The sequence below is a fragment of the Ceratotherium simum genome, chromosome 3 (genome assembly GCF_057802395.1).
Source record: "Ceratotherium simum simum isolate JZ-2026a chromosome 3, ASM5780239v1, whole genome shotgun sequence".
Classification (NCBI taxonomy): Eukaryota; Metazoa; Chordata; class Mammalia; order Perissodactyla; family Rhinocerotidae; genus Ceratotherium; species Ceratotherium simum.
Window position 1 is genome coordinate 93276156 of NC_141902.1, and position 273274 is coordinate 93549429.

Consider the following 273274-nt stretch of genomic DNA (forward strand, 5'->3'; position numbering starts at 1 on the left):
CCAGGAGCTGGGCCTAGCAGAGCCAGCACACCAGCTTTTCTTCCTACAGCCCCGGGAGTTCGGTGCAATTACTGAGGAAGAGTGGTCTTTCAAACAGAAGGGGGCCTCCCATGTGCGTGGGCGCTACAGCCCATCCTAGGCTCTATGGTATTAATCTTATGGGACCACCGTTGTATATGCGGTCCGTCGTTGACCAAAGCATTGTTATGCGGTGCATGACAGTATAATCAATCCCTGCATAAAAGATAACCCCCTTTAGATTGGACCTATTCAGCTTTATAGCAACTTTATAACCTTACTTTTTTAGTTTTGCCAAAGAATGGTGAAGATGAACCCAAGTCTGGGACCCACTGGCCTGGACACTCCCAACCCCCAGCCCCAGGTGGCCGTGAAGAGAACTGAGAGGCAGCTACTGGGTGGGACCTGTTTTGAGGACTGAGAAAAGGGCAAATAAAGAGGTCTGGAGATGTTTAAAAAGAGGTTAAAACCAACAAAGAAAAAATAAATAAAAATAGAATCTATCAGGAAATAATAACAATCCTAAAATGCAGAACAGGATATAGGAACCGGATCATGCTAGGAAATTCCAGAGAACCCACAGGCCTGTGCCCCAAGAGTCCCAGCAGTTCCTGAGGCCTCTCCTGTAGAATGCAGGAGGCTCCCACTGCTGCCCGGTCCCCCCACCCTGCCGTGGTGGCCCCCTGACTGGATAGAGGCCTAAGACAGAGACCTACTGTGCCCTGAGGTGCTCAGTCTGTCCCTGGTGGAATCACCAAGCCCTCTGAGGGCCTCTGCCTCTGGGCTTCAGCTGCCTCCTTCCCCTCAGGTACAAACACAGCAGACAGTTTTGTGAAGAGCTTTTTAGTAGCTAAATATGGCACCATGTGTTCCAAGGGCAATATAAATTACAGTATGCCAAACATACTGACTGGCTGAGGTAAAACACACTGTTCCTGCCTCACGTCACCGTGAGGGAAAACGCAGATACGTACTTTTAAAAACATCTTGCTTATAAAAAACGTCCCCTAGAAAGGCCTCCTGAGAGGGGCCATGAGGCTCACCCTCCACCTCGTGCTGGGGGCAGCCGTGCCCCACAGCCGCCGGGCAGCGCTCCCTGCCCCCGCTACTGCTGGCCCAGAGCTTTGTCCAGGTTGCTCTTGATGGTGTCCAGGAAGTCCGAGGTGTTCAAGAAGTGTTCGTTCAGCTTCACACTGCCAAGAGAACACCACGCACGTGAGACCCTTCCAGGGCAGAGCCCGAGCTTGGGCATCTGAACGGCAGTCCTCTCGTGCCCTGTGGGGAGGGGCACACCCAGGCTATAGGTCAAATGTTACCCATAGCCCACCGCCAAAGGGCCACAGCAAATTCAGCAGGAACCTGGTAGGGTCTGTTTTCTTTTCTAGGTGACTAGGCAGCTGAGTACAAGCTCTCCTGGGAGAAGCTGGGAGATGGGTGCAGGAGGGGATGGAAAGGCTCTGAGCAGCCAGCCTCAGGCATGAGGACCAACACACTGGGCCTGGTCTGGGGAGGCCTGGCCCGAGCCACCCCTCAGGACTGTGGACCTGTCCTGCCCCAGGCCCCTGGCGGCTAAGCCGACTCAGGAGAGGGCCTCTAAGAGGGGTCCACTGGCTTCTTCCCACCCGGCCCTGAGGTCCCGGGAGGCCAACCCTGCCCTCTACCCCAGGCCACACACTTGCTGAGGCCATGAATACAGCCTGCCAGGTCCTTGGTCATGGCTCCGCTCTCCACTGTCTCGACGCACACCTTCTCCAGGGTCTGGGCAAACCTGCAGCGGATGGGGCAGAGTGAGACCCCAGCTGTGCAGAGCCAGGGCCCAGCACTTGCCCTGGGCCAGCTCAGACCCCACCCTCTGCACTCACCTGATGAGGTCCTGGTTCCCGTCCAGCTTCCCCCGGTGCTCCAGGCCACGCGTCCAGGCAAAGATGCTGGCAATGGGGTTGGTGCTGGTAGGCCGGCCCTGGGGGCCGGGGCCAAAGGGGGATCAAGAGCTGAACCAGGCAACAAGAGGGCCACCTGGACGCAGCGGCCCACCCCTGGACTGATAGGGCCAGGCCCACCCTCCCAGCCCTCAAGGCCAGTGGGTTCTGGGTCCCTGGGGGAGACGGCCATGCGGCCATGGTCCCCACACTCACCTTCTGGTGCTCCCGATAGTGGCGGGTGACCGTCCCGTGAGCAGCCTCAGCCTCGATGGTCTTCCCATCTGGGCAGACCAGCACAGACGTCATTAGGCCAAGGGAGCCGAAGCCTGAAGAGTGGGAAGACCCTCCTCTCAGTGCCAGCGCCACTCCTCAGACCACCGGGGTTGAGCCCCCCTGCCTTCCTGCTGTCGTAGCTGCCTCTCAGCTGTGTCTCCACCCACCCCCAACCATAACTCGGGAGGACAGGACTGTTTTGGGCTTGTCGACCTTTGTTGTGGTCTTCAGAGCCCAGCAAGAGCAGGAGGGCACTCGAAGGTGGCTGTCATCAGCCTGTTAACACACATCTGTGTCCCCACCGCCAGGCGTCCCAGAGCCTGTGGCCCCCAGGGCCCAAGACCCCACTGAGTTCTGCCCACCTAGCCTGGCTCGTGACCCAAAGGCTCATTCAAGCAGAAAGGATAAAGCCTGCTGCCGGCTATTTCACCTCCATCACTCTATCTGCTGCTCTTTTAGGCTACTTTAAAGCTTTGTGATTTATTTCCAAATTTTTCCAAGTCCAGATGTCAACCTTTTCTGTTGTCAAGGTCTCCTGCACTTCAAAAGCACTCCATGGCACCAAAACAAGAAGGAAAATTATTTGTCAAAGAATTTTTGCTGTTGGGGCAGGGGAAGGGTGACGCCTTCTCCGTTTTGACCTGGACCTTCACACTCACCAATTCCTTATATACTTAAGGCGAACTTGCACGCCTTTCTCTTGTCTGCTATGGCTTTTCATCCTTCCATCGTAGATGGGAATTGTTCTGGTGAGAGGATCACCACTGAACTTTTCAAAATAAAGCCAAAGGTTTTTATAAAGCATCGAGATCCTCCGCCTTTTCATCGCAACCTGGCGTGGGCTTCACTTTTCTCCTTATCAGGAGCTACACCTCACCCCATCTCACGTAACCTTGTTTCCCTTGCAGTCTCAATGCTTTGCATGTTGCCTACTCCCACCACCTTTCCTGCTCTTGTTCCCAACACAACTGGACTATTTCTCATGGGTCTTCTCTATTAGCCTCACCCATGCTCACAATCCAATTTGTCCTTCCGGACACTCTAGGGCTTGGGGTTTGCCATCTTCCCCAATATTCTCCTATATCCAAAAGGTTCACTGTGCAAACTGAATTCTCTGTAATCTAAAGAACATCCAGTTGTGCTCGAGCCAAACCTAGTCTAAATCTGGAACCAAGAGTCACTTGGCCCCTTCACGGACAGGAACAACCTCAGAGCTGACACACCTAGCCCTTTAGAACTTGAATTCCTGTGTCCTTTCTCTGTAATGGCAGCCTTAGTAACACACCAGTCCAAACCTACTTTGTGAGCCTTCCTCACTGAGATGCCAGGGAGCTCCTGCCCCCTGCTGTCCACAGGGGACTCTGCAATGAGCAGGCAAGCCCCACTCCTGCTGCCACACTAGAGAAGTTTTCTACCAAAAGGGTGTGAAAATCCCCCCAGCCAGACAAGACCTACAATCCATCCCCGCCGGGAGCAGGGTGCTCCGAGCATACCCTGGGCCAGGATGTCCGACTGCACGTCCCCGTCATAGTTCTTGCAGGCCCACACAAAGCCACCTGAAGACTTGAGGACCTGAGCCACCATGTCATCAATGAGCCGGTGCTCGTACCAGATCTTATTCTTGTCGAACTCAGTCTTATAGTGCCTGGGAGCAAAAGGGTCTATTGTGGGGAGAGGGCAGGAGGCTGACAGGTTGGGGATCCCTCCCCGAGCCTCAGAGCTGTGCCAAATGCAGTGGGACAGCGACCACCTCAGCAGGATGGGGCTGGAGGGACAGGGAAGAAGGTCTGTGGAGTCCTTGGGAAGCAGTAAGGAGAGGCTGTTACTTGTCAAAGATCTCCTGGAAGATGTCCTTGAAGCGCCCGTCATAGGCTTTCAGAATGGTGTTCTTGGTGCTCATGTACAGGGGCCACTTCTTCTGGATGGCATACTGGAAGCAGCTGTGCGCAAAACCCGAGATGGACTGCGGGGACAGAGAGAGGTCCCTGGCATGGTCCATGCCAAGGCCCGGGCCCTGGGAATGGCATCCCTTCCTCCCACACGACCCTCTCTGGCAGTCTGGGTTAACCCAGCCACCCTGGGGTGAGCATCTGTTGTTTCTCTAGCCCAGTATCGTCCTCCCAACTTCTGAGAGGAAGCAGCCCCCCAACCTTGCTTTGGAAAGCTATCTCCCCCTCCCCAATTCTCACACCATATGGCTGGGGTGGGGCTAATTCCCACAGCCCACCCACCAGTGTCTAGAGTTGACAGTGTATCCTGGTTTATCCAATCAGAGCCCTTCCTCTCCTGGGCCTCCATGATTGGCTCATGGTCATGTGACCCAGGCCTGGAACTTTTGCTGCAACCAGGAGCAAAAAGGCTCTTTTCTGATGGGGTAGCCAAGCTGGCAGAGTGCCTAGAGCTACTGATGGCCACTTCTTCATGGCCTGAGAATGATGCCAACCACAGAGGAAAGGAAAGCCAAGAGATGGGGGATGGGGAGGGAAAGAGGTGTTAAAAACCCGAGTTTGTTTAAGCCAAGAGTCCTGACAACTAACATGCCCCCAAAGGTGCGTCTGAAAATGAGCATGGGAACTTGGGGAGCAGGAGCATCTGGCTAAGCAGGAGTCGGACAGCCCCACTCCACAGGGGGCCCACTGCGGGTCCCCTGAACACATCCAAGCTGCATTTGCTCACAGGCCTCTGCTCACAGGCCACTAACACAGGAACAACAGTCAGAACCACCAACCCGACGTGGCCCAAGAAGGACAGGCTGGGAGAGGAGGGAGCTCGGGAGCCACGTGTGGGGCCTCACCTTGTCGGTGTTGTACATGCCCATGCCCACGCCACCGTCAGGGAAGTTGTACACCTCCCACTCCTTAGCGCTGCTCCCGTCCTTCGGGGTGAAGACTACCTTGAACGTGCCGGCCCGGTCAACAACAAAGTCTGTGGCCTTGTACTGCAGAGACAAGAGGACAGCTCAGGCCAGGGGCTCCAGATTGGGGTCCCAGGCCAGCAGAGTCCAGCTCCTGCCATAGCCAACCTGGTCACCGTGGGCGTGCCTGCCAATGGTGATGGGCTTGGTCCAGCCAGGGACGAGGCGTGGGATGTTTTTACAGATGATGGGCTCCCGGAAGACAGTCCCCCCAAGGATGTTCCGGATGGTTCCATTGGGACTCTTCCACATCTTCTTCAGCTTGAACTCTATGAGGACAGAGATGAAGTGGTCTAACTGAAGCCCCCACCTTCCAACCAGAATTTGAACCCCAAGCAAGAATGTACCAGATGGAGATCCTAAAAAAGTCATCCTGGGGGAAGCAGTAGAGTCTAGGGTGTGAATGTGTGGGCTCCAGAATCGGATTTCCTGGCTTCAAGGTCCACCTCTAACTGTGAGCCTTATGCAAGTGGCTCACCGTGGGCTACAAAATGAAATTATTGGTAAAATACCTAGCCTTTTGGGTTGCTGTGAGGACTGAATGAGCTCATATGTAAAGCACCTAGAACAGTGTCTGGCACGTGGTAAGGGCCCTGTCAGCTGTTCTTATTCCCACATCACACTGGGACGTAGTCAGCAGCACACTGCCTCACTCCAGACGCCCTGGTTCTAGCCCCAGTCCTGCCACTACCCGCAGGGTCCAGCCCACATCATTAAGACTATGACCCTCTACTTCCTCGTCCATAAATGGGGATATATAAATGCCAGGGATCAGGAGAAGTAAAAGAAAACCCGCGGAAAGAGCTTACACTAAAACAATTCCTCTACCCTGAGGTCGGTACAACCTGCAAATCGGGGGGGCTGGGAGGGTCTGGAGAGGATGAGTCCTGAATGCCTCCTTCTGGTTCCCTCATTGCAAGAAGTAGGGAGGAGAACTCTGCAAACTCCTAAACCACCCTTTCTTAAATGATCCAAACCTGGCCCCTTTATCCACACACTGGTGCCATTTTATGGAACCCTCGAGAGTGGCCCCCAGAACCAGGGACCAGCAGCTAGTCCAAGCCTGGTGGGGGCACCTCCATGAGGACCCTCCATGGCCACAGGGGCAGGGGGCCGACCTGCAATGCCAAGACAGTGACAGGACACCAGCGATGTTCCCCAGAGCCCTCCGGGGTTCTGAGGATACAGGTCTGATACACAGCCTCTGGACAGAGGCAGCCCGGGAGTCTCTCTGAAAGCCCACCTGCAAACAGTCCAGGAGACCAGAGGAGCAAGCTGCCCAAAGAGGCTGTCCTCACTGTGGCAGCGTCAACATTAGCTTCCTCCTCCTCCTCCTCGCTGCTACCCGTGACACCTTCACTGGCCAGAGCCACACAGCACAGTAGCAACACCACTGGCCTGGGAGCAGGGGACATGGATTCGGTCTCAGCTCTGCCACACCCTAACTGTGGAACCTGAGGCCAGCCCCTTAACCGCCTCTGCCCAGCCTCACTACAGAGACTGCTAAGGCTCCCCTGTCTACCAGGTGTTCCCAGAGAGACTGGGGTCACTCACAGCCCCACTGCCCCAATCCACCCACCTCCACGCCCTCGCACCTTCCACACGGGCCTCATCAGGAGTGATGGTAGCACACTTGACAGCCACACTATACTTCTGGGTGGCCAGCGCGGAGTCGATGGTGACTTGGTCGTTGGTCTGGTCGCGGTTTGGGAGCCCCAGGTCGAAATACTTGAGCTGGACATCCACGTGGGGCAGGATGAGCTAGAGACAGACAGCCAGGGCAAGGCATCAGCCCAGATGACTGTGACTCAGGGGCATGAGGAGAAGTCTGTGGGCCGTGGCAGGGACACCCCAGCAGGGCAGGAACCAGGGAAGGCCAGCGGAGGGTGGGGGCACTAGAGCAGAGGGCTAGGGTCAGCCATCCTCAGAGGGGCCAGGCCAAAGCTGGCAGGAGGCCGGGGTTCTGGAGAGAGGTTGGCAGACCAGGCTGTAGCCCTTGCAGGGCTCATCTCCTAGCGTGGACCACCTGCCCCCATGATGGCCCATCAACTCGGCTGAACCCCAAGTGCACCTAGATTTCTCTACACAATGGGTTCCCTCTTCTTCCCCAAATAAAAGTGGTGGTTCTTGCCCTTCTTCTCGTGACATACACACAATGTGGGGGTCTCCACGTGGACAATGTGCTCTCCCGGGCGGACCCAGGCCACAGTGACTGGAGAAGCCAAGCAGCCACACTGGGAACCATTTGCCATGGTGGCTCAGATATATCATTGTCCTACAACACACACCACAGCCACATCTCACAATGACATCACAGTGACTCACACAACAGACTCACAATGACATCTGGAACTGCTAGGAAAAGGTTAACCATGTGCACAGCTGTGGGCTGTGAGGCTGCCCTGCACACCAGCCCTGTTCTCCATTCCCTCCCTCAAGGAAGCATACTGGAATGCAGCGGATCAAGACGGGTCTTGACAGGGTCAGCCTTGGATCTGCACACATATCTTAAAGCATGAAGGATTTGGTACCAGCAGGAGACAGGCTGCTGAGGACAAGCCTACCAGGTGTCACCAGAACCATGAGTGGTCAGGACATGAAAGAAGGGTGGACGGAGGAGAGAAACAAGAAACTGCTGCTGTCCAGTTGAGTCCCAGGGGTGAGTCCCAGGGACCTGAAGGGGGCCCAGGAGACCTAGGCTGAGACTGAACACTGTGCCTGGCCAGCCACCTGGAGAGCCGCCCACTGAGGGAAGGAACTACCTTCTCTTTGATGAACTGCCAGATAATACGGGTCATCTCATCGCCATCCATCTCCACCACCGGCTTTGCCACCTTGATCCTCTTGTCAGCATCTAGAACCAGGTACAGACAGCGCATCACGCTCCTGGGGAGGTTGGTAGGGGAGCCTCTCTCCTCCCCGGCCAGACCCATCCTTCACCAAGGAGGGAGCAGTAGTCAGCCAGGGTCCAGCTGCCCAGTATTCACTCCCTCTTCTGCAGGAGCAGCTCCCAGACTGCTCAGGGGACCTGGATCCCCCAATGAGTATGGCCAGCTAGGACTAGCCAGAAAGATGCCAGCCTGGCCAGTCAGATCCCCTCCCCTGGAATCTGAAGGCAGAGGAGACCAACACAGACGACAAGAGCCAGCTGGGGTACCTTGTCCAGCAGGAAGTCAGGGAGAGGCTGCCCAGAGCCTCCTGCCACCCAGGTCCCAAGGGCAGCCCAGAATCCTCTCTTGTCCGAGACTTGGTTCTTTAGTTTTCCCTGCAATTCTATGAGCTACCCCATGTCCTTCCAATAACTTCCTCTCAAAGTTAGCAAGTCATTAACTCTGTCTGTTGCTTGCAACCTGAGAACCCGACTAACTTGAAATGAGAAAGGAAATTGTACTGAGTACCTCCTATGTACCTGATGGTGCACCTCATCTTTTATATGATTCCATTTAATCCTCAAAACCACTCCTGAAGGGAGTATCATTATCTCCACTTTAAATGTGGGGAAACTGAGGCTTGGAGGGCATACTGGTTTCCTGCCCAAGGTTATAGTTTGAAAACAGAGGACTCACAGGCCGGCCCTGTGGCTTGGTGGTTAAGTGCGCGCGCTGCGATGCTGGTGGCCCGGGTTCAGATCCCGGGTGCGCATCGAGGCACCACTTCTCCGTTCATCCTGAGGCCGAGTCCCACATACAGCAACTAGAAGGATGTGCAGCTACGACACACAACTATCCACTGGGGCTTTAGGGGGAAAAATAAAATAAATAAAATCTTTAAAAAAAAAAAAGAAAACAGAGGACTCACACTTTGCACAATGGGAAGGACAGGCTTAGGGCACCTGAGAATGGAACCCAGAACCCCTGATCCAAGCTGGCTCAGGTTGGCCAGTCCTGCCAGAGAAGCATCCAAGGACTGGACAAGGGCTTGACCTCTGTCCAGGGAGATGGTGGAGAAGGAAAGAGGAGCTAGGGGAGGCTCTTCAAGGAAAGTCTGACTCGTGAGAAAAACCAACCATCTGGGAAGTGAATTCCAAAGAAACCTCAAGAAAATGGCCCATCCAATTAATCAAGGCAGTGCAGACTACCTGGGACGAAGCTTGTTGACCCTGAGCTGCAGCAGACAGGGGCAGCCCAGCGCCAGCATGTTCCTCTGCCCAGTCTCCGAAGAAGCAGCGACTGCAGAGCAGGGCAACAAGATCTGTGCAAAACCTGCAGTCGGGCCTCAGTTCTCAGAAGTCGCACGGGCTGCTGAAACCCGGGTAGGCACAGGACAGCCGAGAGCTGGGCCCTGTCCCCAAAGGAGCGCTCCTCGGCCCTCACTCAGGGCCTATGTACTCTTAGGTTACACACAGTCCTTACAGATGTAGTTATGGTCTTCCCCCTTGCCATAGATGAGACCCAGCAAACCAGAAGAGGGGACAAGGACGTTCACTTGAAAATGCCAACAGTCGCAAGAAGTGACAGTGGCTAGGCTGACAGCAAGGGACAGAAGCCTATGAAAAGCAGGCCTAGGAACTAAAAAAGCAGGGCCACTTAGGCACATTTAAAACAAAAGTGGGGCCGGCCCCGTGGCTTAGCGGTTAAGTGCGCGCGCTCCGCTGCTGGCGGCCCGGGTTCAGATCCCGGGCGCGCACCGACGCACCGCTTCTCCAGCCATGCTGAGGCCGCATCCCACATACAGCAACTAGAAGGATGTGCAACTATGACATACAACTATCTACTGGGGCTTTGGGGGAAAAAATAAAATTTAAAAAAAATAAAAATAAAAATAAATAAAACAAAAGTGACCAAAGCCAACAGACCCCAAATATGTCACCGTGCTATGACACACACCACAGCCACAACTCATGACGACATCCCCGACCCGCTAAGAAAAAGGTGAATTATGTGCAGCAAAATAATTCACTTTCCAAAGAAATGCAAACAGATTTTTTTTTTTTAATCTAAAAAGAATCTTAGAGACCATTCAGGGAGGAAAATGAGACCCAAGGAGCGTGGCTATGTCAGAGAAAGGACAGAACGCAGATCCCTGGCTCAAGTGCAGCCTCTGGGGGCCCTTGTGGGTCAGCTGTGGAGAAGCAGAAAGCAAACAGTCTGTAAATATTTCGCTCCCCAGAGAACAATGTGGACACTGCCAGCACTGCTCTACCACCCTTCCCGAGATGCAGTGGGCTGTGGACCCAAGCTCAAAATTCTTTCACCTTTTCTGGTCTGAAGCTTGAGTGGAAAGGGCTTTAGGACCTGCAGAAAGTCTACTGGGCTGTTGCAGAGCTAGCTTGGTTTTTAGGAGCATCTCCTATGAGTTAATTTGATGAGAGGTAACCAAACTTTTAAAAATATATTGAGCCTACCATAATCAGGATCCCTAAGGAAAGATTCATTTAGGGGCCAGTCCTAAAGGTTTCTGCCTAAGCCTGGGCTCCACGCAAGTTTTGGGCTTCAAGCACAGCAGCCTGTGGACTGCAGGCACCACATCTCCTCCACGGAGTTCAAGGTCAAGATCACAGCAGGCAGCCCGCCGTGCTGTGCATGCAGCTGTCAAACCCTCAGAGACCATGGAGCCCAGTTATTTACCGGACAACCAGGTGCTAACCACCTCTTCCTGAGACACCTAAAACACAACAGTGCCTGCCCTCAAGGAGTGAGTGTGGGAAGGAAAACCCACAGGCAACGGAGAGAGCAGGCAGGCCATTATCAAAGCTAGGGGTGCAGGAGGCCTCTCAGGAAACAAACTTCCCCGAGGGGCTGTGTGAGTCCAAGCAGCAGAGGCGCATTTTGTTTGGCCCAGGTATTGTTTTGGGTTTTGTTTTTGTTTTTTGTTTAATGTTAATTGGCGACCACGGTTTAAAAATCAGGAGAGTTCAACAACGAAAAACCAAATAACCCGATTAATAAATGGCCAAAGGACTTGAATAGACATTTCTCCAAAAATGATACATAAATGGCCAACAAGCACATGAAAAGATGCTCAACATCACTAATCATTAGGGAAATGTAAACCAAAACCACACGATACCACCTCACACCCATTAGGATGGCTACTATCAAAAACACAGAAAATAATGAGTGCTGACAAGGATGTGGAGAAATTGGAACCCTTGTGCACTGTTGGTGAGAAGGTAAAATGTTGCAGCCATAATGGAAAACACTATGATGGTTCCTCAAAAAACTAAAAATGGAATTACCATATGATCCAGCATTTCCCCTTCTGGATATGTATCCAAAATAATTAAAAGCAGGGTTTCAAAGAGATACTTGTATACCCATGTTCAGAGCAGCACTATTCACAACAGCCAAGAGGTAGAAGCAACCCAAGTGTCCATCGATGAATGCATCGATAAACACAACGTGGTATGAACCCTCAAGAGGAGAATAGGACTCTGGAAACTAATCCAGGAAGGTTAAGAAAAACTTTCCTCCAAAAGGTTATATGATGCTCATAATTCCAAGTTTTTCCAAGACTGGGCGCCCCACCACTTAAACATGGATGTACTTGTTTTGAAAGTAAAAAAGGAAGCACTTCCATGTTTTAGTGATGGATCTGGACCTACCTCTATAGCTTTTGCTGCTTATTCTTTCGTTTCAAATTCCACAAAGGCAAATTCCCTCTGGATCTCCAATAGACTTATGCGGTAGACTTATGTAAACAACACTGTGACATTTCCCAAATACTCTTTCAATCCAGCTGTGATTAACATTTTTGGGAAGTAGCTCTTATAATAAATTAGAAGCCGTACTAAATATGTAAGGATTTCATAATTATATTGCCTAAGCTTTTTACAATTTCTATATCTTACTCAGAAGGTCAAATTTTAACTTGAAAATTTTTTTTAAACATGGTACATACAGTCACCCCTGTTATCTGCAGGGTATTATTGCTTCTAGGACCCCTCATGGATACCAAAATCCACGATGCTCAAGTCCCTTACATAAAATGGCATAGTATTTGCCTATAACCTACACACATCCTCCTGTATACTTTATTTTCCCCCCCAAAGCCCCAGTACATAGTTGTATGTCATAGTTGCACAGCCTTCTAGTTACTGTATATAACCTACACACATCCTCCTGTATACTTTATTTTTTTTCCCCCCAAAGCCCCAGTAGATAGTTGTACGTCATAGTTGCACAGCCTTCTAGTTGCTGTATGTGGGACGCGGCCTCAGCATGGCCGGACAAGCAGTGCGTCGGTGCGTGCCCGGGATCCGAACCCGGGCCACCAGCAGCGGAGCGCGCGCACTCAACCACTAAGCCACGGGGCCGGCCCCTCCTGTATACTTTAACTCATCTCTAGATTACTTATGATACCTAACACAATGTAAATGCTATGTAAATAGTTGTTATACTGTATTGTTTAGGGAATAATGTCAAGAAAGTCTGTACATGTTCAGTTCCGTGTACATGTTCAGTTCCGTGTACATGTTCCATGGATGCAGAACCTGCAGATATGGAGGGCTGACTGTACATATAATGGAATATTATTCAGCCTTAAAAAGGAAGGAAATCCTGTCACATGCTATAACACGGATGAATCTTGAGGACATTATGCTAAGTGAAAAAATCCAGTCACTGTATTTATTTATACAGTCATAAATACTGTATGATTCCACTTATATGAGGTACCTAGTTGTCAAATCATGGAAACAGCAGCCGGCCCGGTGGCGCGGCGGTTAAGTTCCCGCACTCCACTTCGGTGGCCTCGGGTTCACAGGTTCGGATCCCGGGCGCAGACCCGACGTACCGTTTGTCAAGCCACGCTGTGGCGGCGTCCCATATAAAGTAGAGGAAGATGGGCACGGATGTTAGCCCAGGGCCAGCCTTCCTCAGCAAAAACAGGAGGACTGGCATCGCATATTAGCTCAGGGCCAATCTTCCTCACATAAAAAAAATCATAGAAACAGAAAGTAGAATGGTGGTTGCCAAGGGTTGGGGGAGGGGAGAACGTGGAGTTGTTGAACGGGTATAGAGTTTCAGTTTTGCAAGATGAAAAAGCTCTGGAGATTGGTTGCACAACAGTGTGAATAGACTTAAACTACTGAACTGTACACTTAAAAAGGGTTAGGATGGAAATTTTTATGTGTTTTTCACCACAATAAAAAATGATAAATAAAAATTAAAATTTTTTTAAAAATTTAAACCAGTCAAAAAAACCCAGCAGATTTTACATAAATATCCAGTCTCTCTTGAAGAATGAGTTATTTCCACCTGCTGGGCTGAGGACAGCCTCTCCCTTCATTCCAGGCAGCCATGTGCCCTCTCAGAGCGCCCCGAGGCATCGGAGTTTGAGACCTTGTCTGTTGTTCAGCCGGTACAGTGGAGACACCCCCATCATTGGCCCCTCTCTGGGAGACAAGTGGTGACAAGTGACCTGAAATCCAAGGAACAGTGGCTGGGGCTCCCTAAAAGCCTGCAGGGGACAGTCACCATGAAGTCTTCAGATGACACATTGCACAAACACTGTCCTCTTGGCCAGAGTGTGGGATGGAATTACACCAGTCACAAGAGGCCCATTAGGTTGACTCTTCTCCTGTTCTGGGGCTCCTAGCACCCCACACCAAGGATTTCAAAACCTGGCCCTAGGGGGCTGGTGGTTAAGTGCGTGTGCTCCGCTGCTGGCGGCCCAGGTTCGGATCCCAGGCGCACACCAACGCACCGCTTGTCAGGCCATGCTGTGGCGGTGTCCCACATAAAGTGGAGGAAGATGGGCACAGATGTTAGCTCAGGGCCAATCTTCCTCAGCAAAAAGAGGAGGATTGGCATGGATGTTAGCTCAGGGCTGATCTTGCTCACAAAGAAAAAAAAAACCTGTCCCTAGTTTCAGGATCTGCTTGCTGCTCCAAACCCAAGGCTAGAGGTCCCTCCCAAGACGGCTGCCCCCAAGAGTAACTGCTTCCACCACATTCCTATCCATCTGCACTCAGCAGAGACCACTCGGCCAGCACGGCCCAGCAGAAAGTAAAAAAAAGCCCCCAATTCCTGGGAGCTCAAGAAGGCAGGGCAGCAATTCTAGAAGAGCCTTTAGTATTTTCCTTGGTGTCATCCTTTACTCCTCCCTTTCTCTCCCACCCACATCCAAACCACCCAAAAATCCTTTTGGCTTTTCCTTCAAAATACATTCACAATCCAACCACTTCTCCCCACCCCCCGTGCCACCACCCAGGTCCAAGCCACCATCCTCTCTTGTCAGATGATTACTATGGCCTCCTACCAGGTCCCTGGAGTCAGAGCACTCCTGTTAAAATGTAAATTAGGCCATAACACACCTCTCAAAACCCTGCAAAGCCTGCCCTTTCACTCAGAGTAAAGGCCAAAGTCCTCAAAAACGGTCTGCAAGCCCCCACGGCCCCCACTGCCCGCCCTCATCTCCCGTCACTCTTTCTTGTGCACTCCAAGCGAGCCTCACCCACTCCTTCCTCTGCTTCTCCCACAGGGAAAGGCGTACTCCTCCAGCATGGCCTTGGCACCTGCAGTGCCCTCTTCCCCTGATAACTACTGGCCTGCTCCCTTCGCTCCCTCAGGGCTTCACTGAGTGAGGCTGCCCTATCCTGGCTGCCCTATCCACTTTCCTGCACACAGTCCTTGCTCATCTGTTCTCTTTAGCTCTTCTTACCATATATCACGCTAGTCAACCTCTACCTTGTTTACTGTCTGTCCCCACATTAGAATTTAAGCTCCATAAGGGAAATCTTTCCTCTTGCTCCCAGCTTTATCTCCAGCACCTTGCACAGTGCCTGACACAGTCAAAGCACAATATTTGTTGAAGGCATGAATAAATGTCAATTCAGTCAATTTGGTCTGTGGTAAGGGCTGCCCTGCCTTCACCTCCTGTTTGGATAAAATGTGCTCCCTCCTCTCCCACCCTCCTGGGATGCAGTGCCACACGAAGGCCGGTGAGTTCTCACCATCAGACTGTACCAGATTATCACAAATGTACACGGTGGCATCTCTGCCGGGCAGTGGGCTCCCTGCCCTGGAGACCTGCAGAGGCTCACAATTTAAAGTGTATTAATAGGGCCGGCCCCGTGGCTTAGCAGTTAAGTGCCCGCACTCCGCTGCTGGCGGCCCGGGATTCAGATCCCGGGCGTGCACTGACGCACCGCTTGTCCGGCCATGCTGAGGCCGCGTCCCACATACAGCAACTAGAAGGATGTGCAACTATGACATACAACTATCTACTGGGGCTTTGGGGGAAAAAAATAAATAAATAAAATTATAAAGTGTATTAATATTTGCAATCTGCTGGCATTTCAAACATGGGTTTACAGAAGTGTAAACTCCAGGGCCGGCCACAGAGCTTGGCTTCCAGTAATCAGAGAGCAGTTTCCAGCACCTCATACCCTGAATGGAATCAGCACAAGAGGCCTCAACCTCACATAGAGGATTTTGGAGCAGACCTCAGGCTATCCAGAGAGGCTCTTCTTCAAAACCTACTGGGTCTAAACATGACCAACCAAAACAGCTCTGGCAGGGCAGTGGCGGTCTTATCCGATGTGGTTGATACAGGCTCAGTGAAGAACACATAAGAACTCTACTGGTGGGTCTGCAAAACTTTGAACAATCATTAAATAATTTGCCCTGGAATCTACAAGTGCAGGCCAAGATCTGAAAAGTTAAGGGGCAGGGTGAGAAAATTAAGCTCCGGGCTAGGAGAGGAGCAAAGAAAGGCTAGATAAGCAACTCTGCCATTGAGCGGTTGGGCAAAGCCCACCCTCACTTCCCCAGACTCTAACTTAACAGAACTACCACCAGCAGTCACCGGAGGCCTATGAGTTGCAAAACTAGAAAGAGATACGTGTGGGAATTGCCCTGCAGCAAAAACACAAGCCTGTTTGAGCCAAAAAATATTCTTTCCTTGTCATCAGGGGGAATGCCAAGTATGCTGTCTCCAGCAGTGTTGCCAGGTAACAAGCTAGCAGAGGTCACAATTGTATAGTCTCATGTCCAGCTAAAACACCAGGCATTCTGCCCATTAATAACCAGCCCATTTGCGTACTTCTGGAAAGACCTGCAACTGATTGCTCTTTTTATGTGTTACCAAAATTCAGGCCCCCAAAAAGGGCTTTGTTTTCTTGTTTGTGTGTTTTTTGTTTCTTTTTTTACCACCAATGCAGAAAAAAGGGGAGAATTGGAGAACATATCTAACTTCCACCATATTTTGCTGAAGGTGGTGCCATATGGGAAACTTTGTGTGGGGCCTGGTGGCACTTGGAACCTTGAAGTTGCAGGGCTGACCCCTTAGTGACAAATCTCAAAAGGACAAAAGCAGAAATGCCCCTTTCTCCTTGGCGGGGGAGGGGGGTTGCTGGGACCCAAGCTCTTCCCCTCCCCCTTCCCTCCCCAGCTCCGGGGAGTCAGCTGCTCCCACACTCGGTTAAAGATTATTGAGGCCAGGCCGCCTGGGCCCCACCCACTCTTCCTCACTCTCCTGGCTGACCTCAAGGGGATCCCGGCCAGGTCAGGATAGGGGTTTCCGTGGCAACAGGCATCAGACAGGATCAAGGGACCTACATTGTTCCCTGCCTTTGTAGCTGGCGATGGAGAGCCAGGGTCAGGCCAGTGCCCGAATGCCAGACGAGGCAACCTGCGTTGGTAATGGAGGCTCAGGCCAAGTCCTGCTTATTATGACCTGACTGCTATCTTCTCTTTCCAAGCAGGGAGCTAAGGGCACCACAGAGCTGCGTGGACGATTCCGGAAAGTGACATTTTGGCGCACGGCTGCCAAGTCTCCCAGTCGGGTGCGCGGAGCAGGGCCAAGAGCAGCGCGGAAGCCGGCCGGCGAGAAATGGCAGGTCAACCCAAGGAGAGGCCCCAGGATGGAGCCTCCAGTGCGGTGACAAGGAGAAGCGGGGCGTCCAAATAAAAGGGAAAATAAAAAGGACGCTCCTCCAGCTGTCGCGTTAAGAGGCTCCAAAAATAGCTGACGAGGGCCTGACAGCGAGGAGGGATTAGAGCGCGCCCAGCTGAAAAGGAAGGGGAAGTGGATGCCTCCTCCCTCCCCGCCTTTGTCTGAGCAGGGACTGCGCCGCGGCTCTCCCTCCCGAGGAGGGTGCGGGCCGGGTACTCCCGCCTCACTCGGTTGCTTGTCTCCCTCCAAGGGCGCAGGGCGGGCAGGATACCCTCCGGGCCCGGGACACCCCAGCACCCGCTACGGCGATATCCGGGGGCGCAGGGAAACCTGGTGCCCCCGCCAGCCAGCGCAGGGCCGCAGGGCCAGTGTCGCCGGGCCATCAGTTGCCACAATCCTTTAAGTTCACACCCCTGCGCCTGCCGCGGCCTGGAAGCTTGGGGCAGGGGAGCGAGTCCCCGTCCCCCGGCTCTTTGTGTGCCCAACCCCGCCGTCCCCGCCCGCGAGCGTCCCAGGTCGCGCTCCCTGGTGCCCGTCCGGGAGGCCGCCACGTCGCGGTGCCGGGCGCGCGCCCTGCCTGGACCCCCCTCGTGGCACTCACAGTGGCGCCGCGGCTGCTCTTGCAAGCTGGGGCCTGTCAGGGCTGCCGGCGCCCAGGCTGGCCCGGAGCCGGAGGCTCTGCAGAGCGAGCGGACGACCCGCAGGTAGCCGGCCATCCCGAGCACGCGAGCGGACGAAGAGGCGCAGGCGAGATCCGACCGCCAGCGCTGCTCCCAGCTGCCTGGCGGCGGGCCGCAGAGACCCGGCGGGGGCCGGCCGCGTGGGCAGGACCGGGGCGGGGCGGCCGGGGGCCACCACCCGATTGGGTCTCGACGGGGCGTGGGCGGGGCCAGGGCCGGCCAGGCCGGACTCCTCCTCCGGCCCTGCACCGGCCGGGACCCCGCCCCAGCGCGCAGCCCGCGCTTCTACCCGCGCTGCGGAAAGCCCGGCTGGCCCGGGGGAAGAGGGGCGTGAGACCCACCGGGACGCGCGAGTTGGGGGCAGAGCCGGAGAATGAGGGGAGCCGTTAGCAAGGCTAACCCCCTCTCTCCAGGAAGCCCCATTAGAACCAGGGTATCAGTTGCTGACACATCAGCTTAAACCCAAAAAGGCAAATCTGAGCAAACTCCTGGGTCCTTCGTGTTTGCTGGGCTGCAACTCCAAGGCGCATTAACCGAGTGCGGGTTCCGCGTTCTTGAACTAAGACCACGGGCACCTCGTGTCTCCTTGAGTTCACTCTCAGATCCTCCTATCCCCTCCGCAGGTTGTGTACACTGACCAGTTGAAACTCCTTCTCTGCTTACCACCAGAAGGTCAGTCCTCGGAGTCATTCAGTATGACTGGAGTCTGTTTTCTGCCGTCTGAAACGGGAATGATAACAATAAGAGGGCTGCCAGGAGACTTGGGTGAATAATGTACGTAAAAGTCTTGGGGCACACCCTGTGCTCAGCAGTGGTTGCACCAACGCTTATCACGTTCCAGACGGGTGCCCATGCAGTCTGGTCTGAACCGCGGCATCTACCCAGGCAAACAGTTCCATTCCTGCCGGCTCTCGTACAAAAGAATACCGGTTGGTTCTGCTGTAAACAACCAAAGCCTCTCTCTCTTTTCACCCATTTTCTTGAAATGAGACACCAGCTGGCGGCTGGGTTTTATTTAGAAAACTCTGACCCTAGCTCCATTCCCCCCGCCCCCTTTCCCAGTCACACCAACTGGTTCCAAATACTAACAGCCCCTTTCTGCCCTATGCTCCTGGCTCTCCCCTGCACTGCCTGACGGTCAACGTCACCAGATGGGGCTGGGCCAGGAGAGCGACCTTGAATTCCTGGCTTCAAAGCTGCCTTCTCCCTGTCCTGGCCGGGCAGGCTACTGCTTTGGTGCCGAGAGCCAGCAGACCAGGCCCAAGGGGAGGCTACCTTTGGGCCTGGCAAAGTCTGAGACCTCAGTCAAAAGCCTGTTCTTGGGCCAGCATGCCCCAGACTGACCCATTATGCCTTTCACTCTGTTCCCAATTCTCTTGCTCAAAACTCAGAGAGCATGGAAGCCTCTGGAATTATCAGGCACCTGGGCCTCAGTCCATACCTGACACTGGGAGAACAGACCCCCTGAGGGCCCCTCTGGCCCAAACACGCAGATTCAGTTACGTATGTCAACTAGTCATGCTCCCACTTCTGAATCGGTCACAGAGAAATTGCTGCCCATGCCGGGGGCTCATCTGTTCCTCTATGTGGGGGACCAGGGCGTCAGGGGCCTGAGAGGCGGTCTTGCAGCCTCAGGATGTTCCAGAGTCTGGCCTTTGCCTGCAGAGGGATCAGGTAGGGGCACATGTGTCCTTTGCAAGCATAGCAGCAGCCCGCGGCAATCGAGGCAAAGTCCTCAGATTAAACTGCCACTCCCTGCCCACCTCCCAGGGCTCAGCTGCATGCCTGCCTTCATCGTACACTGCCCATTTGGTGACGCAGTTCATGTCAGCTCCATTGGCTCAGAGAGTTAGGACACTCACTTAAAGTTACACAGCTGGAAAGTAGCAGAACTCTAGTTCATATTCATATACCTGGCTCATAGCCCATTGCTCTTTTAAGAAGAAAGAAGGGGAAACCAGAGCCCCTATTTATTGCACCTATTTGGAATTCCTGGTGGTAGTAACTAATGGCCCTAAAAGCCATTGCAGAGAAAGAGGGTATTTAAAGAAAAGGTGCTTAGATCCTCCCTTTTGGGGTCAGCAGAATTGGAAACTCCCACCCTTCCCTATTTTTAATCAAACCCCAATTAGTTATTGAGTCTAGGTCACATACAAGTTCCCTGGGGAGGCACAAAAATGCACATCACTCAGTCCCTACTCCGGGAGCCAAACACACATCTATGAGATCATCACAAACCAGGCACAAGAGGAAACTGTCCCAAGAGGAGTTCAGATGACATGCGAGGCATCTGGCAATGAGAAGGTCACCTCTGATGGGGGAGCGCCTGTGAGCTTAGAGCAGGAACACCCATCAAGCTGGCTCTTAAAACCTGGGAGGAGGCTGGACAGGCAGGCTGGGAGAGGTAAGGGACCGGCGCTCCATCCAGGCGGACACTCCAGGGCATTAGTGTGGTATGTTTGTAGGCAGCGAGTAACATGTGGCAATGGCGGTGAGGGGATGTTGGGGAGCAGGGGGTCAGACCTGGGGAAGGGAGGCCAGGGTCCCCAAACCAGAGGCAGGCCTGACACGGAGTCCTGGCAGGACCCTCAAGAAGGGCAGTACTCCAGAGACGGTGTAGAGGTGGAATCAGCAGGAATGGCAGCTGGCTGTACGAGGGGCAGAGGGCAGAGTCAGAATGACTCAGACTTCCATCCCTGGAGCTGGAAGAACGGTGATGCCATTATTAGAAAATAGGAGGAGGAGAGGGTTGTGGGAGAGGTGTTGATAGCAGAGCTATTTGTGATCGTCTCTAAACTGATTTCCCTGCCAGCAGTCTGTGCTCCCTCCTCCTCCCGACCTGCCCCACCCACTGCTTCCAGCGCGTCACCCTGAAGCCCAGCCCTGAGCCATTACTCCGCAGCTCAGCTCTCTGCTCTCCACTGCCTGATACAATAAAATCTGCCTAGTTTATAACATTTATGGCCTTCACCTTCCTCGCCTCCCTTCTCTTCTACTATTTCCTCCCCTCAAGAACCCTTAATTTAGCCATTCCCATGAATAGTGCCTGACTCTGAGCCTTTGCACCATCCCTTCCTTCTGTCAAGTGGACTCTCTCCACTCCTATGGCCAGACCCCCTCATCCTTGGTGGCCAAGTCCCAGCGCACCTCCTCAAGCCTGCTCTGGGGGTGGGGGTGGGGGACACACGGTTCATTTACACCTGAGTCCTCACGCAAGGTGAACAACATCCCAGATCCCCCCTCCTAATAAAAGAGCACAGAGTCCTGCTCTGACTTTAACTTTGTAAAATAAATCTCTGGACAATTATGGGTGAGGTCCAGAAACAAATTTGGAAGATTTTAAAATACTATTTAATTTCATGAAATTTTCTCTCAGGTTGCTTAAGTCAACCCTAAAAATTCCTAATAAAACTAGAGATCCAAAGTTGGAGCAAGGGGAAATAATTGAAAGACAATAAAAAGAACCAGCGGCGACATTATTGGGTTGGCAGCAGATTCCCAGCACATGAAGGTTTCTCCCTGTTTGCTGAGGTCATTTATTATGACTGTCTCATTGCCTGGTCAGGTCACTTAACTTCTCTGAGCCTCAGTTTCGTCATCGGCAAATGGGGATAATAACAACACCTACTTGTAGTAGTTATTAGGATTAAATAAACTTACATAGATAAAATGCTTAGCACCCATAGAAGAAAACTGCTGGTGGTGTTAATATCATCCATTCATTTACATCCACTCCACACCAGTTTACTGAGCTCCTATGACATGCCAGGCATGATCAGGGATGGCCAAGAGGGTGCATTGCATTCCTGAGAGGACCTCAGTCCACTGGGGGGGTCAGGAAGATGGATGTGTAAACAGGTCATTTTGGGATACAGTGGACATGGCTGGAGGAAGGGTTGGTTAGTACAGTCTCTTTGGAAGGCAATTTGGTAGTGTTGGGGAAGAGGGAGAATCCCCCTCTGCCCTTTCCCTTAAGGTTCTTATGGCTGGCCAAATAATTAAAAGACAGTTTAGCAGGAGAAAATAATACCAAGTTTAATAACGTGTATACATGGGAGAAACCAGGGAAACTGAGTTTCTCAACACAATAGCGGCAATTCTCATCTTAAATACCATCTTCAGCTAAAGACAAAGGAGGATGTTGGGGGTGGGGAGGGAGACAGAAATTACAGTAATCAAGGGTATGTGGATTTAAGTCCTCTCCTTCCATACTGATGAGTTTCCACAGATAAGGCCATCCCCCCCTCTTCCCAATACAGAGAGGGAGATACCTTTACAAATGGAGATTTCCCTTATAAATGTAAATGTTTGTCTGGCAACTCTTTGCAGGGCCATCTGGAGAATGCGGCCTGGGAGAGACAGAATTTTTGATAAGATGGGCTTTTTGGTGCCTTTCCTATTGTAACATCTATTTTACATTATATTACAGCCATCATATGATAGTGGCTCCCTCCTGAAACAAGTCTTCTATGTTAAATTCTTTAGGCAGTTTGGGGGAGGTCAAATGTCCATCAGTGAAAATAACCAAGGTAAAGAGATACATTTCAGGGTGGTCAATTTTGATCTCCCACAGTAGCATCCATCCTTTTGTAAAATGCACAAATTCTTTCATCCAGCAATTCCACTTTGAGGACTGACACCATAGAAATACTCACCAAATTAAACAGAGACGTAAGTGCAAGGTGTTCGCTGCAGCATGGATTGTGATAGAGAAAAATTAGTACTGACCTAAATGTCCATTGTCCTTCATATCAAGAATGAGGTAGATCTATATTTGCTGATATAGAAAAATGTATTGTGATATAAGTGAAAATAAAAAGTTGCAGAGAAATATCCCATCTTAATGTACACACATATATATGAAAAACTGAAGGCATCTAAACCAAAGAGTGTATGGGGGGTAGGATGATGGCAGACTCTCAGTTTCTAGTTTATAGAATTCTGGGGTATTTGAATATTATATAACAAGCATCTATTACTTTTGTAACCAGAAAAGAACAATCAAAATATATATTTTTTAATAATTTTTAAAGCAAATCGTCACAGTAACTTCTGTGCTGTACAGAGTGTCCCACGTCCCAGCACAATTCACCCCGGCGGCTTCCTTCAGATTGAGGCTTCTCTCGCATTCTTTCCGTCGTGCGGGAAGTGAGGGGTTAAAGAGGCTGGGGGAGGGGAAGAGGAAGTGAGGTAGGAGCAGGAGGGCGCGGGGCGGGGAAACTGGGCTGCAGTGCGGGCTGGAGGCTGCCGCCTCCAGGTGCTCGGGCAAGGCCGAGGGATTGTTCTTGGCGACGCAGAAGGACGAAAGAGCAGAACATAACGTAAAGTTGGGTGGAGATTAGCACAAGACGTGAGACCTAGAGCAGCGGTTCTCAAATGTGGTCCACCTGCCCTGAAGGAGGAGGGGAGGGGTATCTGCGAGGTCAAAACTGTTTCCATAATAATACTAAGGCCTAATAATGCCTTTCTCACTGTGTTAACATTCGCCCAAGTGGTGCAAAAGCAACAGTGGGGAAAACAGCAGGCCCCTTACCGTGAGTCATGACGGAGGCACCAAACCAGACCGGTAGTGATTTTATTGCTCATCACCATGCACTCTCCGTCTTTTAAAAAAAAAGTCTATTAATAAGGTCTCCTTGGGTATACATCTTTCTAATATTCTATGTAATGAAAATGGGAAGTCCGAATAAAGCCCATGTGCCGCAGACACAAGTAAGACGGTGTCTCCGTGGAAGGCACTTCAGCTTATTCGGGCTGTGAGCTGAAGCGGCCGCTTTTTTCATAGAACACCGTTGTAACTGGAGAGATCAACTGGTAGAGAACCCGTAGTTATTCAGACTTGAATATTTGGCAGATATTTCCTCAAAAATGAATGAAATGAGCCAGTCACTTCAAGAAAATAACTGACATTATTTTTTCCAATGATAAAATTCGAGGTTTCAAGGGAAATCTAAAATTTTCAAAAACTTGTATATACCACCCTGAGCTTGAGAGCTTCCCAGTTCTTAAAGATGTTTCTAATGAGATTAGTGGTATTACCAGATGTGATTTTTTTCATATTGTGTAATGAAATGTGTCGACTTTTGGAAGATCTGCATGCCTCAGTGATCCAATATTTTCCAAATGACCAATGCGTGATGTTAAGTTGTGCACAGGTAAAAGATCTATTCAAGAAAGGGTTTGAATGTAGCGGAGTAGGAAAGACGCACTGATGTTGTTTCAGATTCCACATTGCAGTTAACCTTTGAGAAACTATCACTTGTACATTTTGTTATAGTAAAAGAATACCCTGGATGGGGCCTAACCCAGTCCCTGTGACCAGGAAACCGGGGCTGGCCAGTGGTGCGCCCGTCAGAGGCACCTGGACGTCCAGAAAATAAAGACCACCTAGGCCTCCGCTCAGCTCAGACCATGCAGGTCAAGGTACCCCTGGTGCTTAGGGTGCCCACCATGCCCACATACATACCCCCAGGCCCGGACCATGGTGCAGGCCTGGTACATGAACGAGTCCCAGGACAACTCCAGGTGGCCCCATGATCCAGAGACCCCACTGCCCAGTCTGGCTGGAGCAGCTGTGCCAGCTCAGAGTCCTTTACTGGAAGCTGACAAATATGAGAATGATCCAGAATTAGAACAGATCTGAAAAGAGAAACTACTCCTGGATGGACATAATAACCATATGCAAAGATAAACTGCCAAATTATGAGTAAAAGATTAAGAGGTTTTATGAGGAACATTTACGCTTGGATGTAAAATTTGCTACATCTAGGATGGTAGTGGATACTTGAATGTAAGCAATCAAGAGGAGTAGTGGATCCGGATTTTCATGGAGAAAGGAGACGTGATAACTCTTCTTGCAGGAATTTATCACTGCTTCACGCTGGATGAAAAGAACTACGTGACACCTCGTGACTGTTTGTGGGAGAACCAATGTGGACCGCGTACAGCTGGCCAGCTGACCGTTTCTACACTCAAGGACAGTATGTGAAATTTTTGGCATAGACAACATAGTGGTGCTCCCAGGGACCTAACACTCTCTTTGTAAAGATCCTAAACATGATAACTGAGCAGAAAATAAATCATTTTCTCTTTGCTTTTATATTGTAGCTTGAAGCTAGATTATCTTTCTTTTGCAAGATTGTTTGATCAGAATATTTTTTAATGAAAGGAGATATAAAGCTGATTTGTACATGGAAGCAACTGTGGAATTGTGGACAAATCACATTTTCTGTAACTCAATCAAGATCAGTGGTTCAGACACGCATTCAACTTTAACCCAAATGAAAGTTTTATCTCCTGAAATATAATGCTTAGATGCTCTATCTGGACGTGATTCTTAGACTTTAAACCAGTTTGTCAGTCAATGCCATGCCTGCCTTATAAGAAGGTTGTGGTATAAGAAATATATTAGGTCTTTGTCCATGATTCCTGGCACAGAGCTCCTGAAACCCTTGGAATTTCCCAAGAGGTAGGAGTGTCCTTTGTTATTCGTAAGCAGTCCCTTTGAGCATCCCTGTTCCCCTGGGACAGAAGCTCCTGTGCTCAGGACCCTTCTGGACCTCATTCTATGTACTTCTTCATGTGGCTGTTCATCTGTATCCTTTATAATAAATCGGCAAATGCAAATCAAACTTTCCCTGAGTTTTGTGAGCTGTTCTAGTCAACTATGGGACCCGAAGAGGGAGTCATAGGAACCCCCAATTTATAGCCAGTCAGTCAGACATACAATTGTCCTGGATTTGCAGTTGGCATCAGTCTTATGGGACTGAGACTTTAACCTGTAGGATCTGATGCTAATGCCAGGTAGATTGAATTAGATTGTAGGACATTCACTCCTGCTGAGAATTGGAGAATTGCTTGGTGTAGGAAAACAAACTAGAAAGGTGTAATGGTAGATAACTAACCATATAGGACGCTTTTTTCTCCCAAAATTATGCCTCGGCATGAGGAATAGTAAGGGGGAAGAGGTCTCATATTAGGGGCACTCTCAGTTGCTTATGCCACTTGCCTTATTCAAAATAAAGTAACTGCCTTAATTTAAATTAAAAAAAAAAAAAGGCCACCTGTGTCTGGTCCCCTCCTGCTGCAGTGAAACCTCGGATCCCTCGGACTTTGCACGCTGACTCTGATTCTGTCCACTGCGTGTGCTTGTTTTCCTCACCTCATTCTTTTTGTATTCGTGCTTAACTACAGTGGGAGAGAATAGCTGTAAACAGCTTTAATTGAATCATACTTATAGAAACCTATTTTCTTATACTCCACGTTATGCTTTTGGCATTGTTGTTCTTGAAAAATGGTCTTTGATAATGGGTGAAAAAAGAGAATATCCTCAATATCTGAAAAAGCTATTAAAACATTCCTTTTGGGGCCGGCCTGGTGGCGCAAGTGGTTAAGTGCACGCACCGCTGCGGCGGCCCTGGGTTTGCCGGTTCCAATCCTGGGCGCGCACCGACACACTGCTTGGCAAGCCATGCTGTGGCGGCGTCCCATATAAAGTGGAGGAAGATGGGCACGGTTGTTAGCCCAGGGCCAGTCTTCCTCAGCGGAAAAAGAGGAGGATTGGCAGATGTTAGCACAGGGCTGGTCTCCTCACAAGAAAAAAAAAAAAAAACACCACTCCTTTCTTTTCCGTTTCCAATTACATGCCTGTGTGAGGCTGGATTTTCTTTATATACATCAACCAAACCAACCTACAGCAACAGACTGGATGCAGAAGCGGGCATGAGAATCCAGCTACTTCCATTAAGTCAGATATGAAGAGATCTGCAAAAATGTAAACAAAGCAACTCTTCTCACTAAGTTTTTTATTTTGGAAAACGTAGTTATTTTTAAATGAATGAATAAATATTTTTTGTTGTTGTTGTTGTTGAGGAAGATTAGCTCTGAGCTAACCTCTGTGCCAGTCTTCCTCTATTTTGTATAAGGGTCACTGCCAAGCATGGCTGACGAGTGGTATAGGTCCGTGCCCAGAATCCAAACGCACAGACCCAGGCCGCCAAAGTGGAGTGCGCTGGACTTAACTGCTATGCCATGGGGCCAGCCCTGAATAAATTTTTTTTAATTTCTGTTTTAACTTTTAATTCCGTAAATATGGTTTGATGTAACCCATACAAATGAAAGCTCTTTGGAGTCTTCAACAACTTCTAAGAGTGCAAAGAGATCCTAACACCAAAAAGTTTGAGAACCATCCTAGAAGAAAGCACTAGCAGCTCAACAAAAATGGGGGCCACGTTATCAGACACAAGAAACTTACCATTTGTGCAATAATACTATATCACATATAGTCCATATTAAATTGTCCCAATAATTCCTTTAAATTCAGGGAGGGAGTCCAGGATGCAGAGTCTAATCAAGGGTTGTGCATTGCATTTGGTTGTCTTGTCTCATTAGCTTTCTTTAATCTAAGGCAATACCCTGTTTTTTGAGGGGTGGATGGGTGGAAGGTATTTGTAACCTTGTTATTTTTGAAGAATCCAGGGCAGCTGTTTTGTTGAATGTCCTAACAGTTGCATTGTTTCTTTTGTCTGGTAGTTTCCTTACCATTAGATTTGAGTTAAACTTTTTTAGCAGGAATATTACACAGACTGTGTCATTCCCATTGCATCACCTTAGGAAGCCCCTGATGTCAGTGTGTCCTGTATTAGTTATGCCTAACTAGGTTTGGGGACTCTCTTCTTGATGGTGACTTTATATTTCATTGTACTAGGTCTATATGCTATATCTTCTTTGGCGCTTATTGACTCTTCCTTTGTGGTTCAGTATGTGGTCAGATTTGTCAAATGTGGTCGAATGTGTTCTTGAAAACAAGAAATATATCTCGCTAATTGTAAGATGCTGAGTTCCGCATCTCCCCCTTAGAGCATGCTTGTCAATTGTTCTTCAAACAACGAAAGGTTCTGCAAACCTGTATTCTTATAAGTTTTTATAAGCTTGATCTATTAGTTTCTGGGAGAGGTGTTAGGATCTCCCCATGTGGCTGTGGATGTGTCCTTTCTCTTTGTAATTCCATCCATTTGTGCTGTATATATTTTGAAGCTATGTTGTTAAGTGTTAGATTCATGTCTGTTATATTTTACTAGTGAATTATTCCTTCTATCGTTAATAGTAATGATTGTCCTTATACCTAATATTGCTTTTTGCTTTAGAATTTATTTTATAGTATATTATATTGAGACATCAGCTTTATTTTGGTTGGTATTTGCCTGATATATATTTTTTGATGGCTTTTACTTTCCGTTTTTCTGTCACCATGTTTTACATGTATCCACAAGTAGCTGAATTTTGTTTTTGTAACATACTTTGAAAGTCCCTGTCTTTTAATAGATACATTTAAACTATTCACATTTATAGGGATTACTGAGAATTTTTTACTTATTTCTATCACTTCATTTTGCATATTGTATTTGCTGTGTTTTTCTTTTACTTTTTTCCTCAAGTTTTATTGAGCTATAATTGACATATAGCACTGTATTAATTTAAGGTGGACAGCATAATGATTTGAGTAACTCTTGCTTCTTTTCCCATCCTTTTTAGTTTTCTATTGCTCAATCAAGATTTCTTTAATCTCCTCCACCCCCTTTAATGGTTTGGAAATTATACATTCTATTTCTACTCATTTAGAAATTAAATTCTTGACTTTACAAAGTTTAAAACTCATTATTTTCTTTATCCGTCTTAAAAACATGAGGAACTTAGATGATTTCTCTCCAATTTCTCCTCTCCTATATTCCATGTTATTATTCTATAGTATTTTAGTTCCACTGGGTTTTCTGAGCCCTACTTTTTTGTCAAATAGATTCATCAACGTGTTTGCCAGTTTCATAGCTCAGTGCTGTGATCCGCATTCCACGTCTACTTCCTGGGTCAGGTTCCTAATAACTGAAGGGCGTGACTGAACAGGTCTTCCAACAAAGGTCTGGGCATAATTAACTTCCTCTGTCTCACATTTTAATTTTACCCTCACTTTTTTTTTTTTTTTACTTTTTACTGAAGTAGAATATATATATACACATACATAGAAAAGTACACAAATTATTAGTGTACAATTTACGAATGTTCGCCCAATCACTACCCGGATCAGGAAACGTAACATCACAGCACCCCCAAAACCTCCTCAAGCTGCCTCCTGAGCGCTGTCTTTCTCAACTTCCCCAAAAGTAACCACTATCCTACCTTCTACTAAAATGGACTGGCTTTGCCTGTTTTTGTTTTTATGTCGATGGGATCAGTCATACAGTATGGATTCTGGTGTCTTACTTCTTCTCAACGTCATATTTGTGAAATTCATCCATGTTTTTGCTTGTAGCTGTAATTTATTAATTCTACTGCTATATAAAATTCCATTTTATGAATCTGTTGCAATTCATCTCTCCATTCTGCTATTGATGGACATCTGGGTTGTTTCTAGTTTTTGGCTATTACTCATGATGCTTCTGTGAATGTCCTGGCTCTTGCCTTTTGCTGCACATATGTATGAAATTCTGTTGCTTAGGAGTGAATTACTGGGTCATAGGGAACACACAGAAGTGTTCAGCTTTAACAGACGCTGCCAAACGATTTTCCAAGTGATTGTCTAATTTATACTCTACCAGCAATGCCTGAGAGGTGCGGTTTCTCTGCATCTTCTCTCATGCTTGGCACTGTCATTCTTTTCAGTTTTAGTCATTCTCTTGGGTGTATAGCGGCATCTCACGGTAATTTTAATTTCATTTCCCTGGAGACTAATGAGATGGAGCTCTTTTTCATATGCTTATTTCCATTTGAATATTCTCTTTTGTGAAGTGCCTGTTTCAAGTCTTCTGTCTATTTTCCATCAGATTGTCTGCCTGTTTGTGATTTGCAGGAGTTCGATATACATTCTGGTATCCTTTTTGGATATATGTATTGCAAATGTCCTCTCCTACTCAATGGCTTGCCTTCTCATTCTCTTGTTATATCTTTTGACGCTCAAAAATTATTAATTTTGGGGCTGGCCTGGTGGCGCAAGTGGTTAGGTGCGTGCACTCTGCTGCGGCGGCCCGGGGTTCGCCGGCTCGGATCCCGGGCACGCACCGATGCACTGCTTGGCAAGCCATGCTGTGGCGGCATCCCATATAAAGTGAAGGAAGATGGGCATGGATGTTAGCTCAGGGCCAGTCTTCCTCAGCAAAAAAAGAGGAGGATTGACAGATGTTAGCACAGGGCTGATCTCCTCACGAGAAAAAAAAACATGATAATCTTAATTTTAATTTAGTCCAATGTATTGACTTTTTATGGTTTCGGTTTGTGTCCTGTTTGATAAATCTTTTCCTACCCCAAGATTGTGAAGATATTCTCCAATAGTATCTTGAAGCTTTATTGTTTTACCTTTCACATTGATACCTATAATTCACCTGGAGTTGATTTTTGATACACCCTTATTTCAGATAGGTTAAAATGTGAAAAACCAAATGTATCCAAGAATTGATAAAATATGGTTACTTTTTAACTGTCGTTTTTTTACTTAATGCTTTGCGGCATTTTTCTCTGCTATTAAACATTCTTCTACAAGATGTTTTTTTTAATAGCCACCTAATAGTCATCATGTGCCTCCCCCTAGAGCAGGGGCTCTGGAATGAGGCAAGCCTGATTAATATCCTGTCTTCTCCACCTACATCACCTTCACACCATGTTGTGTAACTTTCAACAAGTTGTTTAAACACTCTGGGCTTTAGCCCTACTGGGAGGTGCCTAGGTCTGGAACTGAGTTGGATACATAGTTGGATTTCAGTCCCTAGTTAATAATTAAAGCATTACATCAACTGAAACAGTGGATCATTAACTCAAGAGCAGTGTTATTTATTCATTAGTCTCCCACAGACCTGGGATAGGCCATATTTTGTGAGTCCACAGTTTGATTGCATGTGTCTAAGAACAATAAAACTACATTAAAATGAATGCCCTGTGGTAGTTGAAAGCTGACGTCAGGGTTGGCAGAATGAAGGAGTGGCATTTGAACCACTTAATCATATTCCCTTATCAGATGTCAGATTATTCTTTATCTCGTAGAGGTAGTGGTTAAGAAAGGATTCCACCCTTGTCTTAGCTGGTTGCCTTGGGTGAGAATTGCTTAATTTCTCTGTGGCCCACTTTATCATCTGTAAAATAGGTAGAGTAAAAGTTAGATACCCACCTCATGGTGATGGTTAAATGAATACTTACCTGAGGGAGGGTGTGACAAGTATTAAGTGATTGATAATGGCCACCATTATTCTCACCCTGGGTGGGGTATAGACCAGTGTGATTTGGACACATGAGGCTGTTCACTGCAATACTGAAGTGGGGAAACCCAAAAGGCTGGAATGGGACCTGGGTCCTGTTTATCTGGGCAGATGAGGAACACTGAAACAAAATTCCCAACCTCAGCTTGTCCAGTGAGGTACTGGTAAATGTTTTTAACAGCCAGCTCTATGTGTGTGTGTGTGTGTGTGTGTGTGTGTGTGTGTGTGTGTGTGTGTGTGGCTGTGTGCTGATTTCCTGAGGTAAATACTTCGCCATGGCTGATTTCAAACTACCAAAGTAACATCACTGAACACAGAGTTGTACAGTATTTCCATTCTATGGTATTTCCACCATATAGATACAATGGATGTGAATATCCTCAAGAGAAAAGAGAGTAGGAAAATATAGTAAAATAAATAGGAAGTGATAAGTTTTGAGTCTTTTAATATAATTTTTACTTAATTGTAAGTTTATATAACTTAATTTTTAATAATGGCTCTATTTAACAACTGGCTTGTAAAATTCCTGAAAATTTAACAATTTAGTCTCATAAGCCTATATAAGCTGTCTCCAACCACGACTGAATTAGTTCTCGCGAGTCCTCATTTGGAGCCTGTAATCCTGGACAAAGAGTAGCATTCATGTTTAGTTCAGGCTCTGGCAACCGGCCAGTGCTAAGTAAGGACAGGTTCAGTACACCTCTAAGGACTAGTGCCAGTTCCCCTGGTAGCTGTGTCCTCTCCCCCAGGACACAGCCCAAAAGGTGACCTTTTCCTTCCCTGGCTCTAAGCTGTTTATCATTCTGATCTGCCAGCACCTCCCCCCACTTCTGGATAGACTATCACGAGAATGCCCAGGACGTGCACGGAGGGCATTCAGCCACTTGCTGAGCTCATGTCTGGTGCTCACAAGGTCATCCAGATGGCCAGAAGGTGAACAGCAGCCTTGGGAAGGAGCCACCTGCTCCTTGGCTCTCAGCCCCATGACCTCTGTATTTGGGGGTTGGGAATGCCATTGGCAAATAGACCCCACTAGTCCACTGCCCTCATGTGTTTCAAAACATGGATCCAAACTACCATTTCTTAGTTTAACCTCATGTCTCCCCATTGCTTCTCTACCCCTGCAAATAACAGAGATGGTCATAACAGACTCCATGCACTGGGTGCTTGCTCTAGAATTATCCCACTTAAGCCTCATAACAACCCTAGGAAGTAGATACTCTCCTTATCCCAGTTCTGTGGATGAGAAATCCAGGACTTGGGGTGGTGTGCTAACCTACCCACAGTCGTATGGGGAGGACGCAGTATTTTTCCTTCCTCCCTCAACTGTCTTCCTTCACGTGGTATCCTCAGTTCATGCAGGATTATTTTGCATTTTTCAACATGTTGCTTACTACTGAGTGTTCTCATCACTGACACGGTTGTGGAAGCCATGGGTCTGAAAAGATGGCTCAAGGAGAGAGTGTGCTGTCAGGATGGAGGAGGGGAGGAGAGGAGGGATCATTGATGAGATCCTGGGGGACACTACCACCTAAGGACCTAAGGGCCCCTGAGGAAGAGGAGACCCAGAAGGCCTGTCACAGAAGGTGCGACACGTCCAGGGGATGGTCTGCAGTGGGGAAGCTACAAAGTGGACAAGTAAATGAGCACCAAAAGGTGTCCCGTGGATTTAGCAATCCAGAGGCCATCAGTGACCTTGGTGGCAGCCTTGTTTTATTTCTTTACCAGGTGGTGAGGAGGCTGGAGCAAGGAAGGCAGGAACCCAAGAGCAGTGGGTTGAAGGAAGGCTGGGAGGTAGCAAAGTCGGGTCAGCCGGTGTAGACTTCTCTTCCAAGAATAAGAAAGCAGGAGATGCTACATGGAAGGATGGCTTTTGGGATTTGGGTTTTAGGTTTTTGTTGTTATTTTTTTTTAAACTGGGAATATCCTTAGCAAATTTATATGCTGAGGAAAAGTAGTTGGCAGAGGTGAGGCTGAAGATGCCAGTGAGAGAGGAGGGTAAAGGCAAGAGGTGGCTGAGACCACACCCTGAGGGGTCCAAGCTACAGACTGGAGAACACCCACCTCCTCCCCTGGGGAGGAGGGAGCTGTGATGGGTGCTGCATAGTGGCCTCTATTTCCCCTGACAAGTAGGAGACAGAGAGTGAGGGGGATGAAGAGTTGGGGGCACTGAGGAGAGTGGTAGACTTTGCATCAACCAGTCTGGGAGAGCAGGAGAAGGAGGATGCCAAGAGACACAGCTGAAGGAGGAAGTAATACACGTGCAGTGGGACAGGCCCCCACGATGTCATTGTCCCAGCAGCTATAGACTGAGACTTCTTTGTGAATGCTGGTTACGTCTATAGCCCCTAAGTTCATTAAGCTCATTCATCATCTCCTTTCTTACTGCCTTCACCACCAGGAGGTGACACTCTCAGGTTCTAAGGACACCTTATCATGGCCCCCCAGTAAAAACTGCATGAGGGTATCTCTGGATTTCTTTCCACCACATAGGTTCCAAGATGCAGTTGGCTGTCCGCAACCTGGAAAAGGGCTCTCACCAAACACGGAATCAGCCAGCGCCTTGATCTTGGACCACCCAGCCTCCAGAACCATGAGAAATAAACGTTGTTTAAGCCATTCATTCTATGGTAATTTGTTATAGCAGCCTGAGCTAACTAAAAAAACATGCATAGTAATTCCATGTGCAGAATGAGGAAGTTAGTTGTTTTGCCCAGAGCAGAGCAGGACTTCCAGCTCCAGGTCAGCAATCTTTCCACTGCGTCACGGGAGGTACCACCAGGTGCTGTGGCCTCCTGAGGTCACCCTTCACTTGATCAAATAGAAAATACGTGCCTGGAACTGGCCTCCCTGGACTCAGCTCAGTTGTAGGAATTCATTGCAAGCCTTGGCCCTTTTCCTTTGAACCAGATTTACCTCTTCAATAATTTAGACCTGAGTTTCATTAGGAGGCAGACAGGTTTCCTCTCTGATCTAGGGTAGTGGTCATACAGAGCCCACCTGGAAGGAATTCTGTGTTCAATTAGCCAGGTCTGCCAAGGCAAGGCAGGGGGAGAGTTAAGACCTGTGTGCTAAATATTTGCCCAAGCTGGTAGGAGGTGGGGTGGGTGATAATCATAAGGATTAGTTTTGTAGAAAAGCTTGGAAAAGGATGAGATTAAAGATTCTACAGAAGACTTGGTGTTTCAGTCTCCTCGCTGAGTAGTTTAGAGGGGCATGGCTGCTGACTGAGAATGTTTGTGTCTATTTGGGGGAGTCGTGGCAGGGGGTATGCAGAAGGGAAAAGGACAAGCAGCAGCTCTTGGATTGTGTCCGCCCCCACCCAGTTGAATCCCAAGCACAGTGAGCAAGGCAGTTACCAAGACTCCCGGGCAGGCTGCCTCTTGGCACCCAGACCTGAAAAAATTGGAGGCCCAGAGCCTGTTGAAATAGCCTGGCAGAAGGAATGCTGAGTTTGTCTTCCCACCAGAGGCACAGGAGGTACTACATGCAGCCTAGTCCTTTGCTCTGGGTACAAATGGATTTAGATTCTGCGGGGCCTGCAGCTTACACAGTGAGGCTGGCCAGACGGGGGGTTCCTTTTAAGAAAAGAATATAAAATTAGATACTCATCCTTGGAAGGGACTTCTGCAAGTGAGAGTCCTTGAAGCTTAAGCTTCAGGAAAGGTCATGTGCGGAGAAGAAAATAAAATAGGAGGAGGGAAGAGCACGTAAAGGAAAGGAGAAGCTCTTCTAGGTTGGAATGGTCAGAGAAGGTTGTCTTTTGAGCGGCAAACCAAATGACACAGAGCTGGTTATGGGGAGATCTATGTGAAAAGCATTCTGAGCAGAAGGAACAGCAAGTGCAAATGCCCTGAGGCCGAAACAGGCTTGGAATGCCAGAACCCGGAGAAATCAGTGTGCCTGGAGTGCGGTGAGCCAGGGAGAGGGACAGGCGGTGAGTTCAGAGCAGTGGGCGGGGGCCAGTTCACATTGGGCCTCGAAGGCCTGGTAACAACATCATTATTCCAGGATCTGTGGGAAGCCATTGAAGACCTTTAAGCGAGGCTAAATGTGAAAAGAGCATTGTGGTGGTGTGGCACGAAATCTCTCAAAGAGGGTGGCAAGTGGAGGTGGGGGGTGTCAGCAGGACCTGGTCCTCCTAGGTCTGACAGTCAAGAGGACAGTCACTGGGACTGAGGGCAGTTCCTCCCATTTCCTACAGAGGCTCCCTCTGAGAAATTCCCCCATTGTTCATGGTCACCTCGCAGAGTACATCGGGAACAAAAGAGTTAATCCCTATCCGCGCTGCTGGACTTCACGGGTCTGGACAGCTTCAGAAGTTCTGGGTCAAACCCGTGGGAGAGAGAGAACCTCAAGGCACCCTTAGCAACCCCTAGGGACGCTAGGAGTGAGCACCCTTGTTTCCAGAATATCTGACAGCCACGTTTTGGGGGGAAGCAAGGTGAGCCCTCTGAGCACCTGCTGCGGTCCAGCTGGGGCAGCGGCCGTGCTCCCTCCTCAGGCTGCATAGTCCTTGGCCTCCAGAAGACGGACCGCCCTGGGAACCTCTGAGGGCCTCCTGTCTCCAGAGGGAAGCGTGTGGCACTGGGGGAAGAGGATGAGGGAGGAACAGTATTGCCCTGTGGACAGGGGGAGAGGAACGTGGAGTGGTTAAGAGGGCCTTCGAGCCGGGGAAGGGGGGCAGGTCAGGCCCTGTGGAGGATGAGCGCGGGCCAGGCTGGGATGTGGCCTCTCCACCATGTCCCCCCACCTCCTGGCTGAATCCGCGGGGACTACGGGCCTCCCTGGACAAGGCCAGGACAACGCCTCTGCAGCCCCTGGAGTCGAAGGCAAGAAACCACTCAACATGGTAGCCCAAGTGTGCGTCCCTGTCTGGGGCTTGGGAATGGGGAGATCCGGGGGGAGCAGAGCTAGGGTCCCGCCGCTACCTGTCATGGGAGGATTTGGGTTTCAGCACTGAGTTTGAGGCATGAAAACAAAGGGATTTGGCCTAGTGAGAGTGGTTCAGTTGGGGGGGGGGGGGCCAGGAGGAAAGCGTTTGCCCACAGTTCAGGTAATGCGAGAGAAAGAGAGAGGGTAACAAATTGTAAAAGGGAAACAAATTGTAAAAGGGAGGGAGAAAAACACCTCAAGAAAATTGAGAACCTAGTTAACTGGTTCCAGGGATCCCGGCAGGCCTGCAGAAAGGGAACAACAGTTGGGGAGGTGCTGGGGTATTCCCAGCACAAAACAACCACCCAACTGCCAAACAAAGGGACAGTGGGGACAGACCGGAAACTGGTTCCTACCAGCAATGGTGGCAGTCCACAGGGAGGCTCTGCCCCCAATCAACTGAAAACAGAGGCAAGTAAAGCTATCTTTGGAGAGGTAGAGCAGTGAGGGTTGTGTTAAGTCATCAGTGGGAGGAGACCAAAAGACTTGAAAGGTTGGGAACAGCCAGACTCTAATGTGGGTGAGTTGGGTGGGGCCCCAGGAAGAAAGGACTGTAAGAAAGTAAAGTAAACTTCATCCCATCTCTTGTTTCTTAGGAGAAAGCTCTTCTTGGGAAGGGGTGGGACAGTCAGTCAACAAAGAGCCAGAAGGTGGCAGTGTCTACCCAGGGAGGGACATCGGGCAGGGCCCCTGGCTGAGATGTCCCTCACCCACCAAAGCCAGAGTCACCAGGGGTGTAGCCCCATATCGCCCTCACCATGATCCAAGCTTGTGGGGCCTTCTTCCCGTGGCCTGGTCAGCCTATGAGGTAAGGCCAGGCAGGGACAAAGTGCCCAGGCAACGACCTGTGTGCCAGATGGGGTCGCCCTGGCCTTTGAGATCTAAATAGAATCTCCTCTGACTCCCCTCCCGCAGGCAGTGCGACCCCCAGCATCCTCCTCACTGTTTCCAGGATTCAAGAGGGCTTGTTTTCTAGTCCCCTGGCTGGAGTCCTGCACTGCTGACCTCCTGAGCCCCTGCCTCTCACTTCCCGTCCCTTCTCTTCCCTCTGCTGTGTGCCCATCCTAGACTTGGAGTCAGTTTCGTATCTACGATTTCTCCTCACACAAGATACAGCTTGGGGCAGTAGAGGAGTATGCCTGGCAGGAAAACAAACAGTTTAAAATGGAATATTACAGATCCTGGTCTTAAAAGTCCTATGGCGTCAAAATCCCAATGATATTTTTTGCAGAAATAGAAAAATCCATCCTAAAATTCCTATGGATTCTCAAGGGACCCTGAATAGCCAAAACAATTTTGAAAAAGAACAATGTTGGAGGTCTTGCACTTCCTGATTTCAAAACTTACTACAAAGCTACAGTAATCCAAAGAGCGTGGTATTGGCATAAAGACAGACATATAGATTAATGGAATGGAATAGAGGCCAGAAATATACAGTCAAATGATCTTCAACAACGGTGCCGGGACCACTCACTTAATAGAGAAAGAACAGTATTTTCAACAAACGGTGCTGGGAAAACTGGATATCCACGTGCAAAAGAATGAAGTTGGACCCTTATTTTACACCATATACAAAAATTAACTCAAAATGGATCAAAGACCTAAATATAAGAGATAAAACTATAAAACTCTTAGAAAAAAACGTAGTGGAAAATCTTCATGATGTTGGATTTGGTAATGATTTCTTGGATATGACAGGCAACAAAAGAAAAAATAGATAAATTGGACTTCATCAAAATTAAAAACTTCTCAGGGGCCAGCCCACGCTCTGCTTCGGTGGCCCAGGGTTTAAGGATTCAGATCCCGGGTGTGGACCTAGGCACCGCTTATCAAGCCATGCTGTGGCAGGCATCCCACATATAAAGTAGAGGAAGATAGGCACGGATGTTAGCCCAGGGCCAATCATCCTCAGCAAAAAGAGGAGGATTGGCAACGGATATTAACTCAGGGCTAATCTTCCTCACCAAATAAAAACAAAAAAACTTCTGTGCATTAAAGGAAACAATTAACAGACTGAGAAGGCAGAGAATGGAAGAAAATATTTAGAAATCATAGATCTGATAGGGGGTTAATAACCAAAGAATATAAATAACTCCTACAAACAACCAACCAATTAAAAAATGGGCAAAGGGCTTGAATAGACATTTCTCCAAAGATGATACATAAAGGTCCAAAGAGCACATAAAAAGTTGACCAACATAAATAATCTGTAGGGAAATGCAAATCTGAATCACAATGAGATACCACTTCACATACATTAGGGTGACTACTATTAAAAAAAGAAAAAAAGAACAGAAAATAACAAATGTTGACAAGGATGTGGAGAAATTGGAAGCCTTGTGCATTGTAATTGAGAATTTAAAATGGTGTAGCCACTGTGGAAAACAGTATGGCAGTCCTTCAAAAATTAAAAATAGAGGGCCGGCCCTGTGGCATAGTGGTTAAGTGCGCGCGCTCCACTGCTGGTGACCCGGGTTTGGATCCCGGGTGCGCACCAATGCACCGCTTATCAGGCCATGCTGTGGCAGCGTCCCACATAAAGTGGGGGAAGATGGGCACGGATGTTAGCTCAGGGCCAGTCTTCCTCAGCAAAAAGAGGAGGATTGGCATGGATGTTAGCTCAGGGCTGATCTTTCTCACAAAAAAAAAAAAAAAAATTAGAACCACCATATGATCCAGCAATTCCACTTCTGGGTGGATACCTAACAAAACTGAAAGCAGGGTTTCAAAGAGATATTTGTACACCCATGTCAGAGTAGTATTATTCACAATAGCCAAAATGTGGAAGCAACCAAGTATCTGCCAATGGATGAATGGATAAACAAAATGTGGTATATACATACAACGGAATATTATTTGGCCTTAAGAAAGAAGGAAATTCTGTCACATGCTACAACATAGATGAAGCTTCAGGACATTATGCTAAGTGAAATAAGCCAGACACTAAAGGAAAAATACTGTAATGATTCCACTTATATGAGAGGTCAAATTCATAGATTCAGAAAGTAGAATGGGAGCCAGCCCTGGTGGTCTAGTGGTTAAAGTTCAGTGCGCTGGGCTGGCCCAGTGGCTTAGCGGTTAAGTGCTTGCGCTCCGCTACTGGCGGCCCGGGTTCGGATCCCGGGCGCGCACCGACGCACTGCTTATCCAGCCATGCTGAGGCTGCGTTCCACATACAGCAACTAGAAGGATGTGCAACTATGACATACAACTATCTACTGGGGCTTTGAGGGGGGGCGGAAAGTTCAGTGCACTCTGCTTCAGAGGCCCAGGTTCAGTTCCCGGGCATGGAACCACAGCACTCGTCTGTCAGTAGCCATGCTGTGACAGCAGCTCACACAGAAGAACCAGAAGAACTTAACAACTATACACAACTATGTACTGGGGCTTTGGAGGGGGAGGAGGAAGAAAAAAGGAGGAAGATTGGCAACAGATGTTAGCTTAGGGCGAATCTTCCCCCGCAAAAAAAAAGAAAGCAGAATGGTGGTTGCCAGGGGCTGGGAAATGGAGAGTTATTATTTAATGGGTACACGGTGTCAGTTTGGGAAGATGAAAAAATTTCTGGAGATGGATGGTGGTGATGGTTGCACAACAAGGAGAATGTACTTAATGCCACTGAACTGCACACCTATAAATGATTAAGATGGTAAATTTTATGTGTATTTTTTCTTTTTATAATTTTATTTCTCCCCCCCAAAGCCCCAGTAGATAGTTGTATGTCATAGCTGCACTTCCTTCTAGTTGCTCTATGTGGGACACGGCCTCAGCATGGCCGGAGAAGCAGTGCGTCGGTGCGCGCCCGGGATCCGAACCTGGGCTGCCAGCAGCGGAGTGCGCACACTTAACCGCTAAGCCACCGGGCCGACCCCTGTTATGTGTATTTTACCACAATTTTTTTTAAAGTCCTCTGGTGTCCCTGCCACTGGAAACGTCTCACTGGAATTTCTCCCAGGCTGTGGCTCCTGCCATTTTGTTCTGTGCTGCACCCCCATCTTTCATTTTTCTGACCTTCTCCTCTATCTTCTCTCTTCTGGGGGTCCTTTTCCCCCAAGTTCCTGTTAACGATCCCTGCAAAGCTATTTAGTTCCTCATGTGTTTAACCATCTCCCTTTAGCCGTGTCCCTGGCACCTCCCCTTCCTCAACCAAAGTGGCTGATGGAGATATTTTCCTAAACAAAACTGTTCACCCTGATAAATGCATTGACAACTTGCCATCTGGTGTATACATCGGTCTCCTGAGAAATCAAGGAGTCCAAGTCCACAGCTGAGACTCGGATCTCCTCTCCACCAGCTGCCAGGCTGACGGTAGATCTAGGGACCTCAGGAATTAATTTATCAGGGTAAAGGCCTCTTTGGGCAGCCTCTGGGCAGCCTGCCAACAGCGCCTTCTGGCAACGTTCCATCTGTCTGAGCATCACAGATCAAGCCTCAGATGTGCAGGGCCTGAAGAGAAAACAGAGAATGATGATGGCAGAGTGATCACCAAGCCGAGGTGAGGTGAAGTCAGCGTGGAACACAGAGGTGCTCGGGGGTCCAGAGAGCCACTGGGAAGATGGGAGGTGATGGAGGATTGGACGTAAAGAAAGTCTGCACCAGCATAGAAATCCTGAGAAGTGCGTGTGGGGTGTGTGTGTGTGTGTGTGTGTGTGTGTATAGTCGCCCCTGGAGAGGTCTTGGGGGTGAGGAAGATTACAGGAAAGACCGGGAGCTCTTACCGTGGGTGAAGACGACTTCCCGGCAGAGATCTCTAAAGCAGAGGCGAGCGCGGGCAGGGTGAGAAGTCTTCAGAACCAAAACTGCCACTTGACGAGCACTGACCGTGGGCCGGGCACTAAACACTGATGGTGGCTACAGTTACTCTTGCTGTGTGCTATGGGCATGGGTCTAAAGCCAGCACTGTCTGATAAACATGCAATGCAAGCCACATATGTAATTTTAAATATTCTAGTAGCCGCATTTTATTTATTTATTTAAAAAAACAAACAGAAGTTTATTAACATGTATACCTAATGTATACATGAGAGAAACCAGGGGAAAATGAGTACCTCCTCTGCATTTTAAAAAGTTTTTTAAAAATGAAATTAATTGTAAAATATATTCTATTTAACCCAATAGATAAAAAAAATTATCACTTCAACACATAATCAATATAAGAAATTATTAGTGAGATATTTTACATTCTCTTTTCGTATTAAGTCTTCAGAATCCAATGTGCATTTACACTCACAGCACGTCTCAGCTTGGACAAGCTTCATCTCAAATGTTCCATAGGTGCATGTGGCTAACGGCCACTCTATTGACAGAGTAGTTTAGATATATCAATTCTAAATGTAAGCACTTTAGATATAGTAATTCATTTAGTCCCCATAACCATGCTTTTGTTATGCTCATTTTACAGATGAGAAAAGTTAACCACAGAAAGAAAATGGCTGAGCTGGGATCTGAACCACCAACCTTAGCCAACCGTGGGTCTGGAATCTGGGCTCCTAAGCACTGTGCTATGCTGTCACCATTATACGGCTCATCTTCTTTAGGACTTAAAGAAAAAGGCTGCCTGCTATTATTACCTCTGTTTTACAGAGGAGGAACTGAGGACTGGAGAGGCTAAAAGATCTTGCCCTTTAGGTGGCCCCATTGGGATCTGAACGCATGTAGAGTGAAAACCTGGGAGACGTCATCTCACACTTGAGTGAGGGCCAGGGAAGGAAAGGACGGGCCTGGCCACCTGCATCCTACACTTAAGGTTAGGTCCACTTTGACAAGTTCAAAGGAAAAATGACCCCTGGCTTGAATGGGAGGGAAAAAGGTGTTTGCACCATCTTCTACACCATCATTTTAGATGGCTACCTAACAGTCTATCAAACAACGCACTGTAATTTATTTCAGCAGTCCCTATCTGGGGGCAGTTTTTCACTAATAGAAATAGCCCTGCAATGAACATTCTTGTAAGTTATTTTTTCTAATAATCCATTGGACAGGCAAGAAGTTTCTATTCTCCACTACTTCCTTGTCTGGTGTTCAGAGTGTAGGCGAGAGCTCAGCAAACTCCCCAAACCTGGCATAACCGCTGCACGGAGTTGTCCTCGAACTTGGCCACTGAAAACCCTGGTGCTGTGTGTTCATAATTTCATTTTCTTGTCATCGAGACCCGTTTCATCTGTGTCCAGCACTTGCTTCCATCTCTCTTTCTGCTCTCCAATGAGCTTCAGCTCAACAGGAAATGTTTCTGGGGCCACAAGGTTGGCCATGGCTGCCTCTCCTCTTGGCACATCATGCAAAAAGACGCTTCTTCAGGGCCTCCTTTCAGCCCCTGCTCTCAGAAGAGTCAGGTGTAGAGCCACGGGGAGCCTTCCCCCCCCTGCTTTGTGGAAATCTTGAGGCAGGTTCCTGGCTTCCTCCTGGTTTACATCTGACTACACTTTTACCTGTCAGTCCGGGCTTATCTCTCACTCGGTGCCAGTTTTTACTCTGGCAGGAGTCTGAAAGAGTTCTGCAAATTGCGTTTTTATGTTTTTAACTAGAGCAGAGGTTTTTAATTAGGGTACATGAATGTTGGAGGGGGGAGGACACAAAGCTCTTGAAGTAGTCTGCAAAATCTATACGTGTGCATCTTTCTAGGGAGAGGTTGCTTATTTTCATTTGATATCCAAGGGGGTCTGGGACCCATCGAAGGGTCACAACCATGCCTGGAGTATGTGGTGGGCCTGAGTGGCCACCAGACTGGACGTTGCCCTGTCTGTCCTTTTGAAGAGTTTTCTGGTCAAGGATCACCACTTCCCGACTCCTCCCTTTCTCTTCCCCACCCCAGCAGCAGGCTTTCCATTCAGGAACATGCATCACAGACAGATCTACTTTTAGGGCTCTGTGAGCCTTAGTGTGTGTGAGTGGTGGCTGGTGGCAGCTCGTAGTGGAGACACGTCGCCTTTGCTCTGCTGGATCCTCTGCTTGCTCCCTGCCCCATGGGCTGAGGCTCAAACTCTAGCCACAAAAAAAAAAAAAAAAAAAAGTTACAAATTACTTCCTGAACTCCTGGGTTTCTCATGACCAGCAAAAACTTTCAGTGTGAAAACTCGAAATAGCAATAGCTTGCTGTATTGCTTGCCTTCTCTCTCTCTTTAATTACATAGTGTATTCGTTGGCTGGGGCTTAAACAACAGAGGTCTAAAGTCTAAAGTACCTTAGACTAGGGGGCTTAAACCACAGAAATTTATTTTCTCACAGTTCTGGATGCTAGAAGTCCAAGATCATGGTGTCGGCAGGGTTGGTTCCTTCTGGGGCCTCTCTCCCTGGCTTGTAGATGGCCGACTTCTCCCTGTGTCCTCACATGGTCTTCCTGTGTGCATGTCTGCGTCCTAATCTCTTCTCATAAGGACACCAGTCATACTCGATTAGGGCCCACCTTAATGACCTCATTTTAACTTAATCACCTCTTTAAAGACCCTATCTCCAAATACAGACACGTTCTGAGGTACTGGGTGTTAGATCTGCACCATACGAATTTTGAGGGACACAATTCAGTCTATAACACATGTTACATTTTTATCATTACAAAAACAATATACGTTCCCCATAGAAAATTTGGAAACTACAAAAATAAAGAAACTAAGGTAGGAGTCTCTGCAGAAATCATTATTTTTCTGTTTGTTTTTAAGTGTATAAAGTAAAAGTGAAAGAATACCCCTCTGTCTCCACTTCCACCCCCTCCTCCCCAGAGAACACCTGTATTGATATTCTGTAATAATGGGTTTGTGTCCTTTCAAACCTTTCCTGCACCTGCACAAGCTGCTTCCAGGAACGTCCTTGTCCCTGCACGTCCACCTGTTCATGCTGGTGTCCCGGAGAACACACCCCTTGTGCTAGGGTTGCTGTGGATTAAATCTTTGTGCACATTCACATTGCCTCTAGAATTGATTTGTTGAAGGGTATACAAAAAATTAGACCTCAGATTTAAAAGGAAATTTTTAAAAGAAGGCACATAAAGACAAATGAGACCTCGGGCCGGCCCCCTGGCTTAGCGGTTGAGTGCGTGCGCTCCGCTGCTGGCAGCCCGGGTTCAGATCCCGGGCGCCCACTGACGCACCGCTTCTCCGGCCGTGCTGAGGCCACGTCCCACATACAGCAACTAGAAGGACGTGCAGCTATGACAGACAACTATCTACTGGGGCTTTGGGGGGAAATAAATAAATAAATAAAATCTTTAAAAAAAAAAAAGACAAATGAGACCTGTCACAATAGCTTCCACAAGGCACTGAGATGTGACCTGAGCTTGAGTTTAGGTAATGGGGCAGTAAGTTATTTTTCCTTGCTTCATCTTCCCACTTAGCTAGATTTCCTACATTTTCTTTAATGAGCTTATATTACTTTTTATAATGGGGAAATAAACAACTGTAATAAAATACTGCCAGGAAGGACAATTAAAAGGAACTTTTAGTTCTGTTCAGAGCCAGAAGATGAAAGAAAGAGCAGGCCGCTGCTAGGAGCAGAGGGAGGAATGCTGGTGGAGGCCACAAGGGAAGATGGGAACCCGTCGGGCGACGGGGCCTTTGCCTTTCAGACCTGGCAGGGAAGAGTGTGCGTGAGCATTGCCAGGGAGGAACCGGCTCTCGGCTAGTCCAAGATGGGTTGAAGAGTTTGTAAATGAGCTCCTGGCTGCTTGAAATAAGGTCCTTTGGCCTGGACTAATTATATCCCGGCAACCGAGACATGGGATGCTGAGTCACTGCCAGTGGTCTTTGAAAAATTACAGTGGAAAATGACTGGAAGGTCGGCGAGGATCAAAAGGCCATTCCCATTTTTTGAAAGGGAAGAAAGTGGAGGCTTCAAATGTTGGGCCAGAGGGCTGAGCAAAATTAAAGGGGTGACTTGGGAAGCCTTCGAAAAAGAAGTGATGATACCTGGGAACCAGAATAGGTTCATCAGCCCCAGCTGCAGACCAGCCTTGGCTCATGATGGTAGATGCAGACATCCCGCGTTTAGCAGGTCTCCTAACAAACCTCTTGTTATAGTCTCAGGGTCGAGATGGGGAAATAGGGAGCAAATCCTTACACAATTCGGTCAGATGGTAGCAGGTTGAGTGATCATAGCCCCCAAATCAGTGGATTGACGTCAAGGTGAGGGAGGTCTCTAGGGCTGTGTTGAAAGGCTCTGTCCCACTTAATGTTTTTTATCAATTGCTAGGGGTTAGGGATACAGCAGAAAACAAGAAAGTTATACCCCTGCCCTCATGGAGCTTATAGACTAGTGTAATCTATTCATTTATTAAAGAAAGTTTGTTTTTGTTTTAAGGAAATATAGCTATTTCTTTGACCTCATTGAGAGAGGTTTAGCTCATGTAACTAACTGTTCATTCGTGGTTTAAATGACTGTTGCCCCACAGGTGGGATGTATTGCAAAGCTCTGCACCCAGGTAGAGTCCAGTAGTGCCCCAGAGCAGGGTGACTGGGCAACTGGTCGATGCAGCTGAGCCACAGATCTCTCCCCAAGACCCACACCTGAGCTGATGCCAGGCTCTCACTCTCTCACCACAGGAGCCCCTGCTGGCTCCTACCCAGCAGCCATTTCTCACTTCTTCCTTTCTAAAAGTGCCACAGCTCCCCACCCCTCCCCAGTTACCACCTCTCTTCCTTGCATCCATATGCCTCAAGGAATGCTGACTCCTGCGTCCCAGGAGTCACCACATTTGCCTAAGGGGAATCCCATTCCCCTTGAGGGTGATTGGTTCAGGAAAGGGCATGTGACCCACTCTGACCAGTATCCTGAAGAGAAGTCCAGGGGGAGGGGAAGATGACTTCTGGGGAGTTTTCTCCCTCCTAAGAAAGCAACAGTCTATCACGTAGAAATGCTTTTATCAGCAAGTAACAGAACCCCCACCCCCCCAACTACCACACCCTGACAAACAACGGTTTAAGAGTGAAGATATTTGATGAGCTCAGTACAAAAGTCTGGAGGTGGGTGGTTCCTGACATTGGTTTGGTGGCTCAAATAATATTAGGACCAACATGTCTGTGATTCTCTTTGTCTTTCATTTATGGTCTCAAGAAGGCTGCCACTCCAACCATTCTGTCCATGTTAAGGCAGGGAGAAAGGGACTATGCCAGTGACACCTGTCCCTTTTTTTTTTTTTTTTTTTTTTTGCTGAGGAAGATTGGCCCTGGGCTAACATCCGTGCCCATCTTCCTCTACTTTATATGGGACGCCGCCATAACATGGCTTGATAAACGGTGCGTTGGTGCATGCCCCGGATCCGAATCTGTGAATCCAGGGCCACCGAAGCAGAGCAGGCAGACTTAACCATTACGCCACTGGGCCGGCCCCACACCTGTCCCTTTTCGAACTGAAGCTTTTCCAGAAACTCCCTAGCACTCTTCCACTTTCATCTCATTGGGCAGGACTGTATCACGTGGCCACTCCTAGCTGCAAGGCAGACTGGGAAAGTGAGTTTTTAGCTCTTTTTGCCTGTAGAAGAAACAGGAAAGGGGAAAGGGGGCTGGGAACTGAACCTAGGTTAGCTACAGACAGGAAACGACACTCCTAATTTCTGGACATCTCGGTGTCTGGAACTGCTGCTGTCATCTTGGTTCCAGCCTGAGCACTGAAAATGTCAGAGCAGAAAGATGGAAGGAATCTGCATCCAAGACCAACAACTCAATGAAAAGAGAGCAAAGTAGGTGAAGACAGAGTTCACAGAAAAGGAAAAACGAGTAGCCCTTAAGCATATGAATAAATGCTCAACTTCACTCATAATAAGAGCAATTAAAATTGAAATAACATTGTGATACCACTTTTTACCTAACAGATTGGCAAAAATCCAAATGTTTGACAACACATTCTGTTGGTAAGGCTGTGGGACAACAGGCACTCTGGTGCATGTAGGGCAAAATGGCACAATCTGCTATGGCCAGGAAAGAGTAAACAAAGGGACATATGCACTAGGGTCTATATGTCCTCACTGAGATGCCATATCAACTGACGTGGAGCCCACCCTCCCATGGGACTGCCTATTAAATGACACAGTAGGGCCGGCCCCGTGGCTTAGCTGTTAAGTGCACGTGCTCCGCTGCTGGCGGCCTGGGTTCCGATCCCGGGCGCGCACCGATGCACCGCTTCTCTGGCCGTGCTGAGGCCGCGTCCCACATACAGCAACTAGAAGGATGTGCAGCTATGACATACAACTATCTACTGGGGCTTTGGGGGAAAAAATAAATAAATAAAATTAAATGACACAGTAAATGTCCTCACTGATCAAGGCAATTTGAGTAGGGCTTCTGTTACCTAGAACCAGAAATATCCTAAGTGATGTCCCTAACCCCCACCCTAAGCCCAGGAGCAAAGTTGTTCTGTCCAGAAGCCAGATCACTTAGTAGAACTGGGTCATCCAGTGACTAGCCAAATCCAGACAGGTACATGTCCAAAAGCTGAGATCATTGCTGACAGAAGAATCCCTCCCAGAGAATGGGCCATGAGCCCATTCCAAAAGCAGTGGGTGGGCAACTGCCTAGGGTAATATTCAATCCTCGTGGTCATGAGAGAAGCTATATCTTGAGTGGTTAAAAGCCCTAATGGAATCCAAATGGAGAGATGAGCCTAAGGAGTTAAAGCTTGGGGTGGTAAGATGGCCACCTTGGTCTTTCTTGACCTGCTGTCCTGGTGTCTTGAGCTATTTGGTTCCCCTGATTGTCTTTACTTGGATTTCTTATTCACTGAGCAACTTTCCGGTTCCTGCGTACTCCCAAACTGTGTGGCAATTGCATACCCCACTGGAAATGAGTAAATTGGTATTCTGGTTTGTTTTTGTTTTTGCTTTTTTGTGAGGAAGATCAGCCCTGAGCTAACATCCACACCAATCCTCCTCTTTTTGCTGAGGAAGACTGGCCCTGGGCTAACACCTGTGCCCATCTTCCTCCACTTTATGTGGGACGCTGCCACAGCATGGCCTGACAAGCAGTGCGTCGGTGCGCTCCTGGGATCCGGGACCGGGCCACCAGCAGCGGAGTGCGCGCACTTAACTGCTACGCCACGGGGCCGGCCCTGGTATTCTGTTTGTCTTTTGAAAAATTACTAGTGAAGAATGGACAGGCCCCGTGGAATCCTTCAATTCCTGCACCCAACATTCCTCACTAATGACCTTCCTTCTCTGAGATGTCGTTAAAGACAGTTGGCCCCTGCCCTCAAGCTATGCTGCTTCCTGTGCTGCATTTCCTAATCCAGGCCCTCTATGCTGAAGCCAATGACCAGGACAAACTTCCAGGCTGTTCACAGTCAGAGTGAATGGCTGCCACTTGGAGGGTACTGCAGCTCCATCCATGTGTAGGCCTGCACCAATCCCACCGAGTGTTGTCTGCAGCGGGAGTGAGTATAGCCAGCTGCTGGGGTTGGGAGCCTTCATGGCTCTGGAAATCCAAAGGACTTGATTTGCTCCCTTCTAAGATGGAGGCAGGGCCAGGACAAAGGCATAACCAGTAGAACCTCAATGAGGTTGTGCTGGGAAGTGGTACTCTGATGCCCCCAGGTACAGCCTTAGGTCTGCTAGGGCCAGTAAGAGGTGTACAAGTAGGTCAGGTATCACTGGTAGTGGGTCATGTTTGATCATAGAGTTATGTGGCAGCCCAGTGGTGGGAGCAGGAAGGTAGGAAGAAGCGTGGGGTCTTTGGCCAGGGCAGAACAGTAAGAGGAGGTGCCAGGTGGGCTACAACGACTTGGGGGCATAATGGTTGTATCTCCAAAGATGTGTAGATGCTGGCCTCCTCCTTGACATCTATCCAGCTCCCAGAAGGCCTGAATCTGTGGGCCTGGCATTCTTCCAGACTCCTCTCAAACCATATTTCCAGCAAGTGTCCTGCCATCAGCCTTACACCCATTTTGATTACTGCTCTCAGCATGTGTATGTGTAGTTTATACTCTGCTGTTAATTTGTGATTGTTGGGGTTGTGTCATGTGTGTACGTTGTGTCTAAGGTGGATATAGGCCCCTGAGATCAGGGTCTGACTTCTAGTCTTTTTTTGAATCATCATCCTCCTCCACAAACACCACCACCGACAATAACAACCAGCACCTAACACAGGGCGTTACGCAACACAGACAAAAATGCTTGTAAATGAGTTAACATCACTGACGCTCAGAGGTTTGCCCCCACTGTAAACAAACACTATGTAGGTGAAAAGCTGAGTTTTGAAAGCTGAGGAATGTTTAGAGAAGAGCTCTTTACTTTTACAGTTCATCGAACAGACCAAGTATTTGCCCTGAGAGGGCTGTGGAATTACAAAAGAAGTGGGAGGCTTATTCCACAGCCTCACGGAACACATTCACCTGGAAAGACTCTTCATAGAGCTGGCAAATAATTAGAACAACAATTTTCAGACGTCATATCCTCCTGCCTTAGCAGATAAATGTGAACAGAAATCAGAGTCAGAAAAATTTGCTTTGGCTTCGGAAAATCTAAAACAGGTTTTTTCAAAAGTCTTTACTATGAGATTCCTTGAGACGTCAACCTGTCTAACTTAAATGATTTATTTGTGTTCTCAGCTTTTCAGAAATGTATTTTCTTTTAAAAAATAAAAAAATTAGGGGCCAGCCCGGTGGCACAGCGGTTAAGTGTGCGCGCTCCAGTGCAGTGGCCCGGGGTTCGCCAGTTCGGATCCCAGGCGCGCACCGACGCACCACTTATCAGGCCAGGCTGTGGCGGCGTCCCATATAAAGTGGAGGAAGATGGGCATGGATGTCAGCCCAGGGCCAGTCTTCCTCAGCAAAAAGAGGAGGACTGGCAGATGTTAGCTCAGGGCTGATCTTCCTCATACACACACACACAAAAATTAAAGCGAAGGTATAAATTCTCGGTGTCCTGGAAGACAAGGGTGCTGGGTGGTTTCTGGCTGCGAGGGGGCGTTGTCTCCCTAGTCCTGGGCTAAGGAGCCAACTAAGGCGACTCCAGCTGTGCCCAGTCTCAGCCTGGAAGAGACTTTAGCCCCCTCTCTGTAGCCCTGGGTCCAGGGGTTCCGGTGGACATCAGACCTCTTCTCCTATTTGGGCAGCTCCTGCAGTGGGTGCGTGTCTGGGGTGCAGAAGGCCATGAGCGGTCAGGCTGGGGAGGAGGTCATGTTTAAATTACAGACTGGGCAGGAGTGCTGTGCTGGCAGCTTTGCCCAGGAGCCAGGAGGGCGGTGGTGTCTGGGGCATGACCTGGGGTGGCTGCGGTGCTGGTTAGGTGCTGGGCGGAGCCTGGCTGGCGAGGCCAGGAGAGCGTGGGTGTGGCAACCACAACAGAGATGGGGGCCACACAGGGCCTGTGGGATCCACTCTGTTCTCCGGCCAGCTCCTCCCAGCCTTGCCAGAATTGGGATAGTGTGGTGTGGCCCAGGCAAAGTCCACACTTTTCAGTGAGGTCCTCTGCGGTCTGGGTTCAATCTCCCTTCCTCAGCATTACCTTCTCTAAAAGTAGCTCTCCTCCAGCCCAGCTGACTGACCTGCCCTTCCCCCAAATGACTTGCACTTTTGTTCATTCATTCATTCACTTATTCATACACACAATAAACACTTACCGAGTGCCCATTGTAGCTAGGCATTATGGAGATACAAGACACTGACTGTGCCTTCATGGATACAATGGTCTTATCTTTATTCATGCTTTTCTCCCCACCCTTCTCTGCATGGCCAGATTTTACCATCCCTCAGTGACCTCCTCAAGCCTCACCAGCTCTAGGAAGTTCCTTCTGATAACTCCAAAGTGAGGACAGAGCCCTCATCTGTTATATCCTGAGTGCCTAATACTGTGCCTGGCACAAGTTGGGGCTCAGTAAATATTTGCTGACTTGAATGATTGAGGTGATCTTGTCTGTCTCCGATTTCAAAGCCTGGATTGCCTAAAACTTTCACTTGGCAAATCATTAAGTCCTGGCTGTGACATCTCTCCTACTGAACTGTCGTGATTACTACACTCGATGCTTGGTGATTGGGTTAGGCAGCGCTCTTGAGTTGCATGGGATGGAAAGGAATTTATGTGCTCACTGAACCACACCACCAGGAAATGGGCAGGAAGAGTTGAGCCTGCCTTAGGGAGACAGGAATCAGGGATTAGAATGTCAAGACACTGGGCTGGCCCTGTGGCTTAGCGGTTAAGTGCGTGCGCTCCGCTGGTGGCAGCCTGGGTTCGGATCCCGCGGGCGCACCAACGCGCGGCTTCTCCGGTGATGCTGAGGCCACGTCCCACATACAGCAACTAGAAGGATGTGCCACTATGACATACAACTATCTACTGGGGCTTTGGGGAACAAAAAAAAAGGAGGAGGATTGGCTATAGATGTTAGCTCAGAGCCGGTCTTCCTCAGCAAAAAGAGGAGGATTAGCATGGATGTTAGCTCAGGGCTGATCTTCCTCACAAATAAATAAATAAATAAATAAACTATAACTTAAAAAAAAAAAGAATGTCAAGACACTCTGCCACTCATCATGCCCTCTCTCTTTGATGTCTTCATCTTCTGCTTCTGCAAACAAGCTTTCTCCACTCAGAAAATGTCTGTCAGCCAGTCCAGACTCACATCCTTCAAGCTCAGCAATCCAAGAGGAATAGGATTTTCCTCTCCAGCTCCAATTTTAAATTCCTGGTAAAAGCTCTGATAGGCTTGGTTTTTCCATATCACATATTCTTTCCCTGGCCCAATCACTGCAGCCAGGGGCAGCGATGTAGGATGATTGGCAGCCCCTACTTGAATTGGACTAGAGAAGGAGTGGTTGATCTCCCAAAGATGGATGAGAGAAACAGTCATGGCCATTGGGAAGAGCTGGGGCCACCACCCTGATGTATATCTACAACAGATGTGGTGCTTATGTTTTCATGTTTATTCTCTGTTATTGGGGACAGGGACCAAACATGCCCATAGTGCCTATATTGACAACAAGAACGATAAATATTGGCTGATTTATAGGAAACAGATTTTTTTTTTCCTGGCTGAAATCTCTGGTGGATCTTCCCTACACTTTGCACGAGCCTACAACTGTCCATCTTGTTGCTGCGGTTGTGGGTGGGGTCATTGGTCTTGTGTCAAGGTGTGGAACTAGAGAGAATCCTGGTCGCCATGTTGTGACTTGACCTGTCACTCCTGGTTTTCCTTCTGAGAAAATCTTCTGAGCCCAGCAGGATGAGTAACACTGGCTTTTTGTCTCAAATGGGGACTGGGTCTAAGACTGGTTTTTCTATTTGTGTTTCTTTGTTTATTTTGGTAGAAGGCAAAGAGGGCAATTTTGTAAAATGGCATCTTCTCTGGATGGTCCCAGGAGAGTGGCCATTTCAAAAGATGGGGCATTCCTTTCAGAAGAGCTTCAGGCTTTCAACAGCTTTATGAGGTGATATTATTGTGCCTATTTCTTTGATGAGGAAACTGAGGCTTAGCAGTGGTAACGTGCCCAAGGTCACAGAGCTGTGGGAAGTGGCCAGGAGAACAGCGAGCTGTATCTGGGTTGGGAGCTGTGCACCAGAGGCTTTGCATGCCTCTGATCATTTAATCTACACGGCAGTCCTGAGAGGTCAGAATCAGATGACAGGCTTCGTAAAATCCAAATGCCTTGCCCAAGGTCATAGAGGCAAGTAGGGCTGGGATTTGCTGATTTCAAAACCCATGCTGTTTTCCCTTCCTTATATTGTGTGATCTTGCACAGGTCACTTTACCTCTGTGTGCCTCCATTTCCTAATTTGTAAAATGGGGATGATAATAGTCCACACCTCCTGGGTTTGTTGTGAGGGTTAAATGAAATGACACCTGGCACGTAATAAGAGCTCCCTAAGTGGATGCTGTTGTTGTTGTTGTTGTTATTATTGTACCACGAGACCTCCCTCAGGGTCACGGGTTGGGCCACTCCCTGTGGCAGGAGAACCAGATCCCGTGGGAGGCCCTAGCTGGCCCAGGTGCTCCTGAGGCCTGGCTGCAGGTGCCTGGGAAAGTTTGCAGTGGGAATAAAGGGAACAAAGGCTCCAGGTGCTGGGCTGATGCTTTGTCTGGCTGATGGCCCGTTTCCTGCTCGATCAGGTTGCTCTTGGCTGGCTGGGCTCGTGGAGCTGATCCCTCCTCCTGCGCCTACCAGCTGAGGGCTGAGGGCTGAGGGCTGCGCCTGGTGACGCAGGACCAGGCCCAGTGCACTTCCTCTGTGGAGCCTGGCCCTGGGTCTCACTGGCTGAAGCAGGAAGCCTTGGGGTACTGAGCCTCCCTTCCAGTTCTGTGGCCTCAGTGAACCCCTCCCAGCCTCCTGTGGTGGGATGGCCTTGGGGGCAGAGCCTGGGGCTCAGGGTCCAGGATCGGAGACCTGGGCTTGAGTGCCGGTCCAGGAATGGAGCAGCAGGGTGACCCTAGGCAAGCCTAGCCTTTCTCTCTGAGCCTCAGTTTTGCTAGTATGTAGGCTCAGGTGGTAGGGTTGGTGCATGGATAAAGCTCTTACAAGCCCTAAGAGTTCCCTGGGGCTCCCAACATAGCCTGTACGAGACGGAACTTCAAACAGTGGAGGGTGGTCTTAGTACAACACAAACTAGAGCCTGTCTTGTCTCTCCTCCAAAGCGCCGAGCACGGCCGTCTCCCGCCCGCCCTCTCCTGCTGTGTCGGAGCCAGCAGCTCCTTGCAGCTCCTTGAGCAGGAGTGTGTTCCTGCCTCGGGGGTTTGCATGTGCTGTCCGCAGCGCTGGAACACTTTGTGCTCCAGGTCTCCGCAAGGCCGTCCTTGTCACTCAGGTCTTAGTTCTCAGGGGTTACCCCCTCAGAGAAGCCTTCTGTGGTCACCCCTACACCAGCCCCTGCCTTGTCCCTCTCCATCAACCTCATCCTGTTTCGTTTCACTCAGAGCATTCACCTCTCTTGGAAGTTTTCTTGTTTTAATTTGTCCCCCTTTTTATTGTCTGCCTCTCCCTGGAATCTCAGCTCCGGGAGAAAAGAGACTTGTCTGTCTTTTTTTCCACTGGCTCCCCAACCACAGAGCAGTCCCTGGTGCTCAGGAGTTCTCTGTGGATCTCCCCCCGTAAGGCCCACCTTCGAACGAACAAGGTCCTGGTGTTGGCTCCGGTCACGCCTCTTGGCTCTGGACAGGACTGGAGCTGTGACGAGGCTGCTCTGTGACATGAAAACACCGTAGATTTCCAAAACACTTTCACATGCTGTGCCTCGTATGAGCCTCATGTCACACCTACCTGTATGACAGGTAAGGCAAGATCAGGATCCCTGCTTTATAGATGAGAAAATTGAGGCACTTGCCTAAGGTCGTACTCGTCACAGGTGCAGAACCAGGACTAGCACTCGAGTCTCAGGAAGCTCTTTCCAGGTCTGCAGGCCAGACATGGGAATGCCTTAAAAGAGAAAATCCACATTTCAAACTCATGTTTCCAATAGGTCATGTTTCAGACATGGAGATATTGAAAATTACTGCATGGGGAGATGTTACTCTGATCGCTGTGGTTCTTCTTTGTTCTATATTTTTCTAGGGCTCTATGATATATATGCTACCTTTAAGTCTCAGGGAAACTAAAATTCTTGCCCTCTTCCATGGCTGAGAAATCCCAGTTGCTTCCATGTTCCTCTTCCATGGCGTTACAGCAGTGCTTCTACGTAGTACATAATACTTAGAACTCTGCATAGTCATAGTCACACATGGTTTTACAGATATTCAACTGCAGACGAGGTTCAGAGAGGTGAAGGCACTTGCCCACCAGGAAAGTGGCAAAGGCAGGTCTAGAGCTCAGCTGTCGAACCAGCCTGTCTGACTCCAACAGGTGTTCTTCCCACCACGCTCATCTGCATGTGAATTCACTTTCAGCTGCACGGAAAATGGAGTTCTTCATGGCATAAACTGTTAAAATCATAACACCATCTTAGATGCCTTTATGAAGCTCATTAAGGGCTCATTAAGGCTTGCCTGGCCTTCTGCTAGATCCTGCAGCAGGAGAGGGAGGAAAGGAAAGACTCTGGGCTGCACCCTATGATGAAACACCCTGCAGCGCCTCCAAAGGAGAGCCGAGATTATACTCATTGGTAACTTTGTAAATGTGTGCCTGTGTGAGTGTGCAGGCATACACAGAGATGGTCTGGAAGGATGTGCTTCAAAATGCCAACAGTGGCATCTTTGGGGGTGGCCTTCAGGTAGTTTTCATTCTCTTTATGTTTTTTGGTATTGTCTGAAATTGTTTTTTTTTTACAATGAGCAAGCATTTCCTTTGTATTCAGAAAAAAATAATTAAAGCCATTTTCATCTTGAAAAGGAATAGAGGGCCGGCCCTGTGGCTTAGGGGTTAAGTGCGCGAGCTCCGCTGCTGGCGGCCCGGGTTCGGATCCCGGGTGTGCACCGACGCACTGCTTCTCTGGCCATGCTGAGGCCGCGTCCCACATACAGCAACTAGAAGGATGTGCAACTATGACATACAACTATCTACTGGGGCTTTGGGGGAAAAAAAAAAAAAATAAAAATTATTAGAAAAGGAATAGAAAAAAGCCATTGAATAGAAATAAAGGAATGGGAAGAGGCCCTGATGCGTGTGTGACCAGCGTTTTCAGTCAAATTGCCCTGGGAATGTAATGCAGGTAGAGTCTGTGTCAGCCTCTGAGGGACCCTCTACTCGGGGGGGCATTCAAAGTATTAATTTACATTAATATTTTGGATTAATGTATTAATACATTAATAAGGGCTAATTGGACATCTTCCTAGGAATGAGGCCAACAATCACAATCCTCCTGGCACTCTCTTTGAACAGCTCTCAACTTTCTCAGGATCCTAATGATTAATGTCACAGGCCCTTCCCAAAGACTGTGGTGGTGCTGGAAGGAAAAGGAGAGGGGAGACGACCTGTGTATGGATGACTGTCCATGAGTCAGAGCTCATTCAGAGCTCTGGAGTTTCCAGGCCCTTACCTTATCTGCCTGAACCTGTGAGTCAGGGTCATCCAGCCTGAGGTGTGTTTGTACGTGCTTGCCCGCCCTGCTTTTCCGGGGCCAGCTCCCGGCCTTCTCGCATGCACCAGCCTCCTCATCCGTATCTCCTGGGAAGGGTGCAGGCATGCTCAGCTTATTCATCTGTCCACAGGAGGTGCACACAGCCCTCTTGAGTGCTGAGCTCAGGCTGTAAACTGCCAGACATGAATCAAAAAAGGGAAAACAAATATTAGTACTTCCTTTCCCATAAATGTTGCAACAGTCTAGCCATAGCTCAGAGCATGTATTTTGTGAGTAACCAGAAACAACCTACATGTCTGACAATAGTGGTCAGTTATAGCACATTACGGTATGTCCAGAGAATAGAATACTGGCAGCTGTTAAAAAGAATGAAGTAGATCTACGTAAAGCGACACAGGAAATGGATGGTCAGTTCTAAGAATAAGAGGGAAGTTGCATAGCAGTGTGTATACTATGCTCCCATTTGTGGGAATGTGTATCATGACTCTTTTTTGAAGAAGAAGAAGAAGATTGGCCCCGAGCTAACATCTGTTGCCAATCTTCCTCTTTTTCTTGTTTTTCCTCCCCAAAGCCCCAGTACATAGTTGTATATCCTAGTTGCAGGTCCTTCTAGTTCTTCTGTGTGGGACACCACCTCAGCATGGCTTGATGAGCGGTGCATAGGTCCATGGCCAGGATCCGAACCAGCAAACCCCTAGCCACTGAAGTGCAACACATGAAATTAACCTCTAGGCCACTGGGCCAGCCCCTATTATGATTCATTTTTTAAATTATAAATGGATATCTTCTCATTGTAAAAGGATAAAAACTACAGAAAAATTTAGGCTAAGACGTGAAACTGTCCCATCACAGTGGGGACATTGTGCTCTCCCATCAATGCTCCCCCGTTGCATCAGCCAGGACAGGCCAGGTTATGCTGTGGTCACAAACACCTCTAAACATCTCAGTGGCTTCAAACAACAAAGATTTGTTTCTTGCCCATGCTCTGTTCCCAGCATGGCTCGCAAGGGCTCAGCTCACTGTAGTCAGCACTCAGTCACACAGCCCCACGGCCATCACATGACGCCACACTCCCAACACGAGACCTCAGAGCCACCACTGTGAGGGGAGTAAGCACGAGAACCCCACACTGGTTCTCCGAGGCTTCCCACAGAAGGAACACAGGCCACTTTTCCTCGCGTTTCACTGGCAAAAGCAAGTCACACGGCTACACCTAACTCCAGAGAGGGTGGAAGTGTAACCCTCCCACGTACACAGAAAGGGAAGAGAGCTGGAAACTGAGCCCTGGTCACGGCTACCACCCATCCCAGACCCATCAGATCCTCCCAGGCCTTTTCGTTTACATCGATATACATAGTAGTTTTATAGTAATTTAAAAATATAGCACAGGTTTTGTAGTCAGACCTGGTTTTGAATCCCAAATAGGTCATTTACCTGCTGTGTCCCCTTAGAAACGTTGCTCCATCTGCCCAAGACTCAGTTTTCTCATCTGCACCTGCTTCCTGGGCGAATGTAGGGATTAAATGTGATAGTGTAAATGAAATCCTTAATAAACAGTAGTAACGTCTACATAGGAAATAGGGGGCTGGAGGGTGGTTGTTGAGAGGGCTGGAGGGGGTGCTGTACAAAGAAAGATGCAAAAAAGAGAACAAAGCCCCTTTCCTCCTATCAGCGTTTTCTAGGGCAGTTTCTGGACCAGTTTGCCTTGTATGCCGTGGCCTTGGTTGTGCTGAGGGCTGGGAGAGGGGGCATCTTTAGGGCCAGGCAGTCGGAGCTGCTGGTGAGATGGAGGGTCAGGTGCAAAACAGCTGCCCTGCGTCAACTGGCTCCCAGGGGCTCTGCTCCTTCCCACCCTTTGTCCTCCCCAAGCTGAGTGTCCAGTCGAAGAGAACAGCTTTCTAGTTAAAGGAGGAGCAGTCTTCATATATAAATACGTTGTTTCAAGAAGTGACAATTATCGCAATATTTCTAGAGGACGATCTGGCAGCATGTGTCAGAAGCCTTAAAAATATACAGACCTTTTGATCTGACAGTCTACAGAGAGGAATTTATTCTAAGAAAATAATAGAACAAATGAATAGAGATAAATTTTTATTGCTCATAATGAGAAATTGAAAAGAACCTAAATGCTTAGCCATAGGGGATTAAACAAATGACAGAAGGCTATGTTTATCTAACTACATCTAGACTTGAAAGGATGTAAATGTCCACTGAAATGTCATAGAAAGAAGGAAAAAGCACTGTGTATATAGAGTATATACATGTACACGTATGTATATGTCTCCTGTGATCTCATTGTTGAAAAAGTGCATAAATATATACTTTATATATATTTTGAAAATACGAAATGAAGACTGCCAGACTATTGTGTTATTAACTCCAGAGGACAAGAATATCAATTTTTTTCTTAGTGCTTATCAGAATTTTCTAATTTTTCTACAAGAAAATGATTAAGTAATAAAAGACTTATGTTATTTAAATGTGTCTTCAGCTACTTTTGATTATTTACCAGTGCTCGAGGTAATCTGCTCACCTCTAGAGGGAACTGGGCCCGTACCTGGGAGTCAGGAAACCTTGGTTTGTGCTGTGTGTGACCTTGGGCAAGCTGCCTGGGGTGGGAAGTGTTTGTATCCACTTTGCACAGATGGATACTGCTGCACAAGAAGGACCCACACGGTGCCCAAGATCCCATAGCTCATGGCTCCAGAGCTGGATTTTGAACCCAAGTTTCCTGATTCCGTGTCTGGGCTTTTCTACACTACGTCACAGCCACCCCACTCTGAGCCTCATCTCTAGAATGACAGGGTCAGAATACCGTCCCTTCCAGCTGAAAATATTCAATGTCCACAGGAAGTTGCCCCCTGGCCCCCATTATTCCTGGTGCATCACAGGCCCAAGCAGTTGGTGTGTGTGCCCCGTTTGTCGGAGCCAGCCTTCTCCAGGCCCGTGGGATTCAAGGCTGGGGTTCGGAGAACTCTGGCCTGCCCAGAGCCATCAAGAGGGTGGTGGCGCTCTTTGGCCCAGCATCTGGCTGGGTGCCTGCAGAACCAGGCGAGAGCTGCCCACGAGGGCTGGCTGGCTGGGGGCCCAGAACTCCTTGTCTTTCCCTTTAAACAGACACAGCCTGTCTGTTGAGATTCTGGAAACATCTGACCTTTTGCAGAGCATCTCGAGAGTCGTCAGGGAGGGCGGGAGAGAGGTCTCTGGCTTTCTGTAAATGCTTTAACTCTTTCCACACAACCCTTAACCACCACAAGAAAAAAAGAGATCAGTTTCTAAGGAATGAGAAAAATTTGTTGCACCTGTTTTCCTGCAGGTAGTCTGGGGACGTGGATCACGCCTGGGGGCACAGAAGAGACTTTTAGCCCAGATGCCTCCTGCGTCATTTTCTTAGTTCCTGGTCTCAGGGGTAGGAGGCCTGGGCAACCGGACAGAGGGCCCAGAGGGAGGGGAGGGCTGAAAGGAGACAAAGGGGCCGCTCGCCAGCCCTGAGCAGAGGCCCTCCTGGAGGACGGGGTCTTCAGGGCGGAGTGAGAACTGCTCCTTTGACTGAACGAGCAATGTATTCCTCACTCATCCCGCAAATGTCTAGAGGGCACCTACTATGTGCTAGGCCCTGTGAGGTGCTGGCGACACTAATGGCAAGCAAACCCAGACAGATATGTCCCACGTGTGTTCCAGAATGCTCGTTTTATGGGATGGTAGATTGTGATCAAATAATCACAAGCACAAATGTCAATACCATCAGGTCAAGAGCTGGGAAGGAGAGACCAGCGGTGCCGAGAGTGCTGGATAGGCATTAATGTGGGAACGTCCGGGGAGTCTGAGCACGGATCTAAAGCTTTGCTGCTTGAAGACTGAGCACAACATCTGCCTTGCATGGAAGCTTATTAAAATGCAGAATCTTCGGGGGCCGGCCCGGTGGCGCAAGCGGTTGGGTGCGCGCGCTCCGCTGCGGCGGCCCGGGGTTCGCTGGTTCGGATCCCGGGCGCGCACCGATGCACTGCTTTGGCAAGCCATGCTGTGGCGGTGTCCCATATAAAGTGGAGGAGGATGGGCACGGATGTTAGCCCAGGGCCGTCTTCCTCGGCAAAAAAAGAGGAGGATTGGCGGATGTTAGCACAGGGCTGATCTCCTCACAAAAAAAAAAAAAAAAAAATGCAGAATCTTCGTCCCCACTCCATACCTGCAGGATCTAAATCTGCATTTTAACAAGCTCCCCTATGTGATCTGTATACACATTAAGGTTGACGAGCAGTGCTAAGGGGTGAACTGGAGTTACCAGTCTAGGTACAGCTGGAAACTGGAGGAGAACCTTCCAGCTAAGAGCTCTGGGGTGTGGAGGAGCTTGCAGTAGGATGTGGAAATCAAGGGATATTTGTGTGTGTATGTAAATTTTTTTTTAAGTGGGAGAGATTTGAGCATATTTAAAAGCTTTTAGGAATAAACCAGCAGAGAGGGAGGGAGTGGGAGACAAAGTACAGGGGAGGGATGGACTGGAGGACGTGCAGTTCCTACAGGGCAGCCTTCTCAGCCTCTGCTGCAAGCTGCAATCACCTGGGGAGCTAAAAAAGATACCGCTATCTGGGCCTCCCCCCAGAGACTAGGATATAAATGATCTGCAGGTGCAGCCAGCTCCCCCAAGTGATCCCAATGTGCAGCCAGAGTGGAACCACAACTGTGATGGGAAAATGGCTAGCAGGAAAGGGTGAAGGATTGGCAGTGGGTGGGGACTATCAGGGGCCCAGGAGGGCCCTGGGAGCTGGGTTTCACATTCGGGAAGGGCCTCAGATTGAGACTTTGGATGTTACTGGCGAATGTGTTTATACCAATAGCCATTGTATTTGTGTGGGCATGTTAAAAAGCACTAATTTGTTGTGTCTAAACATTTAAAATAACTGCATTTTTTGTAACCTGGTTTTGGCATACTCTCTATCCCAAAACCACTACCCTTTTCATGCAAGTAGCCTGGGTCTCTCTTAATGCAAATAGAAAAAAGATAAGAAAGACCCCATTTGATGACTTCTACTTTGTATGTGAAGTAAAGGGAGGGCGTTGGAAGGTTGAGGAGAAGGGAGAAGGTTTAAGGGAGTTGTTACAGACAGTGGTACAGGGAAGTGACCAGAGAAATGAGCAGGACAGGCAGGTGGTGTGGAGGGTCTGTCTGAGACTGGTGACCTGGATTTGAGTGGAATCTTCCATCCTGAGTGACACTCCCCAGCCACCGCTCAGAAAGAGGTACGGAGAAGGTGGATCACAGAGCTCATCCAGGGTTTTTGACAGACAGTGAAAATACAGTGGCAAGAGAGTTCAGGGAATTGAGGCAGTAAGGTTGTTGGAATGCTGAATCGTGGACTCTAAGTTAGGTTAGGAGGGAATGAAGAAAGGGAAAGGCTAATGGATGGGGAGAAGGTGGAGATGCTGGGGAGGTCCAAGGAGGGTCAGAGAGGGCGTGTTAAATCAGAAAGCTGGAAGGAAAAGAGACTGTGGCCAGAGAGAGGGATGCTTGAATTTGGGATCTTGGTGAGGGAGCCATTCTTGGTGGTAAAATGGCAGGGCTTTAGATGGAAAGAAGGACTGGGAGCCACGTGCCAATGTCTCCAGTGATTACAGGGGAGTGGCCAGGAGGTGGGTGGACAACCTCAGGGTTTTTACCAGAGGATGGAAGAGCATGGTTCAGGAGCGGCATGGGGATGTGATCATAGAATGTGGAGATGGAGCCCCAGGTCCAGGGAGACTTGGGGAAGGTGGGGGAAGGGGGGAGCAGAGCCAGGAACTACAGGGTATTATGGAACATGCCAATGAGGTAGAGAAAAAAATCAATAAGGTTAAAGGTTTTTAGTTTATGGCAGTTGTTCTCCAAGTGCACTTTCTCCACCTGCATCAGTGGCATCACCGCATCACCTGGGAACTTATTAGATATGCAAATTTTCAGGTCCCACCCAGACCTACTGACTCAGCTGAGTGGGGCCCAACAATCTGTGCTTTAACAAGCTCTCTGGTGATTCTGATAGAGGCTCAAGTTTGAGACCCACAGGAATATGGTATTGGGAAAAGTGGTTCGCTTTATGGAAAAAAATAAAACTGAATCCAAAACTTATCATCACATGAAAAAATGCACACCATACAGATTAAAAACCTAAGTGTGTCCAGAAAACTATGACGTTAATAAGGTAAAATGTTGAAGAATATCTTTGTGACCTTGGGGCAGGAATTAACTTCTTAAAATTTCAAAAGCACAAACCATAAGGCAAAAAAATCGATCACTTTGATTAATCAGAAGTAAAGATTTCTGCCCAAGGAGCGTACATTGACAAGGTTAACAGATGACAAGATTGGGAGACTATATTTGTGACATCTAAAGCCGACAAAGGACTAATATCTAGATTCAGAATATACTAGGAACTTCTGAAAATCAATAAGAAAAAGATGGGACTCAAATGGGGAAAAAATGGGAAAAGATATAAATAGGTGATTTACAGAAGGAGAAATTTAAAAGCTAATAAATATAACAGGAGATGTTAAGATGTACTAGAAATCAGAGAAACATAAATTAAAACAACAGTCATCAGCACCTTTAGTCATAGTAGCTCCAAACTTCCCGCACTGGAAACAATCCAAATGTCCATCAATAGATGAAACAAATTGATATTCATTAGTAAATACTACTTAATGATAAAAAGAATGAACTATTGATACAACTCTCCAAAACATTACAGTTAGTGAAAGCAGCCAGACACAAAAGAGTACAGACTATATGATTCCATGCGTACAGATCTCTAGAAGAGGCAGAAGTAATTTATAGAGATAGAGATAGTGAAAGAAATCAGATCAGTGGTTGAGGGGGGCAGAGAGGGGAGATGGAGGGCAAAGGGCACAGGGAAATTTTTGGGGTGATGGAAATGTTTCATATCTTAATTTGTGTTGTGTTTATAGGTGTACATATTTGTCAAAGTGTGCATGTAAAATGCGTTAATATTATTTTATGTAAATAACACCTTGGTAATGGTGATTAAAAATAACAATGTTATAACTTAATATTATTTAAATTGGAAAAATTAGCTAAATAATGCCAGAAGTTGGCAGGCTGCAGGGGTCCACGGCTGGCGGGCATGTGGACACAGTGGCCTGTGACTCAGAGTAGTCATATCCTGCAAATAATCTCTGAGAAATTCTCACATGGCCCATAAGGCAGAGAGGCAGGAAGACACTCACTGCAGGGTTAGTTATGGGAGTGGGGAGCTGTAGGGAGTTGGGGCATCCATTCCCAGGGAGCAGGTGGATAAAATGTGGTGGATGCACACCTTGGAGTACCCTGCAGCAGCTAGAAGTAGCAGATTAGATGTACCCAGAGCAGCAAAGATGGGTCTGCGGAATAAAAAACTAAGAAATAGAAAGAGGTATGTAATAAAATGCCATTTATATACATTAAAAATACAAAACAATCCAGTTGGAAAATGGGCCAAAGACAAGAACAGACATTTCACCAAAGAGGAGATACGGATGGCAGATAGCACGTGAAAAGATGTTCAACATCATTAGCTATCAAGGAAATTCAGGGCCGGCCCCATGGCTTAGCGGTTTAGTGCATGCGCTCCGCTGCTGGCGGCCAGGATTCGGATCCCGGGCGCGCACCAACGCACCGCTTCTCTGGCCATGCTGAGGCCGAATTCCACATACAGCAACTAGAAGGATGTGCAGCTATGACATACAACTATCTACTGGGGCTTTGGGGGAAAAAATAAATAAATAAAATTTAAAAAAAAAGGAAATTCAAATTAAAACCAGAAGATATCACTAAATACCTATTAGAAAGGCTAAAATATGAAACAGTGAAAACACCAAATGCTGGTGAGGCTGCAGAGAAACTGGATCTTTTATACATTCCTGATGGGAATGCAAAGTGGAACAGCCACTCTGGAAAACAGTGTGGCAATTTCTTATAAAACTAAACATGCACTTATTAAGACCTAGCAATGGCACTCTTGGGGCATATATCCCAAAGAAATGAAAACTTATGTTCATACAAAACCTGTACATGAATGTTCATATGAGCTCTATTCGCAATAGCTCAAAACTGGAAACAACCCAAATATCCTTCAATGAGTGAATAGTTAAACTCTGGTACACCCATACCATGGAATACTACTCGGCAATAAAAAGGAAAGAACTACCGATACACACAACAACCTGGAGGTATCTCAAGGGCGCCATGGTTAGTGAGAAAAGTCAATCTCCAAAGGTTCCATTTATGTAACATTCTCGAAATGACAAAACTACAGAGATAGGGAAGAGTTTAGTGGTTGCCAGGGCACAGGGACTTGAGTGGAGTGTGTCTATAAAAGGTACCACAAGGGAGATCCTCCGTGGTGATGGCACAGTTCTGTATCTCAATCGTGGTGCTGGTTACACAACTCTATCCGTGGGATGGAATAGCATAGAAGTATACACACACACACAACTGGTGAAAACTGAATGATAAGGTCTGTAGTCTATTTAATAGTATTATACTAATATATCAATGTCTTGGTTTTGCTCTTGTACTACAGTTATATAATGTCATCGTTGGGCGAAGCTAGGGGAAGCATTCACGGGACACCACATACTATTTTTGTAACTTTCTGTGAGTCTATAATTATGTCAAAAAAAGTTTTAAAAAGGTACGTATATACAATTCTACAATACACGTTTTACAAGAACGCATATGAACAAAAGCAGGTATATTAAACACCTTAGAATGGTAGCCTATGGGGGGAGGGAGTGGGAGGAGTGGAAAGGATAAAAGGAAATCCTACGGTAATCAAGGAACCCTATGCACACCAATGGTGATAATGTGCTATGACCTGAGAAGGTGATTAACTCCAGCCTCTCTGCACCTGAGGTCCCACAGCCAGGAAAGGGTGTGGGGGGTGGGCGTGGGGGATCAATAACATTAAAGGTAAGGCCTTTTTTCTTTTCTTTTTTTTGTGAGGAAGATCAGCCCTGAGCTAACATCCAATGGCAATACTCCTCTTTTTTTTTTTGCTGAGGAAGATTGGCCCTGGGCTAACATCCGTGCTCATCTTCCTCTACTTTACATGGGACGCTGCCACAGCACCGCTTTGTGCGTCACTGTGTGCCTGGGATCCGAACCTGCAAACCTTCCAGCCGCCAAAGCTAGCAGGCGCACTTAACCGCTACACCACTGGGCTGGCCCCAGGCCTTTTTTCAATACATTAAAGAATTTTCCCCTATTTCATTAGAAGGCCAGAAGGTTGGAGAAGGAGGAGAAGCTGGAAAAGGGGGCAGGGAGAAGGGGAAGAAAAGAAAGGAGGGAGAAGAGAGAAGAAAGGATGACAGGGAGAGAGAAGGAGGGGAGGTGGGGGTGTGGATAGCATTCTTTTCCTGAGGGCTTGGGGCTGGTCTGGGGATGGAATAGGTCAAGGTTGCCTAAACCCTCTGGAGCCCTGAGGCCCCACAGGGCGGGCCTAGATTCCAGGAGCTCCATGCTGCTCAGCAGGACACAATGTGCTCTGTGTCCCGGGAACTTGGAAGTGCTGAATTTTAGCATCTCCTCCTGCCCCCAGTCCCCCCAGCACTGTTTGGAAGGCAGAGCCCATAAAATGATTGTACAAGTTTTAAAGCCATTTGCACAAGTGAAGGGCACTACCCTAGCTATAAACATAGTATGTTTTACTACTAATTGGATGACTATGAGGAGGAAGGAAGAATACAAGGAACAAAAGGAAATAATTGAGGAAATATGTAAAAGCTTATTGATAAGGACGCTCATCTGTACATTACTTACCATAAGGAACAACTAGCAACAAGTTAAATGTCCAACAGTAGAGACTTGGTTAAAAATGTATGCTACATTCACATGATAGAATACATTAAAAATGAAGGTATGTGAGAATTTTTAATGTTATGGAGAAATGTCTGTGATATATTGCTGTCCTAAGGAAAAGTTATAAAAGTATGTACTGAATAATCCTTTTTCTAAAAGATATAAATGTATAAGTATGCATAGAAAAGCGACATGAGGATGTTTACCAAAATATTAACACCAGTAGACTTAAGCTTTGTGCGCTTTACTGCATGTAAATTATATCTCAAAAAACAGTTTTAGAGACTATTAACACTGGTGGGTCTCTGGGTAAGGTGAAACTATAGGTGCTATTTTTCATTGTGTTTCTTTGTTTTCCAACTTTCTTGCAGTAAACATGTATTCAACTTTTGTAGACAGACAACAAAATAACCACTTTTTTCTTTTTATGGGGGAGCAGTCTCTTGGGGAGTCGAGCAGGACCGTACCCAACCCTGCGGTAGAGGAAAAGTGTGCACTTAAGCCCAGCCTGGCCGGGGAAGAGGCTGACACTTGGCCTCCGGTTTCTCCAGCCCCTTGACCAGCCAGCTCTGGCCAGCTCAGCCCCTGACACGCCCAGGACTGGTTGTTTCAGGAACTGCTCTGAGAGCCGCTGTTGCTTTCCTGGAAGATAGGAGAGCCACGGCGTAAGGGCCAGAGAGGGACGAGCCAAGGTCACTTGATAAATGCTAGATATTTGTAACCATCTCTCACCCCGCCTGCAGGTCTCCTTGTTTCGCCTCCCTCGCCCAGAGCGGCCCTTTGCAGGTTAAGGGGCGCGGTGAGTAGCGTTTACCGCAGACGGAGACGTGGGTGGTTTCGTGGAGGGTGCCTCTGCGCTCCGCTCTCATTTGCCTCTACTGTAAACAATACTGCCATTATTGAGAGCTGACCATGCGCCAGGTGTGTGTCTGCATGATTCATTTCTCAGCACAGCCCTGTGAGGTCCCTACTGTTCTGATGCCCACTTTGCAGATGAAGAACTCGAGGCTCAGACAGGTTAAGGAACTCGTCCTGGGTAAAACAGCCAGTTAGGTGGTAGTAGATCTAGGATCTCAACGCCGGCAGGCTGGACTCCAGCTAGTGCGACTGCCCCCCTGCGGGGCCCAGATCCGCCGAGGCCGAGCCTCCTAAGGTCTGGGAGGGCGCAGCCCCACAGACCCCGCAGCCTACTGGGGCCGCAGAGCCGTCATGGGGGCAGGTCCTGACGGAGGAGGGGGGAGAGCAGCGAGTTTAGAGTCGCCATCCACGCGGGGGGTGGGTGGTAGTGGCGGGAGGGCGCCTCGGGACAATTCCCTTAACCGCGGGCGGGGGGGGCGGGGCTTGGCCGCGGCCCCGCATTTCCGGGGACGCCGCGCCGGACCGAGGGTGTTCGCGGGGACACTCCGGGTCCCCAGGGAGGGCGTCGGGCAGGTCTGGCAGCCGGGACGAGCCTGTGGACGGTCCAGAAAGACAGACCGTGCCGCACAAGTGGCCCTGCCGTGGGCAGTGGTCACGCGCGGGCCGTGACACTCAGGTAGGCTCAGGGGGCAGGGCGGGCGGGAGCCTCGGCCGGGGGAGGAGGCGGACCACGGCGAGGCCAAGGAGGCAGCCCCTGTCCCCACCCCCACCCCCATCCCCACCCGCGCTCCAGCCAGGCCCCTCTCTGGAGAGGGCGCCGCAGGCGTGCTCTGATGGGCACCGGCGTCTGCCGCTGGGGGAGCCTGTTGCCATGGCAGCGGAGGAGGCTGGGCCCACGTTCCCATGGCCACTCGGGACCTCTGCTCCGAATCGTTTTGGCGGTGTCCTACACCACCCCTACTCCCAAACCTGGAACTGAGAGGTAGGAATCCTGGCCCGAGAGGGAAATCATTTAGAATTTGGGAAAGGCCTGGGCCCCTCCTCAGAATGGTCATGGGTGTGACCTTTGAGTTCGGCTGTTTGTCATGGCTTCTCTCTGAATGACAAGGTGGATGTAGGGGTTAGCAGGGAAAGGACGTTGGGGTCCTGGAAAGGAGACTGCTCTAGTGGCCTCTCTGGAGCCATTCCGGTCTGGCAAAAAACCTCAGGAGCCCTGGGTTGCCTGGGGAAGGTCATCAACCTCTACTCACATTTCCTCACCTGTATTGTATGTCATTTGACTTATGAATCACAGGATTCTTGTAAGGGTCAAATGCCTTAAGGACAGGGAAGCACACAATTAAAAAACTTGTTTTTTTCCGGAGATGCTTTAAAACTGGACGAAATTTAGAAATCCACCTGATCCCACCCCCTCATTTTCATAGGACAAACTGGACCCAGAGAGGTTAAATTACTTCCTAAGATGGCACAGTGAGTTGGTGGGAAGGGTCAGGATTTGAACCCAGTCCCCTGACTTCCAGGCCATGGCTGTTTCCTTTGGTGATTATTCCTGGTGAAGCACAGGGAAATCTGGCATGTGTCTCCTTGCAACCGGGGCTCAAACTTTTGGTGACAGGTGATCTAAAGATGAGGACATTGGCAACAGGTGAACTAAAGATGGAGCATGGAGGCTGAAGCCTTGGGGAGAGTGAAAAGAGCCTTTCTCTGGATGTGTAGGTCCCGTGCCTTGGGGCTCTTGCTTTAACGTAGTGTCTGACAGTGCCCTAAATAAATCCCCAGGAGCCAAGCATTCAGCAGCTCTCCAGAATAGCATCTCTTCTGAAGCCAACAAATCTGTTGAGACAGTATGAGCAAGAAACCCTTGGCTGCCCTAAAGCAGGGAAGCGGGACTTCCCACAGCAGTGAGGTGCCCTTTCCTTTGAAAAGGATAAGAGGAAGGTGGGAAAAGAAATCCAGGAAAGAACACTTGAATGAATCATTCGGAAATGATTTGAGACAGTCAGCTAGAGCAGAAAACTCACTTATTCATTTAGTAATTCATTTACTGGGTACTTGCTATTTGCAAGGTCTGCACTGAGGCTGGAGATTAAAAACCTGAGTTAGGCAGGCCTGGTCTTTGCACTTGAAAAGCTTGTAGAAGAGATGGGAAGAGAGGGATGTGATGTGCAAATGAGTATTTCACTACAGCATTAGAGGGCCTTAATGGTAATCTGAGCAGAGTGCAGAGGGAGCCCAGAGAAGCAACTCCGGAAATTGGTTGAAAACAGCCCGCTTCTAGCCTGCATGGTCTGGGAGCACTTCTGGGGCTCTGCCAGGTTGGCCCTGGCTGCTACCCTTGTTGGAGACAGAGGAATGAGTGAGTGAGTGTCTAGAGAAAGGTGGATGAGGCTGGGTATTCTCTGAAAAGAAGAGTTTAAGGAATCCTGATGCACTGTAAGCTCTGTGAAGGCAGCAGTCACATCCGTGCCCTTCGATTTCAGCAAGGCTTAGAAGCAGCAAGAGCACAAGAAATATTTGTTGAGTAAATGAAAGAAGGAAGGAAGGAAGGGAAGAAGGGAGGGAGGGAGGAGAGGAGAAGGAGAAGAAGAGAGGGAGGGAAGAGGGGGAGGAAAAAGGAAGGAAGGAAGGGGAGAGGAAAGGGACAGCAGCTTCTATTATCAAGAGGAGGATGGCTATAACCTGAGACAAAACCCTGGCTGAAACTCTAACTCTAGGTAGAGTGTCTCTGTGGGTTCTGGTCCTAGCCCTGAATTACCACTGTGCCGCGGCTTCTCATCTGTGCAGTTGGAATATAATCATTCCTATCGCACTCTGTTGTGAGAAGCACGTGAATGATGGACTGTAAAAAGCTCAGCTCAGTGCTCACTTACAGTAAGTCTCAATAAATGTGAGCCTCATAGACGTCAGCTCTACTTTAGGTGGAATAGTTTGCCAAATAATTCGTGTCAAGGTTATATAACTACCCCAAAATGAGGTATAATTTCTTTTTACCTGATAAAGGCTAATTGTGAAAGTTCCCTGTGTCTGCAGATTGGCATACCTCAAAGAAATGGTGCTTCACCTTTTAGCGGGGGGAGGGGGCAACAATCTTTTTGAAATCAGGTGAAAGCTCTGCTCCCTCTCATCAGAAATGGCATATCATTCTTGGGGTTCACAGCTCGCTGAAGCCCACTCTGGGGGTTCAGAGGCTCCCTGCTCTGCTCTGCTGTTCACAGGCTGTAATAAAAGAACTAAGGCAGCAGTTGCAGAAGAGTCTAGGAGGAGCAAGGTGGGTGTCCTCCCTTTCAAGGGGTTTGTGGGGTCCCTATGGAAACCACAAAGTGGAGAAGCTGGAGATAAGCCTGTGCAGCTGCTGGGGGCCGGTCTGGTGGCATAGTGGTGAAGTGCACCCGCTCCACTTCAGTGGCCCAAGGGTTTGCAGGTTTGGATCCCTGGCGCGCACCGACACACCACTTGTCAAGCCATGCTGTGGCGGCGTCCCATATAAAGTAGAGGAAGATGGGCATGGATGTTAGCCCAGGGTCAATCTTCCTCGGCAAAAAAACAAAGAGGAGGATTGACATTGGATGTTAGCTCGGGGCTGATCATGCTCACAAAAAACAAAAAAACAAAACAAAACAAAAAGCCTGTGCAGCTGGGTGGATCAGGCCCCAGGTGGGTCTGAGCCCCCTCCTCTGCTAGGGGCAAGCTGGGCCCACTCAGAACCTCATGGCATCCTCCAGCCCGATGCTCACTCACAGCATGTAAACAGTGCTGCCAGGAGTCACAGGAGTCTCGGGCCTGGGTGCCTGATGTGCAAGATCCCCATCCAAGCATGGATCTTTGGTGCCACCCACACACAGGCTTTCTTCGAGTATTGTCTCCTGATGTCACTGCTTTAGGATGGCAACTGGGCATACGGCCACAGATAGCAACTGGGCATACGGCCACAGATAGTGTATTCCTCCCTGTACCCTGACAAAGCAGAGTGACAGTGCAGTCTTTGGAGCTGTGGGAAATCAGTGGAGGCCCCCGTCCATCCCCCAGCACCCGGATGGGCTCACCTGTCTTGGCCCACTCTCTGTGGGCAGCGCTGGAATCGAGAGCAAGGCTCTCTGTCTGAGAAAAAGAGTGGCAGCCACCAGCTGACCTCCCGTGAATGGGAAACTACGGGGGTCAAAGAGCCCCTCCTCTTTTGGAGGGGAGAGGCTTGGGCCTCTGGAAAGGAAGGTTTGTTCCTTAGAGTGGAGGAAGGGCCCTGGGCCGGGCCTTCTTTCCCTTCATGGGGCAATGGCTGGGGATCTGGGGCTCAGAGTGGGATTCAAGGAAGAAGAAGTTGGTGGCAAATGGGCAGACAGATTCCTGATTTCTTGAGACCTTCCAATGGAGGGCCCTCAGGTCTGATAAGCCAAACTGGAAACCAAAACTCTCTCCTAGACCCTTACACTTCTTGCTCCCCACCTTCACCTGGCCTAGAACACCTGCCTCCCACCTGTGAGTGGCTGCGGTGGTTTCAGAGGAAAGAGAGTCGCTGAGCAGTCATTGTGCGCCTTTGGCGTGACAGGTGCTAGGCATCAACCAGGCCAATTACCCATGCCCACGGGCCCCCTAGGTGAGCAGGCCTGCAGGCATGGGCAGATAGCCCCTCCTGAACTTGTGTTGGGGCAGGGGAGGGACAGTGGCAACTTGGTGTTCTGCCATGTCGGGGCAGGGACAGGCTGAGCCCTGCTGGTTGCACCACAGCCCTGTGGGGCAGGGGGATCGCCTCCCAGGGAGTGGCCAGCTCAGGTCCCAACAGGCCCCAGCGGGGGTGGCACTGAAGAGGGTGGCGGGCTCTCCGCCACAGCTGGTGCGCCTGGGGCCTGGGCTGGGCGGGGCGGTTCCTTCTCCCTGTGAGAGTTGCAGCCTCAGCACTGGGTTTTCAGGAGGCAGCTTAACATGAGGGACGAGCCCAGAAGGGGGTCCTCAGGGTTGGGCATCTAAGATGGTTAAGTTATTGAGGTTGTGGCAGCTTTCAGACAGGTGAGGTGAAGTGATAACAAGTCTGGTTTTGTCCATGGAGCATCACGACATGCCAGCGCTGCCCATCGCTTTGTACGCCCTCTCTCATCAGTTCTCCTAACGGCCCCATGAAGTGCTGTTAGTGTTCCCATCTCACAGATGAGGAAGCCGAGGTTCAGAGAGATTGTGTAGCGTGCTCACAGTCCACAAAATAACGGATGAGGCTGAGAGACCCCTTCTGACAGAAGAACTGGTGTGTGTAACCGCTGAATTCTACCATTTAACAGAGCAAGAAACACAAGGGACCCGTGCAGGGGAATAGAGTTTGGGGAACAGAGATGAGGCCATTGACATTTATTGCCAGACCCTAGTTAAAAGCTGCCTGTGAGATCTGAAGGCAGTATTCGTGCTGGCCCTGTGAGTGCCCTCTGCCGCAGAGGGCACTGCCCCAAGGAAGCTCCCAGCCCCCAGGATCTGGAAGTCATTGGCTGATTTAAAAGCACACACAGGGTGTGCCAGCTGGTGTCGCTTCCTCATCAAAATGTATTGATGCTGCAGCTGAGCCGCTGCCCAGCCCCTGGGGAGGAGACACCAGCAGTGTGCCCAGCTAGGGCAGGGTGGGGAGCTGCAGCTGCAGGTTGGCATGGGAGGAGGGCTCAGGGCTACGAGGGGATGGTGGCAGGGGGCCAAGGCCTGGGGAGCTGAGCCACAGCCAGTGCGTGTCTGCGAGGCCTTGTTGGGCAGCCTGCCAGCCAGAACCCAGGACAGGGAGGAGTTTGGGTGCTACTCCAGGAGGGGGCGGGCGGGACCTTTGGGTTCAAGCTCCACTGGGCTTGGCAGGAGGCCCCTCCCCCATGGCCAGCAAACAAAGCAGTGACTCCCAGAGTAGAATTGTGGGATCGGAGAGCCAGGTTCCCTGGGGTGGGAATGAAAGCAGGCAGGCCTTGCTGGGGGCCACATGACAGGAGCCATCCGTGCCCAAGGACATGGCCGGCTGGCCTGCACCTGGGCAGACGCTGTACCTATAGATGATTAATGAGTATTGATTGCTCTAGAGGCCAACCATGGCCTGGACTGAGCATTCCACCGCCAGCACTGCCTTTTCCCTCTGTGAAGAGCAGGTTGGAGAGGCAGCGGCTGCGTGTGTCCATTTGCCCTATATTTTTAGCCATGCTTCCCTCTATTTTCTCTTTCTCTTATAGCCTTTCTTATTTCTCTTCATTCTCTCCCTCCTCTATAGCTCTTTTCATTTTTTTCTTCTTCCACCTGATCCTACAGGTGAGTTTTTTTTTACCTTTTGGCCTCTTTGCTTTTTTTCCCTCATGATAACAGATGTAAGGTATAAATTGATATACAGGAAAATGCACAAATCTTAACTGTTCAGCTCAAAACATTTTAACATTTGTATACACTTGGGAAACCAACACCTAGACCAAGATACAGAACATTCTGGTCATCCCTAGAGTTTCCTTGTCTGCCTACGAGACATGTGCCCCTAGTCTGACTTCTCTCATCAGAGAGAAGTTTGGTTTGGCCTCTTTGTATGTATTCCTGTGCACATTTTACCTCCTATTCTTGCATTTTTGTCCTTCTTGTGTGTGTGTCTGTGGACATGAAAGAGAGAACCTCAGAGAGAGAGGGGAGGTGGGTGAGGATGGGAGGAAGGGCAAGGACTGTGTGAGTGTGCATGCAGAGAGGGCCCGGCTCAAGGATGACTTCGTCTTGCGGCCGGGGGCACGGAGGAAGCGGAGGAAGCGTTGCTTTTCTCTTGTCTCTTTTTATCCTCTTTCCAAGCCGCCCCCTGGGCTCTTTATAAACACTGACATTCTGGCTGAGAAAGACTTGCCAACATCCAAGAGTAGCAAAGGGGAGCAGGAGACACAGCATTGGCATGGGAACCACTCCCTAGCCCACAGGAAGTCAGCTCAAATGAGGTTTTTCTCAGTCATCCTGTTTTGTCCAGTCTGGGGAGAACAAATTAGCGCACTAACGGAAGACAGTGGAGCCCACAAGGGCCGAGGCTGCCATGCTGGGGGCATGGACGGGAGGGCTCTTTTCCAGGCCAATAGTCGGGTCCCTCGTTTTGTCAGCCCTGTGGAGCTCCTCTTGGAGTGCCAGGCCAGGCAGTGGGGGTTCCAAAGACAAGACCTGTCACTGTCTTCAATGGGCTTGCCACGCGGTTGGCATTAAGACATACTTGAAGCATTTGAGCAGCCATGAGCAGGACATAATTAACCACCAAGTGAGGCTGCATCAGCCCTGCCTCCTCTCCTCAGGGAGGAGCCCAGCAGTCAGACAACACGTGTGTGGCCAAGACATGAGGGCAAACCAGCCTTCCTGCCATTGAGGAGCTGCCTGGTGTGGAGGTTCGGGCACTCCACAGATACTAGTTGAGCATGTGCCACTCATCAGGCTCTGTTCTGAGTAAGAGTGGCAAGCAGAAGATAGAAGGAAATGCTGTAGTTAGTACCTTGATTTGAACAAGATTCCTTGTCGTTTTTTTATAATGTTCTTATGGATAATGTGGAGAAGTAGGGGCTGAATGGTGCAGTTAGCAGGACACACAGCTAGTCATTCAACCTACAAAGGATAGTGATCAGTGTCAACCCTGATGGAAGTCCCTAGTGGCACTGGGCTCTGTTTTTGGCCCTGTCTCATTCAGTTTTTCCCCCCACAAATTTATAAAACACCAACGGAAAAACACCCATGACTTTTCTATATTAACCAATTGTTAAGACTTTGCCACAGTCGCACCCACACCCTTTCTTTCTAACACACACATTTGTTTCTGCTGAAACGTTTGAAAGTAAGTTGCAGGCATCATGACACCTCACTCTGCAACCCTCAGCAGGCATCTCTGAGGGACAGGACATTCTCCTAAGACCACACCATTATCATACCTAAGAAAAGGAACAGTAATGCCATAATATCATCTAATACACAGTGCATGTTAAATTTTTCCCAATTGTTCTATGGCTTTTTTTCTTCAGGATTCAATCAAGGTTCACATATTGCATTTGATTATCATGTCTTCTTAGTTTCTTAACCTCAAACAGTTCCCCTGTCTTTTTTTTCACCAGATTGACCTTTGTGAAGAGTCCAGGCTAGTTGTCTTAGAGAAAGCTGGATGTATCTGGTTGTGTCCTCATTATTAGATCTGGGTTGAACACTTTTGACAAGAATGCTACAAGGACTGATGATGTTGTATATTTCCTATTGCATCATTTTAGGAGGTAGATGACTTAGGTGGTTCCACTACTGGTGATGCTACTTTCGACCACTTGCTTAAGATGGGGGCCATCAGAGCTCTCTCTTAGAGATACATTTTCCCTTTGGTAATTAGTAACTCATCTGTGGGACAGACTTGGAGACCTTGTTAATATATAGTTTCCTAACAATCTTCCACCCAATGGTTTAGCATGCATTGATTATCCTTGCTCAAATCTAGATTTTCTAAGTCTACCATTTCTTCTGCATTTATCAGCGAGCATTTTTCTAGAAAGAAAAGCTTCCTCTCTACCCCTTCTCTTTCTCTCACTGTGTTTCTCTGAGTTTCACTGCAGACTGATGGATTATTTTATTTTGATGCATTAGAATCCATTACTTCATTTTTGATGCTCATATTGTCCCAAGTTTGGCATCAAGCTGGCCCTTTGTCCTTTTGACATGACCCCATTAGTTTTTAATTGCTTCCTTGTTTTCTGGCCCAACAAAATGTCCCGGCCTCACCTTGTACTTTCCTTTTCGTTTTCCCAGGGAGTCCTGGTACTTTTTATTGAAGAGTGGTATTTAGAAACCAAGAACTGGGTGCTAGGTCTGCTCAGCCAATAATTTTATCAATGACTTGAATAGAGGCTAAGGAATGCTTACAAATTTACAGATAACTCAAAACTGGGAGGAGAAGCCAAATGAATGATAATAGAATCAATATTCAAAATGACCTCAATAGGATGAAATCTGGACCAGAACCAATAGATTTAAAAGCGATCAATATGAAGTCCTGTGCTGAGGTTGAAAAAGTGAATTGCATAATTTCAGGTTTGGGGGAACTCTTTACTAGACCACAGTCAATATCAAAAAGCAGGTCTGATTGTTAGTTGACATGAGCCAGCAGTATTTGGTGAGCCAGCAGTATTCGGTGACTCTTAGGTTGTGTTCTTTCATTCATTCATTCAGCCAGTACTTACTGAGGGCCTGTCATGTGCCAGACACTGTTCTAGAGGCTTCGGATATGTTCCTTAACAAGCCCAGTAAACAAGAATCCCTGCCCTCCGCAGTCAACATTCTTGGAGGTGTGGGGGCCTGTGGGGAGTTCAGACAATAAAGAAAATCCACAACAAATAAGCAAATCACATAGTATGTTAGAAGGTGATGAGTGCTTAAAAAAATATCTCAGGGTCGGGCCGGCCCCAAGGCATAGCGGTTAAGTGCGCACACTCAGCTGTTGGCGGCCTGGTTCGGATCCCAGGCGCCCACAGATGCACTGCTTGTCAGGCCATGCTGTGGCAGCGTCCCATATAAAGTAGAGGAAGATGGGCATGGATGTTAGCCCAGGGCCAGTCTTCCTCAGCAAAAAGAGGAGGATTGGCATGGATGTTAGCTCAGAGCTGATCTTCCTCACAAAAAAAAAAAGAAAAAAAAATCTCAGGGTAAGGGGAATGTTGCGGAAGTTCAGATTCTTCTAGAAGGTGATCTTTGAGCAAAGGTTTGAAGGAAACATGGGACTCAATCATTTGGCTATCTGGGGGAAGAATGCTCCAGGCAGAGGGAGGAGCCAGGGCAAAGGTCCTAACGCAGCAGTGCCTGGGGTAGAGTGAGGGGGGAGGGGCAGTAGAGGATGCATTGGTGGCGCGTGCGTGCATGTGTGTGTCACATAGGCCTTGCCGACCACTGTGAGGTCTTGGCTTTTATTCTGAGTGAGACGGAACCACTGGAGGGTCTGCGCAGAGGAGTGCTGTGACCCAACTTTGGTTTTGACTCACTCTGGCTGCTAAGTTGAGAACAGACTGCAGGGGAGCCCAGGTGGATGCAGGGAGACCAATAAGGAGGCCTTTGCAGTAAATAGGAGAAAGAGGGTGGTCACTGGGACCCTGGGAAGTGGTGAGTGGTCAGATTATGGATTTGCTAGTGGATTGGATGTGAGGAGTGAGAGAAAAGAAAGGAGTTCAAGTTTTTAACTTGAGCAACTTAAAGATGGACTTGCCATGAAATCACACGAGGAAGGCTCACACAGAGCACATTTTGGGGAGTGAGAGGGGAGCGATCAGGAGCTTAGTTTGGGACATGTTGTATTTGAGATGCCTGTCAGACAAGACAGCCTGGTAGAAATGTGGAGGCCATTTGGAGTTCAGGACAGAGGTCCTGGCTGCAGATAGAAGCTTGGGCATCGTTGGCTAAAGATGGATTGACACCATTAATAGAGGTGAGTGTCCAAGGCCTGGGCAATGCTAGAACTACAGGTGGTTGGTGCTGCCCACATCCCATGTGGAATTCTGTGTCCAGTGCTGGGTGCCCCTTTAAAAGGGGTGCTGCTAGCCTGAACCACGCCCATAGAAGGGTGTCAGGATGGTGGAGGGGCAGAAATCATGGAGCATGAGGAAACTTGGCTGCAAGAGAGGAGACCTAGGATGATGTGAGCACTGTGCCCACCCCCGACAGCCACCCTATGGGAGAGGATGTGGCAGGCCCAGGGGTGGGATGAGAGCAAAAGGTGGTGGCTCTGAGCACGCTCATTTTTGCTGGGGGTGAAGGGCATCTTTCCAGCCATTGCAGCTAATTCCTGGAGAAACTGTCCCCACTGCCATGGAAATGACTAGCAGAGGTTTTCCAACTCCTTTTGACTCGAACCACAGGAAGAATTACATTTTACTGTGATCCTGTGCACACTTAGGGAAAGTTGAAACAGGTTTCCCAAAGCTTGCTTATCCTTTCTGTGATCATTGCACTTTGATATTGTCTATTCTGTTTCTTTTTTAATGCTGATGGGGATCCAGTAAATTGACTTCAGGACCCACTGAGGGGTCTGCATTTTGATACCCCTGGTCCCCGCAGAACTGAGCTCCCCCTCTGGGGATCTTAGGAGCTAGGAGGACTAGGGGTGAGTGCCTCTGGGATTCTCGTCCAGCCTGAGGGAGTCCTCTCCCCGGCACGTGCAGGTGGTGTGTACGTTACATCCTATTATCCCACTTAAGCTAATCTTGCCCCGCGCTCCCACCCGAGGTTCGGCTTCGCGTGGACAGAATTGTAGACTAAGCGCCGAGCCTGCAGTGAACGGCGGCCAAGCCCTAAAGTGGGCTGTCCCATGCAGAAATGAGACTCAGAAGTACCGAGCCCCGGCGTCAGCACGAGCTCGGCCGAGTTCATTGGTCATGGACAAGTGGGTATCAGGAGCATTAGCAGGGGAGGCGGGGGGAGAAGCCCAAAACCTGACCCTCACCAGGCGCACAGTGGAGAGACCCCCCACGTTTTCCCAAACGAACGCGCTCAGAGGGTCGCAGAGGAGCCGGAAGGGGCTGGGACGGCAGTGGGAGGGTCTGAGTAGTGGGGGCGGGGAAGTAGGGGTCTGCTTTCCTCCGCGCCCCCGCGGCCTCAGCCGCTACTGATCACGGGGTTTGGCCCCCTGAAGGCGCGCCCCGAGCTAGGTGCACCGAGCGGGCACCCCTTGTGCCTCCCGCGCCCGGGAAGGAGGAAGGGGGAAGGGGCAGGTTGGGCAAGGAGCGGAGCAGGGAGAGGCAGGATTAACCGCCCAACTTCCTCCTTCGGCCCCTCCTTCTCTCCCTCCCACCTTCCCTCCCGCGCTCGCGGGCGAGCTTCGTCGGAGCTGGGCGGCCAGGAGGATTGCGGGGCTGGGGGCGGCGGGGCCAGCGCTCGCGGCGCCCACGTGACCCCGTTTCCCATCCCGACCCCCCCAGGTCCGGAGGCGGGGGTCCGCCGAGCGACTTCGGGGCCGGACTTCGGGGCGGAGCCGCCGCTCGAGAGTCAAGTTGAGCCACCTGAGCCGGAGGACGCCGCCGCTCCCGCTGTCCGAGTCAGGCGCGCCGCGATGGGCCAGGGGAGCCGGCCGCCCGCCCTGCCGCACCGGCCGCCACTCCTGCTGCTGCTCCTGCTGCTGCTGCCGCCGCCGCCTGCGACGCGGGCGCTCGCCCCTCGGATCAGCCTGCCGCTGGGTGAGTGCTGGGGCGACCCCGCGGGGGCGCGGGCTGGGGTCGGGGGGAGGGGAGGCGGGCGGAGAGGTGCCTCGCGCGGAGGTAGCGGTGACAAAGGAGGGAAGGAGGGAGCAAGCATGTCGGAGGGATGGGTTCTGTTAGGACCCCTCCTCCTTTCAAAGCGCTGCAGGCAGGGAGGGAGAGGAGAGGGGAGCGCTGGGGCCGCGAGCCCCTTTCTTCTGTTCTTTTAATGGGCGGGGAGGGGGTCTCTCGCCCGCTCTGTGGCCCCTGCTCGCCCCTTGGTAGGGCGCCCTTTCGGCGGCGGCGGCCCCCCCGGGCTGGCTACTCGCCGGTCCGCCTGCCCATCTGCTTGTCTTTGATGCTCACCAGAGCCAGCCGCGGTGCCGCCCCCGAGGGCGGCGCGGGGTGGAGGGGCCGTGCTTGCAGTCCCGTAAACACTGGGGTTCTGGTATCCAGCAAGTCGCAGCAGGACTCCGGAGCCGCGGCCGCCCGGTGCCCAGCCTCCCTCCCCACCCCTTCACCTTGGCAGGCTGGCGCAACCCCCGGCCCGGACGTAGTGGGATTCCCCCCAGGACCTGGGAACGACCATACTAGGGATACGGGCAGCTCTGGGCGCCGAGACTGCCAGGCCTTGGAAGGGACTCCGTCTCGGAGTGACCTGGGAGTTCCGTCCTCATTGGCCGGGCCGCTCCCTGGTGCTCACAGCTGCTTCTGTGGCCCCTCGCTTTCCAGCCCTTAGCTCTCCCCTCTCCTTACCCCCTTTAATCTGGTTGCTTCTCCAACTTTTTGAAATCAGAGGGACCTGTATTCTAAGCCCATTTCTACTACTGCGCCAGTAAGTCCCTTCTCTCCGTGCCCCAGTTTGCTCATCTCTAAAATGGGCACAGTCATATATAACCTTACAAGGCTCTCTGGGAGATTTCATGCAAGTAGGTGTAATATGTGGGCACCGTATATGGGTGCCCAATAGATGTTGTTTCTCCAGGTCCTTTTAACTTGTTGGTTGTCACACTGTACGAATTAGAATAAAGGATGTATAAATCAGAGGTTGCAGACTAAAACTGTACCAGCCTTCCTTCTCTTTTACAGCATCGCCAGCCCTAAAATCATTCTATTTACAAAAGGAAAGAGTAGCAGAATTAGCACTTAATTAAGTCAGGGCCTTAGTGGCCCTGAGAAACCCCATTTGAAACACTGCAGGATAGTACTGAGAAGATGGCTTGGGTTCAGATCCTGCCTCAGCCACTAGCTAGCCAGGTGGCCTTGAGCAAGCTGCTTAACCTCTCTGGGTCTTGATTTCTTCATCTGTAAAATAGGGATAATAATAGCACCTACCTCAAGGTTGTGAGGATTAAATCAGTTTATGTTTGAAAAGTCCTTGGGACGGTGCTTGATGCATAGAAACTGCTCAGTAAGTGTCAGCTGTCCTTGTTGTTATGTTAAGCACATGTTATGCTATGTTAAGGCTTCATTGTGGCACATCCTGCTCAGAGCTGGGGTGATTCTGCTTGGGTGGGGGCGGTACTGGTGTGTTAGTTTGACCTCAGCCCCTTGGGTGCTCCAGCTTGTTAAGTGAGGGTAAACAGGTGTTTCCGGACCAGGCCTGTTGCCTTGCTGCTTTTTCTCTTGTGGCCACGACTCCCTTTGCCCTTAGACCCTCTCAGCTTTGGGAGAAGGTGGTGTGAGGTGGGGCACATGCTCCCATGGACTCCACGTGTGCCCCTGGGAAGGCTGGGCTAGCTCACGGGGCCATGTCAAATGCAGCAGGTCTTGTGTCCAGCTCTGAAACCGGACGGGGACCGCTCATAGGGTGACTAAAAGGCAGAGTTGGGGAGCTGCGAGGAGGAACCGAGAAGCCCTGCTTCGTGAGAGCAGCAAGAACACTGGTTGTTATTACCCACACAGCTGCAAGACCTGTCCTGCTTCCACAAATGCGTGACCATTGCCGGGCCGTCGTACAGGCTTCTGTCACACACCAGCACCCCCTGCACAGGTCACTTGGTGCTGTGGTTTTGGTGTCTGTGTCCCCCCAAAATTCATATGTTAAAATCCTAACCCCCGAAGGACTAAGACACTCGGGTTCACCTGTTAGGATGGCCATGGACAGCACACATTTTGCACACTGTGCAGAGGTGCGTAGCTGGGGGGTTGAGAGGACATGAAATGCAGTCCGTACTCTGCTCTCCAAGCTGTGGGTCCCAGAGAAAAAGACCTTCCCGCTGTGTTCTTGAGGCTGGGTCTGCCCAGAGGGGACCCCTTTTTCCAGTCCCACCAAAGCCCTGGAATAATTTAGTAGCACCCCAACTCCTGGACTTGTGAGCATATATCCACACTTCGCTGAGCTGCACCACACCCTGCAGTGCTCGCCTCACTGGGCTGCCTCCTGGCCCTGGTACCCACCGCAGGTCCTCCCAGCAGGCTGGGAGCCCCAGGGAGGAATACCCTGGTGACTGAACAGGCTCACTCTCCAAGTGTGGCTTGAGGCGGTTTCCTGCCTCATCCCTGGGGGCTGTTTAGATGTTCTGGCAGTGTGCCCATTCTGGGCGGGCCGGTGGTGACTATGGGATGCTGGGCACGAGGCACCAGGGCCCCTCCCTCACAGAACAGGGAGAGGCATGGAACTGGAGACTATACCCCTCTTTCCTGCCACCTGCCCTCCCCTGGTGAATTCCCACTCGAGCCCCACCAGGGCCTGGATGCCTAGGGACTCTGGGCTATGTCTGTGGTTTAAGACAAAATCTGTGGAAGTGGAGTGTCCAGTTTGTGCCTGGGGTCCTTTCTACGGAACCCTCGTCATTGTTTTTTTTAAAGATTTTATTTATTCAGTTTTTCCCCCCAAAGCCCCAGTAGATAGTTGTACGTCATAGGTTCACATCCTTCTAGTTGCTGTACGTGGGACTCGGCCTCGCGTTGGACGGAGAAGTGGTGCCTCGGGGCGCTCCCGGGATCCGAACCCGGGCCGCCAGCATCAGAGCGCGCGCACTTAACCGCTAAGCCACGGGGCCGGCCTAACCCTCGTCATTGTTGATCAGCAGATTCCTGGGGCCATCAGGAGGGGGTATCCCACTTGTGGTCTCACCCAGTGGCCAGGATGGGGAGGAGGACTGGGGCTCCAGGGTCAGCTGGACAAGCAGCGGCCTTAAGAGGAAGTTACTTGTCTCTATGAAAGGAGTGCTTCAAAGAAGTGTGTGGAATTTTGGTTGTGTTGTATGGGAAGCTGCAGTCTGGAATTCCAGGACCCTCTGCCGTGGTCAGGAGTGGGAGAGGTGCTGAGTGGAGATAATGGCCCCGGGTGGATGAGCTGCAAGGCCCACTGCCTCCCAGCCCACCGTGTGGAAAGAAACAGAAACCTGCTCATGAAAGTCTTATTGGGTCACCTTAAAAGGCATTACGAATTTCCCCCTGCCCCAGAAGTGCCCATCTGGAGAGCCCTGGACACAGTGTTTTCAAACCAGACTGGAAATAAATCTCTAGGCCTGCAAACTGCAGTCGACAAAAGCCCGTTGAGCTGAGAGAACGGGGCCTTGGTGCGAATCAGCTGCTTGTCCTCTGACCCCGGAGTGGGCACCCAGGGTCGTGGCTGCCCTGAGAAGCTCCCAGTGCAGGCCGCTTTCAAAGCCTTTTCCTGGCTGGTTACTGGCCTCCCTCGTTGATGTGGCCTCAGTTGGACGGAGCGTTTGTCTGCAGCTCTGTCCTGTGGGCCAGTGTCTTCATGGCCCTCCAGAGCCGGGTGGAAAGAGCGGTGACTGTGGGAGCTAATAGCCCGGCCTGCCATCCTACCTGCACAACCTGGGGCAGGCCGTTGCCTCCTCCAGGGCTGTTCTCAACAGTGCCAAGATGGGAATGACGGCAGGACCATCTCACGGGTTCTGAGAGGGTTACCTAGAATAACGTATGTAAGTGTTTGGCACGGTGCCCAGCTCGTGCTCTGTCCCCAGTGAAAGGTAGTGGCTTCTGTTCTCTGTGGTGGAAATTCCCTGCCTTCCTTGCTTGGGGACGTTATTTGCATCAATTTGGTAGACACGGTCTGAGCACTGGCTGTATGCAGGCCCTCTGCTAGGTCCCAAGACCAGAGAATGAAGTGGGGCAGACCTCACCCCCTGCCCTGGGGTAGAAGACAAAGCTAGTCCCCCAAGGGCTGATTGGAGGTCATCCCCAGGGTCCTGCTTCGTTTAGTCCACTTTTCAACTGCTCCTGGTTCAGCCCTTTCAAAGTCCCCTGCCCCAGGAGCCTCCTCTGCCTGGGGCTGGATGGCACCTCTCCTTCCCTGCCCCTCGCCGGTTCCACTCTGCCCTCTGCATAACCCACATTCAGCTGGGTGTTGAATGCCTGTGTGCCAGCCCAGCAAAACTCTAAGCTTGCACAACTTTTGTGGCACATCTGGATATACCTGCATGTTCATCCTCCAGATAAGGTAGATGGGGAGGATGGCACCGGGCCTGGAGAAAAGGCTGGACTCAGGTCATGTTGTCAATCACTCCTTCCTGTGGCCTCACCCCCGACCCCTATGGGTGCTCAGGATGGGTGGAGAGCCTATATGTCGCCCTGGGAGCAAGGGGGAAGAAGAGGAACAGAACATGCGACTCCCATGGTCTAGCATGCCCCCTCTGCTTTGCCCCCCTAGCTCTCCCTGTCCCTCCTCCTTGCACGCCCACCTCCCTGTCCTGGCAGGGCTCTACTGTGTCCAGGATGGACAGTGGCTTATAGAGTTAACTGTCTTGGGACAAATACCCAAGGTCCCATAAGGGCCCCACTCCATCTCCTGCCATTCGCAAGCCTTTCCTCTGCTCCTAACCCTGCTCTCCCTAGTCACTCTTAGCCACCACTCCCATGTGACCAGCTCCGCTACAGGACAGGAGCCAACCCTCCAGCCCTTAGGTTGCACAGCTGGTGTCCTTATGTTTGTGTTCCAGTGTTCAGTGCCTAGAAGAAGGTAGAAGGTGAGGGAACAGATACAGAGCTACTGTGGGTACCAGACTTTGTTGTTGTGTTTCCACCTACATGGTAGATGGAGTTATCCCCATTTTACAGATAAGATAGCTGAGGTTCAGAGAGCTGAAGTATTTTGTCGAAGTCATATAGCTCTGCCTCCCAAGCCTGTGACCTGACCTGTTCTCCATGGGAGCTCTCTGGTCTGCCCTCATGGGTCCATCTGAGAAGCCCATCCTGAAAGCTTAGTGGGGTTCAAGGCAGGGGGCACTGTGGCAAGGAGGTTTCAGTGGGGACAGTAGATAGTAGACAGAAATGTGTTTTTTATCGTAACTCCTAGAGAGGGGCCAAGTGGACCCACTCTCTGCCTCTTTTTTGGCCTCCCCTGACCCGTCCTCCGAGAGAGGTGCTATCAGGAAGAGGGAAGAAGACCACCCAGGATGGAGCACCCCCTGTGTGGCAGGTGCTGCTTTTGGGTGTGGAGGTAGTGTTATTCCATCTTGTACAGTTGCAGGAGCCGAGGCGCAGAGAAGCTGACTCATATTGTCAGGTTAGACAATATGGTTTGAAAGGTTTGGGGCCAAGCCTTGGACCACAAACTCTGACTCAAGAACCACGTTCTTGCCATTAGAACAGCTGCCTCCTGCTTCACCTGTGAAATGTGTAGAAGCAGCAAAACGACCCAGCTCAGCCCTTAGATAATTGATAGGTTATATATTCCATCTGGTAAAGAAATCTGTTGAGGTCACTCCCTGGACAGGACAAGGGATCCAGCTGAGGCTCCTGATGGCACGGCCACGGTTGGAAGCAGGGCAGACCGAGTCAGGAATGGGGTGCGCTGGAGACTGGGGACTAATGTCTCAGACAGAGGTTTGCAAATGAGAGAGCAGCGGGCCAGAGCCAGCCTGGAGGTATATTTTGTTTGGCCTCCAAGTGTTTTAGAAAAATTTTAATTAGTTGCTGATATTTATTTATTTATTTGTTTGTTTGTGAGGAAGATCAGCCCTGAGCTAATATCCATGCTAAGCCTCCTCTTTTTGCTGAGGAAGACCAGCCCTGAGCTAACATCTATTGCCAATCCCCCCCCCTTTTTTTCCCCCAAAGCCCCAGTAGATAGTTGTATGTCATAGTTGCACATCCTTCTAGTTGCTGTATGTGAGACACGGCCTCAGCATGGCCGGAGAAGCGGTGCGTTGGTGTGCACCTGGGATCCGAACCCGGGCCGCCAGTAGCGGAGTGCGCACACTTAACTGCTAAGCCACGGGGCCGGCCCAGTTGCTGATATTTAAAACTCAGGAAATTTCATATAAAAATCCAGGTTTCCAGCTCTTCTGAAGAATGAAATGGCCCTCGTTCCATTTAGCAGCAAGCGTCTGGGGCTAAGTAGCAGCTACCTCTTCAGAGGGGCTCCTGCCTCCAGGCGGCTGCACTCGCCCCTGCCCTTGTCCCCTCTTCCCTGCACAAATGGGCTTCTGGTGTGGCCAGGGTGCTGGGTGTTTGCTCAGAGCAAGGGTGGGGAGGAAGGAGGGCACAAGGAGTCGGGGTGCATGGGAGGGCCAATCCTGATTGTTGGTGACCCCCTAACCTGGGAGCGTGGCTTGGCACTTCCACATGCTGTGTTTTACTTGGTCTTCTCAGCAACCCTGTGAGGGCACTCTCTCAGAGATGGCAGGTACGTTGTCCAGGGTTGCACAGCTGGTCAGTGACAAAAGTCGGGGCTCATACACAAGCCTGTGACTCCCCTTTCTGGTCCCTGTGGCCTCTGTCCTGTCTCCCTCAGCACTTTCAGCTGTCACACTTCTGCCTGGGCCCTGGGGTTCTAGGACTGAGTGGTCAGAGCTTGCGGGCGGCGGGTGCAGAGCAGGGCGGTGCTTCTCAGAGTCACTCTTGCGAGCACGAGGCTTCAGGACCTCCAGACTGCCCCCTTTGAATCTGGGGCCCCCTCTGGACCAGAGCACCCCGAACCAGAACGTAGGACTCTCTCAGTCATTCATTCAATCAACAAATGTTCGTTGAACAATTTCTTGACAGTCACCTGGCCAGGTGATACAAATATGGGATATGATACGGATAAGACAGTCTTGATCCTCAGGGTGCTCTCAGCTTGTGGAAGAGACAGGCACTGAAAGCCCATCATCATCAAACAGTGTGGCCAGTGCACTGCGGGAGGTGTGACCGGGACATGATGGGTGCACAGAGGAGGGCCCTCGCCCAGCTGGGGGTTCAGGAAGTCCTCCTGGAGGAGGTGAAACCAAGCTGAGTCTCAAAGAACGAGTAGGAGTTAGTCAAAAGGAAGGGCATTCCGGGCAGAGGCCTGCCTGAGCAGACTGGAGATGAGAAGTAGGACCTTGGGTTGCAGTTCATTGTCACTCGGTTGAAATGGGAAGGGGATGTGGCAGGGGCTGGTGAGTTAGGGGCTTGGACAGTGGGGCACAATTAAGGGTTTCTACAGGACAGTGAGTCCCCAGAGAGCCCTCTGCTGCAGCACAGCAGCTGGGCTGGGGTGGGGCGGTTGGGAGGCTGCTACCGTGGCCCGTGTGAGAGGATGAACCAGGTGGCTGGTTCAGGACTATGGTAGCCAGGATAGTGAGGGGAATGAACTTGGAAAATATTGAGGAGGAAAAATCAGAGGGATTTGGTTATAGATTGGGTGTTCATGGTTGAGGGAGAGGGAGGAAGAAAGTATGATGTCCAGGTTTTTATCCAGGTGAGTGGTGCCACACAGACCTGCAACTTCCCGAGCCGAGGAGTGGGGTCTGGAGGAGGCAGTGGTGGGAGGCACCACGGAGGGTCCCCTGCAGAGTGGGGTCTGGTGTGTTAGAGGAAGATCTGTGCTGGATGAAGAGATTTGGGGGTTGCCAGCATCCGGATCACTGGAGTGCTGGGTGTGAATGTGCGACCCAAGGGCAGACCCCAGGGAACAAGAACATTCAAGAGCAAACCCTGGAGAGGCTGAAGGGTGGTTGATAACAAGACCCTGGAGCTGGTACCCCAGGTTCAAATCCCACTCCACCACGCTTCTTGGCTGGGTAGCCACGGGCAAGCTACTCCACTTGTGCCTTGGTTCTCTTACCTGAAGAATGAAGGTGGTGATGTCTACCTCACAACAGCCTGGCCAGGATTACATGCGTGATTCTATGTAAAGTGCTTCGTAAGTGTTATAGCACCGTTAGCTTTTGGAGGGATGGAGGCCTGGGAGTGGGAGGGAGACATGAAGTGACCCTTGAGACCAGTGTGGCAGCCGCCTAGAGAGGACAGGGGACCTCCACAAGGCTGCCTGTGGCACAGGCCATGCCCCTTGGTGCCTGGGGTTTGGCAGTGAGGCGATGCCTAGGCCCTAGCGAGCGTGGGGCTGGTCAGCCTGACTCCCAGTGGAGGAGTGAGTGGGAGGCGAGGAATGGAGACGGCACCAGGCGGCTCTTCTCTTCAGGAGGTTGGCTGAGGAGGGGAGGAGGGAGGCGCACGAATTTCTAGGATGAATATTGAATGAAGAAACTGCTTTCTGAGAGGCAGAGGTTGATGACATGGGACTTGGTCTCTGAGGAACTGGGGGGCAGTGGGAAGTTGAGGTTGTTTATACCTGATGGCCCCAATTTTCTCAGAAAAAGGAGAGACATCTGTGAGAGGAGGAGGTGGGCCCTAGAGCAGAGGCCTCAGAGAGAGGTCATTGGGGAACAGCCAGTCCCTGAGCAGAGGGCCAGAGGAGCTGACCTTGGTCCTGGGTGGGGTGGGTGGAGGTCAGGTTCCCAAGGTGATGGCAGCTCATGACAGGTCCCGGGTTAGAGCTCTGCTGGCAGGATGGGCACAAGGGAGAGGTTCTCTGAGGGGCTGGGGGACACCTGGTGATTCTGGCAGGGGCTCTTGGCCTGCTCGCTTGGAGCCGTGGCAGCAGACAGTGGGGAAGTGGGCTTTCCTGAGGGTGCCTGCCCCAGGAACACGGGATGCTTCTGGGCTGGGTTTCCTTGCCTTCTTGCCTCTTCCTTGTTTCCCTCAGTGTATGGAGAGGACTTTTGGCACAAAGCCCCTCTTCCCCCGCTGAGAGTGACCCTTACCCGGTCAGGGACTCTGCCCTGGCACTGGCTTGGTGACGGCAGGGTTTGTCCCGCTGCTTCCGGCCCATCAGGCTGCCGTGCCCCAGCGCTTGGGCTGCGTGGAGGGAGGGTGTGCATCCAGGTCAACTGTGCCCTAGTTGGCTGCTGAGTCAGCACTCGTGTCATGGGGGTGGTGCTCCTGCCGGTACAAGTGGGTCCAAGGGTCCGGTGTGACTCCCTGGGGAAGAGGTGCCCCAGCAGAGCCTCCTGGGAGGCTTGTAGTTAGGGACTCCTCTGAGGCCCAGAGCCCTCTAGGCACTTCGTGATTCGAGCTGAGGGGCAGCCACTGCCTCCCCCACTGGAGACACCTTCCCGGCTCCGACTGTGAAGGGAAGCTGGTGTTTTCTGGTCTAATCCTGCTGGGGCCTGCGCCTGCAGAGGGCGGGATGTTGGGGCCAGGTCAGCGTCTGCTGTAGCGCCGGCAGCCACAGTGGAGAGAAGGGTGGGGTGGGGCTCTGAGTCATGGCCCTGCCACAGCTCGCTGGCTGGCCTGGGTGGGGACTGCCCCGGGTGTGGACAGTGCTGAGCCCTATTCCCATCTCACCCCAGAGAGCGCCAAGCTTCCGGCTGAGTCAGAGGGAAGGGGAGAAACTCTAGATGAGGCTGGGGGCTGAGTTGTTCCCGAATCACTTCCTGCTGAGAGCCCTGGCCCCGGGGGTGGGGGAGTGTGGCCCTGCCGGTGGCTCTGACAGGCCCAACCCAACATGCCCTCTCCCAGGATGCTTGATGCTGGACAGCCCCAGGCCAGCCCCCCACCCTGCCTTCTTGGAGCCGTGGAGAAGCCACTGGCTCAGGCCTGTCCAGGGCGGATAGAAAGGTTTCATCCCACCTGGGAGAACTGGCCACAGCCTCAGGCAGCCCTACTCTCTCCGTGCTGGACTCACCCGCCCAGCAGAGGACACGCAGGATGTCTGAGCAGCACAGGCAGCCCAGGAGCCCCCACGAGACACCCTCTGCCACAGAGCCACACAGAGAGCAGCGGAGAAGCTAAGATTGACCGTAAGGGGAGGCAGTACTCACAGGGAGCAGAGTGTACCAACACCCCTTCCCAGTCACTTCTACACAAATAGCACCCCAGAGCGAACACACAGGCATGGACAAGCCCTTGGGTAGGAGAGAGAGAGAGACACACACACACACACGGGCCCTGTGGTAGGACGGACACACACACACACACACACACACATACGCACACATGCAAGCTCAGGCAGGGTCCGCACAGACGTCTGTGCAGTGACTCTGGAGGAGACCCCAGGCATCCGGGCGCTCAGGCAGGAACAGCACTCAGAATACCGCTGAACAGGGACCAGCTCACGCACACAATGCGTGCCTGTGACACCCGTCCCGGCTCTGAGCTGATGCTCTCTGATTGGCCATGAGACCTGTGTGACCAGGTGCAGGCGTGAGTTAGAATCGCCCAGGATGTGATTTTTAACCATGAGGACGAGGGAGGCCCAGCTCTTCTAAACAGCCCTGCTCCTCTGGCAGCTCTCACCGGCCTGGATTTTCCTATAGGGCCTTTGGATTTTATTTTTGATCCGCTCGAGTTTTGATCGCATGCCAGACACTATGCCAACGCGGGGATAACGTGTGCAAAGTTGTTTTGAGTAAAGCTCTCAGTAAATGTGGGTTATTATGTATATTGTTATTTACATACGTAATCTCATTTCTTCTCATAAAAACCCTGTGAGGCAAGGTGCTATTATCCCCATTTTACAGATAAGGAAAGTGAGGCTCCAAGATGTTAAGTGCCTTGTCCTGGTGACAAATGGCTAGTGAGTGACAGAGGCAGGATTGAACCAGAGTGTGCATTCTTAATCTGTCTCATCGAGACTCCTAGTTGGGAAGTCAGCCACACTGACTGTCCCCGGTGAAGTCCACAGGGCAAGGGGGATCGTGGGGTGCAAGGCCTTCAGGACACCATGGCTTTGAGCAGCTCAGGGCAGGGGGCCAGAGGAGGAGAGTCCCCAGAATGGGAATGCATGGTGTAAGGGGCCCCTCGCCCATTTCTCTGAGGTGTGTTGTCCCTCTGCCGTTTCATTGACGGTACTCCCAATATGATTGGAGGAGATGTGGGGAGTTCTTGAGCAGCTGGCTTATTTGGAGGGCTGGGCTGGCATCCTGGCTGCCGCCCCAGCCTGGCTATGCTCTATCTGCGTGACCCTTGTAGGTTTCCACCCCCTCCCAGGCCTGAGTGGGGCTGAGCTGCCACCTGGACTTCAGCTTATCTCTGACCTTTGGCATTTCTGTATCTGGACAGATTCCAAGGGCAACCTCCTGCCCAGACTTACAGGACCCGCCCTGGGGTGGAAACGCCCCTCTTCCGCAGGCCTATAAGCATTGGCAAATTTGAACCAGCCCTTGCTTTCAGAAAACTGTGGAGCGATGCAAAAGATAAGGAGGGACCGCAGTAGCTATCGCCCTGGTCTCAGTGACTCCTCATGAGGCCCCTGTGAGGTTTTTTTTTTTTTTTTTTTTTCATTATCCCCGTGATAAACATAAGGGGAAACTACAGCTCAGTGAGATGACGTCTACACTGCCCTACAGGAGGGCCTACGCGGTGCTTCTCAAAGTGTGGTCCTTGGACGTCCTTCGGAATCCCCTGGGAGCTCGTAACATTGCACATCCTCAGGCCCCGTCCCAGGTCAGCAGCATCAGAACCTCTAGGGGCAGGCCCTGGATCTGGACTTTAGATTTCCAGGTGATTTTGCTGCATCCTGCGGTTTGCAGAGCATGGGTTCAGGAAGGAGACCTCCTGAGCCGGCTTCCCACTGCACCTTCTTTTTTGCTGTGGGGCTTCGTGTAAGTTGCTTCATCTCTATGAGCTCTGACTTCTTCATTTGTAAACTGGGGATCCCACAGTACCTGCCTTGTAGGGTTATCATAGGCATGCAGGCAGTTGATATCCACAACATGTTTAGCCCAGCACCGTCCCAGGAGGTCCTATGGTGGCCAACGGGATGGGTCTCTTCTGGGTGGTGGTTCTTCCCAGGAGCAGAGGACCAGAAGGTCAGGCTGCTTGTTCCAGAAGTCTCCTTAGTACATTGGCACAAAGTACAAGCAACGTAATTGGGCCCAGTGTGCTGGGAAATTTTCTGCTTGGGAAGAGTGGAGGATGAGTGACGGAAACTTTCCTTGGGCCTCCCAGTGTGTAGAGTGCCAACAGGAAGTGGTGAGGATTTGGGAATTGGAGGCAAAAGACCTAGAGTCTGGTGTGATTCTGGATTTCATAGTTCAGAGAAGCCTTAACTTCTCCAACCACAGCTGCCCTGTATGGTTTCAGGAGCAGAGTGTGGGCTCTGGACGTGAGGCAGGACTGTCCGCTGTGAATTCTCAGTGCAGCCCCAGTTCTAACTCTGGTTCTAGAGTGACAAGCCTCCCAGCTGCAGAGCCACACACATTCCCCCATAGATTCCTGTACTGGTGACTTTATGTCACCGCCTTCCCTCACCAGGAGACAGTGTGAGGAATGGCCTTGGGAACTCCATCATCCTGTTTGCTGGTGGGATGCTATCCATCCCATATCCCATATATTTGCCAGGAATTCCCACCTGAGGGTTTCTTTCAGCATGAGAGGCTAGGTAAAAAGCTTAGCTTCCCCGGAAAGGCTGGTATGTGTTCGTCCTCTTGGACAATAAGGACAAGGTAACTTCATTTCCCTTTTCTCTTTGGCCACTGGGAGGCTGAGAACTACATGTGCAGCCCGTCTCTACTAGCTGTGTGAGGACCTTATGACCTGCTTATGCAAATCTGTCCTTCCCTTCTGGTTTAGATGTTTTCTTCAGATTTGGTTTTTTTCTGTACTCCTGACTTTGGTGTTTCTATTTCACTGCCTTTTGCTTGTGTTTCCTCACCGTTTGTGGAACCGGGCTGGGGTATGTAAACACACTCGCTGTGTGAACACACGAGCCGTCTTCACAACTGCTTTGTTGGCCTCTTGCGCTTTTTGCTTCCTCCGCATCGTGACTGTTTGTTTGCGTGGTTGTCTTTCACTGGTCAGTCAGGGGTGCCTGAGGTGGCAGGGCGGCTGCTTTCTGCTTGATTTTCTTTTCTTATCAGCTGCTTAGAATTTTTTAAATAATTTCTCTCCAAATCCATTAGTCACTCAAAGCACAAACGGTGCCCTGGTGGATAGATCTGTGTGTTTCTTTCTTTTTTCTTCTTCTTCCTCTCCTTCTCTCTAATTTATTTCTTTAGCATTACACAAGTATAACCTGTAGAATCCAAAAATGATAACAAATGAAAAGGAAAAAAACCCCCTACAATCCCACCAGGGATACCCCTTTTCAGCGTTTTGTGATTCATCTTTCTGGATTTTTTTTCTATATTTTTATTTTTCCCTCAAAAAATTAGAATCTAACTATACATACTTTTTTTTATAACCTTCATTTTCACTTAGTGGTAGATAATTAGTATCTTTCCTTGTTACTACAACAAGGAAAGATATTTAAAATTTATATCAAGGATACATGCACATAATTTTTTTTTTTTAAGTATAGAAGGACTTATGAAAAGCAACAACTGCCTCAGTTTCCCCAGCCCCAGGCCTGGTTAAAAGGGGCAACTTTTTATTTATTTATTTATTTATTATTGATGTTTTAATAGTTTATAACATTGTGAAATTTTCGGTTGTACATTTTTGTTTGTCCATCACCATATATATGTTTCAAAAGGGGCAACTTTTAATCATTTAGACTTCTTGCTATACAGTGGTTTATTCTGTATTTAAGTAAATATTTAAGTAAAATGCTTATTTCTTGGCTATTTCTTTGCTTACCTGACTTACTGATTTGCTGCTGAGAAAAATAAGGCTTTCTATCACTTACATCACCCTTCCCCACCTCCTCCTGACATTTTCTGCCACTATATTTGGTTGCCTTTGCAATTTAAAATAATACACTGAAACCTCAGTTTCTTGTTCCATTAACCATTGACAGTATCTTGTGGCCCTCTTTGCTCTCAGAGGAAAATACGGAGACTCCACCGTTGCCTTAACTCCCCTCGCCCCCAGCATCGCAGTATCTGTCTCGTACATTCAGGTTTCTGAGGTCAGGGTTGATAACATTTACATCCTGTTTAATACCCATAAATCTTCTGTGAGTGACTGTGGTGGTGCTGAGAGTTGAAGACCAGCGCCCTTTGTTTGCATTCCGCCGCCAATGGAAAGCGTGTTTGCGGCAGGGCTGAGGAGTGGGCTGTGCTTGCAAGTCCTCCTCTTTGAGTCTAATGCCACTCAAAGGAGAGTGTTAAATGTACTTTCCTTTCTAATGTTCTGTTATGTGCTCAAAAACCATCTCTTCATATTTTGAGTGTGCCTTTCTTATATAACTTTGTTTGCTTGTTTTTCTGGGGTTTCTAGTACCACATTTTTACCAGCTGCGTAGTATTCCATCAGATGAAGTATTAGGTTTTGTTTTCACCCAGTCCCCTGTGGTTTAACATTTAGGTTGTTTCAATTTTTCATTAATATGAATGGTGCTATAATTAATGTTCTTTTACATTCATCTTTGTGCATTTGTTCCTTACGTAGTGTTTGAGAGTCCAGGAACGCTGCTGCCCATTAAGCCTGAACCCTTGTCCCCAGCTCCTTGCCATCCACTGCCTTGCTGATCTACCTTCAGTCGGATTGGCCCATTCTAGAGATTGGTGTAAGAGGGTTCTTGTGGGAGGGGTGGTCCCCATGTAATGTCCATCTTCCTCTCCCCAGGCTCTGAAGAGCGGCCATTTCTCAGATTTGAAGCTGAAAACATCTCCAACTACACGGCCCTTCTGCTGAGCAGGGATGGCAAGACTCTGTATGTGGGTGCCCGAGAGGCCCTCTTTGCGCTCAACAGCAGCAGCAGCTTCCTGCCAGGTGGAGGGTACCAGCAGGTGAGAGATGAAGACCAGGGCTGGCTAGGCTGGGCAGAGGATGGCAGAGGGAAGGTGGACAGGAAGTTGACCTTCTGGGTCCGAGGATGATGCAGACGGGAGAGGGGAGAGGAGAGACTCGGCGTGTCCTCCATTCCCCCTTGCACACTTACTTTCCCCTCTCTCATTCCCAGCTGCTGTGGAGCGCAGATGTGGAGAGGAAACAGCAATGCAGCTTCAAGGGCAAGGACCCGCAGGTGAGCGAGCACCTGGAGGTGAACTGGGCTGAAGGAGGGATGGGGGGTATAGACCTGAACCCAGGACGGAGGCAGGAGGGTGGGAGTGGATGCAGCCAGCCGTTATGGAAAGGGTGTAGGCTTCTAAGATGGCCAGACGTGGGTTTGCATCTCAGCCCTATACTCATCATCTCTGTGACCTTGGACTAGTAGTTTTGCCTCTCTGAACCTTAGTATCCCCACCTGTAAAATGGGAAAAATGATGCCTCTCTCACTGGGCTTACCCTAAGGATTCAAAAAACTAACAGGTGTAAGGCACCTGGTACATAATAAGTTCCAAATAAGCATTAGCTTCCAGCAGGAGCAGTGACCTGGTGGGCTGAGAGTCGAATCCCTCTGCCGATGGTGCCTGTCCTGGCCGGTCTGACGGATTCTGGTTGGGTTTTGGCCAGACCGTTAGGTGGGGTCTGGTCCAGCCTGAGGTTCTCCTGGAGGATTCCCTACCATCCCCAGGGGCCCCCTGGTCCTGAGTGTAGCGAGTGGTGGCTAAGGTGAAGGCAGAAGAGCACCAGACTTCGGGTCAGGACACAGGTTCAAGTCCTGGCTGTCCCTGGCTTCTTTTATTCGGCAAACGTTTGTTAAGCACTTGCTCTGTGCCCGGATGCTTTTAGACACTGGAGATATAATTGTGAAAAGAAGAAACAACAGGCAAAACTGTCAGTTTAAAAAGTTGTCAGGTTACACTTCATTAAAAAGGTGACATTTGAGCCAAGATTAGAAGGAGGTGAGGCAGTTGACCGTGGGATACCTAGAGAAGGAGCAGGACTCTGGATTTTACTCTGAGTGAGGCAGTTGGGAGCCCCTGGAGGGCTGAGCAGAGGAGTGACATGTTCTGGCGTGTGTTTTAAAGGGGTCACTCTGGCCGTAACGGTAGAGAGCGGCCTCCGTGGGGCGAGAACAGAGGGAGGGAGACCAGTGAGGGGTGAGAGGGGATGGTGGCTCAGGTCAGGGTGGTGCCAATAAAGGGAGTGAGAAATGGCTGGATTCTGGAGGTATTGTGAAGATAAGGCCACCAGGATTTCCTGATGGAAAAGTGGGGGAGTGAGAGATAGGAGTTGATGCTGACTGTGAGGTTTGGGGCCTCAGCAACTGAGAAGATGGAGTTGCCGTTAATGGAAGGGGAAAGATCTCGGGGGGGAGAAGGTTTTGGGGGACGATCAGAAGCTCGGTTGGAGATGCCTGTGAGACACCCTCGCGGAGGTGGTACATGAGTCTGGGGCTTGGGGGTCAGGGCTGAGCATTTCTCCCTGCTCTGGGCTGGGCTCCCTCACCAGGCGAGTTTCCACCGAGGACCCAAAGAGGACCTTCGGGGGGCCAAGAGGGAGGGATTCTGTGCCTTCACCTCCCGACTGAAGGAAGGTTTGTCAACCACAGAACTGGCTGAGCCCCAAGGTCCTCCTGCACACACTCTGTGGTCCTCGGTCTGCTCTGCCCCGGGAGGCTCCTGGCTTCTCATTTGTTCCTGGACTTGAGTGCACAACAGCAGAGGCCTCACCCCCGGGATTGGCCTTGGGTCTGGTGGCATGCTTGGCCTGACGTCTTCCTCTCTTCTTCCCCAGCGTGACTGTCAAAACTATGTCAAGATCCTCCTGCCACTCAATAGCAGCCACCTGTTCACCTGTGGCACAGCGGCCTTCAGCCCCGTGTGCACCTACATCGTGAGTGCCTGTCCTCGGCCCCAGGCTCACCTGCAGCTGGCCTGGGAACTGCCCCACTTTCTGCCCCAGGGAGCTGTTGTCTAGCACCAGTGCCTGGTGGAGGGCAGGACCAGGGGGTGGCTTCTTGATAGCATTGGGCTCTGAGGGCCCTAAGGCCCAGCCTCAGCCCTGATGCCAGATTGCCCTGCAGGGGAAAGGAGGGGCCTGTGATCATCCAGGCACAGAGATCCTGCCTGACCCACGACTCGTGCCCACTTGCTTCCTCCAGCTCCCTCCCCTGCTCTCACCCAGTTCCTGCTAGCCCACCTCATACACCCCCTCCTCGACGCATTCTACCCTCGTGTTTATGCCCTACACACACCTTAGCAAAGGGCAGTGTTTTGAGGCTGTGGGTTGGAGCACAGCGTTGGAGTAGACATACCTGGGTTTAAGTCATGTTGCTGCCCCTTCCTGGCTCACATCACCTTTCTCAGCCTTGTCTCTTCTCTGCCAACAGGGGCTAATAGTGCCACCGCATAGGGTGCCGGCACTGTGCCCTGGGTGCTGGGGTGGGGACGGCCTGCCCGACACCTCCTTTCTCTCTGGCACACCTTCCTCCTTTCCTGCTGTGCCGACTTGTTGCCTGGTATGCCCCTGAGCTTGCCTGTCTGCTCCCCTGCAGAGCGTGGAGAACTTCACTCTGGCGCAGGACGAGGCGGGGAACATCTTCCTGGAAGATGGCAAGGGCCGCTGTCCCTTTGACCCCAATTTCAAGTCCACAGCCCTGGTGGTTGGTGAGAGTTGGGGGCAGGGTGGCAGGATGGATTCACTGAGGCTCCATGTGGGGGCGGGCAGGGTGGGCCCCAGGCCTGAGCTGGTGCATCCATGCCATGCTGATTCCCAGGGGGTGTGGAGTGACCCTGGGCTGCCCTTGGTTTTGGCTTTTCCCAGTTCCCACTTCCTCCTCTGCCCACTTCAAGCGAGATGGACAGCCCTGGGGTCACTCCGGGTCCTGAGTCGGGAGAAGGGACCATTCCCATGGGAACGTTCTCTTGGCAGATGGCGAGCTCTACACTGGAACAGTCAGCAGCTTCCAAGGGAATGACCCGGCAATCTCCCGGAGCCAAAGCCTCCGCCCCACCAAGACCGAGAGCTCCCTCAACTGGCTACAAGGTGAAGTCCTCCCACCACCCACCCAGTGGGCAGTCACCGGAGCCCTAGGGAGGCACCCTCCCCCAGCAGAGCCTGAGAACAGTCTCGCCAGTCCAATCCCTGGGCTGACTCTGTACTCTCCACCGGCCCCACAGACCCAGCGTTTGTGGCTTCGGCCTACATTCCCGAGAGCCTGGGCAGCTTGCAAGGGGACGACGACAAGATCTACTTCTTCTTCAGCGAGACTGGCCAGGAGTTTGAGTTCTTTGAGAACACCATCGTGTCCCGCATCGCCCGCATCTGCAAGGTGAGGGGGTGGGCCACGCCAGAGACCCCGAAGCTCCATGGGCACAGAATCAGGACACGCCAGGAGGCCCCGCATCACTGCCCTCCTCATGTCCTCCAGGAGGATCAGCTTGGCTGACGGCTTTTCTCTCTCTTCTTTTAAGTTAAAATATCTCATCATTTTTTCTTATTTAAAAAATGTGAAAGTGCTGAAAAGTACACAGAAAAAACACTTATAAGATAAAGAGGCGGTATAGCATTGTGATTGAAAGTGTAGAGTCTGGGCTGGAACCCTGCTGGTCGTGTGATCTTGGGCAAGTCCTTTCCCCCTCAGTCACAGCTTCCTCATCTGTTCAGGAGGAATAGTAACAAAACCTCCCTCTGAGTTGTTATGTGGATTAAATTAATCCACGTCAAGCTTTTAGAAATGTGGTAGACAACAGCTAAATGTTAACTCTTAGTGTTACAATCCTGCCGCCCTACCACAAGAAGTGACACTTAACATTTTACAATGTTCTTTGCTAATCTTTTTTTGCATGTGTGTAAATGTATATTTATATTATTTAAAAATTATTTACAAGCAAGAGTTGTATTGTAATGCAGTCCTTTAGCTTCCCTTCTTGTTCAGCAGTGGATGATATCTTCCCGTATTTGTAGACAGACTTCCCTTCCTCCTTTTTTCTGGCATTCCGCATAGGAATGGGCCCTGTACGCCACCTCCAAGTCTTCTTGATTTTAAATGGAACTCAGTCCTGGCTTTGCCTTGCTCTTCCTTCCTGGTGTCGGTCTCAGCTGCTGCTGGGGAGGGGACAGCGAGGGGCACCAAGCCTCCCCCCGGCCTGGCTCGTGCCTGGGCCCAGCCTCTCTCTCCCTCTGCCAGGGTGATGAGGGTGGCGAGCGGGTCCTGCAGCAGCGCTGGACGTCCTTCCTGAAGGCCCAGCTGCTGTGCTCACGGCCTGACGACGGCTTCCCATTCAACGTGCTGCAGGATGTCTTCACCCTGAGCCCCAGCCCCCAGGACTGGCGTGACACCCTTTTCTATGGGGTCTTCACTTCCCAGTGGTAGGACCCCCAGGACCTAGCTGGGATGGGAGGGTGAGGGGCAGCTGGGCCTTTGGGCCCAGCTGGCCTCGTCCTGAGCTCCAGGGCTCTTGGGTTAATCTGGCTATTTCCTTTGTAGGCACAGGGGGACCACAGAGGGCTCTGCCATCTGTGTCTTCACTATGAAGGATGTGCAGAGGGCCTTTGATGGCCTCTACAAGGAGGTGAACCGTGAGACGCAGCAGTGGTACACCGTGACCCACCTGGTGCCCACACCCCGTCCTGGGGCGGTGAGTCCCATTCCCTGCTGTAGGGCAGGGTGCTGGGACGATGGGTCCCCACACCGTGTGGTGGTCACTTAGCTTCTTCAAGTCTGTCTTCTCATCTTGAATGTGGGGACAGAAGCTCAGGCCTGCTTGTCCTGCTGGGTTGGATGTGAGCCTGAGTGTCAGGATGCCTTCGGACCTGCCTCAGGGGGGCAGGTGTGTCCCCATCAGGGCACTCACTGCACATGTTTGTAACTGTCCCCTCATGCCTCCCCCACTGGGCTGTGAGCTCCTCATTTAGTTGTCTAGTGACCGCGTGGCCAGGCAGTGGGGAAATAGTCCTTTCTTCCTTCCATTCAGTCTAATGCTCCCCCCAAAGCAGACCTTGAGACAAGGATGTGAGGCCAGCGGTTGATTCGGGAGGGATCCCAGGAAGCCGCTTGAGGGAACTAGAAAGAGAGAAGGCGGGAGCAGAGCTAAGACATGGTGTGTTGATGAGCCCTTACTGCTGTGGGCGCCCTAGGCCCTGAGAGGCTGTGCAGAGCACATCTCAGAATTGTCCCGCAGGAGTGTTTATCACTGCCCCCCGTGCCTCATCGGTTGAGGGTCACTGCAGGCCATTAACTCTCAGGCTCTTACAGAGAGCAGCCCCGGGCACTGTGGGAGCTAACTGCAGGCACCTTCATGCTCCTCCACTGGGAAACCTTGGTTAGCCAGGGCCTCCTGGGGGCACCGGTGAGAGGATGCTCTAGAGCAGGACGTGTGGTCGTGCTTCTTGAGGCCTGTGTGAGGGCGAGGGGGCGGGCAGGGAGGAGGCACAGTGAGGAAACGCTGCCAGCAGGGCCCTTGGGTGCCCCACACCTGGAGCTTTGCTCTTGGGCCTCCGGATCAGGGTTGGCTCTCTCCAGAACTGCAGGTGATGTGCCATGGCTGCAGAGGGCGGGGCAGATACCCCTGCCGTCCACTGGGGAGGCAGGGCCAGCAGTCCCCCCAGGATCCTCAGGGCCCCTGTCCTGCTTGCCACCCTGATGTCGCTCACCTCCCACTGCTACCTTCTCCTTCAGTGCATCACCAACAGTGCCCGGGAGAGGAAGATCAGCTCGTCCCTGCAGCTCCCTGACCGTGTGCTGAACTTCCTCAAGGACCACTTCCTGATGGATGGGCAGGTCCGCAGCCAGCTGCTGCTGCTGCAGCCTGAGACCCGCTACCAGCGCATGGCTGTACACCGTGTCCCTGGCCTGCACCGCACCTATGATGTCCTCTTCCTGGGCACCGGTGAGTGCCTGCAGCAGGACAGGCTTGGAGTCAAGGGGGCATGGCTGTTGGGTCATGGGCAGCGGCTCTGCCCAGGGCCTGAGTGCTGTCCATGCTCCAGGTGATGGCCGGCTGCACAAGGCAGTGGGCGTGGGCCCCAGGATGCACATCATCGAGGAGCTCCAGATCTTCTCACCAGGACAGCCTGTGCAGAACCTGCTCCTGGACACCGACAGGGTGAGCAGGCAGAGGAGGAGTCCAGGCAGCCTGCTGTTATTGACAAGCAGTCCCCACCCAGGTTTTCCTCCCTTGCCCATCAGGATGGAAAGATCCAGGGTCATGGCATGAGCTATCAGAAAGTGGGGTGCCTGGGAACGTGAGAGGAGGCCCCTTGGGGAGTGGCTTTGTGGGCACGTGAGCCAAGTGCAGCTATGGGTGGTGGCTCTGGCTGCCCATGCCTGCCACTCATTGCCTGGTGTCTGTGCAGGGACTGTTGTATGCTGCCTCACACTCGGGTGTAGTCCAGGTGCCCATGGCCAACTGCAGCCTGTACCGGAGCTGTGGGGACTGCCTACTCGCCCGGGACCCCTACTGCGCTTGGAGTGGCTCCAGCTGCAGGCACACCAGCCTCTACCAGCCTGATGTGGCCTCCAGGTGGGAGCTCCTGAAGGCCCCGCACCTCCACTCGTCCACCCTTGTGCACTTGGCCTCAGCACCTTCCCTGGGCCCTTGTAGAATCACCACGCAGCCTTGTTTGCATCCACTGTCTCAGCATAATTATTAATTAGCTCCCCTTCGGAGTCTCAGAAGTGTTGTAGTTCAGACAATAAATTATGTTTGCTTTACCCATCTGTAAAGAGGGACAAGATCTGGTAAAGTATGAAATGTCACAGCTACGAAAAACCTTGCAGGAGAATGTGGGTTGGCACATGAGTGTTTTCATTCAAAAAATAGTAACAAAAATTAAGGGCAGCACAACAGTCCATTAACAAACCCATTAACAAGTGTTTTCAGGGGCTGGCCCCATGGCATAGCGGTTAAGTGCACGCGCTCCCCTGCTGGCGGCCCGGGTTCAGATCCCGGGCATGCACTGACGCACCACTTATCAGGCCATGCTGTGGCGGCATCCCACATAAAGTGGAGGACGATCGGCACGGGTGTTAGCTCAGGGCCAGTCTTCCTCAGCAAAAAGAGGAGGATCAGCATGGATGTTAGCTCAGGGCTGATCTTCCTCACAAAAAAAATAAATAAATAAAATGCTATTCATCTTTAAAAAAAAAAAAAAGAACAATTTTTTTTTCAGAATAACCTATTTGGATTATAAAATGTTCATTTAGAAAATAGAGATAAGGGGACCAGCCCGGTGGCGCAGCAGTTAAGTGTGTGTGCTCTGCTTCGGCGGCCCGGGGTTCGCAGGTTCAGGTCCCGGGCATGCACGACGCACCGCTTGTCAAACCATGCTGTGGCAGCGTCCCATATAAAGTAGAGGAAGATGGGCAAGGATGTTAGCCTGGGGCCAATCTTCCTCAGCAAAAAAAGAGGAGGATTGGCATTGGATGTTAGTTCAGGGCTGGTCTTCCTCACAAAAAAAAAAAAAGAAAAGAAAATAGAGATAAGCACAAACAAAATAAAAACTACCCCCAATCCTACCACTTAGAGAGAATCTCTGAGATTTTGATATATGTATATCCTCCCAGATTTTTCTACATATGTGTAAAATAAATATTCACATATTTTAAGTAAAAATGAGATCTGTCCCATTTGTAATGTCCTTGCTTCACATAGAGGGACCCCTGGTGCTAGTTTTATATTTCAAAAAAGCACATATGAGTACACATATGTACACCTGGAGGGACACACTCCAAATTCTACCTGTGACGGTCGCTAGATGGTTGATTGTGTGTGATTTCTGTAGTGTCTTTAGCCTTTGTCTTGGTTGAGATTTTCAGGTTTTCTGAGTGTATCAAGAATTACTTTTCTTCCTTATTATGTTTTATTAAACAAGTCAGTGCATGTGCATTGCTTTAAAAGAGACGGATACGTACATATAGATCCACCTGTCCTTCCAGACTTTTTAAAGGCTCATACTGCTTTTGTAATCAGGGAAGTATTATAGTAACTTTTATTGAAGTAAATACTGTGTAGACAGAGACACTGGCTCAAACCCTGTGAGGGTGGGGAATCAGCCTGGGGAAACTCTGCTTCTTACCCTGCTTCAGGCCTGTTGTCCCTGAGCCCCAGACCCCTCCCCAGGAAGCCCTGTGTCTGCAGGACTGCATGAGGGCCTGTGCTGTGCTGAGAGGGGGGATACGGGCTCACGGGGGGTTCCTGGCCTATCTCACATTCTCTTTGGTCCTCAGGCCATGGATCCAGGACATCGAGGAGGCTAACGCCAGGGACCTCTGCAACACCTCCTCGGCCAGGCCCCGGTCTTCTGCACCAGCAGGTAAGGTGCCCCATCAAAGATGGAGGCGAGGTGGGAGCCAAGTCTGCTTAGAAGGTTCCTGCAGGCACTGGTGGGTGTAAATGCCTTTCCTCACATCTTCATCCCTCCAGTCCTACAAGCAGAACCCTGGGAAGTGAGCCTCACAGTCCCTGAAGTCCCCAGAGTTGCCTGTCATGGCATAAGGAGCACAGTCCAGAGGGAGGTGGGTGAGCCTGGGGCTGCTATGGACACCAGCCCCCCTTTACCCTGTGCCTCTTCTGCCCACAGGCGAGAAGCCATGTGAGCAAGTCCAGTTCCAGCCCAACACGGTGAACACCTTGACCTGCCCCCTTCTCTCCAACCTGGCGGCCCGGCTCTGGCTGCACAATGGGGCCCCTGTCAATGCCTCAGCCTCCCGCCGTGTGTTGCCCACTGGGGACCTGCTGCTGGTGGGCAGCCAGCAGGAGCTGGGGGTGTTCGAGTGCTGGTCGCTGGAGGAGGGCTTCCGGCAGTTAGTAACCAGCTACTGCCCAAAGGTGGTAGAGGAGGTGGCAGACCGAGGGGACCACAGTGGCAGCGTGCCTGTCATTATCAACACGTCGCGGGTGAGTGCTCCAGCCAGCGACGAGGTCAGCTGGGGTGAGGACAAGTCCTACTGGACCGAGTTCCTGGTGATGTGCACGCTGTTTGTGTTCGCCGTGGTGCTCCTAATTTTATTCTTCCTGTACCGGCACCGGGGTGGCATGAAAGTCTTCCTGAAGCAGGGGGAGTGTGCCAGTGTGCACCCCAAGACCCGCCCTGTGGTGCTGCCACCTGAGACCCGGCCACTCAACGGCATGGGCCCCCCTAGCACCCCACTTGACCACCGAGGCTATCAAGCCCTGTCAGATAGCCCCCCAGAGCCCCGGGTCTTCACTGAGTCAGAGAAGAGGCCGCTCAGCATCCAGGACAGCTTCGTGGAGGTGTCCCCGGTGTGCCCCCGGCCCCGGGTCCGCCTGGGCTCTGAGATCCGGGACTCTGTGGTGTGAGAGCAGACTTCTAGAGGAGGCCACCCTGGCTTCAAGGGCCGGGAGTCCTCAGATGGGGTCGGCTGGACCTCTGCTCCTCGTGGAACACAGCCATGGTGCCCAGCCCTTGGGATCGATGGGGCCAGCTGGCCTGCTGCTTTTCAGCCAAGTAGCGAGGTCCTCTCCAACCGAGATAGCCATGGCCCCGGAGGTCCTGGCTGAAGATGGGGGCCTGCCCAGGTGGGCAGAACAGTGCTCCTTATGTAAACTGAGCCCTTTGTTTAAAAGACAATTGAAAATGTGAATTACGAGTGAGAAGAGTGAGAGACAACACAATGCCAAGCAAACGGCCGCTCCAGTTCACAGCCCCCCAGCAAGGCCCTGCAGGGGCGTTGGAGACTCATCCAAAGTGGGTGTTTGAGACAGTTGGAGATCCCTCCCAGCTAGTCTCTTCCACCTTCTGCCTTCCCCGCAGAGCCAGGGCCAGCTCTGGCGCTGTGAGTCCTGCCTTGCTGACTGGCCAAGTTGTTACCGCCATCATCCTGTCACCTCAGGGACCAGGGAGCTACGCCAGTGCTGCAGCCCTCACCGGCCCCGGGGCTCGGACCCACCCGCTGGGCCTTTCCGGCCTGTATCAGGCTGTGGCTGCATGACAGAGAGGGCAGCGCATGAGCCCAGGAGAGAGTTGATGACAATTAGACCTTTCCCTCGGAACCCAAGGAAGGAACTGTTGCCTGCCTTCCTCCATCACAGCCCGAGAGAACCTGTGTGTCCCTTTTCCCCACATCTACCCTAGCCTTGTCTTCAGGCCCAGTCCCCAGTTCACCCCCTACACATCACCTGCCTCCATCTAAGGGATACTGACACTGCCCAGCACAGGGGCCTTGAGTTGATGTGGGTTTTATATTTTTTAAACAAGACGCACTTTACTTTTTTTTTTTTTTTTTAAATAAAATCTAAAGAATTGAAATTGAATTGTGGCCCTTCCTTTTAGAGGACTGTTGCTCTTTGAAGTTGGTCTAGTTCTCTGAGATCTGGGAGGTTCTGAGCCTCCTCTTTGAGGGGTTAGTGGGCCAGAGCCAGCCTAGCCTGGCTGACTGACTGTGTCTCCTGTGGAGCGCGGTTCTTAAGGTGGCGAGTTAACGCACTATGGGGCAGGGGTGGGGGATTGTTCAGTTTACTTCAGCCCCTTTACTTTGCTTCTCCAGTTCAGTTCAGGGGTAGGGGCACAGGTGACAGGGTGGTTTGTTTTTTTTTAACTCTTCAAAAAATGTTCGTTGTGAAAATTATCACAGTAAAATTGATTTTTTTCTTATGCTATACAGTTCTATAAAGTTTAACACATGTAGGAATTCATGTAACCACCACCACCACCAGGATACAGAAGAGTTCTGTCCTGATGCTACCCTTCAGCTGCACATCCTCACGAGAGGGTGGGAGGGGTGGGTACAGTTTGACTTCCTGCTGGCCCTTTCTTTAGGTCCTACTTTTTCCCAATATGACCAAAGGCTGCTAGAAGTCCAGTCCTTCTTCATACCAGTGTTTGTAGTGTCACACACAGAGTCAAAACTTCTAAACCTTTATTATTGATTAGTAGAAACACAAACAGTGATGACATTGGCAGTGAGAAGGGGAGAGGCCTTGACATGGAGGCCCCTCCCCTGCCCGGGGCAAGACTGTGCAGTGCCAGCTCTAGGCTGGGCCAGCTTGGCCAGCCGTGGCGACACAGGCATAACCTTGGCCACAGCTCAGGAGTGAAAAGGTTCTTCAACAGGGTGCTGGGACACATGCTGTGGCTCCTGTCACAGGACAATCTTAAAGGAGCTGACGAGAAGAGAGGGTTGGGTTTTTTGCTGGAAGAGAATAGAGACTAAACCCAAACTTACCCACCTCTCCCCTAAGACCCTTTGGAAGGGGCTGTGTCCCACACCTGGCAGTCCCTTGTAGAAGAAGAGCTACCGTGATACATTCAGAGGAAGCAGGAGGCTTTCTCTCACACCGGGCACCACCTCCCATAATAACATCCCAGACAGAGATGCAGCAGATGGGAACCACTGTCATACCTGGCAAAGTCTGGTGAACGGGAGATGACATGCTGGAACTCGGAGAGATTGATGGTCCCATCCCTATCAATGTCAGACTCTTCCAGGATCTGGGAAAGGGAGAGCTTCAGGCCAAAGCCCCAACCTTTCCCTCCTGCTCCCTGGCCCGGCCCAGCCCCTCACATTATCAATGAGCTGCTTCATCTCTGAAGCACTGAGCCGGGTGTCCTCGCCATCTCCCGTGAGGCAGTTCACGAGCTGGCTCAGGTCTTCTCTGTTCAAGGTTCCATCATCATCAAAGTCTAAAGAGCAGACAGGAAGCCAAAAAGGATATGGTCAAGATGAGCTTCAAGGCTCCATGAATGACTCCCAGCCACGTGGGAAGGGGCGGTGTTCCACCAGGCTCCGCCTGGTCCTTACCAAAGATGCGGAAGGCATAGTGGGACTTGATGTCTGGGGTTGCTGTGTCACTGAACACACTGAGGAGGTCCAGGAAGTCCTCGAAGCTCAGGCTGTCCCTGGTTGGGGATGTGGAGAAGACCCTGCAGATTCGCTCCTTGAAGGGGTTGGCCTAGGCAAGAGAGCATTCTGTGAACACCACAGGACGCAGCCCAGGTCGCACACTCATCAAACCCTAACCAGGAACTGGAGGGAGCAGGTCACGGTACTCGCACCATGAGCTCAGGCTCACGAGGGAGAACCTCAGTACTTTGGGGCCAGCATGGAGGGCAGAAGGACCAATGACCCAGCTGGGGAAGGGACAGGATGGCTTCCTGGGAGTCGGAATTTAACCCAAAGGCAGGCCGGGGGACAGAGAAGGAAGAGGAAGACATCCTAAGCAAAGAGAACAGGATAGGCTGGTTATTTTAAAAGACAGACATCAGGGCCGGCCCCGGGGCTTAGCGGTTACTGGCGGCCCGGGTTCGGATCCTGGGCGCGCACGGACACACCGCTTCTCCGGCCGTGCTGAGGCCGCGTCCCACATACAGCAACTAGAAGGATGTGCAACTATGACATACAACTATCCACTGGGGCTTTGGGGGAAAAAAAAAGAAAAAGGAGGAGGATTGGTGATAGATGTTAGCTCAGAGCCGGTCTTCCTCAGCAAAAAGAGAAGGATTAGCACGGATGTTAGCTCAGGGCTGATCTTCCTCACAAAAAAATAAATAAATAAAACTGTTTAAAAAAATAAATAAATAAAATAAAAAAATAAAAGACAGACATCTACTTAACACTTACTGTTAGAAGTGCTAGCCCAGGCCCTTTGCATGGAAATTTTCACAGCAGCCCTATGGAAAGGCAATCTGCCTCTGGAATAGAGTTTCTCAAATTTTAACAAGGTAACTCCTCTTAAAGGACAAAACTTTGAACCTCCAAGAATATGTCCCAGAACCCCAGTTTGAAAAACACCATTCTAGATAATTCCATCAGGCGATTTTGGTAAAGCCCTTGCCCTCAGGAAATTAGGGCTACACAGAGAAAAGACCAGAATGGGGAGCAATGAGTAGCAGAGGGAGGGTGGGGGGCTAGCACCTTGAGCTCTGGAAGGCTGAGGATCTGCTCCAAGGACACCCGTATCTGCAGTGACTCCTCCACAGTCCGGTGCTCCAGGGGAAGCAGCTCACAAAACCGCCTGTGGGCTCTGGCAGAAGGAGGGGAACCTGTTGGTGCGCCTTCTCGTGGGTGTTGCATCCCCACTCCTTGCCTTGCTACCCACTGCAAACCAGGTGAGGAGCTAAGCCACATAAACAGAACTTCTGAGTCATCAGGCATGATAAGCCGAAGGGAGGTACATCACAAGACAGTACAGGCTGGGAGCCCATTCTTGCAATGGGTATGTACTGAGTGCCTGCTGTGTGTCAGGCACTGTGCTGGGCACTCATTCCAGAGCTCCCTGAGGGGTGGAAAGTTTGGGGAAGGAGTCAGAAGTTGGCCCTGAAGAACAGGGAGAAAAGAGCAAAATCGAAATCTCCTCATTTCACTCCAGGGATTTCCTGCTCCTCAAAGCCTCCCTCTTTTTAGCAGCTGCCCTGAACTATCTCCTCCTCAGCCCCCACCTCCTTCCCACTGAGGTTATTTTTGCCAAGGGAAGCCCAGGAATCTCCTTACTCAAGTGCCCTGGCCACAAAAAGCTGGCACACGACTAGGAATAGAGTTCCAGCCTCAGTTCAAATCCTCTTACTAGGAGTGTAGTCTTAGGCAGGCGACCAAACTTCTCTGAACCTGTTTCATTGTCCCCGTACCTCTCCCATGAGAATTAAATTACGTAATGTAGGCAAACCACTTAGCACAGTTCCTGGGCAGGGTAAGTACTCAGTGAGCGTTAACGGTTACTGAATTATTCAGGTAAAGTTGGGAGGAGGAGCCAGGTTCCCCAAGGCTTCTGCGGCTTTGCCAGTAGGCGAGGTCGTCCGAGAGCCACAGCAGTTCCTGCCGGACTGGGGCGGAAGTTCGGTTTTGCAGAAGCCAGTGGAGCACAGGGTCAAAGAGCGCCTAACTTGGGCCGGCGGCTACGAAGTGGCTCCGCGGTGCAGAGCTGGAGCCCCGGGCGCGAGTGGGGAGGGCGTGCCGGGAAGAGGGCACACAGCCCAGGGCTCGGGGCCCTGGACTCCAGTTCCGGCTCAGCTGCTGACCTCAGGCAGGCCCCTGACCCTCCCTGTGGGCGGCCTCAGTTTGCCCATCTGTAAGAGCCCCCCCGAAGCCGCCTCTAGGGGGTCCTGGAGGTGAGGATCGAGACAGCACTTACAGGAGGATCTCCTGCTTCGTAAGGAACGTCAAGTCCTGGAAGGCAAACGAGAGCGGAGCTCAGCGGGCCGCCCGGAGGCCGCGCCGCCCTGCCCCCGGCTCGGGGATCCCGCTCCGGAGCGCAGGCCCGCGCGCAAGCTCCCTGGGGCCCGGCGTCCCGCGCACCTGGTACTCGGCCAGCAGGTCCTTGGACAGGCGACTGCCCGAGCCCCCCATCGCAGCGCCGCGCGCACAGCTCTGCCAACTCGCCTCGGGACGCCGGCAACTTTCTCACTTCCGCCCTCGGGCCGCGTCCCCGCCCCGTCCCCGCGGCAACCGCCCCTGGGGCCACCACCCCGGCGCCCGCCCCCTCCTTAAAGCGCCCAGGCGCTCTCCGCCGGGCTCAGCAGGCCGGCTCCCGACTCCAGGCGGTCCCCGGCGAGCTGGAGGCGGGGCCGGGGCGGGGCCTGACGCTCCGGGGCGGAGCCCGGGCCGCACGGCCCCGCCTCCGAGGTGGGCGTGTCGGGTCGCGCCCCGTGCGTGCTTGCAGGCTGCGCATGCGCGGACGGCGCTGCGACCTCGCTATGGCCCTGGTGGGAGCTTGGGCGCGCTCGCGTGGTGAGTCCTCCTCACCTGCTGTAGGTGGCGGCGGATGCGGCGGCTTTGGGCGGGGTCCGGTAAGGGGCATCAGGGACGTCTCTGGAATTAGGGTAACCGGGAAACTCGAGACTAACTGAGTGGTCAGAGGCGGTCGGCTGCCCCTCTGCCCGGCGAGGGCTTTTCCATCCTGGCGTTACCACCCGGCATTCGCCGCACGTGTTACAGCCCTAGTGCCGCCTCTCCAGAAGTCACCATAACCCTGCGGCCAGCTGAGGCCTTCTGCTGAGGGCCAGCTGTATGCCAAGCGCTGTGCCTAGTTATCTCCGGTTCTTACAACAGGCCTGCAAGGTCGGTTCCCATTTTACAAGTGTGGAAACGTTACAAGTGTCCAGAAGGGCTTGGTGAGTTGTCTAGGCTCGGGCATTGTGAAAGCGGTCGCTCCAGTGTGAGGCTCTTTTCGAGGCTCCCAACTGCTGTACTCCTCACTCCTGCCTGCATGCTCTCCTCTGACCCCCACCCTGCGCCCAGACTTGCGTGCTCCAGGGCGATAGGGACTGAGGCTGACCTGTTTGCTCCACCCCTACAACAATGCTTGGCACATAGGAGGCTCTCAGTAAATATTTACTGGATGCATGCATGAATGAATGAACCTACGTTATTTCAAAAGGAGAGGATTCCAAGCTGCTGAGAGGAGGAGGTGGAGGTGAGATTCTTTTTTTTGTTTTTTTTTCAGCTTCATTGAAGTATAATTGACAAAATTGTAGGGATTAGTTTTGGATTCTTCCAAGTCATTCTACTTGCTGATCTTTGTAAAGTCTAAATCTGAGCATTTCGGTCTTAACCATTTAACCATTAAGTGGTAAAAACCCAAATTCTAGCCCCCTGTACTCTAACTCTGGCGTCTCCCTCTACTGGTTCCTCAGGCTCTCTGTGTTTTCAGCCACTCTGGGCTCTCAGTGCCTCTTCCGTCTTATCCTCAGGGAAGCCTTTCCCGATTCCCCAGACTAGATTGAGAATCTGTCTCACACTTGCTTCTTGACAGCATGTATCATGTTTGCACTTTATGTTTACTTGGGTGATGATTGAGTGAATGTCTGTTTCCCTCACTAGACTGGAAGCCCCATGAGCTTTGAGAATCATGATCTCCAGGACCTGCTATGTGGCAGTTGTTGAGTAAATGTTTGCTGAGTGACTAGATTTCCCAGCACTCAATAATAAAGTGATCATCCGAGAGTGACGTTAGTAAGATTCAATATATCAACATTGAGTCCCACCGTCGTGGAAATATTCCATTCCAAGAAGTGGAGGCTGCAGGGCAGTGGAAACACCAAAACCAGTCAAAGTGACTGGAGTATAGTGCTGTCCCAACATGATCATTTTTCTCTTGATAGTGGTCTCTTTCTGTCCAAGAAAAGGTTGGTCTTCAGTTGGTAAAAGGGTAGGCAAAGAGCAAGAAGCTGTTACTGTGTCTTCTGTACTAGACTGAGGAGAGGGAGCACTGGCCAGCCAAGGCAGATCCCTGGACTTCGAGGTGAGACTGTATCTCTTCACGGGAAGATGTGGGAGTTGGCCTTGTGCCGTGGTGACCAGCTGTGATCTAGATCTCCCAGCCACCTCACTTGGCTCTGAACCCTTCTTCATTGAGGATAATTTTGCTTCCTGGTAGATTTTTGTACAGAGGAGGGACTATACTGAGCAGCCAATAAGAACATTTTGTGCTGTTTGGCATGTTTCTCACTGTAAATTATTAAATAGGCATTCTGAGTCACCCAGCAGTCCCTGGCGAGTCTGGTTAGCATATTGTGCTTCTTGTGTGTGATCAACTCTTGATGCAGTGATAAAACTGAGTTGCTGATAAACTTTTAAAAATAGCTTCTAGTGCTGCTTATTGTAACATTTTGTTTCTTAGGTTTTTCAAAGGCTTGTTTGTAGATCATATTTTTGTCAATGTACCAACTCTTGGATTTATGTATTCTCCTTTTTTCTTGTTTTCCAAGACATTTTTTTCCCTGCTTATAATATTGTTTCCTTCTCTCTGTTTTCCTTGGGTCATTAAATAGGGTGGCCACAGAAGATTTCTCTGAGGCAGTGACATTTGGTCTGAGACCTCAAGGACCCAGCCATGTGAAGAAAATCTGGGTAAAGGGTATTTTAGGCAGACAGAATAGTAAGTGCCGAGGCCATGAGCAGGAACAAGCTTAGTGAGAGTGAGGAGCAGAGTAGGGAAGGGGAAGAGTGGTAGGAGATGAGGTGAGAGAGGGAGGCAGAGAGCCCAGAGGCCGTGCTAAGGAAATGAACTTTATTCTAGGGGTTCAAGGTCGCATCAGTGAATGGTAGAGGTAGAATTCAAACACCTTGTCAGCCTCTAAAACTAGTCTCTCACTCTTTTCCTGGGATGATACCCACCTTACAGGCTTGTTGTCAGGGTCACCTGAGTGGACTTGGAAACCCCGCAGCCCATGCCTGGTATGAGATAGACATGCAACTAGTGTTCCCTTTCTCCTGGTTTTCCTATAAAGGTTGAATTCTGTCACATGGTCACTACTGATTTGTCACTCTAAAGTCTTCCTCTTTATCCCTAGGTAATGCTTTTTGTGTACTAGTTCATTTTAATATAAATATGCCCATACCCACTTTTTATTGATTCTGTTGATTGATATGTCTTTACTCATATTTTTAGCCTTTTGGTGTCATCTTGGTCCTGGGTCTTTGGTCCTAGCCCCTGGCTTTAAATGTTACTCCAATTTATATCTAGCCCAGACCTTACCCTTGACCTCCAAGTTTAACTATCCAACTGCCTACACCACTTCTCTTCTTGGATGCCCAGCTGCATCTCAACTCAATACGGTCATGCCCCATGATGACATTCTGGTCAACGACGGACCACATACCTGATGGTGGTCCCGTAAGATTAGCACCATAGAGCCTAAGTGTGTACTGGGCTGTACCATCTAGGTTTGTGTAAGTACACTCTATGATGTTCACACAACGACGAAATCGCCTGATGACACATTTCTCAGAACATATGCCCATCGTTCAACTACGCATGACTGTAATCAAAATTAAACCCTTGATTCCCCCCTCCTCTAGTCAACCTCTTCCCACCCACCTTCCCAGCCTCTACATCTCTGTAAATGCCAGTGCACTGTATCTAGTTCCTGGAGCCAAGTCGCTCCCAGTTCTTCCCTCTCCTTCAGTCCCCACAGCCAGCATGTCAGCAGACCCTTTTGGTTCAGCCTTCAAAACATGACCCACATTCCCTGCTCCTCTCTATTTCTATTGCCTACGATGCTGTCCAGTTGCCCTCATTGCTCACCTGGCTACCAGAGTGGCCTCTGAAATGGTCTCTCTCCTTCCTCTTTGCTCCCCTACAATCCATTTTCTACACAGCGGTTAGAAAAAGATATATAAAATATCAGATAGTCCTGCTTAGAACCTGCCAGTGATTTCTTATTCCATTTAGAATAAAATCCAAGCTCTTTGGGTTTTTTGTTTTTGTTTTTGTTTTTGTGAGGAGGACTAGCCCTGAGCTAACATCCATTGCCAGTCCTCCTCTTTTTGCTGAGAAAGACTGGCCCTGGGCTAACATCCGTGCCCATCCTCCTCTACTTTATATGGGACACCACCACAGCATGGCTTAGCAAGGAGTGCATCAGTGCGCGCCCGGGATCCAAACCTGTGAACCCCGGGCCGCCGCAGCGGAACGCACACACTTGACCGCTACCCCACCGGGCCGGCCCTGCTCCTTGGGTTTTAAATAAATCCTTAACACAGTCAAGCATATTGTAGCTGGACTTGACTGTGTTGCACAAGGCCCTGCAGCTAACCTGGCTCCTGCCTCCTCTCCAGCCTCACCTGGGGCCCTGTTCCCCTTGTCGTCCATGCTCTGATGACACTGGCCTCCTTTCTGTTTCTCAAACAGGCCAAGTGCCTGCCTGGCTCAGGGCCTTGGACTTGCAGTTACCTTTGTCTAGAACACGCGTTCCTCAGCTCTTCACTGCAGGCTTCTTCTTACCCTTCATGTCTTAGCTGTCATCTCAGAGAGCCCTGCCCTGCCCTCTTATTGAAGTAGGATGTCCTGATCCCACCTCTTAGTTACCCTCTATTGTATCACTAGTTTATTTCCCACAGAATGCTATAACCATGGGTGGTTAACATGTTCATTTTGGTAGTCGTCTGACTCCACCACAGGGTGTAAGTTCCATGAGGATAGGAACCTTGTTTGCCTTATTTGCCACTGTGTCTTCATTGTCTCATACGCAACAGTTACATCATAAATACATGGGTTTTGTGGCTCAGCTGAACATGCAGCAGGGGGCACAGAAGAGTTGCTGCCAGAACATCAGGAGTGGGCCCGAGGTAGGCATTGATGCTGAATGAATGAATGAATTAATGAGAGAGTAATGAATACTGTCTTAAGTATAGCTCAGCAAATTGTTGGATTTCCCAAATCTATCATGAGACTTGCTTAAAAGAAAAAAATGTTTTTAATTGTGGTAAAATATACATAACATAAAATTTACCATCTTGACCGTTTTTCATTGTGGTAAAAAACACATAACATAAATTTTGACATCTTAACCATTTCTAAGTATACAGTTCAGTAGTGTTAAGTATATTCACATTGTTGTGCAGCCAATCTCCGGAACTCTTTCATCATGCAAAATTGAAACTCTGTACCCATTAAACAACAAACAAGTCCTCATTCTTCACTCCCCCCAGCCTCTGGGAACCACCATTCTACTTTCTGTCTCTATGAATTGGACCACTCTAAGTACCTTATTTAAGTGGAATCATACAATATTTGTCCTTTTGTGTCTGGCTTATTTCACTTAACATACATATGTTCAAGGTTCACCCATGTTGTAGCATGTGTCAGCATTTCCTTCCTTTTTAAGGCTGAATAATATTCCTTTGTATGTATGTATCACATTTTGTTTATCCATTCATCTATTGATGGATACTTGGGTTACATCCACATTTTGGCTATTATGAGTAATGCTGCTGTGAACATGAGGGTACAAATATCTCTTTGAAACCCTGCTTTCAATTCTTTTGCGTATGTACTCAGAAGTGGAATTGCTGAATCACATAGTAATTCTGTTTTTACTTTTTTGAGGAATTTTCATGTTCTCCATTGTGGCTGCATCATTTACATTCCTACCAACAGTGCACAATGGTTCCAATTTCTCTGTACAGTCATGTGTCACTTAACATGGGGATACGGTCTAAGAAATGCATCCTTAGGCGATTTTGTAGTTGTGTGAACATCATAGAGTATACTTACACAAATCTGGATGGTATAGCCTACTACACACCTAAGCTATATGGTACTAATCTTATTTTTTATTTTGTTGTGAGGAAGATCAGCCCTGAGCTGATATCCATGTCAATCCTCTTTTTTGCTGAGGAAGACCAGCCCTCAGCTAACATCTATTGCCAATCTTCCTCCTTTTTTTCCCTTTTTTTCCCCCAAAGCCCCAGTAGATAGTTGTATGTCATAGTTGCACATCCTGCTAGTTGCTGTATGTGGGACACCTCCTCAGCGTGTCCAGACAAGTGGTGCATCAGTGTGTGCCAGAGATCCGAACCCGGGCCGCCAGTCTCAGAGCGCGCACTTAACCGCTAAGCCACGGGGACGGCCCCGGTACTAATCTTATTGGACCACTGTCGTATGTGCGGTCCATCGTTGACTGAAATGTTACGTGGCACATGACTGTATCCTCACCAACCCCGTATTTTCTGGTTTTTTGATAGTAGCCATCCTGATGGCTATGAGGTGATATCTCACTGTGTTTTTGATTTGCGTTTCCCTGATGATTAGAGATGTCGAACATCTTTCATGTGCTTGTTGGCCATTTGTGTATCTTCTCTGGAGAAATGTCTGAGACTCACTTTTAATAGAATAATTTAAGACTTTACATTTTATTGTCAAAATTATGCATAGCTTGACTTTTAAAAAACTTTTTTATTGTGGTAAAAAACTCATATAATTCATCATCTTAACTATTTCTAAGTGTGCAGTTTAGTGGTGTTAAGTCTATTCACATTGTTGTTCAACCAATCTCTAGAACTTTTTCATTTTGCAAAACTGAAACTCTATACCCATTAAACTCAACTTAACTTATGATATGTCATTTTGTATGTTTGTCATGTTTCCTTTCTGTTTTATTAATGTGAAGTTTCTGGACCAGCAGAGCTGAGGGAACGCAAATTTGGACTGAAGCGACTCTCCTGAGGTAAGCCACCTTCTGAAGTCTTATCTTGGCTAACAGTAGGACCCTCTCCCTGACACCTCTGGGTCCACAGGGCTCCAGGGGCTCAGTGGGAGATGAAGACAGGTACCGACTTCCCCCTGAAGGATTGGCCCTGGGCATGTATGCACACATTGGGCCATTCTCACCCAGATGGCTCCATGCTTGGCCATTTGGAATCACTATCAGTGGAAAAGCTATTCCCACACAAGGAGTGGTCAGCTTTGAAACCCTGGCCATTCTCATACACTGAAACCCTGGTACAGTTTTCTGGAGGGCAGTTTGATAGAGTGTCCATCAAAAGCCTGAGCTATGAGCCTTCTCTGACCCAGTGGTCTACTAGGATTTTATTTTAAAGGAATATAAAAACACCTCTGCAAAGATAAATACACAGAATGTTCATCACAACATTGTGTATAATAATATGAACTTGGCAACAACTTATGTGTCCAACAGTTAAAGACTGGTTGAAAAAATCAAGATCCATCTGTACAGTCATGTGCCACATGACATTTCGCTTAACAACAGACTGCATATATGACGGTGGCTCCATAAGATTAGTACCACATAGCCTAGGTGTGTAGCAGGCTATACCATCTAGGTCTGTGTAAGTACACTCTATGATGTTCGCACAACAACAGAATTGCCTAAGGATACATTTCTCAGAATGTATTCCCGTCATTAAGCGACACATGACTGTATATGAAAATGAAGCTAAATGTAAATTGTTTATTTTCCCTGGGCATTGAAATAAGGATTGTAGTTTATTTTTTCTCCATTAAGAAAGTTTACTCTATATATATAATTTTTAGAAAGAAAAAAATTTGATATATACTTTTAATTCGGCAAAAACGTAGACTAATCTGCAGGTGACAGAATTTTGAGTGATTTCCGTGTTTTCAAAATGGTTTACCAACAGCATACATTACTTTTGTAATAAGATCAAAAAGTAAAAGGTAATTGAAAATAAAAATAAAATCTCTGGAAATGGGATAGCATCGTGTGTTTTTCACCTCTATGATTGTTTCAGGTCAACCCCATGGCTATTCCATGTGATTCAAATGAAACTTCCTATTTGCTACCTCCAAACAGTGAGGACTGGGAAGGGCATGGCATTCCTGACTTTGTCTATCGGCAGGAGGAGCTCAGGCTGGAAGGGATTCAGTGGCCGGGGAAAGCACCCAGCCTCCCGGACACGCCACCACTGTCCCGCTTCGACTCTGCACTCTGCTCTGCCTGGAGGCAGCGGATGGAGCTGGGCTTGTTCCGCTACCACCTGGGGGAGCTGCAGACCAAAACCCTCCCGGGTGCTGTGGGGTTTGTGGCTCAGCTGAACGTGGAGCGAGGTGTGCAGAGGAGGCGCCCCCAGAACATCAGGAGCGTGAGGCAGGCGTTCGACCCTGAACAGTTTAACTTCAGCAAGATCCAGCCAGGAGAAGTCCTCTTCCGATTGCACCGGGAGCCCCATCTCCCTGGTGCTCTCCAGCAGGAGGACATCCTCGTGGTGATCAACGTCAGCCCTTTGGAGTGGGGCCACGTGCTGCTGGTGCCCGAGCCCGCTTGCGGGCTCCCCCAGCGCCTGCTGCCAGGGGCACTGCAGGCCGGGGTTGAGGCTGTGCTGCTGAGCTCACACCCGGGCTTCCGTGTCGGCTTCAACAGCCTGGGGGGCTTGGCCTCGGTGAACCACCTCCACCTGCATGGCTACTACCTGGCCCACAGACTGCCTGTGGAGGGGGCACCCAGCGAGCCCCTGGACCCTGGGGGTCATTTGCATCTGCTCCAGGCTCTTCCAGCTCCCGGCTTCCTCTTTTACACTAGCGGGCCAGGGCCTGAATTGGAAGCCTTGATAAGCAGGGTATGTCGGGCTACTGACTACCTGACTGACCATGAGATTGCACATAACTTGTTTGTGACTCGGGGGGCCCTACCAGGAAACACATCACCTTCCTCAGCCCTCACGGGGGTCCGAGTAATTCTGTGGGCCCGGAAGTCCAGCTTTGGGATAAAGGAAGGTGAGGCATTCAATGTTGCCCTCTGTGAACTAGCTGGGCACCTCCCTGTCAAAACATCCCAAGACTTCAGCAGCCTGACAGAGGCAGCCGCTCTGGCCCTCATCCAGGACTGTCTGCTGCCCCCAGCCCAGGCAGAAGAGGTGCAGGCAGCACTGGTGGCCTTGACAGCCCAGGAGGAGCAGTAATCCTTCCAGAAGTATTTATTTTCTAACTGATCTAAGTCCCTTTCCAGAGAGCTGTGCGTAATGGTCATTTTCATAACTGCCTTCTCATCTATCTCAGCCTAAGGGGAAGGATAAAGATCTGATAAGCGGTCTCTTAAAGAGGAGAAACCTTGGAATAAATCAAATGAATGAGCACTCATGGATGTATCTCCTGCTTCTCACCTGTCTTCCTGGACAAGCCCCAGGGATGTCAAACCTATTAAGAAGGGAGTGTGCACAAGAGTGACATACTCCTGACTTTATGTCTGGCCTTTTCTCTTCCTTTCTTATCAAATCTTAGCAAAATGATAGTTTATGTGCCTCTGGCATTCTGCCCCCCTTCCTCTGTTCTCCCCTCTGCTCTCTCTGCCTTTGCCCACCAGAGTTTTATTTCTTCGTCTCTCCCCTACATTTGGCCCTGCTCCAGATGCCTGTTTATAGCACATTCTTCACCTACCTGGCCACCTTGAAGTTTCCTCCAGCCCCCAACACTGAGCTCAGTGTTCTTCACATACGTCATCTCATGTGAAAACAAGGTGTCCTCACAACTTCGAAGGTGCGGGTCCTCTTCATACTCCATTTAACAGATGAAGAGACCCAGACTGACAGAGATTTAAGAGCTTGTCCAAGGTCAGACAGCTCCTACATAGTAGCACAGGCAGGCAGACACCAGAAGCTGAGTTGGGTCTGTGCACTTGTGACTGTCTATCCAGGCAGTGGCTCCCATAGCAGAGGTGCAGTCCCTAACAGTTCTCGGGCCCTGAGCTGAGGCCCAGCTCCCCGGGTAGTTGGCTTTCTCTGCCCAGGCCTCTATGAAGCTCGTATATATAGGATTTTAGAGGTTTAGTATCCCAAAAGACATTATAAAGTCTCGTTGGGATAAAGTAGAATATGCACCATGACACATTTCATAAGAAAAACAGTTTAACATTTAAATGTAAATTTATACGTTTAATATTTAAATTTCTCTCCAAAAAACTGTCACCCTCGTGTTTTTGGCAATTGCAGTAATTTTAGCTTAATGCCACTTTCTGCACCCCTTTGCATATACAAGCTCCAATAACATCACTTGCTTTTGCTTGCTCACTCTCATAAGGCAGTGCAGATGACCATTACAGCAGAGTGGATTTTGTGTCCAAGGTGATGAGCCCAAATATCAGGATTTCCTAGTTTTTCCCTAGGACTGATGTTCAGAGTAAAGCCTCATCTGGCCCAAATAAGTTTTCATAAAAAAGAGGAAAAAAGTCAAATAGGTTTTCTTTATGGTGGTACTTCTCAGCCATTTATATACTCTGTGAATCACCAACAAGGGGATTTAGACGGAAGCTTGAGTATGGAACACTGAGGGGACCCTTTGTTCTCCGAGCCCTGGGCTTTGAGCCTGGTCAGAAGGGCCGATCCTGTCCAGAGCCTCTGCAGCTCTTCGCTTACCTTTTGATGGAGGGCCTCATGTACTGAGGGGTTTTGGACTTGATCTAATGGAAAACCTTGAAGAGTTTTAAATTGGGGAGTAACAGATTTGCATTTTAGGAAGAATGCTTAAGCTGCCATGGATGGATGGATGGATGGAGGGAAGAATTGAATCAGGGAGACCAATTAAGAGGTTGCTGAATGGTGGTAATTCAGGCAAGAAATGATGGTTCAGGTCCTAGAACAGTGCCTGGAACACTAAATATTTGTCAAAAGAATGAGAAAAATGAGTATCCTAGAAGCCAAGGGACTCCAAAGCATTTCAAGGAGGAGGTAATTGAGAGTATCGTGCTGAAGAAAGATCAAGAAGTCTGAATCAGAAAATGTCCATGTCTTTTCAAAGGAGGGAAATTTTTAGTGTCCCATAGGTTGAGCCACATGGTACTCTTAAGGTGATAAGTTGGGCTGAGTTTGGTGGAGGCGGCGATCAGAAGTCAGACAAAGTGGATGGACGTCAGGAAGAGGAGGCGTCAATGTTACCACAATAAACCGAAAAAAAAAAAGAGGAGATAGTGAAGGAGCCTCTGATAAGGCGGTTCTGTTATTCCTTAGTGGAGCTGGGTGAGCGCCTGGCGAGCATGTGTGCTAATCACGGCTGTCCCCAGTGCAAGGACTGTGCTCAAGGTATGGTTACTAAAAAAATTAAAGGCAAGCAGATATTTGTCCCTAACACAGAGTTGGCCAAATTCTGGGCTTGGCCTGCGGGTTCAAGGAAGGATGAGGGTAGGGCTTGTGCGAACTGACCTCAAAGCGGAAGGACTACAAGTCCCATGATGCCGCCTGTCAGCTGCTGCTGGGCTGGCTTGCGCTTCTGCCGCCAGCCCAGGGCGAACGATTCCGGGCCCCGCCCAAGACGGCCTCAGCGGACGCCCGAGTGGGTGCGGTTCCCGGGGAGGCCCCGCCCCCAGAGCGCTTCTCCAATGGGGGCCGCCCTCGTGTCCATGGCGACGGCGGCGGCGGCGGCGGCGGCGGCTGCCGGCTTGCGGGAGGAGGCGCCGCCGCCGCCGGGATCTTCCAGCCAGGAGTGAACCTCGGGTGGGGAGCGGGCTCCCCCTCGCAATCGGCGGTGACAGCCAGTCCTGCGGAACAAGGAGGCGGTCCCCGAGCCCCTGCAACGACCGAGAAGGAGCAGGAGGCGGGCTGAGGGCGGCCATGAGTGACTAGCTGAGTCCAGCCCCAGGACGCTAGAGGCGGACCCAGCAGCCCCTCCTCTCCTCGGAACCTCGGGTGGGCAGTGTCCGCCGGAGGCTCCCCTTCCGCCGTTAGAGCCCAAGGGGTCTTAGCCATCGGGTGCCTGGCCCCAGTCTGTACACATGGAGAAACTGAGTCATGAGACAGGGAAAGGGCCAGCCTAGGGGACCTTTGGTCTTCAGCTGTATCTGAAAAGCGAAGGTTCCCCCAGCGCTCCCAGCCATCCCCCATCCCGTTCAAGAAGAAAAAAGCTATGTTCATGGCCCCTGCCGGCTCTCTTCAGCTCCTGCATGCACCCCAGTGGGTTGTATGGAGTGATCTCGGATGATTGGGACTTGTCAGTAAATCCAACATCTCATTGGCATCCCATGGCCCCCATTACCTACTTGGGAACATCCCATTCTGCAGTGGGATTGTTCTGTTCTGAAGGAGCAGCAACGCTCTCTTATAGCACCGTGAAGGTCCTTTGGGTGGATTCCTGCAGGCCTTCGTGGGCCTGGAGGGAGGTCTGATATACATTTCACTCCCATTCCTCTTCCCTCAGAATCTACAAGGATGGAACCAAGTACCTGTAAGACCAGTGAATCTGAGGAAGAATATGCTGAAGAAGAGGAATCGGAGGAGGAGTGTGTTAAAGGGGAAGCTACCATCCCTTCTAACCTTTCTCAGCAGGCACTCTCAAAGGCTGACTGTAAGGCATTTGGGAATGGAGTTCCCTTATCCATTGTAGCCAAGAAAATTCCCAAGAAAATCATAGCTCCAACTGACTCAGATGGCTTAGAAGTTGGGAGGAGAAAGAGAAGGCGGAAACGCAGGTAACCATTCCCTGGACCCCCTCACCTGCCTGGCTCCAGAGAGTTGCCCCCTGGCTTCCCTTCAGCAGTTTGGGGTGCTGGGATCCAAAAGAGGACAGGGAATATGGGAGCATCATTAACCTTTTGGTAAACAAACAAACAAAATTCCAAACCATTTGGGCTGGCTTAGTTTGGCATTTCAGCACATTTATATCATCCTGGTCTTTCCTTTAGTGGCTTCTAGAGAAAATGAATTGTACTGTGAATTTGTTGGGTATCTCTTCATCTGGGTGTCTGGCAGCCCAGGGTCTGTCCTCTCCCACTCTGCCTGATTTCTGCTATTCCTCCATTCCAGACCCCTGGCCATCAACCTGACCAACTGCAAGTATGAGAGTGGTAAGCACCTGGCTCGTCACTCACACTACTGCATAAGAGGGCACCTACAGTTGTTGCTTTTCCTTTGGGAATGGTCCCCTAATCGGGCTCCCACCCCCTGGATCTAGTTAGGCTGGCCTGTCATCTGCACTGAGCCCCTTGGCTCAGCTCCTGGCAGCTGAGACATCACTGTTCCAGTTAGTCTTAGTGGTAGGGTGGGAATCTCCACAATTAGCTAACAAGACAAAAAATGACTGGAAGTCACCATTGCCCCACTCTTCCCAGATTTTACTAGAGATAAGACAAGACCAAGTTAAAACAGTTTTTTTCAAGGAAGCTTTTGAGGGAGCTTCAGCAATTTTTTAAAAAATTCACCAGCTAGGTCAGCCATCTCTTCTTCCCCTCTTATCCCCACTGGCATCTATGCAAGGGCCCACCCAGAGTGTGAGGTGCCAGTGTGACCCCTAACAAGGGTCAGCTCTGCAGGCCAGAAACTGTCCTAATTGAGAGAGAAGACTGACAAGAGCAGACAGCCAGGCTCTAGTTTGCTGTCACAAATTTTGGAAGGGCCCCAACAGCCTTGTGAACTTGGAATTGTCATGTGGTAATTATTTTTTTTTTTTTTAAGATTTTATTTATTTATTTTTTCCCTCCAAAGCCCCAGTAGATAGTTGTATGTCATAGCTGCACATCCTTCTAGTTGCTGTATGTGGGACGCGGCCTCAGCATGGGGGGAGAAGTGGTGCGTCGGTGCATGCCTGGGATCCGAACCCGGGCCACCGGCAGTGGAGCACACGCACTTAACCGCTAAGCCACGGGGCCAGCCCTATCATGTGGTAATTAAACTGCAGAGCTAAGAACCGCCTCCCTCGTCAAGCCACTCTCTGGTCAGGTCTGTTCCTTACCTGGCCCAGCTATGGTCCCAAGGCTTGTTGCTGGAGCCCAGGCTGGCACCACTGACCTCCCTCTCTCACAGTGCGTCGGGCAGCCCAAATGTGTGGCCTGAAGGAAGTGGGGGAGGACGAAGAGTGGACTGTGTACTGGACAGACTGCTCTGTCTCACTGGAACGAGTCATGGACATGAAGAGGTTTCAGGTACAACCTCCTGACCCAAGATCCGAAAGGGGCTGTAGCCTCAGAATGACTACTCCCGCCCTTCTGTCCAGGCACCTGAGGCTGCCGCCTTTGTGGCTATACCCCTGTGCAGAGCAGGAAAGGCCATGGCCAGGGGCTTCTGCTCCGATGGAAATATTCTCCTCTTGGGTCTCTGGAACTTCTATTATCTGAAGGAAGTGCCTGCTGGGCACATCCTATCTCAATATTTGCTGTTTGCCTTGAGGCGTCTGTGCCCAGCTGGCCCCCTCCAGGGCAGGTGATCCCATTTTAGGGGGAAGACTGAGAGGCAGCTTTGGCACTAACAGCAGAGCCAGCTGAATGATCCAGCCTTCTAAGCAGTTTAGCCTAGCACCCCACACCCATTAAGAGTCAATGTGGGGTCCTGCATGGCAGCAAGAAAGTCAAGAAAGATGGACCAGGGTCTACAAGAAGAACATAACTTCTTCACAGTATCTTTGTTATCCTCTAATTGGGTCTTTGTGATAATAATTTTAAACAGTCTGCAGGGTTATTGTGAGGGGAAGCTAGGAAGGGAGTTGGGGAGACTGTAACCCGTCCCACAAGTCATGGGCTGGGGGGACGGGAGAGAGAGAGACAGAGACAGAGACAGAGAGGGAGGGAGAGGGAGGGAGGGAGGGAGAGAGAGAAACAGAGAGAGAGACATAGAGAGAGACAGAGAGACAGAGACAGAGAGAGAGACAGAGAGAGAAGAGCTCAAGAAGCTCCAAAGGGGCATGCAGGGAGCAGTTATAAGATGAGGGTAACAATTAACAGCATTTATTGAGGGCTTACTATATGTCAGACAATATGTTAAATGCATTTACATTCTTACCTCATTAAATCCTCAAAAACATCCTTGAGAGTGGGCCAGCCTGGTGGCGTAAGCAGCTGAGTGCGCGCGCTCCACTGCAGCGGCCGGGGTTTCGCCGGTTCAGATCCCGGGCGCGCACTGATGCACCACTTGTCAAGCCATGCTGTGGCAGCATCCCATATAAAGTGGAGGAAGATGGGCATGGATGTTAGCCCAGGGCCAGTCTTCCTCAGCAAAAAGAGGAGGATTGGCAGATGTTAGCTTAGGGCCGATCTTCCTCACAAAACAAAACAAAAAAACAACAACCACAACCCTGAATGGCAGACACCCCTTTATTAAGAAGATACCAAGGCTCAGAAATACTAGGTTCACACAGCTAGCAAGTGGGAACGCCAGTGAGAGAGCACTGAACCATGGGGAGATGCTGCCTCCCAGCACTGTGGACAGTCACGGAGGTTTCCAGCAGGCCGTGTGGCAATGCCACGCCCTTTGGGGCTGCCATGGCCATGCATTCCCTGGGGCAGGTTCCTAGTTTTTTCTTTTGGGAAATGTTTTCTCATTTGCTTTGCGCTATCAGGCACAAATTATTCTCATAGGACTAGTCCCTGGTGGTCTGAGGGATGTTATAAGGTGGCCAGACGGCCCAAAGTCCTGGCTAGCCCTTCTCACTGCCCCTAACCTTGGTGTATGTGTGTGTTTGGGGAGAGGCCAAGGAGGGGTCTCACCTGCCTTAGGTAACCTTCCTTTACTCTCTTGGGGCACTAGGTACAGTGTTTACCTCCACTGTGACTTCCACTTGACCTTCCCAGTCCTTCTCTACTGCTTCCTGGGATTCCCAGGCCCCAGGAACTGCTGCTTGCTCTGGGGGATAGTATAACCAACTGGCTCTGTTTCAGAAAATCAACCACTTCCCTGGCATGACAGAAATCTGCCGCAAAGATCTGCTGGCTCGGAACCTCAACCGCATGCAGAAACTCTATCCTACTGAGTACAACATCTTCCCCCACACCTGGTGCCTCCCTGCAGAGTGAGTGAGCCTGGCTCCCCGGCTGAGGTACTGGGGGAGGAAAGAGTTCACCATCTCAGTTCCCTCTAGTCTCTGGCCTTGTTACCTAGAATGTCTCAGGGGGATGGCAGCGGAAGGAGAGTTTCAGCTAGTCAAAGAAAAGTAGGTCTGAGACTGAGTGCTCCAGCAAGAGCATGGACTAGATAGCAGGAAGAACTCCATGGGGCCGTGGGACAGCCATGATGCACAGAAACCTTCTGACCAGCCCCTCTCTACACACAGCTATGGGGATTTCCAGTCCTATGGTCGTAAACGAAAAACCCGCACTTATATCTGCAAGCCAGACAGTGGCTGTCAGGGACGTGGCATCTTCATCACCCGAAATCCCCGGGAGATCAAGCCCGGAGAGCATATGATCTGCCAGCAATACATCTCCAAGGTAAAGGGTGCCTCAGGACCACCAGGCCCCTCAGCCAGCACTGGGGTGCCTCCTCTCTCCTGAAGCCAGGGAGGAAGCCAGTTGTAGGCTCCTGCCCTTTCTGCTATCCCTGTTATCTTGGAGGCAGTATGCAGCCAGGGTTCAGAGCCAGCCTGCCTGGGTTTGAATCTGAGTTTTTCCATATCCTAGATATGTGATTTTGAGCAAATTTCTTACCCTTTCTGTGCCTCAGTTTCCTCATTTGTTAATGAGAATGACAGCAGTAACTACTTTATACAGTTATTGTGAAAATTAAATGAGTTATTATGTATTTGAAGCACTTACAAAAATAGTACGTGGTACATAGTAAGCACTTCAAAAGTATTGCTATTTTTACCTGGCGGGTTTGCATGCTCTCAGCCCTTCCTCATTGACGGCTTCAAGTTTGATATGCGAATCTACGTCCTGATCACATCCTGTGACCCTCTTCGGATCTTCATGTATGAGGAGGGCCTGGCCCGCTTTGCCACCATGCCCTATGTGGAGCCCAGCCATAGCAACCTGGTAAGGGGCCAGCCAGCGGCCCTGGGGGGCAGGGTGGCACCCTCTTCTCTTCCACCGCCCTGAGGCTGAGGTTCTATGGAGAAACCAGGGAGAGAGGCTGTCACACAGCTAGCCTGTCACCCATGAACAAGGAATGAAGCCAGTGAGCGCCTCAGCACCTGGCTGGGAGGAGAGCATCTGGTGGGTAGTGACGGTGGAAGGTCAGAGCTGGAGGAACGGCATACCCTCTTCCCCAGGAGCTTACAGGACAGTCCTCGGGTGAAGAGGGACAGGAGATGAGCAGTCCTGGGGAGGGGTGGGTAATCAAAAGGCAGTGAAGGGCTGGAGAGGAGAGCTGCATGGAAGCAGTCTGAGACCACAGGGCCGCTCTCCTCGCAGGATGATGTCTGCATGCACCTGACCAACTATGCGATCAACAAACACAATGAGAATTTTGTCCGGGATGATGCTGTGGGCAGTAAGAGGTACTCTCTACTCTGTTTTCTCCTGCTGCTTCTGCCCCTTAGCCCCACAGTCTCAGCAGCCCATGAAAATGAGCTCGCTCTTGGGATGCTAGTTACTCAGGAAGACTCAACCTTTACAGATCCCTGTTCTGTGCCTGAGCTCTAAGTGTAGCCCCAAACCCCACCCTGAAGACAAAGCCCTGCTCCAAGCTGTTAGCAGCCCTTTAAAGCACAGGGGCCTAGGCAGGGAATTAGGGTTAGTGTTAGGGAGTCTCCTGCAGCCCGGCCCCACTGGCAGAGAAACTGGTCTTCCTCTGAGCACTGCGCCTCACAGGAAGCTGTCAACACTCAATGCCTGGCTGCGAGAGCACAGCTACAACCCCCGAGAGCTGTGGGGAGACATCGAGGACATCATCATCAAAACCATCATCTCAGCCCATTCTGTTCTTCGCCACAACTACCGAACCTGTTTTCCCCAATACCTGAGTGGAGGTGCATGTGCCTGTTTTGAGATCCTTGGTTTTGACATCTTGCTGGACCACAAGCTGAAGCCCTGGCTGCTGGAGGTGAGCATTATCTCCTGGGCTTTGCATAACCAAGGTCGAGGCCTCCTTGAACAGGACACCTGGGATAGGAGTGCACTCAGGTGGTGGAACAGAGTGGGGGACGCAGCAGCACTGGGGTGGGTGGGACCCAGCAGAAGGCATGTGATCTCTACACTTCTGACTTGCTGAGTCAAATCTTGGTGGTCTCTGGCCTCCACCATAGGAATCCAGGTTTTGGATATCAAGTGCTCTTCATGTAAGCCTTGCCTTTAAGGACACTATACCTGTAGAGTCAGGCTGTCTGGTTTGCTCTCACCAGCCTGTGCATTGGAGGGATCTCTGTGGCAGAGTCTGTGGCCTTGGACGTCAGAACATCCAGCCTCACTGGCTGAGGCCTCTGGAGGGGGATGTCTCTCCTAGACCCTCCAGTTAGCTCTGCAAGAGACCACCACCTGCTCAGGTGGTCTAGGAAGGGGGTGGATAATGACTCCTCCTGGCAGGTAAACCACTCTCCAAGCTTCACCACGGACTCACGCCTTGATCGAGAAGTGAAGGATGCACTTCTCTGTGATGCCATGAACCTTGTTAACCTCCGGGGCTGTGACAAAAGGAAGGTGATAGAGGAGGACAAGCGGCGAGTCAAGGAACAGCTTTTTCAGTGCCACCAACAGCCACGAGAAGCCAGGTGCTCCAGGTGTCTGACATGTGTTTAGTTGTGCGCCTTGTCTTCTTTGTTATTACTTTCCTGAGAGTAAAAGTCCTCCTCTAGATGGAGAAGGCAGCCTGGGGCTGGTGAGCTATTAAAAACATTTTTTTTTGCATAGATAAAATATCACATATCATAGATAATATGTTCAAAATTCAAAAAAATACAGTGAATAGTCTCTCTCCTACTCTTCTCCAGCTACTCAGTCTTCTCCCCTGGAGCCAATCAATGTTCCTAGGGTCATGTGTATACTTTCACAAACATTTAATATACATGTACTTAAACAAATTGTTTTTCTCCTTTTATCTACCCAGACAGTAGCATAACTTTCATACACTGTGCACCCTGCTTAGCAATGTATTTTATTTTATTTTATTTTATTTTTTTAAAGATTTTATTTATTCATTTTTTTCCCCCCAAAGCCCCAGTAGATAGTTGTATGTCATAGGTTCACGTCCTTCTAGTTGCTGTACGTGGGACTCGGCCTCGGGTTGGACGGAGAAGTGGTGCCTTGGGGCGTGCCTGGGATCCGAACCCGGGCCGCCAGCATCAGAGCGCGCGCACTTAACCGCTAAGCCACGGAGCCAGCCCAGCAATGTATTTTAGAGCTATTTCATATTGGCACATAAAACGCTTACTGTGGTTTGAGTAGCTGTTTTTTTTTAACAAAGCTCCTCTAGAAACCATTTCCTAAGAAAGTTTATAAAAATGAAACACAGAAAACTGGTTAGTCATTCAATAGGGGATTGTTTAAATCAGTACTGTTCACTTACTGTTGTCTTAATTGTAAGATGGGTCACAAACATGGTAGTTTGTCCTGATACTAAATTACAATTTGTTAATGATACATAAAAATGAATTGGTTTAGGATTATTCCTATAATAACATCACTCTTCCCCATCTGCATTGCAATATGCAGGGCCAGTGTGTATTTGATCTGCCATGATATTTTGAGGGCCTGGCACACAGTAGGCACTCAAATGTTTGTTCGAATGGAAATGAAGTAGAACTGTAAATACCCTGGGGATTCCCACGAGATAGGACCATGCACATGGCTGGTATGAATCATGTCTTTCAATGGGGAAGAAAGGTTGAAAACTACTGGACTTAATAAACAAAAGTACAATCATACACTAGAATACTAGGCAGCCATTTAAAATGTTGTTGTATGACCCCATTTTCATCTAGAACAAGACAGGCAGGAATAAAGCAAGAGCAAGGTAGTGAGTGGCAAAGCCAGGATTCAAACTCAGGAGGTGCTGCCTGCAGGCCCTGCTCATAACCACTAGGCTAACTGCATAGTAAGATTAGGGGAAGTTTTATCTTCTTTTTGCTCTTCTAAATTTTCTATAATTAACATATATTCCTTTATAATCAGAAAGATTATAGATAAAAGATTATGATAAGTTGGAATGCTAGCTTACAAGTCGACCCCTTTGCCCTTAAGATGAAAACTAGACTTCTGGAAGTCTAGGGTATTTTCATGTCTACACACAGGTGGGACTGGCCACAGATGGACTTGGCAGCTTTCACCACACCGGCAGGAGCCTGAAAGGCCATGCAGCTGGTGGGAGGTTCTCAAAGCCTTAGCCAGCCCTCCTGTTCCTATGAACATTCTCACAGTCCTCCCCTGACTCACACTGACCTTGGTTTCAATAGGCAAGAACAAACTGAGTTGTCCCACGCAGCAATGCTGGACCAGGAACGCTATGAGGATACCCACCTGGGCGGGTACCGGCGGATCTACCCTGGCCCTGACACGGAGAAGTATGCACCCTTCTTCAAGCACAATGGCTCCCTCTTCCAGGAGACTGCTGCGTCCAAGGCCAGAGAGGAGTGTGCCAGGTACTTTGCCCTGCATTCTCCTCTGTCCACATGGGTGGCGGCAACTCCTGAAGCTGAACTGCTCCCCAGCAGGGTGGAGAGCAAGCCAGACACTTGAGGAAAGAGGAATGGAGTTATCAATTCTATCAGACTCTTAATGACTCAGTTTAGTAGGTTTCCCATCTACCCCCTCATTCCTCTCCCATTAGTCCCCAAAACAGATCATAATTTCCTACTTGTTCCCCATCCCCATTTTTCCCTTACTCCCCTTCTCCCCCAAACAATTTCTTCAGTGTCTGAAGCTGCTGTGTCTTGTCAGGCAACAATTGGAAGAGATCCGCCTGAAGCAGGAACAGCAGGAGACCTTGGGCAATAAGAGGCGAAAGGAAAACAAAGACCAGAACCAGGGTGAATCAGCAGGGGAGAAGAGCCGGTCCAGGCCCAGGCTCCGGGGCTTTTCCTCCCACTTGGCGTACAGGATCCGGAACCGGAACCGGGAGAGAGAGGTGTCAGGGCTTTTGTAGCTCTTGCCTTTCTGCAGGAAAATGGGTTGGGACTACTAGAGAAGGGAATCTCTGCTTTCCTCTCCTCTTCTTGCATGAGAGAGAGATGAGTTCCTAATGAGTACACTGACTCTGACCTTTTGGAACTGGAGGTGAGAGAATGGATAGCAAAGGGAACCTTCCACTAGGGTCAGGGAAGGGATGGAGGTAGAGTGGGCAGGAGACCCACAGCCATCCTTGTTGATTGTTTGGGATTCATCCTAGGAGAGCTTCCCTTCATCTCTCATGTACCTTGTAGCTGCTACCGGTACACCTGGACACCATGCAGCCTCAAGAAATTGTGGACGAGGAGGAGCTGGAGCGGATGAAGGCCCTGCTACAAAGGGAGAATCTCATCCGAAGCCTGGGTATTGTAGAGCAGCTCACCCACATGCTGCACCCTAACCACCAGAGCCAGAGAAAACTTCACGAGTATCGGGTAAGGGTCCCTACACAGCCTCTCACAGAATGGGGGAACAAGGGCTGTACTGGCACATGGTGGTGGCCACAGCACAGGAAGCTAATGTGATGGTATCTGGCAGTGGAGCCTGGGAAAGCAGTGTATGCTGGGCCTTGGGAAAGGGTCTGTTGGTTCCTTTTGCATCTGTTTCCAAGCTTCCATGTTTTTAGTAATGACATCCAGCAAAGTGCAGCTCCCAACCTTCTCACTTACAAGAGACTTCTTCTCTGTATTCCTGTCTTGCAATAACTCCAAACTCATGACTGACAAATAACAAGGCCACCACCCTCAGTGGCTTCTGTGTAATCTCTCCCTAGCCCTGCCAGTGCCGTAGCTCTAGCAGGAGATAAGTAAAAAGTCTTGGGCCAACAAAACAGCTGCCACATTCAATATTCCCTGGGCTAGTAGCAAACCTGTTGGGCCCTCTGTTTTTGTTGAGCCCCAAAGGAGTAACTGGTTAAACAGTGGTTATGGCCTAGATTTTTCAGTTATCTATTTCTTTTACAACTCCATCCAGTCTCACAAGAAATGTGGTAAGGGGCTGCTTTTCTCCTCTAGCCTAGATTTCACCAGGACAGGCTGGGCAGTCAAGAACTGCAATCTGTGAATCTGGTCCCATTGGTCCTCCTGAGGGGGACCACCAAAGAGCAGGGCCCTCCTCATTTCCTGCATCCAGTTCGGCCCCACGAATTGATCCCCAGGATCTTAGGGCCACTGCCAAGCATGAATGCTGCAGTTCCACATCATTCTCAGTGCCATCTACAGCCCAAGAACTTCAACTGGATAAGAGATCCAGCAGCCATCGGCCGTTGTTCATTGTCAGTGAAGAAATCTGGAAGGCGCTATTTTCCCAGCGCCAGAGTCAGGCTCACTAGTCGTAAGTATGCAAAACTAGCTTTGGTCACGCTGACTTGTGTAAATTCCCACTGGCAAATATTACACCTGGGATGCTTCCCAAATATAATATGGCACTTCCACCAGTGTGGGAATGGGGGAGGTAGTGGACACATTTATTTACTACCTCCTATGTACTAGACCCTGGTGACAGAAATGGCAAATACAGTCCCAGCACTCAACAAACCTAACAGGGAAATGGACAAGTAAACACACAAATTACAATACAGTGTGGTAAAGACGCTGGAGGGAAGCATGGGACGCCATTCCTCTGTGTTGGTAATTGGGCAACAGTTGGGAAAGAGGTGAGCAAATCTCTTCCACGAGTACCAGCTCAGGGGGACCCATGTTTCCACTGCAGAAGGCCACGCCAGCAGAAGGCTAGAAGCCATAAACCGAGCCCTGGCAGGATCAGTGCCATCCTCTTTAACTCCAAAGCAGGCTATCTTCTGCAACCAGAAAGAGCGGCAAGTGGCTCATGGACCGAACGCGCCTTGCCCTCCATGGTAGACTCTGAACCCAAAGCAGCCAAGGCCCAGAGCCTCACCCTCTGCCCTGCCTCCGCACCCCTACTGCAGCGTACCACTGCACTCCTCGACATCAGCCACCACAGGTAAATGCAGGAAGGAAGCCCAGCGCTCACCCTCTCCTGGAGGACCCCGTTTGGTTTCCAAAGGGGCAAAGGGCCTCCAATCTTTGCTAAATGAAAGACTGCCAGCAAGCTTGTTTGAAAATCCCTGGCCAGGAACCCTGTATGCATGAAGCAAAACACAAAGACACCAAGAATTCCTCAATACCCTAAGATTATTTTTAGATCGGTCAAGACTACAAGATGAAGAGCAACCAGGGCCGGCCGTGTACTCATCTTCGCCTTCAAACTTCAGCCTGGATTTACCGCTAGGTGATGGGTCTGAACCCTGGGTGCGGCTCGGGGCTGGTCGTCATCCCGGCGGCCAAGAGCCCCTTACCCAGAGGAGCCGAGTGCCCAAGGCACGGGGCTGTCGCCGTCAGAGGACCGCCGAGGGGCCGTCCTTCCCGCCTGGACACGCCGGCCTGGGAAGCCGTTGGGGCGGGAGGGCAGCTCTTGGCAACTGACTCCATCTTTTTATTAAAGTTTATGTCGTTTTGCAGGAGGGTCTAGTCCCTCATTCCAGCCCTGGTGTGTCGGGAAAGCCCTCTCCACAGTCACAGCCGGAAAGAGCGGGCCCCGGATGAGTTCAAGCCCGGATATCCCGCCCTCGGCCGGAAGCCGGGAAGACGAGCGACCCCTGCTTCCTGCCCGCCCCTTCCACCTCCGGCCCCGCCCTCCGGCTTCCGGTGTGGCCGCATGTCGGGCGTTTGAGGGTTGTTTGTCGACATGACCATGACTCTGGGCTTGTTGCTGGGCGGGCGTATCCGTGCTGCCGTCGCTCGCTGTGGGTTCGCGACCCGGGGGGTGGCGGGCCCGGGCTCTGTCGGCCGCGAGCCGGACCCCGATTCCGACTGGGAGCCGGAGGAGCGGGAGCTACAGGAGGTGGAGAGGTACCGGCTCCCTCCCGGGCCCTCGGCCTGAAGCAGGGCTTCGCGCTCCAGCGCTCCAGGCCGCGCCCCCTTGGCGCCGGGCGTCCCGCCGCCGCACCTGCCGCGCCCTTTGTTTCTTAGCCCTGGTCAGGGGCGCAGGGCAGGTGTTCAGCTCCCTTGGGATCACGGGTCCCTTCACCAGTGACGTGTTGCGTCCCCCATTTAGAGAGTTCAGCATGTCTACGGGCTGTTCTAGGTGTTAGGCTCCTGGGGCGGTGTACAGAGCAGGTCAAAGAGAAGGGGGCTGTGCGCTCCATGATTTAGCCCGAGGCTCCTCAACCACCCATCTGGCTTCCACGCATGGCTTCTGCTGTTGGTTTTCTTCTCCAGCACCCTGAAACGACAGAAAAAAGCCGCCCGGTTCCAGAAAATTCGGAGGCAAATGGAGGCGCCGGGTGCCCCGCCCAGGACCCTGACGTGGGAAGCCATGGAGCAGATCCGGTAAGACTCACACGGTGGTTTGGGTCTGCTGTGATGAGACGTGGACAGTGAGACCTAGAATATTGCTTTTATATTTTCTTTTACTTTTTATCGCTTAAGATTTTTGAAAGAAAAGTAGAATAATATAGCGAACTTGTATAAGCCCATCATCTAGATTTAATAGTTTTTAGCATTATGACACAGTTGGCTCATTTTTGCTGAAATTTTACAATAGTAAATTGCAGGCATCAGACATTTAGCCCCTAAATAGTAGATCATGATACTCTTAACCTAAGGTCCAGGGATGGGGGCTTCCATGGTTATGTACATTTTTCTGAAGAGAGGATCAATATCTTAGAAAATCTGAAAGCGATCCTTTTTAAAATTTTGTTTTTTGTTTTGAATAGATAATACATTACATATGGTTCAAAATTAGAACAGTATAAGGTGGTATACAAATTGAGAGGTATTAATCCCAGTCAGTCTCCTATAGGTACTATTTTTAATACTTTTTTGTGCCTTTTCCCAGGTTTCCTTATGCAAAAAGGAGCAAATATGAATATAGATTTTTATTTTCACCTCCTTAATCACAAACAGTAGAATACTATAAATATTGTTCTACATTTGTTTCATTTAATATATTCTATAGATCTTTCCACTTCAAAAGGGAAAGCTTCTCATTCTTTTTTATAGAAATCATAGTAAATCCTAGTTTATTTAACCAGTCTTTTATGATGAGTACTTGTTGTTTCCCCTCACTTGCTATCACAAATAATGCTCTATTTACTTTTATTTTTATTTCATTATTTTTTTAGGAAGACTGGCTCTGAGCTAACATCTGTTGCCAATCTTCCTCCTTTTTTTCTTTTTCTCCCCAAGGCCCCAGTAGATAGTTGTATGTTGTAGTTGTACATCCTTCTAGTTGGGATGCTGCCACCACATGGCTTGACAAGCGGTGCGTTGGTCCATGCCCAGGATCTGAACCTGTGAACCCTGGGCCGCCTCAGTGGAGTGTGTGCACTTAACCACTACACCACCAGGCCGGCCCCCCAACAAATATCATTCCACATATCTGCCAGGTGTATTTGTTTTGTTTTGTTTTTTTATTTACTTTTTTCCCCCAAAGCCCAAGTAGATAGTTGTATGTCATAGCTGCACATCCTTCTAGTTGCTGTATGTGGGACGCAGCCTCAGCATGGCCAGAGAAGCGGTGCGTCAGTGCGCGCCCGGGATCCGAACCCAGGCCGCCAGCAGCGGAGCGCGCGCACTTAACCGCTAAGCCACGGGGCTGGCCCTGCCAGGTGTATTTGTTGTATGCATTCCCAGAAGTAGTGTTGCTGGGTCCAAGGGCAAATGGATCTGTATTTTGATAAATATTGCTAAATAGCCCTCCATAGGTTATGTACCATTTTCCCTTCCCGTCAGAGTGACTCTGGAGTTGAGAACTAGAATAATGGGGATTCTGTAGAGCTGATCGAGCTGATCAAGAAGATTTTGTGAGCCTGTAGCACCTGTCTCGTGTCAGCTTCCTCTCCTGTCTTGAACAACAGCTTTTTCAAACCTTCTAGCTTCCTAGCTGTCACCTCTCCTTTTGTGGTTAGTAAATATCCTTTCACTTCAAAGAAAAAACAGGCCATTAGGTAAGAACCCTCTAAAACTTCTTGGTCTTCCTCTTTACCTTCCATTCTCAATCTTATACTCTATTTACATCTCAGGGGAAGTGGTAGCTTCCCTTCCCCTTCACTTGTCTAGGACCAGTTGTCTGTGTGCTCTAGGTCAAATCCCTACCTAATTCCTCAGGGACCTACATCTGTCAACTTAAGGGTCTCCTTCATCCCTTTGTTCCCAGCTGGCTCCTTGGCTGCTTACCCTCGTTTGTTTGTTTGTTTGATCACTACAGTGAAACTGTTCTCCACAAATCCATCAGTGACTTCCCCAGTGCTAGGCATAACTGACACTCTACTCTTGAGCCTCCCTAACATTTCTGCAGCATTTGACCCCTTGTAGTCTGCTTCCTTGAAATTCTCTTCTCCCTTGACCCAGGATACCACTCACTTGTATTTCTAGGACCGCTTTTCTCAATTTTCTTCCTGGGCCCCCCTTCTTCTTTCTGTATCTTAAGTATTGCAGTTTTTTTTGTGTGTGTGAGGAAGATTAGCACTGAGCTAACATCTGATGCCAATCCTCCTCTTTTTGCTGAGGAAGATTGGCCCTGAGCTAACATCCGTGCCCATCCTCCTCTACTTTATATAGGACGCCGCCACAGCATGGCTCTACAAGCAGTGCGTTGGTGCGCACCCGGGATCCGAACTGGAGAACCCCGGGCCGCCGCAGCAGAGTGTGCACACTTAACCACTTGCGCCACCGGGCTGGCCTCAAGTATTGCTGTTTTTCAGAGTTGTGACCTTCGTCATTTTCTCTCACTGCATATTTCCCTGCCTAATGCCAGCCACTTGCATGGCTTTAACCACCTGTGCTGTTGGCTTATGACTTCCAGATCTGTCATCTCCAGTCCATGTTTTTCTTCTGAACTCTGTATTCAGCTGTGCTCTAGACATCTCTGTTTGGATGTCACACAGGTTCTTCAAACTCAACGTGGACAAAATAGAATTCATCCTTGTTCCTTGACAACTTGATTCTGCTCCTATTTTTGCTATAACCCTGAATGGTCCCAACAGTCACCAAGCTAAAATCCTGAATCTTGGCCTACTTCTTCCCCTAATATTTAGTCTCTTACCAAGATCTACCATTAGGCTTTCCTAAAATATTTTTCAAGTCTGTTACCTCCTCTGCTCTCATTGCCACTCAGTTCAGACTGCCTGGATTACTGTGACAGCCTCTTGCCCTATCTTTCCACCTCTAGTCTTGCCACTGAAAACTACCACTGAATTGAACTTCAAAATGAAAATTTGCTCATGACATTCCACTGCTTAAAATCCTTCCTTGGTTTGCTGTTGCTTTGTGATAAACTGCAGAACCCTAAGCATGACATGATCTTGCTCCTGCCTTCGCTGTCAGACAAGTTGAGCTGTTCCCCACAAAGGTGATGTGCTTCTGCATTGCACATGCTGCTCACTCTGCGGTCAGTACCTTTGATCTCTTCTTCCTCTCCCCTCTCTGCCAGCTTATTATTCCTTTTCATCCTTTCAGACCAGCTCTAGTGTGGACTTCCTGAACAGTTCCTGGGCCATGCCGCAAGTGTTGTGATAGCCTGTCCCTGGGTCTTCCTCCTGGGTGCTCTCACAGCATCCTCTGCTTTGAGACTTGTCACAGTGTTATAGTATGTTAAAGTATCTGTTTTCATCACCAGATTGTATGTTCTTTGAGGGGAAGCACAGTCTTCATGCATCCCCAGGATCTAACTGCAGCATGGTGTGCAGTGGGAAGAGTTCAGCTGATGTGAAATAAGTGACCTAAGAGTGGCTGGGTGTTGCTGTCGGCACACAGGAATGGGACACGGCCATTTAGTGGCACAAGATAGAGACTATGTTTGCAGTTTTTCTAAGCCTTGTTCTTTTCACATATTTATCACTAGTATTATCAGTTAGCTATTCTGATAGACTTCTTCAAAACTTGAAAACCTGCTCCTTTTTCCCATAGGTATTTACATAAGGAATTTGCAGAGTCCTGGTCAGTTCCCAGATTGGCTGAAGGTTTTGATGTCAGCACTGATGTGATCCGAAGGGTTTTAAAAAGCAAGTTTGTACCCACGTTGGAGCAGAAACTGAAGCAGGATCGAAAAGTTCTTAAGAAAGCTGGGCTTGCCCACTCGCTCCGGCAGCTCCCCAGCTCTGGGGAGACTTTGCAGCTGCTTTCTGCAGGCCACTCTGTGTCAGGCTCTTTGCTGACTCCAAGGGATGAAGCCTCATCCAAAGGCCAGGGTCACAGCACAGCTTTGTTCACAGAATTGAACAGTCACAGTACAAATACACCAAGGAGACAGAAGGGAAGGAATAAAGGAATCCAGGTCCTGAAGGAGGAGAGCTTTGTGCCTGTTGCTGCAGCCCTAGGTCATTGGAGGGAGCTGCAGAAGTGCTCCACCAGTGATTGTGAGGGCACCAGAGGAACTGACAGTGATGGATTGCTAAGTGACAAGAAGCTGGAAGAATTGAAGGCAGAGGAGCCCAGTGACCAGAACTTCAGCAGCAAAGTAGTGCAGAGGGGGCGAGAGTTCTTTGACAACAATGGGAACTTCTTGTACAGAATTTAGCTGGAGCCTGGCTTGTGGAGATGCCACGTGAAACAGCGGGGCAAGTATGCTCGGAGCTGCCTGGATTTCTGTATGGATTATCCACGTTGGAATAGGAGAAAATGATGAGCCTGGAATGTGGGAGGAAAGAACTGTTTGGATTTGAATCTGACAAAGGGCAGTGAACTTCACAGGGCAGATGTGTACGGAGACAGGGTGAATGATGGGCTGGGTAGGTTCTAGTTTCCTGGAGCAGCTCCTGTCTGACCCATATGGATCTTCAGTACTCACCCTTCTTGCTTGGGCTCTCTGTAGTTTGAAACCAGCCCATGTTGCATGTGTTGTGAGGAGTTGCTGTGATACTCGCAATGTATGTTGGGAGGAAATGAAAAGTTTGCTTTCTGATCTCGTATACTTTTTGATTAACGAACACTAACGGTTCTGGAACTGCTTAAGTCAGTTGATTGTTTTCATTATGTGCAAAATAAAGTTAAATGTAGCAGTCTCTGTTGATTGGTGCTCTCTGGGGTTAGAGGGTTTACCTGTGAACCTGGAGAGTGAGGGAAGGGAAGAGGCAAAGGATCCCTTATTAAACATTGGGAGAGAGATGGGGCCAGAGGAGTCCCCAACAAAGGGCTCTGCAGATCACCCTGCTCAGTGGCGGATTTTGACAGCTAGAAACTGGACGTTAGGCCTTTATCACCCGGTGTAAAGCTGCTTCTCTTTCTGTTAGTTGCTAGGGTTCTGAAAAGAGATTGGGGTGTGGAGGTTTGACCAAAAAAAAAAAAAAAAAAAAGCAGGCAAAGGCTTTAGGGCCCTCAACATAATCTCCAGCCACTTTCAAAAGCTTAAATAGTATCTATTTTACAGTTTTACAAGGGTGTTGTAATATAGGTAAGAACAGATAATAGGTCCCTTTTACAAATAAGGAGACAGTCTCAAAAGTTTCCGGATATGGTCAAGGCCACAGGGCTGCTAGTGAGTGACAGCACTGGGACTTGGACCCAGGTGTGACCCTTAATCCAAGGCTTCTAAAATTCCAGGAATCGAGCATTTTAACAATTTACCAGCAAAAATTGATTATTCAGAATTTAAATATATGCAGGATGTTTAATGAAAACATTGATATTCCAACCCTGTCATTGACAGTCTGTTCATGAGTCTTGTTGCTATTTCAGATGTCAGTAGCAATTACAGTATCATTGGTTACTGTTAAATTGAGTATTTGGTCAGTATAAATGGCAAGGCCCTCACATGCCAATCAAAGTTAGGGAATCCAGGGCCGGCCCTGTGGCTTAGTGGTTAAGTGCGCGCGCTCCGCTGCTGGCGGCCCGGGTTTGGATCCCGGGTACGCACCGATGCACCACTTCTCTGGCCATGCTGAGGCCGCATCCCACATACAGCAAGTAGCAGGATGTGCAGCAATGACATGCAACAATCTACTGGGGCTCTGGGGGGAAAATAAATAAATAAAATCTTTAAAAAAAAAAAAGGGAATCCAGATTCTGGTAATACAGAAGTGGGCAGATAAGGCCCTTGTTCTCACTGCTCTGTCACTATCATGTAGTTTATAGTAAAAGCTAATCAGTACTTTTATGATTTAAAAAAATTTGGTAATTTGGCTTTAGAACCTTTTAGTTGTATAAGAGGTGCAAGATGCTATTTGACTATTTAAATTTGCATTTCTAACTCCTGCAAATCATTTGACCATGCTCTTTCCCCAGTGGTCTATGGGAAACTAGAAGCTGTTACAAACTTGGATATGTTTTCCATTTACCTCATCCTCTACCATCCTATTGCTCACTCAGCTTAAACCTTTTTATCATGCAAATGCTAGTCTAAGGCTTTTGCATTTACTAATTCTTTGTCCCCAGATTTTCATGTGGCTAGCTCCTTGTCATTCAGGTCTCAGATCAAATATTTTCTTAGGCCTTCTCTAATCACCTGATCTATCTAAAGCAGCTCCCTTCATGTTCCCACTATCACCACACCCTGTTTAATTTTCCCCAGTATTTGAAATATATTACTACTGTATTGTTGTCATCACCTATTTTGCACCCATTAGAATGTAGACCCCATGAGGGCAGGAGACCTGTCTATTCATTGCTATAGTTCCAGCTGCCAAAGTAGATTTCAGTTTTGGTTGCATGAGTGAAGAAATGTTGGGGAACCTCATACCAGTCAGCCAGTCTGCAATGGCAGAAAGCCCTGCCTTTTACCTTTGCCAGCCTACCCATCCAGACCTCAGCCAACAAGGCCTAAGCTTCCTCCAGGTTGACCTGTTCCTGCTCTATCCCATCAGTGTGTCTTGGGTCCTAACCCACCGACATCGAGGTGTTTCAGGAAACTGCTCTGCCCACCCAGACCAAGGTGGGAGGCTGGAAAGGGGGATGGGGGACTCACTTAGCCTGTGTTCCATTGGTCTGGGGGTCATAGGACTCCGTAGTGCCCTATCCCCAGGCAGTCCTGTTTCAGGACATGATGAAGGACTTGGACACCACACTGCATGAATTGGAGCTGCACTTTAGGGCACAGGTGCAGCATCTGGTGGAGGAGGCAACAGATAACAAGGCTCTGCCCCAAGTAGAGAGAAAGTGGCTGTGGGTGGAATGAGCACCTCAGCAACTTTGGGGCCAAGCCCGAGAGGCTGGCAAACTGTACAACAGAAGGGACTTAAGTCCCTGAGCCCTGGAGGGAATATGTGTCATTCATTTGCTCAGGGCAGCCTCCACCTCTCTGCAGATTTGATCTAACTAAGGGAGAGTGGGGGAAAAAAGCTCAGTATAAAATACCAGATGAGCTCTTGAAAGCCAGTGGGAGCACAATGTTTGTTTTTGCTTAATCTTGTATTATAGAATTTTTCAAACATATGAAAATAGAATATTGTAATGCAATGAGCCCCTGTGTACTCATCACCCAACTTCAACATTTAACAAATGGCCAATCTTTTTTCATTATTCTGCATACTTCCTCACATCTCCCCCTGGCTTATTTTAAAGCAAATCCCGAACAACATATTATTTCATCTGTAAGTACTTAAGTATGTATCTCAAAGAGATAAGGACTCCTTTTTAACATAGACATAATCCATTACTATACCTTAAAAGTTTTAGCAATTCCTTAATATCAGCTAATATTCTGATAGTATTCTGATTGTTTCATAAGTGACTTTTACAGTTGATTTCTTTGAATTAGGATCCAAACAAGCTCCACACATTGCAACACTGCATTGTGTTTTGTCCCAGAAGTCTCTTTTATTCCAAAGTGGTTTCCCCTTCAACTTTACTCTCCTCGCTGTTTGACAGGTTATTTGACCCATATAATTTCCTGCATTTTGGATTTGGTTGATTTCACCCTTATGAGGTCTTTTATCATGTTCCTACTACCCTCTATATTTCCTATGAACGGGTGGTTAGATCTTGAGGCTTGATCGGGTTCAATTTTTGGCAATGGATGATGCTCTGTACTTCGTATGCATCTCACCAGGAAATGAAGATGTGATATTACTGAAACCGAGGATGGAGTTCAAATCTCCCCGGATTAGAATGAAACTGTGCCTGCACCCACAAGGTTAATGTGGGAAACAAAGTAACCAAACTTTCTGAGCTCGCCTCCCAGAACAGCAGGACTGCTGATAAGAGAGAGTAGCTTGCTGACAGCCTTCTGCCTGACTAAGCAGCATGCAGGAACGTTGAGAAGCTAAAATGACTGACTGTAAACTTTACACGTCATAAACTAAAGATCCATCACATGCAACACATAGAATCCCCCCGAATTTGCACAGGTGGCCCATGAAGAAATAGGAAAGACAACTGCCCCTGCACAGAGGACTCTTAGAACTTCAGCCCCCAAGGCCACATGCTCCCCTCCCCATCTCATTCTCACAATATGCTTTGGAAAAATGCTTAGAACTGTAGGTAGACAAGCTAATCTGTGATGGATAGAAAGAATAGCTTGTTAGCAGAAAATTTATGTCCTCTGCCCAAACTGTTCCTTCTGTCCCAGATAAGGAAAGAAGTGAGGTTTTCTTAAATTCCTCAGGAATGTTTCATTCAGCAGATCCACTATGGAGAGGCGTCAAATGATCTATGGTCATCCATGACGTGACATTTCTGAGCCCCCTCCCCACTCCCGTTCGCTTTATGATTCGCATTTCCAAATCAGTTCCCTTTAAGATGGGTTTTTTAGAACGATAGTCCACCATCTTCCGATATGCTAGTTTATTGCTTATTAAAGTTCTTTGTCCACCACGCCTGCTTGGCCTCTTATCTTGCAGTGGGCAGATCAAGCCCTTGCTTGGTATCATTATGATTGATTAGTGAGTTCAGCTTTTGTCAGCTGGATCTATTCGTTATAATGTCTCTCATAAGCTTTTTTTTTAAACAAGGTAGATATAGATCAATACCATCACCCCTGAAAATTTCCTAATTTCTCTTCCCAGTCAATTCTCATCCCCAAAGTCAATCACTTTTCTGAAATGTTTTCACCATGGATTAGTTTTTCCTATTCTAGAACCTTATATAAATGGCACCACACAGATGCCACTCTCTTGTCTGGATTCTTCCACTTATTCAGTTTTTATTGTATGAATGTGCCATAGTTTATTTATCCATTTTCCCACAAAGGGCATTAATGAGTCAAAACTCCGGTATCCAAAGGTCACATCGGGCGCGTCTTAGCTTCCATTGGCTTCTTCCACGTTCCTCTTCTCTCCCCTCACCATTTACCGCCCCTCCCTACCTCCTCTCTCCCCTAGGCTCTCCCCCCGCCGCCCATCTCTACGCGTCTCGCCTCCCGCAGCTGGGAAGCCAGAATGCTCCTAGCTCGCAGCTAAATGTGTGGAGCGGATTTGATCGACAGCCAAGATTCCCAGTGATCAGTGCCCTCCGGACTCCGAGTTGCTTTCGCTCATTTTACGAAGTTCTGAAAATCGAGCAAGTGCCCAACTCTCCCTTGAGTGAGCGAGGAGAATTCGGTGTTCGCTTAAAATTAGTTTAAGGTATAATTCTTTCATGCAAAGAACACCGCCTGTGGCCAGCAACGAGACTGGAACGTTGACGCGTTGCCTCCCGGTTTCAAACGTCCCTTCCGGGACGCCGTCCCCTTCCCGGTATGCTGAGCGCTGGGCGAGTGAACGGGCCTTCCGGGAGGTCTAGGAAGTCGCTTCTCAGTCTGGCAGGGGGCGGGGTTTTCCCTCAGGCCGCGCAGTCTGCGGGTGTAGATCAGAATCCTGCTGACCGGCAGAGTGGCACAGGGAGGGGCGGGTCTGGACACGGTGGCTGCAGGCCTGAGGCGAGGGCCGCTCAAGGCTGCGGCTCTCTGGCCGGGAGGTGGCCCTTCATTCCTCGAGTGTAGCTGAGGACCGAGGGCCCCTTCGGGGGCTCTTTGGAAGTCAGTGCCCAGGCCTGCAGGAGAGCCACCCTGCGCTGACCCTGCGCTGCTGCCGGCCTTCTCAGAGCAAGGAGCGTCCTCCTTCTTCCACCCCGCGGCTCAGGGGACCGCTGCCATGGCTTTTCCCCATCGGCCGGACGCCCCGGAGCTGCCTGACTTCTCCATGCTCAAGAGGCTGGCCCGAGACCAGCTCATCTATCTGCTGGAGCAGGTCAGTGCCCGCCATGCCTGGGGCCTTTAGTGCATCAGCAGTTCAACAATCACTGCACGCATAGTTCTTCTTTGCGGAGACGTCTTGATCTTGTTCCTGGCCCTTGGTGGTGTCCTTGGAGCTTCTGCAGCAGGTCCAAAAAGCAGCACTCAGGGAGGAAAATCAGAGGGCAGTAAGAGCTGCTTGGGACCTGGCCTGAGAGCTAGTGGAAATCACTTTTTTTCATACAGGGAAGGGAAACACCACTAGTGCCAGCCATCACTGGGGATGGAAAGATGCTTAGGACGTCTTTGTCATTATGGATCTTACACTCCATTAGTAGCTGTGTGGAACACAAATTCCCACACCGGGTATCATGTGGTAAATGAGTGACAGCTAGGGTGCCTGAAGCATTCAGAATAAGCCATCATTTCTGGCTAGAGTTATTTAGGAGTTTCAAGGAGCTGGAGTGTGAAGAAGAAGCATATTTTTCTGGGCCGGCCCCCGTGGCTCAGCGGTTAAGTGCGCATGCTCCACTACTGGTGGCCCGGGTTCGGATCCCGGGCGCGCACAGAGGCACCGCTTCTCCCGCTATGCTGAGGCCGCGTCCCACATACAGCAACTAGAAGGATATGCAGCTATGACATACAACTGTCTGCTGGGGCTTTGGGGGAGAAAAAAAAAAGGAGGAGGATTGGCAATAGATGTTAACTCAGAGCTGGTCTTCCTCAGCAAAAAGAGGAGGATTAGCATGGATGTTAGTTCAGGGCTGATCTTCCTCACAAAAAAAAAAAAAGCATATTTTCCTTAGAGATGGGAGAGTGTGTTCCAGACAGATGGACTGATAGGAGCAAAGTTGAGGAATAGGGAAGGGAAAGGCATGTTCAGGGACGAGAGCGATCAGAAGTTACACAGTACACATTAGGCAGCCACTGAAGATTTTTTCCCGTTTGTCGCATGGAGCAATACTCGCAGTACTTGAAGATGATTCTAATAGCCATGTGTGGAGTGGGGAAATGGGTGATAAGAAGGCCAGTTAGGGGGCCGGCCTGGTGGTGTAGCTCTTCAGTGCACGCACTCTGCTTTGGTGGCCTGGGGTTCACAGGTTTGGATCCTGGGCACGCACTGACGCACCACTTGTCAAGCCATGCTGTGGCTGCGTCCCATATAAAGTGGAGGAAGATGGGCACAGATGTTAGCCCAGGGCCAGTCTTCCTCGGCAAAAAAAAAGAGGAGGATTGGCATTGGATGTTAGCTCAGAGCTGATCTTCCTCACACACACATAAAAAAGGCCAGTTAGGAGGCCATAGATCGGACTGAACTAAGAAAGGCCCACACAAAATTAGTGGCAGTGGGAATGAAGGGAAGTGATGGATTTTTAAGTCATGGTGAAAGAAGACTCAAAGACTTATTGATTGGTTGTGAAGGTTGAGAGAGAAGCAAAGCTGAGTTTGAAATTTTGACTTAGGTTAATGGAAAAATAATGCTGTTACTATAATCATAGTGGATTATATGTATAGTTATTTGTTTCACGTCCATCTTCCCCAATAGATTGGAAGGTCCTTGGGGACAAGGAGCATGTCTGTTTTGTTCAACACTAAACAAACTAAGCTAGGTACCCAGTGAGTACCTAGCTTAGAGTCGGGCATGTAGCATGTGCTTAATAAATATTTGTTGCATGAACATTGAATGTAAATGAAGAAAGAATTAGAAAGAGCAACGGGTTTGGTGGGGGAAGTTGATTAGTTTGGGTTTTGATAGGGTGAAATTAAGATACTGGTAGGAAATACTGCTGTAACATCCAGCAGATAGAAATGTAGAGCTGCAGCTGGGATGAAGATGGGGACTTGGGAGAACCTCAGAGAACCTCAGGAGATCTGGGACTATATTTTGTTTCTCTTTTATATGCCCCATAGTGGTAGCACAATGGTTTGCACATAAGAGACACTCAACAAATGTCTGAGGAATTGAAGAGAGATGCTAGTTAAAGCCACTAGTTCATGTGAGAATCACATGAAAAAGAGTAAATGAGACCAAGGATAGAAACTTATAAATGAAGTGTAGGTGAAGAAAAGCTTCCCACAAGGGTGACTCAATATGGACAAAGTGGATTTCCATGCAATAATATCCTCTTCAAATTAACTTCTTTTGACTTAATTCTTGTTAATGGTCACTGCTATTCACACTTGAAACCTCAGAATCATCTTTGAGTCTCCTTTCTCCCCTCATACTTACTGAACCAGTTGCTGCATCCTATGGATATTTCATTACACCTGAATTTTTAAATAGTGATTATAAAATAATACATGTTGTAGAAAATATAGAAGATAAAGGAAAGTGTAAAGAAAAAAATCATTTATAATCTTACCATCAGATACAAGCACTGTTCTTTCAAGTATTTTAAAAATTCTGGGGCCAGCCCCTTGGCCTATTGATTAAGTTTGGCATGTTCTGCTTCAGCAGCCCATGTTCGGATCCTGGGCATGGACCTACACCACTTGTCAGCCATGCTGTGGTGGCAACTCACATACAGAATAGAGGAAGATTGGCACAGATGTTAGCTCACAGCAAATCTTCCTCGGCAAAATAAACTAAAAAATTCTGTTACATATTTCCATGTATCTCTTAAATAACCTATTTTTGTTCAGAGCACCACCAGCCTAAATCAGGTCCTCATTTAGTTGCCACACGCTTGGGCTGCTTGGACTGTTGCATTAACCACATAAGTGGACTCCTTGCCTCCAGTTTCTCATGTCTCCAATCTGTTTTACCCACAGTTCCCAGATTTACCTAACTAAAATTCCCAGCTGATTGGATGCTTCAGTGCACAAAAGCTTTCTGTTTTTCCTTTTTCCATAGAAGATCAACTCCAAACTCCCTAACCTGGCATTTGGGGCCTTCATGCTCCATTTCTAGTCACTGGTTTCTGTCTTATTTCCCACCATTCCTCTACAGCAAGATTTCTCAACCTTGGTTCTATTGACATTTTGGGCTGGATAATTCTTTGTTGTGGGTCTGTCCTGTGCATTGTAGGATGTTTAGCAGCATCCCTAACCTCTACCTACTAGATGCTGGTAACATCCTCTGCCCAAGTCAGACAACCAAAAATGGCTCCAGATTTTGCCAAATGTCCCCTGTGGGGCAGAATCATCCCTGGTTGAGAACCACTGCCCTATATAAACCCTATGCATTAGCCAAACTGAATTACTTGTTCTGTCCTTACCATTCAGCCTGTCCTCTTTCCCTGGCCTTTGCTGGATTGCCATCTTAATACGTCACTGCCAACACCCTAGCCATGTGTCAAGGCCTAGTTGAGAGGAAACTTTCAATGACTTCCCCCTCTCTGCCACTCAGTGTGACCTCTCCTTCCTCTGGACAGATGAGAGAGCAGCGTTAGGAGTGGTGATGCAGGAATCAGATGACAGAGATTTGGGGTAGGAGAGTGGGTGGGTTCGTGAGGACTGTCCTGGGCTAGCTTTTCTGCATTGAACATAGGTTATTTTTGTAATTAGAAGAAAAATGCTACTTAAAAAGATATTTGGCAGTTAGTTGAGGGGTTGCAGGAATGCAAGGTGGGGTTTTGTTTTGTTTGGTTTGGTTCAGCAGGAGATCAGGGTTATTGGGAGACAGAGTAGAGGAGGCAGTGGAGAAGAGGAGCAGTGTGCAGAACAAGGTCACAGGAGAGTAGAAGAGTCGAGTGACAAGGACTTAACCTTAGAAAGATGGTGAAATATCTTTCCACTGTTACGGAAAATGAGAAGAAGACAAAATAGGTGAATATATAGAGAAATGTCAACTGTGGATATAGACAATGAATAAGGTGCTGGGGTTGGTTATGTCGAGCATCTGGAGTTTCCATCACCTGAGCACATCACAGCCTAATAGAAGGACATAGTAAACATATACTCCAGCTCAGAAGCTGTGCTTCTATTAAACGAATGGCTGGATGAGCTCTCAGCCGAGGGAGTTTGTGTGACCTATGAGTGACCCAAGATACTATGTCTCCTTCAGCTTCCAGGAAAAAAGGACTTGTTCATTGAGGCGGATCTCATGAGCCCTTTGGATCGAATTGCCAATGTCTCCATCCTAAAGGTATATACCCCTTTTCCCAGGTGGATGCAGGCCCCTCTTTCCTCATTAAGCAGTTTTTCTTTTGATGAACAATACAAATTACTAAAGAGTGACTATCCTTATAGGGTAAATATAGGATCGCTGAATCAGGTGGACAAAGGGGGACTGATGCTCTTGTTTGTATTGTTTTTTAATTGTTTTACTTTTGGTTTTTCTATTGACAGTTTGAGGAAGGTTCAGTGGGGTGGTTGTCAGGGAGGCAATTTGATTCCTAGAATTAGCATAAATAGGAGCCCTTCTAGAAGTCCCCTGTCTTTGTATCATGCTTTGTGGTTTCCAAGCACTCTTATGTCCATTGTCTTGTTGGATTTTCTCTATAGCAACACGAAGTAGACAAGCTGTACAAGGTGGAGAACAAGCCAGCCCTCAGCTCCAGTGAACAGTGAGTGTCGGGGAGAGTCCAGCTCAGCTCCAAGCTGGAGAAGGTCCCCGTACATTTGCCTTTGCTCTGTCCTTGGCTGAGATCTGGCACCATGTTTGTGATATGGTTCACCTGCCTGCACCTTCAGATTCATGCCTACTTTATGCTTTAGCTTCTTCATGGGTCTCCCTTTCTGCAGCTTCTTCCTCCTTTGGCTTCTTCTCTCTCTAACCCAGTCTACCATCTCTAACCAGATTGATTAATCTTTCAAAAATATTTTCATCATGGTCTTCTCAAGAACTTTCAGGCTTTCCCATTACTTGCTGGTAAAGTCCAAACCACTCATCATAGATTCCCAGGCTCTCTCCAGGGAGGCTCTTTCCAGACTGGTCTCTCACGTGTCCCCTCAAGCCTCTACATTTTTTTTTTTTTGTGAGGAAGATCAGCCCTGAGCTAACATGCCAATCCTCCTCTTTTTGCTGAGGAAGACTGGCCCTGGGCTAACATCTGTGCCTATCTTCCTCTACTTTAAATGGGACGCCACCACAGCATGGCCTGACAAGCAGTGCATTGGTGCGCACCCAGGATCCGAACCCCGGCCGCCAGCATTGGAGCGCACGCACTTAACCACTACGCCACGGGACCGGCCCCTCAAGCCTCTACTTGACATGCAGTTCCATGCACTTCCCAACTATCTGCGTGTGCCTTCGCCCCTTTGGCCACACCATTCACTCTTGCCTGAGATTCTCTTCTGTCCTCGCTCCCCGTGTAAAAACTACGCAGTCTCCAGAGCCCTGGCCCACCTTCTCCGTGAAGCTCTCTGTTGCCATTCCCGTCCAGGGTGATTCCCTCCTCCTCTGGATTTCCATGGTGTTTAGTATTTGTCCTATTCCCTTGGCACACAGTCTATACTGCCTGTTGTCTGGTGGGGTTTTTTGTGTTGTTTTGTTTTAATATTTCTCAAACTTAAGTATTGTACACCCTGCCTTAGAGGAACAAATTCTCCTGGATATGTGAAGAATACATCCATGGACCCCAATTTGAAAAACATTTTTTTCTTTAAAAATATTATATCAATTTATTTAAATTTATTTCTGTTGGTATACACTCTGAGTTGAGGAGGTTTCATGCTCCTTGTGATTGGGTTTCGCTGCTTAAATGCCTTCACAGATCTCCATGCTTTCCTCACTCTTCAGCCATCAATCGTAGACTGCAGGCTTGTGAATGGATGAAAAACATTATTTTATATTACTATTTCTTGTATTTTTTTTTGGCACTTGACTGTTAATATACTCCATACATATGTGTGTCTTATTTTGCCCAATAGATTATAAATTACTTGAGAGCAGGGACTCTGGGTCCACCATAGGGCCGATAAGTGCCCCCAGCTCACCACAGTACACCTGTTGTATCTAGGGGAGTCTTCTGTGATCAGTATGTGGTAGGCCAAGAGAGCTGGCATAGCTTTGGCTAGGATGAAAACAGTAGGCCTGTCAAGAAGGGCAAATGGGGAAAGAGTTGGTATTGTTTCAGTTTCTTCTAAGCTGCTATCACCAACTTCATGATTTTTCTTTACTGAGTTGTTTTTTTTCCCCCTTCTCTCCCACAGATTGTGCTTCTTGGTCAGACCACGCATCAAGAATATGCGATACATTGCCAGTGAGTATGCCATGGTACTGCATGTAACTAAGCCCTGGGAAAGGGTGGGCAAGGTCTAAGGGTCTTGGCCCTAAGGACTCATTAATAAGAAAAGAATTGTTGGAGTTGGCCATGCCACTTGTAGGGGATATCTGCTTCCTTGCTTCTAGTCTAACAAATGGACTGGGCCTTTCTGGGTTGCATTCCTTCTGTCTGTAGATCTTGTCAATGCTGACAAATTGGCTGGCCGAACTCGAAAATACAAAGTGATCTTCAGCCCTCAGAAGGTGAGTTTGGATTCTGGAGGGAGTGGGATAAGGTAGAACAGGATTGAGGACTAGGGAGGGGTAAGGAGTCAACATTTGTATCTCCCTCAAAGCAAATTATATATAACTGAACAAAATACCCTTCACTGTCTTTTCGTTAGTGTAGCTCTGATTGTTTCACAGAGGGTCGGTCATCAAACTGCCCCAAATAAAGATTGTAGAATTGTGAGAGGTAGCCTCTACATAGATTTCTTTAAATGAAAAGATTCACACTTTTGAAGTAGAACCTGCTATATGTCCCTTCTAACACTAATTGCTATATAGTAATGGTGCACGATATTATGGCTTTTCAGTGACTTTATCCCTATATCTCTTTAATAACAAGTACAATAAATCATCACCCCCCAGGCTTATCCAAGGCATGTGGCTAGGCTGCCCCTGAGTTACTAGAACCATACCAGCATTCCTTGGAAGAGCCTTTTCTTACACAGGAAAGGAACCTTAGAGACCATTTTACTCCACCTCAGCTTTGAGCAAATGTGGGAATTGAAGCCCATGGTCACACGGTGAATTAGCATAGCCAGGCTAGGTCTCTTCCTTGTTTACCTCAGTAATTGCAGTAAGTATTCGGTGATCTGTATAGTATTCATTTCTTGATTATACCCAGCTCCTCTCTCCCCTCCACGTCAGCGAGGTGCATCTGCAGTCTCACTGATTGGAGGGAACAACGTACCAGGCCTTGACATTGCCAGCTGTTGGCCTGTAAAGCTATACCAAGTAGTGCATGGCACACTGAGAGCAGGCAGAAATTAAAGTTGAAAGGACAGGGGTTTATTCTTTTTCAATTTTTCTAAGAAAATTCTAGAGAAAATAGAAGCAGTAGCTAAAACTAAAGACGCTGATGTCAAACTGTCTGGATGTGAATCCTTGCTTTAGCACTTATTACCTGTGTGATCTTGGTAAGTTACTTAATTGTTCTGTGTCTCAATTTTCTCATCTGTCAAATGGAGTTAATAATAGTACTTATCTCTTCTAATTTAAATGAGATGACTTTCAGACTCTGTTAAGAAATCTAGTGGAATCATAGGCTTATGTTGTTTTCTCATCATGTAAAAGGAATAAAAGGAAAGAGCCAGTGACCTTCCTTTGAAGATCATTTGAAGATTGATAGCACAGTCTTACAGCCATTTATCCTTTTTAGGAATACAAATATATCAAGTATAACATTATTACTAGGACAAGAAATTATTGAGTAAGACAACCAATCAGAATTATATGTTACTTTTATTTTTTATTCAAGTATAATTGACATACAATATCCTATTAGTTTCAGCACAGGTTACTTTTGAATGTTATTAAAGGAGCTATGGCAAGAATTTCTAGTTTTTAGAGTTTTTAGCCTTTTTTTCAAATTACCCCTTCCAAGGACAGATTTGTTTAAACAGGGACTAGAACAAGTTGGTAACAGTTTCAAATAAGCTTCTGTATTACCCAGAAAACCAAAATTGTTATTTTTATGAATTTTCTCCGTTTAACACCCTATCTAATAAAATTCTTTGACCTAATTTTATATCACAGGAAGATCTCTCCCTCAGTAGCTGTAGGGAAGAGAAAATCACTATCTCTTCCTGAGACTCCCTTTGTTAATTGGGAAGATTGGCAGTTTTCAAACTGGGCTCTAGAATTCCATTAGTTGGCATTAAAAGTTAAAAGTAGGCCTGTAGAGGGGCCAGCCCAGTGGTGTAGTGGTTAAGTTTGCACGCTCCACTTTGGTGGCCCAGGGTTCACAGGTTTGGATCCCGGGCGTGGACCTGCACGCCATTAATCAAGCCGTGCTGTGGCAGGCATCCCGCGTATAAAGTGGAGGAAGATAGGCACGATGTTAGCCTAGGGCCAGTCTTCCTCAGCAAGGAAGGAGGATTGGCAACAGATGTTAGCTCAGGGCTAATCTTCCTCACCAAAAAAAAAAAAAAAAGTAGGCCTATAGATTTCAGTTTTACTGGCAGAAATGAGTGAGGGATGAGTCAGACTCTTCTTTGTAACAGTAAAATAAGCACATAGCATTAATCTTCCTCATAGAGTTAACCTCATAGAGATATTACGAGGATTAAGACAAGTAATCCTTGTAAAACACTAAGAACAGTGCCTAGCACCTGTTAAATGCTTAATGTACGTCCACTATTATTATTGTCATCATCATTATCCAATGGGATGTGCTCAGCTTTCTTCCTCATTACCTTCAAATATTTCATCCTTTCCCCACTTGTCTCGAAGGAGGAAGAGACGCTGACCTTGCCTCATCTGAGATAGCCGATTCACCCTTGTTCTTGGCACTATCCTTGCATTCCTTCTCTACTCTTGCTTCATCAGGTAGACTCTTTTCTCTTGTCTTCAACATGTCTAACCCTTCTAAACAATTCTCCCCGTTTCATCGCTTCAATCAGGGGATCTCCCTTCTTTCATGGCCAGACTTCTGTGAAGAATTATCTACTGCCACTGGTTCTGCTTTCTCCCTTCCACCTTCATCTTTTAATCTAGTCCCCTAAGACCTCTGTTGTCAAATCCAGGAATGTCTGTTTCATGCTCATCCTACTTAACTTCTCTGGCATTTGACACCACTGCCCATTCTTTGAAACTCTGACCTTCCCTGCTCTTAGAGCTGCTGTTTTCTCCTATTCCCGCCTCTCTGTGTATCATTTCTCAGTCTTTTCTGCCAGGTCTCACACTGTGTGTCCCTTTAATTTTGATGTTCCCTAGAGTCCTGTCCTTAGCTCTCTTCTCCTTCTGTGTTCTTTTCTCTTAGACAAACCACCCACTTTAAATACAGTGTGTGTGCCGCTGACCCCCAAGGCTGTATCTCCAGACCTCCCTCAGTGTCTCCAGAGGTCCCATGGACATCTAACCAGAAACCCCTCTCTCCACACCCCTGCTCTTTACCTCCCGCATGCTCCTCCTCCACTACTTCTATAGCACTGTCATGCCCCTCCTCCCATCTCTGCCTGCAGGACTCACCTGCAGTGACAGCTGAATATCTTCTCCTTTGTAAAGCTCTTCCACTCTCTCAGGGAGAAAAAAGCAATTAACTTAATAAATTAATTAAATGGATGAAAGAGAAGCAGTGTTGGGCTAGATGATTCCAGTGTTCCTTTCTAGATCTAACAGTCTAGGTTCTCTTGTCTTTTTCACTGGATTCACTAAGTATTGTCCTCCTCAGTGACCATAGAGAAACTCTAGAGAAATGGAAAGAATAGAGGGGAAGGTAGTTACAATCAGCTTCCTTTTCTCTTTCAGTTTTATGCATGTGAGATGGTGCTTGAGGAAGAAGGAATTTATGGAGGTGAGAGGAGATGAATGTGAGTGGAAAGGGGGAGAACATATAGAAGAAGGAAATAATTGTTGCTCCCCCTGCCCCATCTCCTCCTTTTCCTTGTCTCAGTCCTGTTGGCCTAGTGGGAAGAGAGGCTCCTGAGAAGGGAATGGGAGTGGGACCCCCAGTTAGAGCACTAGCGGGATAGTGGGAAGGGGACTTATAGTTGGAAATCACCAACTGCTCTAGTCTTACCTTCCGAGACACCAGCAAGGAAAAATCGTGCCTTCCCTCTTCTGTGTTTTCCTCACTCCATTCACCGTGCAACACAAACTCAATCACAGGACTCCCTGCTGCAAGTCCTGCAGTGGCTCAGTATAAAGCCCAGAATCCTTGAGATGGCGCCCTGTGCCTTCACAATCTGGCCCCTTAGCCTCATCACGTGCCTCTCCTTTCTCCTAACTCACTACCTTCCAGCCTTGGTTACCTTGCACATGCTTTTCCTGTTGCCTAGAATATTCTCTACCCTGCGACTTTTTGCCTACCCAAATCTTACTCAAATTTTAAGCCTAGGGGGCCGGCCCGGTGGCATAGTGGTTGTTTGCGTGCTCCGCTTTGGCGGCCCGGGGTTTGCAGGTTCAGATCCTGGGTGTGGACCTACGCACCGCTCGTCAAGCCATACTGTGGCGGCATCCCACATACAAAATAGCAGAGGATGGGCATGGATGTTAGCTCAGGGCCAATCTACCTCATCAAAAAATAAATAAATAAATCTAAGCCTAAATATCACTTCTTTAGGGAAGTCTTTTCTCATACCCCTGGTTGAGGGTGATCCCTGAAATATTTGTGCTCATGGACAGCTGTTTTACTTCTTTGGAGCACAACTATAATTAAATTTGTCTGGTGCACATCTCTCCTACTAGACTGTAAACTCCGGAAGGTTGGGAGTGTGTCTGTTTTGTTCACTACTGTCTCCCCAGTGCTTCGCCTAGTGCCTGCCTATGTGCAGCTTCAGTCAATATTTGTCTGATAATGAATGAATGTTTCCTCAGCACTTTTGGTCAGCCCTCTAATGGAAACACACCCCTTATCACACTGTATTACAAGCTGTCGTATACAGGTCTCCTTTCGTTACCAGACTGTGAGCTCCTTCAGGGCACAGACTATGTCATTCATCATTGAGTATCCAGTGCTTAGTACTGTACCCGGCATGTGGCAGGCACAAGGAAATTTTTGCATGACTATGGTGGACCTTCCCTCTTAACGTGGAACTAAGTGCCTTCTGCAGGGAGGCTGATGCTCTCTGTACCCACAGATGTGAGCTGTGACGAATGGGCCTTCTCTTTGCTGCCTCTTGATGTAGATCTGTTGAGCATGGAACTACCAGAATTTTTCAGGGACTACTTCCTGGTAAATGTGGGGCCCTTGGTCTTGGCATCGATGGGTGGGGACAAACATGGGGTCCACTGGGCTAGACATAGATGTAACCTTCATCCAACTCAAATAATTTATTATGAGTGATGGTGATTTGGAGCTCGAGTGCTACTGATTGATGTCCATGGGGCTTCCTTTGGGGCCAATCAAAATGAACTTTCAAGCATTCCCCAGACCCTGCCTTCCTGCTCTAGGGCTTCTAGGGCTAGCCACTTTCCAGATGGATCTGTCGGGTTGATCCATATCTTTGTGCCCCATATGGTCCCTGCAGGAAGGAGATCAGCGTTGGATTAACACTGTGGCACAGGCCTTGCACCTTCTCAGCACACTCTATGGACCCTTTCCTAACTGCTATGGAATTGGCAGATGTGCCAAGGTGAGCACTAGCAGTACTGTTGTCCCGATAGCCCCTATTTCACCTGTTCTTGACCCACCAAGGATTGTCCATGGGCATCTGTGATATGAGGTATATTCTCTACTCTCCTTTTATTGCCCTAGAATAGTTCCTCAGAGAGGAGAATTTGTGTGGCTAACAGAAAGGCAAAAGCCAGGACCTCCTGGGTAGCATTCCTAAATCTCTTGATCTGTGGGGGTGGAGATACTCCTTCATTGGTATGGGGAGGGGCAGGGAGGGATAGGAACAGATGGGAGTAGAAGAGGTAATATTGTTAATAATCAGCTCCCCTCATGGGGTCAAGGAGAAGTGTCATATGGAAAGGGGTTGGCTTCTAAAGGTGTAGGGCTGCAGTAGGGACCTGGATACAAGATCGAGAACATCTTGGGCCCTGGCAGATGTCACATGAATTGTGGAGGAAACTGGAGGAGGAGGAGGATGGTGAAACCAAGGGCCGAAGGCCAGAAATTGGACATGTCTTTCTCTTGGACAGAGGTACATTATGCTCAGCACTCCTCTCGTCTTTGGACCCTAGAAGACATGGGAATATGGAAAACAGGGTGGCACAGTTAGGATCCTCAAGTTGGGGCTGTGAATGCCAGCCTTAATTGGAGCATGGGCACTTGGGCCCTATGGAAGGCACTTGAGCTGATACTGAGCAAATTGGGTAGAAGGCTGCGTCAGGGAGGACCCTCATGGTCGGAGATCTTGGTTTCAGACATGGACTTCGTGACGGCACTTTGCTCCCAGGTGGTTTATGAGGGTCTGGTGGATGACACCTTCCGCATCAAGTGTGGTAAGTGGCATCTTGCAAGATGGAGGTGGTCCTCCTGGGCCTCCTGCAGCAGGGCAGGGCTTGTGGGAGAGACGCAGACTCTGAGTGAACTGCTGCTGGCTTCCGAATAGTTTGGGGGACCTTTAACAGAAGGTCAAGAAGGCATTGGAGAAGGAAGGACTCATTGGAGATCCTCATAGCTGTCCCCTCTGCTCTCAAAGGGAGTGTCGACTTTGGCCCAGAAGTCACATCCTCTGACAAGAGCCTGAAGGTGTTACTCAATGCTGAGGACAAGGTGAGAGTGTGGGGGCTGGCAGTGGATTTCCCCAGGGCCACTGCTCCCATGAGGCTGGGAGGGGAGGCTGAGTCCACGGGAGAGAGGGATGCCCCATCAGTGAAGAGCATATCCCAGAGAACGTAGCAGGTATTTGACATAGACTTATTGATACCAGCTCAGCGTTCTTTGTACTTTTGCTAGAATAAGTCTGAGCACTCCTCCTGCGCTATCATTACACTAATGAGGTAGGAAGGCACAAGTTATGGTTCTATGTAGTAAGTTGTTCCTGTCTTGTTCTCCTCACAGGTGTTTAATGAGATTCGTAATGAGCACTTCTCCAATGTCTTTGGCTTTTTGAGCCAGAAGGCCCGGAACTTGCAGGCCCAGTATGATGTGAGGCTCCAAGCCTGGGCTCCTCTGTTTTGTTTCCTCATTGGTTTCACAAGGCTGCTGCCCTTCGGCTCCCCTTCTGATCTACGGCAGGCTCCCTGTCTTTCTCTTGGATGGGTGGCAACTGAGGGAGTGTAGTGGTTTCTCCTGTCTGAGGGCAGGGAGAGGCTGACCTTGTGGGGACTTCCCCACAGCGCCGGAGGGGCATGGACATCAAGCAGATGAAGAACTTTGTGTCCCAGGAGCTCAAGGGACTGAAACAGGAGCACCGCCTGTTGAGTCTCCGTAAGTTTCAGCTTAAGGGGAGGGTGAGGGGAATGCTACAGAGGAGCATTGCCTCTGGAGAGGAGATCCTCTTGTCTGCCAAATAATAATCTTATTTGGTCTAAAATGGGAAGAAGTGCTTCTGCATTTTGCTTTAGGAGGTTTTTACTCTTCTGGATAATAAAAAGATATCCTTCTAAAACCAGGACTATGTCAGCTCCCTTTTCATCCTGTCTTCAGATATTGGGGCCTGTGAATCCATCATGAAGAAGAAAACCAAGCAGGACTTCCAGGAGCTCATCAAGACTGAGCATGGTAATAGCCTTGCTCCGTTACTTCTCACGCTTCTGCTTCCCTGGCTCCCGGCCCCATCCCACCCTGAAAAGATGCTCTCTGGCTCTTTCCAGCTGAGGCTGGCTGTGTGGAATGCTGGTTCATGCCAGAAGTCCTGGGGGTCCCTTAACCCACCCCAAGGATGGCGGAAGAGATGGGGAGACAGACACCTGTTAGCATAGATGGCAAGAGCTGAGCTGCTCCCAGTAACAGGCTCTCCTCTGATTATTCACAGCGCTGCTGGAGGGCTTCAGCATCCGGGAGAGCACCAGCTACATTGAAGAACACATAGACCGGCAGGTGCACAGGAGGCGGGGGATGCTGGGAATGGTGTTTAGAGGTGGGGTCAGCCTCCAGCAAGAGGAAGAGAAGAGAAGAACGTGCCTTATGAAACTTGAATTCTCCCTGACTCTTTCTTCAGGTGTCACCGATAGAAAGCCTTCGCCTCATGTGCCTTTTGTCCATCACTGAGAATGGTGAGCCCCAGGGCCCAAAGATGCCAGATTGAAAAACTATACCCTGGGGATAGAAGAAATCATTCTGAAAGAAATAGCAGACAGAACGTTTCCCTATAATTTTGTGAATTCTTTTCCCTTTCGGAAACATCCCTAGGTCTTAGGGTAATTTACCATCCCTGCCCTAAGCAGGACCACATCCAGTCACCCCAGAACAAGGCTTGCCACATCTTAGGACTGCAGAGGGGTGGAGCTCAGTGGCCTTTCCTTCATCATTCCATTTCGCCTCCTACCTTCAACAAGATTTCATAATAAAGATACAGTCTAGGAAAAAGGGACAGCTAACCAATTTCATCAACATTTTAAAAGCCCAGATTCTGCAACCTTTTATGGCAACTTGTTTTTACTATTGAAGTCTTCCAGTTGGTGAATATTCTTTAAGGTTGCTTTCTGCCCAGAGAAGTAGTTCACTTATTCTAAATCTCCTTTATTGTAGTTGGTTACCTCTGTGGAGAAAAACATTTAAGACTGCACTTTTGGAACTCATTTGAATACTCTTCCTGTTCCTCAGTAGCTGTAAAGCAGTTCCCAGTAGAATTGGCACATAGCCAGGAAGAAGTGCACAGGAAGTCCCTTCTCCTGCTGCATTCCACCCCAGCCCCTACTACAGTTAGTAGTTGTTTCAGTGTCCTTTCCTCAGCACCCTTATGGTTCAGGGCTCTTCCTTGGAACTCTCAGAACCAGGCTTTATCTTTCAATAAGCAAGCTTGAATTTAGGAGTCAGTTTAGAATCCACTGTATAGGATGCAAGGTTAACATCATTTACTGAATCCTTCTTGTTAAGGTTTTTCTGTGGGGATGAGGGTTGGTTGCTTGGTTGGTTGGTTTGTCTGTACATTTCAGGGCACCACAACTCGCTCATGAACCTGTTCTCATGAACCTGTATCTTCCTTACCCTCAGGATTGATCCCCAAGGATTACCGATCCCTGAAAACACAGTATCTGCAGGTAAGGGCAGGAGAATGTATTCTTGAAGGAACTTGGTGGAGGGAAGTCGTTGGGCATTTTTGAAAGAGGCAAAAGAAGAAATGGCCCCTTTCCTGTCCCTGTCACTGTCCTGTTCCCATCTGGCCTCCCTCCTAGAGGTTCTAGGGATAGTTACCTTTCAGCACGCAGAGGCCCTTCCCACTGCCCTGTTCACTCTGCTCCCCTCACGTGGGTGGCCAGTGCTGAGAGAGTTTGAACAATTTAGATGTTGGACCAGTTCATGAGTTCTTACCCCTGGGACTCGCCCTCACTTTAGCACCTTGTGAGGCATTGATATGGCTTTCCTTCAGGTCTTTCTCAAGTCTTTCCTCATCTGTGAAGCCTTCCCCACCATCCTTACATCAGTAGCTTGCTCTGTTCTCTAATAGTTTCGTACTGCTTTTATTCTTCTGTTTGGTGTTGGGTATTTCTGATGAAAATCTTTCACACATACAGTGTGAGCTCTTCAGAGCAAGACTGCATAATCCTCCTCTCCCTCACCTCCATATTACTTAACAGTGCCAGACCCTTGGTGGACACTCAGTAAATAGCCGAATTGCATTTTCTTCAGAGCTATGGCCCTGAGCACCTGCTGACCTTCTCCAATCTGCGGCGAGCTGGGCTCCTAACGGAGCAAGCCCCGGGGGACACCCTCACAGCTGTAGAGAGCAAAGTGAGCAAGCTGGTGACGGACAAGGCTGCAGGTGAGCAGGGAGCACAGGTAACCCTTCTCCCTCCCTGGCTATTGTTCCCTCTTCTCTCAACAGGCAGAGCACCTGGGAGAGAGAGAGAATGAGCTGGGGGAGGAGAATGTGATTCCCTACTACTACTGTCATTACTACTACTGCTGCTAGTAAGAGCAGTTTCCCTTTATTGAACACTTACCATGTGCTAGCCCTTTAGATATAGTTTCTCATTTGATCCTCACAAAGGTAAGTTTTATTATCTCCACTTTACAGATGAGGAAATTGAGGCTTAGAGAGGTTAAATGACTTGTTCAAGGTCCCTCAGTTAGTAAGTCAGATTTGAACCCAGGTCATTTTGACTCCAAAGCCTATACACTTAACCAGTAAACTAGGGTCACCCTGTAGATTGCATTTTGTAGATAGCTGGTACCCTGAAGGAGGGGAAGACTGTGGGTGGGGAGAAGGATGGTGAATGTCTTGATCAGTTCCAGGGAATTGTAGGTGAACAGCTCTGTGGAGGGTCTTCAGATGTGATAGGTCCTGCTATTTGAGAAGAGGCGGTCCTGTCACTTCATGAATGGTATCGCCTGTGGCAGTGTCCTGAATCCCTAGACCTTAGATGAAACCTAGCACAGATTTCTTCCCCAGGAAAGATTACCGATGCCTTCAGTTCTCTGGCCAAGAGGAGCAATTTTCGTGCCATCAGCAAGAAGCTGAATTTGGTATGTAGAACAGGGATGGATAAGGGAAGCAGCGGGTTCAGTCCTTTGTGGAGGACACTGAATCCACAAAAACCTTTTTATCGTTTTGTTTTTATAAAAATCCTTTCACTTGGTAGCATTATAGCATAAGCTTAATTTAATAATGAGACAAGACACAAAGATTCATTCATTTAATAAACATGGAGCAAGCACTTACCAATGCCAGGGAATAGGCTCAGTGCTGCTTCAGTGACAGACATGTCCCCTGTCACTGAGGGGACAAATGGGCACCCTTCCCTCCAGCCCTTCAGTAGGGAGCATGGGGAACTCATTCAAGAGAATCGGCAGGTACTGAACAGAAGCTTTCCTCTTTGGTTACAGAGTCGTTTTTTTTCCCCAGGGCTATTGCTCGTTCTCTCTTTAGTTGAAATAAGAACTGTTCTCTGGGATACGGAGTAAAGGACTGGAGAGATGAGTTGTCACTTGCCTCATGTATTCTCCTTTGCCCTCTAGATCCCACGTGTGGATGGCGAGTATGATCTGAAAGTGCCACGGGACATGGCGTATGTCTTCAGCGGTGCTTATGTGCCCCTTAGCTGCCGAATCATTGAGCAGGTGAGAACAAGTGACTCATCACTCCCATTCATATTTCACTCTCTCTTGGTCCCTGGCCTATCCCAACTTTTAACTACCCTAGTAACTAGCAAGAAAGGTGACAGTCTGGCTGCTGTGACCTTCCTTTCCTAAGCCTGATACAGTCTTAGACTTGAAACTAGAGCTTGCGCCTTCCCAGGTGCTGGAGCGCCGAAGCTGGCAGGGTCTGGACGAAGTGGTGCGGCTGCTCAACTGCAGTGAGCTGGCATTCACAGGTGTGTGGCATTGACAAGTGGGGGCAGGGTGGAAGGAGAGGAGGGCTTGATGCATCATCCAGTACTCGCGTGTCAGTGAAGAGCTGAGTCTGGTCTGATCTTCGCAGACATGACCAAGGAAGACAAGGCTTCCAGCGAGTCCCTGCGCCTCATCTTGGTGGTGTTCTTGGGTGGTTGCACATTCTCTGAGATCTCAGCCCTCCGGTTCCTGGGTAGAGAGAAAGGTAAGAGAGAACAGAAAGGTGAGAACAGGCCTCCGTGGGATTTGGGGGACAAAGGGCAGCACTCAGGAAGGCTTCTCTACTGGCTTCTGGGTACCACTTGCCGTAGTCTTGCTGTGGGCTGAATAGCAGGGAGCCCAGTTCCACCAGGCGTGGCAACTCACTGTGCCCAAGAGCATGGCATGAATGCATCTATGTCTATAAACTGGTGCTCTGATCCAGCCAGGGCTATGGAACTGGAGGGGCTTTATATGCTAGTGTTGGGAGCCTGTGATCCACTCTGTCACGTATGCTAGTGCTTTTGACTCCTTAGGGTACAGGTTCATTTTTCTGACGACAGCAGTCACCAACAGTGCTCGCCTTATGGAGGCCATGAGTGAGGTGAAAGCCTGAATCTTCCCTGGACACGTTCCCCAGTGGGATGCAGGAGTTTGGCTCCCAGCTGCTAACAACATGTCCACCAACTACCCAACTAAGAGCTGGGGAGCATGGAATTATTTGGGGTTTAGAGAACATGTCTGAGGAGAGATTTCACTTCCTGCCCCCAGGTATTTCTCTTGTTTATGAAGTACAGCCCATGCTGATAAGATATGAGCAGGAAGAGGTATCTTTTGCTAAATCCTGTTTGAGTATCATTGTAAATAAAGCCTCTCCTCTCAAATGTAATATGTTTAGTTCTGGACATGCACTTCCACCTTGATGAGTGAAGCACAGGGGCCTTCCTGTGCTCCGTGGCCTGGACTCTGTCTTAGCTCTGGGCCTGGTCTGGTTCTTCTTTGAAGGTTGCCCTGTACCAGAGTTTCCTCAACCATAAAATGAGGGGGATGGATTAGACAGATGATCAGCAAGCACCCTCCCAATTATAAAATTCTGTGATTCATTACACTTTAGAAAAAATGAGTTTATTATTGTTTTAACTTAAGGAGGCACTTCAATTTTAAGTGTTTGTTTCTTATTGGAGAATGAAAGACTGTGTCCCGTTAGAGCAATTTCAGGCATCAGCAAACGGTGCTCCTATAAAGGTCACCAGTGCCCTCCTAACTGCTGATTCTAGTGGCCTTTCTCTCCCCCTTTACCTTTTAAAAATTGTGAACTATAACCACATCTATTAGTGGTCTCATTTTAGACCTCTTCTAACTTGATCTCACTGATAACCACCCTTTTCCTTGAAATTCTCGTATTCAGCTTCCAGGACACTCTTTTTTTGTCCTCCTGCAGTCTCCTAGGTTGTACTTCTATCTCCTTTGATTACTCCTCTCTGCCTATCCACATTTGTTGACATCTCCCCTCTCTCTGTCCTTGTCATCCACTTTCAGATCCCAGGCTTTTGTCTCACTGCTTAGCTTTACACTAGCATTTCCAACCTGGTTGTCCCACAGGCCCTTCAAACTCAACATGTCTAAAATAAACTCTCAACCCGAACCTCCTGTTCCCAGTTTGAATCCCTAAGCCTGCTCCTCTTTCTGTATTTCCTTACTTGACATTCTCATCATCTACCCAAGTTTTGTTTGTGCAAGAAATTATATCCTTGATCTCAGATTTTTTTCTCTTTATCCCCTACGTTCAGCTGGTCCCCCTACCCATTATTTCTATTTTTATTTATTTATTTATTTATTTTTTCCCCCAAAGCCCCAGTAGATAGTTGTATGTCATAGTTGCACATCCTTCTAGTTGCTTTATGTGGGACGCAGCCTCAGCATGGCTGGAGAAGCGGTGCGTCGGTGCGCGCCCAGGATCCGAACCCGGGCCGCCAGCAGCAGAGTGCGCGCACTTAACCGCTAAGCCATGGGGCTGGCCCTCCCTATCCATTATTTCTAAATGCTTCTGGTTCATCCTCTCCTCACCCTCCCAATGGCAGAGGTACTTACTGGTTTTTGCCTGGGTTTTTGCAATATTGTCCCTCCCTGTTGCTCTGCCTATCTGTTTCCCAATCCACAGTGCTGCAACTTGTCAAAAGAAAGACCCAAACCTGTGTTGTTGGATCATCAAAAGTATTCTTTCCAAAGATGAATGGTAATGCTGTATCAGTGCTTATTCCAAAAAAAAATGCATACCTTAAGTATCTAGCTAGAATTTTCACAGTGCTATGTCAAGCTAGTGTGCAAGATCAAAGACGGTGCTGATAGGGCTCTTAGTTTGTATAAAGAATATGTGGCAGTCAGAAAAAGATTCTATGGCCAAGTGAATAAACAGGCAGTGCATTGCACTTACAGTCTAGAACGCTGTCCAATGGAAATATAATATGACCCTGTAAAAGGGTCATATACTTATACACACATTACACAGTGTTTTACGTGATGAGTATATGCTCTGAATGGTTATCTTCGAAAGATTCTATGACTTTGTTAGCTTCAGAACTACAGTGTAAAGGGCATGATAGCAAAATTGTGTCATCTCTGGATACTTACAATGCTGGCTCTGGGAACATGTCTGAAGATCACAAATGTTTGAAGCTTTCTGAAAACCTCTCACGTTAACAAAGAATGCAAGTACATTTAAAAAGTGGTGCCTGTGGTCCACTGTATTAGTGGTGCAGATGTTTGGCACCCTGCTGACAAGCTAAAGGATGTTGAAAGCACCAATGAAGTTCTTCTGAAAATGAAAAAAACATGGTCCCGAAGGTGAAGCAAACAAGCATCCTTTACTTTTCCTTCATGGAAATGGCAAATGAAGAGAATTCACATAGTTACAGTTGGCCAGTACACACGGGGAAAATGTACAATTTCAGTAGTAATCAAGCAAGTGCAAATCAAACAAGGAAATGCCACTTTTTGCCTATGAAACTAGCAGAGGTTTAAAAGGACAGTAGTACTCTGCCTGTTGAGGGTAAGAGGAGGGTACTCTTCAGTAAGGCTTCCTTGGTGGGAGGGCAAATTAATAAATACAGCCCCCCTGGGAAAGGAGCGTTCAGCAAGTGCACTTCTAGGAATCAACCCTAAGAAGACAATGCAAGATACAAAGATTTATGTATGAAGACATTTATTTGTAAAAATTATAAGCTATATATCTATCAATACCAAAATAGTTGAATTATGAGATATCTACAAGCCAGGACATTACACAACCATGAATTACTGAAAAAAAAAGTGATATATAAGCATTTAGGGATGTAGAATATTCAGTGAAAAAACGATACGAAAGTACTTTGATGTCGATTTTGAGTTTTAAAATTTTCATAGAATATTTACATAAACCCTTGTAATTTAAAGGGAAGCCACGCCCAGGTGATCTCCATTTATTTACCAATCGTGTGCCTCAGGCAAGTAACTCCACCTTTTAGAGACAGTTCCCTCCTCTGTAAAATGGCGGTAATACTCACCTAACAAGACTGTGGCGGAGATCAAATGGGATCAGTCTGGAAAGGCACCAGGCTCGTGAGCAGGGTCCTCTGTTCCGTCCCTTCCCATTAGGGTATGATTTCCTACATCTGGGGAAGATTGCCACGAAAGAGCAGTTCCCAGGCTGGCTACCTAGATGAGCGAGCGGAACAAGTTAAGGCGCCAGGCTTCTCTATTAAACCCGCTCCTGCCGCCCGGCCGGCTGCGGGCAGCGAGGCGGCTTCCGGGGAGGCCGGGCGGCGGTGGCGTTCTCACCCTTCCTGGCGGGCTCGGGGCGGCGGCGCGCGCTTCGAATCAAAACTGGGGCCGGGCGGGGTGGGGCTCCGACGACGTGGATGGCTGGCCAGTGGGGCGGGGTAATGTCCCTCCCCGCTGCGGCAAAGCGAGGAAAGCGACCCTCGCGCGGGCCCTGACCTAGCGCACGCGCAGACAGCGGCCACAGCCCCCACCGACGAGCGAGCGCTTCCCACGCCCAGCGCGCGAGCCCCGCCCCGAACCCCGGCGCGCTGAGACCCGAGCGCGCGCTCGCGACCTGCCGCCTGGGGTCGAGGGGGCGGGGCTTCGCGAGGAGCGACGGGACGGGGCACCAATCGCGGGGCTGCTCCGCCTCCGGGTTCCGTTTGAAATTCCGCGGGGGCTTAACGGCTCGCGGAGCTGCGACCTGGAGCAAGATCGCTGCTGGTTGCGGTTGGTTACTACGCTCGGGTCCGCGTGGAGCAGGTCGGGGGCACCCGACGCCGGCTGCTTGGAGCGTCCGCCATGAGGAGAAGGTGCGGGTCGCGGGAGAGTCGAGGGGGCGCGGGAGGGAGCGACGCCTGTCCCGGGTGCGGGGCCATGGCGGGGTCCGAGAGGCCCGCCTCGGCCTGGGACTTGGGTGTCGTGTCAGCCCGCGGCCGGGCAGGGCCGGGGAGCGGGTAGCCGGCGCACGGGCGGCCGGCCCCGGCGGGGCGGAGACCTGGCTGGACCGCACCTTCCCGGCGGCCGCGGCCTCCCGCAGGCCCCCAGGTCCGCCCGGGCCGGGGCCGAGCGCAGGTGCTCAGATTCGCGGCGGGCGGTGAGGCCAGTCGGGCCGGTCGCCCCCGGTGCCCGCAGCGCCCCCCTGCCGGATCAGCGCCGGCGTCCGGGAGCCCCACCCTCCCGCCCGCCGCTCCTCAGGTGCTGCCTCTTGGCACCGACGGCTTATTCTAAGTCCTGAATCTTTTATGGGCAGGGCTTCTCGTTTCTCTCTAAGTTAAGCCGTGAAGCTTTTTTATTTATTATTGTTTTCCCATGTATCTGGACTCCAGTGTTAACATTTTACTTGAATTAGAAAGATAGCTTGTGATCCAGCTATTCCACTGTTGGGTATTTATCCAAAGAACTTGAAAACACCAATTTGTAAAGGTACATGCACCCCTGTGTTCATTGCAGCGTTATTCACAATAGCCAAGACTTGGAAGCAACCTAAGTGCCCATCAAGGGACGAATGGATAAAGAAGATGTGGTATATATACACAATGGAATACTACTCAGCCATAAGAAACGATGAAATCCAGCCATTTGTGACAACATGGATGGACATTGAGGGTATAATGCAAAGTGAAATAAGTCAGAGGGAGAAGGTCAAATACTGTATGATTTCCTTCATTAAGTAGTAGATAATAACAACAATAAACAAACACATAGGGACAGAGATTGGATTGGTGGTTACCAGAGGGGAAGGGGGTAGGGAGGAGGGTGAAAGGGATAATTCGGTACATGTGTGTGGTGATGGGTTGTAATTAGTATTTGGTGAACATGATGTAATCTATGCAGAAATAGAAGTACAATGATGTACACCTGAAATTTTTACAATGTCATAAACCAATGTTACTGCAAGAAAGATAGCTTGGTTTCCTTGCAAGTTAAGAAACTCCTATTAAGGAGTTTTTTTCCGAGCATCTTAACTCCTTCAGCCGTGCTGGGGAAGGAGTGTCCGACTTGATGTTGGGACCAGACTTGTCACACTGCAGCTTACCAGCCTTGTGACTTTGGGCAAGATGTTGCATGTCAGTTTTTCTCATCTCTAAAATGAGAATAGGGCCGGCCCTGTGGCTTAGCGGTTAAGTGCTCGCACTCCGATGCTGGCGGCCCGGGTTCGGATACCGGGCGTGCACCGCTTCTCCGGCCATGCTGAGGCCGCGTCCCACATACAGCAACTAGAAGGATGTGCAACTATGACATACAACTATCTACTGGGGCTTTGGGGGAAAAATAAATAAAATTATAAAAAAAATAAAATGAGAATAATATCAGTGCATAGGACTTTTGTGTTAAGAGTGATACAAATGTTAACCTTAATTTCTGAAAGTAGTGGGTGAAGCATTATGATGATGCATTACTAAATAATTTGTACTTATTGGTCAAACTGATTCCTGTATAGCTTTGTAAGGGTCATTGTTTCATGATTACTAATTCAGACCATTTTTTCCCAAATGCTTACCTTCGGGAGAATGGGAATTGAGTACCAATCACTGGTACCATTGGAGAAACAGATCTTGGTGTAGGGTTGTGGATTACAAATATCTTATTATCTAAAGGACAGCATATTTAAGCTGCTGTGCATTTAAGGTAATCATGCATTCTGAGGACTAGTAAAACCTTAAATGACATTTTACAGGAAACTTATTCCAAATCCATTAACAGTTTTAAGATTGTTCAGGTACCTTCTGCTTTCAAGAGAGTGAATGAACGGGAGAAAAAGTTACCAATATATCAACAGATATAATTAGGCTTTAAAACAGCAACTGGAATTACTAACAAAACCAGACTTTTGGGTAATCTGGATTTCAGGTATTCATATTTAGAAAGGACTGTGAGAAATAAGCCTGAGAAACATAATGGTTATCAGACTGGTCACTGAATTAACTATTGGTTATTCACTTCTGAAACAGGTTGTACAGAAGGAGCTTAACAAAGCTCCTTTGGAGGGCTGTTTAGAAAAAAATAGGACAGTGGATCAGTGAATGCCACCCAAAGGTTGGGAATCATTTAGAGGACCATTTGAGAACTTTTCCAGTCCAGTGACTTAGGTTCAAGAGACTGGAAAAATTGGCCCTTTTTACAACCTTTATGTCCTTGGGCCATATTCTTGTAAGCACCCTCAGTTTTCCAGTGATGTCTTATAAGAAAGAAATTTGCACCTTTTTGGGAATTACCTGATACCATTTAGCAAGGCAGTATATATAATTGTACCATGATAATTATTATTCACAGTGATTGTGCTGAGGCATCTTATGATCATACAACTTTTTTGAATTGTCAAGTTATTCATTCAAAAATACTTCTTGAATGTTTAATATGTATATATAAGGTGCCATGCTAAGTATTGGGGGTTCAGCAGTGAACAAAACTGACATCTCTGCCCTTTTGGAGTTTACATTCTAATAGCAAAAGAAAGGTAATAAATAAGCAAATCTTACATTAAATGGTAATGAGTGCTATGGAGAGAAATCAAGCAGAGAAAGGGGATAAAGAGTACTGAAGGTGTAGGGAAGGGAATTGTATTTTTAAAGAGATTGGTCAGGAAAGGCCTCCCTGAGAAGGTGATCTTTGAGCAAAGACCTCAAGGAGGTAAGGGGACAAGCCGTGGGACATGTTGGGGAAGAGAGTTCTAGATAGAGGAAACAGCGAATGCTAATACTTGAGGTAAGACAGTGCCTGGTAGGTTCCAAAAAGAGCAAAGCAGTCCAGTGTGACTGGAGTAGAGTGTAATAGGGCTCCAGAGACCTTTGTAAAGGCAGACAGGCAATCATTGGAGGATTTTGAATAGAAGATAGGATATGGAGCCTTGTGGCTCCTGTGTTGACACTAAGCTTAAGGAGGCCAAGGCAGAAGTAGGGAGATCAGTTAAAAGGCCACTGTAGTACAGGCAAGAGATGATGCCACTACTACCTGGACCAGGGCGGTAGCGGCAGGGCTAAGATTCTGGCTGTCTTTTGAAAGTAAGGCTAATGGCAGGAATGTAAGAAAGAGGTGTTAAGATGATATAAGAATTAAGTTCATACAGTTTGAATGTTGCGAAGAGTGGAACATTTTATTTTTTTCTTTGAAAATTGTACTCTCACGAGAACTGTCTCTAACTCGAAGATTGGTAATTCCAAACACCTATTTTCCAACAGGCCAAATAAGATTTGTTAAAGTAATAAACTCCAAGGGATGGTTAACTTTTTCATTATAACAAATTATGTGCATACTGCTTTCAGTTAGTGGCCCATCTGCTGGAGTTTAGAGGACCATTCAAATGTATAGCAGTCCATTTGCTATACAGATGCTTGTCTTGGTTTTGATTGGATTTGCGATCTGCACATTTTGTCCCAATCTCATGTCGTTTTATTTTGTATAAGTAATTTGTTTGACTAAATTAATTAGTAAACATATCATACATATGATATATAACATAACATAGTCACAAATAAAAAAAAACCTCAAATTATGTGTCAGACTTTTAAAAATAACAGCCTTATTGAGATATAATCTCCATACCATACAATTCACCTACTCAAAGTTGACTATTTTTAGTATAGTCACAGAGTTGTGCAGAGTTGCTGCAATCAATTTTAGAACATTTTCATCATCCCTTCAAAAAACCCATACCTATTAGTAGTCAATCCCCTTTTCCCACCCTCCTCCCTCCCCCTATCCCACCCCTAGGCAACTACTAATCTACTTCTGTCCATAGATTTGCCTATTCTGGATATTTCATATATACCTTTTTTTGTGTGTGTGTGTTGAGGAAGATCAGCCCTGAGCTAACATCCATGCCAATCCTCCTCTTTTTGCTGAGGAAGACTGGCTCTGAGCTAACATCTATTGCCAGTCCTCTTCCTTTTTTCCTCCAAAGCCCCAGTAGATAGTTGTATGTCATAGTTGCACATATGTGGGACGCGGCCTCAGCATGGCCGGACAAGCGGTGCGTCGATGTGCGCCAGGGATCCGAACCCAGGCCACCAGTAGCAGAGCGCGCACACTTCACCGCCAAGCCACGGGGCTGGCCCCTCATATAAATGGAATCATATGATATGTTGTCTTTTGTGACTGGTTTCTTTCACTTGGCATAATGTTTTTGAGGTTTATTGCCAAATACTATTCCATTGTATAGATAAATCACATTTACTTATTCATTAGTTGATGGCCATTTGGGTTGTTTCCACTTTTTGGCTATTATAAATAATGCCACTATAAACATTCATATACAAGTTTTGTGTGGACATAAGTTTTCATTTCTCTTGGGTAAATACCTAGGAATGGAATTGCTGGCTTGTATGGTAACTCTAAGTTTAACTGACGACTGCCAGATTTTTTCCAAAGTAGCTATAGCATTTTATATTTGCACCAGCAGTAGTTGGCAGGAATTCAAGGCCATTCATTTTACATTTATTGAACAATTACTGTGCATTAGGATCTGGTAAAATGAAGATAGATAACATGTGGTAGTCCCTACCCTTGAGGTTATGGTCTCCTGGGTTGGGGTGGGGGAATGACTGTGAGAAATCCCCAGCTGTCCAAAGGAGGTGGTAGCAAGTGGCAGGTAATGTGCAGAAGCATGATGGCATCAAAAACTGAGAGCTACACATGGTTGAGTGAGGGGCACTGTGCAGGGAATGCTCAGGAAGTTCAGTTGCTGGAGTCTTAGGGAGTGAGGGGTGGGAGGGATTAAGAGACAAACCTGGAGAGAGGTTTTAGAAGTCCTTTCCTTTGAAAGTGGTTGAACTGTGTTTCCTGAGGGCAGTGGGAAGCTTTGAGGGGAGTAGTTAAGCAGGGGCCTGATTGGATTTTGTTTTCAGGTGAATTTAGCTGTCCTGTGGAGATTGGCTAGGATGGGATGGGCCAGCCAGATGGAGGAGACTGGAGAGCACTCTGAAGTCGTGACCGTCAGAGCGGTGCCCCAGGCTGGTCTGGCTTAACACCAGGGTTCTGTATTCAGATTGAATGTTGACCAGAGATTAGATCCTGTAGCTTATTTTTAATGAAATGCAAAAAAAAATTAGGATTTTGATTTGTGCATTCTTTTGTCTTAAAATTGAAGTGCAAAGAGATTATTTGCCTGGGGAAGCTCTTCAGTTGAACTTTAGTTAATTGAGATTATATTAAATAAATGCCTTAATTACCTGTTAATATTTCTAAAATGAATGGAGTACAGTAAATTCTTTTAAACACTATTCATTATCTGGGTATTGATATCGGCCATTGGTATAGGCAACTGGTATTTGTGCAAAAGCTTTTCTTCAACGAGGACAGGCAACCTTTAAATTGGGATTTCTTGGCTATGTGAATATATTAAAACCTCTCGAGAAACTGATGTTGGACATCTAGGCTGGTTGGTGACTGACAGAACCAGTGAACACACTGAGAAAGAAAGGGGGCCAGTGAGAGCCTCCAGCCCCATCATTTGTAGACAGCACACGAAGAGCTTAAGTGACTTGTTCCAGGCCTCACGGCTGACTGGTGGCAAAACACTAGATTGTAGTTTGTCTGGTGTCAGAGTAGTCTCTTTGTTATTCAGTTGTACCAAAGAAAGGAGAGAAAGTCTCTGTTCTTTAAATGTTACATGAAGCAGACTAATGGTTATCATTTTTAAAGTAAACTTTTTTAAAGATAAAAAACAAAGTGCCCGGTTAACTTTGTATTTCAGATAAACAATGAATAATTTTTTAAATAAACTTTTTGTAATTGAATAATAACATACATACAGAAATGTGCACAAATCAAGTTCGAATTCAGTGGATTTTCACAAAGTCAGCACACGCCTGTGTAACCAGCCCTCCTCGTGCCCTCTCCCAGTTACCGCGTCCCAGGACAATGGCAACCACTGTCCTGACTTCTGACAGCATAGCTTAGTTTTGCCTGCTTTTGAACTTTATATGAATGGAATCACATTGTGATATATGCTTGCTTGCCTGGCTTCCTTTCCTCAGACGATTTTTCCTCCTCTTCGCCAACTTTTTTTTTGTTTTTCCACATTAGTTATTTCTCTCCCCTCCCCCTCCTTTTTTCTTTTAGATTTGAGGTATAATTTACATACAGTGAAACTGACTCATTTTACATGTACAGTTTGAATTTTGGTCATTGTATACAGTTATGTAATCACCATCAAGATCTAGAATCATTCAATCACCCGAAAAAAAAGTTTCCTTGAGCGGCCGGCCTGGTGGCGCAAGCTGTTAAGTGTGCGCACTCTGCTGTGACGGCCGGAGGTTCGCCGGTTCAGATCCTGGGCGTGCACCGACGCCCTGCTTGTCGAGTCATGCTGTGGCGGCGTCCCATATAAAGTAGAGGAAGATGGGCACGGGTGTTAGCTCAGGGCCAGTCTTCCTGAGAAAAAAGAGGAGGATTGGCATCAGATGTTAGCTCAGGGCTGATCTTTCTCACAAAAAAAAAAAAGTTTCCTTTTGCCCTTTTACAGTTGATCCCCTGCCCTGATGCCAGGCAACTAATTTGCTTTCTTTCACTATAGTTTTGCCTTTTTTGGAATTTCATAAAATGGAATCATATAGAATGTAGCCTTTTTGTGTTTGACCTCTTTCACTTAGCATAGTTCGACATGATGGTTGTGAGATTTATCCACGTTGCGTCTTCATTGCTGTATTATTCCACTGTAGGAATGTACTGTTTATCCATTCTGTTGATGGACATCTAGATTGTTTCTACCGTTATGCTATTATGAGTGGTGCTGCTCTGATCCTTCTTGTACATGTCTTTGGTGTATATGTGCACGTTTCTGCTGGGTACATGTGTAGAAGTGGAACTGCTGGTTTCAGCTTAGTAGATACTGCCAACAGTCTTTAAAGTCGTTCCAATTTACACTCCAAACCAGTAGTATATGAAAGTTCTCGCTTTTCTGTATCCTCACCAACACTTGATATTTGTCTTTTTAATTTTAGCCATTCTGTAAGTTAGTAGTTGTAGTTTAAGAATGTAGGGGAGGAAGACCTATCCTCTACCCACTCTGGGTCCTTTCTGGCTGGGCTACAAATTAAATTGACATGAGACAGAATAACAGGAGAAAATCAAACAAAGCTTTATCACATGTATACATGGGAGAGACCCAGGAAAAGCTGGGTAACTCTCCAAAATGGCGAAGCTGCCAGGTTAAATAGCATCTTCAGCTAAAGACAAAGGAGGATGTTGGGGGTAGTGGTTTGGGACTTCAGAGGGGAGGAAGGCAATTCACATGGAAATGGAAAAGCAAATGTTTGAGAATGTGGCCCAGAGAGACAGAATTTCGGTAAGATGGGCTTGTTGTTGCCTTTCTTATGACACCTATTTTACATTATACCATAGTTATCTCCTGGTATTAGCTCCTTTCTGGAACAAGCCTTCTATCTTAAATTCTTTTAGGCAGTTAGGGGGAAGGCTAAAGTTTCTTTCAGAGTCTTTTGAGCCTTTATTGTCTTCAGCTCGAAATAATCCACATACCAGAATGGCACATCTTGGGGCCACCTGCCCTGAGCCCCATCAAGAACAGCAGTAAAATTGTGGTAAATTGCCAGCTATTATATAGGAGCTTCTCACTAGCAAACTCCTTTGTTAGGTGGGAGTTTATTTTACTGACATTTTTGTCAGTGGTTTTTTTTCTTTTTTGTGTGTGTGTGAGGAAGATTGGCCCTGAGCTAACATCTGTGCCAATCTTCCTCTATTTTTTTATATGTGGGACGCTGCCACAGCATGGCTTGACGAGCAGTGTGTTGGTCTGCACCCGGGATTGAACCCATGAACCCCGGGCCACCGAAGCGGAGCACGGGAATTTAACCACTATACTACCGGACGGCCCCTGTGGTTTTTTTGTTTGTTTGTTTGTTTTTTAATAAAGGGATTTATAATTCTGTGTTATACTACCACAGGTAGAATTGTTGATGAAAGTTCAGATTCTGAGTATTCAGAAGATTGAATTTCCACGATGTAATATGATACTGAATTTTGCTTTGCCAGTGTTATGGTGTTTTGGGAGAGAAGTGTAGGGCGTGGTTAGATGAATTAAGCTGAACGCTTGTTTTCTCCTTGAGGCCACTGAGAAACTAGTTTATTAAGTTCCTTTATTATTTTTTTTTTGTGAGGAAGATCAGCCCTGAGCTAACATCCATGCCAATCCTCCTCTTTTTGCTGAGGAAGACTGGCCCTGGGCTAACGTCTGTGTCCATCTTCTTCCACTTTATATGCGACGCCACCACAGCATGGCCTGACAAGCGATGCATCGGTGCGTGCCTGGGATCCGAACCTGGGCCGCCAGCAGTGGAGCGTGAACCCGGGCCACCAGCCTCGGAGCACGCACTTAACCGCTACGCCATGGGGCCGGCCCCTATTAAGTTCCTTTAAATGCTGCTTTTAGTCTGGAGGCAGTGGCTCATGTAACTGGCTTCTCTCTTGCTTTTCAGTGAGGTGCTGGCGGAGGAGTCCGTAGTATGTCTCCAGAAAGCCCTTAATCACCTTCGGGAAATATGGGAATTAATTGGGATTCCAGAGGACCAGCGGTTACAAAGAACTGAGGTTGTAAAGAAGCATATCAAGGTGAGTTGAGTAGTGCTGGTCTTTTGCAGTGGGACAGGAATAAGACTGCTGGTGTCTCATCGGAGATAGCATATAGAAGTGACACTAGGATGTCAGAGGCTCTTCCTGGTTTTGTTTGTTTTTAAGTCCTTTCTTAAAAATTTGAAATTATGAAGGTTTTCGTGTTATTTGTTGGTTTGGGTTTTTATTTCCCATTGGCCCCCAATTTTTATGGGACTGTTTTCTCTCTTGTAGGACCTCCTGGATATGATGATTGCTGAGGAGGAAAGCCTGAAGGAAAGGCTCATCAAAAGCATATCTGTCTGTCAAAAAGAGCTGAATACCCTGTGCAGCGAGTTACATGTCGAACCATTTCAGGTACCTAGTAGGGTCTCGGGATCCTGCTTGGGTCTGAGATTTAGGAGGAACTTTGATTTGGGGCTGCAGGTGGAAGGCTTTCTTGTAGGGTAGGGGGGCTGCTAGACATGAGAAGCCTAGTTCATTAGTTCCAGCAAAGTAATTTTCACTTATGTAAAGAGTTGCCTGCCCTGTTGAGAGGTGAAGAAGCTAATAAGTGTTGCAATGCTTTTATCAAAAACAAGCTTTCTTTTGCTTTCACTTCAATTTGTAGGGCATATAGAAATTTTTTAACTCTGAGGAGAAGCTAGGCAAGATGGTACTATGTTATTCTTTGAAAGAAAATGAAAAGAACTACCTAGGAAGCAAAAATAATTAGTGATACAAAGGAAAGTTACCCCCAAACCTGCCTTTGTGGGTTTTTTCATACCCAGAAACTGCACATCACTGAACCAGCCAAAATGGCTACTTGAGAAGAAATGTCTCAAAAGCTGGATATCAGGAGAACGTGGTCAAGTTCAGAGCATGCCATGATTATCGTGTACCTAGCTGAGAGGCTGCTGTGTTGTGGTCCAGTGCAAGTCAGGGGCTTGAATGAGGACACCAACAAGGATGAAATGAATAACAGATGGGGCCCCAAAACATATCCCTGGTTAGAATCGGTAAAAATAGTATTGGGATAAAAAAATAAAGACGTATGTGGAGCTTGGGAAGGTAATTAGAATAGATGTGAGTGCAGGGACAGCACACTAGGGCTGATGTGCTACTGATCAAGTTCTTAGGTCCCTCTCCCTGTTACAGGAAGAACTGCCTGGATATCTAGGTGGAGTCAGCCTAGGAGGGAGACTGCTTTTAAAGGGTTAAGGATAGTTCATACCTGGCAGCCAAGAGCAATCAGGCAGACCATGACATCAGTAGAGTTCCTGGAATTAACAGAAATGGCATAAATATCATTGATTTTGGACAAATAGTTTCTTTCTTTAGACTTTTTTTTTTTAATTTCAATGTGAAATTTGGTGAGAAGTTAGGTGTCTATACAGTAGTCCCTCTCCCTTAAATTACATGATAGTTCTTAGTTCATCAATGTTGAATAGGACATATAATTGCCACTTTTTTTTTCTGTTTATTGTTAGGAGTAGAGCAAGGACTATTAAATTTTTACTGGTTAGGTGATGTTCTTAGGATTATTAGGTTGAGCATTTAGTTATGAGCTAAATATACCAACCACCCTATAGCTGATTTAGAGCAAGCTTTCCAACCAGTTTTCTCCTCTTGCAAAAGTGCCCTGGTACCTTTCCTTATTGGAGACCTTCCTTAGGGGACCCTCTTTGTGCCATATTCCGTTGGCCATGAGTTGACTTACTTGTAAGTTTAACTAAAAGTCCGTCATCCTAGCCTTCTTCCATTGTCCTTCTCTTCCTTGGAAGAAATCCACTTGGAATCTTAGAACAATGGTACACTGTCTTATACAGGAAGAAGGAGAGACGACCATCTTGCAACTAGAAAAGGATTTGCGCACTCAAGTAGAACTGATGCGAAAACAGAAAAAGGAGAGAAAACAGGAACTCAAACTACTTCAAGAACAAGATCAAGAACTGTGTGAAATTCTTTGCATGCCCCACTATGACATTGACACTGCTGCAGTTCCCAGCTTAGAAGAGCTGAAGCAGTTCCAACAACACGTGGTGACTTTGAGGGAAACGAAGGTATACCGCTTGCATTCATACTTCCTAAAAGTCAATCTGACTTGCCTCTGGGTATCTCGTAATCATTTTGTTTTATAGGCATCTAGGCATGAGGAGTTTGTCAACTTAAAGAGACAGATCATACTGTGTATGGAGGAATTAGATCACACCCCAGACACAAGCTTTGAAAGAGATGTGGTGTGTGAAGATGAAGATGCCTTTTGTCTATCTTTGGAGAATATTGCAACACTACAAAAGTTGCTGCGGCAGGTAAAGTCTACTCGAATTATGGCCTGGGATCTCCATAGTACCCAGCAATTTGAAAAAATGGACAGTTTTTTTCCTTCAGTCTTTTTTTGTTTGTTTTTTGTTTTTTTTGCTGAGGAAGATTCACCCTGACCTAACATCTATGCTAATCCTCCTCTATTTTATATGTGAGTCACCGCCACAGCATGGCTGACAAGTGGTGTAGGTCTGTCCCCAGGGTCTGAACCCATGAACCCAGGCCACCAAAGTGGAGTGCGCCAAACTTAACCACTAGGCCTTGGGGCCAGCCCCCAAAAAATCTTTTTTAATTCAAAATTTGAATCCTGATTCTTGGAGTTTGAGATCCTACCATAAAGATAGCCTTACAGTTTGTGGTCAGAAGTCATGAAAACACACCTCTTCACGATCTTGTAAAAGTGCTTATTCTCCATGTGGATCCAGACATTTCCTTGTGGGAGGCTGGAAGCCTAGCCTTTTTTGTGCTCCTGTCTTTGCTATAACCACTGGCTTTCCTTGCTACAGCTAGAAATGCGAAAATCACAAAACGAAGCAGTTTGTGAGAGTCTGCGAACTCAGATCCGAGAGCTCTGGGACAGATTGCAAATACCTTCAGAAGAGAGAGAAGCTGTGGCCACGATTATGACTGGGTCAAAGGCCAAGGTCAGGAAAGCGGTAAGAAACCCAGTGGCACTGAGTCGGCAGTCTCTGAGAGCAGAGTTTCTGTGTCAAGTCTGTCTTTACTGTTTCTGCCTTGAGCGAGCCTATTTTTAAGACAAGCGTCAGAAAAGGATGGCAGTAACCTGCTCATCTTCTCTCTTGTGTACATTTCTTAGATTTCTGGCTCCTATAGTATCATTGTTATAGAGTATTGATTTACCTCTGTGGCTTTGTGTTATAATTTTATTTAAAAAGGGGGAAACTTTTGCAAACCTATGTGAATGTAAAAGTATGATGAGCACCTTTAACAGGTCTCTTTGTTTCAGCTGCAATTAGAGGTGGATCGGTTGGAAGAACTCAAGATGCAAAACATGAAGAAAGTGATTGAGGCTATTCGAGTGGAGCTGGCTCAATACTGGGACCAGTGTTTTTACAGCCAGGAGCAGAGACAAGCTTTTACCCCTTACTATTCTGGTTAGTATAGAAGCGGTGGTCTTCATGTGGCCTGCTCACTTGTCTTTTACAAGTGCAGACACACTCACTAGGAAGTATTTCCTCTACTGAACAGATATAGCTACCTTTTCAAGCCATTCAGCATAAATTGCCATTCCTGTACAAATAAGCATTTGCAAATGCTGTTAGGAAACAAGGGCTCTCTTGATTTCTGAAGTAGTATGTCACTGTAGCCTGTAGTTGTGAAGCTTAAGTTTATTAGGTGCTTACTGTATGCCAGATGCAATTTCAAATCCTTAGCAATATTATCTCACTTAATCCTCATGTCAGGGCCGGCCCCCTGGCTTAGCGGTTAAGTGCGCGTGCTCTGCTGCTGGCGGCCCGGGTTCGGATCCCGGGCGTGCACTGACGCACCACTTGTCCAGCCGTGCTGAGGCCACGTCCCACATACAGCAACTAGAAGGATGTGCAGCTATGACATACAGCTATCTACTGGGGCTTTGGGGGTAAAAAAATAAATAAAATTAAAAAAAAAAATCCTCATATCAACAGATGAGGACACTAAGGCACATAAATGTTGAGCACCTGAGCCCAGAGGCACACAGCAGGTCATTGGCAGAGCCCACGTTTGAGCCCGCAGTCTGAGCCCAGAGCCCAACAGAATTCTAGTCTGACCTGAACTGAATATAAAGATAAGGCTGTCTTTACTAAATTCAACAAGTGTTTTTGGACATTATCTGTGACCCAGCCCTCTGTTGGGCAGGATAGAAAGGAATAATATGAAAGAAACTAAGACAAGGCAAGAGATGACACAGTTTTGAGAATCTTAATCATTTTAGTCCACACCCTAGTCCCTTAGTCCCTAGTGTTCCCAGGCTGATGGTGACAAACCTGGCTTTTACTATCCATGATGTATACTTATTTATTGTACCATTTTTACTATGAGGAAGAAAAATATTTCCATTTTAGGGGAAGAAGGATTTGTAAATTGGGATACTAAACACTAGAGGAATTTTTTAAAATGACTGGGCCTATATCTTGCAGAGGACTACACAGAAAATGTGCTCCAGCTCCATGATGTCGAGATTGTGCGGTTAAAAAACTACTATGAGGTTCACAAAGAACTCTTTGAAGGTGTCCAGAAGTGGAAAGAAAGCTGGAGGCTTTTCTTAGAGTTTGAGGTAGTGTCCTAGTTTTTGTTTTCCTTAGAGTACAATAAAGTGTTAAGAAAGCATGCCCTGTTTCAAGTCCGAGTCCAGTTTCCTTTACTCTTTACCAGGTTTCTAATACCCTGTCATTATCATTAAGTCTCTGAATTACTGCTAACCTATCTGTATTTGTTAAGTTTATATGCAGGAACATATAAGAGAGAGACCCAAAATTAATGGCTTAAATAAGGCAGAAGTTTCTTGCATGAAGAAAGTCCAGAGATAAGCAGTGCAGGGCAGGTATGGCAGTTCCACAGTCAGTGGGGTCCCAGGTTTCTTCATCTCATGGCTCCCCTACCACTAAGGGGTGGGCCTTACCTCAGGTCCAGGATGGCTCTAGAGCTCCCACCTCAGCATTTCAGGCGGCTTGGTAGAGGGAAGAACACAGAAGGCATTGCCCCTCCAGCCACTCTAAAGGCTCTTCCTAGGCTCTCCTCATAGCACCTCTGCTTATATGCCACACCAGCTGCTGGCAAGGCTGGGAGAATTGCTGCCACAGGTAAATTTGGGTTCTGTTACTAAGGAAGGAGAAAGAATGGATGTTGGGGAGGCAACTAACATTCTCTACCACTCCAACTTTGTCTGTTTTCTTAGAAAATTGCCTGGGTATTGGGGCACATTTTTATACTCTGAATTCCTTTTCTTCTGATAGACTTAGTACAGACAGGTTCCCACAGCATTTTAGAGCTCAGGGCTGGGACTAGGATGAGGCAAGCGAGGCACATAGGGCACAGAATTCAAGGAGACTCATTCTTGGGTTCATGCTGGTTCTGATAGAGCTTGAAGGGGCCTTCAGAGAACCCTGAGTTCAACTCCTCCAAGTTCACAGGCAGGAAACTAGGACTCAGAAGTGGCGAGAACTGTGTGAGATCTTACAGCTGTTTAATAACAGATGTCCTAGTCCTCAGCTACTCCTTACTTCTGATTGACAGCAAGAAAGAGTAGAAGTAAGTATCAGTCAAGAGCCAAATAAGCAACTGTTGTAGACATGGCAATATTTAAGAAAAAATGAGAAAGTAATTACCATCCCCTTTAGTTATCATTTATAAGCAGTCACCAGTCAGGCAGTCTGGAAGGGAAATAGAATTTCTTTACAAGCTTGGCTCCCAAATTGTCAAGATTGTTTCTAAACTTTTCTGATTATCTCCCTCTATTTTTGAGTGTATACACCTAATTTATATTTACAAGCTATATACTTATATTACTGCTCTGATATACTGTATACATGTTAGAATAACAAAAAATAGAAAAGAAGAATAAGAAGCCTAACATTACATTTTTTCCTTGTCCATTTTGATGGTTAATTTCATAAAAACCAGATTATCTATAAACTCCTTAACTGGGCAAACGCTTTAATTTAAGCTGCATTGTCTCAATATGCCAGAAGTAAGTGGGCAAGTAGGGGTGCCACCACCAAGCCCTCCGAGTGTAGACCCCCTCTTGTCCCTCTGCATACCTCATTTCCTGTAGGTGACACGTAGTCTTTTGACATCCAAACTAGGGAAGGGAGCCAGTGACATTGTGCATTAAATAGTGAAGCCTGTCTTAGACTTGTTAGATTAAAAAGGAAACAAGTAGTTTTCCCGCACCCCTGTGGATAGTCTTGCGTATTCCCGGGATGCTCACCCACCACTCCCCTGCCTTAGAGTGCCACCATTTCTCACTGCTTAGAGTGGATGGGAATGCAAAGCTCTTGGAAAGTCTCCTTAATGATACTTATCAGTTTATGAGAGCAAGGAATCATAGCAGAAGTTCTCTCTAGGGGTTTATGCTAATTAAAATGTATTTTTCACAGAGAAAAGCTTCAGATCCAAGTCGATTTACGAACCGTGGAGGAAATCTTCTAAAAGAAGAAAAGCAACGAGCCAAGCTCCAAAAAACACTCCCTAAGGTAATCTTGTTGCTAAGAGTTTTTGGTGCTTGGCTACAAAATACCTCACTTGTTGTATACCTTTTGCTTTGAATCATTTTGCCCCAAAACTCTTTCAAAGCTTAGGCAAAGGTCTATACAGGGCCTTCCTAGTATAAGCAACTGAATATCAAGGTTTATTAGCTTTCTAGGGCTGCCATGACAACGTAGCACAGACTGGGTGGCTTAAACAACAAAAATTCATTTTTTCACAATTCTGGAGGCTAGAAGTCTGAGATCAAGGTATCAGCAGGGTTGGATTCTTCTGAGGCCCCTCTCCTTGGCTGGCAGGTAGTTATCTTTTTGCTGTGTCTTCACATGATCTTCCTTCTGTATGTGTCTATGTCCAAATTTTCTCTTATAAGGCCTCCAGTCATGTGGATTAGGACCTACCCTAATGACCTAATTTTAACTTTACCTCTGTGTCCAAGTAAAGCTGCTTTCTGCGATACTAGGGGTTAGGACTTCCACATACGACTTTGGGGGCACACAGTTCACATAAGGCAAGCTTTTAAGAAAGTGCTGTGGGCTTCATTACTGTCCTCTATTTTAGTAATAATAGCATTTATTGAATTAAGTGCCACAAACTATTTCAAAGTGCTTTCCATTTATTTATTTAATTGTCACATCATCCTTATGAGGTTGGTGTTATTTCCATTTTTACAGATGAGGAAGCTGAGGCACTGAGAACTTAAGTAACTTGCCCACCTTTTCATAGCCAGTAAGAGGTAGATTCTAGATTGGAACCCAGACAGTGCTGCTCTTTTTTTTTTTTTTTTTTATAATTTTATTTATTTTTTTCCCCCAAAGCCCCAGTAGATAGCTGTATGTCATAGCTGCACATCCTTCTAGTTGCTGTATGTGGGACACGGCCTCAGCATGGCTGGAGAAGCAGTGCGTCGGTGCGCGCCCGGGATCCGAACCCAGGCTGCCAGCAGCGGAGCACACACACTTAACCACTAAGCCACGGGGCCGGCCCAGACAGTGCTGCTCTTAATGTACACTGCCCATTTAATGTTGCTGATCTTCCCCAGTGCTGCCTCCAGCTTAGTGGTCAGAGTCTGAGTTCTTGCCTTTTCCCACCTTGATGTGTATTGTGAATGAACCATCCCTAGGCTTTGATTTCTGGCCGCTCTAACCTGTACCCACGTGGGTCCAGCTACCTGAAGTTAGGCTAATGATGCTCTGAGGAGGGTGGGGTCATTCTTTGGGAGAATCATTTCATTTGGGCTTCACACCAAAGATTTGAAGTAATTAACATGTCCTTGTTTCTGGTCTCAGCTGGAAGAGGAGTTGAAGGCACGGATTGAAATGTGGGAAGAGGAGCATTCAAAGGCATTTGTGGTGAATGGGCAGAAATTCATGGAGTATGTGACAGAACAATGGGAGATGCATCAATTAGAGAAAGAGCGAGCCAAGCAGGAAAGAGTAAGTGAACACAATTTGGGAAGAGGGGCGAAGATAGTAATGTGAGCAGCCCAGAATCTGCCAGGGATTAAAGCAGCAGCCCATGGCAGCTCTTTTTAGCTCTGGGTGCAGAGACTTGGCACTAGATTTCTGGCCTTGCTTCTGTTCCCGTCTCAGACTTGTTCTCTTATTGTGATTTATCACTGTGGTTTCTGACTTTCACATAGCAACTAAAGAACAAGAAGCAGACAGAGACAGAGATGCTCTATGGCAGTGCTCCCCGAACACCCAACAAGCGGCGAGGCCTGGCACCCAACACACCAGGCAAAGTACGCAAGGTAAACGTGAGGCTTTGTGAACCACTGCTGATGAGGGGTTGTTGAGGCTAGGGCTCTGGGCTGTCTCTTGCCTTCTCTCCTGCAGAAATGGGAAAGGGCTTTTCTGGCCTTCCAGGTTGAGTCCAGTTGAGAGGGTGAATGGAAGAGTGCAGTTTAATCCTGAGTAGAGACTTGATAGCAGTCTCTACAGTCAAGGAGTGGCCAGCTTTGATGTGTGCCAGTTGTTGAGTCCTTGGATTAAACTTAGGGGGGGCCAATACTTGCCAACATTCTGCAATGGTAAACCTTCAGAGGTTCATCCTATAATTCTGACAAGTGACTATGGTACTATGTGAAAGAGGACTTGCATGTTTTGTAAGTGGAATACTTAATACTCCTTAGTCTCTAGAACAGGAAATTGGGAGTTTTTTCTTTCTTCTTTTTTTTTTAGTTTTTTCTTTGATAAATGAAGTGAAGCATTATTTCCCTTTTCCCTCCTCAACTCATGTTTTGTAACATAAAATGCTTAAAAAATCATCTGTAATATAACTCTAAGAGAACCATTGAGAATATTTTTCTTTTTAAAAAAGTTTTTCAAAATAATGTATTTTTACAAAATAGAGATCATATTATAAGTTTGATTTCTGCCTTTTTGGTATTGGTTGTGAGTTTTTTGGTTTTTTTTAAATTTTTTATTTATTTTTTCCCCCAAAGCCCCAGTAGATAGTTGTATGTCATAGTTGCACATCCTTCTAGTTGCTGTATGTGGGACGCGGCCTCAGCATGGCCGGACAAGCGGTGCAACGGTGCGCGCCCGGGATCCGAACCCGGGCCGCCAGCAGCGGAGCGCGGGCACTTAACTGCTAAGCCACGGGGCCGGCCCTGTGAGTTTTTTTTTTATAGCAGCAAACTTTCTTCAAATACGTGCTTATTATTAGCTGTAGAGTCGATCCTCTTGACACACTGTCATTCATTAAACTAGTTCCCTATTGTTTGATGTTAGGTAGTTTGTCACATAATTTTTTATTACGAAAATAAACTTTTAAAAACATAACACTAAAATTCAATTCTAGAAAGGTTTGTTTTAATTAAAAGTTTGGGAATGTCTGCTAGACGCTGAGAATACAGAGATAAGTGAGCCAGCCCTTGCTCTCAAGAGGGCTGTATTCAGACACTTCTGAAGTCCTGGCTGCACTCATCCTTCAGTCTGTGCACCCAATGGGTTGTAATAATGTCTGCTTCCAGTGGCAGTGCCTCTTGTTAGGGTGGCTCCCGTCCTTGCCAAAACGTGATAGAAATCTTGACTTTTAAATTTTTGTCTTTTTGATGGGTATGAAGTAGTCTCTCATGATTTTAGTTTCTATTTCCCTAATTACTAATGAAGTTGAACCTTTTGCCATGTTCATTGGCAGTTATGTCTCTTGTGTAGCTTGTCTTTTTACTCTTTATTGTGTTTTGTTAATGAACAGAAAGTTCTTAATTTTTAATATAGTAAAAATGTTTTCAATCTGTTTTCTATATGGCTTGTACTTCTTGTACCTTGTCATTAAGCCATCCATGACCTGAAGCCATACAAACATTTTCCTATGTTGTATTTCCTAGTTTGTGTCTTGTATTTTAATAGTTTTGCCATTCCATTTAAGGCTTTTAATCCACCTCGAGTTTTTTTAATTAAAAAAATGTTTATAGCTTTATTGAGTAAAATTGACACAATATTTAAAGTGTATGCTTTAATAGGTTTGGTATATGTATACACCATGAAATCATCACTACAATGGGTGCAAGCAGATTAAGCAGACAATGATCATATCCATCGCACCCAAAGTTTCCTCCTGCCCCTTTGTATTCCTGTCCTCTTCCCTTCCCCCACCCCTTCCCTTTCCTCCTTCCCCCTTATCCCCTGGCAACCACAGATTTGCTCTGTCGCTATTGGTTTGCATTTTCTAACATTTTACATAAATAGAATCATACATTACATATTCTTTTTTGTCTGGCTTCTTTCATTTAGCATAATTTTTTTTGAGATTCATCCATATTGTTGCACGTATCAGTAGGTCAAGACTTTTTATCGTTGAGCAGTATTCCATTGTATGACTATACCACAATTTGCTTATCCATTTGCCTGCTGATGGATATTTGGCTTATTTCTAGTTTTTTGGCTTTTTTCTATTTTTTTTGGCTATTTCAGATAAAGCTGCTATAAATATATATATATTTTTTTGTGTGAGGAAGATCAGCCCTGTGCTAACATCTGCCAATCCTCCTTTTTTGCGGAGGAAGACCGGCCCTGGGCTAACATCTGTGCCCATCTTCCTCCACTTTATATGGGACGCCACCAGAGCATGGCCTGCCAAGCGGTGCATCGGTGCATGCCCAGGAGACGAACTGGCGAACCCCGAGCCGCCGCAGCGGAGGGCGCGCACTTAACTGCTTGCGCCACCGGGCCGGCCCCAAAGCTGCTATAAATATTTATGTATTTGTATGGATATATGCTTTCATTTCTCTTGGGTAAATACCTAAGAGTGATATGGCTGGGTCATATGATAAGTGTCTGTCTAACTTTGAGAAACAAAATGGTTGTACCAATTCACAGTTCATCTGCTGGACAGAAACAGGCTTTGAACACTTTTCACAGGTTTCCTCAAAGCTATTCACCATGTAAACCCATCTTTCTTAGACTGCTTTCCCTTCTCGTTTCTCTGTAGTGTAGGGATGGGTTGCTGAGCACATTCTCACATCAGTCGTCTCTGTTCTTCTTAGCTGAACACCACCACCATGTCCAATGCTACGGCCAACAGTAGTATTCGGCCCATCTTTGGGGGGACGATCTACCGCTCCCCTGTGTCTCGACTTCCACCTTCTGGCAGCAAGGTTAGTATGCTCTGTGTGCAAGCAGATCCCTGACACTGTCCCAGCCTGTTTACCCAGGGCCCCCACCTATCTGTTCCAGTTTCTAAGATCCCTGGATTCAGTTATCACCAAGATGCTGAGTTGACAGACGTAAGCTAGCTAATCTGTCAAAAAACTACATGAGAAAGAAGAGAATGGTCATTCTAAGCCCCACTAGCATCATGGGAAGCACTGAGATGTGACTGGGAAGCTGAAGATCAGGTGATGGTGTCCGTAGGCTCAGTTTAAAGCCTAGTCTTCAGTTGCTGCAGAGCAAGGTCCCTGCATGTGGGTTCCATCCAGCCCAGTGACACTGGATCACTAGGCACAGTTGGGTACTCTTGAATAGGTGGGGAGTATGTGCTAAAATGTGTTCAGTCTTTGAAGTATTTTACAGACTCTGCTCAAGATAGGTGTTCTGCAGATCATTTAGAATTTGCATTTTTTTAAACCAGAAGTATAGGATTACATACACATAAATAATATAAAGATGGTATCAGCCTTTGACAATTTTCATTTGTGTGTGTGTGTGTGTGTGTGGTCATTATAAGGATGATACATTGATCTATCTTTCCTTTCTCTACAGTCAGTCATCACTACCACCTGTTCAGGGAAAAAAACACCCCATGCCGGTAGGCATGGAGCCAACAAGGAGAACTTGGAGCTCAATGACAGCATCCTGAGTGGTGGGTACCCCAACTCGGCCCCCCTCCAGCGCAACTTCAGCACTAATTCTGTTGCCAGCACCTATGCTGAGTTTGCGGTAATTCACCTTTTCTAATATCTACCAGTCTCTGGGGAGCACACAGTTGGGGCAGAGTGGGTGTCTTCCCAAGGGCACCCAGGCTGTTAGTTAGGATGGTCCTTTGGAGGCTGAGAATCCCTTTCCTGCCTTGACCATGGCATGGGGTGAGGGGGATTTAAGGGGAGTATATAGGAAGGACGTTGGCAGCAGCAACTAGACATTTAACTTGGATCCTTCTGCTTAAGAAATACCATTCCCTGGCTGCAGGAGGTGACCCTTCTAATCAACTGCCCTGGTGCTCTCTTGGTGGAGTTCTTGGTAATTGTCTTAATTCTTTGTTCTTAGAAGGATCCGTCCCTCTCTGACAGCTCCACTGTTGGGCTTCAGGTCTGTATGGCAACCCCTGCATGTCCCGTGTCCCTTTTCCAAACTGATCTGTCATCTGCTGGCTTCATTCCCATCTGGGCACAGGGCTACACTAACCAATAATCTCAGCTATACTATCATAGAACCTTTTTTACAAAGGAAGCAGAAAATCCTAATACAGACTTCAAAAATAATAAATATCTGGCTTAAGTTCCAACAGACTGACTAATTTGCTGATTAACAAGAAAACTTGTTCAGACTTGAATTGGATTCTCAGCCCCACCTAAAGTCAGGCAAAGTTTTTTTATCATGTTATTTGACAGCTGAAAACCTTCACCCTCCCCGATTGTGACATCAAAGGCCTCCAATGTGCTGGAAAGAAGAGGCCCATCACGTGGGGAGGGGTGCCCCAGCTGTGTGCTGCCTGTGAGGTCCTTGGCCTGTGTGCTGATTATTTCCTGGAGTATACGCCTTACTAACTCTTCGGGGCTGAATCACCAACTTTATGTCTACTCTGAGCTAGCCAACACTCATCTCCTTGCCTTTGCCTATTTCTACCACATTGAGCTGTGAAAGCAGATATGAGGCACTGGAAGAAAGGAATTTTTCCAGAATGTTCTTCAGTGCCTAGTAACCTACTCCATATTTACTAACACTTAACTGTAGTGCCCTTTACTTAACCATGTGTGTTCCCTCTTCCCTCAGTATCTTCCTGTTGAGAGGTAAGGCTGCTCCTTACCCTTGGGGGGCTATTGAGTTAAAGCCTAGGGTGCCAATTCTCCTGTTGCTGCAGTGATAGAGAATGGGACAGTTGCTCATGGCTACAGCTCGTTTTGAGCATTGAAGCTAGCTTCATATGCTGGCACTTTTTTCAAATTACATGACTGATGTGGTTCTACCTATAGAAGTGAGTGCATGTCACTCTGGCTAGCTGATTGCTGGACAGAGGGTCCAGCTTTCTCTTTTTTGCTTGCTCACCCAAGCCCTGTTTCATCCACTTGGGGCTTAAATGTATCTGCTTGTCTCTCTGGGTAGGCCTAGAGAGGTTCATCTGGTTTTGGTTGCTATGACTCCACCAGGCAGCACCAAAGCCAGTAGACTAACTGCTACTAACAGCTATCTTTCTCACAGGTCATTCATGCTCTATCTTCTGCTTCTATACCATGTGCTCCAGCATGAGATCAAATCACCAGCAGGTTACAAGGCCCTCAGCCCCAGGGATTGGTAGATATATAGTCTGGCCCACTGTTTTATAAAGGGCTTAAAAGACCAAAGTTTGTTGCCTACCTAGCTTGACAACTCAGAGTATTTTGTGAAGTATAAGGGATTTCTCTTCTGTGAGGTTTTGACAGGATGGACTGGCTGAGGAAAGGGGTCAAGGGTATATGTGCACATGCTTAATCTGTGACTAACAGAATGGTGTTCAGAGTCCCTCACCTTCTGTTCCTAACACAGCTTGTGCTGGGCTAGGGACCTCTGTCTCAGAGAAACAGCCCTCAGGGGACCTTATGCTGACACTTACCTATGCTTACAAGGGCGGGGCATGCATGAGAGGGCAGTATTGCCACTGATGTTATTTATTTTTCAACAGCGAGAACTTTCAAAGGCTTCCAAATCTGATGCTACTTCTCGAATCCTCAATTCGACCAACATTCAGTCCTGAGAAGCCCTGATCAGCCAGCTGTGGCTTCCTGTGCCTAGACTGGACCTAATTTTGTAGGGGTGGTTTTAATTTTTCTTCAGTTTAGGTGTCCTTGAAGCCCTGGAGAGGTCCCATTACCATGGGCCTAACTTACAGAAGTAAATGTGTTACAGATGAAAGTCCATCGTAGGCTTAGTGGGTCCTTAGAGACTTGGTTTTATTTTGATTCAGGAAACACATTAAAACTTATTTCATAGCAGTAAGTGCAAATTTTAGCATATGGAACCTAATTTCTTTCTCTACCCCATAATTCCACTTGCTAAAGCACAATCAAGGGCTTGTTCTATTTCACCATTGTATAGTAAAATGATTGACTATGCCCATCCTTGGGGTATGGGACATGAAGTAATTTTGGCTTGTATACTTATTAGCAATTAATATCTTTTTTGTTTAGGGATGTTCAATTAATGCTATAGCTATGATAGCTTTGCTCTCACCTAAAGGCCTGTCCCTACTACACAGGACAGCCTTCCACCTGATGAGGATGTCTGTGTGTTACAAGTTGAGATGGCCTGAGGTACTGCCAAAGAGGTGATGGGGAGGCTGAGAGCTCCTGTGTTACATTGTGTATAGTTCTGTTATATAGTGCAATGCCCTTGGTGGGGGTATGTGTATATGAACACACATGCTTGTCTGAACTCTGTGTCTTCAGTTTTTCTCTGGTTCCAGTCCCCCCATCCCTGTACCCATTTTGCCTGAGTTCATCTACCCCCTGCAGTTGCCAGCCAGGTTGGCACGCTGTTTGGATGGGTTGGGCCATTTCTGTCGTGGAGATCTGGAACTTTGCACATGTCAGTACTGGGGAGTTGTTCCTGCTGTAGCATCCACGATGAGGCTCCTTTACCTATCCTGTCGATCACTACTGCTCTCCCCAAAGCACTATTTATTCTTACTCTGTCTGCGCCAGTACTACTGTCAGCACATTAAATGGTTCTCAAAAGCTTACCAGTGTGGACTTGATCTGTGTCAGCCATGCTGCTTAGTCATACGTATACAGGTCCTGTTTTTAAAATATAACTATATTCTTAAAAATAAAGTGTGTATTTACATTTCAAAAAGATACATTGTGGCGCTTGGTTTTTTTCCCCAAATCACTGTTTGGTTGGTTTGGTCTGTGGAAAACAGAATAGACTAAAAGAACATATGAGAAATTTTTAGTCGGGGGTGTGTTTTGTATATTCTTTTGTGCATTTCTTCATTTAAGAACATCTTTTATTCTGAGAGAAGTTTTTTGTGAGAAATAAAAAACCTAATTCCTAATGTATAAAGGGGCTGAGGTAATATTAGGAAACTTCTGGTTTCATTGCTATTTATCATTAATAGGACTAGCTTCAATGGGGTGTGGCTGCCTGGCTTTTTAACAGCCTTTATTTTTATTATAAAATAAACATATTTAAAGTGTATACTTTGATACATTTTGACATAGTTACACCTGTGAAACCATCACCACAATCAAGTTACTGAACATACCTGTCACCCCCAGAAGTTTCCTCCTGCCCTTGATAGGTCTTTCCTCCCAGCCCCACCCCAGCAACCACTGATTTGTCTGTCACTATAGAGGAATTGGCATTTTCTAGAGTTTTGTGTAAATAGAATCATATAGTATGTATGCTTTTTTGGTCTGGCTCTTTGACTATTTCATTATTTTGAGACTCATCCACATTGTTGCTTGTCTCCATAGTTCATTTCTTTTTATTGTTGAGTCATTCCGTGGTATGGATATACCAGTTTATTCACTTAAGTTTATTCACATTTGGGTTGTTTGCAGTTTTTGGCTATTAAAAATAGAGCTGCGGGCCAGCCCAGCGGTGTAGCAGTTAAGTGCACGTGTTGTGCTGTGGTAGCCCAGGGTTCGCAGGTTCGAATCCTGGGCACACACGGATGCACCGCTTGTCAGGCCATGCTGTGCCAGCATCCCATGTAAAGCAGAGGAAGATGGGCACAGATGTTAGCCCAGGGCCAGTCTTCCTCAGCAAAAAGAGGAGGATTGGTATCAAATGTTAGCTCAGGGCTAATCTTCCTCACACAAAAACAAATAGAGCTGCTATGAACATTCATATACAAGAGATATATGTATATTTTTTCTTTTGAGTAAATACCTAGGAGGAGAATGGCTAGATCATATGTATGGTAAGTGTATGTTTAACTTTTTAAGAAACTGCCAAACTGTTTTCTGAAGTTGTTGGACTATTTTACAATTATTTATTTATTTTTCCCCAAAGCCCCCGTAGACAGTTGTCTGTCATAGCTGCACATCCTTCTAGTTGCTGTATGTGGGACGCGGCCTCAGCATGGCCAGAGAAGCCAGTGTCGGTGCACGGCCGGGATCCGAACCAGGGCTGCCAGCAGCGGAGTGCGTGCACTTAACCGCTAAGCCATGGGGCCGGCCCATGGACTATTTTACATTCCCATCAGTAATGTGTATGAATGTTTCAGTTTCTCCACATTTTCTCCAACACTTGGCATGGTCAGTCTATACAATTTTAGCCATTTTAGGAAATTTGAAGTGGTATCTTGTGGTTTTAATTTGCATTTCCCTAATGACTAATCATGTTGAGCATCTTTTCACATGCTTATTTGCCATCCTTCTTTGGTGAAGTACCTGTTCACTATTTTTGCCCATTTTAAAAATTAGGTTGTGTTGAGTTTGAGAGCTCTCTATTCTGGATACAAATCCTTTTATCAGATATATGTTTTGGAAAGATCTCCTGGTCTTGGCTTTTCCTTTCATTCTTTTAACAGTGTCTGAAGAGCAGAGGCTTAATTTTGATGAAGTCTATTTATTCTTTGGATTGTGCTTTTGTTCTTCTAAGAAATCTTGAACCCAAAATGATAAAGGTTTTCTCCTATAAGTTTATTAGGTTTTACATTTATGTCTGGGATCCATTTGGCTCTGTGTGTCTGTATCTATCTATATGGCTTCAGGTATGGCTTTAAGTTATTCTTTTTGCATACAGCTGTCCAGTTGTCCAGCACCATTAGTTGAAGAGGGTGTTCTTTCTCCACGCATTGCCCTTGCACCTTTGTCAAAAATCAGTTGTCCATATACGTGTGGGTTTCTGTTCCATTGATCCATTTGTCCTAATGCCAATACTACACTGTCTTGATTACTGTAGATTTATACTAATTCTTGAAATCAAGTGGTGTTAGCAGCCGGCCCCGTGGCTTGGCAGTTAAGTGCGCGTGCTCTGCTGCTGGGTTCGGATCCCGGGCGCGCACCGACACACCGTTTCTCCGGCCATGCTGAGGCCATGTCCCACATACAGCAACTAGAAGGATGTGCAGCTATGACATACAACTATCTAGTGGGGCTTTGGGGAAAAAATACATAAATAAATAAATAAAAATTAAAAAAAAAAGTGGTGTTAGTTTTCCAACTTGATACTTCTAAAAGTTATTTTGGCTGTTCTAGATTCTTTCCATTTTCACATGAATTTTAGAATCAGCTTTTCAATTTCTACAAAACAATCTCAGGATTTTTATTGGGATTGCATTGGCTCTGTAATTCGGGGAGAATTGACATGACAACCCACAAACAACGCATATCTTAGTTTATTTAGGTTTTTTTCTCAGTAATATTTTGTAGGTCATGTGTACAGATCTTTCACATCTTTGTCAGATTGTAAGTATTTCATGTTTCCTGATGCTATCATAAACGGTATTTTTGAATTACAATTGCCAGTTGTTTGTTGCCTGCATATAGAAATACAATTGATTTTTGTACATTGCTCATATATCCTGCAACTTTGCTAAATTCACTTATTAACAGAAAAACAAAAAAGAAAAGAAAAAAAATACTCAGATCTTTACAGATTGGCTCTGTGTTAGAGCACTCCTTCAGTGCTTAGCCAGGCTGTTTACGACTCGGCCTTAGCTTCCACTTCTTGCTTGTGTGGAACCTGAAGGCTAGCCAGCAGTGAAAGCCTCGGGTTTTCTCAGGCTTTTCTGAGCGTGTTTCCAGCCCTGAGCATGTGTTATGCTTTCTCAATTGTATACTGTGGGAGCTTTTAAAAGGCCTTTTCCCCTACATATCTCCTTTCCCAACCGTTTTCTTCCCAGGCTTTTCGCATGTCTGTTGCTTCTCCCAACTGTAGTCCCTTGCCCAGGCTGCTGCAGTCAATACGTGTGCCTTTAAATACATTCAGCAAAAGGTGCCAAGCCCTGGGGACACCGAGTCTGGAGAAACAAAGGCCAGCTCTTATGATGATCCTTCAGGGAGCTGCCAGATACATTGACACCCACAACCACAATTCTTTAAGAAGGACTGTATTCCTCCCTCTGGTACTAGTAACCTGTACCGGAAATGTGAGCTCTTGTCTTCATAGCACCCCCTGCCAGTCTGGGGTGTGGGGGATGGTAGGTGGGCCATTTAAAATGCCACACCACTCTTACCACTAAGCAGCAACTTCTTTGTTCACCAAGGCTTCCCCTGGGTGTTGTGAGCTTTTGACTAGATTTCCAGAGTTCTGCAAAAGTTGATTCTGACAGTTTTTGCCAGCTCCTTACAGTAGTCCCTCCTTACCTGCGGTTTTGCTTTCCGAAGTTTCAGTTACCCATGGTCAACTGCGTTCCAAAAATATTAAATGGGAAACAATTCATAAGTTTTAAATTGCACGCTGTTCTGAGTAGCATGATGAAATCTCTGTCCCACCTGGGACGTGAGTCATCCCTTCCTCCAGTGTATCCATGCTATATATGCTATCCACCAGTTAGTCACTTAGTAGCCATCTCAGTTATCAGATCGACTGTCACAGTATTGCAGTGCTTGTGTTCAAGTCGCCCTTATTTTACTTAACAATGGCCCCAAAGTGCAATAGTAGTGATGCTGCTAATTTGCATATGCCAAAGACAAGCCACAAAGTGTTTCCTTTAAGTGAAAAGGTTAGAGTTCTTGACTTAATTAGGAAAGAAAAAAAATCATACTGAGCCAACCTCATGGCCAAGTGGTTAAGATTCTGTGCCCTTCACATTGGCGACCCAGGTTCATGGGTTTGATCCTGGGTACAGACCTACACCACTTACCAAGCCATGCTGTGGCAGCGACCCACATACAAACTAGAGGAAGACTGGCACAGATGTTAGGTCAGGGCTGATCTTCCTCAGCAAAAAAAAAGAAAAAAGAAAAAAAATACTGAGGCTGCTAACATCTACAGTAACTTCTTATTATGGTATATTGTTATAATTGTTCTATTTTTTTATTAGTTATTGTTAATCTTACTGTGCCTAATTTGTAAACTTAACTTTATCATAGGTATGTATGTATAGGAAAAAACATGGTATATACAGTTGGCTCTCTATATCTGTGAGGGTCCTGGAACCAGTCCCCTACAGGTATTGCAGGACAACTGTATAGGGTTCGGTACTATCCACAGTTTCAGGCATCCACTGGGGGTCTTGGAACGTATCCCCCATGGCTAAGGGGGACTACTGTAGTTGCTTTTGTGGAGACACAGAGCCCTGGAGTTCCCTACACCATTTTCAGTGATGTCCCAATTCTAAATGTTTGTGCACCTAAAAACAGAACTGAAAGGAGAAATGGACAAATCCACAATTAGAGTTGGAGACTTCAACACTTTTCTCTCAGTAATCGATAGAACTAGGCAAAAAATGTTTAGAAGAACTTAATCCCACCATTAATCAGCTGGACCTAGTTGTAGAACACCCCACCCAGCAACAGCAGAATACATGTTCTTTGCAAGTGCACACAGAATAATCACAAAATAGACCATATTCTGGGTCATAAAACAAATTTTTTTAAAAATTGAAATGATCAAACTATGTTCTCTGACCATAATGGAATTAAACTATAATAACATAAAAACTCTCAGAAAATACCCAAATACTTGGAAATTACATAACACACTTTTAAATAACATAAGTCAAAGAGGAAGTCTCAAGAGAAATTAGAAGATACTTTGAACTGAACGAAAATGAAAATAACAGCAAAATTTGAGAGATGCGGCTAAAGCAATGGTTAGAGGAAAATTTATATATTAAATGCTTATATTAAAAAAGAAGAAAAGTCCCAATTCAATAATCTAAGCTTCCACATTAAGAAGCTAGAAAAAGACAAGCAAAATAACCTGACAAGAAAGGAAGTAAACATAAGAGCAGAAAGCAGTGAAACTGAGAGGACAAAAATATAGAGGAAATTAATGAAACCAAAAACTAGTTCTTTAAAAAAAAAATCAGTAAACCTCCAGCCTGATGAGAAAAAAAAAAAAACAGATTAATAATGTCAGTAATGCAAGAAGGGATATCACTATAGACTCCACAAACTTGAAAAGGACAATGAGCGAATACTACAAACTCGATGCACAGAAATTTGACAACTTAAATGAAATGGGCAAATTCCTGGAAAGACACAAATTACCAAAACTTATACAAAAATAATCTGAATAGTCCTAAGGCAATCAAAGAAATTGAATCCATCATTGCGAACCTTCTGAAAATCAAATCTCCAGGCCCAGATGGTATTACTGGTGGATTCTACTAAACATTTAAAAAATAACACCAATTCTATACAATTTCTTTCAGAAAACAGTAGATGCAACACTTTTCTACTCTTTATGAGGCCAAAATGACCCTGATACCAAAACCACAGAAACACAAAATAAGAAAACTATAGACTAATATCCCTCATGAACACAGACACAAAAAAATCCTTAACAAAATATTAGCAAATTAAATCCAAAAATATTTAACAGTATATGATGATGAAGTGGGGTTTATCCTGGCCATGCAAGGCTGCATGGCTGGTGGGAATGTGAGGTGTTGCAGTTGCTTTGGAAAACAGCCTGGCGTTTCGTCAAAAAGTTAAATTACCATAGGACCCAGCAATTCCACTCCTAGGTATTAATACCCAATTGAAAACATGTCCATATAAAAATATGTACATAAATGTTTACAATATTATTCATAATAGCAAAAAAGTGGAAATAATTCAAATGTCCATCAATTGACAAATGGATAAACAAAATGAGGTATATCCATGCAGTAGAATATAATGCAGCCATAAAAAGGGATGAAATACTGATACATGCTACAACAGATGAACCTTGAAAACATTATGCTAAGTGAAAGAACCCAGACACAAAAGGCCATATATTATATGATTCCACTTATGAAACATCCAGAATAGGCAAATCCATAGAAACAGAAAGTAGATTAGTGGTTGCCAGGGGCTGGGGGTAAATGGACAGTGACTACTAATGGGTGAGGGGTTTCTTTTTGGGGTTATGAAAATACTCTGAAATTAGATCATGGTGATGGTTGCACAATATTGTGAATTTACTAAGAACTACTAAGGGTGAATTTTATGGTATGTGAATTAAATATAATTTTTTTAAAAGTCAGGGTAATCCACCATATTAACAAACCAAAGAAGAAAAACCACAGGATCATATCAATTGATGCAGAAAAAGCTTTTCACAAAATTCAGCATCCAATCATGATAAAAATTTCCAGAAAACTAGGAATAAAAGGGAATTTCCTTAACCTAATAAAGGGCATCTACCAAAGTAAACTTACAGGTAAGAGGTAACATCATACACAACAGTGAAAGAATGTATGCTCCCCCTATAAGATCACAAACAAGGCAAGGATGTCCACTCGCATGACTTCTATTGAATATTGTATTGGAATTGCTAACCAGTACAATAAGGCAAGAAGAAAGAAGTGACACACAGATTGGAAAGAAGAAATTAAATTGTCTTTATTCACAGACATGATTGTGTAGACTCCAAGGAACCTACAAAAAAGCTCCAACTAATAGTTTATTGAGGTCACAGAATACAAGGTTAACATACAAAATCAACCTTATTTCTATATACTAGCAATCAACAATTGAAAACTAAAATTTGCAAAACAATAGCATTTACAATAACTCCAAAACAAGGAAATACCTGGGTATAAATCAAACAAAAAATGTATAGTATCTGTATGCTGAAAACTACAAAATACTGATGAAAGAAGTCTAAATAAATAGACATACTGTATTCTTGGATTGGAAAACTCAACATAGTAAAACGTCAGTTCTTCCAGAATGATCTATAGATCTAACGCAATTCCAATCAAAATCCCAGGAGGATATTTTCTTTTATAGATGTAGATAAGTTTACACTGAACCTTCTTTGGAAACACAAACCAGAATAGCCAATTTTTATTTTTTGAAGATTACTATTTTTTATTTTTATTTTTTTATTGAGGTAACATTGGTTTATAACATAAATTTCAGGTGTACATCATATTTTGATTTCTGTATAGATTACATCATGTTCACCACCCAAAGACTAATTACAATCCATCACCATACACATGTGCCTAATCACCCCTCTTACCCGAAAATTTTTAAAAGAACCAACTTGGAGGACTCACCCTACCTAATTTTGAGACTGGCTATACAGCTATAGTAAGACAGTGTGGTATTAATTGGTGAAAGGATGGAAACAGATCAATGAACAGAAGAGTGAGTCGAAGAAGACCCACACAAATATGGTCAATTGGTTTTTGACAAAGGTGCAGAGGCAAGACAGGATAGTATTTTCAACAAATGGTGTTGGAATAATTGGATATTCATATGCAAGAGGAAAAGAAAAGTACCTTGGCCTATGCCTCACTCCTCATGTGAAAATTAATTCAAAATAGATCAAACATCTAAATGTAAAATGTAAAACTATACAGCTTTTAGAAAAAAAATAAGAGAAAATACTCATGGCATTAGGTTAGGCAAAGGTTTTTAGTTATGACATCAAAAGCATGATCCATAAAAGAAAAAAATTGATAAATTGAAATTTAACACATTTTAAAACTTGCTCTGCAAAAGATACTGTTAAGAGAATGAAAAGAAACTACCAACTGGGAGAAAATATTTGGAAATCACATATCTGATAAAGGACTTGTATCCAGAACATATAAAGAACTCCCAAAGCTTAACAATAAGAAACAACTGGGCTACAGAAGGGGAAGGGGTACAAGCCCTATCAGGACAAATCATACTATAAAGCTTCCAAAATTAATGCAATGTTGTACAGACCAGTAGATGAGAACAGAAGGTCCAGAAATAGACCCAAATACATACAGAACTTAAGTATATGATAATGGTGGCATCTCAGATCACTGGGTGTGGGAATACTGGCTAGCCATTTGGAAAAAGATAAAAATTAGAAGTTAAAGTGGTGGTTGCCCCCGGGGAGGCGGGCGGGGGGAGGGGAGAATGAGGAGTTAATGTTTAATGTGTATAGAATTTCAGTATGGAGTGAAAAGTCCTGGAGATGGATGGTGGTGATGGCTGCACAACAATGTGAATGTACTTAATACCACTGAACTGTACAATTAAAAATGGTTAAAATGGTAAACATTAAGTACATTTTACCACAATAAAAAAGAAAAACACATATCTTAAAGACCCCAGAGTCAGGAAAAATTTCTTAAACCACACACATACACACAAATTAGCCATAAAGGGAAATAATGATAAACGTGACTACATTTAAAGGGGCACATGTGTATGTTGATGGATGAAAACTAGACTATTGGTGGTGAACACGATGCAATCTTTACAGAAACTGAAATATAATAATGTACGTCTGAAATTTACACAGTGTTAAAAGCCAATATATCCTCAGTAAAATAAAGCCAAAGAAATATCCCCAGTAGCCTGCACCATGTCTGCCACATGGTAACTGTCCAATATCTGTTGAGTGATGAATGAATAAATAAAAATAATATCAGAGGGTGGAAGAATGAGAATAAACAATATAAAGGTCCTTAGAGGATACAGGAATACATTAAATGACACAATGGGGAGAATCAGGGAAATCCAGAATGCTAGACCTTCTTTAAGATCAATGACCCAGTCTTTCAAGAAATAAGTGGCAAGGAAAAAAAATTAAGACTATAACTACTATATATTAAAAACATTTAAGAGACATATCTCACAAATGTAATGTGTAGAACTTGTTAAGATCCTAATTTGAATAAACCAAGTGCAAAGAGAACATTTATGAGACACTTGAGGAAATTAGAACACTAATTTGGTGATATTAAGTATCATATTTGGTGATATTCAGGTATTAGCATTAATGATTTTTAGCTATGATAATGATTTTATGGTTTTTTTTTTAAAGCCCTTATATTTTAACGGTACATATTGAAGTATATACAGATGAAATAATAGTATGACCAGGTTTTGCTTTAAAAATAATCCAGGGCCGGCCCCGTGGCTTAGCGGTTAAATGCGCGCGCTCCGCTGCTGGCAGCCCGGGTTCAGATCCCGGGCGCGCACCGACGCACTGCTTCTCCGGCCATGCTGAGGCCGCGTCCCACATACAGCAACTAGAAGGATGTCCAGCTATGACATACAACAATCTACTGGGGCTTTGGGGGAAAAAATAAATAAATAAAATTATTTAAAAAATAATAATAATAATCCAGTGGGGGTACAGGTGACGATGAAAGGGGATGGAGGCATACAAGCCGGTGGAACAGGATTGGCCATGTGTTGAAAATGGCTGAAGCTGAATAGTACATGGTGTACTATTCTCTCTACTTGTGCACATATTTGTATATATGTTTGAAACTTCGTAATTCAATGTTTAAAACACTGGTAATAAAGGGCCTTAGAGATTAAAAAAAACTTGACTACATTAAGAACTTATGTTCATTAAAATAAGTTGATATTTGTACAGCACTTTGGGCATTACTTGGCAGAATAAGTACCACATTTATGTGGTACTTACTAACACCAAAAGATACCATAGACTGAAAAAAACTACAAAAGGGCAGAAGACGTTCTGAACACATAACTATTAAAGGACTTGTATCTAACATATATAAAGAAGACAAATCACTAAGAAAAATACAGAAAATTTTAAAAGGACAGAAAACTTAAACAGGCATTTTACCACAAAAAAACTCCAAATGGCCAATAAACAAATGAAAAGTTGCTCAACCTCAGTATTGGGGGAAATGCAAATTGAAAGCACTGCACATACACCTGATGTTTGAGCCACAGCAAACCCTACACTGCTGGTGGGACTATACAGTTATCTAGTAAAGTTGAAGATATCCTCACCCACCAATTCCATTCTGAATATTCTGCAGATGAACTTGTGTACATGACCAAAAATCAGCAACAATGAAAATGACCATTGGAGAGGATTCTGGGAAGATGGTGTTGTGGAAAGCAGCAGGAATCTGTATCCCCACCTAGACAACAATTTCACTTGCAGAACCTGTCTGATGTAATTACTCTGGTACTCTGGAGTCTGCTGAAGGCTTGCAACTCCCAGGGGAAGACTTGGATGGTAAAATGTGGTCAATTTGGGGCAATTTCAGCTCTTTGCACAGTAGCAACTACCCATCCCCCATCCCCCACCTCCAGCCCCACGGCAGGTGGCTGTACACACGTTCCTGGAGCATCTTATGCACAGCTTGTAGGAGCCAGGGTGGGCAAAAAGGACCCTGTCTTCCAAATATCAGGGAACTGTGCTCTTATTGCTGCTTCTGATCAGAGACATGCAAAGAGGCAGGCAGCCATTGCTGTACCTCCCTCCACTGCTACAAGCCTCTCCCTTCTCCTCTCAAGTGACTTCCAGGAGATTTAAAGGGCTAGCACCCTTTTGTTCCCCCTTCGTTTTTCATTTTTCCCCTTTCAGTAAACAGACATTAAAGACTAGGACATTCAAGAATATCTGCACATATAGGGGAAATTAGAAAATGACTGTGTATGCCCAAGGAAAGGCTCAGAAAAGACAAGACGTTAAGTTTACACCTCAGGCTGATCCTTGGCACAGAGACAGCTTACAACAAGAAAACAATAAGAAAAAGCAAGCCCTGGGGAAGAGGGAGAATTGATTTCCAGAGTTACCACATTACTAGATTCAAATGTCCAGTGTTCAGCAAAAAAATCACAAGGCATACAAAGAAGTAAGAGTATAGCCCATTCAAAGGAAAAAACAATTCTTTTTTTTTTTTTTTTTTAAAGATTTTATTTATTTTATTTTTTCCCCCCAAAGCCCCAGTGGATAGTTGTGTGTCGTAGCTGCACATCCTTCTAGTTGCTGTATGTGGGACTCGGCCTCAGGATGAACGGAGAAGTGGTGCCTCGATGCGCACCCGGGATCCGAACCCGGGCCGCCAGCATAGCAGCGCGCGCACTTAACCACCAAGCCACAGGGCCGGCCCAGGAAAAAACAATTCAACAGAATCTGTTCCTGAAAAAGACTTTTTTTTTTTTTTTTTTTTTTAATCTATTTCCTTTTTTTTTTTTTTTTTTTTTTTTTAAGATTTTTTTTATTTATTTTATTTTTTCCCCCCAAAGCCCCAGTGGATAGTTGTGTGTCGTAGCTGCACATCCTTCTAGTTGCTGTATGTGGGACTCGGCCTCAGGATGAACGGAGAAGTGGTGCCTCGATGCGCACCCGGGCCGCCAGCATCGCAGCGCGCGCACTTAACCACCAAGCCACAGGGCCGGCCCCTGAAAAAGACTTGATGGCAGATCTATCAGACCAAAATTTTAAAACAATGGTCCTAAACATGCTCAAAGAACTTAAGGAAGATGTGGAGAAAGTCAAGAAAACGATTTGTGGACAAAATGGACACAGCATTAAAGAGATAGAAAACCTAAAAAGAAACCAAAAAGAAATTCTGGAGGTGAAAAGTACAATAACTGGAATGAAAAATTCACTAGAGGAATTCAAAGGCAGATCTGAGCAGGCAGAAGAAAGAATCGGTAACTTGAAGATACAACAATGGAAATTATCGAGGCTTAGGAACAAAAAGAAAAATGATTGAAGAAAAGCGAACAGAGCCTAACAGACCCATGGGACACCATCAAGAGGACCAACATAAGCATCGTGGGAGTCCCAGAAGAAGAGAGAAAGGCACAGAGAGAATATTTGAAGAAATAATGGCTGAAAACTTCCCAAATTTGAAGAAAGGCAAGAATATAAACATCCAAGAAGTAAGATGGACTCAGAGACCCACACCGAGACACATTACAATCAAACTTTCAAAAGACAAAGACAGAGTGAAACTTGAAAGCAACAAAACAGAAGTGAATCATCACATACAAGGGATCCTCCATAAGATATGTAGATTTCTCATCAGAAACTTTGGAGGCTAGGAGACAGTGGACTGATACAGAGTCCCCCCTTGTCTGTGGTTTTGCTTTGCATAGTTTCAGTTATCCGCTGTCAATGATGGTCTGAAAATATTAAATGGAAAATTCTAGAAATAAACAATTCATGTTTTAAATTGAGTAGTGTGATAAATTGGTAGTGAAATTCATAAGTTTTATTCTGAGTAGTGTGATGAAATTTCACTATGTCCCACCCTTTGTCCAGTGTATCCATGGTGGATGTGCTACCTGCCTGTTAGTCACTTGGTACCGTCTCAGTTATCAGATCAACCGTCACAGTACCACAGTGCTTGTGTTCAAGTCACCCTTATCTTACTTAATAATGGCCCCAAAGCACAAGAGTAGTGATGCTGGCAATTCAGATACGCCAAAGAGAAGCCGTAAAGTACTTCCTTTAAGTGAAAAGGTGAAAGTTCTCGACTTTATAAGGAAAGAAAAAAATTGTGCAATAACATTGCTAACATTTACAGTAACTTTTATTACAATATGTTGTTATAACTCTTCTATTTTATTATTAGTTATTGTTGTTAATCTCTTACTGTGCTCAATTTGTAAATTAAACTTTATCATAGGTATGTATTTGTAAGAAAAAACGTAGTATATGTAGGGTTTGGTTCTATCTGTGGTTTCAGGCATCCACTTGGGGTCTTGGAACGTATCTCATGTGGATAAGGGGGGACTACTATATTCAGAGTGCTAAAAGAAAAAAACTGCCAACCAAGAATCCTGTATCCAGCAAAACTGTTCTTCAAAAGTGAAGGAGAGATCCAGACATTTCTAGATAAATAAAAGCTGAAGGAGTTCATGACCACTAACTTGCTGTGCAAGAAATGTTCAAGGGAATTCTGCACAGTGAAATGAAAGAATACTAGACAGTAACTCAAAGCTGTATGGAGAAATAAATATCTCAATAAAGGTAAATACATGGGCAATTATCAAAGCTAATATTATTGTAACAATGTCTTGTAACTGTATTTTTTGTTTTCTACAGGATTTAAGAGACTAATACATTTAAAGAAAAAAAGAGTTATTAATGCAAAAGCTAGTATTACTGTAACATTGGTTTGTAACCCAAAATCTTGTCTTCTACAGAATTTAGGAGACTAATGCATTTAAATGAATTATTAGTTTATGTTTTGGGGCACACATTGTATAAAGATGTAATTTTATGACATCAACAAGTGAAAGGGGTGGGGATGGAACCATAAAGGAGTAGAGTTTTTCAATGTTATTGAAGTTAAGCTGCTATAAATTCAAATTAGAATGTTATAACTTTATGATATGTGTAATCCCCATAGCAACTACAAAGCAAATAGCTATAGAATTTACACAATGGGAAATTAAGAAGGAATTTAAACATTTCACTACAAAAAAATCAACTAAACACAAAAGAAGGAATGCAGGAAATGAGAGACAAAAATGCTCTAAGGCATATAAAACACAAATAGCACAATGACAGAAGTAAGGCCCTCTTTATCAGTAATTACTTTAAATATAAATGGACCTAACTCTCCAATCAAAAGACAGAGATTGGGGGGCCAGCCCGGTGGCGCAAGCGGTTAAGTGCGCGCGTTCTGCTGCGGCGGCCCAGGGTTCACCGGTTTGGATTCTGGGCACGCACCAATGGACCACTTGGCAAGCCATGCTGTGGCGGTATCCCATATAAAGTGGAGGAAGATGAGGCACGGATGTTAGCCCAGGGCCAGTCTTCCTCAGCAAAAAAAGAGGAGGACTGGCAGATGTTAGCACAGGGCTGATCTTCCTCACACACACAAAAAGACAGAGATTGGCAGAATGGATAAAAGACACATGATCCAACAATATTCTGTCTACAAAAGACTACAAATCCAAAGACACAGGGCCGGCCCTGTGGCTTGGTGGTTAAGTGCGCGCGCTGCGATGCTGGCGGCCCGGGTTCGGATCCCGGGTGCGCATCGAGGCACCACTTCTCTGTCCAGCCTGAGGCCGAGTCCCACATACAGCAACTAGAAGGATGTGCAGCTACGACACACAACTATCCACTGGGGCTTTGGGGGGAAAAAATAAAAAATAAATAAAATCTTTAAAAAAAAAAAAAAAAAAAAAACAAAGACACAAACAACTGAAAGTGAAAGGATGGAAAAAGATATTCTATACAAATAGTAACCAAAAGAGAACAGTAGTAAAATAAACTAATATCAGATAAAATAGACTTTAAATCAAAAAAGGTTACAAGAGTCAAACTAGGGAAACTAAAGAAAAAATAAACAAGTGGGACTTTATCAGATTAAAGAGCTTTTATAAGACAAATGAAACCAGAATCAAGATGAACAACCAACCAACCAGCTGGGAGAGAATATTTGCAAAACATACATCTGACAAGGGGTTGATCTCCATAATATATAAAGAACTCACACAATTGAACAACAAAAAAACAAACAACCCGATCAAAAAATGGGCAGAGGAAATGAACAGACACTTCTCCAAGGAAGATATACAGATGGCCAATAGGCACATGAAAAGATGCTCAACATCACTAATCATCAGGGAAATGCAAATCAAAACAACACTAAGATACCACCTCATGCCTGTTAGAATGGCTATAATCACCAAGACAAAAAACAACAAATGTTGGAGAGGATGTGGAGAAACAGGAACCCTCATACACAGCTGGTGGGAATGCAAATTGGTGCAGCCTCTATGGAAAACGGTATGGAGATTCCTCAAAGAATTAAAAATAGAGATGCCCTATGATCCAGCCATCCCACTACTGGGAATCTATCCAATGCACCTGAAATCAACAATCCAAAGAGGCTTATGCACCCCTATGTTCATTGCAGCATTATTCACCATAGCCAAGAAGTGGAAGCAACCTAAGTGTCCCTCGACTGACGACTGGATTAAGAAAATGTGGTATATATATATACAATGGAATACTACTCAGCCATAAAACAAGACAAAATCGTCCCATTTGCAACAACATGGATGGGCCTGGAGCGTATTATGTTAAGTGAAATAAGCCAGAGAGAGAAAGACAAACACTGTATGATCTCACTCATATGTGGAATATAAACCAACACATGGACAGAGAAAACTGGACTGTGGTTACCCGGGCAGTGGGGGTGGGGGCGGGGCAAAAGGGGTGAAGGGAGTCATATATGTGGTGATGGACAAACAAAAATGTACAACCCAAAATTTCACAATGTTAGAAACCATTAAAAATCAATAAAAAAAAAAAAAAATCAATAATTCTGAATGTAACCATGCTCGATTTCCCTCAGTCAGACAGAGAGTTGACAAGTGTTTGCAGGCTGGGGAAAAAAAAAAAAAAAAAAAGGTTACAAGAGTCAAAAAAGACATTATATATTAATGAAAGGTTCAATATAGCAAGAAGTATAACAATTATAAATGTTTATGCACCTAATGACAAACCATCAAAATACATGAAACAAAAACTGACAGAATTGAAGGGAGAAACAGTTCTACAATAATAGTTGGAGACTTCAATACCTGCTCACAATAATGGATAGAACAACCAGACAGAAGATAAGTAAGGAAATAGAGGACTTGAACAACACAATAAACGAACCAGATCTAACAGACATATACAGAACACTCTACCCAACAACAACAGAATGTACATTCTTCTCACGTGCACAAGGGACATTTTCCAGGACAGACCATATGTTAGGCCACAAATTAAGTCTCAATAGATTTTGGGGCTGGCCTGGTGGCGTAACGGTTAAGTTTGCCCACTCTGCTTCAGCAGCCCAGGGCTCACAAGATCAGATCCCGGGCTCTGACTTATGCACCGCTCATCAAGCCATGCTGTGGCAGGCGTCCCATATAAAATAGAGGAAGATGGGCACAGATGTTAGCTCAGGGCCATTCTTCTTCAGCAAAAAAGAGGAGGATTGGCAATAGATGTTAGCTCAGGGCTAATCGTCCTCACTGAAAAAAAAAAAAGTCTCAATAGATTTAAAAAGATAGATATCATACCAAGTATCTTCTCTGACCACAGTGGGATGAAGTTAGAAATCAATAACAAGGGGCCGGCCCCGTGGCTTGGTGGTTAAGTGAGCGCGCTCCGCTGCTGGCGACCCGGGTTCGGATCCCGGGCTCGCACCGACGCGCTGCTTCTCCGGCCATGCTGAGGCCGCGTCCCACATACAGCAACTAGAAGGATGTGCAGCTGTGACACACAACTATCTACTGGGGCTTTGGGGGGAAAAATAAATAAATAAAATCTTTAAAAAAAGAAATCAATAACAAAACTGAAAATTCACAATATTGTAGAAATTAACACACTTTTAAACAACCAATGAATCAAAGAAGAAATCATAGAGGAAATTAGAAAATACTTAGAGACGAATGAAAACAAAAACAACATACCAAGGCCAGCCTGGTGGCGCAGCAGTTAAGTGCATGCACTCCGCTTTGGCGGCCTGAGGGTTTGCAGGTTCGAATCCCCAGTGCGCACCGACGTACCGCTTGTCAAGTGATGCTGTGGTGGCATCACATATAAAGTAGAGGAAGATGGGCACGGATGTTAGCCCAGGGCCTATCTTCCTCAGCAAAAAAGAGGAGAATTGGCATTGATGTTAGCTTAGGGCTGATCTTCCTCAAAAAAAAAAAAAAAGAACAACATACCAAAACACATAGGATGCAGCAAAAGTGGTGCTAAGGGGAAATTTTACAGCTATAAATGCTCACATTAAAAAGCAAGAAAAGATCTCAAGTCAACAACCTAACTTTCCACTTAAGGAACTACAAAAAAGAACAAACTAAACCCAAAGCTAGCAGAAGGAAGGAAATAATAAAGATTATAGCAGAAATAAATGACATTGAGAACAGAAAAGCAATACAGAAAAATCAGTGAAACCAAACGTTGGTTCTTTGGAAAGATCAACAATTGACAAACTTTTAGCTAGATGGACTAAGGAAAAAAGAAAGAAGGCTCAAATTACTAAAATCAGAAATGAAAGTAGGGACATTAATACTGATTCTACAGAAATAAAAAGGATTATAATACAGTACTATGAACAACTGTATGCCAACAAATTGGATAACCTAGATGAAACACATAGCCTACCAAGACTAAATCATGAAGACATAGACAATCTGAATAGACCTATAACTAAAAGGAGATTGAATCAGTAATCAGAAATCTCCCAAGAAAAGCCTGGGACCAGATGGCTTTACTGGTGAATTCTACCAAACATTTAAAGATCTAATACCAACCCTTTTCAAACTTTTCCAAAAACTGAAGAGGAGGGAACGCTTCCTAACTCATTCTCTGAGGCCAGCATAACCCTGATACCAATGCCTGACGAAGACACTATAAGAAAACTACAGACCAATACCCCTTTTGAACAGTGATGCAGAAATCCTCAACAAAATACTAGCAAACAGAATTTAGCAGCACATTAAAAGGATTATACACCATGACAAGTGGGATTTATTCCTGGAATGCCAGGATGATCAATTTAATATGCCACATCAACAATATGAAGGAGGGGATGGCCCCGTGGCATAGCGGTTAAGTGTGCGTGCTCCGCTGCTGGCAGCCCGGGTTCGGATCCCAGGCGCGCGCCGATGCACTGCTTGTCAGGCCATGCTGTTGTGGCGTCCCATGTAAAGTGGAGGAAGATGTGCACAGATGTTAGCCCAGGGCCAGTCTTCCTCAGTAAAAAAAGACGAGGATTGGCAAGGATGTTAGCTCAGGGCTGATCTTCCTCACCAAAAAAAATAAATAAATAAAAGGAAAAAATCTGCATGATTATCTCAATTAATGCAGAAAAAGCATTTGACAAAATTCAACACCCTTTCATGATAAAAACACTCAACAAAATTGGAAAAGAAGGAAACTATCTCCACATAATAAACGCCATATACGAAAAGCCCACAGCAAACATAATACCCAACAGAGAAAGACTGAAAGCTTTTCCTCTAAGACCAGGAACAAAGCAAGGATGCCAGCGTTCACCACTGCTATTCAACACAGTACCAGAAGTTCTAGTCAGAGCCATTAGGCAACAGAAGAAATAAAAGGCATCCAAATTGGAAAGGAAGAAGTAAAATTATCTGTTTGCAGATATGATCTTATATATAGAAAATCCTAAAGACTCCACAAAAAAGCTGTTAGAACTAATAAATGAATTCAGCAAAGTAGCAGGATACAAAATCAATACACAAAAATCAGTTGCATTTCTATACACAAACAGAACAATCTGAAAAGGAAATTACAAAACCAATTCCATTTACAATAGCATCAAAAAAAAAAAAACTTAGGAATTAACCAAAGAAGTGAAAGATACATACAAAGAAAACTACAAAACACTGCTGAAAGAAATTTTAAAAAAGACATAAATAGAGCCAGCCCTGATGGCCTAGTGGTTAAAGTTCAGCGCACTCTGCTCCAGTGGCCCAGGTTCGGTTCCCAGGTGCGGAACCACACCATTCGTCTGTCAGTAGCCATGCTGAGGCAGCTGCTCACACAGAGGAACTAGAAGGACTTACAACTAGAATATACAACCACGTACTGGGGCTTTGGGGAGAGAAAAAGAGAGAGAGGAAGACTGGCAAAGATGTTAGCTCAGGGCAAATCTCTCCCAGTCAAAAAAAAAAAAAATCATAAATAAATGGAAACACATCCCACGTTCGTGGATTAGAAGACTTAATATTGTTAAAACGTCAATACTATCCAAAGCAATCTACGGATTCAATGCAACCCCTATCAAAATCCCAATGGTGTTTTCTGCAGAAATAGAAAACACCCATCCTTAAATTCATATGGAATCTCAAGGGACCCCAGACAGCCAAAACAATCTTGGAAAAGAAGAACAAAACTGGAAGACTTACACTTCCTGATTTCAAAACCTACTACAAAGCCACAGTAATCAAAACAGTGTGGTACTGGCTCAAAGACAGACATATACATCAATGGAGTAGAATAGAGAGCCCAGAAATAAATCCTCACATATATGGTCAAATAATTTTTGACAAGGGTACCAAGACCATTCAATGGGAAAAGGACAGTCTTTTCAAGAAATAGTGCTGGGAATATTGGATATCCACATGCAAAAGAATGAAGTTGGACCCTTACCAAATACAAAAATTAACTCAAAATGGATCAAGACATGTGAGACCTAAAACAAGAAAACACAGGAAAAAAGCTTCATGACATTGGATTTGTTAATGATTTCTTGAGTATGACAGCAAAGGCATAGGCAACAAAAGAAAAAATAGACAAACTGCACTTCATGAAAACTAAAAAATTTTTACATCAAGAGTCACTATCAACAGAGGAAAAAGGCAACCCACAGAATGGGAGAAAATATTTCCAAATCACATATCTGATAAGGGATTAACATCTAGAATATATAGAGAACTCCTAAAACTCAACAACAAAAACCCCGTTCAAAAATGGGCAAAGGACCTGAATAGACATTTCTCCAAAGAACATATATGATTGGCCAATAAGCACTGAAAAGATGCTCAACATCACTAATCATTAGGAAAATGCAAATCAAAACTACAATGAGATACTACCTGTCAGGACAGCTACTATCAAAAAAACAGAAAACAATGTGTTGGGTGAGGATGTGGAAAAATTAGAACCCTTGTGCACTGCTGGCAGGAATGTAAAATGGTACAGTCGCTGTGGAAAACAATATGCAGGCTCCTCAAAAAATTAAAAATAGAATTACCATATGACCCAGCAATTCCACTTTGGGTATATACCCCAAAGAATTGAAAACAGGGTCTCAAAGAGATATTTGTACACCCATGTTCATAGCAGCGTTATTCACAATAGCTAAAACATGGAAGCAACCCAAGTGTCCATGGACCAATGAATGGATAAACAAAATGCAGTATATATATGCAATGGAATATTTGTCATGCCTAAAAAGGAAGGAGATTCTGACACATGCTACAACATGGATGAACCTTCAGGACATTATGTTAAGTGAAATAAGCCAGTCACAAAAAGATAAATACTGTATGATTCCACTTATGTGAAGTACCTAGAGTAGTCAAAATCATAGAGGCAGAAAGTAGAATGGTTGTTGCCAGGGGCTAGGGGGAGGAGGGAATGGGAAGTTACTGTTTTTTGTTTTTTAGCTTTTGTTGTGAGGAAGATTAGCCCTGAGCTAACATCCAATGCCAATCCTCCTCTTTTTGCTGAGGAAGACTGGCCCTGGGCTAATATTTGTGCTCATCTTCCTCTACTTTGTATGGGACGCCACCACAGCATGGCTTAGACAAGCGGTGCGTTGGTGCGCACCCGGGATCCAAACCCAAGAACCCCAGGTCACCGCAGCGGAGTGCGTGCACCTAACCACTACGCCACCGGGCCAGCCCCTGGAAGTTATGGTTTAATAGGTGTCGAGTTTCAGATTTACAAGATGAAAAGAGTTATGGGGATGGATGGTGGTGATGGCTGCACAACAATGTGAATGTATTTAATACCACTGAACTGTACACTTAAAAAAGTTAAGATAGTAAATTATGTATTTTAATTCAAGGAAAAAAATGAACATCAACAAAAGAATATATAACGAGGTATATTCATACAATGGAATACCGTATAACAATAAAAATGAATGAACTGCAGGACACAACATAGATGGATTGTACAGTGTTGAATGAAAAAACAAGACACAAGAGAACATACACAGAATGATTCCATTTACCTAAAGTTCAAAAGCAGACAAACTAAACTACGTCATATAATAATGCATACAAGGGTGGTTCAATTTTATTTTTTTTTATTGTGGTAACATTGGTTTATAACATTGTATAAATCTCAGGTGTACATCATTATACTTCTATTTCTGCATAGATTACATCACGTTCACCACCCAAATACTAATTACAACCCATCACCACACACATGTGCCTAATCATCCCTCCCCCTCTCCGTCTCCCCTTCCCCTCTGCTAACCACCAATCCAATCTCTGTCTCTGTGTTTTTTTGTTGTTGTTTTTATCTTCTACTTATGAATGAGATCATACGGTATTTGACCTTCTCCCTCTGACTTACTTCACTTAGCGTAATACCTTCAATGTCCATCCACGTTGTCACAAATGGCTGAGTAGTATTCCATTGTGTATATATACCACATCTTCTTTATCCATTCGTCCCTTGATGGGCACTTAGGTTGCTTCCAAGTCTTGGCTATTGTGAATAACGCTGCAATGAACACAGGGGCACACGTACCTTTACGCATTGGTGTTTTCACGTTCTTTGGATAAATACCCAGCAGTGGAATAGCTGGATCATATGTAGTTCTATTCTTAATTTTTTGAGGAATCTCCATACTGTTTTCCATAGTGGCTGGACCAGTTTGCACTCCCACCAGCAGTGTATGAGAGTTCCCTTCTCCCCACATCCTCTCCAACACTTGTTTCCTGTCTTGTTAATTATAGCCATTCTGATGGGAGTGAGGTGATATCTCATTGTAGTTTTGGTTTGCATCTCCCTGATAAGTTAATGATATTGAACATCTTTTCAGGTGCCTGTTGGCCATCTGTATATCTTCTTTGGAGAAATGTCTGTTCAGGTGTTTTGGCCATTTTTTAATTGGGTTGTTAGTTTTTTTTTGTCATTGAGATGTATGAGTTCTTTATATATTTTGGATATTTTTTTTTGAGGAAGACTGGCCCTGAGCTAACATCTGTTGCCAATCTTCCTCCTTTTTTTCTCCCCAAAACCCCAGTAGATAGCTGTATGTCATCGTTGTATGTCATCGTTGTACATCCTTTTAGTTGCTTTATGTGGGACGCCGCCTCAGCATGGCTTGATGAGCAGTGCATAGATCCACGCCCAGGATCCGAACCGGCGAACCCCAGGCCACCGAAGCGGAGCGCGCAAACTTAACCAGTATGCCACTGGGCTGCCCTCTATATTTTGGATGTTAACCCCTTATCAGATATATGGTTTGCAAATATCTTCTCCCAATTGTTATGTTGTCTTTTTGTTTTATTGATGGTTTCCTTTGCTGTATAGAAGCTTTTTAGTTTGATGTAGTCCCATTTGTTTTTCTATTGTTTCCCTTGCCTGGTCAGACACGGTACTTGAAAATATGTTGCTAAGAGGGTGGTACAATTCTAAGTGAAAACAGTTAAGTGGATAACGAAAGAAGATGATCTCTAATGGTTCCCAATCTTGGCACTACCTCAAAATCACCTGGGCCGGGGCGGGGGGGTGGGTGCTTTAGAATCTATCCATGTCTAGGCCCCACACCCAGAGGGTCTGATCTCACTGTCTGCGGTGCTGGCCTTGGACATGTGTCTCTAAAGCTTTCTAGGTGTTTCTGATGTGAGGACAAAGCTGAGGATGTTGCTCCAGGGTGAAGCGAGAGGGCTGTGATGGGAAGGGGCAATGCGGAGCCTCTGAGGTGCTGGCAACGGTTTTCCTTGACCTGGGTGGGAGTTTCACAGGTGTTAGCTTTACAATTTTTTACTATACTGTACATTTATTTCATGCCCTTATCTATGGCTGTCAGCTCTTCTCTTTCTCCACAGCATACACGTAGGTGTTCCAGGGCCCACAGCTCACAGCCCTTACTTGGAGTTGCTTATCTACAAAGTATTCCACACGGCAGGGCCGATCCAAGCTGGTTGTGTCCTCGTGGCCGAGCTGTCCATATTTACCTAAAGTGAAACGAGTCCTTTTGCCATCCTCTCCACTGGGCCATGAGGCTTTTCCCCTCCAGGAAGGAAAACCAGCCCATCGACCGAAGTGCTGAGTTTAAGCCACCACTCTGCTGCTGTCTGCTCTCTGAACTCAGGAGACCAGCACCACAGAGCCTCCAGGGCCAGGCAAGCCCACAGGTCCCCAAGAGGCAGTGGCCACCAGCCACTCCAGACAAGATGCACCTCCAGGTTCCTCGCTCCTAAGCCCAAATGCTCAGAGCAGAGATTTTTGTGTTATCTTTTTCTCTACCCAGTGCCAGACCAAAAGATGCTTCATAAACGCTGGCTAAATATTCCCTAAGACAAATACTTTTTCAGGAAGGTAGATGGGAAGTACTGGTATCCTCTCCTATTTCTCTCCTGTCTGATCTCTGACCTTCTGAGTTTGCCTAGATCTGTTCCACAGTAGGGAATTCACAGCTTTTCAGCCCTGGTCTTCCCAGTGGTCAGGCCGAGGCCCCTGCTTCCACTTGTCTGCATAGCTGTTGTCACCTGCTCTCAGCTCCCAGGTCTTTCCTCCCCTTGGTTTAAGCTTCACAAGAGCAAACCCTTTACTTACCCCAACCCCAGGTGTAGAGCTCCCCCATTCCTGCAACCAAAAAGAGAGTAGGGGCCGTCAGCACTGCTCTTTAACAAGGCATTTGTCTACCTTGGCCTGCCACAAGCCACAGCCAGCACATTACAGAAATGTGTCACTTGGCGGGGAAATGTTATGAGAAATTCGTCATTAGGCAATGTCGTTGTGCGAACACAACAGCGTGTACTTACACAAACCTAGATAGTACAGCCTGCTACACACCTAGGCTCTATATGCCGCCTGTCGTTGACGGAAACATCCTCACTCGGCGCATGTGTAATCTTCATGAGATTTGCTTGGCATAGCACAACACATTCTCTCTCTCTTCTTAACAACTGTCTAATCATGTTTAGGGGGGTAAAGGATCTAGACTGAAAAAGTTTACCCTCCTGTTTGCCAACTGATTGGCCTGCACCTCACAGCTACTGAGTTCAGGAGTCTTAGAAGCCGGACTGCGCAGGCGCTGCTGTCTGAGGGAGAGGCTGGCAAACATTAGTCCCTCCCCAGAAGGAAGAACCTTCTCAGCCTGACAGGCTGGGAGTCACTGTTAAAGCTACGTGGGGGTTAGGGCTTTATTCACTGAGGTAGCTACTCAGTACATGTCAAAGACGCTTAAAATAGTTTTTTAGGTGATCACACCCTCTTCTGCAGCCACCAGCTAGAGAGGGGGGTGGAGTGACCTCCTGCTCCATCCTGAACCAGCCCACCCAGCCCCACTCACTTGTCACCACTGCTGTGTGCCGGGATCCACAGCTGGCCTTGACGGCATCTGAGCCCAGGGGGAGATCCAATAAAGCTGGGAAGGGCTGCACGGCTATGAACGGGGAAGGGGTGCCATCCTCTCCTCCAGCTGTTCTCTTCACTTCAGAACCATCTTCATTCAGTCCAATTGCTTCAGAGAAGCAATAAGACATACATTAGCTCACTCAATACAACAGCTCAATGAAGCACATTATCCTCTAGCCCCAAAGCTGATGCTCCCAACCCCTGCATTCCCCAAGTGCTGGAGTTGACAAGTTTGTGCCGAGTGTAGTGCTGACACTGGCATCAGCCTTGCCATGCTCTTTCCCATAAGGGGCTCAAGTCCTGTGGGGTGTCTTGGGGTCCCAAGGATGTCACATGTCCCTTCTGAGCACTATAAACTTCAAGGCCTGCATATGGCCAGGAGTCAGGAACGAAAGAAATGTGTGAAAGTCAAGAATTGACCCTCACCTTCCCCCGCGATTGTCTTTCCATCCTCTGCAAGGCTCCTGGCGGGCAGGGCCAGCTGTCCTGATTCATTCCAGCCCCAGATATATATATCTCCAGTCTCTGAAAGAAAGATAAAGGGGACCCATTAAACAAACTGTGAACCCCCACTCTGCCTAAGCCCCCTGCATCCCTCCAAACTCCCCTACACCCTACTAGCTCCCTGGGGACAACTAAGGTCTGCCCTGCCAAGTTCGCCCTCCAGAGTGCCTCCCTCGAGCCAGCAGCTTCCTGGTCATCACAGGTTCCCTCCCCACCAAGTGCCTTCTGGTCACCCTTTTCTTTAAAGGAAGTCTCTCACTGGACATTCCACTCCATTTTCACTTTTCCCCTTTGTTGCTAAATTGCCCCCCTCTCCACCTCCTACCACACACACTTCGGAAATGTATCCCTGGAAGTTCCCCAACAGGTTCCTTTTCAAATCCACTGAGCCCATGGCCCTTTATTCAGCCCCACTCACCACTGGTCCTGCTGAAGCCTCCTGCTGAAGCTCGCACCTTTCTCGCCTCCCACAACACTACAGTTTGTTGGCTGGAACAACAGCCCTAATGCTAAAAGTTCACTAACAACAGTAGCTCATTTTTATCAAGTGTTTAATCTGTGCCAATGTTTTAAGCAGTTTTCAAATATAATCATTTAATTCTCATAACAGCTCTACAGGGGGTTATATGACAATATCCCAATTTTACACAATATTCCCATTTTATTTACAAGACAACTTGAGGCATGAAGAGGTTAGTGTTCTGCCTGAGGTCACAAGGGGCAGAGTGATGCTTTGAACCTAGGAAGCCTGGTTTGAAGCATCTGTGCTCAACCACCATACCCAACTCAAGGCTTCAAATTCCTCCTCCTTAGTGTGAGACTTCCCACTGGGCTCTGTTTCCAGCCCACTCTTCTTTTCCCTCTAGCCCAGGAGTTCTCGAGCCTGGCTGTCAACCCAGGCCCATTGCCTGAGAATATGAGGAGAGAGTGCAGGCACAGGTAGTTTTGAAAGCACCCTCGTGATGTAAGTGGCAGCCAAAGCTCCAGATGCAGATCCTTGCAAAGCTCATCTGCTCCCAGCACCCCCCAACAGCCTAGGAACAGCTGCACCTGGATCACCTGCCAGGGTGGGGGCCTCAACACAATTTAAAGTGAAACTCCTCATTCTGGGCACAACAGCAGGCCTCACACTCACCACCATCTTCCTCCCTGTGGGGATGCGAGTGCCTACTGTGTGCCACACATCATGGCATGTGGGCAACTGCAGCCTTTCTTCTCCATTTTCCTTGGCTCGGCTGCCCCCTCAAGAAGTATTTTAGAAATATAGCCCTGGCTGGGGGCGGGTGGATGGGAGGGCCGGTGAGGCCAGTGACAGGTAGGAACCACCTGCAGCAGCCCCCGTGTGAGGGGAGATGGCGGTGGCAAAGGCACTGAATCTGAGTGGCATTTAGGAGTCATGAATGACTGGGCTGGCTGATCTGGGATGAGCTGGGAAGGAGGCCTGGCTAGGCCACTCAGCAAAATTGGAAGAGGAGGAGGAAGGAAGAGGAAGGTTTGGAGCCAACAAGACCCTGAGCTGGTTTAGAGAAGCCCTAGGTCACTCACCACTCACACACACAGAGTGCCAGCCCCCTGCGGCCACCTCAGCCATGGCCAGGCCCTGCAGCGCCTCCAACAGCCTGGGCTCCAGCTCTGCCTCCAGAGTCCCGTGGCCCAGCTGTCCATGCCTGAGCAAGGGAGACGCTAGTCAACTAGACACATCAAAGGGTCTCCCTCCCCTTCCCCCCCCATTCACATTCACCTGCCCCCATATGCTCATCTCCCACTCCTGCTACATTTACCCGCCCCCGCCCCCGCAAAAAGCCTAGCTGGCCTACACCTGGCCACACCCCCACTCACCTGCCGCCGCCCCAGGAGAACACTTGGCCCGTAGCGTCCAGCAGCAACGCGTGCTCGGCGCCCAGCTCCAGCCGGCGCGCCCGCAGCTCCGGGGCCAGAGGTCGGTAGAAGGGCGGCCGCGGGCTCACGTAGGCGCGGGCGCAGGGCAGCAGGGGCAGCGGCCCAGCCTGGGTCTTGCCGTCCGGTCCGTATTCCCTCTCGGCCTCCGACACCACAGTCTTGACCCAGAGGGGCTCCCCGCGCAGCGCAGAGCCGGGCTCCCAGGCCTGCAGCTCCGCCCCGGGCCCGGGGCCCGGCCCCGCGCGCAACACCACCAGCAGCGCCTCCGAAGCCCACGCGTCTCTGCAGCCGCCCGCCGCTCCGCCCGCCGCGCCCGACAGCTCCACCTGGCCTCCACCTGCGGGGGCGGAGAGCGCGCTGGAGAGGGCGTGGGCCGCGAAACCAGCGCCGGGGGCCGGAAGGGGGCCCGAGGGGGGTGCTCACGGCTCACGAAGGCGGTGTAGCTCCAGCTGGCGCTCACGCGGCAGACGTCGAGGCCCGCGCCCGGCGCCCGCAGCGGCTCGGGGCTGTGAACCTGGCGCCCGCGCCCCGAGCCCAGCGCCTGCCCGAAGCCGCGGAAACCGAAGCCGAACCAGGAGCCTGGGCGCTCCTCGGCCATGCCCTGAAAGCGCCCTCTGCTGGCCGCTCGCCGGTTGGGGTGGCGGCGGGACGGAGGGTAGGGCTAGAACCGGAGGAGATTCTTGGAGATGAGCCCCTTACGGGACACAGCAGCTGCCTTACCTGTAAAATGGGGAAAATACCATTCTCCTCACCACAGAGGTAGACGATATCCATTACACAAACGTTCGGTGGGCGGGAGCCTTGGCTAACGTCCTAGCAGACTCAGGAAGATTCTGAGCTGTCCAGAGCCGGTACCTTCCTTGTCCTTTTGACTCAAGCAAGCTCAGCGTCCCACAAAGGGGACATGAGGTATTTAAGTGGCCTCTCCCTGGGGCGTTGGACTAGGATCCGAGCCCCTCCAGATCCAAATTCCCAGTGTCAGGCGCATTATCCCAAAAAGTCTTGGGAACTAGAATCGCCCCCATTTGACAGAAGAGACTCCCAGAGAAGGTAACCCTTACACAGTCACACAGCTTAGGACCAAGAGGGGCAGAGGGCCAAACTCAAGGCCCAGCGACTCCACATACAGTGCTCTTCCCACCAGTGGAAAGCAGAGCGTTGGGAGACAGTACCCCGCACGGGCCACGACCAGCTCCAGGGTTGACCAGCTCCAGGGTTGACGTTTGCCTCTGCAGCTTTGTGTCCTCAGCCAATTCACTTAAGCTCTCTAGGTCCAATTCAGTTTCTTCAGTTTTACTAAGGGGGGGGGGGTGTAGGGGAGGGTGGTGTTTGTACCTACCTTGTAGAATTGTTTGGAACAGATGCAAATAAAGCGTTCAAGTGCACGCACATACCATGATAAGTGCACTGTAAGTGTTAGCTTATTAAATCCAGTATTTAGAGTTGATAAAAACGACCACTAGTACTTACTGGTTTTCAGGGATCTAGATAAACATAATTTCAACTGGACTTCATCTAGTCATTTAATCGTTCTACAAGCATTTATTGATCCCTTACTCTGGACCCATGAGAACAGCTGTCTGCCCCCAAGGAGCTCACTCATAAATGGGGAGAAAGACGCAAAGTCTAGTGGTTACAACAGCAACGCTGCTTTCTCCGTACAGCATGTTTGGCTTGATCAGAATTCCATAGGCATTTTCAAGCCTCTGAAGTCAGATCCTGGGTCTCTTCCTCGACCAAAGCTCCTTGACCCGGGCCTGGGCTCCTAACCCCTCCCGTGTTCAATTCCAACTCAAGGAGGCCTCTGACCTTGATCTTGACCCTGTGCACCCCTTCAGGCAGCTCCTTCCGATGGGCAATCTGGAGGAAGGAAAGGCCGGGGCGCAGAGCAGCCGCCCGGGAATGGGTCTCCCGCCCAGGACCTGGCTGACAGCCGCCGGGGAGGACAGGTTTGAAGAGCCGCGCCCTGGGCGAGGCGCCCATTGGCTGCCGCAGCCTCCCCGGGGCCAATCGCCGGCGAGGGGGTGACGTAACCGCTCGGGGCGGGCGGCCGCCGGGCATTGCTCACCTCGCGGCTGCAGTCTCCGCTGCGGCCCGTCCAGTCCTACGGGCGTGGAGCCGGTCATCAGGCCTACGCTGGGCCGCCACGGGCTCGGGTGTGAAACTTCCGGTGGGCGCGGGCCCGGGCAGAGGTCGGACCAGGTGGTCCCTCTCCCCACAGGCACCCGCGGGACAGCGAAGCGCGAGTTAGAAGCACCCGGGGAACATTCAGAGCTGAGCTAAAGGGCACCTCCCCGTCACTCCCCTGGGCCTGGGACCGCGGCAGCTCGCTACTGGACATGCGCAGGACTGCCGCCCAACAGGAAGCAGCCATCCTGAGCGGGCGCTCGATGCGTTTTACCTTCCATTGGCTCGGGACCTGCCACTTATCTCTGTCGATCCAATGAACTTCAACCTGGGCGGAGCCCGCTATCGGGACGTCCAGCCCGGGCACTTGGGGTCGCCGGACCCCGTTCCCACCCGGCTTAGCTGCGGGAACTTCTCGCAGGTTTTTCCATGAGGGAACGGCATGCCCGGGCGACACACCAACCCCAACTCCCGAGCACCGCCTGAGTGGAGGGCACTGAGAACTCCCAATACAAAGACAAAGTATTGAAGGGCCAGGATCTAGGAGTCTGTACCCTAAACCCATTTTTCCAGGCGACTGTATAGTTTTTTATTGATCAGCTTCCTCGGTTTACCCCTTGACCCTCCAACAGGGTTAGGACGCAACTCAGCGGGCTCTGGGTGGAATCCATGATTCCTTCCGTGGAGGTGGCTCTGCTGCTGCCATAAAGCTCCGCTGTGCTCCACCACAGCCCGCTCCTGCTCCAGACCAGGGCTCACGGCCTGCCCTCCCTGCCCACAGACAGGGCACACATTTGAGTTCCACACACTTTTATTAGAGGGTCAGAGGCAGGCCTGCTAGGAGGCTCAGGTGATGCTCAAGGTGGTGAGGCTGCTCGATGTGCCCTTCCCAGTGCAGGAATCCACAGGCTGAGTCCAGATGCACCTTCCCCATCCCCAGCTGTCTACAGTAGTACAGAAAGGGCCCTGCTGCGTGAGGCTGCAGGCAGTGCTGGCAGAGCAGGGCTGTGACTGAACGTGGCCCCTGACTCAGAACAGAAGACATCAAAGGGCAGCTAGAGAGGAGGCCAGAGTGTTCCGCATCCCAGCCCCCACCAGCAAAAAGCCGTGTCTGTCCTGGCTCCCTGTGCTGTGATAGGTAGCGTGTGCATTAGCAGCCCCTCAGTCTCCATCCTGGTTGAGTTTGATAAGCCCATATTCCACCGCTTTCTCTAGGCAAGCTGCAGCAGCCCTGGTGATGGGGCTCTCCTTGCCCTTAGCCAGCACGGACAGGATCTCCAGCACCTCGCTCTCTATCAGGGTGCTAGCGATCTCTCTCGAGGCCTCCACCATGTTCAACACCACCACAGCGCCCCGGTGCTGCAGCTCCTGGTTGGGGCTCAGAAGCAGGGCCTGCAGGATCTCCAGCCAATGTGTGGTCTGCAGGAAACAGGGCTGTGTGACCACTGAGCAACAGGCTAAACCTTGGCAGGGAACACACCCGCACACCCTGGGACTTCCCCCACCAACTGCCACCATGCTGGGGGGTCCTGGCCCACCTCGCTTCCCCTACCAAGAAGAGGCACTGACCACTTGGGGGATGCGGCTGCAGAGCGAGGGCCGCATGGAAGTGAGCATGGCCAGGCCCCCCGCAGCCGCCTGCCGGAGCAGCTCATCGTCCTCTCCACTGTACAGCACCAGCAGCTTCAGCCGGTCATTGCCCTTGGCTTCAAAGAGGTCCTGCACCTGTGGCCAGATGAGGGGTGTGGACTGAGTCAGCTAAGGCAAAGCCCAGCCAGGGCACAGATATTTCTGCAAGGCTTCCCACCATGACCGCCTGGACCAGCCCTCACCTCCTTGCTCATGGCCAAGTTACACATGCACTCCGTGGCTGCCCGGCGGATCATCTCATGCTCCTCAAACATGTAGCCCTCAATCATGGGCACAGCCTTCTCCTTCAGGATCTTCTGCCTGCGGGGCCGAGGGTGGAAGGCTCAGCATCGTCAGAGCCTCTGCATCCACTGCCCCCACCCCCATATCCCCATACAACTGAGCCCTGGGCTGAGGATTTCCCTGGGCAATGTCCAAAGGCCCTCCTGCACCAGGTATGAACTGCAGGGGTTTCCAGCCTTCTACCCAGGCCTAGGAGATGGCACGGGGCGTGGAATGCTTTCAACCAGGAGTTAGGAGACCAGGGTGGTGGTGATGGTGATGCTAACACCGAACATTTAAGCACTTCCCCTGACCCAGCACTTGGACTACCTTACTCAATCCTCACCACAGCCCTGTGGTGACAGTGCAGGTGTGATCAGCATGACTATTTTGCAGAAGAAGAAACCAAGGCTAAGTAGTGAGTAATGTGCCCAGGGTCACCACTAGTAGTAATAGCTAATATGCATCGACTGGGCACATCGCTAGGAGCCAGGTACCTATGCACTAAGTGCTTTTACATGTATTTTCTCATTTAATTCTTCTCACTACAACTCCATGAGGTAACTACTATAACCATCCCATTTCAGAGGGGGAAACTGAGGCACAGAGTGGTTATGTAACTTGTTTGAGGTTACACCCTGGTACCCAGTGAAGCCAGGATTTGAACCCAGATGGTCTGACTCCAGAGCCGGTACTGTTACTGCCCAGTGACGTGCTCTCTCAGGGAGCGCTGTCCAAATCAAACCGCCTGGCCTGTGTCCTCAGCTGGATGACACAGAGGACTCACTGTGAGGCTCAAATAAAGCCATGACCGAAGAGTGCTTTCCAAACTGTCAAGTGCTTTACTGGGGATAATCTAAACCCTGATGCCCTCCCTACCTGGGCCCCATGTCCCAGGGGACCTTACCGGAGCCTCTCACTGATGCCCGCCAGGTTTGTTAGAGCCATGAGCGCCTCGAAGTTCTGCAGCCCTGAGCAGTTGAGGTGCAACAGGGAGACAAGGGGCCGGACCACCTCATAGATCTGTGACATGCACCCCACCTGTCAGGGCTACTCAGCCCAGTCCCCACCGAGCCCACAGGCAGGGGTCCACCCCCTGAGAGAAGGCTGCCCTCCCCACCCTAGGGCTCAGCAAAGCTGCCACTTCCTCTTGAACCCACGGAGGAGCCACAGCCCAGGTCAGAGACCATCAGGGCCCAGTGAGGGGGTGGAGGCCAGGGCTGGGGCAGGAAGACACGTACCCGCTCGCCAGGAAAGGTCATCTCTGGGTTGGAGGTGATGGTGAGCTTGGCGAGAGCCTGGGCTGCCTTTGTCTGCCCCACGTCAGTGCCTTCCAGGGCCAGCGGGAGCAGAGCCTGTAGGGACAAGCCCGTCCGTGTCCAGGATGTGCCCGGGAGCGTAAGGCCCAAACCAGTAGGCCCTGAGCTCTGACTGTCCACCCGCACCTTTCTCCTCCTCTCTCCTCAGGCTTGACAACACTCCCCGCTCAGACCCTCTCCACCTCTCTGAGGTCTCTCATTAAGCTACCCAAACACTTCCTGAAACACCTAGGAAGGGCTAGCCACGGATTGTGCCGGTGCTGGGGCCGTGGAGGTCAACGACACAGGGAAAGGGGGAGAGCTCAGGACCTTAACAGGCACAAAGTGCCGGGGGCTCCAATGAACCCGCCCCGTCAGCATCCCTCTCTCAGCAGGAAGATGTTCCTGCCGGTCACTAATAATGTTTCCCATCCCACATCTAAAACTAATCTCTGGTGTGGCAGCCACTGAGTCATGTCTTGTGGACCATCAGGAAGGAGTCTGTAAGCCAGCTTACCTTGCCCCCTCCCTGAGCAACCACAGTGCCGCGGTCCTCCACCTCTTCCACCAACGCCAGGAAGACCCTGCGGAGAGAGGGCGGTAGTGGGGTGGTGGGTGAGTGGGGCCGGGGCCCTGGCAGGTAGACACTCCACTTCTATGCTCGGTGAAGGAAGGCAGCCAAGCGTGTGGCACCCCTGCTCTAGGAGGCCCACAGCACCAGGACCTGCTCCCCCTGTGGCTACATCGGCAGCCTCAAGGCTCAAGAGCTGGGAAGGTCTGGCTCCGCTGAGGCAGGCTCACCTGGAGAGCAGCTCTCGGCAGGAATTCGTCAGCACAGGGCTTTCGGTCTTCACCATGCACGTCATGGCCGACACCACGCCTGCTGCCAGCAGCTTCTTCACCCGAGCCCGCACGAAACTCGGTTTGTCCTGGGGAGGCAGGCAGCTTAACAGAGGGGCCTCGGCTGACTAGACAGGGAAAGGGGGACCCTCTTCACAGCACAAATTGATGAACATGAGAACAAAGGGCAAGAAACCCGCTTAAACAGAAGATTCATCTGCTCTGGATGCACCAGATCAACCGGTCCCAGTGATACAGAAACCCCCAAACCCCTCCTAGCGGCCCCCTCACCTTCGGGTGCTGCTCAGGCACATGCTGCTTGGCATACTTGGCCAGCTCCACCATCTTGGGGTCAGGCTCCTCGTAGTCATAGCTGTTGGTGCAGTTCACCAGTGCCGAAGCCACCGCAAAGAGCACTGACCTCTCCTCGGACTGCCAGGAGCAGAGGGGCAGTCAGTCAGCCATCCCAGGGGGCAGAGCAGCACTGGGATAAATGCTGCCCAGGCCCCCAATTCTACCCTCACTGGACCACCTGGGCACCAGGATGAATCTGGGAACCTCCCCAGGCCCCCGCCTGCCCCCGGCCTTTGGGAGCTCACACACTTGACCTCCAACTCCACCAAAGAGACAGTCTTTTCTGACACTGCTGGTGCAGGCCAGTCTGCCCACGCCACCCAGAGCGGCCACTCGGGCCACAAAAGCCACTGGCCAAGACCTGCCAAGAAAGCCAGGTAAGCTCTAATCCTAGGAAGTGTCCCCGGATGACTGGAGGGACCCCTGGTGCTACCCTGCTCAGCTGGACCAGAGCCTTCAGGGCAGCCTCGTCCTCCACAAACTCTTCCTTCACATCGGCATCAAAGGTGAGGTAGGCCAGGCCCTCCACTGCCCAGCGCCGAGTGCCTGCGTCAATCTGGTCATTGCACAGCCACCTGGGGTCATGCAGGGTAGTGGACAAGCATCAGAACTAGCGGGGCAGGAAGGGGCACACCAGGACCAAGGAGTCAAAGCTAGGGGCTTGGGCATCCCCGCCACATACGGAAGCAGTTCACATGGCAGGATCCAGGAGGGTCTGCCTGGGGGAGAGCAGGGCAGTGAGGAGGCCCCACCCTCCACCCAGACCCTCCTCTCTTGAAGTCTAGCTGACAGGTGGTGGGGGAGCCATGGCAATGCCAAACGACTCACTTTCGACACTGCTTGGCCAGTTTGAGAGTGGAGCCTTCAGCAAACTGCTTCATGCTAAAGTCAGTCCCTCCAGCCGAGCCGAGCTTACAGAGTCCCTGGAGGAAGAGGCAAGAACGAGCTGCTGGCCTCCAGGGATGGAGGCAGAGCCAGGCTCCTCCACACCTCGGGGGGCTCCCTCCCTGGCACTCTGCCGGGCTCTCTGGAGGCCATGCACACCCCCACCAGGCTACCACCTAGAGCGTTTGGCAGCAAAATCAGCTACTGGGGTAGCCACGTGACACAGCCTGCAGCAGAGACTGACACGTGGGCCACTGTGCTGTCCTGGGCCCCACCCCCCACCCCCCAATCTGCACTGGGATTTGCTCTGTTGCTTTCCATGTCATACAAGAAAACTTTTTACAGGTGGAGCCAGAGCGTGTGCAGGGAGAAAACAGGAGCCTCAGCCAAGGCTCCTTACGGGATGGAGAAACCCAGGACTGAGTGCCCCAAGAAGGACCAGCTCCCCGCAAGGTGCATGGCTGCAATGGGCTCCTGGAAGCCAGCCGGTCCCCAAACCACCAGCTCCTGGGGCTGCCTGCAGGCCCAGCCTTTCCACACAGCCTTTCTGACTAGCCCAGCCCACGTGTCCTCCAAACTCCCTCAGCATCTCCTCTGGAGCTTCTCTCACCGCCTCTAGGGGGCAGCACGTGCCACGCTGCCTTCCTGGGTGTTCTCTCTGTAAGGCTCATCTCCCTGACTTGACCATGAGCCCTGTGTGGGAGAAGCCAGTGCCCATGCCTCTGGCCTTAACAAGGCCCTGTGTCACCCATATTTTCACCCCGAGTGTGCCGGGGCCGCCCCCTGAGACACCAGCCAGCCCAGCACCCCTGCCTGGCTGCCCGCCTGCCCGCCCAGCCCTGGCCTGCCAGTCTCACCACCAGCGCCCGGATGCGGATGCTGTCCTTCTCGCTGCGCTTGTACAGGTCCTTCAGCAGCGAGACGCCATTGGTAGTGATGAATGAGGCCCGCTTGGCCTTGCCGGCCGCGTGGATCAGGGCCTCCACAGCCACCAGCTGCTCTTCTTCCTGCTCAGAGGCACACAGAGCGATCACGCTCTCCATGACGCCACTCAGCTCCAGGGCCCGGTTGCCGGCGTCACATGGGCCCTGCAGAAGGCAGGACACCGTCTGGATGGCCCGCAGCTTCCCGGCCAGCCCGTGGCCCTCAAACCAGCTCCTGAGGGGCACAGGGTGACAGCTGTCACACCAAGGCCAGCATAAAGGGACTCTCCTTCCCTCCCTTCCCCTCCACTAGCCAGGCACCTGCGCTACCTGGGCGGGAGCAGCAAGGAACTGCCGACGGGCAGACGAGCACATTCCCCCCAACAGCAGGCACCCACCTTCCCTCTCTAGGCTTTCCTGGAGCGGTCCCTGACAACACACCACCTAACACAGCTTACTCTCACTCACACCACCCCGCTCATCTCCTTCCCTGTACTTATGAAGATCTGAAACTGTTCTGCCAATTTCATCATTTGTCATCAGCTTTCTCCCAGCTGTGAGCTCCCTAAGGGTAAGGACTGTCGTGCTGCAGCGCCGTGTCAGGACAGACACATGGTGCTCCGTAAACGCAGCATGTGCTTGAGAACAGTGGCTGCATTATAGGAGAACTGATCTGAGAAAGTGTGTCCCTGGGGACGTCACTATGGAATAAGAACTGGGCCCTGGGACCACTCTGTCTCCCCCTGCTAGTCCTCCCCAAGGCTGCTCTCCTTGTGAAAACCTCTCACTGCTGTCCCTCCCAAGGGAGTCACAATTCTGGTTAGAACCCCTGGCGATGGGAGATGGGGCTGACTCCCTTACTTGATGTAGTTTTCACAGAGTCGGTGGAAATTCTCCCTCTCGGCATCACACTTCAGGTCATCGAAGAGCTTGCTGAGGAGAATGGAGGCGCTCATGCGGCTGTTGGCTGTCACCGTGAGCTCCCCGGGAGGGTCCTGCACAGAGCCCCCCACCTCCAGAATCTTTTTCAGACCTGAAAAGACACCCTATTTAGACAGCAGAACACTAGTTCCAACCCCTACAGGCAGATGGAAGAGGATGGCTGGAACAGAAAAGCAGGACCACCCTTGGATAAGTTACAGAGGGCAGACAGCTGTGTCGAGGGCGGGCATGGAGAATCTGGTTGGTGGACCTGCTACCTATGGAGGCGGCTGTGGGGTCAGGGAAGGAGCTCAGCAGTGAGGTCTGCATGCCGGCCCTGCCCGTGGGCCAATGTTCTGGGGCTTTGAGGCTCCTCGTCTGTAAAACTGAAGGGGTAAATAAGCCCCATGCCTCACAGGATTATTGGGCTAACGAGGGAAGAGGAGCACCCAGTGGGTGTGCTCACGCAGGGACTTCTGCCGAGCTTTCCTTACTTATCTTTTAGGGGAAAAGAGAAGTGTGAATTTATATATTAAACTTTATGGTTTTTCCTGAGTATAGAAGCAATACACGCTCACTGAGAAACACTTCAGATACAGAAAGCTGATCTTGCCTTCCCGTGAACCTGCTCGCAGGCCTGCTCGACATGCGTGCACCTGCACACATTCACGGCTGAAGGGTCTAACTCTGCGTTCCCCGAGGAGACAGCGCAGGCCACTGGGTGCACTTCAGTGCAGACAGCTGGTGCAATCACTCCTGGGGATACGTAGGCCCAGCACCCAAGCAAAACACACACATATGCTCAGTCTCTTTCTTTCTCTTTCTTAAACAGTATCACCTACCTTGGTCAATGACCCAGAGGGTGAGGCTGTTGTTGGGGTCCTTCACAGACTTCCGGGGCACCACTTTAATCAGGAGGGTCAGGGCATTGTCTCGGCCTTGGCCCGAGACCCCCACCTCAGTCAGTAGCTCCAAGAGGTTACTGATGAGGACCTTCAGCTCCCGGGCAGGATCTGGCAACAAGAAGATATCAGTGGGCTCCATGGCAGCCCAGCCCTGTCTGATCTTGAACTTCTCTAACAGGCTGGGGAGACATGAAGGCAACCTGCATCCTGGGCTCTGGGCTGGGTTCCAGCCTTCCCCACAGGTGCCCTGGCTACTTGGAACCTAGAGTAAAATACTGTCACCAAGCCATATTCCTGAACAACCTGCAGCTGCAAGTCTGGTCCCCAAAGAGCTGGCCTGGCTGGCTCAGCCCCTTCCCCTCCACGACAGCAACACCCAAAGGAGCACAGACCCGCTTCCACTCACCCACAATGATGGCGCCTTCTTTGCCTCGGAAGCCTTTCTTGACACCTTCCTTGAGGGCATCAAACATAACGTGCAGCAGGTGGCAGGCAGCCAGGGACACAGCCTGGTTTTCTACGCCCAGGATGGAGACCACCCGTCGAGTTCCCAGGACACTCAAGGTTGCCACTGTCTGGGTGGGAGAGAGGTGGACAGAGGCTCCAGCTGGTGAAGGGCAGCCATAGAGATCCCTAAGTGTGAGCCAGGGACTCAGGCCGAGGGGAGAAAACGTTTGCGGGAAAGAGCAGCTCCAATGAAAACCAAGTGGGCCTGCCTGAGGGTGTGGCCGGGGGGACTCCAGCATGACCTCCTTGGAAAGGCTTCCTAAAGAAAACATTCCAGAGGAATCTGTCCTCTCCTTGGCTCCAGAGAAGACAAGGAATACTGTAGCCCTGAAAACAGCCGCTTTGGTCCATGTCCCCCCAGGAAGAACATTAGCCTGGACAAAGCTATCTGCCTACCAGGCCCAAAGCCACCTAGTTCCTCCCCAATATCAACCCTGAGGTTCTGTCTACACCCTGGGAATTCTGCAGACAGCATTCCCATGGTTTTACCCTTCTCAGTCCTGGGAGACCCAGAAATACAGCCAAACTTGGCCTAAAGACCTTTCATAGAGTATTTCACATTTCCACCCTCATCTAGGAATTGTGGGCTCCTCTAAAAGCAACCAAGGGTCACGTCCCTGTCTCCTAGGTCAAGCCAGCTCCGGCAAGAGCTGGGGCATGGACCTCATGGCACTTGGACCAGGACAGGACTCTTCCTGCTGAACTGTCTGTGCTGGACACCCACAGTCTAGGCTGAGAATCATTTCAGGGTCAAGCCCCCCATATCTGGTCACTGTCTCAATGGTAAAGATGCTGTGGGTGACGTCACTGACCACATCCCTCGCTGTGAAGAACCCCCTCCAGGGAAACCCTGTCTGATCTGCAGGGAAGGACAGGGGCCTTTTTCTTTGCAACAGGCTTGCTTTCACCTCATGGACAATGAATGACTTGGTGACCAGGCATCTCTGTAGGCCGGCTCAGGGAAGCCCAGCTCAGGCCTGTGAGCCCACCCAAAGCAAGCACTCAGGGGGTCAAGGGCTGCTTTTGCTCTTTCCCAGTCCCAGTTCACCCCAAATCATGTGGATCTTTTTTGTCCCATTTAAATCTTTCCTCTCTTGTTACATGTCTCCTTGTACTCTGCCTTACATTTTTTTTGGAATGAGATGAGGGGTAGAAGGGTGGAAGGGTGAATGGATGGATGGATGGACAGACGGAGGCAATAACTACACCCTCTGTCACACCCACCCGTGACTGGTGCTCAGAGCAAATGCCGACCAGCGTGCGCAGAGCCGCCAGCATCAAGTCAGCCTCTCCCGTGTCCAGCAGGCATTGCAAGAGCTGAACCCCATTGCTCCGGAAGATCTTCTCAGCTCCAGCATCCTCCCGGGCCAGTACCACCAGGTTCTGAGAAGCCTGTGTCAAAGGAAGTATATCACAATGTGGACACTGCACACAGCACGGGGCAGGGCAAGCAGAGGCCCGGAGCTCTGGACCTCACCACTTCCACTGAGCAGCTGAGTGACCCCTATGACTTCAGTTTACTTCTCTGTAAGTAGAGGGAAGAGCTTGCTCTCAGGGTTGAGGGTTAGAGTAAATAGGGTCCCAAATCCCTGCCAGAGCCTGAAGGGCAGGGGCAGTGCCTCAGTCACCTCTGTGCCCCCAGCTCCCGGCACAGGGCCTGACCGACAACGTGCTCAGTGAACACTGGTCCCCTCTCCTCAGCCACACTCAGGCTCTGGGGTCCAGAGGCACGACCTCAGGAGGGACATGCAGCAGACCAGGCCAGGAGGGGCCTCTGGGGCCAACACCCGCACACAGGGAGGGCACTATGGAATGGCAGCTCTCGTGGGAGTTCAGCCCCATTCGTTCAGTCCGGGCCCTATACCTTCTGCTTTTTCTCAGTGCCTTTCTCTTGTGGGTCCAATAGTATCTGAAACATCTGTTCCACTTTGGCATCTGTTGAGGACATGTATCGCACCTACGACAAACCAACAAAGCATGAAGGAAATCACCTCTCTCGGCCAGAGACAACACGTTCCCTATTTGTTCTCTCCAGCTCCTCCCAGGGCCTGGCTCCTGTCTGGGAGGCCCAGCAAGGACATTTGGGCTTAAAGCTACCACCAAGCGACCTTGGGCAGGAAGAGACTCGCCTGGCAGCTTCTCCTGAACTTCCCGAGGCTGTTTTCTTCTCTGACTACTTCCCACTTGGGCGGCAGGGGCGGCGCCAATGCTGAAGGCAGTGCCATTCAGAAGGGGAGACATCCTGTTAGCCACGAGGCACCGCACTCCCAGTGGTGCCATCTCTGTCGTGGCAGCACGGGTGCTCCACCCGTGGCACTGAACTCAACATTTATGCCTCCTGCAAGGGAGCCAGCAGGTCATGAGACAGTTGCTAACCTTCCCTCTAGCTCCAGAATTCTCTTTTTGACAGTTTCTAAAAATACTCTGAGTGATCAAGATCATCCTAGGCCCTCTCCCTCCCCAGGGTCCTGGACACGGATGGTGGCACATGCCTAGCACTCGTGCTGCCCCCCTTCCCCTCTTGCATCCGTGGCAGACATGACCAACCAGTCACAGCAGGGTCTCCTGCTAGGCCCAGGCAACCTGCGTCCCAACACTTCCGAACACAGTGCTCTCGGCAGCCCCTGCTGATCACACAGGGCTGGCACTGAGAGGAAAACTATTTTCTTTCCCAAGTCACAACCTTTCAATAAGGTGTTTGCCATCATATTACTTGCTTCCACTGTGTCAGCACTTGAACACTAAATTATCTGGTTAACTCAAGCTTGATAGTTCATAATGGTTCTTCGATTCTTTTCTCCTAAATTAATTTCTAAATAAACATACAACACAAATGATGTCACGTTATTTAAAAAAAACGGATGAAGCAAACTCTCTTTTGAAAAGCCCTCTCAATCCCATTCCTTTCCCCAGGAGTCACACAAAATCATATCATATCACTCATGTATGTCTTTTAAAATATTTTTCTCTGTATTTACACACCCAAGTGGACGCACAGAAAAAACATGGTATTGTTTTGGGTGTTTATGGGGGATGGTTTTAACATAAATGTTATCATACTATACGTGTTATTGTATACTTTGCTTTTTTCCATTTAAGAAGTGTTAGCTTTCCATGTCCACACATGTGGATCTACCTAGTCTCGCTAACTACAACATAGAAGTCTGTAGGAAGGACATCACCCAATTTACTTAGCCATTCCCCTACTGCTGGTTATGGTAGGCAAGTTACAATTTTTCATTACTGCAAACAAAGCTGAAATAAACATACACACGCCTGCTGGTATACATAGGCAAGGCTTTTCTAGGGCAGACAGCAAGAAGTAAACATACTGGGGGCTGCCCGGTGGCATAGTGGTTAACTTCACACTCCACTTCGGCAGCCTGGGGTTTGCAGGTTCGGATCCCGGGCACGGACCTACACACCGCTTGTCAAGCCATGCTGTGGCAGGCGTCCCACATATAAAGTAGGGGAAGATGGGCACAGATGTTATCCCAGGGCCAATCTTTCTCAGCAAAAAGAGGAGGATTGGCAATGGATGCTAGCTCAGGACTAATCTTCCTCACCAAAAAATAAAAAATACAAAAAAAGAAGTAAACACACTGGATCACAGGATATGCTCATTTAAAATTGGAGAGACATGCTAAAGCACTCTCCAAAGGAGCTGTACTAATGTAGCTGTACTAATTTATATCCCCTCCAGGAGTCATGAGGGAACCTACGTCCCCCCAACCCTCACCATGTAAGTGTCTGTCTCCCTCCTTCTAGCAAAGTACACAAACTTTTTTTTTTTTTTTGGTGAGGAAGATTGGCCCTGAGCTAACATCCATTGCCAATCTTCCTCTTTTTGCTTGAGGAAGATGGTCCCTGAGCTGACATCTGTGCCAATCTTCCTCTACTTTGTACATGGGACGCCGCCACAGCATGGCTTGATGAGCGGTGTGCAGGTCTGCGCTGGGGATACGAACCTGCGAACCCTGGACCGTGGAAGCAGAGGGTGCAAACCTAACCACTACGCCACTGGGCCAGCCCCCAAAGTATACGAACTTTAAATGCCTGACAAATAGACCACCAAAAAAAACAGCCCCTTGCTGTTAGTTTGCTCTTCCCTAACTGCTGGTAAGGTTGAGCATCATTCTATAAGCTCATTGGCCACAGGTATCTCCTCTCTGGAGAACTGTGTTTCCACCCTTAACCCAGACCCATTTACCAGAGCCCCTCTACCACCGGTCAATGCCTCACTCTCTCTTGGTCACTCACGTACCTTCTCCTGAATCTGGCCCCCAATGTTTCGCAGGGCCTCCTGGAAAACTTTGTTCTTGGGCTCCAGGCTCACACATCTCTGCAGGTCAAGGACAGCCTGGTCGAGGCGGCCCAGCTTCTCGAGGGCTTGGCTGCGCCGGTAAAGTGCTTTGACATCCCCACCGTCCTTTTCAATGGCTGAGCACAAACGGGAGCTCTGTCAGCAACCATGAAGCCACCATCTCCAGGCAAGAGCAGTAGGGAAAGATCTCGAGGGCCAGAGGAAGGTGGGGGGACGAATGTGGGGCTCAGTACTCCAGCCCCAGAAAGGGTGAGGGTAGCTGCAGAAAAGGAAATGCCCGAGGAAGTGGGAAAGAAAGAAGGCAGATGTGTTTCAGAGGCGAAAAGAAAAGGCGAATGTGAAGGTGCGGAGGTCCCAGAGTCCTTGTCTACCATAGAAGCCCCCAGCTCCCCTAGAGGGCCCGCAGTCCCCTACCTTTGGATGCCTCCGTTTCCGCCTTGTCGTAATCTTCCTGTAAGAGAAGGCACAGGAGCCTGAGAGGCTGGCCATTTCCTTTTCCGGGCACTAACCGGACAGCAGGGTTGTTCTCCAGTCATCCGATCCCCCCCCCCCAGAAGCCCAAAGACGTCTGACGAGTGTGGGTGGCCTGGGAAGGTGAATGCCCTGCCAGAGCCCAAGCAGCAGCGAGATGGGCAAACCGGGGCCAGCAGGCAGGAGAAGAGCAGCCGCTCCCTCACCAGCTTGAGGTGGCAGGCGGCCCGATTCCGGTGCAGAATGGCCTGGTCCTGCGGCGTCGCGCCCAACCCCAGGGCCTGGGTGTAGGCCGTCAGGGCGCCTTCGTAGTCCCCGCATTTGAACAGCTCGTTGCCCTCCTTCCGCAGCTGCTCCACTGAGCTGGCCTGTGGAGGGAAGGGGTGGAGACGTCGCAGATGGGCTCAGGGCAGAGCCGAGGAGCTAGGGGGAGAGGAGGCTGCAGGTCGGGGGCGAGTCCCACTGAGAGCAAAGATTGAGGGCGAAGGAGGCCCAGGAATGGTCAGAGTTGGTGCGAAGTGGTGATGTCGCGGGGGTATGGGTACGCAGCCCGGGGACAACGGGCCGGGGCTCGGGGGACCCTGCACCACTCACAGTCATCGCGGCGCAGACGTCCCGGGCTCGCGCAGGCGCAGTCTCCGGGGCGGGGTGGGTCTAGGCTCTGGAATCTGCAGTCGCTGCCCCGCCCTAGTCCACCGTCAGAGGCGGGGGCAGAGAAGGGGCGGGGCCATGGTGGGGCGGGGCGGGGCCAAGACGGGAGCGCACCTGGGGAGGGGCGGGGCGCTCCGCCCGGGTGCGCAGGCGCAGAGAAGCCCCGGGCACGCCTAGTCTGTTCCCTCCGAGACCTGCAGGGGGCAGGCGGCGGAGGACCCCGAGGGAGGCCCGCGGCGGCCCCGGCCCCGACCGCGGCAGAAGTGCGCGAGGTCTGCGGTGATCAAGCCCACCAGCAGCAGGCTGTAGAGGCCCAGCGCGAGGAGCGGGCCCGGGCCCCTGTGGGAAAGGCGAGAGCATCAGGACGCTGGCCCGCCGCGCTCTCGCTGCTGCAGCCCGTGGGTTACAGAGCCCCGGCGAGTCCGGAGGAAGCTCGGGAGCCCCTCCTCTGATAAATGTAGAATTTGTTAAATACAAAGTCAGGGGACTCACAGGTACCCTGAGGCTATCTGGACAGATTCAGGATTGAAAACCCCGACTATGTGTGTAATCCACAGACTGCAAGATCCTCCGTAGTCTTGACACCTGCCCCACCCCGCCCCGCCCCCGTGCCACAACACAGGCAATGGCTCCCTGTTACCCCCTTTCACAGTCCCCTGAACTTTTCCTTCACAGAATTGTTTGTAATCATGTATTTACGTGAGTTTCTGTTTGAGGTCTGTCCCTCCACTAGTCTATAAGCTAAAAGCGTCCCAGCCCAGCACTTAGGAACAGAGCCCCAGATACGGAAACACCCTGCCAGTGTTCCAGCGGCTCTGGGGCTGGAGTTCTCACCTGAGCACGGGCGGAGGCGGAAGGGAGGACAGGTTGACTTGGTACAGGGCCTCAAATTCAGCCCGGGTGCAGCAGGAGCCCCCTGCAGCCTGCAGGTGGCAGCAATACGCTTCCTCCGGAGTATCAGAGAGCCGAGGACAGAAGAAACCAGGGTAGTGGCGGCCATTGGCATCCCGAGAGGTCTGGCACAAGTGAGGGTAGCGGGCCAGCGCTGAGGGGATGGGTAATGGGGCTGGAGACAGGCAGGAATGGTCTACGCACACCCCACTCCACCCCTTCGGGAGAGTGAAAGGGATCAGCCATTATCAGAAGGGCAGGCTCCCTTCCTCCCGACCAGCTTCCCAGAGTAGCCCATGCCCTACTGACAGAGTAGGGGACCTGAAGCGGGGGCTGGGGGCAGAGGAGAGTGCTGTACCTGAGAGAGAGGTGGGCTGGGCAAGGGTCATCCAGCTGAAGAGCAGCAGTAGCCCCATAGACAGGCCTGTCAGCAAAGGGCCCTGCCTCCTCTGGAAGCCCATGAGAGGTCACCTCCACCTCAGCACTGGTCCTAGGAACCCCAATATCTCTCTTCCTAAGCCATGGCTGCAGACAGTAAGGAAAGAAAAATCAAGGCCCCTGGGCACCATTAACACAAACCCAAAGCTACTCCATCACAGACCTCCAGAGAGCCATGAAAGTGATTGAGTTTCTATCTTCTGTTGGAAAATGCGGACAGTGGCTCCAAGCTGCCTAAGATTTTCTGAGCTGAAGGGGAAAAGGCTCGGAAGACTACAGGACGGAATGAGGGAAGAGAGAGAAGTTGAGCCATTATCCTGAAGAACAGGTAAGCATTTAGAGCCAACTGTGTTTCTCTCCACCCACTCTCGACTTTCAGGCTGCTGTGGAAGCCCTGGGAATTCTGATTGCTCCATTTCAGGCCCCAGAGACCTGAGTTCAAGCGTTTGGAGCTTCCGTCCCTAACCTCTGCATCATGGCAACCACCAAGACTAGATGAAAACCAGGGGCAAGTCCTTTTGTTAACTTTTCCCCTGAGTCCTCATCTGCCCCAGCTACCAGCCAAAGCACAGAAGCTACCCATCTGATTGGAGTATACTTAGCAACTAATGAACCCCATTTCACTGGGAATGCTCTTCTGGGGTCTCCAGGTCTCTCTGACCCCTCATACCTCATGGCTGCCATCCACTGAGACAGAGAATTAATCCAAAAGGCCAGAGGCCACCAGCCAGCAGTGTTGTGTTGTTCTAGTGCCTACGGAGGCCTGACAACATCAGAATCCCAGAACACCAGTAGCAACACTCATCACCCCAGGGGCCCACGGCAGGTGCCTGGGGACTGAAGCAGGAACCTCTATGGCACAAGAAAGAAATTTTGTCCCAGCACCTGAGAGCAAAGAAGATGGTTCTTGCAGAAATATCACTGCCACCTGGGAGCCTAAATCTAAAGTACTTAGGCAGGGCTCCCAGTGTAGGCTCCAATTTCTAGAAGGTCTGGGCCCAAAAGTGAGGCTGCTATGCCCAGAGCAACCAGGCCCATCCCTGCAGGGAGAACTATTTTTTAGAGCACTTTGAGAATTTTCAGACAGGTTGAAGATTGTGTTTTTGTGTTTGTTTGTTTGTTTTTTCCCCTCCTGAGAGAAGCTGTCTCTGACCCAGAGCCTAGGTGAATTGCCCTTCCTCCATGGTAACACAGTCCCCGGTGCCTTCCTGCCTTGGACTCAGCACACTATGAGGCCACTGTCTTATTTCTTGTCTGTCTTCCTTCTTCCTTCAGACCGTGGGCTCCTAGAAAGCCAGGCCATGTTCTTCTTGCACCCCCAGCAGAGCGCACCGAACCAGGGCCTGCGATGCTGAGGACAGCTCCCCAACACTAGTTTCTCTCTCTGCCAGGAGTGTCAGCCCTAGAGGAACGCATCTGGACCAGACCCCACAATGCCCGGGCCTCCGCGGCGCCAGGGGGCGCTGTGGACGCTCGGTCAGGGCTCCCCGGGCTCCTGGGACGGCAGTTGCCCGCCCAATTCGTGCAATGGGCTCCGAGGCGGCACGGCTGCTGGAGGCTGCAGACTTCGCGGCTCGCAAGCACGGACAGCAGCGGCGGAAGGACCCCGAAGGGACCCCCTACATCAACCACCCTATCGGTGGGCGCGCCGCCCGTGCAGCAACCGCAGCGGCGTCTAGGGGGTGGGGAACGGGAAGGGAACGTGGAGGGCTCGCACCTCACTGAGGACCTAACCTACCGTGTATCAAGCTTGTGCCACTCTTCGTGTTTAAACCTCATAACATCCCTAGGCGGTAGGCGTGATTGTTCTCTTTGTACAGTTGACACCCAAAGAGAGTAAAGGACTTGTCCAAGGTCACCCAGCTAGTGAGGGGCAACATCTAGCTCTACAAAACCCACAACACGCCGCCCTGGGAGTCCCTCCGATCTGACTTCTTGCTTTGCCCCGTCAGGTGTGGCTCGGATCCTGACCCATGAGGCGGGAGTCACTGACATTGTGGTGTTACAGGTAACTTCCTCCTTCTCTTCTAGGAGGCGGGGTGGGGATCAGGGGCGCCATTCAGCTCGGGGCACCCATTGGCTGGCGGCGACACGGGGCTGAGTGGAAGCCTGTCCCCAGGCAGCCCTGCTCCATGACACCGTGGAGGACACGGACACCACCCTGGATGAGGTGGAGCTGCACTTTGGGGCGCAAGTGCGCCGTCTGGTGGAGGAGGTAACAGATGACAAGACTCTACCCAAGCTGGAGAGAAAGCGGCTGCAGGTGGAGCAGGCGCCCCACAGCAGCCCAGGGGCTAAACTGGTGAAGCTGGCAGACAAGCTGCACAATCTGAGGGACCTGAATCGCTGCACCCCAAAGGGTACGCGCCCCAGCCTGGTCTGAGGGAAAGGGGAGGAATATTCACATTCTGGAAGCACCGGTTGGTCAGTTCCCCTGAAAAAAAGCCTGGGCGTTCTTATTAATTCCCCAAACTAATCCTACTAGACCACTCCGATCTTCTTTTATACAGGAGAAATACGATAGCTGGGCCAGGGGGAAGTTTTCAGGGCAAATCAGGAACTCATCTCAAGGCCCTGCCCCAAGTCCTCCAGGAAGTGAGCACAATCCAGAGCTGTCTTGGACGTTACGTGAGCAGTTTCCTGTCTGTTCTTGTGCAGGATGGTCCGAACAGCGAGTCCAGGAATACTTCGAATGGGCAGCACAGGTGGTGAAGGGGCTTCAGGGAACAAACCGGCAGCTGGAAGAGGCTCTAAAGCAGCTGCTTAAGGAGCGGGGGCTGACACTCTAAGATATTAGAGGCCCAAAACACTTGTTTTTTTCTCACGCGGAAGGTTTCCTGCCAACTAAGCTGAGCCCGGGATTGTGGGAATCAGATGCAGCCCATTCATTTCTAATGCATTCGCTGCCTGTCTCCCTCGGGTCCGATTGCTATTTTGCGTGGTGGAATCAGGCCCCGCAGGGATTTGGGCTTATGTAAACACTAGTTCCTGAGTCATTATGGAAAATAAAGCATTTGGGGTAAAGATTTAAGTCGCTGCTGCTCCTTCTCCAGCTTTCCGGGTGGGGAACCGGTAGGCGCCAAACCTGCCCTTTATCAGGGCAGGGTCCCAATTGTGTTCCTCCTGGGACAGCTCCTCAGGCTGAGGGCCTCAGCCCCTCTAAGCCTGGCTTCCTTATGAGTGAGCTAGGTTGTGTAATTATCAAGGTTAGATGATGCGACGTGCCTGGTGGAGCCTGACACGTAGGTGCTCAAAAAATGGTAGTAGTCTACCTTATTAAGAAACTCGGACGGGATGACATGTTGGAAAGGAGTGCCACTTGCTTACTGGCAGCGCTTGCTGAGCATGGGAGAGACCCTAGCAGCCATATGATAGGGCCAGTGGGGGACTGCGGATCCCTCAACCCCAGATCGCAGCGGACACTGGCCGCGGTTCATAGCCCACTGCGGGTCTCAGCCCCGTCACACTGTAGGGTCCTTTGGTTGCTGAGCGACAGGAATTTCCGGGCCCCTCCGGAAGTGGTCCCGCGGCGTCCCCGCCCATGGAGCCCGGCGGCGGGCGGGGCCTGGGAGAGGGGCGGTGCTTCTGGCGTCCGCGTGGGCGGGTCACACGTGATAGGTTTTTGGCAGCTGCCCAGCGGCTGAGGCTTATTAAGTGCCTTTGAAAAGGGTACATCTGGGGGATGAGGAAATTGTTAGGTCAAAGGCCGCTTCGTTCTGGACCATGATGGTTACCTACCCAAGAAAGGCCCCAGTGCAGTTCACTGTGGGAAAAAAGATGAAGGGCAACAAAAAGGTGATTTTAAAAGAAAACGAGGTTCAGGACGGTCCCAGATGACGGATAGACAAAGTTCAAAAGTTTAATCCTCTTAAGGCAGACCAGGATTTGGTACATTTTGGAGGATTTTGGTTTTAATTTTTTTAAAAATTAGTTTGGGGGGGCGGGATTACAGGATTTTTAAACTTTCTTCCACTTTTTAAAACAATACTTACCAAAGTTTTAAAATTAATCCGCGGTTTTTAAGTGGTTTAAAATTAAAGTTTCAGGACATTTAACAAACATTAATCCCTTTTGTACCTTTAGACTGCAAAGAGAAAGAGATTGTCACAGGGGCTCCGTGTTTTACAAAACCTTTCACGTGTGTTACCTCGTCTGGTCTTTATAATAACCAGATGAGAGAGGCAGGGTGGGATTTTTATTCTCATTTTACAGAGAAGTAGTATGAGGCTGGGAGATGTGAGAAGACTTGTTGGCGACAGAATCAGGACCAGAATCCCTCTGGCTTTTTCCACACTGCCAGGCCTCTTTAACCAGACAAGGATGACCACTGTTGAGGTCAGCTCCAACCACTGCATACAGTAAAGATCAAGTATGAAGTGGCCAGTGGATCTGGATTATCAGTGTGAGGCCTCCCTAGATAACCTGTTTTGATTTGAGCCAATATAGTAGATATTTTTTAAATTCAATAGCTCTTTTTAAACAATCAGAATCTTACAGAAAAGTTGGAATTACAGGATAAGTAACTTTTTTCCCTGAACCATTTGAGATTAATTTGCTGACCTGATGCCCTATCACCCCTAAATCCTCTAGTATTTAGACAAAAAAGTTCTCCTATATAACCAAACTACAACCATCAACATCAGGAAATTAACATTAATACATTACTACCTTAAGTCTGATGATAGAGCACCTCACAATTTACACGTGTGTTTACTTGGGCTTTTGCTGGGCTGGGAACCAAAGGTTTTAATTCTGGCCTAGAATTAGAATGATAACAAAGAGATTCCTAGCCACCCTGGGGATCTGCCTGTCCCTTCTAACAGCTGTTATATGAGAAGTGAGAGCCAAGGATCTGCCAGATTTCCAGGTTTTCTTTTTCCCTTCTGCCCTCCCTTACTCACTTTCTCTTTTTTCCTTAATACTATAATTGCATTTTTTTCAATAATTTTTTAAAATTACATTTCTATATTTGCATAAGGGTATAGAGATTAATAGTAGTCTAGTGGTTAAGATTTGGTGCTTTCACCGACACAGCCTGGGTTCATTTCTGGTCAGGGAACCGAGCCACCCGTCTGTGGGTTGTCATACTGTGTGGCTGTGATGCTGAAAGCTCTGCCACCTGTATGTCAAACACCAGCAGGGTCCCCCACGGTGGGCAGGCTTCAGCGGAGCTTCCAGACTAGACAGACTAGGGAGAAGGACGTGGTCTCCCACGGCTGAAAAAATGGGCCATGAAAACCCTACGAACAGCAGCGCTGGAAGGTGAGAGGATGGCACAGAAAGACTGGGCAGGGCTCTGGTCTGCTGTACACAGGGTCCCTGGGAGTCGGAACTGACTCCACAGCAGTAACAACAATGGAGATTAATGTAACAAACGTCTGTATTCCCACTCAGAATCTATCCCTTTGTCATATGTGCATCAGATCTTTTTATAGATATATACACGAAAGACAGTCCTTTGATCCCATCCCCATTTTTCAGTGTCCCCTTCCACAATGTTAACATTATTATAAATGTGAGGTGTCTATTTCCAGCCAATTTTTCTGCTTTTGTAAATTTATAGATTTTTTTGTGAATGCATAGTATTTGTTTCTTAAAAATGTTTTAAATTATGGTAAAATATATCATTAAAAAATTTATCATTTTAACCATTTTTAAGTTACAGTTCAGTGGCAAGAAGTACAGTAACATTGTTGTACAACCATTACCACCATCTATCTCCAGAACACTTTCATCTTGCAAAACTGAACTGTATACCCATTAAACACTGACTCCCCACTCCCCTCTCCCCCCAGCCCCTGGCAACCTCCATTCTACTTTGTCTCTATGAATTTGACCACTCTAGATAGCTCATATAAGTAGAATCATATAGTATTTGTTCTTTTGTGACTGGCTTATGTCTTTTTTTTTTTTTTTTGTGAGGAAGATTAGCCCTGAGCTAACATCCATACTAATCCTCCTCTTTTTGCTGAGGAAGACGGGCTCTGAGCTAACATTTATCACCAATCCTCCTCTTTTTTTTTTTCCCCCCCAAAGCCCCAGTAGATAGTTGTATGTCATAGTTGCACAGCCTTCTAGTTGCTGTACGTGGGACGCGGCCTCAGCATGGCCGGAGAAGTGGTGTGTCAGTGCGCGCCCGGGATCTGAACCCGGGCCACCAGTAGCGGAGCGCGCGCATTTAACTGCAAAGCCACGGGGCCGGCCCCTATGTGACTGGCTTATTTCATTGAGCATAATATCTTCAAGGTGCAGCCATGTAGCATGTGTCAAAATTTTCTTTTTAAGGCTGAATAATATTCCATTGTGTATATATATACACCACGTTTTGTTTATTCATTCAAATGGTAGACACATGGGTTGCTTACACCTTTTGGCTATTGTAATTAAGGCTGCTATGAACATGGATGTACAAATACCTCAAGTCCCTGCTTTCATTTCTTTTGGGTATATACCCAGAAGTGGAATTGCTGGATCATATAATTCTATTTAATTTTTTGAGGAACTGCCATACTGTTTTCCACAGTAGCTGTACTGTTATTCATTTCCACTAACAATGCTTAAGGGTTCCAACTTCTTCACATCCTTGCCGACACTTGTTATTTTCTGTGTTTTTGATATAGCCATCCCAATGGGTATGGGGTAGTATCTCATTGTGGTTTTGATTTGCATTTCTCTAATGATTAGTGATATTGAACATCTTTTCATGTGCTTATTGGCCATTCGTATATCTTTGGGGAAATGTCTATTCAAGTCCTTTGCCCATTTTTTAAGTTTTTGTTGTTGTTGAGTTGTAGGAGTTCTTTATATACTCTGGATATTAACCTCATATCAGATATATGATTTGTAAATATTTTCTTCTGTTCTGTGGGTTGCCTTTTTACTCTGTTGTGTCCTTTTATGCACACAAGTTTTAAATTTTGATGTTGTCCAGTTTATCTATTTTTTCCTTTATTGCCTGTGCTTTTGGTGTTATATCTAAGAAATCATTGCCAAATTCAATGCCATGAAGATTTCCTCCTGTTTTCTTCTAAGAGTTTTATAGTTTTAGCTCTTACATTTGGGTCTTTGATCCATTTTGAGTTAATTTTTGTTATAGTGTAAGGGAGGGGTCCAACTTTATTCTTTTGCATGTGGATATCCAGTTTTCCCGACACCATTTGTTGAAAAGGCTGTCCTCATAGTACTTGCTTTTGAGTATTTTAATATGTCACAAGCATGTATCACTTTGCAACTTCCTTTTCCCTCACCAGTGTTTTTGAGATTTATCTATGTTGATACATGTAAATGTTGAGATCATTTTTAAAAATCACTTTATATCTATTATATGGACAGTATTTTCTTTATGCATTCCCCTTTTGATAGACAATTAGGTTTTGTTTCCAACTTTTCACCACACCAAATGGCGCTCCAGTGAACATACTCATGAGATGTGCTTATATTTCTTCTGAAAAAGAAGAACCAGGGCCCGCCCCGCAGCACAGCAGTTAAGTGTGCGTGCTCCGCTGCCAGCGGCCCACGTTGGGATCCCGGGCACGCACCGATGTACTGCTTGTCAGGCCATGCTGTAGCAGCGTCCCATGTAAAGTGGAGGAAGATGGGCACGGATGTTAGCTCCGGGCCAATCTTCCTCAGCAAAAAAAAAAAAAAAAAAGGAGGATTGGCATGGATGTTAGCTCAGGGCTGATCTTCCTCACACACACACAAAAAAAGATCCCCTGGAATAATGCCTTTTTTAATCTGTAAAATGGGGGAAACCTCACTCTTTCCTCCTCCACTGAGAGAGCATCTCAAGCCTTCCAGCCCTGATGCTTTGTCTTAAATCTTAAACCCTGTCACATTCCAAATGCTGAGAAGTCCTCACCCCCAACCCCACTCTTGCTTCCTGTGCCCAGACTACCTAATTACATAGAGTTCACTTTCCGTTCAGGTTTATTCTCAACTAGGGAGGTCCAAAGTCAAGAGCCAAAATGGATGGAGGCTCTTTGCAGATCCACTGGTCCTGGCAGCTATGATCTAAATTTATTTCCCACTGACCCTAAGTAAAATTGAGGTTTGTTGTGAAGGATTAGCTCTCTCTTCTGTCATCTCTGCTCACTATGAGAATTGCCCCTTGAAGTCTTTGTTCTTTATACACATTTTTGTTAGGGAAAAACAAAGATGTTGATCAGAGCTCTCTATTTTGGATGGTAGGCCTCGTTCCCAGCGCCCAGACTGTTATTTTCTCCCTCTATGAGTGTCATTAGCCAACCACAGTCACAGAGTGTGGTAAGCAGGTCAATTTCAGATTAAAGATGTCACTCTCTCTACACGGGTGTTCAAGTTATGCCCACCTCCCAGACAAGCCAAATCAGAGTGCTGTCTGGGCCTGGCTCACCCTGCATGGGAGGACCTAATTCTTAAATAGTTTGAGTCTACCTTTCTCTCCATGGTTCCAGCTGGCCACACAGCCCTCCCTTCTTCAGCCCTCCCCAGAACTGGGATGGTTCTAGGTGGATGGAGGGGTGCAGGGAGGAACAGAATTCTATCCATTTCCAGTGGTTAAAGTTGCTCCTGTGTCATGTCCTGGTTCCCATTATGATTGTAACCCTCAGAACTGTGCGGCCTCAGGGCCAGAGCTCCTTGGTAGAGGGTTGCTGCTTGCCTTAAAATCACAGGCCCGTTTCTAAATTAAGTTTGCAAAAGAATCACCTGGGAGCTTGTTAAAAATGCAGATTCTTTGGCCCCTTCTCCCAGAGATTGGTTCAATAGGTTGTGCCCAGGAATCTGCGTTTCCCCCTACGTACTAAAGGAAGGTTTTGTTTCTTGCTCTTGTTACATGTCAGTCTTAGGGCGCTGTGGCTCTGCTCCACAGATCTTCGTTCCAACATCCAGGCTGAAGGAGCAGCCCTAGTCAAGACAGGCCAGAAAACTGGACTTTTAATAAGTAATTCTGGTGATTCTGGACCACACCTTGAGCAACACTGCCTCAAGTAGTTTTATTTTATTTTATTTTATTATTTTTTTGTGAGGAAGATCAGCCCTGAACTAACATCCGATGCCAGTCCTCCTCTTTTTTGCTGAGGAAGATTGGCCCTGGGCTAACATCCATGCCCATCTTCCTCCACTTTATATGGGACGCCGCCACAGCATGGCTTGATAAGCAGTGTGTCAGTGTGTACCCAGGATACAAACCCGTGAACCCCAGGCCGCCGAAGCGGAGCGCACGCACTTAACCACTGCGCCACTGGGCCAGACCCCTGCCTCAAGTAGTTTTAAAAGGCCAAAGTGTAGGATTAAACGTTATAGTTCTTGGCAGATGAATAATTCCATTGCACATCTAAGACCTCCAAAGATAAGAGCTTTTATTCTGCTAGTTTCCTATGAGGTTCACAGATTCTTCCTTACCACTTGATTACCAATATAGCAAATAACACCTGCTGTAATGTAATTGCTTAGCATCCTTTACTAGTATGATTGTAGCTCACACTTCTCGAGCTCTTATATGTACCAGGCACTAAGCACTTCACATTGATAATCTTATTTCTTCCACTATGATACAGACAGGATTCCATGTGCCCTGGCCTAATGCTGAGCAACAACCCTGGATATCTGGAAGAACTCAGCTTTGTCACTCTTGAATCTTTAGGTAGCTGCTTAGCAGGCCCCGGTGACTTTCTCTAAGGACCCCAAAGCAAGCTTTTCTCCTAAAGGCATTATACTCACCAATTTTTTAAGTGCTGCAAATATTTTCCCCCAAGTCTGTCATCTGTGTTTTAATGTTGATGTTTTCCCTCATACAGAAACTTGCAATATTTGTTTGTGGTAAAATCTGTTTATCTTTTCCCTTACTGCACCTTTTAGGTTTCATGTTATGTTTAGAACAGAACTTCCCACCCCAGAGGTATAAAAATATCCTATATTTTTTCAGTAACTTTCTAGTTTAACTTTTTGTTTTTCCCTCAGGAACTAATTTTTGTGGAAACTGTGAGGTAGAGATCTCTTACTTTAATAGATAGCCAATTTACTACATAATCCATCTTTTTCTCCCACTTAAACACTCCTTTTATCCTATACTAAATTCCTGAATACCTGGACTCTCCCTTTTGTCCATCAGTGTGTTTATCTGATGCTGCTCCAGGTCACCCACCTGGACTCATGACCACTTGAAAGAAATCGGGAAATCCCACAGGACAAGTGCCTTCTACCCACCTCAGCACCACCCCGACTCATCATCATTCAGAATTCACTTAGGGCCGGCCCCGTGGCTTAGTGGTTGGGTGTGCGCGCTCCGCTGCCGGCGGCCCGGGTTTGGATCCTGGGCGTGCACCGACACACTGCTTCTCCAGCCATGCTGAGGCCGCGTCCCACATACAGCAACTAGAAGGATGTGCAGCTATGACATACAACTATCTACTGGGGCTTTGGGGGGGGAAATAAATAAATAAATAAATAAATAAATAAGAATTCACTTAGTAGTCTCACACATTTACTCTTCCAAATGAACTTTAGAACCTGTCAGATTCCAAAAAGTATCCAATCTCACTGGAATTACATTGAATTTATGGGCTGATTTGGGGAGAACCAAAATCTTTACAGGAACATGATAGGTATCATTTGGGTCGACACAGAATGTTCTTAATAGGTCTTCAGTTGATTCTCTTAGATATGATAGGTCGGCCATTCCGTCGTCTACTCTTCCTCATCTCCCTCATCTGCCGTACTGCAGGGGTTAGTGGTGCCAGGACATCACTAAATAATAGCCTTTGCTTGGCTAGCTTCTGACTTTAATGCCTGTGGTGTCTGACTCTTTAGAATGCCATTAACTGTTGGTTTCTGATAGAGACGTTTGGATTAGCATGTTTCCTTCTAATCTTAACTTACTAAGAGTTTTAATAAGGGCTAGATTTTAAATTTTACCAAATATTGCTTCAGCATCTATAGAGACTATCATAAATTTTTCTCTATTAATCGAAGCTGAAATGAAAGCTGATGAGCAGCTATACTGCCTCCCAATTTACTCTCCATAGCCGTGCTCCCTGTGCCAGGAAATGAATACTTCCGGAGAAGGATGTACCAAAGATGAAGCTTCATGGCCTGACTGTAGGGATGGTGCCGGCAGCTCTCTCAAGTTTCCCGTGCACAAGGGGTCTTGGAGGCCTCACTTTCTTTCCAGGGGAAGGAAGTTTTCCAGACCAAAGACCCCCAGGATAGGAAGGAGCTCCCGGGGACAGTGGTATACAGAGTACAGGAACCCAAGAGGAGTCGGGTAGGGTGCAGGACCCCCGCCCCTGCCATCATCCCACAAATCAGCACACAGACCAAATGCCCAGTGTGAGGTGGGGGTTTTGGTACCTGAAGTGTCCTATGACCTCTGGCCATGACACAGTCTCAAGTGAGTCCTTCCTGCCACACTGCAATCCCTCGTCAGGGCGTGCAGGCCAGGGAGCACTTAGAGTGCAGCCATCACAGAAAGCAGCAATTCCTTCTACTCCTCCACCCCACTGCTCACTCTGGGTCCCATTCCCTCCTCCCAGCCGTCAGTCTGCTCCTGCTCGTCACACCAGGACATGCAGTACCTACATACCCACAGGATTCCCCTGGCGCCTGCTCTCGCCTGCAGCGACCCTGACCCACTCAGCCTCCCTTACCTCTTCTGCCCTGCTTCCCCTCCATCCCATTTTGGGAAAAGGATGGGTGCTTGAGCCTGTGCCCAAATGGGCGGCCACTCACAACCCAAAGCGGAGGCTGGCACCGCCCCCGCTGACAAGAGCTTCTCTCCTTGATCTCACTAGCATCTGCCCCATCACCCAGCACTGGGCTTGTGGGTTGCCCCCAAACACAGAAGCAACAATAAAGAGAAAATGAGGGCAGAGCCCAGTCTGTCACAGTTCTGAGAGGTAGATCGGGATGGGATACCCAGTGCGGCTTGTCCAGCCCGACCTTACGTTAAGAGGCAGTCTCTGTGGGTGAACGCACTCTTCAGGCCACAGAAGCCCTAGCCCAAGTGGAGGCGAAAGGTGGCAATCTCCATGGGCTCCAAATAGACGTCAGTGCTGTTGGAGGGCGGCGCCAGAGGGTACAGTAATGTCAAGGAGGTTGGCTGCAGGAATCCCACATCCAGGCCGTGGAAAAGGCTCCCCAGGGCCACCTGTGGAGAGGAGAGAAGGTGCAGGGCTGTGCTGGGTGCTGATACACCAGATAATGCAGCTCTTCCTCTATATAACTTGTCATCTCTTTAAGAATCTCACAGAAGCCGTGGTCCCTCTCAGTAGCAACATGTCTACATATACATAAGAGTCTGCATTCAGTCCCAGGGGCTCCCTGAGATTTGCTCGACCCCAAAGCCTGTCAATGGACCTCAGGGTGGAAACTGCTGCACTGAGCTGTGAGCTCTGCGAGGACAAGGACCATGTCTTGGTTACCTCCTGAATCACTGGTGCCCACAAAGGGTCTGGCACGTGGAGGCATTTATCAGGCTGGCTTAAACAATGGATAAAGCTTACAACATCATAGCATGGTGGTTTTTGGTTTTTCATTTCTGGCGTTTTCTACTTTGTTTGATAGAGGTCCCTCCCTTACTCATGGAACAGACATTCTCCAGCTAAATGCCTCGTCTGGAACTTGCCCCTGTCAGGCCTCAGTAGCTTTGAAAACACATGTCAACAACCTCCCCTTTTCTCTCTAAAAAGCCCGAGTGACACCCCTCTTCAATGCCCGAGCTCACTGCAGTCTCCCCAAGCTCTCTCACCTGCCACTCCCAGGGGCTCCTTTCCCTGCCCTGCTCTCAGCAGGGGCTCCCTTCCCACACCTGGGCCTGCTCACCTTGCCTTGGCTTGTGGTACAGTTGAAGCCCAAGTTCTTGGCCTCAAGGCCACAGTCAAAACCCTTGCGGTGTAAGATGAGTGCAGTTTCTGCCGAGGGCAAGGCATCCTCCTGGATACAGATGATACAAAGGGCAGTGGGGGTGCTCCTCAGAGCTCACAGGTGAGCAGCACCTCTGCCTGGAAGGCAGTACTGGGACAGGGAGGAGTGTGGGTGAGGAAAGGCCAGAATTTGGTCCTGGAGATACAGAGCTGAGTGGGGTACTCACCTCGGCCTGGAGTGTCCGCAGGTTGAGCAGATGGAAGTCACATGGCAGTGAGGAAGCCAGAGGGTGAAATGAGCGCAGGCCAGCGGCTGGGAGCTGCCTCTTGGCTACGGGCATGGCAAGCGCTGGAGTATTCAGGTACATGGAGGTCAAGTGGCTGAGGAGGGACGGGTAGCTGGTGGAGCGGCCATCTTGGACCTGCAAGATGGGCAGAGATGTGGGTGAGGGATGAGGATGAGAGCATATCCAGTCAGCTCCTTTGGAAAGAGCTTCCCTGAGGAGTCTGGATACAGGGGTGCCTGGCTCTAGGACCCTTCCCATCTCACACAACTTAGAAAGGGCTATGTCACCAGCCTTCTCTCCTCTACTTTTTGTATTTTTTTGCTTCCATAACACTATCATGAGCAACACTCCCATCAGCAACCTCTCCCATCACAGAGAGAGATCTCAGGGCAGGGAGAAGAAAGAAAGACAGCCAGATGTGTGCTTCACATGGAGTATGGGCCTCTGATGGAGACAGTACTGAGTAATCCTGTGGTTTTAAGTATGACTCCTTATCCACAGGGCCAGCTCTGATTCTCGGGCCCAGTGGTCCTCACAGCTGTGCCGACTGAGGACTATGCCCTGGATGGCTAACCTGGACGTCACACTCACAGGCCTAAGCTGAACTTTCCTCCAAGGCAGCTACTTTTCCATATTCTGGATTTCTCTCCCTAGCGCCACCCTCTGGAATTCCAATTGCCCAGAATCTCTCACTTCCCTCTGCTTTGATCTCCATTCCCACCTCTGCAGTGTCCTCACACCCACCCCTGACTTCTCCCTCCCATGGCTTGGTACAAGCCACCAACATTTCCTGCTTGAACAGCCTTTAAACTGTTACCCCTGCCTCCAGTCTCCCTTCCTGAAGATCCACCTACTCCCTGCTGTCAGAGGGACATGCTTAGGGCAGAGTCCCGACAGTGTCCCTCCCTGCTCAGTTCCTTCACTGGCCTCCAGGATAAAGTCCAGACTCTTCAGCCAGGTATTCAAGGCCCACGACAGTCTGCCTAACCTACCCCGCGCCATGCTCGCCCAGCAAGGTCCAAGAGAACTTTCTGCAATAATGGAAATACACACTATCTGCAATAATACAGTAGCTACTAGCCACTTGTGGTCACTGGCACTCGAAATGCGGCTAGTATGAATGAAGAGTTGAATTTGTTATTGTATTGAATTTTCATTAATTTAAATAGCCGGGTGAGGAGAGTGGCTACCACACTGGACAGGCAGCTCTCATCTAGCTGAGTGAAGTCACTGCTATTCCCCATTCACGCTGTCTTTCCTGCCTCCCACCCTGTGCCTTGGTTCATGTGTGTAGATCAGACCCCCATTCATCAAAGCTGCACTTGGCTGGCACCTCCTCCAGGAAGCTGTCCTTGATCCCCTAGGCCCACAGTGTCTCTCACTCCTCAGGACCAGTGGACATACCCATTTTCTACCTTATATTGTCACACACATAGCTTATCCCCCACCCCTACTCGCGAGTCAATTCCTAGGGAGTAGAGTCAGTATCTTAAGCGTTTGTGTCCCTCTCAGTCCTTACAGCACGGCGGGTGGTCAGCATCTATTTATGAATGAGTGACCGAGCCACAGACACGGGATATCGAGCGGCAGGCTCTGTCATGCGCAGGCTCCAGCCCCAGTTACAACACCTCACTGCTGGCCCCACTCCCGGTTATTGCTCCCGCTGCTGTGAAAGATCAAGCCCCTCAACATGGCTGCCAGTTTGGAGAAAAAGCCAGGCTGGTGGAGGCAAAGAAAGCTGTGAGATGAGCAGGGCTCAAGTGGAGAGGGTGAGAGAACACAAGGGCTGGGGGCAAGGTGGGAGATCAGCACGAGGGGGCACGGGCGACAAGGTGCTGCAGGAGAGGGAGGTGCCAGGCTGCATGAGATGGAGCAGCAAAGCGTCAGACTCGCCCCCCACCCAGGAATCAAGCCCTACTCTGGCTATCCCTCGCCCACCTCAAGCTGCGCCCCTCAAGCCCGAGGCTGGAACCCCAGGGCCACCCACAGGGACCAGCCCGACCTGGCTCCCTGGGCGGGAGGCCCAGACTCTACCTCACTGCCCAGGGTTCGCCGTTCCAACAGGAGGCGGAAACGGTTGCGAGTTCTCTTGTTGTCCTTGAGACCTTGGCCGAGGCCCCGGTTGTCATCCTGCATTAGCCGCCGGTCCAAGATCACCTCCAGCTGGCCTGGGGAAGGTAACTGTGAGCCCCTGGCCTGCCACCTCCTCCCCAAGCAGAGGCCAACCTGTGGAGGAAGAACCGCAACCACAGGCCCCGAGGGAAAAGCCCGGAGAGCTGGTGGAAAGCCATGGAGCCTAGAGCTGGACGGGGCTGAGTGAAGGGCTGACTCCAGAGAGGAGGAAACAAGAGGCCCAGAAGGGGCAGGCTGACCCTGGCAGTTTACCACCCATGCTCCGAGACGCAGGAGAGGGCCCGGCGAGGTGCCCCGGTGGGAACCATACCCGGCCTGGCCACATAACACAGAGCACATGCAACTCCCGTCGATGGCCGTCAGCAGATGCTGCAAAGGCCCCAACCGGGGCAGGTCTGCTCAGCTTGGGCAGGTTTTGTTGTGACTAGAACACATGCTCTCCTGCCCTCGTTTTACACAGGGACAGACCAGCTCTGCGCCTCAACCGTCAAAAGGAGGCTGCAGAGAGGATGGCCAGATGGCAAATCAGGCAGAGGCTCAAATGAGGTGTCATTTGGGGTACCCTGGGGAAAAGCAATGGCAGATGATCACCTTCGCTCTCTCTTTAAAACATGCTTGGGGAAGGGGCTGGCTGCAGAGCCAGCATGTGTTGGGATGAGGCTCTTTCCCAGCATCTGTTTTTTAGGCACCTCTTGAGGGGAGCCACTCAGACGGCCCCAGCTCCCCTTCCACGTCCCCAGCCCTGATTCTGACCTCCCTAGTTCCTCAGTCTTTTCATCCTGAGGAATCACAGAAAGATAGCTGAAAATCCTAAAACAGAGCCCTTGCATGTAAAACAATCATTTCTTAGCACACTGTCTCCCAGAAGGGCAGAGAGAACTAAGCAGGGACACTGGGCTCGGTTAGGAGCCGATGGTGTAGACAGACCTGTGGGAAAGTTTCACAGCCGGGGTGATCCCGGGCGAAGGGGCAGCAGAGCCACACTTCTTGCAGTTGGGAGTCAGGTCCCCCCTGCACTTGCCACCGGCCCCCTGCAGAAGGGGGGCCTGAACAGGGCACTCTCAGCCTAGCCCTGCACAAAGGCTCTGTCCCCAAGAGGGAAGATCTGAGGGCCTCAGAGGCCACAAGTACAAACTGTTCACTTTACCCTGAGGACATGGGAGCCACCTGGTCTTGCCCACGTGACCAGCTCCAGGCCAGTGTTCCTCATACCCTTGTTTGGAGTCTTAAGAGTGTCACTCTCTCTTTTAATGACCATTAATGGAAAAACAGTATGTATTTTTCTTCTTTGCTAAATATTCATTATAACATCGAATGCACTTTTCCAACTGTCCCTACTCCCATCCCTGGCCAGGGGAAGCGGGTTGCACACCTCAGCTGAGAATCACCATTCAACACCCTGATGCTTCTTGAAGGGATCCAACAAGGCACCCACCCCCCAGTCACCTCCATGATAACCAGGGGACAGGGTCAAGCATCGCCTCTGTCAAGCACCCATGTGTGACTGACAGGAGCTGTTAATGACCTGCCCCTTCTCTGAGCGTGGAGATGATGCAGACTGGAAGGGGGGGCCTGCAGAGTGGAGAGCCTTGGGGCGGGGATGGGCTTCTCTTTCTTCTTCTTTACCCTCGCACAGCTCCTGTTCTCCACTCACCATCGTGGAGGCTGGAGACACCCAGGGCCTGGGCAGTATGCAGCGTGAGGCGGTTCTGTGCGTCCTGGATGTAGGCCATGACTGGCATGGGGTAGAAGTTGGCCTGCAGGGGCAGCTTCTTTAGATACCGCCGGGACTGCACCTGTGGGGGCAAGGCCAGCAAATCAAGGGCATCTGGGCACCATTTGGGCCCCAAGGGTCCCCAGTCTGAAGGAGTCCCTGATCACTCTGGCCTCTGGTTCCCCCTTCTCCATCAGGGCAGACCACCTCAGTGCCTATGACAGCGGCAAAAAACACAGTCCATGTTCGCTCCCCGGGTTTTCCGGGGCCCCGGGCCCCAGGAATCACCTGAAAGCCATTGAGGTCCGTGAAGAAGGTGCCCTGGCTGTCAATGTCTGTGTGGATGCGCAAGGCCAGCTCCTTGTTGATGTAGTCCCGGATGTCCACCAGGGATGACACGTCCAGAGACAGCCCCTCCACCCCTAGCCATAGGAACACAGAGAGAGGGTCAAGAGGTTTGAAGATGAGCCACAGCCTGAGAAACTGGGCTGGGAGAGCCCGAGCCCTACCCCCCAGGCCATTCCCAGGCATTTTTGGACGATCTTTACTCTGAGAGAATTAAGTGTCATCCCGTCTCAAATGATACATTTGTTGGGAACAGATGTATGAACAGAATGGGCAGAGGAAGAGCATGTCACACCCTGTGAACCCACATGTCCTTTCTGACCTTCCTCATCTGCAGGGCGCACCTGGCAGATTATAGAGCCGGACCATCTGGTGAACATGCTCGTAGTACGCAACCACTTCTGAGAAGAAAGGGCCTTCAGTGACACGCAGCACGGGAGGATCCTTGGGGACATAGGGCTGGGGAAAGAGCAGGCGGCAGCTGAACCCACAGCACAGAGAGCAAAGCAGGGAGGTAGCAGCCCGGGGTCGGGCAGGAGAAGTGCCTGTCCCAACAGGCTCTGGCCTGATGTCCCCCGCTGAGCCGGGCCTAAGAGCCCAGGCAGAGTTTCTCAGTCCTCCTCTCCTCCCAGAGGCAGCAGAGGCGAGGACCCCAGGCAGCAGGGATCACCCTGGAGGTGGGCCTGTGCCCTTCCTCGTGCCCTCCCTGTTAGCGAGGCCTCCCAGGGCTGTTGGGGATTGCAAGGTGTCCTTAGGTACCTGGGCCTCGCCGTCAGGCAGGAAGAGGTAGGCTCCACTCTTGTCTTTGGACGTGCGGGTGCCATAGATGAGGAACTCCACGTCCACCCGCTGCTCCTGCTCCTCGTCCACCCTTCGGATGCTCTGCCAAAACACACAGCCCTGACCCCTGGCCCCACACCAGCATGTCAGGCCTGCCCCCTGGGGGGACATGGACGAACTTCCCCAAGGAGCCTAGCCCAGTTTCCCCATGCTGTCAGCTCAGAGGCAACATGGCCCACTCCCGGGTCCACCGTCAGACAGGCAGCAGCCCGCTCACAGACCCGGAGACAGCTCGGCACAACCCCACCAACACACATGGCCTCCTCTGGCTCCCAGTCCCTGGGCCTTTACCTTGAGGAGCCCAGTAAGGCCTGAGAACCAGACCTGCATGTAGCGGTTGCTGAGGGCGAAGTCGCTGGTACCCGAGTCAATGACGCGTAGAGGGAACGCTTCGTGCCTGCTGACAGACAGCTGCCGGCCATGCAGGTAGACACGCACGGAGGAGGGCAGGGTGCGGTGCCCATCCAGGCCCAGCTGCAGCTGCAACACGCCGAGGCCCAGGGCCGGCAGGCGGACAGGCAAAGACACCTGCTGGCACAGGAGGGGTGAGGAGCAAGGGCCACAGCATGGGCCTCAGTTCCGGATGCAGGCCTGGGATTCTAGTGCTGGGGCATTCAGTTACTAACAGAGTCTGAGCAAGTCCCTGCACCCACTGGGGCTTCTGTGCCCTCCTGTGAAAGTGGAGGTGATATTACTTGCCCTTCATCAGACTTTTATGAGTCTCAAATGATATCTGAAAAACTATGAAGTAGTAACCACACATTAAGCTTTCAATAAATACTTGTTGAATGAACAATGGGGAAACATAACTGCCATTTTTACTATTATCATTCCCATACCAAACTTTACCTTCCCTTCAAGGAGAGATTCAAATCCCAAGAGTGAGTGTCTTCTGGGCAACCCCTCTCCCCAAGACTCCTGTCCCCAACCTGGGGAGTAAGCAGGGCCGCAGCAGGAGGGTGGGAAGCAGGTGTCAATGGGCAGAGGCCACAGATCAGCACACACGGCCGGGGCCCACCTGCCGAGCACCCCCTCACCTGGCAGACGTCGGGGACCATGTCAGTGGCAGAGCTCCAGTGTGCGCTGATCTGCACAGCCAGGGGCTGACCCTCCTCCGAAAGGACACGCACCCGGGGTGAGCTGACCAGCAGGGATACCAAGCTGAGCCGCTCCTGTTCCAGCGGGTTGAACAGCACCACATACCTGTGGGTAGAAGGTAGGCTCGCCCAGGAGGCTGCTGCTCCCAGTTGGTGGAAGCAGGAACAGTGGCCAGGCTGAGGCCTGCAGTGGGAGGGTGCTGAGAGCCAGGGAGCAGCTTGGCCTCTGCACCTGGCTGGGCCGGCTCACCTGGGTGAGGAATCCAGCTGGATCACTGTGCGCTCTGGCAGGGCATCGTGATTTAAGCGGGTGTCATCCTGGAATTAAGTGGGCAGGAAGGAAAGAACCACCATGGGGCTCAGCCGGACTCCAAGTCTTACCTTCTCCCTCCCCCGGCCTGTCCTGGATGTGGACCACTAGCTGCACTGGGCACAGATCTTTCATCCCAGGATGGGGAAGGAAAAGAGGAGCAACACCCTCATACCACAGCTCTTGGGATGGGACCCGCATGCACCAGAGGGTCCCCCTGAGCAGATCCAGGGACGGGGCTCACCATTTGGAGGAAGGGCGCCTCAGGGTCAAAGCGGTAGGTCTCCTTGTCCCCCAGCACCAGATAGTGAGCTGCATTAATGATGACTTGCTTCAGGTTGACAAGGGAGCGCAGAAGCCTGGGCGGGGCGGGGGAGCAGGAGAGGGACCATAGAGATGACCACAGACAGATTATCCGCCTTGCAGCAGGACAAGCCCTCAGCAGGCCTTCCCACCACTGACCGCCCAGCATATCTGTTCTTTGGGACAGTGGGTGGGGGTGTGGAGCAGAGGGGGGAGAGAAAAGGGCTCCCACCTGACCCCATAGTCCACCACAACTGCCTCCTTGGCAGTGCCAGTGATGGCATCGTGGTGCTGGAAGAGCCCCAGTGTGCGCCGAGCTTCCGTCAGAAGGGCAAAGTTTGAGAGCGGGTACTGGCTAGCCAGTCCAGAGCGGCGAGCGTGAGTGACAGCCAGGCTATACAGAATCTCTGCCCCCCTGCCCAGAGAGAGAAGTCAGCCGCCTGCCCACACAACTCCCCAGGGTCCCACCCTCGCTCTCAAGGGCCACCCCTCTCCTTTCCACCACTTCTCCACCTGCCTTGGTCCCTGTGCCCTTCTAGTCCTTCCTGAGCCAATCCAGCCCCTCCTCAAACCCCAGAGGCTTACTCTACTCCCTCCAGCCTGGAAGGAGGCGGGTCTCACCGCAGATGGGCTTCCAAGACACGGTCCAAGTTCTTGTAGAATGGCCGGGAAGTGTAATAGCCCGTCCAGTAATGGTCCTCTCGGTCCGCGTAGGAGAAGAAGTCCCCACTCAGCACAGGAAACCCTGGAGGCCGGGCCCCCGGCTCCACCCCTGTCCTCTTGTACAGAGCGTCAAAATAGTCAGAGAGGGTGCCAAACTGGGCCTGTAGGGACCCCAAAAATCCACTTCCATCAGTTCCAGAGTATTCTAGGAATTGTGGCCCCCAGTGCTGCAGCTGAGGGCTAGGGGCGGGGATTCTGCCCACACAGAGGGCAGTCACTGTATGTCCCACCCTTCTGGACTTCACGCAGAAGAAGTGGAGCCTGGGAAAGAATCTGACATAAAAGGGAAACCTTGCCCAAGAGTTAGGAATAAACCCCTGCTCTGGAGCCGGTAGCGGGAAGCAGGCAACCTCAAAGGGAAGGCTGGGCTGCAGCACTGCAGGGCCCCTCCCCAGCTCAATGGTCGCTCACACCTGCACATGGAGGTCAGGCTTGCTGTTGAGGAAGTCAAAGAGCCGCTGGTAGTTGAAGAACTGGGCATCCCACTCCTGGGGCTTGTCATATCGGAAGTCATCGCCCAGTGGCACCAGGAGGACGTTGCTTCGGAACAGCCGGGACTTCTTCCGGTACTGGTCCAGGAGCAGGGCTGCTCTGCGGGCGGGAAAGGGCATGGGCCCGACATGAAGTCTCAGTGTTGCAGGATCTTGAGCAGAGCCAGCCTGAGGGAGGCCCCCCTGAAACATCCCCACCAAGGAGTCATTCAGCCTGCGGGTGGACACCTCCTGGGGTGGGAAACCTGGGGCCGGGAGCCCAGTGTTCTCTGGATGGTTCTGACAACCGGAGAGTTCTTCCTATACTAGGCTGCAATTTATGGCTTCAATTCCCTGACTCCAGTTCTGCCCTTGGACAGAACAAATCAGTCTTCCTTCCCCACAATTATCCTTCAGACATATCAAAGATGTGCTCACAATCCTCTGTGCTTTCCCTCCAGGCTCTACAATCCCTCCGTTTGGTCCCTCCGTAACAGTCCAGAATGTGCTCACCAGCATTTCCCTGAACATCTGCCAGCGGCCCACCGCTAAATACGGGGCTCCAGGGTGGGCTGACCGGCAAAGGGAAGACAGAACCACACCCCTCAGTCTGGCCTGGTGCTTCCATGGGAGCAGTGTGTGTTTACACAGGCCACCGTCACCCCACAGTGCTAACGTCAGTTAGTGTTTTCCATGTGCATGGCTCAGCAAGATCTTTTCTCCTCATCCTGAACTTTCCTATTCTGTTTTCTGAAGCTAAGGGTGGAACCTTACATGTATATCTAATAAATCCTATCTGGTTAGATTTGGCCCACATCGCCCCCTGTTGAGATCTTTTGGGATCCTGATTCTGACACTCCAGCTTCATTTCGCCCACCAGGCAGTGATGCAGCACAGCACTGGAGTGAAGAGCTGGACTCGGAGCCAGACTACGCCAACGCCAGCTCCACATGCACTAGCTGAGTGACCTTGGGCAAGTGACTTAACGTCTCTGAGCCTCAATTTCTACACAATGAGGATAACACCAGTTCCTACCAACTAAATGAATGAATATTTGTTAAACACTTAGAATAATGCCTGGTAGAGGAGGAAGTCAAGATGGTGGTGTAGGCAGACTCTGAACTCACCTCCTCCCGCGGACACAGCCAATTTACAACTACTCGTGGAAAAACTACCCCTGAGACAGCTGAAAACTGGATGGGAGGAACTCCTGCAGCAACGTACAATCCTAATTGAGGTGGAAGAGGCAGAAACTCCCTTCTGGAGAGAAAAAATGCCGCCTTCGCAAGCCGCGGCACTTCGCGGCTGCCCAGGAGCAGCGCACAGGTCCGCAGCCCTCCCTGGAGGAGCGGGGCCCTGAGCCAGGGAGCGGCCCCCCCTGTGGGCATTTTGTGGACCCAGCACAATCAAGACGAGTGGCATAATATCTGACTTTGCCTGCTACTAAAACATTGGGGAGCACCCCCAGAAAAGCTGGTTCACAAAGAAATTAAAACCAGCTCTTAAAGGGCCCACGCGCAAACTCACCCGTTTCAGAAAGCAACCTAAAATCACCAGAAAGAAAGGTGCACAGTGCTGTGGTGAAAAGAGACTCACCTAATAGGCTCTGAGTGCATCTCGGTGAGGGGTGAGACCTCTCCAGGGACTGGGACATTGGCGGTGGCCATTGTGGTGGCCTGGTGTGGGTGTGCTGACACAGACGCCATTGGAGTTCTCCCTGGGGCCTGCTAGCCCAGGTCTGCCCCACCCGCTAGAGCACCGATTTAATCCAGCTCAGCCAGGGCAGGCAGCCCACCCTAGAGACTGGCCCCACCCAACAACAAGCCCTCAGGCAACTTGTGGGCCTGCATAGATTGGTGACTGGATTCTCTGCTGCCTGGCAACTGAGCCGACTTCAGTGGGGCAGGGCTTCAGTGGGGCAGGGCGTGCACAAGGAGTGGGTGGATAGTGTGGGGTGGTGGTGGAGTGTGTGGGGCTCCTGTCGTGGAGAGACTGGGTCCGCTTCAGGAAGTCGGGGCACGCACACGGGGCAGGACTGTGTTGACTGTGTGTGTGGACCTGTGGGCGGCAGGGCTTGTCAGCTGCAGAAGACTTGTGCTTCTCAAAGATCCACATAGGGGTTTGCCCCACCTTCCAAAGCCTGAAACAATTGGGTGCTCCTGTGCCTGAGGCCAGCCCCACCCAGCTACAATCCTCAGAGAGCTGACAAGAGACCTAAAGGCTGGAGGCTTATAGCAATTGTAAGGCCCTGAGCCTAACAACCTGCCACGCTGGGGACCTACTCACTTAAAAGAAATACTGCAACACAAATGTGGTATTAGAACTTGCAGCCAACTGTGCTGGGGCTCCCCACACCTGATAAAGAGACTTAAGGGCCCACAACAACTACAAGCAGCTGAGCATTACAACAGCTGGCCAGGAGCATAACTCGGCCTCCCTGGGCGCCTACAGGGAGAGCAAACAGGCCACAACAGAAGGACACATGTAGCCCACATAGGGGTCACCCCTGAAACATTGAGAACTGAGGGAAGCACACTGCAGGCCTCCTAAGCCATCACTTATATAAGGTCACCTATCCAAGAGCAGGAGACGTAGCTGACCTACCTAATACGTAGACACAAGCACAGGGAAAGTGGCAAAATGAGGAGGCAAAGGAATACATTCCAAGTAAGGGAACAGGACAAAACCCCAGAAAAGGAACTAAGTGAAACAGAAATGAGCAACCTACCTGACAGACAGTTCAAACAAAGAGTGTTAAGGATGCTCACTGATCTGGGGAGAAGAATAGATGAACTCAGTGAGAATGTCAACAAAGAAATGGAAGATATAAAAAAGAACCAATCAGAAATGAAGAATACAATATTGGAAATGAAAAATTCACTAGAGGGACTCAAAAGTAGAGTAGAGGATACAGAAGAACGGATCTGCGAGCTGGACGAAAGACTAGAAGAAATTCCCCAAGCTGAACAGGTAAAAGAGAAAAGAATTAAAAAGAGTGAGGACCGTCTAAGGGACTTCTGAGACAACATCAAGCGCACTAACATCCGTGTTATAGGTGTCCCGGAAGGAGAAGAGTGAGACAAAGGGGCAGAGAATCTATTTCAAGAAATAATAGCTGAAAACTTCCCTAACCTAAGGAAGGAAACAGACATCCAGGTACAGGAAGCACGGAGAGCCCCAAACAAGATAAACCCAAAGAGGCCCACACCAAGACACATCATAATCAAAATGTCCAGAATTAAAGATAAAGAGAGAATCCTAAAAGCTGCAAGAGAAAGTCAAGTTATATACAAAGGAAACCCCATAAGGCTATCAGCTGACTTCTCAGCAGAAACCTTACAGGCTAGAAGAGAGTGGCATGATATATTTAAAGTGCTAAAAGGAAAAAACTTACAGCCAAGAATACTCTACCCAGCAAGGTTATCATTCAAAATGGAAGGAGAGATCAAAAATTTCCCAGATAAGCAAAAATTAAAGGAGTTTGTCACCAAGAAACCAGTGCTACAAGAAATGTTAAAGGGACTGATTTAAGGGAAAAAGAGAAGACCACAAATAGGAAAAATTATCTATTTCCATGATAAGAACGTAATAGATACAAATGCACAAAAAGGAGGTTAGATATGATATCAAAAACATAAAAGGAGGGAGGAGGGGAGTTAAAGAGTAGAGCTTTCAGACAGAGGTCAAACTAAAGAGACCATCAATTCTGTATAGAAGAAGAAAGGAACAGAGAAGGACTACTAAAACACTGAGGGAAAAAAAAAGTTAAAAAATGGCAGTAAGTACATACTTATCAATAGCTACTTTAAACGTCAATGGACTAAATGCTCCAATTAAAAGGCATAGGGTGGCTGAATGGATAAAAAAACAAGACCCATATATATGCTGCATACAAGAGACACACTTCAGACCTAAAGACACTCACAAACTGAAAGTGAAGGGATGGAAAAAGATACTCCACGCAAATGGCAATGAAAAGAAAGCTGGGGTAGCAGTACTCATATCAGACAAAATAGACTTTAAAACAAAAACTGTAAAAAGAGACAAAGAAGGGCATTACATAATGATCAAGGGAACAATCCAACAAGATACTATAACACTTGTAAATATCTACGCACCCAATATAGGTGCACCTAAATATATAAAGCAATTATTAACAGACATAAAAACAGAAATAGACAGTAACACAATAATAGTTGGGGACTTTAACACTCCACTTACACCAACGGATAGATCATCCAAACAGAAGATTAATAAGGAAACATGGGCCTTAAATGACACACTAGAACAGATAGACCTAGTAGATATATACAGAGCATTCCATCCAAAAACCGAAGAATACACGTTCTTTTCAAATGCACATGGAACATTCTCCAGGATTGATCACATATTAGGCCACAAAACAAGTCTCCATAAATTTAAGAAGATTGAAACAATACCAAGTATCTTTTCTGACCACAATGGTATGAAACTAGAAATCAACTATAGGAAGAAAATCAGAAAAACCACAAATACGTGGAGATTAAACAAAATGCTACTAAACAATGACTGGGTCAACGAAGAAATCAAAGAAGAAATCAAAAAATACCTGGACAAATGAAAATGAAAATACGACATGCCAGAATTTATGGGATACAGCAAAAGCGGTTCTAAGAGGGAAGTTTATAGCAATACAGGCCTATCTCAATAAACAAGAAAAATCTCAAATAAACAATCTAACAATGCACCTAAAGGAATTGGAAAAAGAAGAACAAACAGAGCCCAAAATCAGTAGAAGAAGGGAAATCATAAAAATCAGAGCAGAAATAAATGAAATAGAGACCAAAAAAAACAATAGAAAAAGTTAATAAAACCAAGAGCTGGTTCTTTGAAAAGATCAACAAAATTGACAAACTTTTAGCTACACTCACCAAGAAAAAAAGAGAGAAGGCACAAATAAGTAAAATCAGGAATGAAAGAGGAGAAATTACAACAGACACCACAGAAATACAAAAGATTATAAGAGAATACTATGAAAAGCTATATGCCAACCAATTCGACAATCTGGAAGAAATGGATAAGTTCTTAGAATCATACAACCTTCCAAAACTGGATCAAGAAGAAGTAGAGAATCTGAATAGACCAATCACCAGTAAGGAGATCGAAACAGTAATCAAAAACCTCCCCAAAAATAAAAGTCCAGGACCAGACGGCTTCCCTGCTGAATTCTACCAAACATTCAAAGAAGACTTAATACCTATCCTTCTCAAACTCTTCCAAAAAATTGAGGAGGGGGGGAAGCTCCCTAACTCATTCTATGAAGCCGACATTACCCTGATACCAAAACCAGACAAGGACAACACAAAAAAAGAAAACTACAGGCCAATATCACTGATGAACATCAATGCAAAAATCCTCAACAAAATACTAGCAAATCACATACAACAATACGTTAAAAAGATTATACACCATGATCAAGTGGGATTTATTCCAGGTATGCAGGGATGGTTTAACATTCGCAAATCAATCAACGTGATACACCACATTAATAAAATGAAGAATAAAAATCACATGATCATCTCAATAGATGCAGAGAAAGCATTTGACAAGATACAGCATCCATTTATGATAAAAACTCTGAATAAAATGGGTATAGAAGGAAAGTACCTCAACATAATAAAGGCCATATATGACAAACCCACAGCTAATATCCTCAATGGTGAAAAACTGAAAGCTATCCCTCTAAGAACAGGAACCAGACAAGGATGCCCACTCTCACCACTTCTATTTAACATAGTACTGGAAGTCCTAGCCAGAGCAATCAGGCAAGAGAAAGAAATAAAAGGGATCCAAATTGGAAAGGAAGAAGTGAAACTGTCACTATTTGCAGATGACATGATTTTATATATAGAAAATCCTAAAGAATCCACCAGAAAACTTTTAGAAGTAATAAACGAATATGGTAAAGTTGCAGGATACAAAATCAACATACAAAAATCAGTTGCGTTTCTATACACTAACAATGAAGTAGCAGAAAGAGAAATTAAGAATACCATCCCATTTACAATTGCAACAAAAAGAATAAAATACCTAGGAATAAACTTAACCAAAAAGGTGAAAGATCTGTACACCGAAAACTATAAAACATTGCTGAAAGAAATTGAAGAAGACACAAAGAAATGGAAAGATATTCCGTGCTCTTGGATTGGAAGAATTAACATAGTTAAGATGTCCATACTTCCTAAAGCAATCTATAGATTCAATGCAATTCCTATCAAAGTTCCAACAACATTTTTCACAGAAATAGAACAAAGAATCCTAAAATTTATATGGAACAACAAAAGACCCCGAATAGCTAAAGGAATCCTGAGAAAAAAGAACAAAGCTGGAGGTATCACACTCCCTGATTTCAAAATATACTACAAAGCTATAGTAACTAAAACAGCATGGTACTGGCACAAAAACAGACACACAGATCAATGGAATAAAATCAAAAGCCCAGAAATAAACCCACACATCTATGGACAGCTAATCTTTGACAAAGGAGCCAAGGACACACAATGGAGAAAAGAAAGTCTCTTCAACAAATGGTGTTGGGAAAACTGGATAGCCACATGCAAAAAAATGAAAGTAGACCCTTACCTTATACCATACACAAAAATTAACTCAAAATGGATTAAAGACTTGAATGTAAGACCTGAAACTATGAAACTTCTAGAAGAAAACACAGGCAGTACGCTCTTCAACACCGGTCTTAGCAACATATTTTCAAGCACCATGTCTGACTGGGCAAGAGAAACAATAGAAAAAATAAACAAATGGGACTACATCAAACTAAAAAGCTTCTGCACAGCAAAGGAAACCATCAACAAAACGAAAAGACAACCTAACAATTGGGAGAAGATATTTGCAAACCATATATCTGATAAGGGCTTAATCTCCAAAATATATAAAGAACTCATGCATCTCAACAACAAAAAAACTAACAACCCAATTAAAAAATGGGCAAAAGACCTGAACAGACATTTCTCCAAAGAAGATATACAGATGGCCAACAGACACATGAAAAGATGTTCAAAATCATTAACTATCAGGGAAATGCAAATCAAAACTACAATGAGATATCACCTCATGCCCCTCAGAACGGCTATAATTAACAAGACAGGAAACAACACATGTTGGAGAGGTTGTGGAGAGAAGGGAACTCTCATACACTGCTGGTGGGAGTGCAAACTGGTGCAGCCACTATGGAAAACAGTATGGAGATTCCTCAAAAAATCAAAGATAGAACTACCATATGATCCAGCTATTCCACTGCTGGGTATTTATCCAAAGAACTTGAAAACACCAATTTGTAAAGGTACATGCACCCCTGTGTTCATTGCAGTGTTATTCACAATAGCCAAGACTTGGAAGCAACCTAAGTGCCCATCAAGGGACAAATGGATAAAGAAGCTGTGGTATATATACACAATGGAATACTACTCAGCCATAAGAAACGATGAAATCCAGCCATTTGTGACAACATGGATGGACATTTCGGGTATTATGCAAAGCGAAATAAGTCAGAAGGAGCAGGCCAAATACCATATGATTTCCTTCATTAAGTAGTAGATAATAACAACAATAAACAAACACATAGAGACAGAGATTGGATTGGTGGTTACCAGATGGAAAAGGGGGAGGGAGGAGGGCGAAAGGGATAATTCGGCACACGTGTGTGGTGATGGGTTGTAATTAGTATTTGGGTGGTGAACATGATGTAATCTATGCAGAAATAGAAGTATAATGATGTACACCTGAAATTTATACAATGTTATAAACCAATGTTACTGCAATAAATAAAAAATTTAAAAAAAAAAGAAGAATGCCTGGTATATGGTAGTAACTAAATACAAACATTTGATATTTTCTTTTTCATCCAAGTTACTGGTAAAATCAATAGAAAAACAGAGCCTTGTAGCATATCATTAAAGTCCCTTTCTCTTTTTAGGCCACCCTAGTAATTGGCATGTTATGGGTGTCACAGTTCAACCAGCTACTAATCTGTAATCATACAGTGCTGGTCCAGCCTGTATTTCTCTACTTTGTTCTCAAGAAACGACTCCTCGAATACCATTTTCCCTAATTTATCAGCCTAGTAAGGCTTTCAAAGGAGAAAATGAAGTTATCTCAGACTTGCTCTCTGCAGACCTGGGCTGGCATCTATACACCACAGCTGCTGCTTTAAGAAAAACCATGCTGTAATAGCCCTCGATTCTTGCCTGGGATCAGCGTTTAGATTTCTGGATTCTGGAAACAAAAGACCACTTTCTTACCCTTTCGGTCACGATTCACCTCTTGGACATCACTGAAATCAGAGTGCTGCAACATGAAAACCAGTTCAACTTGTTGTATTCTTAAGGCCAGTCCAGTTTGGCTAAATCGCTATTTTAGATCACTCAATCTGCACTTTTCCAGGGGGGCCGATTTCAGCAACAGTGACATCTTTAGGGGTCCCTGACAATTCTCAAAGGGAACAGGTCTGTTTTCTTGGAGGCTGGAGGCTTCTAGGTGGGACGAATGTGCATCTGAATGGGATTCCAGGTCCACAGACAGCGAGGATCCTGGCTGACTTTGAGCCCCAGTGGGATGCCCGAGCTGAACGAAGGCACAGTAGGCTAAAGGTTGTGAGGAACTGCCCTGAACTTGAGAATCAGTCATCTCTGAGTCAGTCAACTGGCTTTGACAGTTTGTTAGGACACTGGAAAACATACTCATTTGGTAAAATAAAACCATTTCAGAAAAGGTGGTTCCTTAGAACCACTCGAGTTTTCCAATGAGACCCCATAAAGGAGCTGCGACCACAGCTGCCGTGGGCCCAAACTCACCACCCAAGCCCCCTCCCCATTTTACAGATGTGGAACCCGAAGCCCCCCAAGCAGCAAGCCCAGACCAGAGGCCAGGTCTCCTGACTCCTCTATGGAGTGAAAACGGCACCCCACACCCAGCCCAGGGCTGGAGCAAATACCTCTCAGCCACATTGGCCTCTGTGATGGCCCGGGGCGGCACCTTCCACGGGCAGTTGATGCGCCCACCAGGCAGACGTTTGAAATCAAACTGGCAGCAGATCTTGGGATCCGGGCCACAGGTATGGGGGACGTCATAGCTGTAGAAGGGCATCATGTGGCAGAAGATGTCTGTGCTGGAGTCTGAGTCTGTAGGAGACAGACTGGGCAGTCAGCCACCAGCAGGCGGCCTCGAGCTGGGCACAGGGATGCCAGGAAGGCAGCGTCTGCTGCGGCTAAAGGCAGCCCCGAGGAAGTGAGGCTTGAACTAGACTTGAGGCGGTAGAGAATGCGCAGGCCCCAGATCAGGTCACAGGGAGCTCTGGAGCCCACAGCTCCTCCCGGGGACGGCACGCTCAGACCCTCGGGACAGACAGCAGGCCCCACCAAGGCCAGAGGTCAGTGTGATCCCCACCTAATCTGAAGGAGACAGCACTTCTGGCAATCTGCTTATTGGTCTGCTCTGAAGGACACTGGGGGGTCTTACTTCTAAGATCCCCGCCCTTCCCCAGTGAGGACTACTGCTGGGACCCCACGCACTCTACCTGGCCTTACCCCAAGTCTGCCTCCACATGAACTCCAGGCTGTGCGTGGCAGCAAAGTGCTTCTTGATGGCATAATGCACCCTCTGAATCAGCATGCTGGTCAGGTTGGCACGGCGCAGCAGGTAAGGCATGGTGGGGCTGTGTCCAAAGGGGTCCACCGCCCAGCCAGAGCGTGGGGCTGCACCTGGGCAGGAGCATGGAAGCCAGAGACCCTGAACACCTCAGGGCCTGGCCTCCCGGTACTGGGGCCCCAGCTCCCTTCTTGCCATCACACCAGGCCCATGCTGGTGAAATGAGTCTAGAAAGGAACAACTCCCAGCCAATCCCTGTGCCTCATGTCCCCCTGCTGTCCTCAGACTTCCGTTCCTGAGCCTGGACTCACCGAGGTTTCTCTCCAGCCACTGGTGTCCCTCGATGAGCTGGTCAATCAGTGCAAAGTAATGGGAGTTGGCCTCATCCGGCATTACCCAGCCTCCCGTCGCAATCTCCAGCTGCCCGTTTCCCACCAGCCTGGAGTTAAGGACTCACACTCAGTGTGGGGGGTGGGAACCCTTGGCCCAGTCCTCCCAACCAGAAGATGCTGGGACCTGTGTGCACTGGCCTCACTGAGCCAGCTCACCCAAACCCAGGACCAAGAAAACAGACACGCGCCTTCCTTTCCTTCCAGCCAACCTCCGTGCTGACCTGGCCCTGCTGACCTCTGTCTGCGCTTCCAGGGCCAGGCCCCAGGTTTTCTCTTCACTTGTGCTCACACAACTTTGATTTCTCCTAACACGAGTGACCCTCAAACCAGTTCTTGCCTTCTCATTCCCGGCCCCTCTACCATCACTCCTCAGCTCTGCCACAGTTCCCCTTTCCTCTCCCTGGCACCTTGGCACCCACAGCTTCAGGTGAGACCTTCACACTGATGCCAGGGCCCAGAGGATAGCCCTCCCACACCTCCACGACTGGCACTGGCCTTCGGACTGCTGCTCTCTTTTGGGCATTGATGTTGTCCCACCACTTGGCAAAGAAGGAGACTTCCGCCCAGAGAAAGCGCCGCCGGGGGTCCTCCTGCAGTTTGGACACCATGCTGTTGAGGATGTGCTGGGTCTGCTCTGTGTAGTACTTGTCAAAGGTCTTGATCCAGCCTGGGGAGCCAACATACAGTCCCCTGAGGATGCCACCATCTTCTTCAACTGTCCCCCCCTTACCTTAGTCATCAGAAAGCCCACTCCACACTCCAGCTCCCAGGGGTCTGCTGGGCCCTCACCTGGGTCATTGTGAGAGTGGGGCACCACAAACACCTGCAGATCTTCAGCATCCCAGTCGTGTGGGCTGTAGGAGATGTCAAAGCCTTGCTTCCACACACCACCGTCCACATTGTCAAACGGCAACTCCTCCGATACAGTCAGCATCTGCCAGGCAGGGGGGCAGCTCAGTGCCCCATCCAGGCCACCGTAGGTCCCTGCCAGCTCTGCCTCTTACCTGCAGCTCTGGCTTCTGGCCCCGGCCCCCCAAAGCAAACTGGCAGTCTTGAGGAGAGATGGAGAAGAAGCTGGGCCGGGGTTCTGGTGGCACCACCCAGGAGCCATTGGCCGTGTAGTAGGGCAGCAGGGCGGGCGGGCCCTCTGCATTGGCTGTCAGCTCCAGCACAGAGTCCTTGATGTGGCTGATGATCTCATGGTTCTCCTCCAACAGCTGCTCCAGCTGCTCAATGCGGTTCTGCAGCACAGAAATTTGGCTCTGCCAAAAAACCAGAAAGCAATCACCCACAGCTCCTGTGCCACAGGGAGAATCTCTGCATGTGGCCCACCACCTGAGGACTGACTGTGATCCTTCCCTCCCACCATGAGCCTACAGTGGGGGATGCTCTGGTCAGATAAGGAAAGAGGTGCAAATCACTACTGCAGACTGCAATCCACTTGTGGTGGGAATACCCTCACCCTACAGCTCACGGATGGCAAAGATTTCATCTCGGGCCGGCCCCGTGGCTTAGCGGTTAAGTGCGCGCGCTCTGCTACTGGCGGCCCGGGGTTCGGATCCCGGGCGCGCACCGACACACCGCTTCTCCAGCCATGCTGAGGCCGCGTCCCACATACAGCAACTAGAAGGATGTGCAACTATGACATACAACTATCTACTGGGGCTTTGGGGGGGAAAAAAAAAGGAGGAGGATTGGCAATAGATATTAGCTCAGAACCGGTCTTCCTCAGCAAAAAGAAGAGAATTAGCATGGATGTTAGCTCAGGGCCGATCTTCCTCACAAATAAATAAATAAATAAATAAAACAGAGTCACAGTAACATTATTAAAAAAAAAAAAAGATTTCATCTCACCTGCCTATTCTCAACAACCTATGTTGCCTGTCTGGAGCCCTGTGCTGACAAGGACTGCACTGGGCTTAGGGGGAAAGAACGTGGCAATCCATTAGCAGTGCCCGCCAAGAACTCATGAGGACAGAGCCGCAGTACATATTGGATTTTTCCTTCCTTCTTTCTTTTAGCCATCATTGTTTTTAGCTATGAGTTTCTAGAAAATCTGCCTATTGGGAAGGAATGTTCCTGTCCTGGGTTGACAGGGCTCTCCAGCTGGGGCGATAACCTGAGCCCAGATGACTTGTATAAGAAGAGATTAGCAACCAGGCATGACTCACCCGGGGGAAGTTCCCACCATTCTGGTGTCGGGTAGGATCATGCTGCACTCGGTCCAGCATGAGATAGAGCGAGAAGACAGCCACACAGAAGATAGCAGCCCCACACACTGTCACCTGCTTTTTCAGCTTCATACTGGCCTCCACACAGACCTGGCAGGAGGAGCACCATATGTAGCTCCAGCAGGCAAAATCCCTTATCCCTGAGGGCTGATCCCAAGGAACACCGATTTGCCTAACTGCAAAGAAAAGGAAGCTTCTAAGCACCACATCCGAGCACTGGCTGTGGATCATGACCCAGCCTGGATCTTCTTCTCTTGGCCAAGACACAGAAAGCACACAAAAATAGCACATCTGAGGCTGGCGTGCCTGGTCCTGGTAGCAGCTCTGCCCCTAGGGTGGAGATGCTCTCTCCCAGGCTGGTGCTATAGAAAACCACAACTGGATAACAAACTTCCCAGCTCTGATTCCAGAGTTCACCACACAACCTCCTGCTTATACCAGCCGCCCACAGAGCTTGCCTACAAGCAAGACACAGGCAGTCAAAGGAGGTGGGTGTCCAGGCTCCTTAGCCATGCGCTTCTAGTTTCAGAGGAATACACTGGTATCTATTTTGACTTAAAGAGTATAAATCTGGGCCAGCCCGGTGGCTTAGCGGTTAAGTGCCTGCGCTCCGCTGCTGGCGGCCCAGGGTTGGGACCCGCGCGCTCACTGACGCACCGCTTCTCCGGCCATGCTGAGGCCGGATCCCACATACAGCAACTAGAAGGATGTGCAGCTGTGACATACAACTATCTACTGGGGCTTTGGGGGAAAAAATAAATAAATAAAAATTAAAAAAAAAAGTATAAATCAAAGAGACCGACAGAGAAGGCTTTCTTCCTGCCCTCTTGGATCAGACTGGTACTCACCAGAGACAGTGCCTGGCATAGCACCTCTCTCATTAAGAAATACAGACGGAATTTAAAAAGCAGCAGCAGCTTGTTTCTAGCATAAAGCGAGTCCTACGTCTCCTCCCTGTTAATTCTGATTCCTGCCATGGGTAACTTTCACCTCTGCTTGTAGAGTATTTAGGGGACCCCCTGGGAGGCCGGCAGTGATTGATGGTAAGGATCCCCTGGGTAGGCACAACTACTGGGCTGTGGGGCAACTTCAGAGGACCAGTGCCCGCTGCCACCGCCCGCGGGTCCCCACTTGCCTGCTCGGTGGAGGGAGGCCGCTAGCTGCTGGGCCGAGCAGGGGAGGGAGCCGCCGCTCCAGTATTCCTCGGACCCTGGAGCCGAGGAGCTCTGTCGCCTCTGCGCACGTCGTGCCCTACTTAGCGCGATCTGACTCCGCTCAGGAGCCTCCGGGCAATATTTTTAGCCCTTGGAGGCTGGGTCCGGGCCAAAGTGGGTGGAGCTGGGGGGAGAGAGAGGTATCGCAGCGGGGGCAGGCACCTGCCGCCGGGTCTTCGGCCGCCTCTCCGCCCGCCGGGTCAGCCCCGTCCCAGCCCTCCCCGACTCTGCCCGCCCTCCCCGACCACAGCGACAACTGCCCGGTGCGGGAGCTCGGGCCGCCTCCGACGCCGCAGCGCCGCTCGCGCTCCTGCCGCCCAGGCCCGACCGCGGTCGGGGCACTGAGGCCTCGCACGCCGCCTGCCCGCACGTTACCGTCTGCGGCCGGCCTCCGCGCCGCTCCGGGCCCCGCCGGCCGAGCTGCGTCCCTCACATCCCCGGGGCTGGCGGCCCGCGCGGAGGCAGCGACACAGGCGAAGCAGGCGTCCGCCCACCCGTCGCCCCGGCTCGGCGCGCCGCCGGCGCGCTCCCGCGGGGGCCTGGGCCGCCGGCGCGCTCCGCTGCGCCCGCCCTACGCTGTCCCCAGCCTCTCGCGGCCGCCGGCCGAGCAGCGTGCGGGGCGGGGACAGCCGCGCCGCGCCCCTCGCCGCCCCGGCCCCCCCTGCGGGGCACCCCGCCACCTCTGCCCGGCTCCCGAGGGCCGGTCCCGCGCCTCCCGCGCTGTCCGCGCCGTGGCCCCGGGGCGCCGGCACCGGGTCCGCGGTGCGCAGCCGCCGCCCGGGCCTTCGCGCGCTGCAGAACCTCGAGGAGGAGCGTGCAACTTTATTTTTTCTGAATCTTACGAGAGTAAGCACATTATCAAACAGTAGTAGAAAGGTTCCTCGTCCATTTCACCAGCTGCACGGTGGAGTACGTTTTCCAGGCCCCGCCCTGTTCTGGTCTAGGTATCCTTCGTTTGATACAGTCGTGCTCCTGAGGCAAAGGGGTGCGGCCCCCTGTCGGTCGGTGTATTAATCACCATCCCTTTCCGTGCCTGCCACCTAGTCAATGACACATCCTAATTTTTGATCTCCTTTTCCTGGGCATCTGGATTGTTTATAATTTTGCAGCATAATAAACCGTACTGCAATGAACATCTCCTTGAATTCTACATTCGTCTTTATAAATTATTTCCTTAGGACAAATTCACAGCAGTGAGGTTACCTGGGCAAAGATAAGGACTGGTATGACTGAGGATACTTGCATTCCATTGTTCCGGAAAAGGACTGTGCCAGTTTCCACTGTCAATTACAAACTGTTGAATATTGCTAAAACAATTTTTTGCCTGATCAACCAGATTTAAAATGCCATCTGAGGGCCGGCCCCGTGGCTTAGCAGTTAAGTGCGCGCGCTCCACTACTGGCAGCCTGGGTTCGGATCCCGAGCGTGCATAGACGCATCGCTTCTCCCGCCATGCTGAGGCCGCGTCCCACATACAGCAGCTGGAAGGATGTGCAGCTACGACGTACAACTAGCCACTGGGGCTTTGGGGGGAAAAAATAAATAAAATCTTTAAAATAAAATAAAATGCCATCTCAGTGTTTTAACTCCTATTTCTTTTATCACCATCAGGAACATTTTTCTAGATTTATTGACTAACTGGAATGCTTGTTACTAAGGTGTTGGACCTAAGCTGGGTTCACCATCCTCTATGTCTCTTTGTGTTTTGCCCTGTTTTCTAGGAAATTAATCTTCCAATCCTCCTATTGAATTTCTCATTTTGGCAATCATCTTAATTTTCAAGAGTTTTTGTTGATTCTCTGGTATTTTTTATCATTAAATTAAATTAATTAATTAATTAATTTTTTTTTGCTGAGGAAGATTTGCCCCGAGCTAACATCTGTTGCCAATCTTCCTCTTTTTTAGAAATTTTTTTATGTGAGCCGCTGCCACAGCATGGCCACTGACAGACTAGTGGTGTGGGTCTGTGCCCTGGAACCAAACCCAGGCCACCAAAGCAGAACACGTGGAACTTAACCACTAGGCCACCGGGGCTGGCCCTTTGTTTTTAAATTGAGATATGACTTTTAGTATATGGCACAAATCTTAAGTGTACAGTTTGATGAGTTTTGATAAATGTATACACAAGTATAACCACCACTCAGATCAAGACATAGAACATTCCCATTACCCCAAAAGCTTCCCCTCTGTCAAGAGGCACAGCCTGGTGGCTAACAGGGCCATGAAGATCACTATGCAGCTGCTGGTGGGGCTGCCACACTTCCGTAGACTCGGCTGATAAGGAGATGACAACCCCCAATGGGTCCAGACAGCTTATTACTCACACAGACAGCAAAAGCACGACCAGCATGGCGTCAGCTTTCCCTAGTCGCAGGACAACACTGAACAGGAAGGACCAGAGGACAGGCGGCGTGGCGGTAGGTCTCTCTGTGGGAAAGAAGCCAACTCCGAATTGCAATCAGACAATTTTATGGCCTGCAGCTGCACTCCTAGTGGGGGGAGGGGCAAGGTGGAAAGCCCTACACTCAATTGAAATTAGGAAGGGGGATGAGAAGTGGCTTCACAGCAATCTCCCACGTGGTAGGGTGGCTCCTCCCCAGGCTGCTTATCTCCCCTTGTTCCAGAAGGAATCTTGGGATGCATGTTACAGGAGGAATCATAGTGCGTTCTGCTGCCACTTGGGTCAGACTGTGGGCAAGCCTTGCCTACATGGCCTACAGGGAGCAGTACGAGGGGGTCAGGGTGTGTGTCAGTGCTGCTTCCTACAACTCCACCTCCTGCCACCCCAACCTTTCATGTATCCAGCTAAAAATTATTTTCAGGAGCATAAGCCACCCTATCAGATAGCCCAATTAATTGTACTGATGGGAGCTTGGACCAAATCCTTTCCATTTGTCTTAAGCAACATCATATGAGAGTAACCACAACCATGCCTTCCAGCAGGATGATCAGACTTGGAGCCTAGCTCCCTACCCAGAGTCAAACCATTATGTCCCAGATGCCACTGGAGATAGACCTTAGAGCCACCCTGATTATGAGTTGAGAGATAGATCACTCCACTTTTCCTGATTCATTAATCCAAGTGCAGCAAGAGGTGTTAGCTACCACATATGTGCTGCTTTGACTGGCCAGCATGAAGCCCGGGGCAATACAATTGTCCATCACCACTTACACTAGAGCTTAGACTGATTTGTGTTTGGCAGGCAAGTATAGGCTTGATTTCCACAGCACACCAGAGTGGTAGAAGGAGCATCAGGTTAGAATCTCCCATCCCCCAGTTCTTTGCCACTGCGGGTTCCAATAGCCTGATTTCCTGGAGGTAGGCATGAGAGGGAAAAATGAAGAGGAAGAAGGACTAAGTATGTGGTTTGAGTCTCTTATAGCCAGTTGGGGGCCTCTTCTGTCCCTCCCAATCTTGTAAACACTCTGTCCGAATGAGAACCACCCTTCCCCGGAATTGCCACATTTAGCATCCACATTGCCTTGTCTCAAGTGTGTGCTCCACTGGGAGCTGAACTTCTGTTGTCCACTTGTCTATTTTAGTTTTTCCTTTAAGAGCACATTCCATCTTTTGTCGGCACCTGCCACCTGTTGGTGATACAGGGCATGAAATGTCCAGGGAATGCCCCAGGTAGTCACTCATGCAGAGTACTCTTGGCTATAAAGGCAACACCATTGTCTGATTGGATGTGTTTGGAGAACCCAAATATGCAACATAGCCCCTTTAGGAGTTCTTGAATAGTATGGCCCACATCCACTGTGCAGTCGGGAACTACTGTGCCATACCCGGAAAAAGCTGTCTATTGCAGTCAATGCCCAGTGATACCCCTGAGGGGAAAGTAGAAGGCCCATATAGTCTATTTGTCAGGACCAGCCAGGTTCAGTGCCCTGAACTGTGTGCCCCGGGGTTCTCTCTGCCACTCCACTGAGTAGGCAATAGCGTAGGCACATTAGCCAGGCCCTGGATTACAGATGGCCTGCCAGGTACTGTGTGATAGTGTATCCAGCTGGCTGTGGTTCTTACCTGGGCAGTACAGTTCTGACCAGCTTGTTGGTTTCATTGATGTTCCATGGGCATCCCTTATTAGTCAAGATTCTCCAAAGAAGAATCGACAGGATGTGTATATATACAGAAAGATTTATTTTAAGGAATGGGCTCACATGATTATGAAGGCTGGCAAGTCCAAAATCTAGAGGGTAGGATGATGGAGACCCAGAGAAGAGCCGATGATGCAGTCCGAGTCCAAAGGCCGTCTGCTGCAGAATTCCCTCCTGCTTGGGGGAGGTCAGTCTTTTGTTCTATTCAGGCCTTTAGCTGATTGGATGAGGCCCACCCACATTAGGGAGAGCAATCTGCTTTACTCAAAGTCCACCAATTTAAATGTTAATCTCAACCAAAAAAATCTTCACAGAAACATACAGAATAATGTTTGACTACAAATCTGGGCACCATGGCTCAGCCTAGTTGACATATAAAGTAACCATTATGATCGCCATGGGTTGTGAACAGGGGACATGTGTCCCACACAATCTGTTGCCATAATGCTCTTCCTACAGGGGTTGGGACTTGATTATCCGATTGTCCTGCTGCAAGATGCCAGGCTGCCAGCCCAGTGGCTACCGCCCAGAAGTCAGTGAAATACAGCAAGGTGCACTGTGAGCAGTGTTTTCCAGGGCAAGCACCATCGCCAGCAACTCTGCCCATTGCGTGGAGTTTTCCATGCAAAATCTTAACCTGTGCTCTCTGTGGCTGCACAGCCTCAGCAGTTCAGTGCACTCCATCGTCTGTTAACTTGGCTAATCTGTCCATGAGCCAGGCCGAGGTCCTGAGGGACATCAGTGTCCTGAGGACCCCAAGAAATCCAAGGTGCTGTCACAGACTCTGCCTCTAGGATAGCCACACTTCATACCTGGGCACCTTTTCCTGCAGGTAGGAGATTCCATTAATGCCTGGTTTACTCTGTTCTTGGATGTACCATTCATCTTTAATGATAAACGCTTGTTGGGCAATGCCCATTTCACTGGTGTTTTCACTCCAGCCTCATCCCAAAATGAGGACGTCAAGTTGAAAAAACACCTTAGTCTCTCAGCGACCACCAGCACCTAATAACAAGTCAGTAATTGCCACTCAAACAGGGTCTACAGAGCAGAGTTGTCAAGCAAGTTCTATGTGTCCTAAAACCCAAGGGGTGCCTTTGCCTCGGGGCAACGTCCTTCTTCCACAGGCTCCAGTCTACGTAACTGGCAGTCGCTGACGCTTTTAATTAAAGGGTTCAACAGGACAAACTGGCCCAAGGCAGAGGGCAGTCTCTGAGGCCTGTTGTTGTTCAGGGCCCCACTCAAAGATGTCTGCCTTTTGAGTAACCTTATGCAATGGGCTGAGACATAAACTGTCTCCAATACCCAGACCTGCCTATCAGATGTTTCGCCTCTTTTTGGTTTATTGGAGGTTTTAAGGCCAGTAGTTTTCCTTTGACATGCCCAGGGATTGTCCTCTGGTTACTGGCCCACATGATTCCTAAGAACTTGGGCAAGTATTGGCCCATCCTGTCTAGGGCAGTTTGCTCTAGTTAGTTTTTCTCATTAGGATTTCATCAGTATAATAATACCGAGACACTTCTTACGGGATCCCAGGCTTCTCTATGTTTTGGTCTATCCACTGGTGGCAAATCACAGGGGAATTCAGGTAGCCCTATGACAGCACTGTAAAGGTGTACTGTAACCCAAGCCAATGAAGGCAAGCTGATTTTCATCCTTCGGGTGTAATGGAATGTTAAAAAAAGGCATTAGCAATGTCCACCACCACATACCAGGTGCCTTCAGTCTGTGCATGAGCTCTGTGACTTATAATAATCTGTGAGGCACCACAGGCAATTGGCCTTTTTTAGTGGCTACTCAGGGATATTATAAGGAGATATCCTTTCCTTGTGTACCCCTAAATCCACTAGTTCCTGATCAAAACAGTAGTTCCCCCCTACTCCCTCTATCCTGCTCTGCTTCATGATAACCACTTGGCTAGGTCAGGAGAGGTGACCACTTGTCCATATCCTAATTACCACTATCCTAAACGTAACATTTCCCCATTGGGAACATCCCTTACGATCAAGAGAGGTATTACACATACTGAAAACATCTATTACCACAATTCATTCAACAGTGTTAGTTACAACCACTTGAGTATGTATTGGCTCAAAAGGACCTGCCCCAAAACTATATCAATCCATTGTCCAATTTGAGAATTATTTCCAAATCTAGTAAGAGTAAGCTTTCAGCCATGCCTGTGGGCATGTCCCAGTATCACAGTGGCCAGTGCCACCATGTCCAGAAGGGCCAAGAAGGTTTGGTGATCTTGGTTCCAGTTCAGTTCCCCAACACACCTTGACCGTTGCATAGGGCCTCTGGTCTCCCCTGGGGATAGAGGGACCTTGGCCTCCCACCTAGTCATTTGTCTATGAAGCGGGTCAGGGATAGTGCTGAAAGTATTGGGTCAAACAGCAGTCCAGACAACATAACCCTCAGCTGGGAGGTAGGGGCTCTCTTGGTGTCCCTCCTGTCTGCCCACAGCAAATGCCAAAGATGGCCCAGATACAGCCCAAATCTTTAAGTCCCATGGCCCTCCCAGAGCCCAATAACAAGAGAGAATTTTTCTTCATGGGAAGACTATCATTTTCCTCTTTTGGGACCCCCTGGCATAATAGCCAGGTCCACGTGGACTTATGGCTCGTTTCTCTCCCTGGCTTGGCCTCTAGTGCTTTATCTTGGCCTTTGCCAAGGCTTCCATTCTGGAAAAATTATTGCTCAGTGGCTGAATAGTTTCCCAGAGACAGCCCCAGAGAGCAAGAGAAAATTCAGTTTCGCCCATAGCCTGATGGTGTCGAGCAAATGTTTAATCTGACTTTGGGTGACTATTTCTTCATCTGGGCACTCAGGATCTCTATTATGAATCCAGGCTGAGGTCACAGCAGACTAAAAGCAAGTGACAGCCTCTCCCAATACTGTCCAAGAGTGCTTATCAGATGACAGAAATTCATCTTGAGTAGGCCACTCTTTCACCAGAGCTGTAAAGACCCACTGCAATAAGCCCTGATTTATCTTTATATTTTCCTCCTCCATATCCATGTCACTGGCCAGAACAGTTGTGGCCAAAGTGGCTTGGAGCATAGGGTCAGTTGTTAAGCACCCAAATGACTTCTATTCCTTGTCATCCAGCAGAACTTGCACACACCCTCATTTGCTAGTTGGATGAGCTGTGCTTCTGTGGTTTCATTGGACTTTTGTTCAAATCTATCTCTAATTTCCCTCCTCACTCACTCATTGTAAGAGTGGATCTCATCATATTTCTGAGTGGCGGACTGCCCTTGATCACCAGGTAGTGTTCTATTTGTAGTCACCTACTGCGAGCAATACCACCATATGCTTTCTTTAGCTTTGCAAGACCCTCCATCTTTGATTTCTAACTCTAAACACCAATGGAGCTTGTTGGGGATCAGGGACAATGGTCAAAGACCGCTTGTCTCTGATGTCACTAAACACCTCAGCACTAAATGGGCACTTAGTGGACACTAAGTCCACCAGAATGCTATCCCATACTTGACCTGACAGTCCACAGAGACTTGTCTCTTCTCCAAAAGGGAGATTATGACCTTATCAGGCCCACATTAAGTGGCAAATTGGTCAAGTGGTCAAGCAGTCCCCAAGCGCAGTGTGGTGGCTAACAGGGCCACAAGAATCACTATGCAGCCGCTAGGTGGGCCTGACACACTTTCATAGACTCAGCCAGAAAGGAGATGACAAGCCCCAGTGGATCCAGACAGCTTATTACTTACACA

The 273274-nt window shown here is 48.6% G+C and overlaps 13 protein-coding genes, 1 long non-coding RNA gene and 1 pseudogene across 35 annotated transcripts; 8 read left to right on the top strand and 7 right to left on the bottom strand.

Annotated features, from left to right (window-relative positions):
* Positions 1 to 845: 845 nt before the first annotated feature.
* Positions 846 to 17740, bottom strand: IDH2 (isocitrate dehydrogenase (NADP(+)) 2). The gene is made up of 11 exons (XM_004431952.3): positions 17567 to 17740; positions 7890 to 7981; positions 6723 to 6888; positions 5236 to 5396; positions 5008 to 5151; positions 4040 to 4176; positions 3707 to 3858; positions 2154 to 2266; positions 1881 to 1978; positions 1694 to 1786; positions 846 to 1211 (listed from the first exon to the last, which is right to left on the bottom strand). The coding sequence occupies exons 1-11, from the start codon at positions 17679 to 17681 to the stop codon at positions 1124 to 1126; spliced, it is 1359 nt and encodes a 452-aa protein (XP_004432009.1). The 5' UTR covers positions 17682 to 17740; the 3' UTR covers positions 846 to 1123.
* A 5180-nt stretch (positions 17741 to 22920) lies between these two features.
* LOC147917689 (acireductone dioxygenase pseudogene) lies at positions 22921 to 25257 on the top strand (annotated as a pseudogene).
* Positions 25258 to 66235: 40978 nt separating this feature from the next.
* Positions 66236 to 102814, top strand: SEMA4B (semaphorin 4B). Of its 6 annotated transcripts, none has more exons than XM_087428953.1 (15): positions 66236 to 66355; positions 78306 to 78560; positions 93288 to 93451; positions 93625 to 93687; positions 95286 to 95384; positions 96046 to 96157; positions 96423 to 96536; positions 96671 to 96822; positions 97681 to 97862; positions 97981 to 98131; positions 99172 to 99382; positions 99483 to 99598; positions 99849 to 100015; positions 101722 to 101807; positions 102075 to 102814. In XM_087428953.1, the coding sequence occupies exons 2-15, from the start codon at positions 78437 to 78439 to the stop codon at positions 102812 to 102814; spliced, it is 2481 nt and encodes an 826-aa protein (XP_087285079.1). In that variant the 5' UTR covers positions 66236 to 66355; positions 78306 to 78436. The 6 variants fall into 6 exon arrangements, with proteins under 6 accessions (XP_087285079.1, XP_087285078.1, XP_087285077.1 ...); XM_087428952.1 differs by lacking the exon at positions 66236 to 66355 and adding an exon at positions 66955 to 67090; XM_087428951.1 differs by lacking the exon at positions 66236 to 66355 and adding an exon at positions 67286 to 67396.
* Positions 102815 to 102965: 151 nt separating this feature from the next.
* CIB1 (calcium and integrin binding 1) lies at positions 102966 to 107888 on the bottom strand. Of its 2 annotated transcripts, none has more exons than XM_087428957.1 (7): positions 107746 to 107888; positions 107582 to 107616; positions 106369 to 106477; positions 105256 to 105406; positions 105019 to 105137; positions 104857 to 104945; positions 102966 to 103068 (listed from the first exon to the last, which is right to left on the bottom strand). In XM_087428957.1, exons 1-7 carry the CDS (start codon positions 107794 to 107796, stop codon positions 103053 to 103055), a joined length of 570 nt encoding a protein of 189 aa, XP_087285083.1. In that variant the 5' UTR covers positions 107797 to 107888; the 3' UTR covers positions 102966 to 103052. The 2 variants fall into 2 exon arrangements, with proteins under 2 accessions (XP_087285083.1, XP_004432011.1); XM_004431954.3 differs by lacking the exon at positions 102966 to 103068 and adding an exon at positions 104357 to 104617.
* Positions 107889 to 108144: 256 nt separating this feature from the next.
* GDPGP1 (GDP-D-glucose phosphorylase 1) lies at positions 108145 to 116788 on the top strand. Of its 5 annotated transcripts, none has more exons than XM_087428958.1 (4): positions 108184 to 108862; positions 112426 to 112518; positions 114342 to 114398; positions 115444 to 116788. In XM_087428958.1, the coding sequence occupies exon 4, from the start codon at positions 115453 to 115455 to the stop codon at positions 116608 to 116610; it is 1158 nt and encodes a 385-aa protein (XP_087285084.1). In that variant the 5' UTR covers positions 108184 to 108862; positions 112426 to 112518; positions 114342 to 114398; positions 115444 to 115452; the 3' UTR covers positions 116611 to 116788. The 5 variants fall into 5 exon arrangements, with proteins under 5 accessions (XP_087285085.1, XP_087285084.1, XP_087285087.1 ...); XM_087428961.1 differs by having other exon boundaries at positions 115552 to 116788; XM_087428959.1 differs by lacking the exons at positions 108184 to 108862; positions 112426 to 112518 and adding an exon at positions 108145 to 108177.
* A 2329-nt stretch (positions 116789 to 119117) lies between these two features.
* Positions 119118 to 131017, top strand: TTLL13 (tubulin tyrosine ligase like 13). The gene is given in 15 exon segments (XM_087428965.1): positions 119118 to 120104; positions 120439 to 120479; positions 121435 to 121553; positions 123282 to 123412; positions 123674 to 123830; positions 124230 to 124373; positions 124752 to 124837; positions 125151 to 125382; positions 125862 to 126046; positions 127727 to 127912; positions 128211 to 128397; positions 128693 to 128872; positions 129452 to 129770; positions 130149 to 130223; positions 130226 to 131017. Coding segments are annotated over 15 exon segments (2481 nt in total). The 5' UTR covers positions 119118 to 119844; the 3' UTR covers positions 130405 to 131017.
* A 127-nt stretch (positions 131018 to 131144) lies between these two features.
* On the top strand, positions 131145 to 136461 carry NGRN (neugrin, neurite outgrowth associated). The gene is made up of 3 exons (XM_004431957.2): positions 131145 to 131308; positions 131678 to 131788; positions 135368 to 136461. Exons 1-3 carry the CDS (start codon positions 131145 to 131147, stop codon positions 135975 to 135977), a joined length of 885 nt encoding a protein of 294 aa, XP_004432014.1. The 3' UTR covers positions 135978 to 136461.
* Positions 136462 to 140723: 4262 nt separating this feature from the next.
* On the top strand, positions 140724 to 159731 carry VPS33B (VPS33B late endosome and lysosome associated). 2 transcript variants are annotated; one of them, XM_004431958.3, is made up of 23 exons: positions 140724 to 141558; positions 145549 to 145629; positions 145989 to 146050; positions 147639 to 147688; positions 147887 to 147954; positions 151225 to 151270; positions 152556 to 152650; positions 152946 to 153050; positions 153467 to 153563; positions 153787 to 153864; positions 154065 to 154138; positions 154427 to 154513; positions 154705 to 154795; positions 155015 to 155089; positions 155343 to 155407; positions 155529 to 155583; positions 156524 to 156570; positions 157160 to 157292; positions 157923 to 157996; positions 158489 to 158590; positions 158769 to 158844; positions 158952 to 159068; positions 159379 to 159731. In XM_004431958.3, the coding sequence occupies exons 1-23, from the start codon at positions 141463 to 141465 to the stop codon at positions 159456 to 159458; spliced, it is 1854 nt and encodes a 617-aa protein (XP_004432015.1). In that variant the 5' UTR covers positions 140724 to 141462; the 3' UTR covers positions 159459 to 159731. The 2 variants fall into 2 exon arrangements, with proteins under 2 accessions (XP_004432015.1, XP_087285090.1); XM_087428964.1 differs by lacking the exon at positions 153787 to 153864.
* LOC147917690 (uncharacterized) lies at positions 158152 to 162652 on the bottom strand. The gene is made up of 2 exons (XR_015551634.1): positions 162385 to 162652; positions 158152 to 159052 (listed from the first exon to the last, which is right to left on the bottom strand). It is a non-coding gene; the product is annotated as an uncharacterized LOC147917690 (long non-coding RNA).
* A 365-nt stretch (positions 162653 to 163017) lies between these two features.
* On the top strand, positions 163018 to 186929 carry PRC1 (protein regulator of cytokinesis 1). 5 transcript variants are annotated; one of them, XM_004431961.3, is made up of 15 exons: positions 163018 to 163173; positions 171796 to 171928; positions 172163 to 172285; positions 173737 to 173970; positions 174049 to 174219; positions 174739 to 174888; positions 175200 to 175347; positions 176371 to 176507; positions 178330 to 178425; positions 179725 to 179871; positions 180078 to 180188; positions 182928 to 183038; positions 183643 to 183819; positions 184147 to 184188; positions 185759 to 186929. In XM_004431961.3, the coding sequence occupies exons 1-15, from the start codon at positions 163163 to 163165 to the stop codon at positions 185828 to 185830; spliced, it is 1863 nt and encodes a 620-aa protein (XP_004432018.1). In that variant the 5' UTR covers positions 163018 to 163162; the 3' UTR covers positions 185831 to 186929. The 5 variants fall into 5 exon arrangements, with proteins under 5 accessions (XP_004432018.1, XP_087285089.1, XP_004432019.1 ...); XM_087428963.1 differs by having other exon boundaries at positions 183643 to 183742; XM_004431962.2 differs by lacking the exon at positions 184147 to 184188.
* A 15208-nt stretch (positions 186930 to 202137) lies between these two features.
* RCCD1 (RCC1 domain containing 1) lies at positions 202138 to 215965 on the bottom strand. Of its 5 annotated transcripts, XM_087428968.1 has the most exons (9): positions 215266 to 215498; positions 214629 to 214752; positions 213880 to 214176; positions 213397 to 213793; positions 213103 to 213224; positions 211480 to 211578; positions 210989 to 211159; positions 210250 to 210279; positions 207486 to 209648 (listed from the first exon to the last, which is right to left on the bottom strand). In XM_087428968.1, exons 3-9 carry the CDS (start codon positions 214052 to 214054, stop codon positions 209497 to 209499), a joined length of 1146 nt encoding a protein of 381 aa, XP_087285094.1. In that variant the 5' UTR covers positions 214055 to 214176; positions 214629 to 214752; positions 215266 to 215498; the 3' UTR covers positions 207486 to 209496. The 5 variants fall into 5 exon arrangements, with proteins under 5 accessions (XP_087285096.1, XP_087285094.1, XP_004432021.1 ...); XM_087428970.1 differs by lacking the exons at positions 207486 to 209648; positions 214629 to 214752; positions 215266 to 215498 and adding exons at positions 202138 to 202300; positions 215525 to 215965; XM_004431964.3 differs by lacking the exons at positions 214629 to 214752; positions 215266 to 215498 and adding an exon at positions 215525 to 215828.
* Positions 215966 to 216376: 411 nt separating this feature from the next.
* UNC45A (unc-45 myosin chaperone A) lies at positions 216377 to 229601 on the bottom strand. The gene is made up of 20 exons (XM_014788649.2): positions 229517 to 229601; positions 229129 to 229290; positions 228866 to 228902; positions 228392 to 228567; positions 225992 to 226084; positions 225352 to 225519; positions 224027 to 224195; positions 223558 to 223728; positions 222656 to 222827; positions 221729 to 222029; positions 220815 to 220909; positions 220420 to 220561; positions 219924 to 220064; positions 219594 to 219721; positions 219310 to 219376; positions 218736 to 218849; positions 218402 to 218517; positions 217416 to 217533; positions 217153 to 217308; positions 216377 to 217002 (listed from the first exon to the last, which is right to left on the bottom strand). Exons 1-20 carry the CDS (start codon positions 229520 to 229522, stop codon positions 216745 to 216747), a joined length of 2790 nt encoding a protein of 929 aa, XP_014644135.1. The 5' UTR covers positions 229523 to 229601; the 3' UTR covers positions 216377 to 216744.
* A 73-nt stretch (positions 229602 to 229674) lies between these two features.
* LOC147917691 (protein shisa-like-1) lies at positions 229675 to 230977 on the bottom strand. Its single transcript, XM_087428972.1, has 3 exons — positions 230823 to 230977; positions 230408 to 230618; positions 229675 to 229912 (listed from the first exon to the last, which is right to left on the bottom strand). The coding sequence occupies exons 1-3, from the start codon at positions 230923 to 230925 to the stop codon at positions 229747 to 229749; spliced, it is 480 nt and encodes a 159-aa protein (XP_087285098.1). The 5' UTR covers positions 230926 to 230977; the 3' UTR covers positions 229675 to 229746.
* Positions 230978 to 232349: 1372 nt separating this feature from the next.
* Positions 232350 to 233933, top strand: HDDC3 (HD domain containing 3). The gene is made up of 4 exons (XM_004431966.3): positions 232350 to 232541; positions 232855 to 232910; positions 233022 to 233262; positions 233561 to 233933. The coding sequence occupies exons 1-4, from the start codon at positions 232430 to 232432 to the stop codon at positions 233689 to 233691; spliced, it is 540 nt and encodes a 179-aa protein (XP_004432023.1). The 5' UTR covers positions 232350 to 232429; the 3' UTR covers positions 233692 to 233933.
* Positions 233934 to 241354: 7421 nt separating this feature from the next.
* On the bottom strand, positions 241355 to 265952 carry MAN2A2 (mannosidase alpha class 2A member 2). 3 transcript variants are annotated; one of them, XM_087428966.1, is made up of 25 exons: positions 265821 to 265952; positions 265367 to 265569; positions 264172 to 264321; positions 263005 to 263262; positions 262790 to 262934; positions 262496 to 262667; positions 261920 to 262047; positions 261548 to 261721; positions 260956 to 261142; positions 251910 to 252087; positions 251395 to 251597; positions 251006 to 251188; positions 250715 to 250829; positions 250411 to 250478; positions 250101 to 250266; positions 249913 to 249992; positions 249355 to 249591; positions 248983 to 249130; positions 248568 to 248682; positions 248167 to 248300; positions 247819 to 247960; positions 246066 to 246199; positions 243972 to 244166; positions 243704 to 243814; positions 241355 to 243029 (listed from the first exon to the last, which is right to left on the bottom strand). In XM_087428966.1, exons 3-25 carry the CDS (start codon positions 264301 to 264303, stop codon positions 242877 to 242879), a joined length of 3558 nt encoding a protein of 1185 aa, XP_087285092.1. In that variant the 5' UTR covers positions 264304 to 264321; positions 265367 to 265569; positions 265821 to 265952; the 3' UTR covers positions 241355 to 242876. The 3 variants fall into 3 exon arrangements, 2 of the variants coding, with proteins under 2 accessions (XP_087285092.1, XP_087285093.1); XM_087428967.1 differs by lacking the exon at positions 249913 to 249992 and having other exon boundaries at positions 248983 to 249105; positions 265821 to 265951; XR_015551635.1 differs by lacking the exons at positions 241355 to 243029; positions 243704 to 243814; positions 243972 to 244166 and having other exon boundaries at positions 246068 to 246199; positions 248983 to 249105.
* Between the last annotated feature and the right edge of the window lie 7322 nt (positions 265953 to 273274).

Coding starts and splice junctions, on each gene's coding strand:
- IDH2 (XM_004431952.3), bottom strand. CDS start 17,681: ATGGCCGGCTACCTGCGGGTCGTCCGCTCGCTCTGCAGAGCCTCCGGC. Junction 4,177..5,007: donor GCATGTACAACACCGACAAG/GTGAGGCCCCAC, acceptor CTGTCCCCGCAG/TCCATCTCGGGTTTTGCGCA. Junction 2,267..3,706: donor GTCGGACATCCTGGCCCAGG/GTATGCTCGGAG, acceptor CCCACTCTTCAG/GCTTCGGCTCCCTTGGCCTA.
- SEMA4B (XM_087428951.1), top strand. CDS start 67,318: ATGGCCACTCGGGACCTCTGCTCCGAATCGTTTTGGCGGTGTCCTACA. Junction 67,397..78,305: donor CCCAAACCTGGAACTGAGAG/GTAGGAATCCTG, acceptor CGACCCCCCCAG/GTCCGGAGGCGGGGGTCCGC. Junction 93,688..95,285: donor TCAAGGGCAAGGACCCGCAG/GTGAGCGAGCAC, acceptor CTTCTTCCCCAG/CGTGACTGTCAAAACTATGT.
- CIB1 (XM_004431954.3), bottom strand. CDS start 107,796: ATGGGGGGCTCGGGCAGTCGCCTGTCCAAGGACCTGCTGGCCGAGTAC. Junction 106,478..107,581: donor ACGAAGCAGGAGATCCTCCT/GTAAGTGCTGTC, acceptor TCCTTCTGCCAG/AGCCCACAGGCGGTTTTGTG. Junction 105,138..105,255: donor CTATGCCTTCCGCATCTTTG/GTAAGGACCAGG, acceptor TCTGCTCTTTAG/ACTTTGATGATGATGGAACC.
- GDPGP1 (XM_087428959.1), top strand. CDS start 115,453: ATGGCTATTCCATGTGATTCAAATGAAACTTCCTATTTGCTACCTCCA.
- NGRN (XM_004431957.2), top strand. CDS start 131,145: ATGACCATGACTCTGGGCTTGTTGCTGGGCGGGCGTATCCGTGCTGCC. Junction 131,309..131,677: donor GAGCTACAGGAGGTGGAGAG/GTACCGGCTCCC, acceptor TTTCTTCTCCAG/CACCCTGAAACGACAGAAAA. Junction 131,789..135,367: donor GAAGCCATGGAGCAGATCCG/GTAAGACTCACA, acceptor TTTTTCCCATAG/GTATTTACATAAGGAATTTG.
- VPS33B (XM_004431958.3), top strand. CDS start 141,463: ATGGCTTTTCCCCATCGGCCGGACGCCCCGGAGCTGCCTGACTTCTCC. Junction 154,796..155,014: donor GCACCGCCTGTTGAGTCTCC/GTAAGTTTCAGC, acceptor TCCTGTCTTCAG/ATATTGGGGCCTGTGAATCC. Junction 158,845..158,951: donor CAGTGAGCTGGCATTCACAG/GTGTGTGGCATT, acceptor TGATCTTCGCAG/ACATGACCAAGGAAGACAAG.
- PRC1 (XM_087428962.1), top strand. Junction 175,348..176,370: donor TTTTACCCCTTACTATTCTG/GTTAGTATAGAA, acceptor TATATCTTGCAG/AGGACTACACAGAAAATGTG. Junction 183,820..184,146: donor GCACCTATGCTGAGTTTGCG/GTAATTCACCTT, acceptor CTTTGTTCTTAG/AAGGATCCGTCCCTCTCTGA.
- RCCD1 (XM_004431964.3), bottom strand. CDS start 214,054: ATGGCCGAGGAGCGCCCAGGCTCCTGGTTCGGCTTCGGTTTCCGCGGC. Junction 213,225..213,396: donor TTCTCCTGGGGCGGCGGCAG/GTGAGTGGGGGT, acceptor TCCCTTGCTCAG/GCATGGACAGCTGGGCCACG. Junction 211,579..213,102: donor GCACTCTGTGTGTGTGAGTG/GTGAGTGACCTA, acceptor TCTTTCTTTCAG/AGACTGGAGATATATATATC.
- UNC45A (XM_014788649.2), bottom strand. Junction 224,196..225,351: donor GCTCTGAGCACCAGTCACGG/GTGGGTGTGACA, acceptor TCTCCCACCCAG/ACAGTGGCAACCTTGAGTGT. Junction 220,910..221,728: donor TCCGCATCCGGGCGCTGGTG/GTGAGACTGGCA, acceptor CTCTTCCTCCAG/GGACTCTGTAAGCTCGGCTC.
- LOC147917691 (XM_087428972.1), bottom strand. CDS start 230,925: ATGGGCTTCCAGAGGAGGCAGGGCCCTTTGCTGACAGGCCTGTCTATG. Junction 230,619..230,822: donor CCAGCCCACCTCTCTCTCAG/GTACAGCACTCT, acceptor CCATCCCCTCAG/CGCTGGCCCGCTACCCTCAC. Junction 229,913..230,407: donor CCGCCTCCGCCCGTGCTCAG/GTGAGAACTCCA, acceptor CCTTTCCCACAG/GGGCCCGGGCCCGCTCCTCG.
- HDDC3 (XM_004431966.3), top strand. CDS start 232,430: ATGGGCTCCGAGGCGGCACGGCTGCTGGAGGCTGCAGACTTCGCGGCT. Junction 232,542..232,854: donor CTACATCAACCACCCTATCG/GTGGGCGCGCCG, acceptor TTGCCCCGTCAG/GTGTGGCTCGGATCCTGACC. Junction 233,263..233,560: donor GAATCGCTGCACCCCAAAGG/GTACGCGCCCCA, acceptor GTTCTTGTGCAG/GATGGTCCGAACAGCGAGTC.
- MAN2A2 (XM_087428966.1), bottom strand. CDS start 264,303: ATGAAGCTGAAAAAGCAGGTGACAGTGTGTGGGGCTGCTATCTTCTGT. Junction 251,598..251,909: donor AGCCTGACCTCCATGTGCAG/GTGTGAGCGACC, acceptor GGGTCCCTACAG/GCCCAGTTTGGCACCCTCTC. Junction 249,993..250,100: donor TGGTCCCCGACGTCTGCCAG/GTGAGGGGGTGC, acceptor CTTACTCCCCAG/GTTGGGGACAGGAGTCTTGG.